This window comes from Argopecten irradians, chromosome 1, assembly GCF_041381155.1.
Source record: "Argopecten irradians isolate NY chromosome 1, Ai_NY, whole genome shotgun sequence".
NCBI lineage: Eukaryota > Metazoa > Mollusca > Bivalvia > Pectinida > Pectinidae > Argopecten > Argopecten irradians.
In genome coordinates, this window is record NC_091134.1 from 73,703,252 (window position 1) to 73,931,696 (window position 228,445).

The 228,445-nt window shown below is 37.9% G+C and overlaps 10 protein-coding genes across 12 annotated transcripts; 5 read left to right on the forward strand and 5 right to left on the reverse strand.

Annotated features, from left to right (window-relative positions):
- Nucleotides 1-11,964: 11,964 nt before the first annotated feature.
- Nucleotides 11,965-23,215, reverse strand: LOC138307741 (baculoviral IAP repeat-containing protein 5-like). Its single transcript, XM_069248601.1, has 4 exons — nucleotides 23,037-23,215; nucleotides 17,284-17,393; nucleotides 16,020-16,137; nucleotides 11,965-15,484 (listed from the first exon to the last, which is right to left on the reverse strand). Exons 1-4 carry the CDS (start codon nucleotides 23,133-23,135, stop codon nucleotides 15,401-15,403), a joined length of 411 nt encoding a protein of 136 aa, XP_069104702.1. The 5' UTR covers nucleotides 23,136-23,215; the 3' UTR covers nucleotides 11,965-15,400.
- Nucleotides 23,216-23,439: 224 nt separating this feature from the next.
- Nucleotides 23,440-46,927, forward strand: LOC138307711 (T-complex protein 11-like protein 1). 2 transcript variants are annotated; one of them, XM_069248556.1, is made up of 10 exons: nucleotides 23,440-23,595; nucleotides 30,202-30,418; nucleotides 30,917-31,049; nucleotides 31,180-31,300; nucleotides 31,409-31,629; nucleotides 32,884-33,020; nucleotides 39,990-40,177; nucleotides 43,380-43,561; nucleotides 43,790-43,956; nucleotides 44,607-46,927. In XM_069248556.1, exons 2-10 carry the CDS (start codon nucleotides 30,241-30,243, stop codon nucleotides 44,828-44,830), a joined length of 1,551 nt encoding a protein of 516 aa, XP_069104657.1. In that variant the 5' UTR covers nucleotides 23,440-23,595; nucleotides 30,202-30,240; the 3' UTR covers nucleotides 44,831-46,927. The 2 variants fall into 2 exon arrangements, with proteins under 2 accessions (XP_069104657.1, XP_069104666.1); XM_069248565.1 differs by having other exon boundaries at nucleotides 23,444-23,595; nucleotides 30,190-30,418.
- A 191-nt stretch (nucleotides 46,928-47,118) lies between these two features.
- Nucleotides 47,119-49,153, reverse strand: LOC138314213 (uncharacterized). The gene is made up of 3 exons (XM_069254434.1): nucleotides 48,628-49,153; nucleotides 47,302-48,229; nucleotides 47,119-47,167 (listed from the first exon to the last, which is right to left on the reverse strand). The coding sequence occupies exons 1-3, from the start codon at nucleotides 49,151-49,153 to the stop codon at nucleotides 47,119-47,121; spliced, it is 1,503 nt and encodes a 500-aa protein (XP_069110535.1).
- Nucleotides 49,154-50,858: 1,705 nt separating this feature from the next.
- On the reverse strand, nucleotides 50,859-136,690 carry LOC138307697 (F-box and WD repeat domain-containing 11-A-like). Of its 2 annotated transcripts, XM_069248536.1 has the most exons (17): nucleotides 136,270-136,690; nucleotides 130,392-130,858; nucleotides 104,234-104,404; nucleotides 103,522-103,554; nucleotides 98,813-98,982; nucleotides 92,543-92,707; nucleotides 83,217-83,376; nucleotides 81,276-81,336; nucleotides 79,595-79,677; nucleotides 79,068-79,166; nucleotides 77,230-77,420; nucleotides 76,848-77,034; nucleotides 57,789-57,902; nucleotides 57,496-57,618; nucleotides 57,072-57,256; nucleotides 56,443-56,544; nucleotides 50,859-54,912 (listed from the first exon to the last, which is right to left on the reverse strand). In XM_069248536.1, exons 2-17 carry the CDS (start codon nucleotides 130,623-130,625, stop codon nucleotides 54,357-54,359), a joined length of 2,634 nt encoding a protein of 877 aa, XP_069104637.1. In that variant the 5' UTR covers nucleotides 130,626-130,858; nucleotides 136,270-136,690; the 3' UTR covers nucleotides 50,859-54,356. The 2 variants fall into 2 exon arrangements, with proteins under 2 accessions (XP_069104637.1, XP_069104646.1); XM_069248545.1 differs by lacking the exon at nucleotides 103,522-103,554.
- LOC138308481 (uncharacterized protein PFD1115c-like) lies at nucleotides 99,224-100,530 on the forward strand. Its single transcript, XM_069249479.1, has 3 exons — nucleotides 99,224-99,576; nucleotides 99,916-99,929; nucleotides 100,108-100,530. Exons 1-3 carry the CDS (start codon nucleotides 99,224-99,226, stop codon nucleotides 100,251-100,253), a joined length of 513 nt encoding a protein of 170 aa, XP_069105580.1. The 3' UTR covers nucleotides 100,254-100,530.
- LOC138307724 (actin-related protein 6-like) lies at nucleotides 133,427-188,966 on the forward strand. The gene is made up of 12 exons (XM_069248579.1): nucleotides 133,427-133,552; nucleotides 137,715-137,832; nucleotides 160,651-160,719; nucleotides 161,047-161,170; nucleotides 161,666-161,804; nucleotides 171,673-171,729; nucleotides 172,484-172,582; nucleotides 174,597-174,717; nucleotides 175,507-175,630; nucleotides 180,790-180,865; nucleotides 181,064-181,126; nucleotides 187,614-188,966. Exons 1-12 carry the CDS (start codon nucleotides 133,482-133,484, stop codon nucleotides 187,741-187,743), a joined length of 1,191 nt encoding a protein of 396 aa, XP_069104680.1. The 5' UTR covers nucleotides 133,427-133,481; the 3' UTR covers nucleotides 187,744-188,966.
- Nucleotides 142,733-152,254, forward strand: LOC138308488 (uncharacterized). Its single transcript, XM_069249492.1, has 7 exons — nucleotides 142,733-143,397; nucleotides 145,254-146,267; nucleotides 147,786-147,972; nucleotides 148,305-148,544; nucleotides 148,972-149,143; nucleotides 149,380-149,533; nucleotides 150,267-152,254. Exons 1-6 carry the CDS (start codon nucleotides 143,152-143,154, stop codon nucleotides 149,435-149,437), a joined length of 1,917 nt encoding a protein of 638 aa, XP_069105593.1. The 5' UTR covers nucleotides 142,733-143,151; the 3' UTR covers nucleotides 149,438-149,533; nucleotides 150,267-152,254.
- A 200-nt stretch (nucleotides 188,967-189,166) lies between the features above and the next one.
- Nucleotides 189,167-193,657, reverse strand: LOC138307747 (chromosome transmission fidelity protein 8 homolog). Its single transcript, XM_069248614.1, has 3 exons — nucleotides 193,583-193,657; nucleotides 190,089-190,209; nucleotides 189,167-189,436 (listed from the first exon to the last, which is right to left on the reverse strand). Exons 1-3 carry the CDS (start codon nucleotides 193,600-193,602, stop codon nucleotides 189,206-189,208), a joined length of 372 nt encoding a protein of 123 aa, XP_069104715.1. The 5' UTR covers nucleotides 193,603-193,657; the 3' UTR covers nucleotides 189,167-189,205.
- A 1-nt stretch (nucleotide 193,658) lies between these two features.
- Nucleotides 193,659-197,475, forward strand: LOC138307731 (histone deacetylase complex subunit SAP18-like). The gene is made up of 3 exons (XM_069248589.1): nucleotides 193,659-193,775; nucleotides 195,852-195,958; nucleotides 196,347-197,475. Exons 1-3 carry the CDS (start codon nucleotides 193,707-193,709, stop codon nucleotides 196,627-196,629), a joined length of 459 nt encoding a protein of 152 aa, XP_069104690.1. The 5' UTR covers nucleotides 193,659-193,706; the 3' UTR covers nucleotides 196,630-197,475.
- Nucleotides 197,476-201,578: 4,103 nt separating this feature from the next.
- On the reverse strand, nucleotides 201,579-217,710 carry LOC138307756 (serine-rich adhesin for platelets-like). Its single transcript, XM_069248626.1, has 9 exons — nucleotides 217,318-217,710; nucleotides 216,191-216,565; nucleotides 215,091-215,288; nucleotides 211,710-211,734; nucleotides 208,615-208,961; nucleotides 207,471-207,830; nucleotides 207,107-207,352; nucleotides 204,419-204,525; nucleotides 201,579-204,049 (listed from the first exon to the last, which is right to left on the reverse strand). Exons 1-9 carry the CDS (start codon nucleotides 217,685-217,687, stop codon nucleotides 203,366-203,368), a joined length of 2,712 nt encoding a protein of 903 aa, XP_069104727.1. The 5' UTR covers nucleotides 217,688-217,710; the 3' UTR covers nucleotides 201,579-203,365.
- Between the last annotated feature and the right edge of the window lie 10,735 nt (nucleotides 217,711-228,445).

The window sequence follows — 228,445 nt, forward strand, 5'->3', positions numbered from 1 at the left end:
GGATATGGGGAGACTGACATGACCTTCCATTGACCACAGGGATATGGGGAGACTGATCATGACCTTCCATTGGCCACAGGGATATGGGAAGACTGACATGACCTCCCATTGACCACAGGGATATGGGGAGACTGACATGACCTCCCATTGACCACAAGATATGGGGAGACTGACATGACCTCACATTGACCACAGGGATGTGGGGAGACTGACATGACCTTTCATTGACACAGGGATGTGGGGAGACTGACATGACCTCCCATTGACCACAGGGATATGGGGAGACTGACATGACCTCCCATTGACCACAGGGACATGTGGAGACTGACATGACCTCCCATGGGCCACAGGGATATGGGGAGACTGACATGACCTTCCATTGACCACAGGGATATGAGAAGACTGACATGACCTCCCATTGACCACAGGGATATGGGGAGACTGATCATGACATGACCTTCCATTGACCACAGGGATATGGGGAGACTGATATGACCTCCCATTGACCACAGGGATATGGGGAGACTGACATGACCTTCCATTGACCACAGGGATATGGGGAGACTGACATGACCTCCCATTGACCACAGGGATATGGGGAGACTGATCATGATATGACCTTCCATTGACCACAGGGATATGGGGAGACTGACATGACCTCCCATTGACCACAGGGATATGGGGAGACTGATCATGATATGACCTCCCATTGACCACAGGGATATGGGGAGACTGATCATGATATGACCTTCCATTGGCCACAGGGATATGGGGAGACTGATATGACCTCCCATTGACCACAGGGATATGGGGAGACTGACATGACCTTCCATGGGCCACAGGGATATGGGAAGACTGACATGGCCTCCCATTGACCACAGGAATATGGGGAGAGCTGACATGACCTTCCATTGACCACAGGGATATGGGGAGACTGACATGACCTTCCATTGACCACAGGAATATGGGGAGAGACTGACATGACCTTCCATTGACCACAGGGATATGGGGAGACTGACATGACCTCCCATTGACCATAGGGATATGGGGAGACTGACATGACCTCCCATTGACCACAGGGATATGGGGAGACTGACATGACCTCCCATTGACCACAGGGATATGGGGAGACTGACATGACCTCCCATTGACCACAGGGATATGGGGAGACTGACATGACCTCCCATTGACCACAGGGATATGGGGAGACTGACATGACCTTCCATTGACCACAGGGATATGGGGAGACTGACATGACCTTCCATTGACCACAGGGATATGGGGAGACTGACATGACCTTCCATTGACCACAGGGATATGGGGAGACTGACATGACCTTCCATTGACCACAGGGATATGGGGAGACTGACATGACCTTCCATTGACCACAGGGATATGGGGAGACTGACATGACCTTCCATTGACCACAGGGATATGGGGAGACTGACATGACCTTCCATTGACCACAGGGATATGGGGAGACTGACATGACCTTCCATTGACCACAGGGATATGGGGAGACTGACATGACCTTCCATTGACCACAGGAATATGGGGAGACTGACATGACCTTCCATGGACCACAGGGATATGGGGAGACTGACATGACCTTCCATTGACCACAGGGATATGGGAGACTGACATGACCTTCCATTGACCACAGGGATATGGGGAGACTGACATGACCTTCCATGACCACAGGGATATGGGGACGACTGACATGACCTTCCATTGACCACAGGATGACTGACTGACCTTCCATTGACCACAGGGATATGGGGGAGACTGACATGACCTCCCATTGACCACAGGGATATGGGGAGACTGACATGACCTTCCATGGGCCAAAGGGATATGAGAAGACTGACTGACATGACCTTCCATTGACCACAGGGATATGGGGAGACTGACATGACCTTCCATTGACCACAGGGATATGGGGAGACTGACATGACCTTCCATTGACCACAGGGATATGGGGAGACTGACATGACCTTCCATTGACCACAGGGATATGGGGAGACTGACATGACCTTCCATTGACCACAGGGATATGGGGAGACTGACATGACCTTCCATTGACCACAGGGATATGGGGAGACTGACATGACCTCCCATTGACCACAGGGATATGGGGAGACTGACATGACCTTCCATTGGCCACAGGGATATGGGGAGACTGACATGACCTCCCATTGACCACAGGGATATGGGGAGACTGACATGACCTCCCATTGACCACAGGGATATGGGGAGACTGACATGACCTTCCATTGACCACAGGGATATGGGGAGACTGACATGACCTCCCATTGACCACAGGGATATGGGGAGACTGACATGACCTCCCATTGGCCACAGGGATATGGGGAGACTGATCATGACATGACCTCCCATTGACCACAGGAATATGGGGAGACTGACATGACCTCCCATTGACCACAGGGATATGGGGAGACTGACATGACCTCCCATTGACCACAGGGATATGGGGAGACTGACATGACCTTCCATTGACCACAGGGATATGGGGAGACTGACATGACCTCCCATTGACCACAGGGATATGGGGAGACTGACATGACCTCCCATTGACCACAGGGATATGGGGAGACTGACATGACCTCCCATTGACCACAGGGATATGGGGAGACTGACATGACCTCCCATTGACCACAGGGATATGGGGAGACTGACATGACCTCCCATTGACCACAGGGATATGGGGAGACCTCCATTGACCACATAGGGGAGACTGACATGACCTCCCATTGACCACAGGGATATGGGGAGACTGACATGACCTCCCATTGACCACAGGGATATGGGGAGACTGACATGACCTTCCATTGACCACAGGAATATGGGGAGACTGACATGACCTTCCATTGACCACAGGGATATGGGGAGACTGACATGACCTTCCATTGACCACAGGGATATGGGGAGACTGACATGACCTTCCATGGGCCACAGGGATATGGGGAGACTGACATGACCTTCCATTGACCACAGGGATATGGGGAGACTGACATGACCTTCCATTGACCACAGGGATATGGGGAGACTGACATGACCTTCCATGGGCCAAAGGGATATGGGAAGACTGACTGACATGACCTTCCATTGACCACAGGGATATGGGGAGACTGACATGACCTTCCATTGACCACAGGAATATGGGGAGACTGTGACATGACCTTCCATTGACCACAGGATATGGGGAGACTGACATGACCTTCCATTGACCACAGGGATATGGGGAGACTGACATGACCTTCCATTGACCACAGGGATATGGGGAGACTGACATGACCTTCCATTGACCACAGGGATATGGGGAGACTGACATGACCTTCCATTGACCACAGGGATATGGGGGAGACTGACATGACCTTCCATTGACCACAGGGATATGGGGAGACTGACATGACCTTCCATTGACCACAGGGATATGGGGAGACTGACATGACCTTCCATTGACCACAGGGATATGGGGAGACTGACATGACCTTCCATTGACCACAGGGATATGGGGAGACTGACATGACCTTCCATTGACCACAGGAATATGGGGAGACTGACATGACCTTCCATTGACCACAGGGATATGGGGAGACTGACATGACCTTCCATTGACCACAGGGATATGGGGAGACTGACATGACCTTCCATTGACCACAGGGATATGGGGAGACTGACATGACCTTCCATTGACCACAGGGATATGGGGAGACTGACATGACCTCCCATTGACCACAGGGATATGGGGAGACTGACATGACCTCCCATTGACCACAGGGATATGGGGAGACTGACATGACCTTCCATTGACCACAGGGATATGGGGAGACTGACATGACCTTCCATTGGCCACAGGGATATGGGGGAGACTGACATGACCTTCCATTGACCACAGGGATATGGGGAGACTGACATGACCTCCCATTGACCACAGGGATATGGGGAGACTGACATGACCTTCCATTGACCACAGGGATATGGGGAGACTGACATGACCTTCCATTGACCACAGGGATATGGGGAGACTGACATGACCTCCCATTGACCACAGGGATATGGGGAGACTGACATGACCTTCCATTGACCACAGGGATATGGGGAGACTGACATGACCTCCCATTGACCACAGGGATATGGGGAGACTGACATGACCTCCCATTGACCACAGGGATATGGGGAGACTGACATGACCTCCCATTGACCACAGGGATATGGGGAGACTGACATGACCTTCCATTGACCACAGGGATATGGGGAGACTGACATGACCTTCCATTGACCACAGGGATATGGGGAGACTGACATGACCTCCCATTGACCACAGGGATATGGGGAGACTGACATGACCTCCCATTGACCACAGGGATATGGGGAGACTGACATGACCTCCCATTGACCACAGGGATATGGGGAGACTGACATGACCTCCCATTGACCACATGGGAGACTGACATGACCTCCATGGGCCACAGGGATGGGAGACTGACATGACCTTCCATTGGCCACAGGGATATGGGGAGACTGACATGACCTTCCATTGACCACAGGGATATGGGGAGACTGACATGACCTCCCATTGACCACAGGGATATGGGGAGACTGACATGACCTCCCATTGACCACAGGGATATGGGGAGACTGACATGACCTCCCATTGACCACAGGGATATGGGGAGACTGACATGACCTCCCATTGACCACAGGGATATGGGGAGACTGACATGACCTCCCATTGACCACAGGGATATGGGGAGACTGACATGACCTCCCATTGACCACAGGGATATGGGGAGACTGACATGACCTCCATTGACCACAATATGGGAGACTGACATGACCTCCATTGGCCACAGGGATATGGGGAGACTGACATGACCTCCCATTGACCACAGGGATATGGGGAGACTGACATGACCTACCATTGACCACAGGGATATGGGGAGACTGACATGACCTCCCATTGACCACAGGGATATGGGGAGACTGACATGACCTCCCATTGACCACAGGGATATGGGGAGACTGACATGACCTCCCATTGGCCACAGGGATATGGGGAGACTGACATGACCTCCCATTGACCACAGGGATATGGGGAGACTGACATGACCTCCCATTGACCACAGGGATATGGGGAGACTGACATGACCTCCCATTGACCACAGGGATATGGGGAGACTGACATGACCTTCCATTGACCACAGGGATATGGGGAGACTGACATGACCTCCATTGACCACAGGAATATGGGGAGACTGACATGACCTCCCATTGACCACAGGGATATGGGGAGACTGACATGACCTCCCATTGACCACAGGGATATGGGGAGACTGACATGACCTTCCATTGACCACAGGGATATGGGGAGACTGACATGACCTTCCATTGGCCACAGGGATATGGGGAGACTGACATGACCTCCCATTGACACAGGGATATGGGGAGACTGACATGACCTTCCATTGACCACAGGGATATGGGGAGACTGACATGACCTTCCATTGACCACAGGGATATGGGGAGACTGACATGACCTTCCATTGACCACAGGGATATGGGGAGACTGACATGACCTCCATTGACCACAGGGATATGGGGAGACTGACATGACCTTCCATTGACCACAGGGATATGGGGAGACTGACATGACCTCCCATTGACCACAGGGATATGGGGAGACTGACATGACCTTCCATTGACCACAGGGATATGGGGAGACTGACATGACCTTCCCATTGACCACAGGGATATGGGGGAGACTGACATGACCTCCCATTGACCACAGGGATATGGGGAGACTGACATGACCTCCCATTGACCACAGGGATATGGGGAGACTGACATGACCTTCCATTGACCACAGGGATATGGGGAGACTGACATGACCTTCCCATTGACCACAGGGATATGGGGAGACTGACATGACCTTCCATTGACCACAGGGATATGGGGAGACTGACATGACCTCCCATTGACCACAGGGATATGGGGAGACTGACATGACCTCCCATTGACACAGGGATATGGGGAGACTGACATGACCTCCCATTGACCACAGGGATATGGGGAGACTGACATGACCTCCATTGACCACAGGGAATATGGGGGAGACTGACATGACCTCCATTGACACAGGGATATGGGGGAGACTGACAATGATCCTCCCATTGACCACAGGGATATGGGGAGACTGACATGACCTCCCATTGACCACAGGGATATGGGGAGACTGACATGACCTCCCATTGACCACAGGGATATGGGGAGACTGACATGACCTTCCATTGACCACAGGGATATGGGGAGAGACTGACATGACCTTCCATTGACCACAGGGATATGGGAGACTGACATGACCTTCCATTGACCACAGGGATATGGGGAGACTGGACATTACTCCATTGACCACAGGGATATGGGGAGACTGAATGACCTCCTCCATTGGACCACAGGGATATGGGGAGACTGACATGATTCATTTACTTCTATGGGGAGACTGTACATGATCAGGAACACACTTGACAAAAATACAGGGGAAATCAATATGGGGAGACATGGACATGACCTTCCCATTGACATTTGGTTATTGTCAGGGATATTTTCTTTGTTGTTGTTTAGAGAGATAAGACATCTACCTAACACCCCAACAATCCATTAACCACAGGGATATGGGGACACTGACATGACCTTCCATTGACCACAGAGATATGGGGAGCTATTTCGACAATAGTAAACAAATCTGTAGTTAGTAACATCGTGCATTGAATTACAGAATTTATAAAGAAGAGAGACTGACCTGCATGTTCAATGTGTTTAATATCATTCTGAAAAATCCTGACCACATTGTGACATTTGGGGATAAGATCATTACTATTATAGCAGTACCAGGACTATTGTTTTATTCATTTATAATTTGGAATTAAAGGCCAAAAAAGTATATAGAAAGGCCCAGCAGGAACAAAGATCTGAATGGGAGGAAATTGAAACAAGATAAACAACATGTGATATCTGTATAAAGGTTTCTCCAAATCTGCAGAGGCTAGAGGTAAATTGATGTACATCAGTAGGTAAATTGTAACATTAAGAACCCATGTAGGTTATAGGATCACATTCTGTTGTTTGTAATGTGTAAGGACATAGGTTACAGTATCTGATTCAATATTTAAAAGGGACCCAATGTAGGTTATTCTCACATATGATGTAACACAAGTTCAAACACAAAACTTTGTAGGTAGGAAATCAATCATGTTTTATTCAACATAACTCAATCCATTACATGGCACTGAAATGTATAATCTCACATGTAAATGAAACCCAACTAACCCCCCCCAATGTGTACCAAAGTTATTGTCTTGCCCCCCCACCATATTTTCTTTGATGTTGTTTAGATTTGGATAGAAAGAATTTTGTCACATTTCTAAGCCATTAACACACCCCAACATCCATATAACAATAACCATTGCAAAGCAGGCTGCCCTGCCAGGGACATTAAGAAGACACTGTTGTATCTTAGCGTCATCAAGCTACTGAGTCACATAGCGATGATAGCTATTTTTCTCAATAGTAAAACAAAATCTGTAGTTAGTAACATGTGCCATTAACATATCTATTATAAAGACAAAGAAAATCACATGCATGTTCAATGTGTTTAATATTCATTCTGAAATTCCTGGACAAACATTGGTGACAATATAAGCATGGAAAATCCTGATCATTATTGGTATAGCAGTACAGACTAATGTTAATCATTTATAATCTGGTTGAATAAAGGCCAAACCAAATTATACAATAGAAAAGGTTTACCAGCAGGAACAGAATATCTAAAACTGAATGTGGAGAAATTGAAACAAGAGTAAACAACATGTTGATATCTGTATAAAGGTTCGGTATCTGTAAGAGAGCATTCTGCTGTGGAGGTAAATAGTTATACATCACACTGTGTACATGGTATGTAATGTATAAGGACCCATGTAGGTTATAGTATCACACTGTGTACACGGTATGTAATGTATAAGGACCCATGTAGGTTATAGTATCACACTGTGTACACGGTATGTAATGTATAAGGACCCATGTAGGTTATAGTATCACACTGTGTACACGGTATGTAATGTATAAGGACCCATGTAGGTTATAGTATCACACTGTGTACACGGTATGTAATGTATAAGGACCCATGTAGGTTATAGTATCACACTGTGTACACGGTATGTAATGTATAAGGACCCATGTAGGTTATAGTATCACATTGTGTACACGGTATGTAATGTATAAGGACCCATGTAGGTTATAGTATCACACTGTGTACACGGTATGTAATGTATAAGGACCCATGTAGGTTATAGTATCACACATTGTGTACACGGTATGTAATGTATAAGGACCCATGTAGGTTATAGTATCACATTGTGTACACGGTATGTAATGTATAAGGACCCATGTAGGTTATAGTATCACACTGTGTACACGGTATGTAATGTATAAGGACCCATGTAGGTTATAGTATCACACTGTGTACACGGTATGTAATGTATAAGGACCCATGTAGGTTATAGTATCACACTGTGTACACGGTATGTAATGTATAAGGACCCATGTAGGTTATAGTATCACACTGTGTACACGGTATGTAATGTATAAGGACCCATGTAGGTTATAGTATCACACTGTGTACACGGTATGTAATGTATAAGGACCCATGTAGGTTATAGTATCACACTGTGTACACGGTATGTAATGTATAAGGACCCATGTAGGTTATAGTATCACACTGTGTACACGGTATGTAATGTATAAGGACCCATGTAGGTTATAGTATCACACTGTGTACACGGTATGTAATGTATAAGGACCCATGTAGGTTATAGTATCACATTGTGTACACGGTATGTAATGTATAAGGACCCATGTAGGTTATAGTATCACACTGTGTACACGGTATGTAATGTATAAGGACCCATGTAGGTTATAGTATCACATTGTGTACACGGTATGTAATGTATAAGGACCCATGTAGGTTATAGTATCACATTGTGTACACGGTATGTAATGTATAAGGACCCATGTAGGTTATAGTATCACACTGTGTACACGGTATGTAATGTATAAGGACCCATGTAGGTTATAGTATCACACTGTGTACACGGTATGTAATGTATAAGGACCCATGTAGGTTATAGTATCACACTGTGTACACGGTATGTAATGTATAAGGACCCATGTAGGTTATAGTATCACACTGTGTACACGGTATGTAATGTATAAGGACCCATGTAGGTTATAGTATCACATTGTGTACACGGTATGTAATGTATAAGGACCCATGTAGGTTATAGTATCACACTGTGTACACGGTATGTAATGTATAAGGACCCATGTAGGTTATAGTATCACACTGTGTACACGGTATGTAATGTATAAGGACCCATGTAGGTTATAGTATCACATTGTGTACATGGTATGTAATGTATAAGGACCCATGTAGGTTATAGTATCACACTGTGTACACGGTATGTAATGTATAAGGACCCATGTAGGTTATAGTATCACACTGTGTACACGGTATGTAATGTATAAGGACCCATGTAGGTTATAGTATCACACTGTGTACATGGTATGTAATGTATAAGGACCCATGTAGGTTATAGTATCACACTGTGTACACGGTATGTAATGTATAAGGACCCATGTAGGTTATAGTATCACACTGTGTACACGGTATGTAATGTATAAGGACCCATGTAGGTTATAGTATCACACTGTGTACACGGTATGTAATGTATAAGGACCCATGTAGGTTATAGTATCACACTGTGTACACGGTATGTAATGTATAAGGACCCATGTAGGTTATAGTATCCACTGTGTACATGGTATGTAATGTATAAGGACCCATGTAGGTTATAGTATCACATTGTGTACACGGTATGTAATGTATAAGGACCCATGTAGGTTATAGTATACATGTGTACCGGTATGTAATGTATAAGGACCCATGTAGGTTATAGTATCACACTGTGTACACGGTATGTAATGTATAAGGACCCATGTAGGTTATAGTATCACATTGTGTACACGGTATGTAATGTATAAGGACCCATGTAGGTTATAGTATCACACTGTGTACACGGTATGTAATGTATAAGGACCCATGTAGGTTATATTGTAGGTTATATATCCAGACTGTGTACATGGTATGTAATGTATAAGGACCCATGTAGGTTATAGTATCACATTGTGTACACGGTATGTAATGTATAAGGACCCATGTAGGTTATAGTATCACATTGTGTACACGGTATGTAATGTATAAGGACCCATGTAGGTTATAGTATCACACTGTGTACACGGTATGTAATGTATAAGGACCCATGTAGGTTATAGTATCACATTGTGTACACGGTATGTAATGTATAAGGACCCATGTAGGTTATAGTATCACATTGTGTACACGGTATGTAATGTATAAGGACCCATGTAGGTTATAGTATCACATTGTGTACACGGTATGTAATGTATAAGGACCCATGTAGGTTATAGTATCACATTGTGTACACGGTATGTAATGTATAAGGACCCATGTAGGTTTATATAGTATCACATTGTGTACACGGTATGTAATGTATAAGGACCCATGTAGGTTATAGTATCACACTGTGTACACGGTATGTAATGTATAAGGACCCATGTAGGTTATAGTATCACATTGTGTACACGGTATGTAATGTATAAGGACCCATGTAGGTTATAGTATCACACTGTGTACATGGTATGTAATGTATAAGGACCCATGTAGGTTATAGTATCACATTGTGTACACGGTATGTAATGTATAAGGACCCATGTAGGTTATAGTATCACATTGTGTACACGGTATGTAATGTATAAGGACCCATGTAGGTTATAGTATCACACTGTGTTATAATGTATAAGGACCCATGTAGGTTATACTGTGTGTACACGGTATGTAATGTATAAGGACCCATGTAGGTTTATATGTAGGTTACATATCCAGACTGTGTACAGGTATGTAATGTATAAGGACCCATGTAGGTTATAGTATCACATTGTGTACACGGTATGTAATGTATAAGGACCCATGTTGTTATAGTATCACATTGTGTACACGGTATGTAATGTATAAGGACCCATGTAGGTTATAGTATCACACTGTGTACACGGTATGTAATGTATAAGGACCCATGTAGGTTATAGTATCACATTGTGTACACGGTATGTAATGTATAAGGACCCATGTAGGTTATAGTATCACATTGTGTACATGGTATGTAATATATAAGGACCCATGTAGGTTATAGTATCACACTGTGTACACGGTATGTAATGTATAAGGACCCATGTAGGTTATAGTATCACATTGTGTACACGGTATGTAATGTATAAGGACCCATGTAGGTTATAGTATCACATTGTGTACACGGTATGTAATGTATAAGGACCCATGTAGGTTATAGTATCACACTGTGTATACACGGTATGTAATGTATAAGGACCCATGTAGGTTATAGTATCACATTGTGTACACGGTATGTAATGTATAAGGACCCATGTAGGTTATAGTATCACACTGTGTACATGGTATGTAATGTATAAGGACCCATGTAGGTTATAGTATCACACTGTGTACACGGTATGTAATGTATAAGGACCCATGTAGGTTACAATAGGTGCGTAGGACTTTTTATATATTCCAGAAGTACATGTATTTGTGAATAAGTTTAACCTCAATAATCCCACTATTCAATCCCTTATCCTCATGTGCAATTTATATTAGAAAATTTTCACGGTGTTCGAATACAGAAATTTATGGAACAAGATGGCCTAGTTCGGCCTTTGTATCGCTCTACCTGGCTGTTTGTAATGAAAAGTTAATGTTTGAGGATACAAGTTCATTGTTGAGGACAAAAGAAGAGAATTTTGAATATTTACCTCTTATTCCCCTATTGGGCCCACTCTTTCTGCTCCAGGGGGTCAAAGCCAAAATTTATACCAATTCTGTTACCCTCAAGGATGTTTCTGTACAAATTTGGTTACAATCCATGCAGAACTCTAGGACAAGTAGCGATTTTTAGGATTTACCTCTATTTCCCCTATTGGGCCTCGCTCCTCCTGCCCCCAGGGGGGTTAGAGCCAAAATTTATACAATTTTTGTTTCCCTTCCCCAAAGGATGTTTGTGGCCAAATTTGGTTACAATCAATGCAGAACTCTAGGACAAGTAGCGATTTATAGGATTTACTTCTATTTCCCCTATTGGGCCTCACCCCTCCTGCCCCCGGGGGTCAGAGCCAAAATTTATACAAGTTCTGTTCCCCTTCCCCCAAGGATGTTTGTGGCCAAATTTGGTTACAATCAATGCAGAACTCTAGGACAAGTAGCGATTTATAGGATTTACCTCTATTACCCCTATTGGGCCCCGCCCCTCCTGCCCCAGGGGGGGCAGGGTCACCATTTATGCAAAATCTGATCCCCTTCCCCTAAGCAAGTTTCTGGCCAAATTTGGTTGCAATCCATGCAGAACTCTAGGACAAGTAGCGATTTTTAGGATTTACCTCTATTTCCCCTATTGGGCCTCACCCCTCCTGCCCCCGAGGGGTCAGAGCCAAAATTTATACAAGTTTTGTTTCCCTTTCTCCCAATGATGTTTCTGGCTAAATTTGGTTACAATCCATCCAGAACTCTAGGACAAGTAGCGATTTATAGGATTTACCTTAATTTCCCCTATTGGGCCCCGCCCCTCCTGCCCCAGGGGGGTCAGAGTCAAAATTTATACAAGTTCTGTTCCCCTTCCCCCAAAGATGTTTCTGGCCAAATTTGGTTGCAATCCATGCAGATCTCTAGGACAAGTAGCGATTTATAGGATTTACCTCTATTACCCCTATTGGGCCCCGCCCCTCCTGCCCCAGGGGGGTCAGGGTCACCATTTAAGCGAAATCTGATCCCCTTCCCCTAGGCAGGTTTCTGGCCAAATTTGGTTGCAATCCATGCAGAACTCTAGGACAAGTAGCGATTTATAGGATTTACCTCTATTACCCCTATTGGGCCCCGCCCCTTCTGCCCCCGGGAGGGTCGGGTCACCATTTATGCAAAATCTGATCCCCTTCCCCTAGGCAGGTTTCTGGCCAAATTTGGTTGCAATCCATGCAGAACTCTAGGACAAGTAGCGATTTATAGGATTTACCTCTATTACCCCTATTGGGCCCCGCCCCTTCTGCCCCCGGGAGGGTCGGGTCACCATTTATGCAAAATCTGATCCCCTTCCCCTAGGCAGGTTTCTGGCCAAATTTGGTTGCAATCCATGCAGAACTCTAGGACAAGTAGCGATTTATAGGATTTACCTCTATTTCCCCTATTGGGCCCCGCCCCTCTTGCCTCAGGGGGGTCAGGGTCACCATTTATGCAAAATCTGATCCCCTTCCCCTAAGCAAGTTTCTGGCCAAATTTGGTTGCAATCCATGCAGAACTCTAGGACAAGTAGCGATTTATAGGATTTACCTCTATTACCCCCCTTGGGCCCCGCCCCTTCTGCCCCCGGGGGGTCAGGGTCACCATTTATGCAAAATCTGATCCCCTTCCCCTAGGCAAGTTTCTGGCCAAAATTTGGTTGCAATCCATGCAGAACTCTAGGACAAGTAGCGATTTATAGGATTTACCTCTATTACCCCTATTGGGCCCCGCCCCTCCTGCCCCAGGGGGTCAGTGTCACCATTTATGCAAAATCTGATCCCCTTCCCCTAAGCAAGTTTCTGGCCAAAATTTGGTTGCAATCCATGCAGAACTCTAGGACAAGAAGCTATTTATAGGATTTACCTCTATTACCCCCCTTGGGCCCCGCCCCTCCTGCCCCAGGGGGTCAGTGTCACCATTTATGCAAAATCTGATCCCCTTCCCCTAAGCAAGTTTCTGGCCAAAATTTGGTTGCAATCCATGCAGAACTCTAGGACAAGAAGCTATTTATAGGATTTACCTCTATTACCCCCCTTAGGCCCCGCCCTCCTGCCCCAGGGGGTCAGGGTCACCATTTATGCAAAATCTGATCCCCTTCCCCTGAGCAAGTTTCTGGCCGAATTTGGTTGCAATCCATGCAGAACTCTAGGACAAGAAGCGATTTATAGGATATACCTCTATCACACCTATTGGGCCCCGCCCCTCCTGCCCCAGGGGGGTCAGGGTCACCATTTATGCAAAATCTGATCCCCTTCCCCTAAGGAAGTTTCTGACCAAATTTTGTTAAAACCATGCAGTACTTTATGGCAAGTAGCGATTTAAAGGAAATGTTGATGGACGGACGGACGACGGATGCCGCGCCATGGCAATAGCTCACCGGTCCTTCGGGCCAGGTGAGCTAAAAACTGGAAAAAAAATCATGAAAATTAATTGTCCAGAAAATGTGTCAAGAATAGTAACAGTAGTCAGAAGTCTCTAAATTGTGAAATCAAAATCGCATGAATCAGCTGTTAGCGATGTAAATATGGAATTAATCACCGTGACATACGGGGTAAGGTAGTTTATGGTATGCAATGCATCATAATTTTGTTGTAATTTTAGAAAGAAAGAAAAAGTTATGAAGGAAACATGTGAAGAAAGGAAATGACAGCTAAGATCAAGCTTGGTAGATAACAAAATTTAAGCTAAAAATGAAAGAACCTACTTTTGTACATATACAATAAGTTTGGATCAGACATTATAATATATATAGGAAGAGACTATGAAGGGTACATATACAATAAGTTTGGATCAGACATATATATAGGAAAAGGCTATGAAGGGTACATATACAATAAGTTTGGATCAGACATATATATAGGAAGAGACTATGAAGGGTACATATACAATAAGTTTGGATCAGACATATATATAGGAAGAGACTATGAAGGGTACATATACAATAAGTTTGGATCAGACATTATAATATATATAGGAGGAGACTATGAAGAGTACATATACAATAAGTTTGGATCAGACATATATATAGGAAGAGACTATGAAGGGTACATATACAATCAAGTAACACAAGTGTCTAATATATAAATAGGACTACACAGTACACAGGGAATAGTTTACATCAACTATTCAAATATTGGGTTTGAAGATTTTAAAAAGAATTTACATATCAAAGTTAATATCTAACATGAACCAATTCCAATTAAACATATAGAGACATTGCAGTATTGTGTTAAAAATGGTTACATTTCAGTCCATTATAATTTATCCAATCCTCTGTTTAAGAACATTCTGACATTTTATTTTCACTCTGGAAACATGATGTCCGAACCACAAAGAGAAAACCTCAGGACAAAATGACCCGAGTGTGCTATCCACTCAGGAATGAAATGACTCAAGCGTACTCTCCACTCAGGAACGAAACGACTCAAGTGTGCTCTCAACTACTGCAGCACTTTCCTCCACTTCTTTTATCAGTGCAGCATACTTTTTAATCTAAAAAGACAAATAAGAAATTAAAAGTCTTTTATACAAATTTCTGATAGTTTAATTTCCAGTAAGTAAACAAATTATACAACAAGCATTTAAAACATCATGATATTCTCTCTTATACAGTTAGATTTATATACAGTATAACACCTTTCTTTCGCATGCAATTTACTTTCATGAGTTTTGTTTTTAATGTAAACCCGTGAAAACTTATCTCCATCAACTAATATCTTCCTCAATATTTAAAAATGCAAATAAAGCTGTAAATTCATGGTTTTCTTTTTCTTTAATAACAGATTGAACATATTTTGTGAAATAAAATTACAAATATTTATAGTGTATTAGAAATTCCTAAAGCTGTGATTCCTGATTCTCACCACTACAGTTTTATTGCAATTTTTTGGTATTTTTTCATGGAACAAGTAAAATATATGTTGGGGCAAGTGAGTTATTGGGCTTGGGACAAGTGGGCTATTGGGCTTGGGGCAAGTAGCTTTAAATTGTTGTTATACCACTGTAACATAAGTATCAAAATACCAACCACTCTGTTTTTCTGGATCTGTATTGAAAACCGGATAAATTCTTCAATCGTAAATTTCTCCAGTGGCTTGTCCAAGTTTAAATATTGGCAAGATGATGAATGCTTCTGATGCTCTTCCCTTTAAAATAAGAAGGCAATAACAAAACTTGAGGCTATATTGACTTTATCAAGAAGTAATAGAATCTTACATGGGCCAGTCAGGTGGACAGGGATATCTTAACCTGTGTGAAAGATTTTGGTTTATCAACCCGAGGCTTGCCGAGGGTTGATGGTCAAAATCTTTTGCGAGGGTTGAGATATCCCTGTCCACCTGACTGGCCCATGTAAGATTCTTTTTCTCCCAAACTTTAACGAGAAATGGTGAAAATTCAGTCGACATGAACGTCCCTGTGTATCAAAATGGTCACCCCATGTATTACTGAAGTCACTGTCTGGCGCGTGTGGGCGGTCTTTTCCCTACCCCAGTAAAAGACAGAGTTATCTTTTTCCTAGCAACTACAGGATAAACTTGTCAAGTATGGGAGAAAAAACCACTCTTCATATGATTTTAACCACGTTGGAAGATAGGTACATAATATATGCAGCTTATTTCAGAGAGTATAATATGTTTACCTTATGTTTTGAAAATTTACTTTTATAACTTTTTATTTGTTAAAAACAACTAACATTCATATCTCAGTGAACCAACTACAATGAAATTTTAACTATCAAATGATTATAAGTCTTGTTAACAATCACAGATATAGCCCATGCCAACTTTTAGAAAGTTTGCAGATCTTGTGAACACAAACTCTCTTACAGTTACTACTTAGCTATCACAGTTTAACCTGGTTAACACAAACTATCTTACAGTTACTACTCAACTACCACAAAGTTCAACTTGGTTAACACAAACTATCTTACAGTTACTACTCAACTACCAGAGAGTTTAACCTGGTTAACAAAAAAACTTTCTTATAGTTACTACAAATGTAACTATCACAGATTTTGACCTGGTTAACACAAACTATCTTACAGTTACTACTCAACTACCACAAAGTTCAACTTGGTTAACACAAACTATCTTACAGTTACTACTCAACTACCAGAGAGTTTAACCTGGTTAACAAAAAAACTTTCTTATAGTTACTACAAATGTAACTATCACAGATTTTGACCTGGTTAACACAAACTCTCTTACAGTTACTATAAAACTACCACAGAGTTTAACCTGGTTTACTATATAATTGAAGCGGTTTAACTGTCAGTATGTAAAGCTGTTTACCATGGTATGTCGCCTTTCTCCCATCCCTCTAGTTCCTTGAAGCATACAAAACATTTACAGGCATCTGGAGCCTCTTTGGTTGGACAATGGTAGAATCCAGCAGCTGCCATCTGTAATGATATGTTATATTGTATATGTCATCAATCTCTTCACAAACATGCAATGAAGGATATTGTGATATAACTAGAGCCAGCTGAGGTCACCTGGGACTGTATCAATCACCTGGATATTGTGATATAACTAGAGCCAGCTGAGGTCACCTGGGACTGTATCAATCACCTGGATATTGTGATATAACTAGAGCCAGCTGAGGTCACCTGGGACTGTATCAATCACCTGGATATTGTGATATAACTAGAGCCAGCTGAGGTCACCTGGGACTGTATCAATCACCTGGATATTGTGATATAACTAGAGCCAGCTGAGGTCACCTGGGACTGTATCAATCACCTGGATATTGTGATATAACTAGAGCCAGCTGAGGTCACCTGGGACTGTATCAATCACCTGGATATTGTGATATAACTAGAGCCAGCTGAGGTCACCTGGGACTGTATCAATCACCTGGATATTGAGATATAACTAGAGCCAGCTGAGGTCACCTGGGACTGTATCAATCACCTGGATATTGTGAAATCAATCCAAAACAAATCCTACCACGAACGACTTGTAGAACTCGGCCTACCATCACTACAGTACAGATGAAAGAGAAGCGATATGGTTCAAGTCTTCAGAATCCTACAGGAATTAGATGACGTGGATAAGTCAAAATTCTTCGTAATGGACAATACCTGTACTAGAGGACATCAAAGGAAACTGAAAAAAATACAGAAGCAGGATAAACTGCAGGAAGAACTGTTTCTCAAGCAGAGTGCACGTGGTAAATGATTGGAATGGTCTCCCTGTGACAGTCGTGTCATGATCAGCTATAAGTCTAAACTCCTTCAAATCAAGACTCAATGACCATTGGAGAAATCTACATATTAAATTCACACCTGACTGCTATTAACTAGTTTACTGTACAAACCACGTTTGAAAAACGAGTGATCTATTTTAGTGTCACTGTGTCGCTAAATAAGAAACTCAGATTTCATACCAATATCACACGATAGGAAGATAAAGATATATCGTACAATCACTACTGTTGCCATAAACGTATAAGTAATGATCCAGTCTAGGTTGATAGTTTGATAAATTGCGGTGTCAGAACTTATTGAGTGAAGCATACAGGACTCTAAAGGTGTAACCTAGTGAAATTGTTTCGCTGCTTACCAGAAATTGCTTCTTTTAAACCTTTTTAAAACTTTTAATTGTGAATAGTGATTCTAAAATATACATAATGTAAAATATCACCTCGTAGCGCAACAAGAAGAAGATCAAGGACGAGACCAAATATAGATTGGCTTTACAAGTCTAGGACTTACAACGGCTGGAAAACAGTGTGATCAGTGTGATATAACTAGAGGGCCGCGTCGATTTACCCCATACTACCCTACCCCATACTACCACATACTACCCTATACTACCACATACTACCCCATACTACCACATACTACCACATACTACCCCATACTACCACATACTACCCCATACTACCCCATACTACCACATACTACCCCATACTACCACATACTACCCCATACTACCACATACTACCACATACTACCCCATACTACCACATACTACCACATACTACCACATACTACCCCATACTACCACATACTATTCTTTTTAAGTCATTGTTGATTGAATATGAACTAATATTGCTTTTTTTGTATTAATTGAAGAATATTAGTAGCAATATCTTATAATTATTTGTTCGTCGCCAACTTATTTTGCTGAATAAATGTTAAGAGAGTTTCGCGACCTCTACGCTAACCCCATTAAAAACAAAACAAAGAACATTTTGTTATATATATACATATTTATTTTATTCAAATATTTATTTATATAAACTGTAAAATATCATAGAATCAACCTCAATAGAAATAGAATAAATGAATAACATAAGTAGAAATCTAACATTGATTATAAAATTGAACAGTAAGAATAATAGTATAAATGAATAATAACAATAAATATAATGACAACTAAAAAGTAATAACGGAAATTTATGAAATACCAAGCCTTAACAAGCTTGCCATTTGATGTGTTCTTTTTTTTGAAAGGAATTGAAAGAAGACCTTTTCTTTTTCAGTAGGTGTTTTTGATATCCATACATCTGGATTTACTTCTGAAATGTTCGGAACTAATCTGAAATTGCCGGTGCCATGCAAAGCACGTCTCAGGTCCAAAATCTGTATTTTGGAGACGCGGGAGATCTTGTCTACCAAAACGGGGAGGCTGTGCTGCTTCCAACCAGCAGCTTGTTTGAGTCTATTGTTGATAGATTCGGCGTTGTTGTTGGTCCACAGAGAATTTACAATTTTCTGACGAAGAGGGGCAATGACATGTGCGCTGAGTTTGGGCTATAGATATTTTGTCCAATAGTTTCTGAAATGTTCGTTTTTTTCAAAGAATGGTTGTAGTTCTTCTACTCTAGCAGCATATTCAAGATCATTTTTGCTGAAAACTAATCCATTCTCAGCAAAGATGGCCTTGACTATACTTTGTCTGGACTTCGAATCAGTCCCTGACTTTTCCAGAAATCTCACTAGATTTTCCTTGATGTGTTTTGTACAAAGAAGAAATTTTGCCCCAGGAAAGTTTGCCTTCAATGCATTTGTCATCGCACGCTCTTCGTCAGTCCCAATAACCACATTATAGCTTTCAAGCATATCCCTTATATGCCCCAGAAAGTAGCTGTATGTTTTTGTTTCCCCATCCCAATGAATAAACGTTGGCCCTAACATAATTGGATGTTCCCCTGTTTCTCTGTGGAACACGCCCTGGTTCTTATAAGATGTTGGGGTAACGAAACATTTACCAAGATTAAAAGTCCTATCTATCCCTATAATACTTCCCGCGTCTCCAATACAGTTTGATTTCATATCTATGATTTGCTCCTCTGTGTAAAGGATTACGTTTGGCAGTCTGTCCTTCCCATGCTCAATTCGTTGTATGTATGGGTCTGATTCCGATTTAATCATGATGTCTATGACTTCATCTGCTATATTGTTATTTGCTTTATTTGTACAATTTTAACATGACTACGACATTTCTACTATTTGGCACCAGCTACATTGAGCGACTTCGGCGGTACTGTGGTGGAGATATGGAAAGCCCTCTGTGAAGTTTTCCATCACCAACCAGCTTTGGCAGAGAGCTATGGATGCAGAGGCAACATACCGGTATGTCTTCCTACATCTTGGCGGCAATGACGTCACCCCTACTTTATCCCCGCAAGACATTTATGAGAACATTCTCCACCTGGTAGATGACTTTTACAATGCCGGAGTTCAAGGAGTCTACATATCGCAAATCATGACAAGAGGAGACTCTTCAAAAGTTCCAGGCCTTACCAAGACCAGTTTCAACCGCCAACAAAAAAAAAGATTAATAAACTTGTCGAGAAAAGATTTGGCCCGCAGTTTGTGAAGTTTGAGCAAGACATAAAATTTCCCCGAGATTATCATCCCGACCTGGTCCATCTTAATACAGATAACAGCGGCATGAAAAGTACATGTGGAGAATCCGCAGAATTATCAAGAGCTTTTCCTGATGACCCTGTTAGCCCACAATACCAAAAAAGCCCTTTTTAGGGCTACAAATAATCTCAAAAAGCACATGAAACGCTCGAAAATACGCACTAAACGGCCCTTTTCAGGGCCATTACAATTCTTTCATTACTATACAGCATTAATTATGCTCAAAATTCCGCACCAAACGGCCCTTTTCAGGGCCATTACTTTTTCATTACAGCAACAGATACGCTCAAAAATCCGCACCAAACGGCCCTTTTCAGGGCCATAATTTTTTCATTACAGCAACAGATACGCTCAAAAATATGCATCAAACGGCCCTTTTCAGGGCCATAAGGGCCATTATTTTTTCAATTACAGTAACAAAGGAAAATAGTACCATTCTTTCATAACAAATACACTCTAAAATACGCAACAAAGGGTCCTTTTCATGACCATTTAACACTATTATTACAGCAAAAATATGCTCGGAAATAATAATAATAATAATAAAGCATACTAAATAATATTAAAATCATTTATTACAAACAGTTATGATTTAAATAATATTAAAATCATTTATTACAAACAGTTATGATTTGCATTGTTAGAAAGACTATTTTACTTTAAACCAAATGGCACACAAATAATGTATTTGTTAAATAACGTATCTAATTAGCTTTATTAAATTACAAAATTGAATTTTATTTGATAAAATGTCCATTTTGAGGTTGTATGAGGTAGTATGGGGTAGTATGTGGTAGTATGGGGTAGTATCTGGTAGTATGGGGTAGTATGGGGTAAATCGACGCGCCGTAACTAGAGGTCCCCTGAAAATGTATCAATTAATCTATATTCTTGCATCGACCTACTCCCATAACATGAGAGTCGACTGGTCAGTCGGTTTTTTTTAACTGGCGTTATTCTTCTTCTTCTTCTTTGGTGAGTCACCAGCCGTCAATAGTGGCGATTTTAGGTGAGTGATTGGCTCAGTGGCGTGGGGGAAGGGGTTATATACAGTGCTTTTTTTTTTTTTTTTTTTTTTTTTTTTTTTTTGTGCTGGAATAGATAAAAGTAGATAGGTTAAAATCATGATAAAAAATGAGGTGTTTATTTGTGAGTGGGGGCTTCAAGGGCTACGTTGTTTATGTTTGCCTTGAAGCCCTCCAGTGTAGTGTTTTGTACTGTTGCCACAGGGAGGAGATTCCAGTATGTGATGGTGTGTGGGAAAAAGGAGTACTTAAATGTATCCTTTGTGGCGGCGATGTGTCTGTATGCATAGGGATGTGTGTGTCTAGTGCGGGTGTCTACAGGTGTTAGGTATTGTTCTGGGTTGATGGCAACGAGATGGTGTGTGATTTTGTATAGGAGGATGAGTCGTGATTGTAGACGGCGTGTTTGTAGTGTTGGCCATTGGAGTGTGTATAACATGTCTGAGACTGAAGAAGTGTTATGATACCTGTTTTGTATCATACCTGTATATCTTGCTGCTCTGCGTTGAGTTTTTTCTATTTGTTGTATTTGGCCAGTATTGTGTGGGTCCCAGATAGAGGAGCAGTACTCAAGTTTGGGTCTAACAAGTGCTTTATATGCGTGTTCTTTAATGTGTGGTGAATTGATTGTGAGGTTTCGTTTTAGGAAACCTAGTGTTCTGTTTGCATTTGCGGTGATGTTGTTTATGTGTTTGTCCCATTGGAGGTTGTTTTGCAGTGTGAGGCCTAAGTATTTACTGTGTTTGACGTGTTCAAGTGAGTGGTTATGGAGAGTGTAGTTGTGGTGGATTTTGTTGCGTTTGGTGGTAGTGGAGATGACGTTGCACTTGTCGGGGTGAAATTGCATTAGCCAGTCGTGTTCCCATTGTCCTGCATTGTCAAGGTCGTGTTGTAGTTTCTGTGTGTCTTCTTGTTTGTTTATGGTCTTGTAAATGATACTATCGTCTGCGAAAAGTCTAAGGGTGCTGTGTTTCATGTATTCATGTAGGTCGTTGATATATATTAAGAAATTATTTTGCTGACTCTCGATACGACGTAATGTTCCAAAAATGTCTCGCCGTTCTATACCTCTAACATTGTTGGAGTAGCATCGACCATGACGTAAGCCTACTACATCTGAAGAATGATGGTTTACTTTTACCTTCGACGGAGAACAACTGCCGGTTTTAAACGGCCACTTCTTGAATGATTTCAGTCTATCCTCTTCTGCGTGCATGAAATACTCAGAATCGTCTCCCATCGTGACGTTTGCAGATGTGAAAACTTAGAACTTTCAAATAAAGCGCTCAGCTACAAAATACCGGATATTGCAATAATAATCTAAACACCGAAACGGGACTTTATTTCCGGAATGTATTTTTCCAATGAAAACTACAAAAAAAACCAATAAAAACTGGTATCACACGGAGTCATACTATGACATAACGTGTATGGTATATTTATATATCCCATTGATTTATGTAAAAGGATGTTTGGCAGTCAAATCAACTTGCAACATTTTGATCATAGGCTATACCTTCAGTAGATGTCTCCGATTCCATTTTTAGATTCATGATATCATTTCCGTAAACAAAGAACACTGGAAGGATTTCTCTACTTTGTTCTAGACAATTCTGAATGACTGGCATGGTATTAAAAAATTGGTAATGGGCATTTCAAATCATTTTATCAAGAGAGTGCATTAGATGGATGGTGAACAGGTAAGGATTCGTGTAGACATGATCTTCAATAATATGAATTTAAGGCAAAGTCTCAAAAGAGCGCAGGTACAAGTAAAAGATTATATCATCATTCTTAATGATGTTTTCCAGCACAGGCTCCTTATGGATCCTCTTTGCTGGACTCATAATATTATTTAGTTACATATTATGATTATAGTCACTTCCTAGCTGATATTCTCTTTATAGTTATTGTATTTGATTTCCTGTTCGTTCCAGTGATTGTCCAATCTGTTTTTGAAGGTGTCCAATGACTTAGATGTAACGACATGGTCTGGTAGGTTATTCCATATTGAAGCAATCCTAACGGAGAATGAGTTCTTCCTGATCAATGTTTTAGTATGCTGGGGGAATATTTTCAGCGAGTTTGTCCTAGTGCTAGACCTCTCTGATGTGTCGGACCACATCCTTATGAACTGGGTTGCTCCTTTGTCGTATTTCCCTGTAACTGCCTTGTAGGTTTCTATCATGTCACCTCGTACACGTCTGTAACTCAGGGTTGGGAGTTTTAACTTCTTAAGCCTCTCAGGATAAGATAGGTTATCCATTCCCGGTAGTTGTTTAGTCGCCTTTCTTTGTACTCCTTCCAACTGTTCAATGTGTTTCGTTTTATATGGTCTCCAGACAACACTTGCATATTCCAGATGGGTTCTTACCAAAGATTTGTAAAGTGGAATAAATAGTTTAGAATCTAGGAACTTAAATGTTCTTCTGATCATACCGAAAATTGAAGTTGCTTTTTGTACTTTTTCGCTAATGTGTTTGTCAAATGTAAGCTCTTTATCAAATATGACCCCAAGGTCCTTTTCTTCTTCCACTTCTTCTAATGTTGTATTATTAAGCACATATCCAGTGTTCCCTCCAGTGTGTTTCCCGACGTGTAGTGACTTGCACTTGTCCTCGTTGAATTTGAGTAGCCAAGTCTCACTCCAATGTGTGAGTTGCAGCAAATCTTCTTGTATTGACTTTTTGCTTTCTTGTGAGTTAATTATCTGGAATAGTTTTGTGTCGTCCGCAAATAAGTAAACAGTTGACTTAATCATCTCAGGCAGATCATTTATATAGATGACAAACAGCAGCGGCCCCAACACCGAACCCTGAGGTATTCCCGATGTCACTCTGCCCCACTTGGATGTTTCGCCGTTGATAATAACACGTTGTTGTCTGTTTACTAGGAAGTCTTCCAACCATGTGAGGGTTTCTTTATTGATTCCATACGCTTCCAGTTTTTTCATCAGACGGTGATGGGGGACGGTGTCAAATGCCTTTCGGAAATCTAGGTATATACATTCTATATCCAGGGCTCTGTCTAGGGCTTCTGTCCATTCTTCTAGGACATTAAGGAGTTGTAATGCTGTTGATCGTCCTGACATAAATCCATACTGTTTGTTTGTGAAAAGTGAATTGGCTGACATGTGTTTGGTAATATGTGTTCGAATGATCTTTTCCATGGTTTTACATAGTATTGAAGTGAGGCTTATAGGTCTGTAATTTCCTGCAATTGAGACACTTCCTTTCTTGTGTATAGCACTGATGTTTGCCGTACGCCATGCTTTTGGGAGCTTTCCTTTTTTTAATGATTGCCTGAACAATCTTGTAATTGGGATCTTTACAGTGTCAGCTGTTTCCTTGATTAGCCGAGGGTGTATACCATCAGGACCCGGAGATTTTTCGGGATTTAAACCTTTCAGCAACTTTTCAACTTCAACTTCATTTATTTCTATACTGTTGAGTGGTGTTTGAATGTTTCTTGGTTCAATACATGGTATTTCCTCTTCTGGTTCTAATGTAAACACACTACTGAAGTACTCCTGTAAAATATTAGCCTTTTCCGTGTTGTTGTTTGTTTTTTCTGATTTTGGATCCGCAGGATCTTTGCATAGATCTCCAATCCCAGCCTTGGTCTTACTTTTTGAGTTGACATACTGCCAGATTGCTTTAGGATTAGATTTAGTGTTTTTTGAAATGTTCATTTCAAAGTTTTTCCTAGCTTTACGTGTTGCCTTAACAACTTGGTTTCTCACTCTATTGTACTCTTTCCTTACATTCTCATCTTTCGTTTGGATAAATTTTCTGTTTAGGGAAGTTTTTATTTTTATTTTCTGTATGATTGTTTTATTTAGTGGGAATTTGGGTTTCCTGGGGTTACCTAGATGTGCTTTCTTTACAGGTATATATCTGTCTTCGAGCTCCTTTATTTTTGACACAAATCTATTCCAGTTATGTTCAATATCTTCAGATTCTGGTAGTTCATCTTCCCAATTAATTTCCTCAATTTCTTGGTTGATTTTCAGAAAATCTGCTTTTTCATAAGCTTTCCGATGTTTGATATACCCATATGTCTTAGTGTAGCATTGAAAGTCAAAGACAATAAAGCTGTGGTCACTTTTCCCCAGGGGACTTTGGATTTCGAGGTCTCTAATCATGTGCTCTTCATTTGTGATTACCAAATCTAGTACGTTCGGATTGTCTGCTCCTCTCCATCTAGTAGGCTTGTTGATGTGCTGCCAAAGGTTGTTTTTCTTGGAGGCATTCTATAAACTTGTATTCTCTAGAATTTGTGTTATCCCCTTTTGTATTCCAGTTGATCCAGTCTATAGCCGGGTAATTGAAATCTCCCATCAGTAGGTAATGTGAAAACTTCATACTACTTACCTCTGTAATGAGTTTGCACAGATTTTCGTTATTTATGTCTATACCAGTGTCAGTAGGTGACCTGTATATGAGTCCAATGAGCAGCTCATCCTTACCATTTACTTGTACTTTCACAAATATGTGTTCCTGAAATTTGGTGTTTGTATACACTTCTGTTACCGAAAGTGAATTGTGGACATATAGTATCATACCTCTTCCCGTGTCATTGTCAAGATTTTTAGTAAACATATTGTATTTTGAACCGCTGCCAATATTAAACTCGGACTGATTCATTTTGTTTCTGTTGTTTTTTGACTTGACTTCTGTAATTCCAATAATGTGTGGTTCTATATCCCTAGTTCGGACTTCAAACTCCTCCATTTTATTTTTAAACTGGTCTGCATTTGTATAGCAGCATTTAAGTTTTTCAACAAACATAGTAACTCTATCTACACTATTTACATTGTTTTGGTTCTGCCCGAAAATCTTGTTTAGACACTTTTTGGGACTTTGGTTATTCTCCTTGCCCAGGGTGGTCCTCTTACTCTGTACACATATTCCCCCGATTGGTTCTGTTGATTTTTTGCTTTGGCTTCATCCCACAACTTTTTCTCTTGATCCCTTTCTGCTTTTGTCAGATCATTACTGATTCTCACATTTTCATACTTCCCAGTTTTCTTTGCTTCTCCTATGTTTTTGAAAAGTTCTTTCTTGATCTCACCGTTCTCTAGGGTTACTAACATGGGTCTAGGTTTCTTTTTCCCTTCATCAGTATTCTGCTGTTGCTTATAATTATCATACCTTCCTAGTCTAGTTACTTTCACAATTTTTCCATCTTCTTGGTTGATCTTGCATGCAAGGAGAAGTTGTTTGATAAACTTCAGGTCATGGTCCTGGCGATCATCTCTATTCTCTGAATTACATTCCTCTATTTGAAATATAATCAGGTTATTTTCGCGTTTTTTTCTTTCATTAATTTCTGTGATAATGTTACCAGTGGCGACTGCTTTTGGGTTATCCTGGGGTGTTTTTCCTTGCCCGTCAAATGTTGCTGTAGCCGAACTGTTCTGTGCTCCAAGTTCCTCTTTGATTAGTTCTCTTACTCTTGTTTCGCTGCACTTTTTAGGGATCTCATTTTCTAACTGTGTGATTCTGTTTTCATACTCTTGCATGATTTCCTGACATCTTTTTTCGATTTTCATGTCCGTTATTATGTTCCTTTCCACGATTTTCCTGCATGGTGTGCAAAACCACACAGAGTCAGACTTTTCTAGCATGCTGTACTCCTCCACACTCTTATTTAAACATTTTATACAATGGTGTTCTTTGCATCGTTGGCACTCCAGGACTTTGTCGTTTGGGTCAGTGAAATTCACTTTACATGTTGTGCATGTCCATGCATCATTTTCCTCATCACTGTTGTACGGCGACGCAAAGTTGATTTCTGATGGTGATTGGGTCCTAGAGTTGCTTCTTGACGCTGATTTGGAGCTCGGGGGGCGCCCGGGCCGTTTGTTTACATTTTGGGTCCCGTCGTCCTGCTTTCGCCGGTTGGGCCCAGTCATCTCGAAGGTGGAAATCTGGTAAAATCTCCTTTACAATCGATGGAAACTCACGTATAAGTGTGAAAAGTGTACTTACATACGTATTTGTTACTATTTAGCAACAACAATCTGGATTTATACTTGTTACGTCCTTTTTTCCTTTGAAGTTGGCGAGAGCTTCTAAAAGTTCATGTTTACCGGTCAACCGGAAGTGTCTTTATACCACAGGGACCTGGCACGTTTTTTTAAAACGAACAGTATACATGTATATATATTATAGTATCAAGGGTATGAACTCGGCGGTCGAGAAAAACTGACCTATTTTTATAAAACCGTGATTATTTTAATACATGGGCTCTGTACAGCATTGACGGATATCTTACCTTAAAGAGAAATAATTTATCTTTCCATTGAGTGCTTGATGAACAAAATTGGCCAAGTATTGACGAAGATATGGCTTGATGAATCGGGAAATTTACGAAAAAATTGCTAGGTTGACATTTCCCTGTCCGGTCGAAATGTCGTCTCGGCTCTAATGGGTACCTCAAAAACCAAGCCAAAACCACAAAATCTACGCTTGTAGTGGTAAACAGTACCAATAACTGTGTTCATCCACAATCCCCTTTAGAGGTGTCATAACCCGTAATTTGTAGAAACTTCATTTAAACATCGTGTAGCTCACTTACTTTAACCGTCACCGCCATGTTCATTTGTTCTTCGGAATGCTTCTCGAGTTTACACACAAGCACAACACTACATAATTTGCATAATGTAGTCACAATACGTAAAGTCGAGAAGCGTTCCGAGAGAAAAATGAACATGGCGGTGACGGTCAAAGTAAGTGAGCTACACGATGTTTAAATTGAGTTTCTACAAATTACGGGTTATGACACCTCCAAAGGGGATTGTGGATGAACACAGTTATGGGTACTGTTTACCACCACAAGCTTAGATTTTGTGATTTTGGCTTGGTTTTTGAGGTACCCATTAGAGCCAAGACGACATTTCGACCAGACAGGGAAATGTCTACCTAGCAAATTTTTCGTAAATTTCCCGATTCATCAAGTCATAAATTCGTCAATACTTGGCCAATTCTGTTCATCAAGCACTCAATGGAAAGATAAATTATTTCTCTTTAAGGTAAGATATCCGTTAATGTTATATAGAACCCATTTATTAAAATCATCAAGGTTTTAAAAAAATAGGTCCGTTTTTCTCGACCGCCGAGTTCATACCCTTGATACTATAATATATATATGTATACTATTGGTTAAAATTTTTCGTGCCAGGTCCCTGTGCTTTATACTGTCTACATTTTTCTACGAGATTAACTATGAAATACATTTCATTGACAGACACATAATTTTAATAGTTAGAAAGAATTCGAAATAATCCAAATGGAATAGTGCAATTTACTTCAATTTTGCTTTTATCAGATGCATCGAAAACTTGGCAATTTGCCATGCTATCAAAAATACGCGCGGATCTATGCCGTCATTTTTTGGCGTAGGTTTTGTGACGTCACTGTTGACGGTGCCGTGCGCTTGAGAACATACACAGTATATATTGGACTAATACATTTATTGCGTTGTTCTTGTATATGTGTAAATTAAAACTACTTACAGTAATTTTAAAGCGTATCCCAATGACACATTTCGTCTAGTACAAAAAATTTCAAATCTCGTCGTGCTGATAACGAGAATTAAAACATGGTTGCCTACATGGAGGCGCGAGACTTTTCCCGCTGGACACAATTTGAAAGTCCAAGGGGTATTGGAATGTATTGGAATCTATTTGCTCACACACGTGTTATGGTTAGTAGAGCTTCGCTCTACGCGGCCTTTGGCCGCGCAGAGAGCTGCGCTCTTATGATGAAATAGGTCGATATTTGGTAGATGTAGATGATAACCACTTGTTAGTCAACAGATCTGTCTGCAACGTTACTGTAGTGCACTAGTTGTAGTTATGTACAGCTGATGTACAGTAACGTTATCTACTAGCTAGTCTGCCATCAGAAACATCCTAAGCCGAATTTCCTCTCTCCCACAAGGCGGACCATTGTTTCAAAATTCAACAAAATGTAACACTATATTATGCTTGTCCTGTAAATTTCTTTTGGTTTGAAATGGACAACACACAATGTATCACTATTCTGCCACTGCATTTTTAAGTCTGGATGGAGTGATGTGCATCCTTATCTTAATTTATATGCAACTTGTATTTACAGTACACTATATACAATGTATTCAAAAACCCAAAAGATTCAAACACATCTTTTACATTTAATAGGAACAGATAGCACATAAGTGGTCACAAACAATAATCTTTCACTGTAAATAACTATCATGTGCCATAATTGACAGCCTTACTGGCATATAAAAAAGACCTAAATTTATAGCATTCTTTTCAGGAATCATAAACTATTTACAAGTGTTGAGAAAAAGGGAAGATGGCTGAGAAGGGAGACAAAGATGAGTTGAATCTGCCCCTGGGAGGAGTTTCCTCCGATAATGAGGATGAACTCAATTCCTCCATGGCAAGCACTGGGAGTGACGAAGGACAAGATATAAAGAAAAGACGTACAGAGACCACAAGTCCTCGCAGAGCATCACCGTTTGGAGTACCAGGTGAAAGATTCATACTGATTTTTATTTTGCAAATAAACTAATCTGAAAACCAATTTAACTGCAAAACTTACATACCCACTTCTTTAAATAAATGGACTAACTGACAGATTATCTGCCCCTAGATGGTAAATTAGAATATTGAATCAAACATGATGAAAAATTAAGAATAATTATCAAGCTAAACTGTATTGATATTTGTAATATTATAGAGATTGGAAGTGAGCTGGTTTATGACTCGTGATTTTAGATTTACTAGTGGTGGTAATGCATGCTTTCACTATTGCTATATGATGTTTTGTGAAGCTGGCATAAAACAAGCAGATTTCTAAACCTATCCTGCCTTTTTGTTTTTAAGAATAAATGAAAAGATATTCTTTTGTTTTGTTAAAGATAAGAAAAGTGACATGGTATTTAACCCCTTAAGTCCCATCTTAGAATACAGTAAACACTTCACTCCAGTGTGAATGATTTCGTTTACATATTGAGTTTATTACATAGCTTCACCACCCAAGTTTATTTCAATGGAAGAACTTATAAAAGCAACCACTGGGGTTAAAAACATGAGTCTGGCACACGAGATAGCAGTGGATGCAAATTTCAAGATAGGTCCAACAGAAAAGGATTCTAAAAGGTAAAGTATTTCAATTTTCTTTTTTTTGGTGTTGATTGTGAATTAAAAGGATAGGAACAAAGGATTTGTGTTTTGTCCATAGCTACAATAGCTGTTGTCTGTGTTAAGTTCTTGTCTTTGTTTTACACAGTTTTGAGAAGCAGGTGGAGATGATAATGCACAAAGCCTTCTGGGATGTATTCCAGGAGAGCATCAGCGAGGATCCACCAAACTATCGCCATGCTTTAGTCCTCATAGGAGACGTACAGAAGGCAAGTAGAGATTTAAACCTTCAAATTTGTGGGTTTGATTCGAGTAATTTATCTATTCTAATATACAATAACTGTAATTTTGATATGTCGTTTTTTATGGTTTTTCAGCAACTATTTTCAGTGATACTGCCACACCAGGTAAGATTAAAAGCCCAGATTACAGAGGTTCTGGACTTGGAGCTCATCAAACAGAAGATGGAAAACGATGCCTTTGACCTTTTCTATTATTCCAACTATGTCATCGATATCATGGCTAGGCTTTGTTCTCAGGAGCGAGATGAAAAAGTGGCACATCTCCGCGAATTAAAGGAGCCTGTTCCATTGTTTAAGTGAGTTTCATTACAGTTGATCTAACTACCGGTACTCTATACAACAATGATACATATACTGTGAAATCATTAATTTTCGTGGATTTCGTTTTTTTACCAAAATCAACAAATTTACTTCCCCACGGAAATATATATATACCTATACCAATGTCGTGTAAGTTTATGTGTTCATATATTAAAGGCTGATTATTACCTCACTACATAAGGTCTATTTCGGGGACAAGAATGACAAGTTCAAAGTTGGAAAATATTGTTCAAACAAAGATAGTTTTCAGAATTTCATAGACTTTATCTACATGTACCAACAAATAATTGATTGAGTATATCATGACTCTATCAAGTGACACGATAATTGTTTGTTGGGCACATCTGTAAAAACACTGGCAGATTACCGACTCTAGATTGTGATTGTAAATGTGTTGTGTGGTAGAGCTTAGTTCCGCTTGAGAGATCAAACAATACAGGTGACAGTGTCGACTGTGTATTTTAACGGTAATGTGTAAGGTCTTCTCCACGAATTTAAGTGCCAACGGAATTGTAAAATATTAGAATCCACGAAAATTGAGCCCAACGAAAATAAATGATTTCACAGTACATATATGTATATATATAGACTGGTGATCTATATATTGGTACTTCATATGACAGTTAGACAAGATTTTATTTTAAAAAATCAAATTGTGAGGTTTTTCTTTCAATTCAAAGTGTCTTTATCAACTGCAAGATTTATATTGTATAGGTCCTTGGTTCCAGGAGTAAACCATCACTTATTTAACCTTGGTCACATTTGCTGCTTTTCTCGTAAATACAAGTTTATGGCATTAACAATTTTCTATTAGAACCTTTCGACCAAAATTAGAAAAAAAGCTGCATGGACAAGTGAGAAGCTAAAGTTGAGTGGTGTCCCCTGATGTCAGACTTACAACACATTATACCATATCTTCTCTAGTGGGAGAATATCATCATAACTCATTGATGTGATAATTAATTACCTCAGAAGCAGATAACTGTTATTTATTAAATCTAATGCCATATCAAAAGTACTATAGTATACCCAGGCATATGATACTAGTGTATTGCTTGAAACAGAAGAGTTCCTTCCCCTGCTAAATTTGAAGATTAAGTTTTAATTTATTTACAAAGGTTAATAAAGGAAAAATAATCTGTTGTACATAAATATATCAAATAAGAATATGAGAAATATGTTGTGATTAGACCTGTGTAAATGTTTGGAGCTGGTGCTTTGGTTTGTAGGGAAATCTTCCAGGTGCTGGACCTGATGAAGATGGACATGGCTAACTTCACCATCCAGCAGATCAGGCCTTACCTACAACAGCAGTCTGTAGAGTACGAACGTACCAAGTTTCAGGAGTTCATCAAAAAACAGCAAGGTCAGTGATTTATCTCAAGGTCATTGAATTATATCAAGGACATTGATTTGTCTCAAGGTCAGTGATTCATCTCAAAGTCAGTAATTTTTCTCAAGGTCAGAAGTAATGAATCTCAATGTCAGCGATTTATCACAAGGTCAGCGATTTATCACAAGGTCAGCGATTTGTCTCAAGGTCAATGAATTTTCTCAAGTTTAGTAATTTATATCAAGGTCAGTGAATTATCTGAAGGTTATTGGTTTATCTCAAAGACAGTGTTTTATCTCAAGGACAATTATTTTTTTTGTTTTTAAGGCTATAATCCCATATTATATATTAGGGGTGTAACAATACATCGTACTATTGATATATTGCGATTGTATGCATCTCAACTTGATCAATCGATGACAATTTCAAAAAGTCGATTACAATCGCCGATAGTAGGCCAAACTATCGATATAGTTTCAAAATTGTCAGGTATTTTTCTGTAACTGGGACTAAAATCATGTTCTCACAGATGATTGATAAACAAATTAACAGTCACAATAAAATGTTACCTTTTCCATGCTTTAACGGTCACAATAAAATGTTACCTTTCCATGCTATTTAATAAAAACGCAAACACCGATAATGTTCTCAATCACGATCTTCATTGCATTTGAGTTGGTGCTGACGCTAGCAGGTAAAGGGAAGTAACTCTAAACCAATCCTGCACTAGATGTACGTCATGGCTGCCAATTCATTGAATGGATTTTAATATAATTCAGAATGTAATGCTATCGCAATACTATTGCAATTGAAATGTGCAATAGTTAAATTATTGCAATAGTGTTTTCCTCAATAACAATAGTATTTCAATAGTTAGAATTGTAGGCGATAGTTACCCCTAGTATAGATGGTAATCTCCCTTAATATAAAGCATGGCAGCTCTAAAATTCACAATGATATTTCGTATACAAGTAATTGACGTATGACTTTTTTTATATTGTTGGTGTTATTTGCTGTACAGAGGCCGGTATAGATGGTCTGGAGATGATATTTGTATACTAGTAATTGACATATGACTTTTTTTTTATATTGATGGTGTTATTTGCTGTACAGAGGCTGGTATAGATGGTCTGGAAATGATATTTTTGTATACTAGTAATTGACGTATGACTTTTTAGCTCACCTGGTCCGAAGGACCAAGGTGAGCTTATGCCATACCGTGGCGTCCGGCGTCCGTCGTCCGTCGTCCGTCGTCCGTCGTCCGTCGTCCGTCGTCCGTCCGTCCGTCCGTCCGTCAACAATCGACTTCTTCTCCATAACCGCTGGTCGGATTTCAACAAAATTTGACTGGTAGCATCCTTATGGGCTACTAACTGAAAATTGTACAAATGATGGGGCTGACCCCCCAGGGGCCTGAGAGGCGGGGCCAAAAGGGGTCAATTTGGCTATTTCCATATAAACGACTTCTTCTCTGAAACCAAGCATGGGATAGCACCCATAATGCAATGGTAGCATCCTTATAGGGTGGGGATTCAAAATTGTACAAATGATGGGGCTGACCCCCCGGGGGCCTGAGGGGCGGGGTCAAATGGGGTCAATTTGGCTATTTCCATATAAACGACTTCTTCTCTGAAACCAAGCATGGGATAGCACCCATAATGCAATGGTAGCATCCTTATAGGGTGGGGATTCAAAATTGTACAAATGATGGGGCTGACCCCCGGGGGCCTGAGGGGCGGGGTCAAATGGGGTCAATTTGGCTATTTCCATATAAACGACTTCTTCTCTGAAACTAAGCATGAGATAGCACTCATAATGCAATGGTAGTATCGTTATAGGGTGGGGATTCAAAATTGTACAAATGATGGGGCTGACCCCCCGGGGGCCTGAGGGGCGGGGTCAAATGGGGTCAATTTGGCTATTTCCATATAAACGACTTCTTCTCTGAAACCAAGCATGGGATAGCACCCATAATGCAATGGTAGCATCCTTATAGGGTGGGGATTCAAAATTGTACAAATGATGGGGCTGACCCCCGGGGGCCTGAGGGGCGGGGTCAAATGGGGTCAATTTGGCTATTTCCATATAAACGACTTCTTCTCTGAAACTAAGCATGAGATAGCACTCATAATGCAATGGTAGTATCGTTATAGGGTAGGGATTAAAAATTGTACAAATGATGTGGCTGACCCCCCGGGGGCCTGAGGGGCGGGGTCAAATGGGGTCAATTTGGCTATTTCCATATAAACGACTTCTTCTCTGAAACCAAGCATTGGATAGCACCCATAATGCAATGGTAGCATCCTTATAGGGTGGGGATTCAAAATTGTACAAATGATGGGGCTGACCCCCCGGGGGCCTGAGGGGCGGTGTCAAATGGGGTCAATTTGGCTATTTCCATATAAACGACTTCTTCTCTGAAACTAAGCATGAGATAGCACTCATAATGCAATGGTAGTATCTTTATAGGTTGGGGATTCAAAATTGTACAAATGATGTGGCTGACCCCCCGGGGGGCCTGAGGGGCGGGGTCAAAAGGGTTCAATTTGGCTATTTCCATATAAACGACTTCTTCTCTGAAACTAAGCATGAGATAGCACTCATAATGCAATGGTAGTATCGTTATAGGGTAGGGATTCAAAATTGTACAAATGATGTGGCTGACCCCCCGGGGGCCTGAGGGGCGGGGTCAAATGGGGTCAATTTGGCTATTTCCATATAAACGACTTCTTCTCTGAAACCAAGCATTGGATAGCACCCATAATGCAATGGTAGCATCCTTATAGGGTGGGGATTCAAAATTGTACAAATGATGGGGCTGACCCCCCGGGGGCCTGAGGGGCGGTGTCAAATGGGGTCAATTTGGCTATTTCCATATAAACGACTTCTTCTCTGAAACTAAGCATGAGATAGCACTCATAATGCAATGGTAGTATCTTTATAGGTTGGGGATTCAAAATTGTACAAATGATGTGGCTGACCCCCCGGGGGGCCTGAGGGGCGGGGTCAAAAGGGTTCAATTTGGCTATTTCCATATAAACGACTTCTTCTCTGAAACCAAGCATGGGATAGCACCCATAATGCAATGATAGCATCCTTATAGGATGGGGATTCAAAATTGTACAAATGATGGGGCTGACCCCCAGGGGGCCTGAGGGGCGGGGTCAGAAGGGGCCAATTTGGCTATTTCCATATAAACGACTTCTTCTCTGAAACTAAGCATGGTATAGCACCCATAATGCAATGGTAGCATCTTTATAGGGTGGGGATTCAAAATTGTGCAAATGATGGGGCTGACCCCCAGGGGGCCTGAGGGGCGGGGTCGAAAGTGGCCAATTTGGCTCTTTCCATATAAACGACTTCTTCTCTGAAACTAAGCACGGTATAGCACCCATAATACAATGGTAGTATCCTTATAGTGTGGGGATTCAAAATTGTGCAAATGATAGGGCTAACCCCCGGGGGCCTGAGGGGCGGGGTCAAAAGTGGTCAATTTCCATATAAATGACTTTTTCTCTGCAACTTAACATGGGATTACGCTCATAATGCAATGGTTACATCCTTATAGGGTTTGGATTCAAAATTTTGCAAATGATGGGGCTGACCCCCCGGGGGCCTGAAGGGTGGGGTCAAAAGGGGTCAATTTAGCTATTTCCATATAAACGACTTCTTCTCTGCAACTAAGAATGGAAGAGCACTTATATAATGCAATGGTAGCATCCTTATAGGGCTGGGATTTGAAATTGTACAAATGATAGGGCTGACCCCCGGGGCCTTAGACGGCAATAGATGCGAGGTCGAAAGGTCAATTAGGCTACTATTTTCATATAAATTACTTTATCTCTGAACCTATGTATTGGATAGCATATTTGTATGGTATCAATAGCATCATTGTATGGTTGTGATTCAAAATTAAACTTTGGGAGTCAATTTGCTTATTTTTCTAATTGTCAGAGTCTTGTGATAATTACTAACAAAAAACCAGGTGAGCGATACAGGCCCTCTGGGCCTCTTGTTTATATTGTTGGTGTTATTTGCTGTACAGAGGCCGGTATAGATGGTCTGGAGATGATATTTGTATACTAGTAATTGACTTATGACTTTTTAGGTCATCTGACCAAAGGTCAGGGTGACCTATTATCATCGTGTTTCGTCCGTCGTTGTGCGCTGTCCGCCGTCCGCCGTGCGTCGTGTGTAAAACTATTTATGCAAAAGCCTACTCCTCCTAAACCCTTGAGTGAATTACATCCATATTTGATACGAAACATCTTTGGGGAAGGACAATCATATTTTATATAAATGAGATAGGTCCGACCCCTAGGGGCAGAGGGGCGGGGCCCCAAAAGGGCAAATTTTCTTAATTTAAGCTTTAAAATTTATTCCTCCTTCATCCTTGAATGGATTTCATCCATATTTGGTGTGAAACATCATTTGGGAAGGACAATCATATTTTATATAAATAAGCCTGGTCCGACCCCTAGGGGCTGAGGGGTGGGGCCCCAAAAGGGCAAATTTTCTTAATTTTAGCTTTAAAATCCTACTCCTCCTTTATCCTTGGATGGAATTCATCCATATTTGGTGTGAAACATCATTGGGGAAGGACAATCATATTTTATATAAATGAGCCTGGTCCGACCCCTAGGGGCTGAGGGGTGAGGTCCCAAAAGGGCAAATTTTCTTAATTTTAGCTGGCCCACTTCCTGTTTTCAGGTTTTGGTCTCCGATCTCAATCAAAATTGGTCTATTGGGGTTTTAATTGATGCCGAACAACATGCAAACATTTACGTAAAGATTTTGGTATTCCAAGATGGCCGCTGGCCCACTTCCTGTTTTAAGGTTTCAGTCTCTGATCTCAATGAAAATTGGTCTATAGGGGTTTTAATTGATGCTGAATAACATGCAAACATTTTCGTAAATATTTTGGTATTCCAAGATGGCTGCTGGCCCACTTCCTGTTTTCAGGTTTCAGTGTCCGATCTCAATGAAAATTGATCTATAGGGGTTTTAATTGATTCAGAAGGGGAACTTTAGGTGAGGACAGTCATATTTTATAAAGGACCGAGCTAAGACCCATTGGGATATTACGGTTTAGGTCCAAAATGGGAGCTTTGCTGAAATTTGGCTTCAAAATCTGACTCCTCCTTATATTAATCCTTGAATGGGTTACAACCATATATGGATGAAGGGCTACCAAGTTTGTTCAACAAATGACATTTACCTATTTCAGAAACTTACATATTCAACTAAGGAGTTCCTTGTATTGTTTATATTAATCGTTAACCAATACTTTATACTGTGACTTTGTTGTTTTGTGCCATGAGTCAGATGACCGTTAAGGCCCATGGGCCTCTTGTTTTTATATTGATAGTGTTATTTGCTGTACAGAGGCCGGTATAGATGGTCTGGAGATGATATTTGTATACTAGTAATTGACATATGACTTTTTTTATATTGTTGGTGTTATTTGCTGTACAGAGGCCGGTATAGATGGTCTGGAGATGATATTTGTATACTAGTAATTGACGTATGACTTTTTTTATATTGTTGGTTTTATTTGCTGTACAGAGGCCAGTATAGATGGTCTGGAGATGATATTTTTGTATACTAGTAATTGACATATAATTTTTTGTATATTGTTGGTGGTATTTGCTGTACAGAGGCCGGTATAGATGGTCTGGAGATGATATTTTTGTATACTAGTAATTGACATATAATTTTTTTTATCCTGCAACTGTCCCACATACTGACTGATAACTACTGCCAGATAAACTTGTGCTTTATCCGTCAATACGATATGCTTTATCCGTCAATACGATCACGTGAATTTGTTCCATATCTGACGGAACTTTTTCTAACTTGACCCAGAACTTGAACCTTCCGGTGAATGAAACGTCAGTCAGTCCCGCTAAAACGTGACGTCACATTCACCGAAATGACGTCATTTTTACGATATCGAAAATCTCTTATGGTGGTGTCGTCTTTTTCTTGGCTCATGACAAAGGTATGTATTGTTAAGTAATTCTTTAATGGGTATTTATTGTTATTTGAGTATTTTCATTTCATTTCAGTGATATATCACACTGAATAGAATTACGGTTACTGATTGTGAATGCGCTTCTCTATTTCCCACGGCAGTAAAAAGGAGTACACTCTCATTCGCTTAAGTGAATGAATCTTTACCTCCGCATCAAAGAAGCGTCTCGCTTCGAGCGAAACAAAGTAAGGAACTGTCAATTTGCTTTCGTTTTGAATGCCATAATGGTTGCAGGATAAACAGAATACACGGTTAGTATCTTACAATACAAGTTTTATTTTGGTGCTCGACACGGAAAGCCGAGATGACTCGGCAAAGCCTCGTCATCTCGGCTTTCCTAAGTCTCGCACCAAAATAAACCTTGTATTGTAAGATACTAACCATGTATTCTCTATGTATATTGTTGGTCTTATTTGCTGTACAGAGGCCGGTATAGATGGTCTGGAGATGATATTTGTATACTAGTAATTGACGAATGACTTTTTTTATATTGTTGGTGTTATTTGCTGTACAGAGGCCGGTATAGATGGTCTGGAGATGATATTTGTATACTAGTAATTGACATATGACTTTTTTTATATTGTTGGTGTTATTTGCTGTACAGAGGCCGGTATAGATGGTCTGGAGATGATATTTGTATACTAGTAATTGACATATGACTTTTTTTATATTGTTGGTGTTATTTGCTGTACAGAGGCCGGTATAGATGGTCTGGAAATGATATTTTTGTATACTAGTAATTGACATATAATTTTTTGTATATTGTTGGTGTTATTTGCTGTACAGAGGCCGGTATAGATGGTCTGGAGATGATATTTGTATACTAGTAATTGACATATGACTTTTTTTATATTGTTGGTGTTATTTGCTGTACAGAGGCCGGTATAGATGGTCTGGAAATGATATTTTTGTATACTAGTAATTGACATATAATTTTTTGTATATTGTTGGTGTTATTTGCTGTACAGAGGCTGGTATAGATGGTCTGGAGATGACCAAACTGTGGCTGAAACGGAGCTATGATGTACTGACCGAAGAGGCCGATGCCAGCCAACAAGCTGGTGCAGCGTCCACGGCCAGTCTGACTCCAGCTTCTGTACTAAACGAGGCTTTTATGGAACTGCTGAACTGGGACAGGCAACAACTCTACCCAGAGGTAAGAATTAGGTCAGCACTGAGCACCTCTAAGTCATTGTCTGTGTTAGTTTGGACCGACTGGTAGTAGCTGATTGCTACCTAATATATATATATATTAAATTGGGGCTCTATCCGTCTGTCCGAGATTCTTTTCCAGACTCTAACTCTGATGCCTTTTGTTTGCGGACCTTCCATTTTGGGAATTTTAGGTCACCTGACCAAAGGTCATGGTGACCTTTTGCCATAGTCTTTTGTCCGTTGCCGTGCGTCGTGTGACGTCCGTTAACATTGCCTTGTGAACGCGATAACTTTAGTAAATACAGATCAAGCTTAATGAAACTTTGTGTGTAAACTAACATTGGATAGATCTCGGAAGAGTTGGAAAATCAGCTTGATTCTCCAGTAATTTACGGACTTCTTGCCCTTTGCACTAATAATTATTATTGGAACTTGTGAAGGCTATAACTTAAGTAAATATAAACCAAACTTAATGAAACTTTGTGTGTGGACTAACATTGGAACATATCAGAGCCGATTGGGCTCATTTTGGTAGAAGAAAAAGAAATAAATTTTGTGTAATTGAACTTTCGTGTGATTTCGCAAATTTTTTACGTAATTATGCGAAACTTTTGCGTTATAACACGAAAAATAGTATATATAATTACATTGTTTGACCCCTTGGAAGACACATTTTGATTCCGTAAGTCTCATTTAATATGGACAAGCAAGAACTTTGTCATCTATATACATGACGTTGTCCGGATTGCTGAAGTTCACTCAAAATATATTGTATGTTGAAACATCGTTTATATCTGAAAACTGTTTCCAGTTTGTTAATTCAAATTGATTTAGATTCCGCTTTACAGCTGATTTGCTTTTAATAACTTTCTGGCGCTAAGCTACAGTATACTGCCGTACTCACGTGCATCCACATACATTTCATGTTCATTTTAGAATAATTATAAGTTCTGATTACCATTTACACACAATTTATCAGAAGCAAAGTTTCTCTCTGCTTGTATCTATACTGTTGCTGATATAACTCCCATGAGTATCTATACTTTCTAACAAATCCATTGATTTACAATGAATTTTATCTAAACATTCGTGTTACCGCTTATGACATTTTCATGGAAATCCAAATATATAAGACAAAAATTTCCACTAATCCCATGGTCAAGCGGTGGTCAATGTACAGCATATGGACTTGGGATCATTTTTAGAAACATCAGTTTAATATTAGTGTTGTGATGTCATAATTGCATCGATATTGAACTTTTAAATTCCACTATCCAAAACATTGAGTTCATCAGGGCAGTGTCTTATGGCCATCCTTTTTTGATGCTGTGAAACAGCATTCTTAGGAACGCTCAGCAAGCCTGTGCACATCAAAACAATGAAACCACTCTGCGACGAAAATTAAATGTTGTTTTCTGTATTTATCAGACAAGTGCCCTATTTGTGCCTTTTGCTGTTGCCTACTTTCTATTTTTAGCCCACCATCATCAGATGGTGGGCTATTCAAATCGCTTTTTGTCCGTGGTCCGTCCGTCCTTCCGTCCGTCCTTCCGTCCGTCCGTCCGTTAACAATTCTTGTTATCGCTATTTCTCAGAAAGCACTGAAGGGATCTTTCTCAAATTTCATATGTAGGTTCCCCTAGGGCCCTAGTTGTGCATATTGCATTTTGGGACCAATCGGTTAACAAGATGGCCGCCAGGCAGCCATCTTGGATTTTGATACTTAAAGTTTGTTATCGCTATTTCTCAGAAAGTACTGAAGAGATCTTTCTCAAATTTCATATGTAGGTTCCCCTAGGGCCCTAGTTGTGCATATTGCATTTTGGGACCAATCGGTTAACAAGATGGCCGCCAGGCAGCCATCTTGGATTTTGATACTTAAAGTTTGTTATCGCTATTTCTCAGAAAGTACTGAAGGGATCTTTCTCAAATTTCATATGTAGGTTCCCCTAGGGCCCTAGTTGTGCATATTGCATTTTGGGACCAATCGGTTAACAAGATGGCCGCCAGGCAGCCATCTTGGATTTTAATACTTAAAGTTTGTTATCGCTATTTCTCAGAAAGTACTAAAGGGATCTTTCTCAAATTTCATATGTAGGTTCCCCTAGGGCCCTAGTTGTGCATATTGCATTTTGGGACCAATTGGTTAACAAGATGGCCGCCAGGCAGCCATCTTGGATTTTAATACTTAAAGTTTGTTATCGCTATTTCTCAGAAAGTACTGAAGGGATCTTTCTCAAATTTCATATGTAGGTTCCCCTAGGGCCCTAGTTGTGCATAATGCGTTTTTGGATCGATCGGTCAACAAAATGGCCACCAGGCAGCCATCTTGGATTTTGATAGTTAAAGATTAATATCGCTATTTCTCACAAAGTACTGAAGGGATCTTTCTCATATTTCATATGTAGGTTTCCCTAGGGCTCTTGTTGTGCATAATGCGTTTTTGGATCGATCGGTCAACAAAATGGCCGCCAGGCTGCCATCTTGGAATTTGATAGTTAAAGTTTGTTATCGCTATTTCTCACAAAGTACTGAAGGGATCTTTCTCATATTTCATATGTAGGTTTCCCTAGGGCTCTTGTTGTGCATAATGCGTTTTTGGATCGATCGGTCAACAAAATGGCCGCCAGGCTGCCATCTTGGAATTTGATAGTTAAAGTTTGTTATCACTATTTCTCAGAAAGTATTGAATGAATCTGTCTCAAATTTCATATATAGGTTCCTCTATGGCCCTAGTTGTGCATATTTCGATTTGGGACCGATCGATTTACAAGATGGCCGCCAAGGAGCCATCTTGGATTTTGATAGTTGAAGTTTGTTACTGCTATTTCTCAGAAAGTACTGAAGCGATCTGTCTCAAATTTTATATGTAGTATGTTTGCAAAAGTTTGAAAAGCAGAGAAAAGATCCCTCTTTCCATTGTCAGACATAGATCATTCTTTGGTGGGCGCCAAGATCCCTCTGGGATCTCTTGTTGGTTTTACCATGGAAACTCAGTCAAATATACCAAATTACAGTTTCTTTTTGTTACCTGCTGTTATTTTTTTTTCAGTTTTACAATACTCACATACATTTTAATTTATACTTGAATAATTGTTACTTTGGCCTTGATGTCTTTGGGTTTTTATACTAACTGGGGGGTGCGGGGGATAATGCCATGGTTTGTGACTCCTTGTTAACACTTTCTAATTGTCCTGTTTCAGACACTGGTGATGGACCAGGGCCGGTTTATGGACCTACAGGATAAGACGAGTCGTCTGACCCTCGTCGCCTCAATACTCCTGGTTACCTATAGTACTGTAGGCTCCGCTATCTCAGGTGTCCACGCTCTGAAGCAGAAACTCAAGTCTGAGATCTGTGTGATCTTGGAGGGTGTTCCCGACAGGTAGTATTGTACTCATTCTGAGACTATTTCTCATTATTTTAAGACTGTGACTTTAATTTAACACCTTACTATTTGATTTGACCTTTCATTGTTTGAATATTCCAGTGACCTTAATGATTTAACCCCTTGTTATTTGAATATTCAAGTGACCTTTATGATTTAACCCCTTGTTATTTGAATATTCCAGTGACCTTTATGATTTAACCCCTTGTTATTTGAATATTCCAGTGACCTTAATGATAAGATGACAAATGTTGCTGAGCAGATTAACAAGTCTGTACGGGAGTACATGCCACAACATGGATATAAGGAATGGAGTGCTGACCAGCAGGCGATGCTGACCGGTCAGATACAACAGGTGTCCAGTCGTGACCATCCTGTTTATAAGTTAGTGGGTAAGTAATTAAGTAGGAAAACATTTGATATTATACACTTATTATTATACAGTCAAACCTGTGTAATGAGACACCCCAAGGGACAGACAAAAATGTGTCTTATTAGACAGGTGTCTTAATATACAGGTTACCGAAGGATCGCAACACGATATTATGTATAACATATACTATGAAATATTGGAAAAAATACTGCATTAATTAGAGCTTAATTAAATTAGTTTTAAATGTTTCACAATTATGAATGTACTTAATTTTCATCACAACAGAAGCACTTTCTAATTACTAAAATATTCTTATTCTGTTACAGTAGTAGTCAAAATGTATTTTAGAGTGAGAGAAAACAAAAGTAAATTTCTTTGAAATTAATTATAAATCACTATTAAAAATATTAAAATTTAATTATTTATTACTAGTACTTTTTAAATTTTATAATGTATTCTGCATCAAAATAATTAAAACGACCCTAAAAATTTGTTTGGAACTAAAACCAATACTTAATTGAAAAGAACTGCTTGATTTAAAGAACTTAACTTAAATGTGATGTTTTATCAGGTGTAACCAAGAGATAAAAGAGAAAAACAATCACACAAAATCAGTACATGATGTTTGATACAGAGAGTAGAGATAATTGACATTCTTTCTGATTTCAGCCAAGAGGTTAAAGGAGTTCATCAAACAAATCATTTCTAAGAAGCACACACAGCCTCTACAGATGCCAGTCGGGTTTTCTGTAGTTGAGGAAGAATTAGGTCAGGTCTGCGGTCAGTTCTTACGCCTCATTTCCTACAATCGGTCAGTGTTCTTTGCACATTACTCAGATATTATAAACACATTACTTCAATGGAGAACTGAGGACTTATCCCCGCGAGGCTGAAACATTCCTGTGGACTGCAAACTTCTCACCACAGCAGACACCATTTCTGTGGCCACAAACCTATACCCTGAAAGCTGATGGTGGAGTTTTCCTTTTGGAGAATAGCAAGGTCCTCCCATCACCCCAGGGGTCAGTAGCTATCTACAGCCACCGGAGGTCAGACTACCTATACCTCACAATGACACTACACAGTACATCAATATCTTTAGGTGGACATTATTTGATGGTTTCGAAGATTTTTTTATTCAGGATGTAGAGTTTCACAATACTATTGTTTATTTAGATAAGATGGTATTCTGACTGTTTTTATTTTTACAGATATAGAAATAACCGTACTTGGATGTATGAATAAGACTCGAATCTGATTCTCCAAGATTGACACAGAAAGATAATAAGTAGTGAAAATATTTAAAATTTGTGGGCATTGATACATATTGTCTACTGTCTAATAATGGTAGCTACCATATCACTGAGCTTCAGATATACATTCAGTTTATAACATACCAGCTATTTCTACTGATCTCAGCTGCAGCGTGTTGATATTTGTTCGAATTCTATATTTACCCACATTGTGGAGATGGTGGATACACACAAACACTACAGGAAGGCTTCTCTACAGCTTTACCTGAAGCTTGTCATTAGAGAGGTTACTATATATAGATAACTGGCCAAGATTCCCACAGCTGTCTCTGTGATATATACCAGGTAAACTAGCTGAGATTGCCACCCATGGCTTTCACTGTGATGTATACCAGGTAAACTAGCCGAGATTGCCACCCATGGCTTTCACTGTGATGTATACCAGGTAAACTAGCCAGATTGCCACCCATGGCTGTCTCTATGATGTATACCAGGTAAACTAGCCAGATTGCCACCCACGGCTGTCTCTATGATGTATACCAGGTAAACTAGCCAGATTGCCACCCACGGCTGTCTCTATGATGTATACCAGGTAAACTAGCCAGATTGCCACCCACGGCTGTCTCTGTGATATATACCAGGTAAACTAGCCAGATTGCCACCCACGGCTGTCTCTATGATGTATACCAGGTAAACTAGCCGAGATTGCCACCCATGGCTTTCACTGTGATGTATACCAGGTAAACTAGCCAGATTGCCACCCATGGCTTTCACTGTGATGTATACCAGGTAAACTAGCCAGATTGCCACCCACGGCTGTCTCTGTGATATATACCAGGTAAACTAGCCAGATTGCCACCCACGGCTGTCTCTGTGATATATACCAGGTAAACTAGCCAGATTGCCACCCACGGCTGTCTCTATGATGTATACCAGGTAAACTAGCCGAGATTGCCACCCATGGCTTTCACTGTGATGTATACCAGGTAAACTAGCCAGATTGCCACCCATGGCTTTCACTGTGATGTATACCAGGTAAACTAGCCAGATTGCCACCCACGGCTGTCTCTATGATGTATACCAGGTAAACTAGCCAGATTGCCACCCACGGCTGTCTCTATGATGTATACCAGGTAAACTGGATTAGTAATACAATTGTATATTTAATCTGTGAATTACAGCACATTTAATAATAAGTGTGACAGAATAAAGCTTTATGTTTCATTAGTGTATAAGTACGTGCACCTTAATCTTTGTATATCAGAATAGAACCATCATCGGCAACTTGCTGGCTAAGGGTATTCAATAGTCTTCGTAGACTACTGAATATCCTTGCCTAGCGAAGTTGTACCATCTGCAGATTATGAAAAGCGTCATTGAATATACATGTAAATTGTATAATGTTCTATATTTACATTTTATAGCTAGCGCGCTTCATGGAATTTGCCTCTGTCCAGTTGGCATTTATATTGGCTATGAATGCCAATTGAAAGACGTTCAATGCTTAAATGTTTTTCTATTAATATTTGCTAAATTAAGTCTTAGTGTTATTCAAGATCTTTTGTGTGTACACCTAGGTGATTTAATGTCCCTATTGACATTCAACGTGGATTTATCTCCCTTTATACATTGTTTAGTTACTGAGTCTTTTACAAGTGTACCTGGTGTTCCTGTATCATACACACTGTGTATATACCCCGTCTGTACAAGTGTACCTGGTGTTCCTGTATCATACACACGTGTGCTAGTGTACCTGGTGTTCCTGTATCATACACACGTGTATATACCCACTCTGTACAAGTGTACCTGGTGTTCCTGTATCATACACACAGTGTATATACCCCGTCTGTACAAGTGTACCTGGTGTTCCTGTATCATACACACTGTGTATATACCCCGTCTGTACAAGTGTACCTGGTGTTCCTGTATCATACACACAGTGTATATACCCACTCTGTACAAGTGTACCTGGTGTTCCTGTATCATACACACAGTGTATATACCCACTCTGTACAAGTGTACCTGGTGTTCCTGTATCATACACACAGTGTATATACCCCGTCTTTATAAGTGTACCTGGTGTTCCTGTATCATACACACAGTGTATATACCCCATCTGTACAAGTGTACCTGGTGTTCCTGTTTCATACACACAGTGTATATACCCCGTCTGTACAAGTGTACCTGGTGTTCCTGTATCACACACACAGTGTATATACCCCGTCTGTACAAGTGTACCTGGTGTTCCTGTATCATACACACAGTGTATATACCCACTCTGTACAAGTATACTTGGTGTTCCTGTATCATACACACAGTGTATATACCCCGTCTGTACAAGTGTACCTGGTGTTCCTGTATCATACACACTGTGTATATACCCCGTCTGTACAAGTGTACCTGGTGTTCCTGTATCATACACACAGTGTATATACCCCGTCTGTACAAGTGTACCTGGTGTTCCTGTATCATACACACTGTGTATATACCCCGTCTGTGCAAGTGTACCTGGTCTTCCTGTTTCATACACACAGTGTATATACCCCGTCTGTACAAGTGTACCAGGTGTATACCCCGTCTGTACAAGTGTACCTGGTGTTCCTGTATCATACACACTGTGTATATACCCCGTCTGTACAAGTGTACCTGGTGTTCCTGTATCATACACACAGTGTATATACCCCGTCTGTACAAGTGTACCTGGTGTTCCTGTATCATACACACAGTGTATATACCCCGTCTGTACAAGTGTACCTGGTCTTCCTGTTTCATACACACAGTGTATATACCCCGTCTGTACAAGTGTACCAGGTGTATACCCCGTCTGTACAAGTGTACCTGGTGTTCCTGTATCATACACACTGTGTATATACCCCGTCTGTACAAGTGTACCTTGTGTTCCTGTATCATACACACTGTGTATATACCCCGTCTGTACAAGTGTACCAGGTGTATACCCCGTCTGTACAAGTGTACCTGGTGTTCCTGTATCATACACACTGTGTATATACCCCGTCTGTACAAGTGTACCTGGTGTTCCTGTATCATACACTCAGTGTATATACCCCGTCTGTACAAGTGTACCTGGTGTTCCTGTATCATACACACTGTGTATATACCCCGTCTGTACAAGTGTACCTGGTGTTCCTGTATCATACACACTGTGTATATACCCCGTCTGTACAAGTGTACCTGGTGTTCCTGTATCACACACACAGTGTATATACCCCATCTGTACAAGTGTACCAGGTGTATACCCCGTCTGTACAAGTGTACCTGGTGTTCCTGTATCATACACACAGTGTATATACCCCGTCTGTACAAGTATACCTGGTGTTCCTGTATCATATACACAGTGTATATACCCCATCTGTACAAGTGTACCTGGTGTTCCTGTATCATACACACGTGTATATACCCTGTCTGTACAAGTGTACCTGGTGTTCCTGTATCATACACACAGTGTATATACCCCGTCTGTACAAGTATACTTGGTGTTCCTGTATCATACACACAGTGTATATACCCACTCTGTACAAGTGTACCTGGTGTTCCTGTATCATACACACTGTGTATATACCCCGTCTGTACAAGTGTACCTGGTGTTCCTGTATCACACACACAGTGTATATACCCCGTCTGTACAAGTGTACCTGGTGTTCCTGTATCATACACACAGTGTATATACCCACTCTGTACAAGTGTACCTGGTGTTCCTGTATCATACACACAGTGTATATACCCCGTCTGTACAAGTGTACCTGGTGTTCCTGTATCATACACACTGTGTATATACCCCGTCTGTACAAGTGTACCTGGTGTTCCTGTATCATACACACTGTGTATATACCCCGTCTGTACAAGTGTACCTGGTGTTCCTGTATCACACACACAGTGTATATACCCTGTCTGTACAAGTGTACCTGGTGTTCCTGTATCATATACACAGTGTATATACCCCATCTGTACAAGTGTACCAGGTGTATACCCCGTCTGTACAAGTGTACTTGGTGTTCCTGTATCATACACACAGTGTATATACCCCGTTGTTAATGACCTTAGCCATCATTAGGACCTCAAGTCAAATCAACCAACCATCAATACACATTATCTTTTTATTTAGATGCTGTGCCTGCACTGGTATTTTTCTGGGGATTTGTGTATAATTTGTGGTTCCCATTGATTTGTTTGGTCGTTGATAAGGATGTAGTTAGATTAAGTGTATTAATTTGATATTAATAATTATTGATTGTTAATAACTTAATATTTTAGAAATTATATCAATGACTGTGTGATATAGTTGTGATAATATTTTGGGAAATACTTTGTATGTAGATGAGATAAATATAAATCTAACACATGATAATAATGTTAGTGAATACAATGTAGAGCTCAGAGACAAGTAAATGATGAAGGAATTGATAATACAGTGTTATCAATCGACAATGCTTTCTAGAAATGTATTCTCATTAGAAACATTGATTTCATTCCTTTTAAATGTCCACTTGTCAATGATTCCGTTATCTAGTAAGATAGTAAATGTACAAGCTTTCCAAGTAAAATATTTGTGTTCTACAATTCCTTACCAATGGTGCCAATTACTGCCAAACTATGATCAAAGATTTTCAGCTTCCTTGAAGTTAATACTTCCAAGATTATTTTAGCTCTGATAAGGTTTTAGTTGTAAGTGTTGAACTGCATGCTTTGTGACTGATTTAGATATGATTGTGAGATACTTTCCATTCTGTCATTTAGTGTATGTTCTAATGGAGAGGTGCTATATAGTAAGTGTTCTGCTGTGACCAGCTATATTTTACCGATATTAAGAAAAATACATTGTAAATTTTATAAACACCTTTCTCAACCCATTAAAACAAAATTATTGTTTTTGAAGTACCTTTTTTGAATAAAATTCCAAGGTCCTTTATAAATACATGTATTTATGTAAAAAAGATTATAATAAATAAATGAATGAAAGTCCTATCACAAGAACCTTTATACAATAAAACCTTTGAAGGAGAATGACCAATCAGTATTAAAGTCTTTAGTTCTACAGATAAAACAAGTGATGACAAAATTACCGTGGGTTTTAATAAGGTTTGGTTAGTGAGTCAAACATTCATATTCATGTCAATCAAGATATTTGTGGACTGTAATTGTATTTGCTGAAGAAAAAGTTAACGACAAATACTGTCTCATTGAAATCATGAAATTTTCCATATTTGTTCAGTATCGGTAACATTGATTAAATATCTACTGTACAAGCTGTGTTTTAATGCTTTATTTTTACTAGTGACTATAAAAAATAATAATTGTAGCAAGTAACTTCGTGTTCCAGACAAGTTAGAAGGTTATTTGTTGTAAGATATCAAGGTAAATTTAGCTGTATAGTGAGATGGATGAGAACGCTTATTTCCAGGACATACAGCATTATAAGTACAAAGTTTTAAATTGTATAGGAACTATATATATCATACAAAAAAGGATCTAATTAGAAAATAATTGTTAGATGACATTGCTCTGATGATTAGAAATCTGTTTAAAATTAGTGAGCAGATCTTCCAACGAATCACTGGGGCCTACATATTGGAAGTTATTAACTTTTTAAAGCTGTGTAGAGAATTAGAGTCAATTGTCGACGTTTTGGTTCACCATATTTCATCGCAAATAGCTTGCTAAATATATTTAGAGTTTGTTTGTTATTCATTATATTTAAATATCGTTCATGCACATGTTTCTTGACAGAAACACTAAAAGCAATGTGAGGACAAATTTTATTGGTTCCAGAATATGATGACATATAACAGTATATAAATAAATATCAGTGAAATATTCTTTGAAATACAGTTTTGTAAATACAGTATACATGTAAAGATGAAAGACATTTGGCAAGATCATCACTATAATGCTGATATGGAAGAGAAATCTAACGAATGCTAGCCTAGCACTCGCAACCAGTCTATTACATACAGGAAGAGAGATCTAACGAATGCTAGCCTAGCACTCACAACCAGTCTATTACGTACAGGAAGAGAAATCTAACGAATGCTAGCCTAGCACTCACAACCAGTCTATTACATACAGGAAGAGAGATCTAACGAATGCTAGCCTAGCACTCACAACCAGTCTATTACGTACAGGAAGAGAAATCTAACGAATGCTAGCCTAGCACTCACAACCAGTCTGTTACGTACAGGAAGAGATCTAACGAATGCTAGCCTAGCACTCACAACCAGTCTGTTACATACAGGAAGAGAGATCTAACGAATGCTAGCCTAGCACTCACAACCAGTCTATTACATACAGGAAGAGAAATCTAACGAATGCTAGCCTAGCACTCACAACCAAGTCTGTTACATACAGGAAGAGAGATCTAACGAATGCTAGCCTAGCACTCACAACCAGTCTGTTACGTACAGGAAGAGAGATCTAACGAATGCTAGCCTTGCACTCACAACCAGTCTATTACATACAGGAAGAGAGATCTAACGAATGCTAGCCTTGCACTCACAACCAGTCTATTACATACAGGAAGAGAAATCTAACGAATGCTAGGCTAGCACTCACAACCAGTCTATTACATACAGGAAGAGAGATCTAACGAATGCTAGCCTAGCACTCACAACCAAGTCTGTTACATACAGGAAGAGAGATCTAACGAATGCTAGCCTAGCACTCACAACCAGTCTATTACATACAGGAAGAGAGATCTAACGAATGCTAGCCTAGCACTCACGACCAGTCTATTACATACAGGAAGAGAGATCTAACGAATGCTAGCCTAGCACTCACAACCAAGTCTGTTACGTACAGGAAGAGAGATCTAACGAATGCTAGCCTAGCACTCACAACCAAGTCTGTTACATACAGGAAGAGAGATCTAACGAATGCTAGCCTTGCAATCACAACCAAGTCTGTTACATACAGGAAGAGAGATCTAACGAATGCTAGCCTAGCACTCACAACCAAGTCTATTACATACAGGAAGAGAGATCTAACGAATGCTAGCCTAGCACTCACAACCAGTCTATTACATACAGGAAGAGAGATCTAACGAATGCTAGGCTAGCACTCACAACCAGTCTATTACATACAGGAAGAGAGATCTAACGAATGCTAGCCTAGCACTCACAACCAAGTCTGTTACATACAGGAAGAGAGATCTAACGAATGCTAGCCTAGCACTCACAACCAGTCTATTACATACAGGAAGAGAGATCTAACGAATGCTAGCCTAGCACTCACGACCAGTCTATTACATACAGGAAGAGAGATCTAACGAATGCTAGCCTAGCACTCACAACCAAGTCTGTTACGTACAGGAAGAGAGATCTAACGAATGCTAGCCTAGCACTCACAACCAAGTCTGTTACATACAGGAAGAGAGATCTAAGGAATGCTAGCCTTGCAATCACAACCAAGTCTGTTACATACAGGAAGAGAGATCTAACGAATGCTAGCCTAGCACTCACAACCAAGTCTGTTACATACGGGAAGAGAGATCTAACGAATGCTAGCCTAGCACTCACAACCAAGTCTGTTACATACAGGAAGAGAAATCTAACGAATGCTAGCCTAGCACTCACAACCAGTCTATTACATACAGGAAGAGAGTACAACCAAGTCTGTTACATACAGGAAGAGAGATCTAACGAATGCCAAATTTCAGTTAGTGAGGTTTGGTTGTATGTATCTCAAGGTTACTGTGTCCAGTTTCAGTTAGCGAGGTTTGGTTGTATGTATCTCAAGGTTACTGTGTCCAGTTCCAGTTAGCAAGGTTTGGTTGTATGTATCTCAAGGTTACTGTGTCCAGTTTCAGTTAGCGAGGTTTAGTTGTATGTATCTCAAGGTTACTGTGTCCAGTTTCAGTTAGCGAGGTTTGGTTGTATGTATCTCAAGGTTACCGTGTCCAGTTTCAGTTAGCGAGGTTTGGTTGTATGTATCTCAAGGTTACTGTGTCAAGTTTCAGCTAGCAAGGTTTGGTTGTATGTATCTCAAGGTTACTGTGTTCAATTTCAGTTAGCAAGGTTTGGTTGTATGAATCTCAAGGTTACTGTGTCCAGTTTCAGTTAGCAAGGTTTGGTTGTATGAATCTCAAGGTTACTGTGTTCAATTTCAGTTAGCGAGGTTTAAGTTGTATGTATCTCAAGGTTACTGTGTCCAGTTTGAGTTAGCGAGGTTTGGTTGTATGTATCTCAAGGTTACTGTGTCCAGTTTTTGTTAATGATGTTTGGTTGTATGTATCTCAAGGTTACCGTGTCCATGCAGTTTCAGCTAACAGGTTTGGTTATATGTATCTCAAGGTAACTTGGCTAAACATCTACCAGTAGATCTAAAGTTCACTGATTGGCTAAAATTCTAACCAGCGGAGATATGTGGCTCTTTATGGTTAACATTGACCAGCTGAGATGTGACTCAGCAGGACTGTAAAACTGTAACCAAGCAGCAAAGCTAATACGGCTCTACTTAATCTAAAACAATTTAAAAAAAATATTGTGCAATTAATAAAGAGATATTGTGAAACGTATATTTAAAATGTCCTAGAAATTTTCACTCTAGAAAATGTACAATTTCATTAAATATATAGTTATTGTGAATTTAATATTTAAAATATAATAAATTAACACCAGAAGATTGACAGACATATAACTCCAGGTGATTTAAATTTCACAGGAAGACATCTATTGCAACATGAAACAGCATGAACACAAATAAATGTTTAAATATAGAGTTTACAGATATGTCACATACATGTCAATATCACAGATCGCTTTGCAAATTCATATTTTAATGCAAAAAAAAATATTTTATTCTAACCTTCAAAACTACATGATTAGAGAAAACATAGTCGCTATATTATATATGCAGTCTTTAAAATAATATATCTGTTGAAAGCAAACATTGTATTTGATTTTGTAGCATATACAAGGAGCACTCCCAGGAAGATTTAATTTGGAAAATCCCACATCAACATAACAGTGACAGAAACAAACTGTGAAACTAGTTATCTCCCCTTATAATACACAGAGGGAGCACCATCATCAACTTTCTGTAACTATGACCTTGCAGAGAGGCGCCATCATCAACTTTCTGTAACTATGACCTTGCAGAGAGAGCCCCATCATCAACTTTCTGTAACTATAACCTTGCAGAGAAAGCGCCATCATCAACTTTCTGTCACAATGACCTCGGGGAGACAAGTCCTAACCCGTAATGTGGGCGTGGCTACTTCAGACTTTTCTTTAGATTCTCTTGGACTTTTCATTGTCTTACTCTCTGCCACCTGATGTGTTTTATGGACGTCGGAAGTTTCTTTAGAACCTTTAGAACTTGCTTCTTTAGATACTTTAGAATTTTCCTTTGAACCTTTAGGCTTAACCACGTTTTTATTTTTTCCTCTTGGTGAACCAGATGATTTTTCTTTTTCCCGTGGTGTGTTTTCAGGAGTTCCATGAAGAACTTTGACTTTTACAGATTTTGGAGTTCCAGGAAACTCTTTGCCTTGATTGGAACCTGCAGAAATGCCATGAATATCTTTGGATGGAGATTTTGAGAAAAAACTTTCATCATCAACGCCTTGGTTTATAGTCTCTTTCTTTTCCTGGTAAGTAAAATCCCAGATTCTAATCTTATCTTTGGCACCAGTGGCTATTCGAAGCTCATCAAAGCGAATACTTTTAACTGAACCCACATGTCCTTTAAAGGTCCGAACACTTGTATTCCTGTTGACAAAAGAAATCATCCACATGTAATATAAAGACTTCCACGTAATTACAAATTATAGTGTTTTATCAAGTGACCTCCATTTCCTAAAACATTTACTCATTAAATTAAGTATTACTCTATCTGTTGGATGTCGTATGATATGTCTCCTAACTTTGTAGGAGCATGAAAATCAAGTTCTTCTATACATTGACTGATTAAATGAAGTTTACGGAGGTGTCTAACTGTAGCCCTATACCAACACTTACTGTTGTATATTCCAGTACTTGACCAGACACTTACTGTTGTATATTCCAGTACTTGACCAGACACTTACTGTTGTATATTCCAGTACTTGACCAGACACTTACTGTTGTATATTCCAGTACTTGACCAGACACTTACTGTTGTATATTCCAGTACTTGACCAGACACTTACTGTTGTATATTCCAGTACTTGACCAGACACTTACTGTTGTATATTCCAGTACTTGACCAGACACTTACTGTTGTATATTCCAGTACTTGACCAGACACTTACTGTTGTATATTCCAGTACTTGACCAGACACTTACTGTTGTATATTCCAGTACTTGACCAGACACTTACTGTTGTATATTCCAGTACTTGACCAGACACTTACTGTTGTATATTCCAGTACTTGACAACTGTGTATATTCCAGTACTTGACCAGACACTTACTGTTGTATATTCCAGTACTTGACCAGACACTTACTGTTGTATATTCCAGTACTTGACCAGACACTTATGTGTAATTCCAGTACTTGACCAGACACTACTGTTGTATATTCCAGTACTTGACCAGACACTTACTGTTGTATATTCCAGTACTTGACCAGACACTTACTGTTGTATATTCCAGTACTTGACCAGACACTTACTGTTGTATATTCCAGTACTTGACTGGACACTTATTGTGGTATATTCCAGTACTTGACCAGACACTTACTGTTGTATATTCCAGTACTTGACCAGACACTTACTGTTGTATATTCCAGTACTTGACCAGACACTTACTGTTGTATATTCCAGTACTTGACCAGACACTTACTGTTGTATATTCCAGTACTTGACCAGACACTTACTGTTGTATATTCCAGTACTTGACCAGACACTTACTGTTGTATATTCCAGTACTTGACCAGACACTTACTGTTGTATATTCCAGTACTTGACCAGACACTTACTGTTGTATATTCCAGTACTTGACCAGACACTTACTGTTGTATATTAGTACTTCCAGTAATTCAGTACTTGACCAGACACTTACTGTTGTATATTCCAGTACTTGACCAGACACTTACTGTTGTATATTCCAGTACTTGACCAGACACTTACTGTTGTATATTCCAGTACTTGACCAGACACTTACTGTTGTATATTCCAGTACTTGACAACACATGGATTCAGTACTACCAGACAATTACTGTTGTATATTCCAGTACTTGACCAGACACTTACTGTTGTATATTCCAGTACTTGACCACACACTTACTGTTGTATATTCCAGTATTTGACCGGACACTTACTGTTGTATATTCCAGTACTTGACCATCCCGTCCTGCCCAGCACTAATTATTGTACCCGTCACCTCCTGAGTATCCTTCATCTGTAGCTCCAGGGTCTCTATTCTAAATTAGACATCAAGAAAATTAGACAATTAATGAACTTATTGAATATTGGGGTAAGAGGCTTTGCAGACTCTTTGACAGCTTAAGGATCTTATCCCAAGGGTTGGGATCTCCTACCTCATCCCTAAAAGGGTCAATGACACTTGTTTTCTTATTCTATGTGAGCATATGCAAAGATATTGTATAGCTTGTCTAGTAGAGCAGGGCTGCAATTGTTGAATCAGGTATACAGCCTTGACATTTATATTAGACTATATACACAAAGATGGGTGGAGTTTTGCAAAGTAACATTTACCATTTACCATGATATTTTCAGCAATGTTTCCATGGTAACGGAAAAAGTGCAAAAAATGAAAACCTAAAAATAGCAAAAGGTACTACTAGACCATAAAAAGAATGTGTCTATGAAGTTTCGTGGAAATATCTCTGCTGGTTTTAGAGTTATGCTCCGGAAACTTCGTTGGGCAGGGGATAACTAACAAAATGTCTTGGGTTACAATACGTTTCACAGCTTTTCTGTTACAGACCTTTTTTCGTGTTCCTGGTAAGTTTTCATCAGTTTTGGCCGTTCCAGTCGGTACAGACAGATGGTCTCCCCATAACTACAGGCCACGTATCCCTTACTGTAACTAACCGCCATGATAGAGGTACTCTGGCTAACCCAAATCATCTTCTTCTGTTCTCCTGTCACAGTGTCCCAGATACGCAGCGTCTGATTGGTACAAACAGCATTATATAAGCAAGGTACAGGTCATTTGATTGGGTGAATATGGATGAATATTGTTAAACCTCAGGTTTTCACTCATGTTGAAATCTACCTGAGATATGTAAACCAAAATATTTTGATAAATCATGAAATGAATTGGTAAGCTAGGCACATATAAAAGAGATTGAGTAGTTGGGAGATATAAAGTACAATGTAATGACACTTGAAAAGTACCAATGACTTACTCGGTCTGCTGAGCCAGTGATCGTGAGGGCTCCGTCCTCACTAAGGTCGACCGCAAACACAGCCTCTGTATGGCCGTACAAGTTATGTATCAGGTAACATCGGGATATGTCCCAGATTTTGGCCTGAAATAAAAGGATAGCTGGTAAAAAGTTAGATTTGATGGAGCTACTCAACACACAATCTAGAATTTCTTTCAGTTGCATTTAGTTATCCAAATTTCTGGTAATGGAGACTTATACCAGGGAGATAAAGCTAGCTGTTGAGACAATAAAGAAAAACAAGCCTGACTTACAGTTTTGTCCTGAGAGGCAGTCACTAAGATGTTGTTATGTCTGACCATGGCCCACACTGGACCGTCGTGGGCTAGTAAAGTCCTAACAGTACTTCCTGTACGAAGGTTCCATACCTGGTATCAAGGATAACAGAATATGTTATGAACACTCTATTATGATCATCCAACATATTACAGACAATGTTTTTTTTATTCTCTGTTGCACAAACTTGTATCAAACATCTGTACAATGTAATGCTTCTCATTACAGAAAGTTAGTTCTAGAGACATAAAAGCACAACTGTACACCGACTAAGTGTACAGTGAGCTGTACCTATGCTTAGTAACCTATGGTCAGTTGTACCTAATAGTGCCATTGTATGACTCGCTGACCAGTAGACAAACAAGCACAACTGTATACCAACTAAGTGTACAGTGAGCTGTACCTATGCTTAGTAACCTATGGTCAGTTGTACCTAACAGTGCCATTGTATGACTCGCTGACCAGTAGACAAAGAAGCACAACTGTATACCAACTAAGTGTACAGTGAGCTGTACCTATGCTTAGTAACCTATGGTCAGTTGTACCTTAATAGTGCCATTGTATGACTCGCTGACCAGTAGACAAAGAAGCACAACTGTATACCAACTAAGTGTACAGTGAGCTGTACCTATGCTTAGTAACCTATGGTCAGTTGTACCTAATAGTGCCATTGTATGACTCGCTGACCAGTAGACAAAGAAGCACAACTGTACACCGACTAAGTGTACAGTGAGCTGTACCTATGCTTAGTAACCTATGGTCAGTTGTACCTAACAGTGCCATTGTATGACTCGCTGACCAGTAGCGACAAAGAAGCACAACTGTATACCAACTAAGTGTACAGTGAGCTGTACCTATGCTTAGTAACCTATGGTCAGTTGTACCTTAATAGTGCCATTGTATGACTCGCTGACCAGTAGACAAAGAAGCACAACTGTATACCAACTAAGTGTACAGTGAGCTGTACCTATGCTTAGTAACCTATGGTCAGTTGTACCTAATAGTGCCATTGTATGACTCGCTGACCAGTAGACAAAGAAGCACAACTGTACACCGACTAAGTGTACAGTGAGCTGTACCTATGCTTAGTAACCTATGGTCAGTTGTACCTTAATAGTGCCATTGTATGACTCGCTGACCAGTAGACAAAGAAGCACAACTGTATACCAACTAAGTGTACAGTGAGCTGTACCTATGCTTAGTAACCTATGGTCAGTTGTACCTTAATAGTGCCATTGTATGACTCGCTGACCAGTAGACAAAGAAGCACAACTGTATACCAACTAAGTGTACAGTGAGCTGTACCTATGCTTAGTAACCTATGGTCAGTTGTACCTAATAGTGCCATTGTATGACTCGCTGACCAGTAGACAAAGAAGCACAACTGTATACCAACTAAGTGTACAGTGAGCTGTACCTATGCTTAGTAACCTATGGTCAGTTATACCTTAATAGTGCCATTGTATGACTCGCTGACCAGTAGACAAAGAAGCACAACTGTACACCGACTAAGTGTACAGTGAGCTGTACCTATGCTTAGTAACCTATGGTCAGTTGTACCTAACAGTGCCATTGTATGACTCGCTGACCAGTAGACAAAGAAGCACAACTGTATACCAACTAAGTGTACAGTGAGCTGTACCTATGCTTAGTAACCTATGGTCAGTTGTACCTTAATAGTGCCATTGTATGACTCGCTGACCAGTAGACAAAGAAGCACAACTGTATACCAACTAAGTGTACAGTGAGCTGTACCTATGCTTAGTAACCTATGGTCAGTTGTACCTAATAGTGCCATTGTATGACTCGCTGACCAGTAGACAAAGAAGCACAACTGTACACCGACTAAGTGTACAGTGAGCTGTACCTATGCTTAGTAACCTATGGTCAGTTGTACCTTAATAGTGCCATTGTATGACTCGCTGACCAGTAGACAAAGAAGCACAACTGTATACCAACTAAGTGTACAGTGAGCTGTACCTATGCTTAGTAACCTATGGTCAGTTGTACCTTAATAGTGCCATTGTATGACTCGCTGACCAGTAGACAAAGAAGCACAACTGTACACCGACTAAGTGTACAGTGAGCTGTACCTATGCTTAGTAACCTATGGTCAGTTGTACCTAATAGTGCCATTGTATGACTCGCTGACCAGTAGACAAAGAAGCACAACTGTATACCAACTAAGTGTACAGTGAGCTGTACCTATGCTTAGTAACCTATGGTCAGTTGTACCTTAATAGTGCCATTGTATGACTCGCTGACCAGTAGACAAAGAAGCACAACTGTACACCGACTAAGTGTACAGTGAGCTGTACCTATGCTTAGTAACCTATGGTCAGTTGTACCTAACAGTGCCATTGTATGACTCGCTGACCAGTAGACAAAGAAGCACAACTGTATACCAACTAAGTGTACAGTGAGCTGTACCTATGCTTAGTAACCTATGGTCAGTTGTACCTTAATAGTGCCATTGTATGACTCGCTGACCAGTAGACAAAGAAGCACAACTGTATACCAACTAAGTGTACAGTGAGCTGTACCTATGCTTAGTAACCTATGGTCAGTTGTACCTAATAGTGCCATCGTATGACTCGCTGACCAGTAGACAAAGAAGCACAACTGTACACCGACTAAGTGTACAGTGAGCTGTACCTATGCTTAGTAACCTATGGTCAGTTGTACCTTAATAGTGCCATTGTATGACTCGCTGACCAGTAGACAAAGAAGCACAACTGTATACCAACTAAGTGTACAGTGAGCTGTACCTATGCTTAGTAACCTATGGTCAGTTGTACCTAACAGTGCCATTGTATGACTCGCTGACCAGTAGACAAAGAAGCACAACTGTATACCAACTAAGTGTACAGTGAGCTGTACCTATGCTTAGTAACCTATGGTCAGTTATACCTTAATAGTGCCATTGTATGACTCGCTGACCAGTAGACAAAGAAGCACAACTGTACACCGACTAAGTGTACAGTGAGCTGTACCTATGCTTAGTAACCTATGGTCAGTTGTACCTAACAGTGCCATTGTATGACTCGCTGACCAGTAGACAAAGAAGCACAACTGTATACCAACTAAGTGTACAGTGAGCTGTACCTATGCTTAGTAACCTATGGTCAGTTGTACCTTAATAGTGCCATTGTATGACTCGCTGACCAGTAGACAAAGAAGCACAACTGTATACCAACTAAGTGTACAGTGAGCTGTACCTATGCTTAGTAACCTATGGTCAGTTGTACCTAATAGTGCCATTGTATGACTCGCTGACCAGTAGACAAAGAAGCACAACTGTACACCGACTAATGTAACCCTATAGAGGTAGGCAGGCTGGTAGCCTTGCTTAAGCCCCAATGATATTATTGGTGATATATGATTGTAACCCTATAGAGATAGACAGGCTAGTAGCCCTGCTTAAGTCCCCATGAATATCATTAATAGATATGATATTTGAATATTCCCGCTAGGTAAACAGGAAGTGGGGTACCTGTTGAACCTTGACAGAAGTTGTCATGTTAGCCGTGTATAATTGTGGATCGCGGGGCTGAGTTAAATTATAGTGTATTTTATAAGAGTACAAGTATTAGTTATTTAATAACAACCATGTATATATTTATTAGGCTGTGTTTAATTTCATAGTGCATTATTGTGGTGTATATAGTGTTGCTTAGACCTAGTATTGATGTGTAGTATATTTAAAGGTCAGTAACACGGGATTGTTTATTTATGTTTGCAGCCAGAGTTAGGTTGTTGTTTTAAGGCATGGCCAAACTAGGTGACCGAAATATCAGTAAATTGTTACGGCACCTACTTTGTAGCGACTACGTGGGATGTTCTGGAAAGCATGGCAGGACATCGCACGGTCTATGCACGTGTTAAACTAGGTGACCAACTTATTAATTAATTGTTACCGAATAGGTATGGGTATGGTAGGGACTACGTGGAATGTTCTGGAAGGAATGACAGGACATCGCGTAGTCCACACACCTGTTTAACTGCGCAGTATAGTTTGTTCAAAATGTGCATATTATCAGGCGGTTCTGTCCAGCCTCAACCAAGTCCAGTCAGAAAATCAAAACATTTCTATTTTGTTAAGCCTGCATCAGGCGCCGGTAAGGCTGTATTCTGAATTAAAATTAGTAAATTTTGACAGTTTATGATGAGCTGGGTAACCTTTGGGGCAAGCATTGTCCCAACGGCACGTGTACCAGTCACGTACCCAATCATTATAAATAGAGGGCCGCAATAGGCCCCAGTCAGACTGAAACCAGACGGAGACTGAAACTAGACTGAAATTAGACGGACATCAGACGGGAATAAGACTGAGACTGGGTACTTCCGCCTCACATACACCTACGTCACCGCCTCCTCTAGGGCCACCTTTGAGAGGGAGAGAAAGTGAGAACTCTTGTCTACACTTTGAATAAAAGCCGTCAACAAGCTTCTACCCTACTCCTTGTCGTCATTTCGACCAACACAGCCATCCATAGGACGACAAGGTGGGGTAAGGGGTTATGTTATTTGGTGCTGCATGACCAGGCTCTTCAATATAAAGAAGAAAAGAAAGAACCTGAAGACGAAGAAACAGACGGCTAAAGGTAAGCGAACTTTCTCTACTTTGATTAGTACCTCTAGTAGCTGACCATTTTTAATGTTGTATTAGGTATTTAGTGGTATAATTTGGTTAGTTAGAAACCAGGTACTGTCAGTATACATATTTTTGGCAATATTTAAAAAAAAAAATGTCTCTCAATTTAGATGTAGACATGGCCCAATTAACTGAGCGTATGGCAGGTCTAACACAGACAGAACAAAATCAAAATATGCCCCCAGATCAGAATATTGCTCAGGACGATAGTGAGGTAGTGTTCAGAAACATGGCACAACATTTTAAGAACTTCTCTGCAGCTATGACAGCACAGGGAGTTTTCCAGGTCGTTAGGTCATTTGAGGGTGAGACCCCACTCAATTCAAGACCTGGATAAAAGAAATAGAAAAATACGCGAAATTAGTAGGGCTAGATGACAAGGAAATCCCTAAAATAGCGTATCAAACAAGTGTAGGTTCAGTAGGGGATTTTATCAAACGATATTTAGACGATTTAGAGGGAGATCTGTCTTGGGAGGACCTTAAGAAACTCCTCAAGCAAAGATTCGCTGACATAACAGATTCGCATCAAGCTATGGCCTTATTACGTAAAACGATACAGAAACAGGACGAAAGCGTCCAGATATACGTTGAACGACTCCTGCAAGTAGCAGAAGACGCGTATCCTGATGCCCAGGAATGTGAAAAGGGCATTGTTCAAAGACAATTAGTTAACGCCTTTTGTGATGGGTTGCATTTCGACTATGTTAAAATGAAGGTTATGCGCGAGGACCCAGACACATTAGAGAGGGCGGTACATATAGCTATGCGCGAACAGAACCTTAGGAAAAGGTTCAATCTAAGACAAGACATGAATAATGACAATGCCATGGTCTTAAGGCCAAGACAGGAACATGTATATGACCCTCAGGTAGCCCCTACGCAAGACACCTACTTTAACCTTAGACATAACGAAACTAACACGAGGCGAGAAGTACCAATGGACATTGACCACACCAGACAGAGACAGTGTTATAAATGTAGACAGAACAATATCATGAGACATAGACCACGCCCAGTACAAGACAGAAATAGTTTTAGGGAAACACAGAGGCAGGCACCCCTTAATAGAGCCCCTAGAAATAGGTATTCAGACAATAGCAGATATCATAACCAAACTCAAAATAGGTCGTATAGTACATGTAACAGAGTGCAAACTCAGAACCCCCCACAAGTGCAGTCATTAGGTCCAAATAAACAAAGATCACAATTCAGATGTTTTCAATGTAATGAAGAAGGTCACATAAGAAAGAACTGTCCCCAATTAAATAGAAAAGGTAGGCCGTTAAACTAAGGACCTCGCTTCATAAGGAAACCGATGGGGCGAGGTTGAAAAGAAATAAGAAGCATGTGTCTAAGAAAATAGAAATATCGGGTAACCCAAGTACAACTGTGATAAAAATAGGTAAACAAAAATTAAGAGCTCTCTTAGACACAGGTGCTGAGGTTTCCATAATCAGCAATAGAATTTTTAAGATGTTACCGAATAAACCACGACTAAGAAAAGAAAGCATGACTCTCCAATCCGTCAGCAGTACACCGCTCAAGGTAATAGGTTCAGCAGACATTTCATTACAAATAACACATTTGACCTTAAGACATAAATTTTATGTTGTTGATGGCATGAACAGAAACTGCATCCTTGGTTTAGATTTTCTTAAACAAAATGGCGTTAGAATGTATTTTGACCTTGACATACATATTGCCTCAATAATAAGGACCACCCACAAGACATTGTTAAGACCGCAAACGGCAACGGTATGTCAGGTAAGACTCCCAAGAACTTTTAAGATACCAGGATCAAAGCTCTTAGAGATATCAGCAAATGACACTTGTATATATGATGAACCTGGTTTGACCTTACAAAACGGTGTAACAAAGGTCACGAACCCTCGCAAGATACCTATCTTGATACTTAACCAAACAAACAGAACGATTAACCTAAAACGAGGAAGTGTAGTAGGCAAAGCACAGGCCTTAGAAGACAAAGACATTTCAAGTATAACTGCGACAAAAGACGATGACAAAGACGAAGAAAACTTTAAGGAGGTAGATGTACCAGACGAGTACAGTGCTGAGACACTAAAGATATTAAGAAGAAACAAGGATCTATTCGCCAAAAAGGATTCTCAGCTTGGACATACAAAGACAGTTAAGATGCATATAGAAACAGGAGATCACAAACCAATTAAGAACCGACCTTACAGGACACCCCTGAAGAAACGTCAAGTAGTGGACGAAGCTATTGACGAGATGTTAAAGGCAAAGGTCATAGATAGGTCTAGAAGTCCCTGGAGTTTTGGCTTAGTTGTAGTTGATAAGAAAGATGGAAGTAAGAGAATGTGTGTAGATTTCAGGAGTTTAAATAAGATCGTTACCCCGATGTCAGTACCTCTTCCTTTGATAGATGACATTTTGACCCTCCTAGGACACTCAAAACATTTCACTACATTAGATTTGAAAAGTGGATATTGGCAAGTAGAACTCGACGAGGAAAGTAAACAAAAGACAGCTTTTGCCTGTCACAAAGGACTATTCCAGTTCAACAGAATGCCTTTCGGACTAAGTAACGCCCCTGCTGTCTTCCAAGAACTGATGAATATTGTCTTACAAGGATGCGAACAATTCGCCACGGCTTACCTTGATGATGTCATAATTTACAGTAGGACAGCTGAAGAACACCTGAAACACTTACAGATAGTCTTCAACAAATTAAGACAACATGGACTCAAACTAAAGCTTAAGAAATGCACTTTCTTCAAGAAAGAGACGGAATATCTTGGCTTTATGATTACGGACAAAGGTGTAAAGCCAGACCAAAAGAAAGTTGAAGCTATTAGGGCCTTACCAACCCCTACTTGCGTAAGAGATGTAAGAGCATTCATTGGAATGTGCGGTTACTACAGGAAGCACATCCCCAACTTCTCAAAAATAGCGGAATGTCTTACAGAACTAACCAAGAAGTATGCTAGGTTCAAATGGACTGAAGAATGTCAGAAGTCATTTGACTATCTTAAAGAAAGTCTTACAGTAGTACCTCTACTAGCATACCCAGACCCAAACCTACCATATGTGCTTTATACAGATGCATCAGACACATGCATAGGAGCTTGTCTTACACAGAAGACAAAGGAAGGTGAAGAAATGCCACTTTATTACTTGTCACATAAGCTTAGCCCAACACAGCGTAGGTGGTCTGTGATAGAGAAGGAAGCTTTTGCTGTGGTATATGCTCTTCAGAAGCTTGATAACTACTTACACAACAGTTCCTTTGTAATAAGAACGGACCATCGCCCACTTTCTTACATATTCTCAGACAAGAAGACATTGAATAAGAAACTCTCCTTATGGTCCCTTACTGTAGCGTCTTATAATTGTAAGGTAGAATATATTGAAGGTAGATTTAATTGTTGCGCGGACTTACTATCGCGACTACCAACAGATACAGCGGAAGAAGCTGAGGATAAGCAAGGAGAAAACCAGGAAACTAAAGACATTCATGATGTCTTGGACGTAGATGACAGAGCCTTAGAGATTGGAGCTCTCAACTCTAACAAATTTAAGCCAAGAGACTTTGTCAGTAGTACAGTTGATACTCCAGACGATATTGTTAAACCTCATATGGATCTCCCTAAAGACATAGACATAAGAAAAACTCAAGACAATGACGAAGACATATCAAAGCTGAAACTTAGACTTTGTAATGGACAAGCAACCAAGAGTGAGGAGGAGCGCTTCTTGGTTGTAGATAACTTAGTGTATTATCTGTCAAACGCGGAATCAGATGACCCGGTCTTGAGACTTTACATTCCGAAGGAACTTGAAGGAATGGTGATAAGACAGTATCATGATTTCCTAGGTCATATGGCAGTTGACAAAACATATGACGTAATAAGAAAGAAGTATTATTTTCCTTTGTTATACAAGAAGGTTCACCAACACATTGAAAAGTGTGTGACTTGTCAGACAAGAAGTCACAGTAACCCTCATCCTCCTCTTCAAGACAGCCAGATACCCCCATACCCTTTTGCTAAGGTAGCAATGGATTTGTCAGGCCCTTACCCCCAGACATTATCAGGAAACAAATACATCGTGTCGTTCATAGATGTTTACTCTGGCTTTCCGGAAGCATTTCCAGTCCCTGACAAATCAGCAGCAAACATTGTACATCTTATCTTGGAAGAACTATTCCCAAGATATGGTAGCGTATTAGAACTGGTTACAGATAACGGTTCAGAGAATATCGCTAGATCAGTAAAGGAGACACTAGAAGCATTGAATATCCACCATGTTACCACTTCTTATTATTGCCCTCAGTCAAATGGAAAAGTGGAGAGATTTCATAGAACGATGGTAGACATTTTGGCCAAGAAGATCAAAGAAAACGTTAACACGTGGGATCTTTTCTTGAACCAAGTATTGGCCGCAGTAAGATTTCATACCAGTGAGGTAACAAAGGCTTCGCCTTTCTTCCTGCTTTATAACCGCGATGTAGTACTCCCCTTGGACACAATCTTAAAGCCAAGACGGCGGTATGCCGGTGAAGAGTTACACAAGATCGCCTTAGAGCAGCAACATAAGTCCTTTGTTCTAGTGCATAGACACATGAAGCAAGCGAAGAAGAAACAGAAGAAACTCGCTGATAGGAACTGTAAAGACGAGAATCTTAAGACAGGAGATCCGGTTTACATAAGAAACCATAAGCGTACCTCAAAACTGGACAATAAATGGACACCTTACTATAGGATTATTGAGCAAACTGGACCAGTAAGTTTTAAGGTAAGAAACCAGCTTACAGGTGAAGTCACGAAGACACACGCGAGGCATTTACGATTAGCAAATGTTGATGAATGGGAGTTGCCCAAAGATAATATAGGTCGACCTTTAAGGAAATCGACATATGTAGTTCCCCCTGAGAGCAGTTCAGAGGAGTCTGAGGAGGAAACATCCTTAAAAAGAGTCATAAGATATAGAAGACAAGAAAGGTCAGATTCGGACTCTGAGGATGATATTCCGTTAATGGAGCTAAGACAAAGGCTCCGGACTCGAGAATTGGACAAAGCTAGTCCTATTGATTCAGATGATGAACTTATACCTTTATCACAATTGAAAGGTAAGTTAAAAGAAAACAATAACGCTGACACTCAGACAGTTGACGATGTTGATGATGCGTCTGAGACAGGTTGTACTGCTGATGACATGGAGATTGATGCGGTAAATAAATTAGCAAATGAAGTTACGCCCCAAATCTCCACTGCAGTAGATAAGCCATATCAAGATGACGGGCTCCCCAATAGAAAAGATGTAGATTCTAAGAATCAGACAGAGGAAGTTAAGGGAAACATATCAAAAGACTCTGAGAAAAATTTAGCATTATCAAGAAAATGCCTGAGATATTTTCTTCGTGATCCGGAGCTATTTAAACAAGAGGCCCAAAGGGCCACAACGGTCATCTGACTACCTTGGCAATAGTAAAATTAATTACATATGGGGTCACTTTGTCAGGACCATGTCAGGATCATTTCATGCAAGTTTCAGCCAAATCGCACTGGTAGAACTTGAGAAGAAGTTGAAAATGTGTTTTCAAGATGGCGGCTGTGGCGGCCATCTTGGATTTCAGATCAACCCGAAAAACAACACTTTGTCAGGACCATGTCAGGATCATTTCATGCAAGTTTCAGCCAAATCGCACAGGTAGAACTTGAGAAGAAGTTCAAAATGTGTTTTCAAGATGGAAGCTGTGGCGGCCATCTTGGATTTTGGATAGACCCGAAAAATAACAACACTTTGTCGGGACCATGTCAGGATCATTTCATGCAAGTTTCAGCCAAATCGCTCTAATAGAACTTGAGAAGAAGTTCAAAATGTGTTTTCAAGATGGCAGCTGTGGTGGCCATCTTGGATTTCAGATCGACCCGAAAAATAACAACACTTTGTCGGGACCATGTCAGGATCATTTCATGCAAGTTTCAGCCAAATCGCACTGGTAGAACTTGAGAAGAAGTTCAAAATGTGTTTTCAAGATGGCGGCTGTGGCGGCCATCTTGGATTTCAGATCGACCCGAAAAATAACAACACTTTGTCGGGACCATGTCAGGATCATTTCATGCAAGTTTCAGCCAAATCGCACCGGTAGAACTTGAGAAGAAGTTCAAAATGTGTTTTCAAGATGGCGGCTGTGGCGGCCATGTTGGATTTTGGATCGACCCGAAAAATAACAACACTTTGTCGGGACCATGTCAGGATCATTTCATGCAAGTTTCAGCCAAATGGCACTAATAGAACTTGGAGAAGAAGTTCAAAATGTGTTTTCAAGATGGCGGCTGTGGCTGCCATCTTGGATTTTGGATCGACCCGAAAAATAACCACACTTTGTCGGGACCATGTCAGGATCATTTCATGCAAGTTTCAGCCAAATCGCACTGGTAGAACTTGAGAAGAAGTTCAAAATGTGTTTTCAAGATGGCGGCTGTGGCGGCCATCTTGGATTTCAGATCGACCCGAAAAATAACAACACTTTGTCGGGACCATGTCAGGATCATTTAATGCAAGTTTCAGCCAAATCGCACTGGTAGAACTTGAGAAGAAGTTCAAAATGTGTTTTCAAGATGGCGGCTGTGGCGGCCATCTTGGATTTCGGATCGACCCGAAAAATAACAACACTTTGTCGGGACCATGTCATGATCATTTCATGCAAGTATTCAGCCAAATTGCACCGGTAGAACTTGAGAAGAAGTTCAAAATGTGTTTTCAAGATGGCGGCTCTGGCGGCCATCTTGGATTTCAGATCGACCCGAAAAATAACAACACTTTGTCGGGACCATGTCAGGATCATTTCATGCAAGTTTCAGCCAAATTGCACTGGTAGAACTTGAGAAGAAGTTCAAAATGTGTTTTCAAGATGGCGGCTGTGGCGGCCATCTTGGATTTCAGATCGACCCGAAAAATAACAACACTTTGTCGGGACCATGTCAGGATCATTTCATGCAAGTTTCAGCCAAATCGCACCGGTAGAACTTGAGAAGAAGTTCAAAATGTTTTTTCAAGATGGCGGCTGTGGCGGCCATCTTGGATTTCAGATCGACCCGAAAAATAACAACACTTTGTCGGGACCATGTCACGATCATTTCATGCAAGTTTCAGCTAAATCGCACCGGTAGAACTTGAGAAGAAGTTCAAAATGTGAAATGTTAACGCACGGCGGACGGCGCACGGCGCACGGCGCACGGCGGACGGCGGACGGCGGACGACGACGGACGAAACATGACGACTATAGGTCATCCTGACCCTTCGGGTCAGATGACCTAAAAATGTCTGAAATATTTTCTTCGTGATCAATAACGAGATTCAAGAGTGAATCGTTTTCTTATCATTTCAGGAAAATAGGACTCCGAAAACCCTTATGGCGGACCGAAATAAACCTGAAGAATTATGTAATCTAATACAGATGATACAAATTAGGGCACCCTCTATTGTAGAAAAAATCTTACTATTTTTAAGAATTGAAGAAGCTAAACACCCTGATAGAATAGCAATTAAAAAGGAACTTAGAGAATTAGTTAGAGTAGATAGGAAAATTAGGCGAACAGCAATACTCATTTTAAGTGGATTCGAATATGAACGAAACTTAAGACCAAGTCTGATAAAAGTAATGAAAGAATTGAGGAAGGCAATACAAATAACGCGCAAAAGGAAATTAGAAGAAGAAGTACTAGATAACATGATTTAGAGTTCATTAAATAGTTAAAGTTAAAAAAAAATGGATAAACGTGGACCCCCTAAGATTTCCCTGAATAGCCAGTTTAATTGGATGAAAGTAAGCGACAGGGAACCCACGGGTAGGAAAGAATCTTCAATAATAACGAGTCTAACGCTCGGGCCAAGATATAGTATACATGCCCCAAGTTGCACAAGACGGCCTAAAGCATTAAATAAGTCGCCCTCTAAGCCACAGCCACGATTGGTAGTTACCCCTAAGGTTAGAGCTTCAAGTAAGCAAAACAAATCTTCAAGACCCAATCGCCAAATTACAAAGTGTAAAACTTGGCCACCTGTCAATGTGTTAAGACATGATGAATCTAATGACCCTTTGTTAAAAGATATAAAGGAGGCAATGGACATATCATATGCTGTTAGACAATTAATAATGAAGTTTAGTAGGATAGCACAGGCTTCCAAGTCAGTTGCTAAAAACGATTTCCATTTAGAGTTAAGACACTATACAAAAATGTATAGACTTTATCAAATCAAAGAAATACAAGAAGGAACAGCCAGCGTTACCATCTTACCGTCAATGATAAAATTCTGGCGAAAATATTCATTCCTTGTTAGATTTACCTTAGATACCCCATTCATACCCTTTCCAGGTCTTAAGAAGGAATTAGCCGAATTGGATGAATTACTCAAGAAACCAGATTTAAACGTATTTTCTTATTGAATTTACAGGTAAAAAGAAATTGTCAAGATGCGCAGTTCATTTCTAACCGTGTTTCTTTTCCTGACCATATTAAGTTTAAGCACTAGTACAGTAATAAGACAAAATGTAATATTTGAGAAAGTTGCTGATGTAACATCAACTAGATCAAAATGGCTTGTAGCTTTTGTTCTTAATCTTAATCCTTACGAAGAAGTTCTTAGAAAGTTAAATACTAGTCTGTCAGAAATAACTAAAAGCATCCTAGCAGAGTCAATAAAACACCATGAAACATCTAGAACGAGATTAGGTCTTAATAACAACCTTATAATACTGAACCATGAAGTTGAAAATTTAAGAAATACACAAGACTTTCTTCAGTCAGAACTTACCGACATTAGGACACTACATCAAGCCAGAACTAAAAGAGCTTTAATTCCTATAATAGGTAAAGCACTGAATTTCCTGTTTGGTACTTTAGATGAAGGTGATATCAATACAATCAAAACTAACGTAAACCTCTTAAGACGTAATCAAGTCAAACTTCAGCATGCAGTAAGGGAAAGCTTAACAATAATTCATGCTGCACAAGGGCAAATCACTGATAATAGAAGGAATATAAATGACGTGATTGATACCTTAGAGAATCTAAGAAGCATAGCTCTAAATTTAACAGAAGCAATACAAGATATTGATGAATATTTAAGTACATACACTAAGATCGACAGGGCCCTTAGTGAAGCAAAGGAATTAGTTGGATTAGCTAGAGATTATCTTAATCATTTGAAACTTCAGATCAATATGCTATCTCTAGGACATTTAAGCCCTTCAGTCATTTCACCCCCAGACTTGTACGAACTCCTTATAGAAGTAGAAAGCAAACTTGACCCAGGTGTAAGAGTACCTTTTGACCCGGAAACTGACCTTTGGGAATTTTATAAGACAGTGACCTGTACGACACTTATTAGTACTGATAGCCTTATTGTAGTTATTTCCATTCCATTAATAGACATGATTGGCAAGTTTGCTGTGTACCGAGCACATAACCTTCCTCTTCCGTACCTTGGATCGAATCAAACAAATATTTTGGCGACTTATAAATTAGAAGCAGAAGCTCTTGCAATCAATGAAGCGAAAACACAATTGGTTACAATGACAATTGATGAGATGAATCAATGTGTAAATAGCGTTAAAAACTACTGCAGGTTTCGTAGTCCAATGTATACTATAATGGGAAATAAGAAATGTATTGTTAATCTTTTTATGAATTGGACCAATAATTTAGTTAAATATTGTACTACAGTAGTACAAAATACAAACACTTCCCCTATGGCCCAGTATTTGACCAATGGCCAATGGATAGTTGTCCATGATAGATCCTTGACCTTTACACTGAAATGCCCCTATAAAGCCCAATCTGGTACTGTGGTGACCAGATACCCTATTGACACCTTATCCCTTGCGGAAGGTTGTTCTGCATCAAATGAATATATGACCTTGCCCTCATATTATCATTCAGAGAGTAAATATAACCTAACAGATCATTTTCAACAGGTGATTTCAAATTATTATGTAGGCTCTATTGAACTCTGGAAACCAATGACCCAAAGACTACCAAATGTAAAAAACATTAAGATACCCCATAAACTTAAGCCTATAAAGGAAATCCCCATTGATGAGTTGATAAATGAACTTGACAATTCATTTGATCTTGAATCCATGGAATCTGATTTGCCCCTCTCGACCTACTTGTCGATAGTAGGTGTGGTAGTAGTTGCTGTTATAGTGATATATTTATGTCGTAGGAGAATTAGGGATAAATGTCAGAAATGTAGGTTAGGTAAATGGTCAGTGAAAAGGGGAAAGTCAGAGTCGAGTGTCTCGCAAGCCTCAAGACCCATGCAAAGACTCAAAAGTAACCAATCCACAGAAGACATGACAGCCTTAGAAGAATTGATGACAACATACATCAAGGAACTCATCCACCAGGAACAAGAAAACACAGAAAAACCTACACTGATGTCAGGAAATTACCCTGAGGGCGTTGACTTCGCCGAGGCAGATGTAACTGCCCCATCAGGAAGTGGAGGAATTGAATCGGGTAAACAAGACTGCCTTTACAACCCGAGTACGAAGTGTAATATACCCAGACTTAAGAAAAGAGCTCAGTCTTCCATAGACAGATATAAAGTAACGTCTTGGTCGTAACAAGACAAAGTCTAAATGTGAAGAAGGAAATGATAATGATCCGGTGAAACATTATGCCTTGATATTTAACGATTAAAGATACTTACGAGACAAAGATATACATATAATGTCTCGGTTAAATACGGAAACGTCTTGGTGTTAACAAGACCAACTCTTGTCTGGATATTAACGTTAATCAATTAAAAAAAAAAAATCACAATTTCTTAATGCGGATTAGACAAAATGTGACCTCTTCAAGAACCGTGGTGGATGACGGACCTAAGAACATAAAGAAGCTCTGGATGTAATTAAATAAGCAGCAACTGTGGAGATAAACTGTGGATTTTTATATAGGAGCAGCCATATTATTACGAATTATTTTTAACGATGAAGTTACCATGGAACGCGGTGACTGTTAAATAGGTTCAAACTAAAATGGACGTGACTGTGAAATAATATTACTTATTTTCAACGATGTAGTTACCATGGAACTGTGTGACTGTGAAATATGTTCGAACTACACAATGGAAGTGACTGTTAAATACATTGTATGTTCGAACTACAATGGAAGTAAATGTGAAATATGTTTGAACTACAATGGACGAACTGTGAAATATAATTACTCGCCAACTTTATGATGTTGTGACCATAGAACTGTGACTGTAAATAAGACTTTATATTACATGTACATATTGTGCATTAAGGTAAAAGAGTTTAATAGTTTAACGTTTAATAGGATAGCTTCGCGATAATTAAAAATATACTGCATGACGCATGCGAATGAAAGAAGGTTGAAAGGAGAAATGAATGAAATGGCCACTAGTTACTATTCAGGGAATGTTTTTGTTTTTTTAAAGGAGGCGGTGGTAAATTGAAATATTAATAATACTTGATACTTTGCGTTAAGAAATATGTAAGCCATTCTGAGAAATGCCTTACATATTGTCTTGTTTGAAGAAAGGGGCGATTGTAACCCTATAGAGGTAGGCAGGCTGGTAGCCTTGCTTAAGCCCCAATGATATTATTGGTGATAGATGATTGTAACCCTATAGAGATAGACAGGCTAGTAGCCCTGCTTAAAGTTCCCATTAATATCATTAATAGATATGATATTTGAATATTCCCGCTAGGTAAACAGGAAGTGGGGTACCTGTTGAACCTTGACAGAAGTTGTCATGTTAGCCGTGTATAATTGTGGATCGCGGGGCTGAGTTAAATTATAGTGTATTTTATAAGAGTACAAGTATTAGTTATTTAATAACAACCATGTATATATTTATTAGGCTGTGTTTAATTTCATAGTGCATTATTGTGGTGTATATAGTGTTGCTTAGACCTAGTATTGATGTGTAGTATATTTAAAGGTCAGTAACACGGGATTGTTTATTTATGTTTGCAGCCAGAGTTAGGTTGTTGTTTTAAGGCATGGCCAAACTAGGTGACCGAAATATCAGTAAATTGTTACGGCACCTACTTTGTAGCGACTACGTGGGATGTTCTGGAAAGCATGGCAGGACATCGCACGGTCTATGCACGTGTTAAACTAGGTGACCAACTTATTAATTAATTGTTACCGAATAGGTATGGGTATGGTAGGGACTACGTGGAATGTTCTGGAAGGAATGACAGGACATCGCGTAGTCCACACACCTGTTTAACTGCGCAGTATAGTTTGTTCAAAATGTGCATATTACAGGCGGTTCTGTCCAGCCTCAACCAAGTCCAGTCAGAAAATCAAAACATTTCTATTTTGTTAAGCCTGCATCAGGCGCCGGTAAGGCTGTATTCTGAATTAAAATTAGTAAATTTTGACAGTTTATGATGAGCTGGGTAACCTTTGGGGCAAGCATTGTCCCAACGGCACGTGTACCAGTCACGTACCCAATCATTATAAATAGAGGGCCGCAATAGGCCCCAGTCAGACTGAAACCAGACGGAGACTGAAACTAGACTGAAATTAGACGGACATCAGACGGGAATAAGACTGAGACTGGGTACTTCCGCCTCACATACACCTACGTCACCGCCTCCTCTAGGGCCACCTTTGAGAGGGAGAGAAAGTGAGAACTCTTGTCTACACTTTGAATAAAAGCCGTCAACAAGCTTCTACCCTACTCCTTGTCGTCATTTCGACCAACACAGCCATCCATAGGACGACACTAAGTGTACAGTGAGCTGTACCTATGCTTAGTAACCTATGGTCAGTTGTACCTTAATAGTGCCATTGTATGACTCGCTGACCAGTAGACAAAGAAGCACAACTGTATACCAACTAAGTGTACAGTGAGCTGTACCTATGCTTAGTAACCTATGGTCAGTTGTACCTTAATAGTGCCATTGTATGACTCGCTGACCAGTAGACAAAGAAGCACAACTGTATACCAACTAAGTGTACAGTGAGCTGTACCTATGCTTAGTAACCTATGGTCAGTTGTACCTAATAGTGCCATTGTATGACTCGCTGACCAGTAGACAAAGAAGCACAACTGTATACCAACTAAGTGTACAGTGAGCTGTACCTATGCTTAGTAACCTATGGTCAGTTATACCTTAATAGTGCCATTGTATGACTCGCTGACCAGTAGACAAAGAAGCACAACTGTACACCGACTAAGTGTACAGTGAGCTGTACCTATGCTTAGTAACCTATGGTCAGTTGTACCTAACAGTGCCATTGTATGACTCGCTGACCAGTAGACAAAGAAGCACAACTGTATACCAACTAAGTGTACAGTGAGCTGTACCTATGCTTAGTAACCTATGGTCAGTTGTACCTTAATAGTGCCATTGTATGACTCGCTGACCAGTAGACAAAGAAGCACAACTGTATACCAACTAAGTGTACAGTGAGCTGTACCTATGCTTAGTAACCTATGGTCAGTTGTACCTAATAGTGCCATCGTATGACTCGCTGACCAGTAGACAAAGAAGCACAACTGTACACCGACTAAGTGTACAGTGAGCTGTACCTATGCTTAGTAACCTATGGTCAGTTGTACCTTAATAGTGCCATTGTATGACTCGCTGACCAGTAGACAAAGAAGCACAACTGTATACCAACTAAGTGTACAGTGAGCTGTACCTATGCTTAGTAACCTATGGTCAGTTGTACCTTAATAGTGCCATTGTATGACTCGCTGACCAGTAGACAAAGAAGCACAACTGTATACCAACTAAGTGTACAGTGAGCTGTACCTATGCTTAGTAACCTATGGTCAGTTGTACCTAATAGTGCCATTGTATGACTCGCTGACCAGTAGACAAAGAAGCACAACTGTATACCAACTAAGTGTACAGTGAGCTGTACCTATGCTTAGTAACCTATGGTCAGTTGTACCTTAATAGTGCCATTGTATGACTCGCTGACCAGTAGACAAAGAAGCACAACTGTATACCAACTAAGTGTACAGTGAGCTGTACCTATGCTTAGTAACCTATGGTCAGTTGTACCTTAATATGCCATTGTATGACCGCTGACCAGTAGAAAGAAGCACAACTGTATACCAACTAAGTGTACAGTGAGCTGTACCTATGCTTAGTAACCTATGGTCAGTTGTACCTAATAGTGCCATTGTATGACTCGCTGACCAGTAGACAAAGAAGCACAACTGTACACCGACTAAGTGTACAGTGAGCTGTACCTATGCTTAGTAACCTATGGTCAGTTGTACCTTAATAGTGCCATTGTATGACTCGCTGACCAGTAGACAAAGAAGCACAACTGTATACCAACTAAGTGTACAGTGAGCTGTACCTATGCTTAGTAACCTATGGTCAGTTGTACCTTAATAGTGCCATCGTATGACCCGCTGACCAGTAGAGTCTCAGTGAAGAGATTAAGGCACCACACCCCTTTTTCATGGCCCTTAAGGACTTGGAGTGGTCGGCCCGACTTGATGTCCCAGATTCTGATAGTCTTATCCTGACTGCCGCTTGCAAATAACCGATGGTTGAAGGTGACCGCCTCTACTCTGTAACAAAAGGTCAAGGTCATCTTTATAATGACACAATTTCTTTTAATTCATTTTCATCTGCATTTTCTTTTTAAAACCTTCTTAAGAATTATTCTTGGATTTAATAGAATTGTCTATGTTATGTTTTTGGTTAATTGGAGGATCTGGGTAATTAACAGTATAAAGTACCCTTCTAAGGACCAACTGACTTACGTGTCTGTGTGCCCCTTTAGGTCCAGTGTACGACACGACCCATTGCTCCAGTTCATCTTTAGATGCATGTTGTCCCTGTAGATGTGTTTCCAGCACGGATTAGATGGAATGGGTACGAGAAGTTCCACCTCCTCACACTTCCACCCCCACAACTTGTTAGAGTTAGCTAGGGCGTGCCATGCTTTACTCACCTGTACAACAGAAATACAGGTAAATTAGCAACAAAATACAAAGGAGAATCTTCATCAGGACTTATAAAACAATACTTGATGTTTCAGGTGAACACTTTAAAACGGGCGAGTCAAATCTTACTAGATTTGTGTGTAAGACAAATGTCCCCACCTCAAAGTCACACATTGAGAAGATGAGACATTACACAAATGGACAAGACACAAGGGGACATAATACAATATGTTGGACACAATGGGTCACACTGGGGTAGGTCACACTGGGGTAGGTCACACTGGGGTAGGTCACACTGGGACAGGATGGGATAGAGGGGATGGACAAGGGTAACACTTCACAATCTGCTTTGTCCTAGATACAACCTTAAGGGATTTTGATTTTAACATTTGTAAGGAGTAACAGAGTTGTAACTAAGGTTTGAGGGTTTGATTTCGACAGAGGAACACTTGTATTTCCTGTTTGCTGTATTGACAACCAATCCATTACACAAAGGAGGAAGATGAATGTTCTAATTAGATTACAATGCTTCTACAGCAGCTACAATATAGGTATAGATTTAATGTTGGCAGTGATACTATCACAACAACTGTTAATGAAATTCCTACAAATTACCTTCACCTTTTTATGGTCATACTTAATTAACGAGCTGCAACCTGATACTCCCTATATAGATCAACATGGAACTGTCCAAAACTGTAAAAGTATCAAGAATAAAATGGTACCTACCTCAGAGAAACCATGATTAACTAACCTAATTATTTTTGTGCTTAGTTCTAGATTAACAACATGACCTAGTGACCAAGATAGGCAAGAGAATTCAGATGTACAATGTAATGCACTTTGTAATTTCATCATACACTATGTAAACTTTTAATTCCATTGTTAAAAGTACAATAGAAATGTTTGTAAGACATTCAGTTGACCTTGCTTCTGTATGAAACTTTAGAGCATTCCTTTTAACAAAACTTTGTAGTCCTTATAACCCTACCAAGCTTATTAAGCTCGAGATCCTCATCAAAGATGAGGTCCCATTGTGTCTATGTTACTGAAAAGTAATCTGAAGACTTTTGTTTATTTGACCTGTGTGACCTTGACTGAAGATCAATGTCAGCCCATTAAGGTAGGTCCATACTTTTGAAAACCACGCCAATTCACAATCAAGTTTATATGTGTATATTATATATAACATAGGATACAATAGCGATCTTATAATCATCGTTCTGTCGTAAAAAAATTGCCTAATCAATCTCTGCAGTGACATACATTTGCTCAATGAATTTAAACTCTTGTTGAATACGCTTGGTTTCAGTTTCAAAATAGTCGCTTGAGACAGGTTATGAACATGTAATGGTGTGAATTTTTATGGTCGTTAGTTGCGTTAGGCAGGTGGTCGTTGAATAAAGGTCATTTATTTAATAAATATCATTGGGAGGAATAATTAAGGTCGCATAAGACAGGAAGTCGCTGAATACAGGGGTCGTTAAGACAGGTTTGACTGAAACTCAATAATGGAAACAGAAAATTATTCCATCAGTAAATTTGGAGGTATAAGACTATTTAACTTACCTAGATGGAATATCAACTAAAATTGTTTGATTGTTAGAAATCATGAATCAAATCTGCCAGTCACAGAGTAAATTTGAGTAACTCACCATAGAACACTTCAGTATTTTTTCAGGTGTCATGTAATTCAATATCTTCAATGAGATGTGCTCAGGCAGCATTGTAAGGAAATCTCGGTACTGTCGCATCTGGACAATAAAAAATGGTAAAAGTTCATCTCTAACAAACCATCACCTGTTCTTCCACATGTTAATCAAACTTTATAAAATTGATCTTATATTTTTTCTTTTGGAATACAACTAATTCATAGCAAAATAAAACTTGGAGCTTCACATCTTTCAAGGAGCTTAAAATGAAATACAATAAAAAGAGAAGAGTTTAATAATTTAGGTGTTGACACAAGATTTAAAATCGTATTTTAGCACCCATCTAAATCAGAACTGAAGTATAACATATAAAAATATACAGAGCCAATGCCCAAACTGATATTGCAATTTGATTTGAATTTAATTCAGCGTACCAGTCTGTTTTCACATGCAGCTTGAATAAGATTTGTGTTACAATGGTTAAGCGTCTGTGAAGGCGACTATACATAAAGATAATACTATTTACTCACCGATAAAAAGCTCGATATAAAATAGTGTTGTCGGGGATCGAGCTTGAGGAGGAATTTGTGAAGAAATTCATTCTTTCTTACATCTGTAAATACAAACAAACCAAATTGGAAAATGAGAACTGGTGTTGAAATCTAGCGTACAGACTTCAATTGAATCTATATCCCTGTGCAATCTGTGTGAGATAGGAGAACATGGCCCGTTAGTAAGGTATATATGGACAGACGTGTTAGGAATTAGTAGGAGAACATGGCCCGTTAGTAAGGTATATATGGACAGACGTGTTAGGAATTAGTAGGAGAACATGGCCCGTTAGTAAGGTATATATGGACAGACGTGTTAGGAATTAGTAGGAGAACATGGCCCGTTAGTAAGGTATATATGGACAGACGTGTTAGGAATTAGTAGGAGAACATGGCCCGTTAGTAAGGTATATATGGACAGACGTGTTAGGAATTAGTAGGAGAACATGGCCCGTTAGTAAGGTATATATGGACAGACGTGTTAGGAATTAGTAGGAGAACATGGCCCGTTAGTAAGGTATATATGGACAGACGTGTTAGGAATTAGTAGGAGAACATGGCCCGTTAGTAAGAAATATATGGACAGACGTGTTAGGAATTAGTAGGAGAACATGGCCCGTTAGTAAGGTATATATGGACAGACGTGTTAGGAATTAGTAGGAGAACATGGCCCGTTAGTAAGGTATATATGGACAGACGTGTTAGGAATTAGTAGGAGAACATGGCCCATTAGTAAGGTATATATGGACAGACGTGTTAGGAATTAGTAGGAGAACATGGCCCGATAGTAAGGTATATATGGACAGACGTGTTAGGAATTAGAATATCTGGGACTGACTGGCTATATTAGACTTCTAGTGTACCAGAGAACCTCTGTTGGAGTGTCTGGAGAAGTGATTAATGAAGTTTGATGCAGTGTCTCCACACGGGATCGAACCTTGGACTTCAGGAGTCATAGCCAATCACCGATCAAGTAAAGGAAAGACATCCTTCTAGTAAAGTATAGTCAAACAAATGTACAAGTGTGTTTCAGTATCACTTAAGTTGGTTATTTGTAGAAAAGTGCAAAGTCATGTTTGTCCATTGATAAAAGAAGAAAAGCTTAAATATTATTGATGGAAGTATATTATGAAGTTATCAAGTTTAGCTTCTTTTATTGGTGAATTTTAAAGATTAAATATTTGGTTACACTAAAGATTTAATGTTTTGCAAAACCAGACAGCCAAAAAAGGCTACAAATGAAACCATACGATTTGAAATATGTAGGTTCTGAAAATCTTTAGGACAGTGATTTTCTTTACTAAGCCAACTGTTTTCTAAAGCTATTTGAATAGGTACAAAAATGCTTCTGATATAATCGTTTTAGAAAAAACAAAAATACATGCACACTGTTCTTAATCATTAAAACATGATATGAATTCTCTGTAAATTCCCGATATATAGGAAGTCAATAATGAGAACTTTAATCACTGGTACCTTTAACTTAGATGTCTCGTAGAAACTGGTAGTTCTATAACACACTGAAACTCTCCCAGAAGGCTGGATTTAGTTACTATCTATTGAGATAATGTTAGATAATGTGTACAGACCAGTCTTTTTTCTGGCTAAGAAACCACAAACATACATAGAGTGTTGTGAAGGGACAATGTTGGTTACTTACCTGACCATTCCTCCAGGTACCAATGTATCACAGACCAAGCTTCCTCATCAAGCAAAGTTTTCTGGAAGAAGATCACAAGTACTGGGAATTAATGATCTGACAATACATTAAAACTTTCTTAAGAAAAACTTGTTAGATTTAAACCAGGGAATTATCTTTTGATACAAAGTGGTAATTCCATCCAGTCAATATTTTCTTTAAAACAAATTTACCTTTTTCTCAGACTGGTTTACAGGACGACACTTACACCTTTTTCTGAGACTAGTTCACAGGAAAACACATTTACCTTTTTCAGAGACTGGTTCACTGGATGACACATTTAACTTTTTCTGAGACTGGTTCAGAGGACCATACATTTATCTGATACTTATTCACAGAACAACACATTTACCTTTTTCTGACACATATTCACTGGACGACACATTTCATTTTTCTCAGATTGGTTCACAGGATGACATTTACCTTTTTCTGAGACTGGTTCACAGGATGACACATTTACCTTTTTCTGAAACTCGTTCACAGGACGACACTTACGCCTTTTTCTGAGACTGGTTCACAGGACGACACATTTACCTTTTCTGTGACTGGTTCACAGGATGACAAATTTACCTTTTTCTGAGACTGGTTCACAGGAGGACACATTTCTCTTTATCTGACACTCATTCACAGAACGACACATTCACCTTTTTCAGACACATATTCACAGAATGACACATTTACCTTTTTCTCAATCGTTCACAGGACGACACATTTACCTTTTTCTGAGACTTGCTCACTGGACGACACATTTTCCTTTATCTGACACTCATTCACAGAACGACACATTCACCTTTTTCTGACACATATTCACAGAACGATACATTTACCTTTTTTCTGAGACTCGTTCACAGGACGACACATTTACCTTTTTCTGAGACTCGTTCACAGGATGACACATTTACATTTTTCTCAGATTGGTTCACAGGATGACATTTACCTTTTTCTGAGACTGGTTCACAGGATGACACATTTACCTTTTTCTGAGACTGGTTCACAGGATGACACATTTACCTTTTTCTGAGACTGGTTCACAAGAGGACACATTTACCTTTTTCTGAGACTGGTTCACAGGAGGACACATTTCCCTTCATCTGACACTCATTCAAAGAACGACACATTCACCTTTTTCTAACACATATTCACAGAATGACACATTTACCTTTTTCTCAATCATTCACAGGACAACACATTTACCTTTTTCTGAGACTTGTTCACCGGACGACACATTTTCCTTTATCTGATACTCATTCACAGAACGACACATTCACATTTTTCTGACACATATTCACAGAAAGATACATTTACCTTTTTTCTGAGACTCGTTCACAGGACGACACATTCACCTTTTTCTGAAACTCATTCACAGGACGACACATTTACCTTTTTCTGTGACTTGTTCACAGGACGACACATTTACCTTTTTCTGAGACTTGTTCACAGGACCACACATTTACCTTTTTCTGAGACTCGTTCACTGGACAACACATTTACCTTTTTCTCAGACTAGTTCACGAGACAACAAATTTACATTTTTCTGAGACTGGTTCACTGGATGACACATTTCCCTTTATCTGACACTTATTCACAGAACGACACATTTACCTTTTTCTGACACGTATTCATGGGACGACACATTTACCTTTTTTCTGAGACTCGTTCACTTGAAAACACATTTACCTTTTTTCTGAGACTTATTCACAGAACGACACATTTACCTTTTTCTGAAACTCGTACACTGGACGACACATTTACCTTTTTCTCAGACTGGTTCACAGGATGACACATTTAACTTTATCTGGGACAGGTTCAGAGGCCAATACATTAACCTTTTTCTGAGACTGGTTCACATTGGTTACACTTGTACATTTTTTTTTAGACTAGTTCAAATGAGCAAATATTTACCGTTTTCTTTTTCTGAGACTGATTTTGATCTTCGTTAATAAAGCTGACAGAGGACTCGAGTGTAAATCGTGTAGACACTGGAAGAGAACTGAGGGATGAGCCGAGGTATCTCATATTTCCCTCGTCCTGAATGTGTCGGCGGATCGGCATGTCAATAAACCTGAGGACAAAAAGACTTAATTACAGATTCTTCTGATTCAACAAACTCTATATAAAGTATCCATGCCAGATAAAGTAGATATGTGAGTGTGATGACCTTCGTATGTCTGATAAAGTAAAAATGTGTGTGTGATGACCTTCGTATGTCTGATAAAGTAGAAATATGTGTGAAGACCTCGTATGTCAGATAAAGTAGAAATGTGTGTGTAATGACCTTAGTAGGTCAGATAAAGTAGAAATATGTGTGTTATGACCTTAGTAGGTCAGATAAAGTAGAAATGTCTGTGAAGACCTTCATATATCAGATAAAGAAGTAATGTGTCTGTGAAGACCTTCGTATATCAGATAAGGAAGTAATGTGTGTGTGATGACCTTCGTATATCAGATAAGGAAGTAATGTGTGTGTGACGACCTTCGTATATCAAATAAAGTAGAAATTTGTGTGTGATGACCTTCTTATGTCAGATAAAGTAGAAATGTGTGTGTTATGACATTGGTATATGTCAGATAAAGTAGAAATGTTTGTGTGATGACCTTTGTATGTCAGATAAAGTAGAAATGTGTGTGTGATGACCTTCGTATGTCAGATAAAGTAGAAATGTGTGTGATGACCTTCGTATGTCAGATAAAGTAGAAATGTTTGTGTGATGACCTTGGTATATCAGATAAAGTAGAAATGTGTGTGTGATGACCTTCGTATGTCAGATAAAGTAGAAATATGTGTGAAGACCTCGTATGTCAGATAAAGTAGAAATGTGTGTGTAATGACCTTAGTAGGTCAGATAAAGTAGAAATGTCTGTGAAGACCTTCGTATATCAGATAAAGAAGTAATGTGTGTGTGACGACCTTCATATGTCAGATAAAGTAGAAATTTTTGTGTGATGACCTTGGTATGTCAGATAAAGTAGAAATGTCTGTGAAGACCTTCGTATATCAGATAAAGAAGTAATGTGTGTGTGATGACCTTCGTATGTCAGATAAAGTAGAAATTTTTGTGTGATGACCTTGGTATGTCAGATAAAGTAGAAATGTGTGTGACTGATCATAACCAGACAGGGTAGCAGACATGAATAACATTATAGGTACATGTTTGGTACCAATATCTACATTGATGACGGACCAGCTTCCCTTCTTTATAACTATAATTTATTTACGTATCATTAGTTTACATTTATGTACATTCAGATGGACACTACTTTAGATTATTACCACATTATTGAAACTATTAAAATATTGAAATACTCCATTTAATTGTCTGTGGCTCTACTCTCTGTATACTATAATCACTATCAACTTTGAGGTGTGTGTAATTAGGACTTGTTTGTCCCAGGGTTATAATTACACTGTGTGATGAGATCAAACATTGATACATCAAACTAATCACAGTGAATGTGAAAATCTTATTTCAAAATCCCACTTTATTCCTTACATTGTTCTCTGCTGCTTATAGTTTTTTTGAAGTGCCTATTGATTAATAGCCAGGTAGGACTGATAAATATCACACCTGTAGTTTCAGGTGAGTAGTACCCCTGAAAATCCTTCTAAAATTAATAATCATACAAAGCTTTTGATATTTCTGGATAGCCATAACAATATACACAAAGTGCCCGTATTTGACTATTATAAAGTTTTCAAAGGAACTCAGTTTAAAATCAGAGATCCAGAATCCCTGCAAAATGTATATCAATTACTGATGTTAACAGACTGACATCAGCTAACACATAAGGATATCTGTACTAATACCATATAATAATAGTATCAATACTGACATCAGCTAACACATAAGGATATCTGTACTAATACCATATTATTACTGACATCAGCTAACACATAAGGATATCTGTACTAATACCCTATTATTACTGACATCAGCTAACACATAAGGATATCTGTACTAATACCATATAATAATAGTATCAATACTGACATCAGCTAACACATAAGGATATCTGTACTAATACCATATAATAATAGTATCAATACTGACATCAGCTAACACATAAGGATATCTGTACTAATACCATATAATAATAGTATCAATACTGACATCAGCTAACACATAAGGATATCTGTACTAATACCATATAATAATAGTATCAATACTGACATCAGCTAACACATAAGGATATCTGTACTAATACCCTATTATTACTGACATCAGCTAACACATAAGGATATCTGTACTAATACCCTATTATTACTGACATCAGCTAACACATAAGGATATCTGTACTAATACCATATAATAATAGTATCAATACTGACATCAGCTAACACATAAGGATATCTGTACTAATACCATATAATAATAGTATCAATACTGACATCAGCTAACACATAAGGATATCTGTACTAATACCCTATTATTACTGACATCAGCTAACACATAAGGATATCTGTACTAATACCATATAATAATAGTATCAATACTGACATCAGCTAACACATAAGGATATCTGTACTAATACCATATAATAATAGTATCAATACTGACATCAGCTAACACATAAGGATATCTGTACTAATACCGTATAATAATAGTATCAATACTGACATCAGCTAACACATAAGGATATCTGTACTAATACCATATAATAATAGTATCAATACTGACATCAGCTAACACATAAGGATATCTGTACTAATACCCTATTATTACTGACATCAGCTAACACATAAGGATATCTGTACTAATACCGTATAATAATAGTATCAATACTGACATCAGCTAACACATAAAGATATCTGTACTAATACCCTATTATTACTGACATCAGCTAACACATAAGGATATCTGTACTAATACCATATAATAATAGTATCAATACTGACATCAGCTAACACATAAAGATATCTGTACTAATACCATATAATAATAGTATCAATACTGACATCAGCTAACACATAAGGATATCTGTACTAATACCGTATAATAATAGTATCAATACTGACATCAGCTAACACATAAGGATATCTGTACTAATACCCTATTATTACTGACATCAGCTAACACATAAGGATATCTGTACTAATACCATATAATAATAGTATCAATACTGACATCAGCTAACACATAAGGATATCTGTACTAATACCCTATTATTACTGACATCAGCTAACACATAAGGATATCTGTACTAATACCATATAATAATAGTATCAATACTGACATCAGCTAACACATAAGGATATCTGTACTAATACCATATAATAATAGTATCAATACTGACATCAGCTAACACATAAGGATATCTGTACTAATACCATATAATAATAGTATCAATACTGACATCAGCTAACACATAAGGATATCTGTACTAATACCATATAATAATAGTATCAATACTGACATCAGCTAACACATAAGGATATCTGTACTAATACCCTATTATTACTGACATCAGCTAACACATAAGGATATCTGTACTAATACCATATAATAATAGTATCAATACTGACATCAGCTAACACATAAGGATATCTGTACTAATACCATATAATAATAGTATCAATACTGACATCAGCTAACACATAAGGATATCTGTACTAATACCATATAATAATAGTATCAATACTGACATCAGCTAACACATAAGGATATCTGTACTAATACCCTATTATCAATACTGACATCAGCTAACACATAAGGATATCTGTACTAATACCATATAATAATAGTATCAATACTGACATCAGCTAACACATAAGGATATCTGTACTAATACCATATAATAATAGTATCAATACTGACATCAGCTAACACATAAGGATATCTGTACTAATACCATATAATAATAGTATCAATACTGACATCAGCTAACACATAAGGATATCTGTACTAATACCATATAATAATAGTATCAATACTGACATCAGCTAACACATAAGGATATCTGTACTAATACCCTATTATTACTGACATCAGCTAACACATAAGGATATCTGTACTAATACCATATAATAATAGTATCAATACTGACATCAGCTAACACATAAGGATATCTGTACTAATACCATATAATAATAGTATCAATACTGACATCAGCTAACACATAAGGATATCTGTAAGAAATACCATATAATAATAGTATCAATACTGACATCAGCTAACACATAAGGATATCTGTACTAATACCATATAATAATAGTATCAATACTGACATCAGCTAACACATAAGGATATCTGTACTAATACCATATAATAATAGTATCAATACTGACATCAGCTAACACATAAGGATATCTGTACTAATACCCTATATATAATACTGACATCAGCTAACACATAAGGATATCTGTACTAATACCATATAATAATAGTATCAATACTGACATCAGCTAACACATAAGGTATCTGTACTAATACCATATAATAATAGTATCAATACTGACATCAGCTAACACATAAGGATATCTGTACTAATACCATATAATAATAGTATCAATACTGACATCAGCTAACACATAAGGATATCTGTACTAATACCATATAATAATAGTATCAATACTGACATCAGCTAACACATAAGGATATCTGTACTAATACCATATAATAATAGTATCAATACTGACATCAGCTAACACATAAGGATATCTGTACTAATACCGTATAATAATAGTATCAATACTGACATCAGCTAACACATAAGGATATCTGTACTAATACCATATAATAATAGTATCAATACTGACATCAGCTAACACATAAGGATATCTGTACTAATACCTATTATTACTGACATCAGCTAACACATAAGGATATCTGTACTAATACCGTATAATAATAGTATCAATACTGACATCAGCTAACACATAAAGATATCTGTACTAATACCCTATTATTACTGACATCAGCTAACACATAAGGATATCTGTACTAATACCATATAATAATAGTATCAATACTGACATCAGCTAACACATAAGGATATCTGTACTAATACCATATAATAATAGTATCAATACTGACATCAGCTAACACATAAGGATATCTGTACTAATACCGTATAATAATAGTATCAATACTGACATCAGCTAACACATAAGGATATCTGTACTAATACCCTATTATTACTGACATCAGCTAACACATAAGGATATCTGTACTAATACCATATAATAATAGTATCAATACTGACATCAGCTAACACATAAGGATATCTGTACTAATACCCTATTATTACTGACATCAGCTAACACATAAGGATATCTGTACTAATACCATATAATAATAGTATCAATACTGACATCAGCTAACACATAAGGATATCTGTACTAATACCATATAATAATAGTATCAATACTGACATCAGCTAACACATAAGGATATCTGTACTAATACCATATAATAATAGTATCAATACTGACATCAGCTAACACATAAGGATATCTGTACTAATACCATATAATAATAGTATCAATACTGACATCAGCTAACACATAAGGATATCTGTACTAATACCCTATTATTACTGACATCAGCTAACACATAAGGATATCTGTACTAATACCATATAATAATAGTATCAATACTGACATCAGCTAACACATAAGGATATCTGTACTAATACCATATAATAATAGTATCAATACTGACATCAGCTAACACATAAGGATATCTGTACTAATACCATATAATAATAGTATCAATACTGACATCAGCTAACTCATAAGGATATCTGTACTAATACCATATAATAATAGTATCAATACTGACATCAGCTAACACATAAGGATATCTGTACTAATACCATATAATAATAGTATCAATACTGACATCAGCTAACACATAAGGATATCTGTACTAATACCATATAATAATAGTATCAATACTGACATCAGCTAACACATAAGGATATCTGTACTAATACCATATAATAATAGTATCAATACTGACATCAGCTAACACATAAGGATATCTGTACTAATACCCTATTATTACTGACATCAGCTAACACATAAGGATATCTGTACTAATACCATATAATAATAGTATCAATACTGACATCAGCTAACACATAAGGATATCTGTACTAATACCCTATTATTACTGAACTCATCAGCTAACACATAAGGATATCTGTACTAATACCATATAATAATAGTATCAATACTGACATCAGCTAACACATAAGGATATCTGTACTAATACCATATAATAATAGTATTAATACTGACATCAGCTAACTCATAAGGATATCTGTACTAATACCATATAATAATAGTATCAATACTGACATCAGCTAACACATAAGGATATCTGTACTAATACCATATAATAATAGTATCAATACTGACATCAGCTAACACATAAGGATATCTGTACTAATACCGTATAATAATAGTATCAATACTGACATCAGCTAACACATAAGGATATCTGTACTAATACCATATAATAATAGTATCAATACTGACATCAGCTAACACATAAGGATATCTGTACTAATACCATATAATAATAGTATCAATACTGACATCAGCTAACACATAAGGATATCTGTACTAATACCATATAATAATAGTATCAATACTGACATCAGCTAACACATAAGGATATCTGTACTAATACCATATAATAATAGTATCAATACTGACATCAGCTAACACATAAGGATATCTGTACTAATACCATATAATAATAGTATCAATACTGACATCAGCTAACACATAAGGATATCTGTACTAATACCGTATAATAATAGTATCAATACTGACATCAGCTAACACATAAGGATATCTGTACTAATACCGTATAATAATAGTATCAATACTGACATCAGCTAACACATAAGGATATCTGTACTAATACCATATAATAATAGTATCAATACTGACATCAGCTAACACATAAGGATATCTGTACTAATACCGTATAATAATAGTATCAATACTGACATCAGCTAACACATAAGGATATCTGTACTAATACCATATAATAATAGTATCAATACTGACATCAGCTAACACATAAGGATATCTGTACTAATACCATATAATAATAGTATCAATACTGACATCAGCTAACACATAAGGATATCTGTACTAATACCATATTATTACTGACATCAGCTAACACATAAGGATATCTGTACTAATACCATATAATAATAGTATCAATACTGACATCAGCTAACACATAAGGATATCTGTACTAATACCATATAATAATAGTATCAATACTGACATCAGCTAACACATAAGGATATCTGTACTAATACCATATAATAATAGTATCAATACTGACATCAGCTAACAACATAAGGATATCTGTACTAATACCATATAATAATAGTATCAATACTGACATCAGCTAACACATAAGGATATCTGTACTAATACCATATAATAATAGTATCAATACTGACATCAGCTAACACATAAGGATATCTGTACTAATACCATATAATAATAGTATCAATACTGACATCAGCTAACACATAAGGATATCTGTACTAATACCATATAATAATAGTATCAATACTGACATCAGCTAACACATAAGGATATCTGTACTAATACCATATAATAATAGTATCAATACTGACATCAGCTAACACATAAGGATATCTGTACTAATACCATATAATAATAGTATCAATACTGACATCAGCTAACACATAAGGATATCTGTACTAATACCGTATAATAATAGTATCATTCAATGTACAAACAGTAAACAGATGTGACAGCAGACGTTATTAAGGTGATTATAATTTAGGTTTATGATATGGCTTTCTCCCATACTTCACAGGGATATCCCGTGGTTGCTAGGGAAAAGATATCTCTATCTTACACAGGGGGATGTAAGACAGCTCACACGCGCTAGACAATAACGTGACGTCATCAATACATGAGCACACATTGTAAATGACGTCATCAATTTTGACGCACAACGACATTTCTGCGATAATGGCCCGATGAAAAAGCTGGAAACCAAGTGGAATTTCATCATTTTTCGGCTATGTATGGGAGAAAAAGAATCAAACATGGGTCTGTGAAGTGGACAGGGATATCACAACCCTAGTGAAAGATTTTGGGCGTCAACCCTCGGCAAGCCTCGGGTTGACCGGCAAAAATCTTTCATGAGGGTTGAGATATCCCTGTCCACTTCACAGATCCATGTAAAATTTTATTAGTCTTAATTATTAATGGATTATATAAAGTCCATCAATGCTTATTACAGCAAGATCAAATACCTATATATCATATAATTTCTGTTGTGTAACAATATTCTGTTTCTTAATTTGGATTCCAAATGCTGAATGTTTATTGTAGAATGTAAATTCATTAACGATGTTTAGATTATGTGATGATGTAAATTAATGATCAATGAAGATAGACATCACTCAAATTGGGATACTTACACAGTATATATACCATTGGACACTTACCAGCTGTTTCAATTAGAACACGATACCTTTGATGTTTTATTTACGATTTAGTTTAATCCTCTGTCAGGTTAAAACATCTATATTCAATGGATATGATTTATGAACGTCACATATCTCCTACCTACCATATATAATAGAGTTACAAAATACAGAACATTTAATCTAATATCACTACAGGTGTTATAGGTATAACTAGCAGAAAACTGCCTGATATTAGTCAATACATTTCCTTTTGATATGTATGTATTCAATAAATGTTTATGGCTGATAAAGACAGCTGTTTCTGTGTATATTGATATATAGATTTCATATATAGCTGTAACCACCATTTAGATATATCAACCAGGGGATATTATCATGACTGTTACCTACAGACATGGAGTATTAAGATGATTTGGGGATTAAAGTGTACTGTGTGTTAATCATTTAATCCCCAATGTATATATACATATGCATCTTGGTTGGATGAAATAGGAAGAAAATAATCAACCTTATACAAACAATTTTAACCTGCTAAACACTTTAATTTGAAAAATTAAATACTTTTCATTTTGCCTTTTGAATGAGCTTACAAGACCTATACAAAACTATATTATTAGTATCTAACTTAAAATGTTCACAACATGTGTTATTGATATTATTTTAATACAGATTGGTGTTTTAAGGAAAAATATTTTTGATCATAAATTGATACACTGTATATACTTTCCAATTCCAGTTAGGTCACTGACCACCTAGCTCACTTCCTCATGCTGTCCTAGTTTACCACTTACCTTAGTACAGGTGCACTGGCATTGACAGATGACATGTCGTCAGAGTTTACCACTGAAACTACGCCCTTTGGTTTGTTTTTGTGATTTTTTGGTAAGGTATTTGATGTGATGATTTTTGGGAAACTCGCTCCTTTCTTTTTATGTTTGGATTTGAAGTTGAGAACACTGAAATAACCAGAAATCAGGTTATAATAATTGAAGATAACAAAACAAACACAATGAAGTCAATATGAATTATTGTATGTTTGCTTGGTTTTTAATTCCATCTTATAGGAAAACACTTTGAAGTAATTGATTGTTACCCTAATTAACACTAACAGTGCAACTTATCATAGCAGCAATAGGCTGTTCTGTGATCAGTTACACAGGAACAAGGTCTAGTAGTCTGTTCTGTGATCAGTTACACAGGAACAAGGTCTAGTAGTCTGTTCTGTGATCAGTTACACAGGAACAAGGTCTAGTAGTCTGTTCTGTGATCAGTTACACAGGAACAAGGCCTAGTAGTCTGTTCTGTGATCAGTTACACAGTCTGTTCTGTGATCAGTTACACAGGAACAAGGCCTAGTAGTCTGTTCTGTGATCAGTTACACAGGAACAAGGCCTAGTAGTCTGTTCTGTGATCAGTTACACAGGAACAAGGCCTAGTAGTCTGTTCTGTGATCAGTTACACAGGAACAAGGCCTAGTAGTCTGTTCTGTGATCAGTTACACAGAACAAGTCTAGTAGTCTGTTCTGTGATCAGTTACACAGGAACAAGGTCTAGTAGTCTGTTCTGTGATCAGTTACACAGGAACAAGGTCTAGTAGTCTGTTCTGTGATCAGTTACACAGGAACAAGGTCTAGTAGTCTGTTCTGTGATCAGTTACACAGGAACAAGGTCTAGTAGTCTGTTCTGTGATCAGTTACACAGGAACAAGGTCTAGTAGTCTGTTCTGTGATCAGTTACACAGGAACAAGGTCTAGTAGTCTGTTCTGTGATCAGTTACACAGGAACAAGGTCTAGTAGTCTGTTCTGTGATCAGTTACACAGGAACAAGGTCTAGTAGTCTGTTCTGTGATCAGTTACACAGGAACAAGGTCTAGTAGTCTGTTCTGTGATCAGTTACACAGTAACAAGGTCTAGTAGTCTGTTCTGTGATCAGTTACACAGGAACAAGGTCTAGTAGTCTGTTCTGTGATCAGTTACACAGGAACAAGGTCTAGTAGTCTGTTCTGTGATCAGTTACACAGGAACAAGGTCTAGTAGTCTGTTCTGTGATCAGTTACACAGGAACAAGGTCTAGTAGTCTGTTCTGTGATCAGTTACACAGGAACAAGGTCTAGTAGTCTGTTCTGTGATCAGTTACACAGGAACAAGGTCTAGTAGTCTGTTCTGTGATCAGTTACACAGGAACAAGGTCTAGTAGTCTGTTCTGTGATCAGTTACACAGGAACAAGGTCTAGTAGTCTGTTCTGTGATCAGTTACACAGGAACATGGTCTAGTAGTCTGTTCTGTGATCAGTTACTAGTCTGTTCTGTGATCAGTTACACAGGAACAAGGTCTAGTAGTCTGTTCTGTGATCAGTTACACAGGAACAAGGTCTAGTAGTCTGTTCTGTGATCAGTTACACAGGAACAAGGTCTAGTAGTCTGTTCTGTGATCAGTTACACAGGAACAAGGTCTAGTAGTCTGTTCTGTGATCAGTTACACAGGAACAAGGTCTAGTAGTCTGTTCTGTGATCAGTTACACAGTAACAAGGTCTAGTAGTCTGTTCTGTGATCAGTTACACAGGAACAAGGTCTAGTAGTCTGTTCTGTGATCAGTTACACAGGAACAAGGTCTAGTAGTCTGTTCTGTGATCAGTTACACAGGAACAAGGTCTAGTAGTCTGTTCTGTGATCAGTTACACAGGAACAAGGTCTAGTAGTGATCATTAGTCTGTTCTGTGATCAGTTACACAGGAACAAGGTCTAGTAGTCTGTTCTGTGATCAGTTACACAGGAACAAGGTCTAGTAGTCTGTTCTGTGATCAGTTACACAGGAACAAGGTCTAGTAGTCTGTTCTGTGATCAGTTACACAGGAACAAGGTCTAGTAGTCTGTTCTGTGATCAGTTACACAGGAACAAGGTCTAGTAGTCTGTTCTGTGATCAGTTACACAGGAACAAGGTCTAGTAGTCTGTTCTGTGATCAGTTACACAGGAACAAGGTCTAGTAGTCTGTTCTGTGATCAGTTACACAGGAACAAGGTCTAGTAGTCTGTTCTGTGATCAGTTACACAGGAACAAGGTCTAGTAGTCTGTTCTGTGATCAGTTACACAGGAACAAGGTCTAGTAGTCGATCTGTTCTGTGATCAGTTACACAGGAACAAGGTCTAGTAGTCTGTTCTGTGATCAGTTACACAGGAACAAGGTCTAGTAGTCTGTTCTGTGATCAGTTACACAGGAACAAGGTCTAGTAGTCTGTTCTGTGATCAGTTACACAGGAACAAGGTCTAGTAGTCTGTTCTGTGATCAGTTACACAGGAACAAGGTCTAGTAGTCTGTTCTGTGATCAGTTACACAGGAACAAGGTCTAGTAGTCTGTTCTGTGATCAGTTACACAGGAACAAGGTCTAGTAGTCTGTTCTGTGATCAGTTACACAGGAACAAGGTCTAGTAGTCTGTTCTGTGATCAGTTACACAGGAACAAGGTCTAGTAGTCTGTTCTGTGATCAGTTACACAGGAACAAGGTCTAGTAGTCTGTTCTGTGATCAGTTACACAGGAACAAGGTCTAGTAGTCTGTTCTGTGATCAGTTACACAGGAACAAGGTCTAGTAGTCTGTTCTGTGATCAGTTACACAGGAACAAGGTCTAGTAGTCTGTTCTGTGATCAGTTACACAGGAACAAGGTCTAGTAGTCTGTTCTGTGATCAGTTACACAGGAACAAGGTCTAGTAGTCTGTTCTGTGATCAGTTACACAGGAACAAGGTCTAGTAGTCTGTTCTGTGATCAGTTACACAGGAACAAGGTCTAGTAGTCTGTTCTGTGATCAGTTACACAGGAACAAGGTCTAGTAGTCTGTTCTGTGATCAGTTACACAGGAACAAGGTCTAGTAGTCTGTTCTGTGATCAGTTACACAGGAGGTCTAGTAGTCTTTCTGTGATCAGTTAACAGGAACAAGGTCTAGTAGTCTGTTCTGTGATCAGTTACACAGGAACAAGGTCTAGTAGTCTGTTCTGTGATCAGTTACACAGGAACAAGGTCTAGTAGTCTGTTCTGTGATCAGTTACACAGGAACAAGGTCTAGTAGTCTGTTCTGTGATCAGTTACACAGGAACAAGGTCTAGTAGTCTGTTCTGTGATCAGTTACACAGGAACAAGGTCTAGTAGTCTGTTCTGTGATCAGTTACACAGGAACAAGGTCTAGTAGTCTGTTCTGTGATCAGTTACACAGGAACAAGGTCTAGTAGTCTGTTCTGTGATCAGTTACACAGGAACAAGGTCTAGTAGTCTGTTCTGTGATCAGTTACACAGGAACAAGGTCTAGTAGTCTGTTCTGTGATCAGTTACACAGGAACAAGGTCTGTGTAGTCTGTTCTGTGATCAGTTACACAGGAACAAGGTCTAGTAGTCTGTTCTGTGATCAGTTACACAGGAACAAGGTCTAGTAGTCTGTTCTGTGATCAGTTACACAGGAACAAGGTCTGTAGTAGTCTGTTCTGTGATCAGTTACACAGGAACAAGGTCTAGTAGTCTGTCTGAGTCTGTCTGTGAGTTACACAGGAACAAGGTCTAGTAGTCTGTTCTGTGATCAGTTACACAGGAACAAGGTCTAGTAGTCTGTTCTGTGATCAGTTACACAGGAACAAGGTCTAGTAGTCTGTTCTGTGATCAGTTACACAGGAACAAGGTCTAGTAGTCTGTTCTGTGATCAGTTACACAGGAACAAGGTCTAGTAGTCTGTTCTGTGATCAGTTACACAGGAACAAGGTCTAGTAGTCTGTTCTGTGATCAGTTACACAGGAACAAGGTCTAGTAGTCTGTTCTGTGATCAGTTACACAGGAACAAGGTCTAGTAGTCTGTTCTGTGATCAGTTACACAGGAACAAGGTCTAGTAGTCTGTTCTGTGATCAGTTACACAGGAACAAGGTCTAGTAGTCTGTTCTGTGATCAGTTACACAGGAACAAGGTCTAGTAGTCTGTTCTGTGATCAGTTACACAGGAACAAGGTCTAGTAGTCTGTTCTGTGATCTCATATAGTTACACAGGAACAAGGTCTAGTAGTCTGTTCTGTGATCTCTTATAGTTACACAGGAACAAGGTCTAGTAGTCTGTTCTGTGATCAGTTACACAGGAACAAGGTCTAGTAGTCTGTTCTGTGATCAGTTACACAGGAACAAGGTCTAGTAGTCTGTTCTGTGATCTCTTATAGTTACACAGGAACAAGGTCTAGTAGTCTGTTCTGTGATCTCTATAGTTACACAGGAACAAGGTCTAGTAGTCTGTTCTGTGATCTCTTATAGTTACACAGGAACAAGGTCTAGTAGTCTGTTCTGTGATCTCTTATAGTTACACAGGAACAAGGTCTAGTAGTCTGTTCTGTGATCTCTTATAGTTACACAGGAACAAGGTCTAGTAGTCTGTTCTGTGATCAGTTACACAGGAACAAGGTCTAGTAGTCTGTTCTGTGATCAGTTACACAGTAACAAGGTCTAGTAGTCTGTTCTGTGATCTCATATAGTTACACAGGAACAAGGTCTAGTAGTCTGTTCTGTGATCAGTTTACAGGAACAAGGTCTGTAGTCTGTTTCAGTTACACAGGAACAAGGTCTAGTAGTCTGTTCTGTGATCAGTTACACAGTAACAAGGTCTAGTAGTCTGTTCTGTGATCTCATATAGTTACACAGGAACAAGGTCTAGTAGTCTGTTCTGTGATCTCTTATAGTTACACAGGAACAAGGTCTAGTAGTCTGTTCTGTGATCTCATATAGTTACACAGGAACAAGGTCTAGTAGTCTGTTCTGTGATCTCATATAGTTACACAGGAACAAGGTCTAGTAGTCTGTTCTGTGATCTATATAGTTACACAGTAACAAGTCTAGTAGTCTGTTCTGTGATCTCTTATAGTTACACAGTAACAAGGTCTAGTAGTCTGTTCTGTGATCTCATATAGTTACACAGGAACAAGGTCTAGTAGTCTGTTCTGTGATCTCTTATAGTTACACAGGAACAAGGTCTAGTAGTCTGTTCTGTGATCTCATATAGTTACACAGGAACAAGGTCTAGTAGTCTGTTCTGTGATCTCATATAGTTACACAGGAACAAGGTCTAGTAGTCTGTTCTGTGATCTCATATAGTTACACAGGAACAAGGTCTAGTAGTCTGTTCTGTGATCTCATATAGTTACACAGGAACAAGTCTAGTAGTCTGTTCTGTGATCTCTTATAGTTACACAGGAACAAGGTCTAGTAGTCTGTTCTCGCGTGCCTCCATTTCTTGCTGAGTTAGGGTTATATAGAGGCTCTGTTGTCATGGCTAGTCACCAAACATAAATTGATCATTATATACAAGATTGATTTTGTCAATGAGGATGACCAGAAGCTCTTGTAGACATATGAATTTATTTCAGATTAGGAAAAGATGCTTGCATGGTTCTATTTTTCTAACTTAGTTTAAACAGGTTGGGCACAACCCTACATATGGGTAACAGTTACCCATTTGAGTAACAGTTACCTGTTTGAGTAATCAATAAGTTACCCTAATGAGGAATTCTGTGTAAGAAAAAATATATGAAGTTGTTTTAAACTTTTTTATCAAAAAAGGGCGTAATAATTTTGACATGGCACCATTACTAACATAACTTAGTACATTACTAATCAAAATGGGACAGACTTCCTTGTCTCAATTTCGGTATAAGTCACAAACTAAATCACCTCCATTGCTTACTATGGTGCAAAAAAGAGAACATAGGTAAATTTCATTCAACTATGACATTTGCACTGAATTTCCCTGATGGCTTGACATTGTAGTCAATGGAGAGCACCTAAATTGTCATTTTACAACAAAGTTAGACAACAGAATTTGATATTTCACCCACAGATACATAGAGTCTTGAATCAGTTGCAAGGCCTTCTAAAAATTATGACGCCCTTTTTGATAATAATTTTTAAAACAACATTATTTGTTTTCTTTTCACAGAATTTCTCATTTGGGTAACTTATTGATTACTACAAACAGGTGTTACTCAAATGGGTAACTGTTAGCCATATGAAGGGTTGTGCCCAACCTGTTAAAGGTCGTACCTGAGATCTGTTCCTTTATCAGAGTTGATTTTGGCCCCACTAGGGATCTGGGGTAGCCTCAGCCCCATCTCATTCTGTTCCTCAGCCAGGTGAGTCACCTGGGAATCATCCTTCAGGTGAGCACTTTTCTCCCTAAAGTAGTTATCCTGTCGATAAAGCTTCAGCTTCCTCTGAAACATTACAAACCATCATGGTAACATCACCATGGTAACAAACATCACCACAGTAACACCACACATTGCCATGGTAACATCACACATCACCATGGTAACATCACACATCACAGTGGTAACATCACACGTCACCATGGTAACATTACACTTCACCTTGGTAACATCACATATCACTGTGGTAACATAACACATCACCTTGGTAACAACAGACATCGCCATGGTAATATTACACATCACCATGGTACCATCACACATCACCATGGTAACATCACACATCACCATGGTAACATCGCACATCACAGTGGTAACATCGCACATCACATGGGTAACATCACACATTGCCATGGTAACATCACACAACACCATGGTAACATCACACATCACCATGGTAACATCAAACATCACAGTGGTAACATCACACATCATTATGGTAACATCACACAACACCATGGTAGCATCACACATCACCTTGGTAACATCACACATCACCATGGTAACATCGCACATCACAGTGGTAACATCATACATCATCATGGTAACACCACACATCACCTTGGTAACTTCACCATTGTTACACAACACATCATCTTGGTAAAGTCACCATGGTAACACCACACATCACCTTGGTAACTTCACCATTGTTACACCACACATCATCTTGGTAACATCACCATGGTAACACCACACATCACCTTGGTAACATCACCATGGTAACACCACACATCACCTTGGTAACATCACCATGGTAGCACTAAACATCAACTTGGTAAAATCACCTTGGTGACACCACACATCACCTTGGTAACATCACCTTGGTAACACCACACATCATCTTGGTAACATCACCATGGTACAAACATTACCATGGTAACAAACATCAACATGGTAACACACATCACCGTGCTACAACACACATCACCATGGTAACAGCACACATCACAATGGTAACATCACACATCATCATGATAACAACACACATCACCATGGTAACATCACACATCACCATGGTAACATCACATATCACCATGGTAACATCACACATCACCATGGTAACATCAATGGTAACAACACACGTCACCATGGTAATATCGCACATCATAGTGGTAAGATCGCACATCACAGTGGTAACATCACACATTACCATGGTAACATCATACATCACCATGGTAACATCACTAATCACAGTGGTAATATTACACATCACTATGGTAACATCACAACACCATGGTTACATCACACATCACTATGGTAACATCAATGCATGGTAACAACACACATCACCATGGTAACATCATACATTACCATGGTAACATCACACATCACTATGGTAACATCACACAACACCATGGTTACATCACACATCACCATAGTAACACCACATATCATCACCATGGTAACATCACCATGGTAACAAACATCATCATGGTAACACACATCACCATGGTAACAAACATGACTGTGGTTACAACACACATCACCATAGTTACATTATTTAACACCATGGTAGCATCATACATCACCATGGTAACATCACACATCTTTATGGTTACATCACACAACACCATGGTAACATCATACATTACCATGATAATATCACCCATCTCTATGGTTACATAACACATCACCATGGTAATATAACACATCACCATGGTAACAAACATCACCATGGTAACAAACATGACTGTGGTTACAACACACATCACCATGGTTACAATATTTAACACCATTGTAGCATCATACATCACCATGGTAACATCACACATCTTTATGGTTACATCACACAACACCATGGTAACATCATACATCTCTATGGTTACATAACACATCACCATGGTAACAAACATCACCATGGTAACAAACATGACTGTGGTTACAACACACATCACCATGGTTACATTATTTAACACCATGTTAACATCACACAACTTTATGGTAACATCACACAACACCATGGTAACATGTACATCATACATTACTATGATAACATCACCCATCTCTATGGTTACATAACACATCACCATGGTAACATAACACATCACCATGGTAACATTACACATCACCATGGTAACATCGCACATCACAGTGGTAACATCACACATTACCATGGTAACATCATACATCACCATGGTAACATCACACATCACAGTGGTAATATCACACATCACTATGGTAACATCACACAACACCATGGTTACATCACACATCACCATGGTAACATCAATGCATGGTAACAACACACATCACCAGGTTACATGGCACATCACTGTGGTAACATCGCACATCACAGTGGTTACATCACACATCACCATGGTAACATCATACATCACCATGGTAACATCACACATCACAGTGGTAACATCACACATCACTATGGTAACATCACACAACACCATGGTTACATCACACATCACCATAGTAACACCACATATCATCACCATGGTAACATCACCATGGTAACAAACATCATCATGGTAACAAACATCACCATGGTAACAAACATGACTGTGGTTACAACACACATCACCATGGTTACATTATTTAACACCATGGTAGCATCATACATCACCATGGTAACATCACACATCTTTATGGTTACATCACACAACACCATGGTAACATCATACATTACCATGATAACATCACCCATCTCTATGGTTACATAACACATCACCATGGTAACATAACACATCACCATGGTAACAAACATCACCATGGTAACAAACATGACTGTTGTTACAACACACATCACCATGGTTACATTATTTAACACCATGGTAGCATCATACATCACCATGGTAACATCACACATCTTTATGGTTACATCACACAACACCATGGTAACATCATACATCTCTATGGTTACATAACACATCACCATGGTAACAAACATCACCATGGTAACAAACATGACTGTGGTTACAACACACATCACCATGGTTACATTATTTAACACCATGGTAACATCACACAACTTTATGGTAACATCACACAATACCATGGTAACATGTACATCATACATTACTATGATAACATCACCCATCTCTATGGTTACATAACACATCACCATGGTAACATAACACATCACCATGGTAACATTACAAAACACCATGGTAACATCATACATCACCATGGTAACATCATCCATCTCTATGGTTACATAACACATCACCATGGTAACATAACACATCACCATGGATACTTAACACATTACCATGGTAACATATTACATCACCATGTTAACATCAAACATCACCATGGTAACACCACAAATCACCATGATAACATAACACATCACCACGGTAACATATAGTGACACAGATAGGAGAACACAATATTACACAACAGGGAGTCCTGTGATTCCTACTTGAAATACCAGTGGTTGTAAGCCACCAGAATTCATGGCGTCTTATTCCAATTTTAATCAAATACTTAATTTCAAGTACTGTTTGTATCATAGATATAGATAATATTAAAATTTAAGAGACAATTTCAATTGATAATGTATTTTTTATTTCTATGGCTTAAACATATAAATATATTAAATTTTCTTCCCCAATGAAAATAAAGAGAATTTAAACAAATTTGATTTCTCTACTAGAGGCTACTAATAGATGTATAAGGGCAGGCTGAGGATGTATGAACACAAGCCTGGTAGATCTATGGTATGTAAGATGACATTATTCATATATTATTAATTAATTTCATTTGGTCAATGATATGATGTAACAAGCCTACTGATAAGGAATAAAGATGTAAGTAAAATATCTAACCTTATCAACTATAATAAGTCAAAATTACGCACAAAGCAAAGCATTAGGGATTATACATGTAAAGCTGCAGGAAAATCCAATACGTCAGTTTCAAGATATCAAAACATGGATAAAGTATAATTTACGTTGGATTAATCCCACCTTCCGATGATTGTGACGAAAGAAAGATCATGTCGAAAGATGACATCACAATCATCAGAAGGTGAGATTAATCGACAGTAAATTGTACTTGACACACATCATTTTGGTATCTCAAAACCAACATATTAATGTCCAAAATACAGGAGACAGTACATTATAAAAATAAATACCTCCACCAAAGTCACCCAACATTGATATGGTTTGTTCCCTCCAATATGTGAGTTTATAACCATCGGAAAATCATTAAAGATAACAATACTAATTAAAGCACATTCTAACAGTAGGGATATCAGACTTTAATTGACATAGCAATTAATCTTTGGTGTTAATAATCATCCTTAAAATAAATAAATATTTTGATGAAATTTTTAATTGACCTAAAATTCTATTTTTGCAATATTTCATTGAATTAGGTAATACATGTACATCGAGATAGAAAAAGAAACTACACAGAAATCTACACTCTATGAACACTTGTATACATAAGCTATAATTGTGTGTCGCCATTCTGTAGATTAGTGATTTTTGCAGCCACTATCCCCAAGCTGTTGTGATTTTTAAGTCTTAGTCTCTATGTAATCAATCTTGATTACCACACAAACTTGATAACTCTATCATACTGTACCCGCTTTTCATTTTGTTTCTCTCGGTCCCTTCGCTGTTACATAATAAAAAAGTTTTATACAAATGTTGAATACTTTATACATGTAATGTGACCCTACTTTTCAGACCAGACGTTATAACCAATAGGAGCACTCCAATATTACTATATAATGATAATAGTAAATTCTGTCATTAAAATTGTAGTTTTGTTCTTATAAAGACCATTGTCACACATGTGTACAGATGATACAAACCACAAAATCACCAGAGTTCATAATTATTAGAATTTCCTCGTAAAAGAATTAAGAAGGCAATCATTATATAAATGTACCACTGACATTTTACATTAGACTATAATCCCTCATCCAAATAAAATTTGATAGAACTGCATGAGAAACTTTGTATTCATATTGATCAATATTTCGGTTCTGTAAACCAAATTTGTTTTGCGACTACTAAATGATGCAATTTCAATTTAAAATTAGGTTCATGAGGACCAAATTTCGTGGATTTAAAAAGTGAATAAAACTTCATATCAATATAAATTATGTAGAATTTAATTTACAGAGACTTTCGTGAATAAACAAGATTCACAATATTCACAAGATTTACATAAGTACATCTAATGTGAAAGAAGATTGGTTTACAGTTAAATAATAATGTGCTCTACAGCTCTCACCAGGTCAACTGTGCTGTATAAATGAACTCCAACAAAAGTGACAATTAAGACCTACCTGTGCCTCCCTCATTGCTGGTGTACTGACAGACTTAAAGTCCATTCCAGGAAAGTGACTTTTGGCGTTATAGATAAAATCACGGTGGACATTGGGCTGCATGACAGTGTAAAGGAACTGGAACTGGTTGTGTCCACTCCGCCTCAAAAGGTTCTCCATCAACTGACATCTCTGAAACGGTTACACCACATTTATAAATCAACTGACAACTCTGAAACGATTTCATAACGTTTATTCAAATAATTTTCATCTACTTACAGAACTTGTTGATTATAACCCTAAATTAATTCATTGATTGAAAAAAAATCCATCAAAATAAAGGTCAAAAACAGATAACAAATGAAAACTAACCACAATTGAACATAGAGATGAGGGGGCCTATAAAAACTAACCACAATTGAACATAGAGATGAGGGGGCCTATAAAAACTAACCACAATTGAACATAGAGATGAGGGGGCCTATAAAAACTAACCACAATTGAACATAGAGATGAGGGGGCCTATATAAAAACTAACCACAATTGAACATAGAGATGAGGGGGCCTATAAAAACTAACCACAATTGAACATAGAGATGAGGGGGCCTATAAAAACTAACCACAATTGAACATAGAGATGAGGGGGCCTATAAAAACTAACCACAATTGAACATAGAGATGAGGGGGCCTATAAAAACTAACCACAATTGAAACATAGAGATGAGGGGGCCTATAAAAACTAACCACAATTGAACATAGAGATGAGGGGGCCTATAAAAACTAACCACAATTGAACATAGAGATGAGGGGGCCTATAAAAACTAACCACAATTGAACATAGAGATGAGGGGGCCTATAAAAACTAACCACAATTGAACATAGAGATGAGGGGGCCTATAAAAACTAACCACAATTGAACATAGAGATGAGGGGGCATAAAACTACACAATGAACATAGAGATGGGGCCTATAAAAACTAACCACAATTGAACATAGAGATGAGGGGGCCTATAAAAACTAACCACAATTGAACATAGAGATGAGGGGGCCTATAAAAACTAACCACAATTGAACATAGAGATGAGGGGGCCTATAAAAACTAACTACAATTGAACATAGAGATGAGGGGGCCTATAAAAAACTAACCACAATTGAACATAGAGATGAGGGGGCCTATAAAAACTAACCACAATTGAACATAGAGATGAGGGGGCCTATAAAAACTAACCACAATTGAACATAGAGATGAGGGGGCCTATAAAAACTAACCACAATTGAACATAGAGATGAGGGGGCCTATAAAAACTAACCACAATTGAACATAGAGATGAGGGGGCCTATAAAAAAACTAACCACAATTGAACATAGAGATGAGGGGGCCTATAAAAACTAACCACAATTGAACATAGAGATGAGGGGGCCTATAAAAACTAACCACAATTGAACATAGAGATGAGGGGGCCTATAAAAACTAACCACAATTGAACATAGAGATGAGGGGGCCTATAAAAACTAACCACAATTGAACATAGAGATGAGGGGGCCTATAAAAACTAACCACAATTGAACATAGAGATGAGGGGGCCTATAAAAACTAACCACAATTGAACATAGAGATGAGGGGGCCTATAAAAACTAACCACAATTGAACATAGAGATGAGGGGGCCTATAAAAACTAACCACAATTGAACATAGAGATGAGGGGGCCTATAAAAACTAACCACAATTGAACATAGAGATGAGGGGGGCCTATAAAAACTAACCACAATTGAACATAGAGATGAGGGGGCCTATAAAAACTAACCACAATTGAACATAGAGATGAGGGGGCCTATAAAAACTAACCACAATTGAACATAGAGATGAGGGGGCCTATAAAAACTAACCACAATTGAACATAGAGATGAGGGGGCCTATAAAAACTAACCACAATTGAACATAGAGATGAGGGGGCCTATAAAAACTAACCACAATTGAACATAGAGATGAGGGGGCCTATAAAAACTAACCACAATTGAACATAGAGATGAGGGGGGCCTATAAAAACTAACCACAATTGAACATAGAGATGAGGGGGCCTATAAAAACTAACCACAATTGAACATAGAGATGAGGGGGCCTATAAAAACTAACCACAATTGAACATAGAGATGAGGGGGCCTATAAAAACTAACCACAATTGAACATAGAGATGAGGGGGCCTATAAAAACTAACCACAATTGAACATAGAGATGAGGGGGCCTATAACTATGGTAGTCACCTTTCTGATCTATTATTGTATACCAAAACCTGGGAGGTGTATAAAAACAGAAGAAATAGTCATTTAATCGGTTTGTTTTTCATGAAGAGTTATTGGAAGCATTAACAACAGCACAGACGTGGTTGATTCTCGTCCTAATTAAAAATTCACATTAACTGTCTGGAATTCCTTTAGAACTTTGGAACACAACTCAAAGCCAACGATGAAATCAACTAATGGAGACAAACCCTAATCAACTATTGATTTTTCTGTATTAAAAAGAGTTGAATTCAGTTGGTCTAGTACTCAGAAGGAATATATATTAAATCATGAATTTACATAAATTCATTGTTAGGATGAAGTAGTCAGCCATTGTTAAGCTTGATCTAGAAAGCTACTGGAGATTAAGTTAAGTTGAAATACTGTTGCATTAAACATGTATAACACTGATGGGATTCCAGCCAGGATTTCCTCCACCTAGACTTAGAATCAAGTTAATTCAATACACATAATGCTACATAACATTAACAAAGTAAGGACTATAACCTAATGCAGTATAATCAAGCTAATGTAACAGAGTAAGAGTAGTGTGCCGCCAGAAATTCTCGAATCCGCGACCCTGGACTTACTAGTCCGCCACTCTACAAACTGAGCTTAAAGGATATTCCGCATAGCGTAAAGCAAGAAGGAGACCGTATCACTATGTAAAATTAAAACCTGCTACACTAACAAATACATTACATACGTAGGTAATACAGAATTAATCAAGCTAACGATACATTTCCTATAATATCACCACCCCAGCTAAACAGTTTCAATCTTGACATGTTGAATACTAATCAAGTGATTCAGCCCATGCAAGGGTTTACACGGAATCGTTGCCACATCAAAATGCACTTATGTAAGAGTATCTGGAAATTCTCTCGTACATACACCCTATTGAACATTCAGTTTGAGATTTCAAGGGCTCTTGTCTAGTGAATATTTGTCCATATCTCAAAAAGTAAATAAAGCATATTGGCAATTCTATATCACCGATTACCACATAAAAACTACCCGATACTGGTCAGGGGCTCTCTAGGTAGTAGATAGAGACTATACCCAAAACTGGTCAGGGGCTCTCAAGGTAGTAGATAGAGACTATACCCAATACTGGTCAGGGGCTCTCTAGATAGTAGATAGAGACTATACCCAATACTGGTCAGGGGCTCTCCAGGTAGTAGATAGAGACTACCCAATACTGGTCAGGGGATCTCTAGGTAGTAGATAGAGACTACCCAATACTGGTCAGGGGCTCTCTAGGTAGTAGATAGAGACTACCCAATACTGGTCAGGGGCTCTCTAGGTAGTAGATACAGACTCTACCCAATACTGGTCAGGGGATCTCTAGGTAGTAGATACAGACTATACCCAATACTGGTCAGGGGATCTCTAGGTAGTAGATAGAAGACTACCCAACACTGGTCAGGGGATCTCTAGTAGTAGATAGAGACTACCCAATACTGGTCAGGGGATCTCTAGGTAGTAGATACAGACTATACCCAATACTGGTCAGGGGCTCTCTAGGTAGTAGATACAGACTATACCCAATACTGGTCAGGGGCTCTCTAGGTAGTAGATACAGACTACCCAACACTGGTCAGGGGCTCTCTAGGTAGTAGATACAGACTATACCCAACACTGGTCAGGGGATCTCTAGGTAGTAGATACAGACTATACCCAATACTGGTCAGGGGATCTCTAGGTAGTAGATAGAGACTATACCCAATACTGGTCAGGGGATCTCTAGGTAGTAGATAGAGACTATACCCAATACTGGTCAGGGGCTCTCTAGGTAGTAGATAGAGACTATACCCAATACTGGTCAGGGGATCTCTAGGTAGTAGATAGAGACTATACCAATACCCAATACTGGTCAGGGGCTCTCTATAGGTAGTAGATAGAGACTATACCCAACACTGGTCAGGGGATCTCTAGGTAGTAGATACAGACTATACCCAATACTGGTCAGGGGATCTCTAGGTAGTAGATACAGACTATACCCAATACTGGTCAGGGGATCTCTAGGTAGTAGATACAGACTATACCCAATACTGGTCAGGGGATCTCTAGGTAGTAGATACAGACTATACCCAATACTGGTCAGGGGATCTCTAGGTAGTAGATACAGACTATACCCAATACTGGTCAGGGGATCTCTAGGTAGTAGATAGAGACTATACCCAATACTGGTCAGGGGCTCTCTAGGTAGTAGATACAGACTATACCCAACACTGGTCAGGGGATCTCTAGGTAGTAGATACAGACTATACCCAACACTGGTCAGGGGATCTCTAGGTAGTAGATACAGACTATACCCAATACTGGTCAGGGGATCTCTAGGTAGTAGATAGAGACTATACCCAATACTGGTCAGGGGATCTCTAGGTAGTAGATAGAGACTATACCCAACACTGGTCAGGGGATCTCTAGGTAGTAGATACAGACTATACCCAACACTGGTCAGGGGCTCTCTAGGTAGTAGATACAGACTATACCCAACACTGGTCAGGGGCTCTCTAGGTAGTAGATAGAGACTACCCAATACTGGTCAGGGGCTCTCTAGGTAGTAGATACAGACTATACCCAATACTGGTCAGGGGCTCTCTAGGTAGTAGATACAGACTATACCCAATACTGGTCAGGGGATCTCTAGGTAGTAGATACAGACTATACCCAACACTGGTCAGGGGATCTCTAGGTAGTAGATAGAGACTATACCCAACACTGGTCAGGGGATCTCTAAATAGTAGATACAGACTATACCCAATACTGGTCAGGGGATCTCTAGGTAGTAGATACAGACTACCCAACACTGGTCAGGGGCTCTCTAGGTAGTAGATACAGACTACCCAATACTGGTCAGGGGCTCTCTAGGTAGTAGATACAGACTACCCAACACTGGTCAGGGGCTCTCTAGGTAGTAGATACAGACTCTACCCAATACTGGTCAGGGGATCTCTAGGTAGTAGATACAGACTATACCCAATACTGGTCAGGGGCTCTCTAGGTAGTAGATACAGACTATACCCAATACTGGTCAGGGGCTCTCTAGGTAGTAGATACAGACTATACCCAATACTGGTCAGGGGCTCTCTAGGTAGTAGATAGAGACTATACCCAACACTGGTCAGGGGATCTCTAGGTAGTAGATACAGACTACCCAATACTGGTCAGGGGCTCTCTAGGTAGTAGATACAGACTACCCAATACTGGTCAGGGGCTCTCTAGGTAGTAGATACAGACTACCCAATACTGGTCAGGGGCTCTCTAGGTAGTAGATACAGACTATACCCAATACTGGTCAGGGGCTCTCTAGGTAGTAGATAGAGACTATACCCAATACTGGTCAGGGGCTCTCTAGGTAGTAGATACAGACTATACCCAATACTGGTCAGGGGATCTCTAGGTAGTAGATACAGACTATACCCAACACTGGTCAGGGGCTCTCTAGGTAGTAGATACAGACTCTACCCAATACTGGTCAGGGGATCTCTGGGTAGTAGATACAGACTACCCAATACTGGTCAGGGGCTCTCTAGGTAGTAGATACAGACTACCCAACACTGGTCAGAGGCTCTCTAGGTAGTAGATACAGACTATACCCAATACTGGTCAGGGGCTCTCTAGGTAGTAGATAGAGACTATACCCAATACTGGTCAGGGGCTCTCTAGGTAGTAGATACAGACTATACCCAATACTGGTCAGGGGATCTCTAGGTAGTAGATAGAGACTATACCCAACACTGGTCAGGGGCTCTCTAAATAGTAGATACAGACTCTACCCAATACTGGTCAGGGGCTCTCTAGGTAGTAGATACAGACTATACCCAATACTGGTCAGGGGCTCTCTAGGTAGTAGATACAGACTACCCAATACTGGTCAGGGGCTCTCTAGGTAGTAGATACAGACTACCCAATACTGGTCAGGGGCTCTCTAGGTAGTAGATACAGACTACCCAATACTGGTCAGGGGCTCTCTAGGTAGTAGATACAGACTATACCCAACACTGGTCAGGGGCTCTCTAGGTAGTAGATACAGACTATACCCAACACTGGTCAGGGGCTCTCTAGGTAGTAGATAGAGACTATACCCAATACTGGTCAGGGGATCTCTAGGTAGTAGATACAGACTATACCCAATACTGGTCAGGGGATCTCTAGGTAGTAGATACAGACTATACCCAACACTGGTCAGGGGATCTCTAGGTAGTAGATACAGACTATACCCAATACTGGTCAGGGGCTCTCTAGGTAGTAGATAGAGACTACCCAACACTGGTCAGGGGCTCTCTAGGTAGTAGATACAGACTCTACCCAATACTGGTCAGGGGCTCTCTAGGTAGTAGATACAGACTACCCAATACTGGTCAGGGGCTCTCTAGGTAGTAGATACAGACTACCCAACACTGGTCAGGGGCTCTCTAGGTAGTAGATACAGACTATACCCAATACTGGTCAGGGGCTCTCTAGGTAGTAGATACAGACTCTACCCAATACTGGTCAGGGGATCTCTAGGTAGTAGATAGAGACTATACCCAATACTGGTCAGGGGATCTCTAGGTAGTAGATACAGACTATACCCAATACTGGTCAGGGGCTCTCTAAATAGTAGATACAGACTCTACCCAACACTGGTCAGGGGATCTCTAGGTAGTAGATACAGACTACCCAACACTGGTCAGGGGCTCTCTAGGTAGTAGATACAGACTACCCAATACTGGTCAGGGGCTCTCTAGGTAGTAGATACAGACTACCCAATACTGGTCAGGGGCTCTCTAGGTAGTAGATACAGATTACCCAATACTGGTCAGGGGCTCTCTAGGTAGTAGATACAGACTATACCCAATACTGGTCAGGGGCTCTCTAGGTAGTAGATACAGACTATACCCAACACTGGTCAGGGGCTCTCTAGGTAGTAGATAGAGACTATACCCAATACTGGTCAGGGGATCTCTAGGTAGTAGATACAGACTATACCCAACACTGGTCAGGGGATCTCTAGGTAGTAGATACAGACTATACCCAACACTGGTCAGGGGATCTCTGTATAGATACAGACTCAATATGGTCAGGGTTCTAGTAGTAGATAAGACTACCCAATACTGGTCAGGGGATCTCTAGGTAGTAGATACAGACTATACCCAATACTGGTCAGGGGATCTCTAGGTAGTAGATACAGACTATACCCAATACTGGTCAGGGGCTCTCTAGGTAGTAGATACAGACTATACCCAATACTGGTCAGGGGATCTCTAGGTAGTAGATACAGACTATACCCAATACTGGTCAGGGGATCTCTAGGTAGTAGATAGAGACTATACCCAACACTGGTCAGGGGCTCTCTAGGTAGTAGATACAGACTATACCCAATACTGGTCAGGGGATCTCTAGGTAGTAGATACAGACTACCCAATACTGGTCAGGGGATCTCTAGGTAGTAGATACAGACTACCCAACACTGGTCAGGGGCTCTCTAGTAGGTAGTAGATACAGACTATACCCAATACTGGTCAGGGTCAGATCTCTAGGTAGTAGATAGAGACTATACCCAACACTGGTCAGGGGATCTCTAGGTAGTAGATACAGAGACTATACCCAACACTGGTCAGGGGCTCTCTAGGTAGTAGATACAGACTATACCCAACACTGGTCAGGGGATCTCTAGGTAGTAGATACAGACTATACCCAACACTGGTCAGGGGATCTCTAGGTAGTAGATACAGACTATACCCAATACTGGTCAGGGGATCTCTAGGTAGTAGATACAGACTATACCCAATACTGGTCAGGGGATCTCTAGGTAGTAGATACAGACTATACCCAACACTGGTCAGGGGATCTCTAGGTAGTAGATACAGACTATACCCAATACTGGTCAGGGGCTCTCTAGGTAGTAGATAGAGACTATACCCAATACTGGTCAGGGGATCTCTAGGTAGTAGATACAGACTATACCCAATACTGGTCAGGGGATCTCTAGGTAGTAGATAGAGACTACCCAATACTGGTCAGGGGCTCTCTAGGTAGTAGATACAGACTACCCAATACTGGTCAGGGGCTCTCTAGGTAGTAGATACAGACTACCCAATACTGGTCAGGGGCTCTCTAGGTAGTAGATACAGACTACCCAACACTGGTCAGGGGCTCTCTAGGTAGTAGATACAGACTACCCAATACTGGTCAGGGGATCTCTAGGTAGTAGATACAGACTATACCCAACACTGGTCAGGGGCTCTCTAGGTAGTAGATACAGACTATACCCAACACTGGTCAGGGGATCTCTAGGTAGTAGATACAGACTATACCCAACACTGGTCAGGGGATCTCTAGGTAGTAGATACAGACTATACCCAATACTGGTCAGGGGATCTCTAGGTAGTATAGATACAGACTATACCCAATACTGGTCAGGGGATCTCTAGGTAGTAGATAGAGACTATACCCAATACTGGTCAGGGGATCTCTAGGTAGTAGATACAGACTATACCCAACACTGGTCAGGGGATCTCTAGGTAGTAGATACAGACAATACCCAATACTGGTCAGGGGATCTCTAGATACATTTGTAGTAGATAAAAGAGACTACCAAAAACTGGTCAGGGGATCTCTAGGTAGTAGATAGAGACTATACCCAATACTGGTCAGGGGATCTCTAGGTAGTAGATACAGACTATACCCAACACTGGTCAGGGGCTCTCTAGGTAGTAGATACAGACTATACCCAATACTGGTCAGGGGCTCTCTAGGTAGTAGATACAGACTACCCAATACTGGTCAGGGGCTCTCTAGGTAGTAGATACAGACTATACCCAACACTGGTCAGGGGCTCTCTAGGTAGTAGATACAGACTTACCCAATACTGGTCAGGGGCTCTCTAGGTAGTAGATACAGACGAATACCCAACACTGGTCAGGGGATCTCTAGGTAGTAGATACAGACTATACCCAATACTGGTCAGGGGATCTCTAGGTAGTAGATACAGACTATACCCAATACTGGTCAGGGGATCTCTAGGTAGTAGATACAGACTATACCCAATACTGGTCAGGGGATCTCTAGGTAGTAGATACAGACTATACCCAATACTGGTCAGGGGATCTCTAGGTAGTAGATACAGACTATACCCAATACTGGTCAGGGGATCTCTAGGTAGTAGATACAGACTATACCCAATACTGGTCAGGGGATCTCTAGGTAGTAGATACAGACTACCCAACACTGGTCAGGGGCTCTCTAGGTAGTAGATACAGACTATACCCAATACTGGTCAGGGGATCTCTAGGTAGTAGATACAGACTATACCCAACACTGGTCAGGGGATCTCTAGGTAGTAGATAAAGAGACTACCCAATACTGGTCAGGGGATCTCTAGGTAGTAGATACAGACTATACCCAATACTGGTCAGGGGATCTCTAGGTAGTAGATACAGACTATACCCAACACTGGTCAGGGGATCTCTAGGTAGTAGATACAGACTATACCCAACACTGGTCAGGGGATCTCTAGGTAGTAGATACAGACTATACCCAATACTGGTCAGGGGATCTCTAGGTAGTAGATACAGACTATACCCAATACTGGTCAGGGGATCTCTAGGTAGTAGATACAGACTATACCCAATACTGGTCAGGGGCTCTCTAGGTAGTAGATAGAGACTATACCCAATACTGGTCAGGGGCTCTCTAGGTAGTAGATAGAGACTATACCCAATACTGGTCAGGGGATCTCTAGGTAGTAGATAGAGACTATACCCAATACTGGTCAGGGGATCTCTAGGTAGTAGATACAGACTACCCAACACTGGTCAGGGGATCTCTAGGTAGTAGATACAGACTATACCCAACACTGGTCAGGGGGATCTCTATATAGTAGATAAAAGAGACTACCCAAAACTGGTCAAAGGATCTCTAGGTAGTAGATACAGACTATACCCAATACTGGTCAGGGGATCTCTAGGTAGTAGATACAGACTATACCCAACACTGGTCAGGGGATCTCTAGGTAGTAGATACAGACTATACCCAATACTGGTCAGGGGATCTCTAGGTAGTAGATAGAGACTATACCCAACACTGGTCAGGGGCTCTCTAGGTAGTAGATAGAGACTATGCCCAATACTGGTCAGGGGATCTCTAGGTAGTAGATAGAGACTACCCAATACTGGTCAGGGGCTCTCTAGGTAGTAGATACAGACTATCCCCAACACTGGTCAGGGGATCTCTAGGTAGTAGATAGAGACTATACCCAACACTGGTCAGGGGTCTCTCTAGGTAGTAGATACAGACTCTACCCAACACTGGTCAGGGGATCTCTAGGTAGTAGATACAGACTATACCCAATACTGGTCAGGGGATCTCTAGGTAGTAGATACAGACTACCCAACACTGGTCAGGGGCTCTCTAGGTAGTAGATACAGACTACCCAATACTGGTCAGGGGCTCTCTAGGTAGTAGATACAGACTATACCCAACACTGGTCAGGGGCTCTCTAGGTAGTAGATACAGACTATACCCAATACTGGTCAGGGGATCTCTAGGTAGTAGATACAGACTATACCCAACACTGGTCAGGGGATCTCTAGGTAGTAGATACAGACTATACCCAATACTGGTCAGGGGATCTCTAGGTAGTAGATACAGACTATACCCAATACTGGTCAGGGGATCTCTAGGTAGTAGATAGAGACTATACCCAATACTGGTCAGGGGCTCTCTAGGTAGTAGATACAGACTATACCCAATACTGGTCAGGGGATCTCTAGGTAGTAGATACAGAGACTACCCAACACTGGTCAGGGGCTCTCTCTAGGTAGTAGATACAGACTATACCCAATACTGGTCAGGGGATCTCTAGGTAGTAGATACAGACTATACCCAATACTGGTCAGGGGCTCTCTAGGTAGTAGATACAGACTATACCCAATACTGGTCAGGGGATCTCTAGGTAGTAGATACAGACTATACCCAATACTGGTCAGGGGATCTCTAGGTAGTAGATACAGACTATACCCAACACTGGTCAGGGGATCTCTAGGTAGTAGATACAGACTATACCCAACACTGGTCAGGGGATCTCTAGGTAGTAGATACAGACTATACCCAATACTGGTCAGGGGATCTCTAGGTAGTAGATACAGACTATACCCCAATACTGGTCAGGGGATCTCTAGGTAGTAGATACAGACTATACCCAATACTGGTCAGGGGATCTCTAGGTAGTAGATACAGACTATACCCAATACTGGTCAGGGGATCTCTAGGTAGTAGATACAGACTATACCCAATACTGGTCAGGGGCTCTCTAGGTAGTAGATACAGACTCTACCCAACACTGGTCAGGGGATCTCTAGGTAGTAGATACAGACTACCCAATACTGGTCAGGGGCTCTCTAGGTAGTAGATACAGACTATACCCAACACTGGTCAGGGGATATCTAGGTCAGGGGATCTCTAGGTAGTAGATACAGACTATACCCAATACTGGTCAGGGGATCTCTAGGTAGTAGATACAGACTATACCCAACACTGGTCAGGGGATCTCTAGGTAGTAGATACAGACTATACCCAATACTGGTCAGGGGATCTCTAGGTAGTAGATACAGACTATACCCAACACTGGTCAGGGGATCTCTAGGTAGTAGATACAGACTATACCCAACACTGGTCAGGGGCTCTCTAGGTAGTAGATACAGACTATACCCAATACTGGTCAGGGGATCTCTAGGTAGTAGATACAGACTATACCCAATACTGGTCAGGGGATCTCTAGGTAGTAGATACAGACTATACCCAATACTGGTCAGGGGATCTCTAGGTAGTAGATACAGACTATACCCAACACTGGTCAGGGGATCTCTAGGTAGTAGATAGAGACTATACCCAATACTGGTCAGGGGCTCTCTAGGTAGTAGATACAGACTATACCCAACACTGGTCAGGGGATCTCTAGGTAGTAGATACAGACTATACCCAATACTGGTCAGGGGATCTCTAGGTAGTAGATACAGACTATACCCAATACTGGTCAGGGGATCTCTAGGTAGTAGATACAGACTATACCCAACACTGCATGGTCAGGGGATCTCTAGGTAGTAGATACAGACTATACCCAATACTGGTCAGGGGCTCTCTAGGTAGTAGATACAGACTATACCCAATACTGGTCAGGGGATCTCTAGGTAGTAGATACAGACTATACCCAACACTGGTCAGGGGATCTCTAGGTAGTAGATACAGACTATACCCAACACTGGTCAGGGGATCTCTAGGTAGTAGATACAGACTATACCCAATACTGGTCAGGGGATCTCTAGGTAGTAGATACAGACTATACCCAATACTGGTCAGGGGATCTCTAGGTAGTAGATACAGACTATACCCAATACTGGTCAGGGATCTCTAGGTAGTAGATACAGACTATACCCAACACTGGTCAGGGGCTCTCTAGATAGTAGATAGAGACTATACCCAATACTGGTCAGGGGATCTCAAGGTAGTAGATAGAGACTATACCCAATACTGGTCAGGGGATCTCTAGGTAGTAGATAGAGACTATACCCAACACTGGTCAGGGGATCTCAAGGTAGTAGATACAGACTATACCCAACACTGGTCAGGGGATCTCTAGGTAGTAGATACAGACTATACCCAACACTGGTCAGGGGATCTCTAGGTAGTAGATACAGACAATACCCAATACTGGTCAGGGGATCTCTAGGTAGTAGATAGAGACTATACCCAATACTGGTCAGGGGATCTCTAGGTAGTAGATAGAGACTATACCCAATACTGGTCAGGGGATCTCTAGGTAGTAGATACAGACTATACCCAATACTGGTCAGGGGATCTCTAGGTAGTAGATAGAGACTATACCCAATACTGGTCAGGGGATCTCTAGGTAGTAGATACAGACTATACCCAACACTGGTCAGGGGATCTCTAGGTAGTAGATACAGACTATACCCAACACTGGTCAGGGGATCTCTAGGTAGTAGATACAGACTATACCCAACACTGGTCAGGGGATCTCTAGGTAGTAGATAGAGACTACCCAATACTGGTCAGGGGCTCTCTAGGTAGTAGATACAGACTATACCCAATACTGGTCAGGGGATATCTAGATAGTAGATACAGACTATACCCAATACTGGTCAGGGGATCTCCAAGTAGTAGATACAGACTATACCCAACACTGGTCAGGGGATCTCTAGGTAGTAGATAGAGACTATACCCAACACTGGTCAGGGGATCTCTAGGTAGTAGATAGAGACTATACCCAATACTGGTCAGGGGATCTCTAGGTAGTAGATAGAGACTATACCCAATACTGGTCAGGGGATCTCTAGGTAGTAGATACAGACTATACCCAATACTGGTCAGGGGATCTCTAGGTAGTAGATACAGACTATACCCAATACTGGTCAGGGGGTCTCTAGGTAGTAGATAGAGACTATACCCAACACTGCATGGTCAGGGGATCTCTAGGTAGTAGATACAGACTATACCCAATACTGGTCAGGGGCTCTCTAGGTAGTAGATAGAGACTATACCCAATACTGGTCAGGGGATCTCTAGGTAGTAGATAGAGACTATACCCAACACTGCATGGTCAGGGGATCTCTAGGTAGTAGATACAGACTATACCCAATACTGGTCAGGGGATCTCTAGATAGTAGATAGAGACTATACCCAATACTGGTCAGGGGCTCTCTAGATAGTAGATAGAGACTACCCAATACTGGTCAGGGGCTCTCTAGGTAGTAGATACAGACTACCCAACACTGGTCAGGAGATCTCTAGGTAGTAGATACAGACTATACCCAACACTGGTCAGGGGCTCTCTAGATAGTAGATAGAGACTATACCCAATACTGGTCAGGGGATCTCAAGGTAGTAGATACAGACTACCCAACACTGGTCAGGGGATCTCTAGGTAGTAGATACAGACTATACCCAACACTGGTCAGGGGCTCTCTAGATAGTAGATAGAGACTATACCCAATACTGGTCAGGGGATCTCTAGGTAGTAGATACAGACTATACCCAACACTGGTCAGGGGATCTCTAGGTAGTAGATAGAGACTATACCCAATACTGGTCAGGGGCTCTCTAGATAGTAGATAGAGACTATACCCAATACTGGTCAGGGGATCTCTAGGTAGTAAATACTACCCAACACTGGTCAGGAGATCTCTAAGTAGTAGATAGAGACTAAACCCAACACTGGTCAGGGGCTCTCTAGATAATAGATAGAGACTATATCCAATACTGGTCAGGGGATCTCTAGGTAGTAGATAGAGACTATACCCAATACTGGTCAGGGGATCTCTAGGTAGTAGATAGAGACTACCCAATACTGGTCAGGGGATCTCTAGGTAGTAGATAGAGACTACCCAATTATGAATACTGATACTGCCAACCACATGTGAGGCTATATAGACTAGACTGGAGAAATCACCTCCAAATATAATATGGACTGATCGCCAGACAATATGTATCCACACCTCATCACCTCATGCTCGCACACACATGGTAGCTCCTTGCAGTCTATATCTATTAAAAGGTTTTCTGTGCAGGAATTTATTTTTGCCAAGTCTACTATAAACTATTTTTATTATTTTCATGGCATTCTTTTTTTTTTTTTTACATTTTCGTGTCCAACAACATTTACACAGCGATCTTATTTCATGATTTACAGGTAAAACACTATTGTACTTGTATAAAATTTCATCTTCGCAGCAATTTATTTGTGAACTTCAAACAGCATAAATGTCTCCTTATTTATTTATTTATTTTCTTTATTTATTTGTGCCAATTCTGTGACCCTTACATCTGTTCCCTGAATGTCCCTAACCTGTGACCCTTACATCTGACCCCTGAATGTCCCTAACTTGTGACCCTTACATCTGACCCCTGAATGTCTCTAACCTGTGACCCTTACATTTGACCCCTGAAAGTTTCTAATCTGTGACTTTTACATCTGACCCCTGAATGCCCCTAACCTGTGTACCTTACATCTGACCCCTGAATGTCTGTAACCTGTGACCCTTACATCTGTCCCCTGAATGTCTGTAACCTGTGACCCTTACATCTGTCCCCTGAATGTCTGTAACCTGTGACCCTTACATCTGATCCCTGAATGTTTCTAACCTGTGACTCTTACATCTGTCCCCTGAATGTCTGTAACCTGTGACCCTTACATCTGTCCCCTCAATGTCTCTAACCTGTGACCCTTACATCTGACCCCTGAATGTCCCTAACTTGTGACCCTTACATCTGACCCCTGAATGTCTCTAACCTGTGACCCTTACATCTGTCCCCTGAATGTTTCTAACCTATGACCCTTACATCTGATCCCTGAATGTTTCTAACCTGTGACCCTTACATCTGTCCCCTGAATGTCCCTAACCTGTGACACTTACATCTGACCCCTGAATGTCCCTAACTTGTGACCCTTACATCTGACCCCTGAATGTCTCTAACCTGTGACCCTTACATCTGTCCCCTGAATGTTTCTAACCTATGACCCTTACATCTGATCCCTGAATGTTTCTAACCTGTGACCCTTACATCTGTCCCCTGAATATCTGTAACCTGTGACCCTTACATCTGATCCCTGAATGTCTGTAACCTGTGACCCTTACATCTGTCCCCTTAATGTCTGTAACCTGTGACCCTTACATCTGTCCCCTAGATGTCTCTAACCTGTGACCCTAACATCTGACCTCTGAATGTCTGTAACCTGTGACCCTTACATCTGTCCCCTGAATGTCTGTAACCTATGACCCTTACATCTGATCCCTGAATGTTTCTAACCTGTGACCCTTACATCTGACCACTGAATGTCTGTAACCTGTGACACTTACATCCGACCCCTGAATGTCTCTAACCTGTGACACTTACATCCGACCCCTGAATATCTGTAACCTGTGACCCTTACATCTGTCCCGTGAATGTCTATAACCTGTGACCCTTATATCTTTCCCCTAAATGTCTCTAACCTGTGACCCTTACATCTGTCCCCTAAATGTCTCTAACCTGTGACCCTTACATCTGTCCCCTGAATGTCTCTAACCTGTGACACTTACATCCGACCCCTGAATGTCTCTAACCTGTGACACTTACATCCGACCCCTGAATGTCTGTAACCTGTGACCCTTACATCTGTCCCGTGAATGTCTATAACCTGTGACCCTTATATCTTTCCCCTAAATGTCTCTAACCTGTGACCCTTACATCTGTCCCCTGAATGTCTCTAACCTGTGAACCTTATAGGTGAAGGGTGGATGGTAGAATGAGACAGTTTTAATGATTTTGGCCCTGTAATTCACTGATGTTATGTAATTAAGTCTGCTACATATATAGCTGATAGAGGACTACACAGATAACTTTAGCTTCCTTTCTGTAGATCCTTTACAAAGTTTTTGTGCCAAAAGACAACATTGCTCAAGGTTTAACGTAGACCGTCCTATTTTATTTCTCCGTACCCATCTATTATAACTCGCTTCTGACATCGGCATTCGAGCAAATACTTCGTCTGGAACCTTTCTGAGTGTTTACTTGTAGTGTATCAATCTAAAGGTGTGTCAATCGGTAAATATAGTATCACTTTGAAGATTCGGGCATGAAGTAAAATCCAAAAATCATAATAGTCGCTATAAACAGTCAAATGGAACATGGATTTACGGGGACCCAAAATGAAAAACTTCACGCCAGTAGTAACAAATGAATGACCGTTCTCGTTACCTATACCTATCTTTTTGCAGAATAGAAATAAATTTACACAGTATATGGATGCCAAAGGAAGTTAGTGGTGTTTGGAATGGAAACATTCGAGTTTAGAGCTTCAATAGGCAAGATAGGCACTCTTCCAAAGAAACCAGTTTACTATTTTTTGTCCGGAAACGGACAAACAAAATACAGAAATAAAATTGCTGGAAAATATTTTCATTTTATTTTTTATTAAAATCTTGACTTATAATTTGAAAGATGTTATTACAGAAAATAGTCCATTTTAATATGGTATCACACAGGGCAAATATTCGTCTAAGAAAAAGCTGATGTATTTTCTGCTGAATTAGACTCATTTTGGAAGTTTGAGGCCAGGCCTACATGTAGCTTGCAAACTGGTTTGTTCTATTTTATATAATAGATAAATAAAATCATTAAGATATGCAATTATTGTGTTATCTTATATTCTCCAATAATATCATAAATATAGAAATTTAACAAGGGTAAATGAAATATAGCATAAAACATTGCTACAGATTTGCCTATTTTAAGGTTTTCAGGCCAAAATTTAAGGGGTATTAGAGAGTAAATCCGTCATATTTTGAAAAATAATGTGGTGAGGTATACTTTTTATTGGTTTTTCTTATTGCAAATAAGTCAATCTTCATGAAAATTATAAAAAATCAATTTTTCCTGAGATCATTTTTTCACTAAAATTGGGCCGGATTTTATTTCCAAATTATGATATTTTGTTTTATTGTGGAAAATCCAGCTAATTTGATAAAGTTATGAATTCTATATCCCCTACTGAAGGTATGAACATGTTACGGGCATATTCTTAAGGGATGTTACATGGAGGAAATATTATTGATTAAAATCCTTAAAATCTTGAATTTTATGTCATTAGTACATATATCTAAGCAACCCTGGAAGAAAAATTAACTCGGTGACATTACTGACATATGATTTTTATGTGGTGTTTGTGATCAGGATATATATACCTAAAATCAAAATATCAACAAGGACATAGTCATTCAGATCCCCCGCCAATGGAGATATCAAAGCTGAAGTAAGTTTGATTGTGGAGACTTATGTGTATGAAAAAAAACAGGAAAAAGGAAGTTGAGCTGAAGAAAGATGGAGTATAATTCAAGTAGAGCGGGGTTGCAATTGTTGAATCAGGTATACAGCCTTGACATTTATATTAGACTATATACACAAAGATGGGTAGAGTTTTGCAAAGTAACATTTACCATTTACCATGATATTTCAGCAATATTTCCATGGTAACGGAAAAAGTGCAAAAAGTGAAAACCTTAAAATAGCAAAAGGCACTACTAGACCATAAGAACAATGTGTCTATGAAGTTTCGTGGAAATATCTCTTCAGGTTTTGGAGTTATGCTCCGGAAACGAAGCTGGTACAAAAATATGATATTTTCAGCAATGTTTCCATGGTTACAGAAAAGATGCAAAAAATGAAAACCTAAAAATAGCAAAAGGCACTACTAGACCATAAGAACAATGTGTCTATGGAGTTCCGTGCATATATCTCAACCGGTTTTCCAGTTATGCTGCAGAAACGAACCTGGTACAAAAAAATGTGATATTTTCAGCAATGTTTCCATGGTTACGGAAAAAGTGCAAAAAATGAAAACCTAAAAATAGCAAAAGGCACTACTAGACCATAAGAACAATGTGTCTATGAAGTTTCATGAAAATATCTCTTCAGGTTTTAGAGTTGTGCTCCGGAAACGATTCTTACACAAAAATCTGCCATTTTGAGCAATGTTTCCATGGTTACAGAAAAAAGTACAAAAAGTGAAAACCTTAAAATAGCAAAAGGCACTACTAGACCATAAGAACAATGTGTCTATGAAGTTTCGTGGAAATATCTCTTTAGGTTTTAGAGTTATGCTCCGGAAACGAACCTGGTACAAAAATATGATATTTTCAGCAATGTTTCCATGGTTACAGAAAAGATGCAAAAAATGAAAACCTGAAAATAGCAAAAGGCACTACTAGACCATAAGACCAATGTGTGTATGAAGTTTCGTGGAAATATCTCTACTGGTTTTAGAGTGATGCTCCGGAAACCATTCGTACGGACGGACAGACGGACGGACAGACGGACGGACGGAACCCATTTGTATATCCCCCGCCAACTTCGTTTGGCGGGGGATAAAAAATAAACGAAATCCCTGAGAGGAAACCAGAAGGGACGGTCTACTATAATGACAAATATGATATCAGCTCATATATGGTATTGTATCTATTCTGATAAACATTTAACATTTTACATAATATTCAATCTCCATGAAGTCATATAATTCAGAAAACGCCCCTCTCCATATCAATTTATATATATAATTCCTGAACATGTGTCCTGTCTCTACACACTATTACATATGTATGCATCAATATTATTTTCATTTATATATGACATTAATCCAATAGTAGAGACTACAAAATCAACTGTGGAGTGGAAATGAGGTGGTTATGTCGGAAAAATCAATAGTAATAAAGACACCTTATCAGGATAAAAAAACCCAGGATCAATGTTACATTCTAAATGTGTCCAAATATTGTGTTTTTTGTTGAATGTTTGAGATTAATGTTACATAACGTAACACCTAAATATTTATATTGATTATTAATTTGACAGATTTCAAATGATTTTTTTATTTTGGCTGGCCCAAACAAGGATAATTACTAAACATTCTACAGCAGGCACTGATCAATTTGTATAGATAACAAACACTGTGGTCACTAAGATTAAAATGTCAAATTGAACAAATACACATGTAATGAAGAAGGCTTAAAAAACAAATCAACTGAAGTCCTGTCAGCAATTGACAGAAAGACTGTCGATATTTGTAATAATGATGACAATTTATAATCCTGGTGTATCGTTTATAAACCCCCAGACAGTCTGACTTTCTACTTCCCTATGGTAAAAGTCATCGTCTACTGCCCTCTAGTTACAGTTCCATGGTAATAGTCATTATCTACTGCCCTCTAGTTACAGTTCTATGGTAATAGTCATCGTCTACTTCCCTCTAGTTACAGTTCTATGGTAATAGTCATCGTCTACTGCCCTCTAGTTACAGTTCTATGATAATAGTCATCGTCTACTGCCCTCTAGTTACAGTTCTATGGTAATAGTCATCGTCTACTGCCCTCTAGTTACAGTTCTATGGTAATAGTCATCGTCTACTGCCCTCTAGTTACAGTTCTATGGTAATAGTCACCATCTACTTCCCTCTAGTTACAGTTCTATGGTAATAGTCATCGTCTACTGCCCTCTAGTTACAGTTCTATGGTAATAGTCATTGTCTACTGCCCTCTAGTTACAGTTCTATGGTAAAAGTCATCGCCTACTGCCCTCTAGTTACAGTTCTATGGTAATAGTCATCGTCTACTGCCCTCTAGTTACAGTTCTATGGTAATAGTCATCGTCTACTGCCCTCTAGTTACAGTTCTATGGTAATAGTCATCGTCTACTGCCCTCTAGTTACAGTTCTATGGTAATAGTCATCGTCTACTGCCCTCTAGTTACAGTTCTATGGTAATAGTCATCGTCTACTGCCCTCTAGTTACAGTTCTATGGTAATAGTCATCGTCTACTGCCCTCTAGTTACAGTTCTATGATAATAGTCATCATCTACCAACATTTAGTGACAATTACAGTTAAGGACCTGTAAGTTATATACTTATGCCTTCAACTTTACTGCAATTATCGTAAGTCTGTTGTTGACAGTGCTTATACAAACAACACAAACATACCACAGCCTCTCAAAACACATTTCACAAACACAACACACTGTGTACATGAGAGGCAGTCCTTATGTGACCTTAGCTGTTAATAGGACGTTAATTATAAGTCTAATCAACAGACCAAACCAAAGGGTGTTTTTGATGTTGGTTACCAGTATTTATTTCTTACAGGTAAATTACAACAACTTAGGTAAAATGTCAAAAGAGGGCTTTAAATTACCAACATTGTAAGTATTATTGTAAGCATTAGAATATCCCTATCATTCATATACCCTTCACACATCCATCAGGCTGTTGAACATCCCCCTTGAAGACAATACATTCTGAGCCAGTAATCAATATCAACATTATCATGGAGTAGAATTATTGAAATTTTTTTCATTGGCACTAATGATTTTGTAATTAGCCATTGTAGTTCTACACTTTCAATTATGATTAATCATCAATATATCTGTTAATATATGATTCCATATAAAACTATTTTAATGTTGAAACCCAACTTAATATTTTTGATACATATGTAAGTAGTATTTATAATTATGGAGCTGAAGTTTGGGGGTTTCATAAGGCTCCTGACATTGAAAAAAATCAATTAGGGTTTTGTAAACGATTATTGGGTGTTAAAAAATCTACAGCAAATTTTATGATATATCAAGAATTAGGGAGAATGCCTTTAGAAATAGGAAGAAAATTAAAAATTTTCAAACATTGGATAAAATTAAAACAGACTGACAATTGTGTTTTGAATGCCTGCTATCAGGAAATGTTAGAAAATGGGAGTGAATGGTTGGATGGAGTGAGAAATGAATTATTTAGGATAGGGGTAGGGTATTTGTGGCAGTTTGGGGATCTATATACACCTGACTATATAATAAATATTATAAAATGTAAATTATGTGATATTTTTAAGCAGGAATGTAAAGAAAAAATTGATTCATCTTCGAAGTGTTCATTGTACAAGTTTGTTGGTCAAAATTTCTGCTTACAACCTTATTTAACAAAACCAATTGGTGTCATGAATTTAAAAGAAATAACAAAAATACAACTGTCATCTCACAAATTAAATATTGAAACTGGAAGGTATAACAATTTAGAAAGAAATGAAAGAACATGCAGGTATTGTAATAGTGAGGACAATGAAGATGAATTTCATTTTATTTTAAAATGTGAATGCTATTTAACTTTAAGAAAGCGTTTTATTAAGAAATATTATTTCATTAGACCGAGTATGTATAAATTTATTCAACTTTTAGAAACAGAGAACAAAAAAGAGTTAGCAAATTTAGCAAAATACATTAAATTATGTAATAAAATAAGAAATAACATGTTATAAGCTACAATTAGCATAATCCCTCTACACTAGTCTCATGTATACTTAAGAGGGTTGTTGTGTGTCAGTGTACATGTATGTATGGTGAGAGTGGGTGTGTGTTGCATGGATGCAAGTGTGTATTCTGTGTATTGTGTTTGTATATATGTTTTGTTTCAAACTGATGAGCCGAAAGGCTCAAGGTAATAAAAGAATTGAATTGAATATTGTCTAACTGTACAATAACACTTTTATCTACCTGGAACCCTAGCTATCATCAGCTGACGATCAAACTGATCAATTTTACATTAGCTATGTTTGATGTGTGTGTAGCCATTTCAAACGATGAAAACAATTCAATATTCTAAAACAATAGAATTTTGGTAAAGTTCATCAAACATTTGTCACTGGTGAGTGTAGAGGTGGTCAATACTTGTAGAATTTGTGATGATACACACAACAGTTGACAAACTTCCAGTGACAAAATAATTATTGATTTAGATGGTAGTTTATTGTTTGCGTCAGAAATCGGTAACACATTAACATTGATATGGCTACTCCATGATTTCTACAAGTACAAACATCCCACTTCAAAGCTATATCAATTTATATATACAGAATGTAACTGGTCGCGCCCTGCCGATTAAATCCCCCATTAATCCTACAATGTACCTATAAACTTTAATGGAACTATTTTTTTAAAACAGTTATTTTCCTAAATGGAAATGAATTTTACATATAACTTGCCCGACATAATACCAGGCCATAGTCAAGGTCTATGTATGTGTCCATTGTTTCTGGTGTAGAAATTATAGTCCTGTATAAAACAATTGTATATGGTCTGTAATACTGTTATAGAGCACCTGTAATCTGTAACCACCATCTATAACTAATGCAGGGTAGACTTTCTCGCCACTAAACCTAGCCTTCCATGGTTCAGGTTTAGTTGCCAAAGTACAACCTGTTGAATTAACACACATTTGACTTTATTCAGTATTGTGCAGCCATTATTTATATGTGTTTGTTGTATAATTAGGTAACTTTATTTCAAGAAGAATGTGTTTTAATTCATGTTTTAAAAACATATCCATCAATTAAACTGCTGTTAACAAGCAACTTAATTGTGCCTGTTGATAGATTTATAATCATTATTATGTTATTAAATTGTGTTAATCAATAAACACATTATATTACACATGCATGATTTTAAACTTTTCACTAATTTCCATATTACTACCAGTGTTTGAGTGACAATACCTTGACATGTTAAATGAAAGTGTAAGTACTTCAGGCTACCGCTGTCGCTGTACCTATTACAGTCATTTGACGTATAATGACATTATAACATGTAATTACTGCACCTTGTGACCCTTTATTTTATATACATTACATGAACACCTTCAATTTCCCTATCACTGTTCAATTACCATGTATTGTGTCAAATCAAATCATTAATTCAAAAAGAAAACTCCAGTTAAATGTTTTAGACCACAAGATTAAAGGTATGTGAAATTACCACCGAACAAGAAAATGAATTAAAAGTTTACAGTGAGCTGATAATGGTCGTAGAGAAATAGTGTTTGGCCGTGATACTCTGAAAGTTTCTTAACCTAAACAATACAACATAAATACTATCAGTAGTTAGTTACAAAGGCTGTGAACAATGTCGTGCAGAATGTGTTAATCTGATTGTCTGCTACTTATAGGCCCAGTATAAATTCGGCTTTATTTCCATTAGCTATTGTTGTTGATACTAGCCATTATAGGAAACCAAAGCATTGTCAACTTATCTATATCTGAATTCTTAATATCCAACAGCTGTTCACAATCTATCTACTTTGTGGGCACTTTGTAAAAAACATTTTTAAATCTCTAATAAACTGCCTTTTTATGTTATGTTGATTTTACTCTCATTGATAAATGATAAATAATATGATAATAGTTTTAATATTCAGTAATAAATAGGTTAGAAGTATTCAAAGCTGTTTGAGATTGAACTTTAAACTCTTATTATGCACACCTATATTATTACTCATATTCATTCACCATGAACTTCAATAAACTCATTCAAAATCGGGTCAATTATATGTTCAGTTTAGGACTACTAAATACAAATTGACATTTAAGTGATTACATTAATATTCTTTTAATTTCTTAAAAGTGATCAGCATACCTGTAGTTATCCTTTTATCCCTAGGTAAAATAAACACATTATCTACAGTTTATATTTTAGGTAAAATAAACACATTATCTACAGTTTTTAGGTAACCCAATGACAATCATTTCATTACTGAATTAAGAGCAAGCTAAATATCAAATAATTTGATAATGATTTATCATTTAATCTATTACTACCCGTTGTAAAAGATTACTAGCACTGACAAACCCATTTCTCCAATGTGTATTTTAGATATAAAATGACTGTTTGAACAAGGTATATAGAATTAATGCAAAGATACTTGTTTTCCCCTCTAATTCTAAAATGCTACCATACTCGCATCCTGATTGACTTCTATATAATACATGTAGAACCATTATCCTGTTTTAACACAAAACTTATACAATTCCTTTACAGGTTTCCTAAACTGTCCACATATGAATTTTCTGTTTAAAAATCACTTTCTACAGGCTCTAACATTCCAATGGAAGACTTTTTAATAGGAATTGTTAACATGGAACTTATATAGATAATGCAAACTAAAACCAGTACCTATGTTGTTCTCGTGTTTTACTCACAATATATGCTTACAAAAAGGACTTTGAACTTTAAGTCAGCATTAAAAAAGAAATATTGGATATTATAAAAAATTTTCTACAGACACTGTCACACATTTTTGTTTCCATTTTTACCTTGAGTCATTTTTTGTTTTTTAATTTTCCTTGTTCCTTGGTTACATACAAGCTGTTTAAAGATCACCCAGGATTTATAACCAATCTACATGGATTGTAAATTTAAATTTCCTTTTCCTGTGTTTACTTTACTGTCCATATTTATCCCTGCTACTTAACCCAATAAATATTAGGTTAGACTTTTTAAGTAGCATCAAGTCAAGATTATTTGAGAATATTAATATGCTTGACATTTAACAAGAAGTTATCACACACATACAGTTCAAAAAAAGTTCAGAAGACAAGACTTGATAATAGTGGAGATACATACTTGGTAATGTAATCCAATTATCATGCACACATTTTCTGATCTGATTCAAATATTTCAACTAAATTTTGATACTGAACTGTCATTTCCCGACCATCATTGAACACGGTACGAGTCTGTATCATTGCAAATCTATGAGCAGTCCTATAAATGATCACTAAACAATTAAGGATACATGTCACCAAATGATTTATCGAAGTTATCTCCCTTTTTATGAAATGTATCATTCCACTTTCCTTTCACCTCTATGTCATACTGATGGGACATGGCCTTCACGGAGAGGTGAACAAGACAATACCCATTGAAATCTTTACAATGCTGGAAACAAAACGGGACAACCTTGTTGAACGCACAACTTTTTACCAAAGCCTGTTTGTTTGACCCATTACAACCATCATACATTGCCATAAGTTACCTTTCAAATACCAGTAAGATCCCCCATGCAATAATAATTGCCCCTAAAACATTTACACTTTATCTAATTTACATCATGTGAAACTAAATATGGACATTTGAATACTTCAAAGAGAGAGAAGATCAATGCTGAAATGTTAGCTACAATTAAAATTAATAAGCAAAAGGACAAACATCCGGATAGCCTCGTCAATAAATTGTATACGGGTAATATGTGTCATGCATGTAAGAGATAATTGATTTTCTGGAAAATGGAAACAACATTTATATCTCATGATAATTACCTATTGTAATTTTTTTAATGTTTTACAATTGACTATTAATTGCATCAAATAATTTGCTTGTTGTGCAAGTTTCCTCAAACTGAATTTATTGAAATATCTTATTTCAAATGTTGAAAAAAATCACTGTTATAATTATTCTTTAACATGATATGCAAGACATGTATAGGCCATCAAAATAATGAGTTATGTCCCAACAAATATTTAACATCAAATAAGTTTGATTTACCTGCGAATGGTTCCAGTTCTCCATCCACATAGAAATTTTATCCAACTGTCTGTCGAACTCCACACTACTCTGGGTAGGGTGTCTCCCACCGTGACCCCTCCAGTCCAACAATCTTCGCTCATCATCCTCACCCTCGGGGCGCCTCCGCACGCCCTTCCCCTCCCTCTGGGGCGACAGGTGCCCTTTTCTCCCAGCCGCTGCAGCTAAAGGCGGTCTCTCAGCGACAGCATTCATAACTCCCTCCTTCAGAAAGTGTCATGAATAGCAGCACACTTTGAATACCTGTTGGTCATTTTACAGTTTAAATAGCCACCTTGAAAAGAGCAGTGTGTATACACCGAACAGCGGCCTCCAACTGCAGCAAGAACGACAGGTGAATACAAGCTTGGTAACACGCGTTTAGCACAGGTAAACTTTCACGGCTATAGCTCATTTCAGAAAAGTCTTATTCACACACAGTTTGATTCCTGAAATACACAAGAATGAATAAAACAAAATAAGTAACATAATTCTTAAATTTCAACTATTTTTTCTGACTATAAGAATACAAATATATAAGATACAGTTTTGCGGCCAGAAGTGTCACCGCAAAGTCAGTAGCGGGATCGTTTTCATTTCGTTTATGAATAATGATACAAAGATGTAGATAATATGCTGATTTTATATTGCTTCCAGACGAGCTTTGACAAAACCCTCATCAGTCATAAGCCCGTACCAAATCAGGACTCGTACTTGAAATAATTACTTTTACAAACGGTCCAACCGGTTATCCCGCATTAAACCAAGGATTTATAAGTGAGAATATACGTCCTTGATTAAACCAAAACGACCCAGAGTTTCGAAGTTGCGATATCACGATGCAACATTATACTTACTTAACTTAGTGGTTTATTGGGGGCATCAAATGGAAGCTTTCGGATTAGAAACGTATTTGTTATTTTGTTGCTGCTTTACAAAAATATCAAGTGGAGCGAAGTCGAATATTGCCCCACTGGAATAAATACCAAGTTTAAATCCAGTCTCCACAAGCAGACAAACCATGTGAAGATACCAAGTTTAAATCCAGTCTCCACAAGCAGACAAACTATGTGAAGATACCAAGTTTAAATCCAGTCTCCACAAGCAGACAAACCATGTGAAGATTGAGAGTGTGAAGCTCAATTAAGGAATTTATTAATAGTTTTATTACATTCTTAAAGACGACAATAGGATCCTAGCCTTATAATTATTACCTATCGTAGACTTAAACAGCACCTACTGGGTAAATTACACAACAAACAAACATGCTATTGTGCGATGATTATAATTATTGTGTATTTTAGATTTTACGAGCTTGCTATTGATGATCATAAATATAGTCTGGGTTTATATATAACAACATGTGTGAATTAATGTTCCATAAACACGAACGGAACAACTTCTGTTTTTATATTGAATTTTGTGGCGTAGACATAGGTAGGTGCATGAGAGTTCTCATATACGTCCTTGATTAGCTTTAACAACATTTTGCTCATTTTGCAACAGTAAGGAGACTCGGGTCAAAAACTTGTATTCGTACACGTTATATTTTTGCTCTATATTCTATTGATGCATTTTGAAAAAAAAATAATTTACTAGACTATCATGATTTTGTTTTTAATCAAATTTTCTTGAAATTGCAAAGGTTTGTAAAAACCTACTTGCGCTTTCGTGGGATTTGTTTGAAATATTTCTCCGTGGTTTTTGTGAAAGCAGTGAAACAACATTTTGACGTCAATTTGTCCTTTTACTTACTTCATAATTCTACTAACATCATTAATTTTTCTTTAGTATTCGTACCTTTCCGTACACGTACAATTTAATACTTAGAAAACCTACAGATTTCTCACGGCAGAAATCACGTGATTCCGTCAGATCATTTCTGATAAAGAAAGAGAAATATTAACTTACAAATTACACGCGTATCCTATTTTTGGTCCCTTTGAAATACAATCCATTCCGCGTTTCCGATCTGTTGATCAGTATACTGTGTACACACAAGTCCGACCAAATTTTCTAACTTATGTTGTTGTAGTCAGAGGCTACCGCAAGGCTGACCCAGTATTACACATACAATATAGAGGTGATACAGTACTTCACTGTCTTCACGAAAGATGACGATTACTTAGACCTTAAAGGCCCCAATACCTTTCCCAAACGGCTTTTGATTTTTAAAATGGAAATGTAAAACGAGATTGATAATTTTGTAGAGGGGCAAAAGTTATTAAATTAATGTTAATGCTATTCTTATTATCAATTCCTAAACAATTTAATTAAAATAAATAAAATGTCAATTTTCACAACGCGGGTCGTATTATGTTTCCCGCCGTCGTCGTTAATACCGCTCTTTAGTTGATTCAGTGATTATCATTGCGTCAGACGGCAAAACCAGAGGGATCTGAGAATTACCTGCACATGTTTATATAAATAAACATGGACCTACTATATATACATGTACGTATTAGTACCACGTAGAGTATAATTTTTATCGGTTTTTTATTTCGACCTCCAAAACGTCTAAAAGTGGTCAATTATATAAATTTTCTTTTGTTATTATTGTTTTTTTAGAAACTTTTACTTTTTGTATCGAAAAAGTAGTGGGCCTTTTTTTAAAACGTGTTTGTATTTTACCGCCAAATTTGATGCCCAAATACCAATGCACATAAAGACAAAAAGAAATTCAGGAAACTTCATTTATAGTGTCGGTTTCAATGCGTCATCCTTATAGCTATTTATGCTTAAAACCTTCATGAAATTTCCATTAAAGTAATAACTGACTTCGCAAACTACAAAAATACGCGGCAATGTTTTTCTAACAAGAACTAGCCCTATTTGTTGAAAAGGACTATAACTGATGAATGAAAGCGAAAGTTGAAAGAGAAAGTGGATAGTGACGTAAAATATTTATTTAATATCACGTAACCTAAAAACTGTATTAACTACATGAATATATTAACTTAAGTCGATATAATTCGATAAATTGTATTTTCAAGGCTAACACGACGAAATACATTTGCTTGATGATAAAAATCTAGTGTGTCGTAAAGCGGTCATTCTCCATGTGTTTAAAAGATGGCGGTCATCGTGCTCGACAACGGAGGCGGCTTCGCTAAAGTAGGCTATTCTACCGACAAGGAACCAAGGTATTGGTCGTACGACACTCACACAGTTTACTTACATAAATTGGAAAGTCTCTGTGATTATGCTAATCTAAATACAAACATTTTGATATAGTGTGCATCAATTTAGTCTGTTGATTGCGTTAGAACTTCTTTGGCTTTTTTCTACGCCGATGACGATTTAGCCGAGGTTAATCTATAGGGATACAAGGGTGTCCAAGGAATTGATTGTTGATTTTTAGTGTAAAGATAAAAGATGTATACAAAACTAATGCACGAGGGCTCCAGGGGCTACGTGAGGAATATGTGCCTTGAAGTCCTCGAGTGTGGTGCATATTGTACTGCTTCTGCAAGGAGGGGGTTCCATTGTGTTAATGTTTGTGGGAAAAAATGAATATTTGTATGTATCTTTTGTACCAGAGACTTGTCTGAAGGAATGTGGATGAAAGTGTCTTGTTCTGTGGTCTGCTGGTATGAGACAAATAGCTGCGATGACGTAGCTCTAAACGATGGACAGACGATTTATAGGGACCTGGTACGAAAATTTTTAACCAACAGTATACATATATATATTATAGTATCAAGGGTATGAACTCGACGCTCGAGAAAAACAGATGTATTTTTTTTAATTGTAATTATTTTAATAAATGAGCTCTATACACCACTGACGCTTATCTTACCTTAAAGGAAAATAATTCATCTTTCCAGTGAGTGCTTGATGAACAAAATTGGCCAAGTATTGACAATGTTATGGCTTGATGAATCGGCAAATTTACGAAAAATATGCTAGGTAGACATTTCCCTCTCTGGTCGAAATGTCGTCTCGCCTCTAATGAGTACCTCAAAAACCAAGCCAAAATCACAAAAATATCTACGCTTGTGCTGGTAAACAGTACCAATAACTGTGTCTATCCATAATCTCCTTTGGAGGTGTCATGTCCCGTACTTTATAGAAACTCCATTTAAACAACATGTAGCTCACTTACTTTAACCATCACTGCCATGTTCAATTGTTATTCGGAATGCTTCTCGATTTTACCGATAAGCATAACACTACATAATTTGCATAATGCAGTCACAATATGTAAAATCAAGAAGCATTCAGAGAAAAAAAATGAACATGGTGGTGATGATTAAAGTAAGTGAGCTACACGAAGTTTAAATGGAGTTTCTACAAAGTACGGGACATGACTTTTGTTTTGAAATGACCATTTTCTTAGACAAAATGGTTGTTTTTTACACAAAACTGTTTGCATTTTTAAATGCTCTGGTCAGCAATAATTATTTACTTGTATAAATATTTCAGAAATCCTTCCAATTTTTACAGATTTTTTTTCAAAATTCAGTTTTCAAATATTTAAAAAATCATAACTTTCAAAATATCATTGTGAGGTATGTTTTTTATTGCTTGTAAGTTCAGAGGGTACCCTTATTTACATTTTGTTTTGGTGGTACACTTTACCTTAAGTCTAGTCTGATCAAACAAAAGACACAATCTATATAGCTACATGTACATGGAATAATGACCACCTTCATCTAGGCTACAGTAGCTGAAGATTGTCATCGAATAAGGTGATGGGATAAAAGTGGGAGTTCAATACTACTAAACATAATGGCAGTGCTGAGGATACTGACTGAGGTACCACAGGATGTCCACTGTCCTACATGTGATGGCACTAGGGTTACATATGGCATCAGACCTGTGTCAGAGTCTTTATACCATTACACACAACGTTTATTGACAGATTCTAGTACTTATGGATATGTTTCTGCTACTAGCCTAGTATATATTATTTTGATGTGATTTTTTCTTACTGTGAAAATTCAAAATTCATACTTAATGGTACCTGCGAAGGAATTGTTATGACCCCGGAAAACTTTAGGACAAATTGGCTAGAGAGCTTAATCTGTTAATGTCAGACTAATAATCCAGAGGTGCAGAGTTTGATCTCTGGCAGAGGCAGTGATTAAATTTATTATAAATACTGCACCCTGTTACATATACATGCTTATAATACTTTGAAAATGCACCAAATATTACTGCTAATAAGAAGAGTCTATGGTGGCGGCCCGATTAGGGTACATGTATAGGTCCATATACTAACTGGGACCTTCGAAACCGTAGGATTCTCTTCCATGGCCACTGGTGACTGTTACGGACCAAGTCCAGATATTTAACATTTCTGTAAATAGACTGTAAAATAAAGCTTGATTACCATTGACATTTTAATGTCATTTTAAAGATGCTCCACCGCTGACAAATGGTATTTTTTCTGTCTTAAAAACAGGAGCAGACAATTTAGTATTTTTCTTCAGCAAGTTACAAAAGTTAGTTATTTTACACTATTACCACCCATTGAAAAGTTTGATCTTCTTATTTTACTTCAAGATGAAAATGTTCAAAATAATTAATTGCATCCTGAAAAAAATTGTGGACAATATATCCTGTATGGATTATGGAATGTACTACTGATTACACAATTAAACACCAATTTTTGTTGAACTGATGAGTATCTTATAGGTGGAGAATCTTGCAGGAATTATTCTCCATCAACATAAACAGGAATCCAATTATATTATAGCTTGTTAACATTTCAGATGGTTTGTTGGCAATATTTCAGCAATAAATTGTATTAAATAATTAATCTTCTGTAGCCATTCTTTTATATTTTGTTTGATTACATAGTCAATAATGCTCCGGAGAAGTTACTCAAGCTATATATGTTAAAATAGCGTCTTACCTGTAACAGACTGTGTATCGTACATATCCAGTACAGAAATTCAGCCATTCCATATCTCCTTTCTCCCATTACAAACAGCGTGCAATCATAACAATTAGCTATTTTCACTAATAATTTTTCCATTCTGATTGTGTGGTAAAATGTGTCGCTTTCATTGACCACACATTCAGCTGGTTTTTAATTCCATATGTGTGCGATCTAAGCAGGATGTTTTAAACAACCTTAACAGTAATACAGTTTTGTTATCATTGAAAAATTCAAGTGTACTTTAAGGCTTTAATCCTCCATTGTTTTAAAATCATTGTTCCATATAGTTGCAGATGATCCTAATATTGATAAAATCTGAACACTTTCTGTAGAATTGGAAATAATTAGCTCCCAAATGTAAAATCTGTACTCAAAGGAACAACAACTAAATATGAATATCAATTTTATGTCACTGTTAATTAACCCCAGGTGTAATTATTGATCTGGTAAAACAGAATATTTTAGTTTGAATTATGTCAGTGAAGCGTGGGTTATATCTACACATTTACATGGTGTATGCTTTGGCATTGTGTCAGATAGCATGTCTGAATGACAGTCTGAGTACGGACAAGGTGTAATGGGGACCGAGATAGAGGTTCTGCCTGGGTCAGCGACTTCTAATGGCATTATTTAGAGGAGGTTTTAAACTGATTAAGTTGAAGTGTATGTTGAGTTATAGCAGGGCTGGCCTATCTAGTAGTACTGCATAAAGTAATTAATAAATTCTTTGGTTTTCATTGTATAATCTAAATTTGTCATTGTCATTGGAGCTGGACGGGTGTATGTATATAGATAGGGTTTATCCAGTAGATAATAAGATTAGTAAAGATATAACAGTGTTTGTAAGTAAAATGTTGTCCAGATTTAAATGTTAATCTCTAAATAGATATGTCAATCTTCTGACTTAAACTTATCAAATTAATTTAATAAAAATAATTTTTGATTAAGAATTTAAATGCAAGCTTCAGTGATGTAAGAGTACAGATCGATCACCTGCTTTAAATGGACACCTGTGGATAACGAATCAAATCAGCTGTCATTGTTGAGAACAATTTATAATAATTATAATAATGTATATACCTATAGAATTGTATATATGTATGTACCATGGAATCCAATATAATTTTCATATGTTTTATGCCATGTGTCAATAATTTTATTTTATTAAAAAAGTATTTGAATATATATTTGATTTGGTGTTTCTTTTGAGAAATTGTCAGGCTCTTTAATTTGAAACTTGATTGGGTTTCTCTTAACATTAGCCTTGACCAGGTTGTCCAGAGTCTATTCAATTTACTTTCCTTATAGATATCTAGATTTGTTTTCAGAAATTGTTTCTTGGGGCCTCACAGATTCCAAAGTTTTATTGCAGACGTAGTGTTTGGTTTTATTAGATATCTGCTGTTTTTATTTTCCAGGGTTTTACCAAATTGTGTTACAAAAGCCAAGAATGTGCGAACAAGGATTTTTATTGGAGATCAGATTGATGAGTGTAAAGATCTGTCAGGACTTTACTACTTATTGGCCTTCCAGAAGGTAGGTGATCAATTATTTCTTACTAATTGGCCTTCCAGAAGGTAGGTGATAATTTATTTCTTACTAATTGACATTTTAGCAGGTAAATGATCACTTATTTACTATTTACTGGCCTTCCAGAAGGTGGGAGATCACTTATTTACTATTTACTGGCCTTCCAGAAGGTGGGAGATTACTGATTTACTATTTACTGGCCTTCCAGAAGGTGGGAGATTACTGATTTACTATTTACTGGCCTTCCAGAAGGTGCGAGATTACTGGTTTACTAGTTATAGGCCTAGCTTCCAGAAGGTGGGAGATTACTGATTTACTAGTTACTGGCCTTCCAGAAGGTGGGAGATCACTGATTTACTAGTTACTGGCCTTCCAGAAGGTGGGAGATTACTGATTTACTATTTACTGGCCTTCCAGAAGGTGCGAGATTACTGGTTTACTAGTTATAGGCCTAGCTTCCAGAAGGTGGGAGATTACTGATTTACTAGTTACTGGCCTTCCAGAAGGTGGGAGATCACTGATTTACTAGTTATAGGCCTAGCTTCCAGAAGGTGGGAGATCACTGATTTACTAGTTACAGGCCTAGCTTCCAGAAGGTGGGAGATCACTTATTTACTATTTACTGGCCTTCCAGAAGGTGGAAGATCACTGATTTACTATTTACTGGCCTAGCTTCCAGAAGGTGGGAGATCACTTATTTACTATTTACTGGCCTTCCAGAAGGTGGAAGATCACTGATTTACTATTTACTGGCCTTTCAGAAGGTGGGAGATCTCTTATTCACTAGTTATAGGCCTAGCTTCCAGAAGGTGGGAGATCACTGATTTACTAGTTACAGGCCTTCCAGAAGGTGGGAGATTACTGATTTACTAGTTACTGGCCTTCCAGAAGGTGGGAGATCACTGATTTACTAGTTATAGGCCTTCCAGAAGGTGGGAGATTACTGATTTACTAGTTACTGGCCTTCCAGAAGGTGGGAGATCACTGATTTACTAGTTATAGGCCTAGCTTCCAGAAGGTGGGAGATCACTTATTTACTAGTTACTGGCCTTCCAGAAGGTGGGAGATCACTGATTTACTAGTTACTGGCCTTCCAGAAGGTGGGAGATCACTGATTTACTAGTTACAGGCCTTCCAGAAGGTGGGAGATCACTGATTTACTAGTTACAGGCCTTCCAGAAGGTGGGAGATCACTGATTTACTAGTTACAGGCCTTCCAGAAAGTGGGAGATCACTGATTTGCTAGTTACAGGCCTTCCAGAAGGTGGGAGATTACTGATTTACTAGTTACTGGCCTTCCAGAAGGTGGGAGATCACTGATTTACTAGTTACAGGCCTAGCTTCCAGAAGGTGGGAGATCACTGATTTACTAGTTACAGGCCTTCCAGAAGGTGGGAGATTACTGATTTACTAGTTACAGGCCATCCAGAAGGTGGGAGATTACTGATTTACTAGTTACTGGCCTTCCAGAAGGTGGGAGATTACTGGTTTACTAGTTACTGGCCTTCCAGAAGGTGGGAGATCACTGATTTACTAGTTACTGGCCTTCCAGAAGGTGGGAGATCACTGATTTACTAGTTACTGGCCTTCCAGAAGGTGGGAGATTACTGATTTACTAGTTACAGGCCTTCCAGAAGGTGGGAGATTACTGATTTACTAGTTACTGGCCTTCCAGAAGGTGGGAGATTACTGGTTTACTAGTTACTGGCCTTCCAGAAGGTGGGAGATCACTGATTTACTAGTTACAGGCCTTCCAGAAGGTGGGAGATTACTGATTTACTAGTTACAGGCCTTCCAGAAGATGGGAGATTACTGGTTTACTACTTACTGGCCTTCCAGAAGGTGGGAGATCACTGATTTACTAGTTACAGGCCTTCCAGAAGGTGGGAGATTACTGGTTTACTAGTTACTGGCCTTCCAGAAGGTGGGAGATTACTGATTTACTAGTTACAGGCCTTCCAGAAGGTGGGAGATCACTTATTTACTATTTACTGGCCTCCCAGAAGGTGGGAGATCACTTATTTACTATTTACTGGCCTTCCAGAAGGTGGGAGATCACTGATTTACTAGTTACTGGCCTTCCGGAAGGTGGGAGATCACTTATTTACTAGTTACTGGCCTTCCAGAAGGTGGGAGATTACTGATTTACTAGTTACAGGCCTTCCAGAAGGTGGGAGATCACTGATTTACTAGTTACTGGCCTTCCAGAAGGTGGGAGATTACTGATTTACTAGTTACAGGCCTTCCAGAAGATGGGAGATTACTGGTTTACTACTTACTGGCCTTCCAGAAGGTGGGAGATCACTGATTTACTAGTTACAGGCCTTCCAGAAGGTGGGAGATCACTGATTTACTAGTTACAGGCCTTCCAGAAGGTGGGAGATTACTGATTGACTAGTTATAGGCCTAGCTTCCAGAAGGTGGGAGATTACTGATTTACTAGTTACTGGCCTTCCAGAAGGTGGGAGATTACTGATTTACTAGTTTCAGGCCTTCCAGAAGGCGGGAGATTACTGGTTTACTAGTTACTGGCCTTACAGAAGGTGGGAGATTACTGGTTTACTAGTTACAGGCCTTCCAGAAGGTGGGAGATTACTGCTTTACTAGTTACTGGCCTTCCAGAAGGTGGGAGATCACTTATTTACTATTTACAGGCCTTCCAGAAGGTGGGAGATTACTGATTTACTAGTTACAGGCCTTCCAGAAGGTGGGAGATTACTGGTTTACTAGTTACTGGCCTTCCAGAAGGTGGGAGATCACTGATTTACTAGTTACTGGCCTTCCAGAAGGTGGGAGATTACTGATTTACTAGTTACGCCTTCAGAAGGTGGGAGATTACTGATTTACTAGTTACTGGCCTTCCAGAAGGTGGGAGATTACTGATTTACTAGTTACTGGCCTTCCAGAAGGTGGGAGATTACTGATTTACTAGTTACAGGCCTTCCAGAAGGTGGGAGATTACTGATTTACTAGTTACTGGCCTTCCAGAAGGTGGGAGATTACTGATTTACTATTTACTGGCCTTCCAGAAGATGGGAGATTACTGATTTACTAGTTTCTGGCCTTCCAGAAGATGGGAGATTACTGATTTACTAGTTTCTGGCCTTCCAGAAGGTGGGAGATCACTGATTTACTAGTTACTGGCCTTCCAGAAGGTGGGAGATTACAGATTTACTAGTTACTGGCCTTCCAGAAGGTGGGAGATTACTGATTTACTAGTTACAGGCCTTCCAGAAGGTGGGAGATCACTGATTTACTAGTTATAGGCCTAGCTTCCAGAAGGTGGGAGATTACTGATTTACTAGTTACTGGCCTTCCAGAAGGTGGGAGATTACTGGTTTACTAGTTTCAGGCCTTCCAGAAGGTGGGAGATTACTGATTTACTAGTTACTGGCCTTCCAGAAGGTGCGAGATTACTGGTTTACTAGTTTCAGGCCTTCCAGAAGGTGCGAGATTACTGGTTTACTAGTTTCAGGCCTTCCAGAAGGTGCGAGATTACTGGTTTACTAGTTTCAGGCCTTCCAGAAGGTGGGAGATCACTGATTTACTAGTTATAGGCCTAGCTTCCAGAAGGTGCGAGATTACTGGTTTACTAGTTTCAGGCCTTCCAGAAGGTGGGAGATTACTGATTTACTAGTTTCAGGCCTTCCAGAAGGTGGGAGATTACTGGTTTACTAGTTTCAGGCCTTCCAGAAGGTGGGAGATTACTGATTTACTAGTTACTGGCCTTCCAGAAGGTGCGAGATTACTGGTTTACTAGTTTCAGGCCTTCCAGAAGGTGCGAGATTACTGGTTTACTAGTTTCAGGCCTTCCAGAAGGTGCGAGATTACTGATTTACTAGTTTCAGGCCTTTCAGAAGGTGGGAGATTACTGGTTTACTAGTTACTGGCCTTCCAGAAGGTGGGAGATTACTGATTTACTAGTTACTGGCCTTCCAGAAGGTGGGAGATCACTGATTTACTAGTTATAGGCCTAGCTTCCAGAAGGTGGGAGATTACTGATTTACTAGTTACTGGCCTTCCAGAAGGTGGGAGATCACTGATTTACTAGTTATAGGCCTTCCAGAAGGTGGGAGATTACTGATTTACTAGTTTCAGGCCTTCCAGAAGGTGGGAGATTACTGATTTACTAGTTACATGCCTTCCAGAAGGTGGGAGATTACTGGTTTACTAGTTATAGGCCTAGCTTCCAGAAGGTGGGAGATTACTGATTTACTAGTTACTGGCCTTCCAGAAGGTGGGAGATTACTGATTTACTAGTTACATGCCTTCCAGAAGGTGGGAGATTACTGATTTACTAGTTACATGCCTTCCAGAAGGTGGGAGATTACTGGTTTACTAGTTACTGGCCTTCCAGAAGGTGGGAGATTACTGATTTACTAGTTACTGGCCTTCCAGAAAGTGGGAGATCACTGATTTACTAGTTACTGGCCTTCCAGAAGGTGGGAGATCACTTATTCACTAGTTACAGGCCTCTCAGAAGTAAGATGATCACTTATTCACTAGTTACTGGCCTTCCAGAAGGTGGGTTATCACATATTTACTATTTGCTGGCCTTACCAAAGGTGGGAGATCACTTATTTACTATTTACTGGCCTTTCAGAAGGTGGGAGGGGGGGGTCACTGATTTGATATTTACTGGCCTTCCTGAAGGTTGGGGGGGGGGGAGGGGGCGGTCAATGATTTAATATTTACTGGCCATCCTGAAGGTTGGGGGGGGGAGGGGGGTTGGTCACTGATTTAATATTTACTGGCCTTTCTGTAGGTGGGGGGGTCACTGGTTTAATATTTACTGGCTTTCCTGTAGGTGGGGAGGGGGGGAGTGGTCACTGAATTAATATTTACTGGCCTGTGGGTGGGGGGGGGGGGGGTGGTCACTGATTTAAAGGATTTGTGCAATCAAAATTTTTTAGTCAAGTATACATAGGAATTGCCTTAACTTGGGCAAAAATCAGGGCCTCCGAATTCACAGCCATCGGGATATCGAGTATGACGCCGATTTATAGGTCAAATTCGCTGACCTCTCGATTATGCATATTTTTGACCCGTAAACCGGATGTGACGTATGAATAGTCCGGAGGGAAAATCCGGGAACAGTACTAGTCGCACCGCCTTGTTTACATCGCTGATCGATGGTGAGTGACGTGTTTTGACAGCACTGTCATCAGGTGAGATCAGGCTCATTACACAAATATAGTCTTAATGTGTGGACTTACAAGTACCCATAATGGTATATTGTGCTGCATTTGGTTGCTCTAATCGATTGAAAAAAGGTAGTGGAATTTCGTTTTTCAAGTTTCCTAAGGATGTGTCTCGGAGGAAAACATGGAACATTTTTGCCGGAGGGCTGATTTCACTGCTACCAATCATCATACTTTGTGCAGTGAACATTTTTCTATGAATATGTTTTTGTATCATCCGGACAAGATTGCTGACCAAGGGATGCAGTCTCCTATGAGAACATTGTTAAAAGATACTGCTGTACCTGACATTCGTTTGCACCTGGGATCGGAAGCTGAAGCCTTTTCGCCAAAAGTCCGTGGTGCATTTGCGAAGCGTCAGAGAGCAGAAGTAAGTAATAGATATATATTATATAAGACTTTAAAAAGAGGTTTTTTATGATTACATCATCACTGTTACAATTATAGGCTAAGCACCTGTGATAAACTTTACATGTATGTACCTGCATGTCACATGGTCAATTTTCAAAACAGGTCAGGAGTTTGATGTTCTGACAATATTATACATAAGTCACATATAAAAATACCCCCTCTATGCAATTTTCACGTTTATGATTTAATATGTTTATAATTAGTGATGGTTACAATCATATGTGTATGCTAACATAAAAAATGACAAAGTACACTGGCCTGACTAGCTGGTTTGTTTTTTTTAATATATCAATTCTTGCAAGCATCTGTACCTCGTTATATAATCATATTGTAATTAGCTGTAATCATGTATAGATATCGTATATGAATCAGTTGTAATGTCATTATATGCACAAATTATAATGAATAATTGTGTGTAAAAAAATTATTACAAATATATTTTCATCCTATGACATTGATTTCTATATAAAAATTCATAGTGATTGTATACAGTAGAGTGTAAGCTAACCTTTACACCTAGTGCACTAGTAACCTACAGGTAAACTACACCCAGATACAAATGTAGGTGATCAACACCAAAACACCCATACAGGCTAGTTACCTGTGATTCTCACCTGACAAAACAAGCCAGAAACAAAACCACATGGGGTCTTTTAAATAGGTAATACAGGTACAGAGGCTGTCACAGCATGCTTCATTTGAACTAAATGCTATTGAATAGTGGACCCCTGGGGTTACCTATGACACCTGACTGATCATCATCTCAGGTAAGGTGTCACCTGATCATGATGTGGTGGGGTGGGGAAAGAGGGAGGAAATGGCTCTAGGCCTGGTGACCATGACGACAGACCTGTGTGCCTTGATATCGGTAATTGTACCTGTATATCTGTGACAGACTATTGGGTAAATCCAACATGATCTAAATTTACCGCTTGAAAATAAAAAAAAAAATAACAATTGATTAATCTGTAACAATATTGCATTTTATGTGTAAACACTAAAAACAGATTTATGATTAAATTGTCTAACAACTTTAATTTCAATATAGATCTTTCTGTGTTTATCATACAAAATGTATATCACCCAAAATGACAATACAATGAATAAATCAAAATCAATATATATCAATAAAATATGTTTGATTGTTTCAAATATTTTAATGTACTATGATATATTTAGAACTACATTTGTATAAGTTTAAACAGAAAGTACTCTCTGGTTTATACCACTAATATGCTAATTATAGACTCATCAACATTTAATTCTAAAACTTATAAGATTGTTCATAGTACATGTATGAAAGAAAATGCTTATCTCATTAATCATTACCGACAATTTTATTAAAGTATTTAATAACAGAAAATCCAATTACACTATTGAAATATCGAGTAATAACTGAATTACCACTCCTAAATATAAATATTACACTAAATCAAATGATGTATGAAAATAAAATCAGACAGATTTGTTAGAATAAGACTGAAAAGCAACTGTTACTACATGTGAAACAAGGTTTATCAATATTTCTAAGTAAAAAGTACAGCTACATATGTACATGTATCTAACACAGGTATCCTATTGCACTGCCCATTACCTGTAGATGGGTTTTAGTGGTCACACCTGACTGGACATAGTGCACAACTAGCTTACATGTAGCTAGTTTAAATGTAGTGCACTCTGCACTCCAAGTGCACTAGGGTTAAGGTTAGCTTACACTCAACTGTACATTAATTATAATTGTCTGCATTACATGTACATGTACAATGACTTGCATTGTTTTTTATGTAACTAATAAAGTGTTTTATGTCATTATAGGTCTTGAACGGAGCTTTAGGTGACTTTACAAGGGAGCTTTTAGATAAAGAGAACATTGGTACTGATTCTACATCAATTGATCATGATGATGTCCAAGAAGAATTTGTGGATCTACCTCCCATAAACCACCATCAGAGACAAGATTGTGTGATTAGTGGCCCCAACACAGAGAAACCTACTTTGATAACAAAGAGTGTGCAAGTAGACTCAAAACCATCTCAAAGGACTAGAAGAATCCAGGTCCGTCCACGGCTAACAAATGAACAGGTTAGTGTTGGGATACAATGCTGTTTGATTGAGGCTCCACCTCTCAGGAAGGAAGCCCTTGATTCAGATGTTGAAAGTGAATCAGAATGTGACATGGATTGGGATGACCATAGTGATCAGCAAACTTTTATGGATGACAGTGATGAGTACAATCCAGATTTAGAAAGTGATTGCGATGATGATATTGATGATGTCGATGACGATATTCAAAATTACATCTTGGCCAGTAACGTAGACATTGGATCTGAAAAACAGTTCCTTGTTTCGGAATCAGCACTAAACAAGATATTATCTGTGTGTAGAACATGTGGTAGGCACTGCCAAAGTGTTATAAAATTTGTGAAGGGAACAATGATCTGTGTAGCTTCGGTTTGTGATGAAGGCCATGTATTCGAATGGAAAAGCCAGACATGCCAAAATTCTATGCCATGGAGTAACCTGCTTGTGTCAGCCGCAGTGTTTTTTAGTGGGGCAAGTTTTTCAAAAACTCTACAACTATTTAATCACATGAACCTCCAGATGTTCTCCAGGAGAACTTTTATGAACATTCAATCTGGATATTTGGTACCAGCAACACTTAAGGTATGGGAGACAACTCAGGCTGAGATGCTGGAGACACGCCAAGGTCAAAGTCTAACTCTAGGAGGAGACTGTCGATGTGATTCCCCAGGTTACTCCGCCAAGTACGGTTCTTATTCCCTAATGGACCTCCAGACAAATGAAGTCCTTGATGTCCAACTTGTACAGGTAAACATAAGTTGCAATCACAAATTACTGTATTTTTAGCCCACCATCATCAGATGGTGGGCTATTCAAATCGCCCTGCGTCCGTGGTCCGTCGTCCGTCGTCCGTCATCCGTCCGTAATGCTTGTTATCACTATTTCTTAAAAACTGCTGCAGGGATTTTGTTCAAACTTCACATGGAGGTTACCCTTGGTCCTTAGTTGTGCCATACAGATTTTGAGGCTGATCGGAAAAACAAGATGGCCGCCAGGAAGCAATCTTTGATTTTGGCAGTTGAAGTTTGTTATCGATATTTCTTGAGAACTATTGAAGGGATTTTGTTCAAACTTCACATGGAGGTTACTCTTGGTCCCTAGTTGTGCCATACAGATTTTGAGGCTGATAGGAAAAACAAGATGGCCGCCAGCCAGGCGGCCATCTTGGATTTTGATAGTTAAGGTTTGATATCCCTATTTCTCAAAAAGTGCTGAAGGGATTTTTCTCAAATTTAATATGCAGGTTCCCCTAGGGCCCTAGTTGTGCATATTGCATTTTTGGACCAATCGGTGAACAAGATGGCCGCCAGGCCGCCATCTTGGATTTTGATAGTTAAAGTTTGTTATCGCTATTTCTCAGATAGTACTGAAGGGATCTGTCTCAAATTTCATATGTAGGTTCCCCTAAGGACCTAGTTGTGCATATTGCATTTTTGGACCGATCGGTCAACAAGATGGCCGCCAAGCAGCAATCTTAGATTTTGTTATTCAAAGTTTGTTATCGCTATTTCTCAGAAAGTACTGAAGGGATCTGTCTCAAAATTCATATGTAGGTTTCCCTAGGGCCCTAGTTGTGCATATTGTGATTTGGGACCGATCGGTCAACAAGATTGCTGCCAGGCAGCCATCTTGGGTTTTGATATTCAAAGTGTGTTATCGCTATTTCTCAGAAAGTATTGAATGGATCTTTCTCAAATTTCACATGTAGGTTCCCCTAGGGCCCTAGTTGTGCATATTGTGATTTGGGACTGATTGATCAACAAGATGGCTGCCAAGGAGTCATCTTTGATTTTGATAGTTGAAGTTTGTTACCGCTATTTCTCAAAAGGTACTGAAGCGATCTGTCTCAAATTTTATATGTAGTATGTTTGAAAAAGTTTAAAAAGTAGAGAAAAGATTCATCTTTCCATTGTCAGATATAGATCATTCTTTGGTGGGCGCCAAGATCCCTCTGGGATCTCTTGTTATTTGTTGCCGCAGTATCAATATTATTATTATAAATGTTAACAATGATACCGATGCATTAATTATGAACATTGGATCTCCTATGTGCACACAGAACATAGAAAATTGAGTCGGTATCATTGCACATGATTACAAGACCTTGATCTCTCATGACAGGAACATAATGCTAAGACATGTAATCCATTCAAATTTGGCAGTTGTTTCTTACAAAATACATATTAGATAGTATGTCAAGTAGCCACCACTCCTATATCAACTATATAGAATCAGTTGTTGATTTAGATATGTTTCTGAATTCAGAGTAATGAAGTGAAGGGATCCACTCACATGGAGCTTGAGGGACTCAAGCGATCTATTAGCCATCTGGAGGAGAATGACATCGGAATCAAGACATTGGTCACTGACAGACATGTAATGGTCAAGAAGTATATGAGGGAGCAACATCCACGGACTGACCATTACTTTGATGTGTGGCATGTTGCCAAAGGTATTTACATAATACAAAAAAAATAGCTAGCAGTATTTAACACATGAATTTTTCATAATAATAATGATAACAAAATAGTATACATAAGAGCATATAGTAAATACATATGTTTTAAATTTCATACTGATCAATAACTTTCAAATATCAAAATTTATTTATATTTGAAATTGGCTAGACATTGTCAGACAAATGTACCAAGGGCAGGTAATTTAATATATGTTTAACTTATCTTCAAAGTAACTAGTTTACATTTATCAGAGGAACCGATACAATTATATGTAAAGCAATTATAATTTTTAAAAGAAAATTTTATGCAATTTTTTATGTTTTAGGAGTTACAAAGAAATTGGAAGGATGTGCCAAAAAGAAAGGAGGGGAAGTTATTCGCCCTTGGATTAAGTCAGCCAGCAACCATATGTACTGGACAGCCATGACTTCAGGAGATGATTGTGAAATGAAAAGGGCAAAGTGGAATTCCTTGGTCAACCGTGTTGCTGACAAACATGAAGGTCATTCAGATCTCTTCCCGCGATGCCAACATGGTCCCACTGATAGAGATTGGATGGAAAAAGGTACATGCAATGACATGTTTTCATTAAATTGTAAAAGCAAAGAGCTTTGAGTATGAACTGGATGTAACTGCATTTTTGTAACTTTTTTTTCTGTGCATGCATTCTGTAAAAATCATGTCTTCATTTTAGAATAGCATTAAAAAGAAAATATACATCTATAAAGCATCCTATTCCCGTCTTTGTTTATTACAGAGTTAGCTCCCGTGCGGGTAGGTATCCATTGTGACGTCATTATTTTGTGGGTGCAATTCACGTCATTTTCTCCGAAAAGTGTTATGTATTCACAAACACATCACGTCACAATCAACAGCTACCCTCAAGGGCAGACAACTCTGTCATATGCAAATACAGAATATACTGTATGAAAACAAAAATGAATATATTTGTTCATTTGCAGTCGTAACTGTTAATTTATTTGTGCTTTCAGGCTCAAGGCCCCACAAAATGTTAGCAGCAGTTGTTCAGAGTCCATACTTGCTAAAGGACATTGGGAAGCTTTCACCTGTCCACCAAACCTATGGCCTAGAAGTATACCACAATGTTGTAAACCACTTTGCCTCCAAGAGCAATCACTACTTCTACACAGCAATGCTTGCCAGGTATATATGTTTCTGAAATGTTTTGCCTACTTCAGACATCAACAGTTCATAGATTTTTGATAAAATTACTTGAAGATCGGTTAATTTAGTTTATACGTCATTTTCTTCACATGTTCATATTTCAATAATATTACATGTACCGATATTTAAAAGTGAAAACTTCAATCTAATTCAAGATTTTAAAAAAAAAATTTAAAGTCTCCAGTAGAGTATTTATATGTTTGTGTTGTTTTTAGATTGTACCTTGCTGCGCCTTACATTATAACGAAAACAGCAACAATGCCAAGGCATTAACAAAGGATGGGCAGCAGAAATGGCAAATTGCTTACCCAAAAGCAAAGAAAGGAAGCGAGGTTGTTGTCAAACCCTGTAGGACCCCACCTACATATGGTAAGTGCTATTTTTAGAAAAAAGGCATTGAAGTATTACTTTAAAAAAAAGGTACCCTCCGGTATGTGATAACCAGAAAAAAAAAGGTACCCTCTGGTATGTGATAACCAGAAAAAATTGTTTATAAGAATGTGATAACTGTCTTAAATAATTTTATTACTTTTTTCTTCAGTTATAAGCATTGATGTCACTGTTTTCTAATTTTATCAGTTTTTCAACAATATTTTTTGCAAACTGTTTGAATCTCAGAATAGTGCTATTACTGGTAAATAATCATAAATGTATGAAATCATCATCAAAAAGAAATTGTTTCTGATGTACTCTAAATCACTTATTTTGTGTATACATTATTTGCATCTTCATTATTTTCATCATAATTGAGAATATAAAAATGTTGTCAGGTTTCAAAACAAACGTTAACTAAAGAATTTTTTGTCTCTCTTTTTTTAACATACCCATTTATAAGTAGGAATTTATTTTAAAGATAGGGCCGCGATGGCCGTGTGGTTAATATGTCTCGACATATTACCACAAGCCCTCCACCTCTGGGTCGTGAGTTCGAATCACACGTGGGGCAGTTGCCAGTAACTGACCACTGGTTGGTGGTTTTTCTCCGGGTACTCCAGTTTTCCTCCATTAGCAAACCTGTCACATCCTTACACGACCCTTGCTGTTGATAGGATGTTAAACTTATTAAACCTAATTCAAAATCATTTGTATTCTCTTGTTTTAGGCTATGTTGCACTGTTGTTACAAGCTGCCAATGAGAGGAGACTGGATATTCCAAACCATCTAGATGCCACAAAGGAAGGAAGGGAGCTATTGGGAGAGATACCTTCCCCTATCACCCACTCATACAACAGTGTAGAGAAAAGTGAACTGATTCAGAACCACAGATCTCGATTCTGTTGATGTCTGTAGAATAAAGGATGCCTAGTTGACTGCTAACGTTTAAATCTTCTGGTTATTGAATGGACTAAATCAATTTACTAGTGTGTCACCAAAGGATTGGAAAGGAGATTTTTTATTTCTTCGGACAGTGCAACAAACAAGCCGTCACAATGCAGCTTATTTTAACAATTTATTTTTTTCTAGGAAACACCATTTTTTATTAGTTTATATTACCATCCTTGTGAAAGTTATGGAGAGAAAAAGCCATCTATGATGTACCAAAAATGTTATTCGACCTATTGGCTCATTTCAGATTACTACTTTATATATTGTACTGTTGGCTTTGTAAAATGGTTTGACATGTTGTAAATATATTGACATATTTTACTACTTTTTAGTGAGTTTCTACATACATCTAATGTAAAGAAGAGAAATAACTAATCAAGTTTTGTGGTGTAAGGTATACACGCTCCTCTGCTACTTTACTTCAATAAAACATAAAATTTATAGCCACATAACAAATAAACCTGTTTAATACCTATAACTTTATAATAATCACTTTGCAGTAGACCAACTGTACTTGTCATTTAGAGTATAACTTGGTTCTAGTCTAATACAGATTTCTGTTGACTCAGACTTAATTGTACATACTTTATTTTCCTTCTTAACTTATAGCAAATGAAATCTGTATAATAATAATTCAGAAACCTGGCTACAGCGGCCTAATATGCTGGTCTTATTGACATCCAGTTACGACAAGTTACAATGTATTGTAATTTAAAAAAGTGAGAAAAAACATAACAAATAAAGATTCAAAATTCATGATTTTAATATACATGTAAATTAAAATCTAATCCACAAGGTCCAATAAATGGAAATGTTAGATGATTTTTTAAAGTCACATTGTCTCTAAGGCCTCACATACTTTAAACCACAGTATTCCTCCGAGGGGAATGCTTCGCGGATACTCCAACGACACAAGCAGGCAGGACTTTTCGGTTTCTTTTCCCAAGCCGCTGCCATATCCATCTGGTAAACCTACGATATGCCACATGTCGGTATAACCTGAAAGGAAAAAAAAGGAATTTGTCATACTTTATCCTATTAATGATAATGTAAAGTTTGCAATGGTATATTAAATTGGCTGTCAGAAAAGAAAGTTTGGGGATTTCAGAAATATTTTTGTATTGTGAACAAGAATAGATATATATTATCAATATACATGTAACTTACTCATGCATTGGCTCATTATCCCCAAACGGGTCATGATGATCTGCAAACTCCAACATTGACACTTCCAAAACATCAGGGTTCAGACAGTTAGCCACGAATCCATCATGCAGTGTAATGCATGTTATATCTTTCGCCTCTGTTTTAGTCTGGATCAGGGTGACTTCTTGACAGCACAAGCATTCAGTCTCTGTGGGCATACTGGAACACATGCTGCAGTCGCACCTGAGTTAGAAATCATGATATATAAATGGTTGTTTTGTATGATGCTGGTCACGGATATTTATTGTTTATAGAAATTGTGATATTTATTTATTTTGTTAGAAATACTAGCGACTTGGATGTACACAGAAATAAAAGGAGTAATCATTCCTTGTTATGAAATTGCCTAATGAAGGAAATATGTAACTATTTATTTTATGATACCAATCAAATATTTCTAAGTTATTTTAGTTTATTTTCAAGCTTTTGTGATACGTTTGCTCATGTGGACTGCAGTCTTTTGATTGGAATTTGTCAACAACAAATATATATTTATAAATAATTTTCTTGTTCAAAACCTATTTATGAATACAGTAGTAATAATAAATTTCCATTGAATACAAATGCTATTCTGTCCATGTTGTTTTTAGGTCACCTGAGACGAAGTCTCAAGTGACCTATTCTAATCGCCTTTTGTCCGTCGTCGTGCGTCGTCCGTCGTGCGTCGTCCGTCGTCCGTCGTATGTCCGTAAACAATTTACATTTTCGACTTCTTCTCCAAAACTGCTGAAGCAATTTCAATGAAATTTCGCACAAACCTTCTAAGGCATAAGGCCAATCAAAATTGTGAATTATATGGTCCCCACCCCCCAGGGGGCTGTGGGAGGGGCCAAAAGGGGTAAAATTGAGTAAAATTTCAAAAATCTTCTTCTCTACTCACAGATGTGGTAGAATCAAATACTCTTCATAGATAGAAAGGTCTTAAGGTCCTTTACAACAATTGTGAATTATATGACACTGGGGTCTCTAGTTTCCCCGTGGGGAGGGGGTTAAGTTTACTATAGTTTATATTGGGAAAACACATTTTTGCGCATTATTTGGTCATTTGTTATAGGAAATGAGTGAAAATTTGTCAGAATTATCAGTATGAGATGGCCATTTAATCCTATTAACAAATTTTTTATGACTGACCCCCAGGGGCCTTAGGGGCGGGGTCAAAAGGGGTCAAATAGGCTAAAACTTCAAAAATCTTCTTCTGAAATTCTGGAAATGGTAGAATAAAATACTTTTCATAAATAGAAAGGTCTTAAGGTCCTTTACAAAAATTGTGAATTATATGACCCTGGGGTCTCACGTTTCCCCCTGGGGAGGGGGTCAAGTTTACTATAGTTTATATAGGGAAAACACATTTTTGAGCATGTTTTGCTCAATTTTCATTGGAAACGAGTCAAACTTGGTTAGAATTATTAGCCTGAGATAGCATTTTAATATCATATTCAAATTTGGTCCTGGCCGACCCCCTGAGGGCAGAGGGGCGGGGCTAAAAAGGGGTCAAATAGGCTAAAACTTCAAAAATCTTCTTCTGAAATTCTGGAAATGATAGAATCAAATACTTTTCATAAATAGAAAGGTCTTAAGGTCCTCTACAAAAATTGTGAATTATATGACCCTGGGGTCTCACGTTTCCCCCTGGGGAGGGGGTCAAGTTTACTATAGTTTATATAGGGAAAACACATTTTTGAGCATGTTTTGCTCAATTTTCATTGGAAACGAGTCAAACTTGGTTAGAATTATTAGTCTGAGATAGCATTTTAATATCATATCCATATTGGTCCAGGCTGACCCCCGGGGGCAGAGGGGCGGGGCCAATAAAGGTCAAATAGGCTAAAACTTCAAAAATATTCTTTTAAAATTCTGGAAATGGTATAATCAAATACACTTTATAGATGAAAAGGTCTTAAAGTTTGTTTATAAAAATTGTAAATTATATGACCCTGGGGTCTCCTGTTTCCCATTTGGGAGGGGGTCAAGTTTACTATATTTTATATAGGAATAACACATTAATGAGCATTTTTTGCTCAATTTCCATAGCAAATGAGTCAAACTTGGTTAGAATTATTAGCCTGAGATAGCATTTCAATATCATATCCACATTGGTCCTGGCCGACCCCCTGGGGGCAGAGGGGCGGGGCTAAAAAAGGGTCAAATAGGCTAAAACTTCAAAAATCTTCTAAAAATTCTGGATATTGTAGAATCAAATAATTATAGATGGAAAGTTCTTAAGGTGTTTTATAAAAATTGTGAATTATATGACCTTGGGGTCTCACGTTACCCCCTGGGGAGGGGTCCAGTTTACTTTAGTTTATATAGGAAAAACATATTTGTGAACATTATTTGCCCAATTTTTGTAGGAAATTAGTCAAACTTGATTAGAATTGTTAGCCTAAGATATAGCATTTTAACATCCACATCCATCCTCGATGACACCCTGGGGGACCAGAGGGGCAGGACCAAACAGGGTCAAAATGATTAAAATTAAAAAAAAATACCTCTAAGTTCACAGGTTTGATGGAAGCAAATACTCTTCATAGTCTAAAAAGTCAAATTTATAAATCACTGACTAACTCCAAGGCCCAGCATATAGTGTTTATATGTCTTTAATTTGTTTCATTATATATTCTAACTCAGGTGACCGCTAAGGCCCATGGGCCTCTTGTTTCATCACAAGCCCAAGCCCATTAGAAGGACATCAAACGATTAAAAAATATGATAAATTGTCAAGCTGGATATGCCATAATAATTGGCCGTTGAACACGTAAAATCTGCAGAGATATGTAGACCCGATCAAAAACATGCGTCTTGAATAATATTTGAAAACGACTTTTCTATCGATGGGAGAAAATACACGTTTTGGAACTGGGTTTACGTATGTATGCCTTTTTGGTCTTGGGCTATTTAGCCTATCGTAGCCACAATGAATCCGGGTTTTATGGACGCAGATGGCGTAGATATGTACAATTATATACTGAACAGTAAACCACTTAAAGCTTTTTATCGATGTTCATATAGAATGGATTAGATTCTAGATCTACAAACCATGCATCGTTGTCTGTGCGTGAATCTCGAGCTCGAGCATGGTCGTCTTGCTCGTCGTCCGTTTCGCTCTCCGATGACTCGCCTTCAGAAGTAATATCCTCCAAAACTTGCCTTGTTGGCTCAAATTGATAAGGAAGGATATTCATATCCATTTCAACACCGGGGACATTGCTATCATCGCTGTCAGACATGTTGATTTTGTGATGTTTATATGTAGCGGTAACCTGAAGTCCGGTACAGTGATGAGAATAGCTTGGGTAGTCTAATACCCGGACTATTCTGACGTCACACGGGTCACGTGACCGCTAGCTCATTATCTCTCATCGCAAATGGACAGCTCCCCCGAATCGTCACGAACACAAAGCTATAGAATCAAAAGCAGGGCGTCCGCATGTGAAAACTTTATTTTAATGGTATAAGGAAGCGATATCGACCTATAAATCAAAATAAAAATTTTGACTACACAAATCCTTTAATATTTACTGGCCTTCCTGTAGGTGGTGGGGGGGGGGCGGTCACTGATTTAATATTTACTGGCCTTCCTGTAGGTGGGGGGGAGGCGGTCACTGATTTAATATTTACTGGCCTTCCTGTAGGTGGGGGGGGGGCGGTCACTGATTTAATATTTACTGGCCTTCCTGAAGGTTGGGGGAGGGGGGTCAATGATTTGATATTTACTGGCCTTCCTGTAGGTGGAGGGGGGGGGGGCGGTCACTGATTCAATATTTACTGGCCTTCCTGTAGGTGGGAGTGGTCACTGATTTGATATTTACTGGCCTTCCTGAAGGTTTGGGGGGGGGGGGGGGTCACTGATTTAATATTTACTGGCCTTCCTGAAGGTTGGGGGGGGGGGGCGGTCACTGATTTGATATTTACTGGCCTTCCTGAAGGTGGGGGGGGCACCTGGGGGGGGGGGGACGGAATTACTGGGAGGTGGAGGGGGGGGGCAGTCACTGATTTGATATTTACTGGCCTTCCTGAGGTGGAGGGGGGGGGGGCAGTCACTGATTTAATATTTACTGGCCTTCCTGTAGGTGGAGTGGGGGGGGGCAGTCACTGATTATTTATGGGTAGGGGGGGGGGGGCAGTCACTGATTTAATATTTACTGGCCTTCCTGTAGGTCACTGATTTAATATTTACTGGCCTTCCTGTAGGTGGAGGGGGGGGGCAGTCACTGATTTAATATTTACTGGCCTTCCTGTAGGTGGAGGGGGGGGGGCAGTCACTGATTTAATATTTACTGGCCTTCCTGTAGGTGGGGGGGAGGGTCACTGATTTAATATTTACTGGCCTTCCTGTAGGTGGAGGGGGGGGGCAGTCACTGATTTAATATTTACTGGCCTTCCTGTAGGTGGAGGGGGGGGGGGCAGTCACTGATTTAATATTTACTGGCCTTCCTGTAGGTGGAGGGGGGGGGGCAGTCACTGATTTAATATTTACTGGCCTTCCTGTAGGTGGAGGGGGGGGGCAGTCACTGATTTAATATTTACTGGCCTTCCTGTAGGTGGAGGGGGGGGGGCAGTCACTGATTTAATATTTACTGGCCTTCCTGTAGGTGGGAGGGGGGGGCAGTCACTGATTTAATATTTACTGGCCTTCCTGTAGGTGGAGAGGGGGGGCAGTCACTGATTTAATATTTACTGGCCTTCCTGTAGGTGGAGGGGGGGGGGCAGTCACTGATTTGATATTTACTGGCCTTCCTGTAGGTGGAGGGGGGGGCAGTCACTGATTTAATATTTACTGCCTTCCTGAGTGGGGGGGGGGTCACTGATTTGATATTTACTGGCCTTCCTGTAGGTGGAGGGGGGGGGCAGTCACTGATTTAATATTTACTGGCCTTCCTGTAGGTGGAGGTGGGGGGGTGGTCACTGATTTAATATTTACTGGCCTTCCTGTAGGGGGGGGGGGGTCATGATTTAATATTTACTGGCCTTCCTGTAGGTGGGGGGGGGGGGGCAGTCACTGATTTGATATTTACTGGCCTTCCTGTAGGTGGAGGGGGGGGGGCAGTCACTGATTTAATATTTACTGGCCTTCCTGTAGGTAGGTGGGGGGGGGGGGGGGCAGTCACTGATTTAATATTTACTGGCCTTCCTGTAGGTGGAGGGGGGGGGGCAGTCACTGATTTAATATTTACTGGCCTTCCTGTAGGTGGAGGGGGGGGGGGCAGTCACTGATTTAATATTTACTGGCCTTCCTGTAGGTGGAGGGGGGGGGCAGTCACTGATTTAATATTTACTGGCCTTCCTGTAGGTGGAGGGGGGGGGGGCAGTCACTGATTTAATATTTACTGGCCTTCCTGTAGGTGGAGGGGGGGGCAGTCACTGATTTGATATTTACTGGCCTTCCTGTAGGTGGAGGGGGGGGGGGCAGTCACTGATTTATATTTACTGGCCTTCCTGTAGGTGGGGGAGGGGGGCAGTCACTGATTTAATATTTACTGGCCTTCCTGTAGGTGGGGGGGGGGGGGGTGGTCACTGATTTAATATTTACTGGCCTTCCTGTAGGTGGGGGGGGGGGCAGTCACTGATTTAATATTTACTGGCCTTCCTGTAGGGTGGAGGGGGGGGTGGTCACTGATTTAATATTTACTGGCCTTCCTGTAGGTGGAGGGGGGGGGGGGGCAGTCACTGATTTAATATTTACTGGCCTTCCTGTAGGTGGGGGGGGGGGGTCACTGATTTAATATTTACTGGCCTTCGTGTGGGGGGGGGGGCAGTCACTGATTTAATATTTACTGGCCTTCCTGTAGGTGGAGGGGGGGGGGGGCAGTCACTGATTTAATATTTACTGGCCTTCCTGTAGGTGGGGGGGGGGGGGCAGGTCACTGATTTAATATTTACTGGCCTTCCTGTAGGTGGGGGGGGGGCAGTCACTGATTTAATATTTACTGGCCTTCCTGTAGGTGGGGGGGGGGGGGCAGTCACTGATTTAATATTTACTGGCCTTCCTGTAGGTGGAGGGGGGGGGGGCAGTCACTGATTTAATATTTACTGGCCTTCCTGTAGGTGGAGGGGGGGGGGGCAGTCACTGATTTAATATTTACTGGCCTTCCTGTAGTGTAGGTGGGGGGGGGCAGTCACTGATTTAATATTTACTGGCCTTCCTGTAGGTAGGTGGGGGGGGGGGGGGCAGTCACTGATTTAATATTTACTGGCCTTCCTGTAGGTGGGGGGGGGGGGCAGTCACTGATTTAATATTTACTGGCCTTCCTGTAGGTAGGAGGGGGGGGGGCAGGTCACTGATTTAATATTTACTGGCCTTCCTGTAGGTGGGGGGGGGGGGGGCAGTCACTGATTTAATATTTACTGGCCTTCCTGTAGGTGGAGGGGGGGGGGGGTGGGTCACTGATTTAATATTTACTGGCCTTCCTGTAGGTGGAGGGGGGGGGCAGTCACTGATTTAATATTTACTGGCCTTCCTGTAGGTGGGGGGGGGGGGGCAGTCACTGATTTAATATTTACTGGCCTTCCTGTAGGTGGGGGGGGGGGGCAGTCACTGATTTAATATTTACTGGCCTTCCTGTAGGTGGAGGGGGGGGGGGGCAGTCACTGATTTAATATTTACTGGCCTTTCACTGATTATATTTACTGGCCTTCTGTAGGTTGGAGGGGGGGGGCAGTCACTGATTTAATATTTACTGGCCTTCCTGTAGGTGGGGGGGGGGGGGGGTGCAGTCACTGATTTAATATTTACTGGCCTTCCTGTAGGTGGAGGGGGGGGGGGGGTCACTGATTTAATATTTACTGGCCTTCCTGTAGGTGGGGGGGGGGGGGCTGGTCACTGATTTAATATTTACTGGCCTTCCTGTAGGTGGGGGGGGGGAGTGGTCACTGATTTAATATTTACTGGCCTTCCTGTAGGTGGAGGGGGGGGGGTCACTGATTTATATTTACTGGCCTTCCTGTAGTGGAGGGGGGGGGGGGTGGTCACTGATTGATATTTACTGGCCTTCCTGTAGGTGGAGGGGGGGAGTGGTCACTGATTTAATATTTACTGGCCTTCCTGTAGGTGGGTGGGGGGGGGTCACTGATTTAATATTTACTGGCCTTCCTGTAGGTGGGGGGGGGGGTGGTCACTGATTTGATATTTACTGGCCTTCCTGATAGGTAGTCACTGATTTAATATTTACTGGCCTTCCTGTAGGTGGGGGGGGGGGGGGTCACTGATTTAATATTTACTGGGCCTTCCTGTAGGTGGAGGGGGGGGGGCAGTCACTGATTATAATGGTTATTTACTGGCCTTCCTGTAGGAGGGGGGGGGGGCAGTCACTGATTTAATATTTACTGGCCTTCCTGTAGGTGGAGGGGGGGGGGGGGGGTCACTGATTTGATATTTACTGGCCTTCCTGTAGGTGGAGGGGGGGGGCAGTCATTGATTTAATATTTACTGGCCTTCCTGTAGGTGGGGGGGGGGGGTGGTCACTGATTTGATATTTACTGGCCTTCCTGTAGGTGGAGGGGGGGGGGGGGGGGGAGGTCACTGATTTAATATTTACTGGCCTTCCTGTAGGTGGGGGGTGGTCACTGATTTAATATTTACTGGCCTTCCTGTAGGTGGGGGGGGGGGGGCACTGATTTAATATTTACTGGCCTTCCTGTAGGTGGGGGGGGGGGGGGGCAGTCACTGATTTAAATATTTACTGGCCTTCCTGTAGGTGGAGGGGGGGGCAGTCACTGATTTAAATATTTACTGGCCTTCCTGTAGGTGGGGGGGGGGGGGCAGTCACTGATTAAATATTTACTGGCCCTTCCTGTAGGTGGTGGGGGGGGGGGGGGCAGTCACTGATTAAATATTTACTGGCCTTCCTGTAGGTGGAGGGGGGCAGTCACTGATTTAATATTTACTGGCCTTCCTGTAGGTGGAGGGGGGGGGCAGTCACTGATTTAATATTTACTGGCCTTCCTGTAGGTGGGGGGGGGTGGCAGTCACTGATTAAATATTTACTGGCCTTCCTGTAGGTGGGGGGGGGGGCAGTCACTGATTTAATATTTTACTGGCCTTCCTGTAGGTGGGGGGGGGCAGTCATTGATTTAATATTTACTGGCCTTCCTGTAGGTGGGGGGGGGGTTCACTGATTTAATATTTACTGGCCTTCTGTAGGTGGAGGGGGGGGGGCAGTCACTGATTTAATATTTACTGGCCTTCCTGTAGGTGGGGGGGGGAGTGGTCACTGATTTAATATTTACTGGCCTTCCTGTAGGTGGAGGAGGGGGGGGCAGTCACTGATTTAATATTTACTGGCCTTCCTGAAGGTGGAGGGGGGGGGGCTGTCACTGATTTAATATTTACTGGCCTTCCTGTAGATGGGGGGGGGGGGGTCAATGATTTGATATTTACTGGCCTTCCTGAAGGTTGGAGGGGGGGGGGTGGTCACTGATTTGATATTTACTGGCCTTCTTGTAGGTGGAGGGGGGGGGGGGCGGTCACTGATTTAATATTAACTGGCCTTCCTGTAGGTGGGGGGGTGGTCACTGATTTCATATTTACTGGCCTTCCTGTAGGTCGGGGGGGGGGGGGGGAGTGGTCACTGATTTAATATTTACTGGCCTTCCTGTAGGTGGGGGGGGGATTGGTCATTGATTTGATATTTACTGGCCTTCCTATAGGTGGAGGGGGGGGGTCAATGATTTAATATTTACTGGCCTTCCTGTAGGTGGGGGGTGGTCACTGACTTGATATTTACTGGCCTTCCTGTAGGTGGGGGGGGGTCACTTTAGGTGGGGGAAGGGGGCGGTCACTGATTTACTGGCCTTCATGAAGAGAAATTGGTCACTAGTGGAGATGCATCATGTCAATTGGACAGTGTCTCTTTTCATACTTATTATGATTTTCGAGATATTGTGTTTTGTGCAGATAATTTAGTAAACATCGAAATTCATAATCATACTGAGCCACTTATTTATTTTATTGACAGGGCTACCTTACCAACTGGGACATTGAGAGACAAGTCTGGGACTACATATTCGGCAAAGACTTCCTCAAGGTAAGTGATAGGGTAAATAAGTTTTTATGTAAGGTTAGCTTTGTAAAATATCTTCTGGTGAAGAACAGAGGTTGAATGATTCTATTCTAGACTGATATCTTATTAAGTAGAGAATTAGACTCTCGTGTACTTGTGTTCTTGGACTAGACGCTATACCGTGTGTAGTAGTTGTACAAGGTACATGTTTGTAACGGGCCACCATCAATCTTCCAGCTGGGTAGGAAGCATTGGCTTCCAGTAGTAATGGTGGCACTAACAATTGATTGTTTCAGGATAATTTAAACGAGACTGGTGTTTATCTCTAAACTGAGGAATAATTTGTTTCAGGTTGACTTTAATGAGACCAGTATCATTGTGACGAACCCATACTTTAACTTTCCATCTATCCAAGAAGCTATGAATGAGATTTTATATGAGGAGTACCAGTTTAAATCAGTTCTCCATTGTAACCGTAAGTACACACATGTTTATCAGTACTCAATGTACAAGAGAACCTTGAGGTTCATAGCTGAGAACATTCATTGTTTTTTCTGATGCACTTAATGGCTGCGGTGATACATACATTATTTAGTTTATAATTACCCCATCATCAACCAATATGATGTGATATTCCATTTAATTTGACCTTTGACCTTTTCTGTTTCTGTTAAAGTTATAATGTTTAGTTTACTGACCTTTACTTTGACCTTTATAATGTTTAGTTTAATGACCTTTACTTTGGCCTTTATAATGTTTAGTTTAGTGACCTTTACTTTGACCTTTATAATGTTTAGTTTAGTGACCTTTACTTTGACCTTTATAATGTTTAGTTTAGTGACCTTTACTATGACCTTTATAATGTTTAGTTTAGTGACCTTTACTTTGACCTTTATAATGTTTAGTTTAGTGACCTTTACTATGACCTTTATAATGTTTAGTTTAGTGACCTTTACTTTGGCCTTTGCAGCTGCCTATCTTAGCCAGTATAAGTACCAGAAGGAACGTCCAGAGAAACAGTTGTGTACAATGGTAGTGGACACTGGCTACTCCTTCACCCACCTTGTACCTTTCTTCAAAGGCAAGAAGATAGAAAACTCTGTCAAAAGGTATAATCCATAGGTATTCAAAAGGAATAACCCATAGGTTGTCAAAATGTATAACCCATAGGTTGTCAAAATGTATAACCCATAGGTTGTCAAGTGTATAACCCATAGGTTGTCAAAAGGTATAACCCATAGGTTGTCAAGTGTATAACCCATAGGTTGTCAAAAGGTATAACCCATAGGTTGTCAAAAGGTATAACCCATAGGTTGTCAAGTGTATAACCCATAGGTTGTCAAAAGGTATAACCCATAGGTTGTCAAAGGTATAACCCATAGGTTGTCAAAGTTATAATCCATAGGTTGTCAAAAGGTATAACCCATAGGTTGTCAAAGGTATAACCCATAGGTTGTCAAAGTTATAACCCATAGGTTGTCAAAAGGTATAACCCATAGGTTGTCAAAGGTATAACCCATAGGTTGTCAAAGGTATAACCCATAGGTTGTCAAAAGGTATAACCCATAGATTGTCAAAGGTATAACCCATAGGTTGTCAAGTGTATAACCCAAAGGTTGTCAAAGGTATAACCCATAGGTTGTCAAAGTTATAACCAATAGGTTGTCAAAAGGTATTAGGTTGTCAAAAGGTATAACCCATAGGTTGTCAAAAGGTATAACCCATAGGTTGTCAAAAGGTATAACCCATAGTTTGTCAAAAGGTATAACCCATAGATTGTTAAAAGGTATAACCCATAGTTTGTCAAAGGTATAACCCATTGGTTGTCAAAGTTATAACCCATAGGTTGTCAAAAGGTATAACCCATAGGTTGTCAAAGGTATAACCCATAGGTTGTCAAAGTTATAACCCATAGGTTGTCAAAAGGTATAACCCATAGGTTGTCAAAGGTATAACCCATAGGTTGTCAAAGGTATAACCCATAGGTTGTCAAAAGGTATAACCCATAGGTTGGTATAAAATAGGGTTGTCAAAGGTATAACCCATAGGTTGTCAAAAGGTATAACCCATAGATTGTCAAAGGTATAACCCATAGGTTGTCAAGTGTATAACCCAAAGGTTGTCAAAGGTATAACCCATAGGTTGTCAAAGTTATAACCAATAGGTTGTCAAAAGGTATTAGGTTGTCAAAAGGTATAACCCATAGGTTGTCAAAAGGTATAACCCATAGGTTGTCAAAAGGTATAACCCATAGTTTGTCAAAAGGTATAACCCATAGATTGTTAAAAGGTATAACCCATAGTTTGTCAAAGGTATAACCCATTGGTTGTCAAAGTTATAACCCATAGGTTGTCAAAAGGTATAACCCATAGTTTGTCAAAGGTATAACCCATAGGTTGTCAAAGTTATAACCCATAGGTTGTCAAAAGGTATAACCCATAGGTTGTCAAAAGGTATAACCCATAGGTTGTCTCTCCATTGTCAGTTATACATTATATACAAATGTCAGTATAAAATTTTATTTGGTAATGATATTGTTCCAATTTAGTTTTAGTTGTATATTGTGCTTGGATTTTGTGATTTTATGTGATCCCAAAAATCGCAATTATTAGCTCACCTGGTGCGATATAGCGGCATCTGTTGTCCGTCTTCCGTCCGTTCGTCAACAATTGATCATGACTTCTTCTCCATAACCGCTGGCTGGAATTTCAGAAAATTTGACTGGTAGCATCCTTATAGGCTACTGACTAAAAATTGCACAAATGGTCGGGCTGACCTTGCCAGAAGGGGTCAAATTGGCTGTGTTCATATAAACGACTTCTTCTCTGAAACTACACATGTGTTAGCACTCATAATGCAATGTTAGCATCCTTATAGGGTTGGATTCAAAATTGTACAAATGATGGGCAGACCCTCCGGGGGCCTGAGGGGCGGGGCCAAAAGTGTGAATTTGGCTATTTTGATATAAACTTATTCTCTGAAACTAAGCATAGGATAGCACTCGTAATGCGATGGTCACTAACATCCTTATAGGATGGGGATTTAAAATTGTACAAAGGATGGCCTAACCCCCCAGAGGCCTGAGGGGCGGGGTCAAAAGGGATCAATATGGCGACTTTCATATAAACAACTTCTTTTCTGACACTAAGCATTGACTAACACTCACAGTCATATAGCATTGACTAACACTCCCAGTCATATAGCATTGACTAACACTCGTAGTCATATAGCATTGACTAACACTCGTAGTCATATAGCATTGACTAACACTCGTAGTCATATAGCATTGACTAACACTCGTAGTCATATAGCATTGACTAACACTCGTAGTCATATAGCATTGACTAACACTCACAGTCATATAGCATTGACTAACACTCGTAGTCATATAGCATTGACTAACACTCGTCATATAGCATTGACTAACACTCGTAGTCATATAGCATTGACTAACACTCGTAGTCATATAGCATTGACTAACACTCGTAGTCATATAGCATTGACTAACACTCGTAGTCATATAGCATTGACTAACACTCGTAGTCATATAGCATTGACTAACACTCGTAGTCATATAGCATTGACTAACACTCGTAGTCATATAGCATTGACTAACACTCGTAGTCATATAGCATTGACTAACACTCGTAGTCATATAGCATTGACTAACACTCCCAGTCATATAGCATTGACTAACACTCGTAGTCATATAGCATTGACTAACACTCGTAGTCATATAGCATTGACTAACACTCGTAGTCATATAGCATTGACTAACACTCACAGTCATATGATATTGATATTATCATTATGTGGTTGGGATTCAAAATTAAACTAATCGTTTGCTCAATATTGCTATTCCTGATTGTTAGTGTTTTTGTAATATTTACATTTCCGTTTTTTTCTTTGCTATATAACCTTACCAACTTTGAAAGCATAAACGCAGTGGTTGCTACTCAAGAATACACACACCCGAACACTGACTTCCGCAAGTAGTGTTAATGCGCATCAGATTAGGCTTATTGTATCTGTATTGACTAATCTTCAATATAACGCATGTACGAATATAATGTTAATCTTAAATTATATACATATCAGAAAATAAGATATTTAACAGATATTGTTTAAATGGGATGACCACAAGGTCAAGTCAATGTGGAACTATATTTTGTGTACTCCCTGAATTTGACAACATTTCACGCCAAATTGAAGCCAGCTGTTCTGGTATTCCATCAATTGACCGGCTGTTCCATCAATCGAATAACATTGAAAAACAGAGTTATTTTTACTTGAATACTTCATTTAAAAGAAATGGTTGTTCGAAATGTAAATACAAGAAATGATTTTTTTGTAATAATTGGTAAATAAAAAAAAGCAGGTGAGTGATACAGGCCCTCTGGGCCTCTTGTTTATTAATGTGTATTACCTGCCGATTTAGAAACTTCTTTTGATTTTACAATGTCTTCTGTGCTGTACCCGATCTGGAGTGGACACTTCAAGATGGCAGCTGGTTCAGAACGAAAAAGGTAGGCGTTGATTACAAAGTAAGGTTACTGCAGAAATAAGGAGCCGATTTTTCTATAGCATGGCTAGAATTTGTCAAGGAATACGCACTTCCATTCCTCTGGATCCATCATTACGTTTTATGGTTATATCACTGCCTCAGTAAGTAGGCATTAGTGGCGAATTAACACATTGAAGCGTAGACAATTATTGAAAACGCGTGCGATTTTTCGGACGTTTTGATACTTTGAATATAGCCGAATGTATCATAAAAACAAAAACACGTATATCACAAATTGGCGTTTCATACGATTAATTCCTGCCAAAGCACCAACTCATTTGGTCAACTCAGATAATTAGTTATCAATGTTTGAACTATTTCGCATTGACATGGAGTGGGACTCCTGAAAAGGTAGCTGTTCAAGCTTATATAAAAAATCCCATTATGAACTGCCCCACAGCCCAATGCTCTTTGGGGGAAGGGGAACAGAACTTGTATCAAATTTTGGTTCTCTGACCCCCGGCAGGAGCGGCGGGCCCAAAAGGGGAAATAGAGTAAATCCTATAAATCGCTACTTGTCCTAGAGTTCTGCATGGATTGTAACCAAATTTGGCCACAAACTTCCTTGGGGGATGGGGAATAGAACTTGTATAAATTTTGGCTCTGACCCCCGGAGGCAGGAGGGGCTGGGCCCAATAGGGGAATTATCGTAAATCCTATAAATCGCTACTTGTCCTAGAGTTCTTGAATGGAATCGAACCGAATTTGGCCACAATCATTGAAAAACAGAACTTTTACTTAAATTTTGGCTTTGACCCCCCTGGGGGCATTTTTTTTGTAATAATTGGTAAATAAAAAAAAGCAGGTGAGTGATACAAGGCCCTCTGGGCCTCTTGTTTATTAATGTGTATTACCTGCCGATTTAGAAACTTCTTTTGATTTTACAATGTCTTCTGTGCTGTAAATCGATCTGGAGTGGACACTTCAAGATGGCAGATGGTTCAGAACGAAAAAAAAGGTAAGGCGGTTGATTACAATGTAAGGTTACTGCAGAAATAAGGAGACCGATTTTTTTCTATAGCATGGCTAGAATTGTCAAGGAATACGCACTTCCATTCCTCTGGATCCATCATTACGTTTTATGGTTATATCACTGCTCAGAAGTAGGCATTAGTGGCGATTTAAATAAATTGAATGCGTAACAATTATTGTAAAACGTGCGATTTTCGGACGTTTTGATACTTATATACCGAATGTTTCATCACGTATATCACAAATTGGCGTTTCTACTTAATTCTGCCAAAGCACAACATCATTTGGTCAACTCATTAATTAGTTATCAATGTTTGAACTATTTCGCATTGACATGGAGTGGACCCTGAAAAGGTGCTGTTCAAGCTTATGTTAAAAATCCCATAGGAACTGCCCACAGCCCAATGCTCTTGGGGGAAGGGGAACAGAACTTGTATAAATTTTGGCTCTGACCCCCCGGGGGCAGGAGCGGCGGGCCCAATAGGGGAAATAGAGGTAAATCCTATAAATCGCTACTTGTCCTAGAGTTCTGCATGGATTGTAACCAAATTTGGCCACAAACTTCCTTGGGGGATGGGGAATAGAACTTGTATAAATTTTGGCTCTGACCCCCGGAGGCAGGAGGGGCTGGGCCCAATAGGGGAATTATCGTAAATCCTATAAATCGCTACTTGTCCTAGAGTTCTGAATGGAATCGAACCGAATTTGGCCACAATCATCCTTGGGGGAAGGGGAACAGAACTTTTATAAATTTTGGCTCTGACCCCCCTGGGGGCAGGAGGGGCGGGGCCCAATATGGGAAATAGAGGTAATTCCTTTAAATCGCTACTTGTCATAAAGTTCTGCATGGAATGTAACCAAATTCGGCCAGAAACATCCTTGGAGGAATAAGAACAGAGTTTGTATACATTTTGGCTCTGATCCCCCGGGGGCAGAAGGTGCGGGGCCCAATAGGGGAAATAGAGGTAAATCCTATAAATCGCTACTTGTCCTAGAGTTCTGCATGGAATCAAACTGAATTTGGCCACAAACATCCTTGGGGGAAGGGGAACAGAACTTGTATACATTTTGGCTCTGACCCCCCAGGGGCAGGAGGGGCAGGGCCCAATAGGGGAAATAGAGGTAAATCCTTTAAATCGCTACTAGTCATAAAGTTCTGCATGGAATGTAACCAAATTTGGCCAGAAACATCCTTGGAGGAATAAGAACAGAGTTTGTATACATTTTGGCTCTGCCCCCTCGGGGGCAGGAGGGGCGGGGCTCAATAGGGGAAATAGAGGTAAATCCTATAAATCGCTACTTGTCCTAGAGTTTTGCATGGAATGTAACCAAATTTGGCCAGAAACATCCTTGGAGGAATAAGAACAGAGTTTGTATACATTTTGGCTCTGCCCCTCGGGGACAGGAGGGGCGGGGCTCAATAGGGGAAATAGAGGTAAATCCTATAAATCGCTACTTGTCCTAGAGTTTTGCATGGAATCTAACCAAATTTGGCCAGAAACATTCTTGGGGGAATAAGAACAGAGTTTGTATAAATTTTGGCTCTGACCCCCGGGGGGCAGGAGGGGTGGGACCCAATAGGGGAAATAGAGGTAAATCCTATAAATCGCTACTTGTCGTAGAGTTCTGCATGGATTGCAACCAAATTTGGCCACAAACATCCTTGAGGGAAGGGGAATAGAACTTGTATAAATTTTGGCTCTGACCCCTCGGAGGCAGGAGGGGCGGGTCCCAATAGGGGAATTATCGGTAAATCCTATAAATCGCTACTTGTCCTAGAGTTCTGCATGGATTGTAACCAAATTTGGCCACAAACATCCTTTGGGGACGGGGAACAGAACTTATAGAAATTTTGGCTCTGACCCCCCCGGGGGCAGGAGGGGCGGGGCCCAATAGGGGATGTAGAGGTAAATATTCAAATTCCTTCAGAAAAGAAACAATGAACCTGTATTCAGAACATTACTTGGTATTACAAACCATGTGAGCGATACAGGCCCTCTGGGCCTCTTGTTCATTAATCACTTGAGTAGATCGTATACTTTATATTTAAGTCATTTCTTTAAGATTTTTAACGGAAAATTTTGTTTGAAATAATATTTTTTACGGAAAAGTAACACTTTTTGGAAAAAATGAAAACAAAACATTGCTCTTTGTCATCTCATTTCACCCTGTTACTGGTTTTGTCCACAATTTTACTCCCAATTAAAAATACTCCCATGACATTTTCTGTCTATGTGTAAATTCGGTTCAAAATTAAAATCCGGGAAAACTGTTTTTGAGTGACTTAAAAATTAAGAGTGCATGTAGCAACGAACCACTTCTTTGTTAGTATACCTAGTTATCCATTTTATGATTCCAGAGTCCGATATAAGTGAGAATCAGTGTACAGTAATCATTTTTGATGCTAAAAATCATAGTAACACCTTTTAAAATATTGGTTGCCATGGTAACAAAACGGAGGCTTCTGATTGGCTGAAATTAAATGATGTTAGAATTAAGTGAAAATTGGTATATAGAGGTTACGAGGTATGTTGAATAACATGGTAACACTTTCAAAAATATTGGTTTCCATGGAAAAAAATGGAGGGCTCTGATTGGTTTAAATTTAGATATTGTCAGATTTAAGTGAAAATTGGTATATATGGGTTATAAAATATGCTGAATAACATGGAATCCCTTTTTAAAAGATTGGTTACCATGGAAACTAAATGGAGGCCTCTGATTGGTTGAAATTTAGATATTATTAGATATTAGTGAAAATTGGTACTATGGGTTATGGGTTATGCCAAATGAGATAGTAACAGTTTTAAATACATTGTTTTGCAAAAAAAGTTGTCAAAATTAAGATTGTAGCCTTTATGGTGCTGGTATTATTTTTAAATTATACATATTTTATTTGAAAATCAAATGTAACTCTGTTTCCCTCTTTAATCATGTTTAATTCAATTTAAAATAGTTTCTATATAAATAAGAGAGATGGATAATCTTAACTTGTATCTTTTGCGTTTAAGTTGCTGACGAAATTATATTTCTTTCCAATAATTATTTGATTTCTTATATGAAAAGAGAAACTATTTGTTTCACCCAAGAGCATATCTAGTTGTTAGGCTTTTTTTGTACTGTTAGGGAAGATTCATGAATAGAAATGCAATAATTTTAGAGTACATACAAGGAATGTATGTTAGTTAACAAAAAATTCTATCACTAACTGTTGTTTTATTATGGTGTCTATGATCAATTTTAAATGTATGGTCAACTAGGGCAAATATTGATTTTTTTGAAAATTCCCCTCGCTATATTTCTGCCTATGAAATGCTATTTTCCCGGATTTCAATTTTTTTTATAAAGTATTTGTTATAAGATTATACCTATAGCATGTTTTTAAAATGGTTTAAAAGTGTGGACAAAATCGATAACATGCCAAATATTTCAAGCAAAGCCAATATCCTGACAAATTTGATGTTTTTTTGCTTGAAAATCAATTTGTCGTTAAAATAATTCGTAAATATCATTATAAATGGATCTAAAGAATGAAGTATCTTTTATTAACACAAGTAATTAAAGAATGAAAATTATGTTCAAAATATGGACACAAGGGGTCCCCTTGCCATATACCAAAAGTAATTTTAGAAAGCATCATTTTAGGCCCTTTATGCCTTTTTAAAACATACAAAATAAATAAAAAGCACATAAAAAGTAGTTATGTACCTAGACATTTAACACTGCAAAATTTGAAAAAAATCGGCGCGTGGGCGGATTTTGCAACCCCACCTTTACAATCTTTTAATCACGGAGTGGACTCGAAATTTTGGGTACGGAGTTTAATTTTTGGATACGGAGTGGACACATTTGGTTACGGAGTGAACTTGGCAATTGTAATCTCAAGAGGCACATGGAAAGCTACTGACAGGAAGCATTAAAGTGTGACAAACATTTTACTAGGGCCGATAGCAGAGGCGTGTCCATCACTTTGTGAAATATCCATGTCGACACTGCGACAAGCAGTACAGGGGCCCCTGGACTTTGAAGACACATTGCGTAAGAACATCCTAACCCATGTTTAATATCTACATACACGTATTTGGTTGGAACATTTGCAGAACAGATGTTTTTATTATTGAAATATAGCTAGTCCTTTACTTTTCTTTTTTTCACCAGTTCACTTTGATGACTGTCTGTGCTCAAAAGATATAATTTTTGTTTTATTTGATTTTCAGAATTTACGTAACCAGGAGTCAGAAATAAATTTAGTGTTTTTACATTGGAGCTCTCACCGACTTTTGGTGTTTAATAATCATTGTTCATAATGTCATCACAACTAATAGTGAATCATAATGATAAATTTTAGCATTGGTTTTAAGTTTTATAAGTTTTTTTTTCGATTAGGTGCTGTTGTGCAAAAATTCATAATCATACATGCACATGTATGTTGATTTACTTGATAAAGAAACCAAATTGTTTTACAAGTGAAATTGTTTTATTCTTTCATAGCATGAAAGATCAACACTGATTATTGTTTTTCACAAAAAAGTATCGCTGTCTTTGCAATTTGGACCTAAATACACTCAGTCACAGTCTTTAAGATTGAGTCCACTTCTAACATGTGAAAGGATTTTGGTGTCGTGGGCTCGGTGAAATTCCCTAACTAAAAAGCGGCTTTCGGGAAGGTTTATCTGGCTTGCTCACATTTCCTTTTCTTTGTTACCTCGCACATCTTGCCCTTTCTACTGCATCGAACTCATGGTCCCTACAAACATCAATTATTAATTAATACAATAATTGTTAAAAGAAAGTAATTTAATAAAACTCATATGAATATCATACCGTACACATGAATGAATGTAATTATTATCATTTACAATTGTCCACTCCATATCCAAATGTGTCCACTCCATATCCAAACAGTATACTCCGTACCTAAAATTTAGAGTCCACTCCGTGATTAAAAGATCGTAAATTTTCAGGGTCCACTCTATGTCAATGCAAAATTGTTTAAACATTGATAACTAGTTAATAAGTTGACCAAATGAGTTGTGCTTTGGCAGAATTAAGTAGAAATGCCATTTTGTGATATACGTGATGAAACAATTGGTATATAAACATCAAAACGTCCGAATCCCACGTTTACAATAATTGTTACGCTTCGATTTTTAAATCGCCACTAATGCCTACTTCTGAGCAGTGATATAACCATAAAACGTAATGATGGATCCAGAGGAATGGAAGTGCGTGTTCCTTGACAAAATCTGGCCATGCTATAGAAAAATCGGCTCCTTATTTCTGCAGTAACCTTACTTTGTAATCAACGCCTACCTTTTTCGTTCTGAACCAGCTGCCATCTTGAAGTGTCCACTCCAGATCGGGTACACTACAGTGGTCTTTAAATCTTTATAAACACAATTTACTTTTGGATATGTGTTTTTTAATATTTATTTTTGCAGGATAAATGTAGGAGGAAAAGTTCTAACAAATCACCTGAAAGAAATTATTTCCTACAGGTAAGATAAGATCACTAATAACTTGCTGAATTGATTACCATCCTATAAAAAATAAGGTATTGGCAAGCATTGACAGCAGGTGTGTAGAAACTTTAGCAGACAGATGGTCACTTAAGACAGGGTCAATAATGAAAATAATGATCTACCAGATGCATGGTCCTTTGGGATGCATTATTACGTCATAATGTGAAAAATTGAAGGTCTTACTGGCCAGTTTAGCAAAGTTATACATAAGAATAATTTTGGTAAAAGCGTCTAAAAGAAATAACATAAACTGGAAATATAATAAGAAAAAGAACATAATTAAGTACCACCAGCATGTTCAATCATAAAATGTTTAATTCATGTAACTGGCCGGCTGAAGCGTAGCTGTTTACAATGACAACAAATGTCAAACTCGATATGGCATCTAAATTAGACTTTTTTTGGGATTGTTATCGAGAAATTTTTTTTATAAATCCATCAAAAATTACACAATATCAGTAAATAAGTTATTTTTATTACTTTAATGATATGTATGTATAAGGAATGTTCCAGACAGCAAAATGAAAGACATGCATTTACTCAATACTCTTGTTGACTACACCTTGAAAGTATTTGTTTTATGTAGAAATATCAAAACTCACATGTAAAATTTTATATTTTTAAGGATTGATCTGCAGTGAAGGTATCAAACTTATAATTATGTATCAGAATGATTTGATAGGTGATTGTTATGAATAGTTGAATAATTGTAATGACCTTGTTTTGACAGACAATTGATGGTGATGGACGAGACTTATGTAATTAACCAGGTCAAGGAAGATGTGTGCTATGTTTCACAGCAGTTTAACAAAGACATGGAGATAGCTAGGTAAGGGGAGATAATCAACAAATATATGGATATGGCTAGGTAAGGGGAGATAATCAGCAAAGACATGGAGATAGCTAGGTAAGGGGAGATAATCAACAAAGATATGGAATATGGCTAGGTTAGGGGAGATAATCAGCAAAGACATGGAGATAGCTAAGTGAAGGGGAGATAACAAAGACAAGGAGATAGCTAGGTATGGGGAGATAATCAACAAAGACATGGAAATAGCTAGGCAAGGGGAGATAATCAACAAGGGCATTGATATAGCTAGGTAAGGGGAGATAATCAACAAAGATATGGAGAAAGCTAGGTAAGGGGAGGTAATCAACTAAGACATGGACATATCTAGGTAAAGGGGAGATAATCACCAAAGATATGGAGATAGCTAGGTAAGGGGAGATAATCAACAATACATGGAGATAGCCAGGTAAGGGGAGTTAATCACAAAGACATTGACATATCCAGGTAAAGGGGAGATAATCAACAATGATATGGAGATAGCTAGGAAAGGAGAGATAATCAACAAATAACATGGAGAAAGCTAGGTAAGGGGAGATAATTAACAAAGATATGGAAATAGCTAGGTAAGGGGGAAATAATCAACAAATAACATGGAGAAAGCTAGGTAAGGGGAGATAATCAACAAAGATATTGAAATAACTAGGTAAGGGGAGATTATCAACAAGGACATGGAGATAGCTATGTGAGGGGGAGATAGTCAACAAATAACATTGAGAAAGCTAGGTAACGAAACATAATCAACAAAGATATGGAGATAGCTAGGTAAGGGGGAAATAATTAACAAAGATATGGAAATAGCTAGTTAAGGGGAACATAATCAACAAAGATATGGAAATAGCTAGGTAAAGGGAGATAATCAACAAGGACATGGACATAGCAAGGTAAGGGGAAACAATCAACAAATATATTCAAATGAATTTATTAGCTCGCCTATTCGAAGAATAGGGGGAGCTAATGTTGTCACCCCGGCGTCGGCGTCCCATTTCACGTTGAAGTTTTTGAGCAAGTTTCTGTTCCGTCAATTGTTTAAGCTTAAGTCATCATAAATGTTTATGGTATTATTTTCCTAATGTGTATGGATGCTGAACGTGACAATACAACCAATTTTGGGCCCTTTAGGTTTTTTTTGAGTCTGTTAATTTGTCATATTTCCATGTTAAAGTTTTTGAGCAAGTTTCTATTTTGTCTATTGTTTAAGCTTAAGTCATCGATAGAGCATAAATGATGCTCATTATTTGAACAGTAATTGGTGTTTAATCGTGTATATATATGTCTAATTAACACAAAAAATGATATAAAATAATTCATTTTGCCTTTGGTGCATGCGCAATCAGTACTTCATTCCATATAGGATATAGTGGCACGGAATTTTTTCGGGATGCAATTAATTATTTTTCATATTTTGAACTTGAAGTAAAATTAGAAGCTCAAACTTTTCAATGGTGGTAATGGTGTAAAGTAAGTAACTTTTGTAACTGAAGAAAAATACTAAATCGTCTGCTCCTGTTTTTGATAGTGAAAAAATACCATTTGTCAGCTATTTTGTCTATTGTTTAAGCTTAAGTCATCATAAATGTTTAAATTTTTAATTTCCTAATGTGTATGGATGCTGAACGTGATAATACAACCAATTTGGGGCCCTTTAGGGGGGTTTTTGAGTCAGTTAATTTGTCATATTTCCATGTTTAAATAGTAAATACACATGTACTTGAACATCAACTTCTTCTGAAAAGGCGAGCTTTGCCGTTCTCCAACAGCTCTTTTTGAAAAGAAATAATCACACTTCACAATTTATATATATACACTACTTACCAAGATTGAACCCATAAATCTTCACAATGATAATAATAATATTGTTGATTTGCAGCTATATCTTAACACCTAAACATTAGTTGTTTTTTTTATTTCAATTCCGTTGTCATCATGTACATGTTTAAAGAAGGATATATTGGAAATAACAAAATGAGGTTTGATTCTTACATTTGTTGAAAAGATTAAAAGGTGCCGCCAATACGATAGCCAGGGATTATGTACTACCAGATTATACTCACATAAAGAGGGGCTACGTTAGACCGCAGGAGGAGACAACAGGCAAGGCAAAGGACGGAGAACAGGTATGTACTACCAGATCATACACATATATGAAGAGGGGCTACGTTAGACTTGTAGATTTTTTCCATAGATAATGTGGATTAGTAACGAGAAGATTGTTTGTTTCTCTGTAGATAATTTGAATTAGTAATTAGAGATTTATTTGTTTCTCTGTAGATAATTTGGTTGAGTAATGAGAAATTAATTTGTTTCTTCGTGGGTAATTCTGATGAGTAGTGAGAGATTTATTTGTTTCTCTATAGATAATTTGGATTAGTAATGAGAGATTTACTTGTTTCTCTATAGATAATTTGGATTAGTAATGAGAGATTTACTTGTTTCTCTATAGATAATTTGGATGAGTAATGATAGATTTATTTGTTTCTCTATAGATAATTTGAGATAAGTAATGAGAGATTTACCTGTTTTCTATAGATAATTTAAATTAGTAATGAGAGATTTACTTGCTTCTCTATAGATAATTTGGATGAGTAATGAGAGATTTACTTGTTTCTCTATAGATAATTAGAGATAAGTAATGAGAGATTTACTTGTTTCTCTATAGATAATTTGAATTAGTAATGAGAGATTTACTTGTTTCTCCATAGATAATTTGGATTAGTAATGAGAGATTTACTTGTTTCTCTATAGATAATTTGAAGAGAGATTTACTTTTTTCTCAGTAGATAATTTGAGATAAGTAATGAGAGATTTACTTGTTTCTCTATAGATAATTTGAGATAAGTAATGAGAGATTTACTTGTTACTCTGTAGATAATTCAGATGAGTATGAGAGATTTGTTTCTCTGCAGATAATTAGGATGAGTAATGAGAGATTTGCCGTCCCTGAGCTACTCTTCCATCCATCAGATGTTGGTATACAAGAGATGGGGATTGCTGAAGGACTTGTACATACAATCAACTCCATGCCAGAAGGTAATTAGGGGTTAATTGGCAGACTTTCATGCATCATAGAAAATGTTATGTGACATTAAGTTTTACTAAATAGAGAAAATTAAATAATTCAGATTCGATATGGACAAAATAATTTTTAAGTACATTCATCATCAAAGGATAACACAAATGAATTCAAGAGTAAATCAAACTTACTGATGTGTCTTAGCTTTACAGCGCCGTTACAACAAGTGTTCCTGTTTACGTTCATTCACTCGATAGACACGTTGGCTGGTAGCTGATCTAGTAGGCTGGTAACTGATGCAGTAGATTAGATTTTAGGTGGCATGTAACGAAGGCACTGATTGGCTGAAGCATCGGGAGCCAGCGATCTTTGATGTTCAAACCTGACTCTGTTGTACAATATGTTTGATCATGTTGTGTACTATTTATTGTTTACAATGTACACATTCAATCATTGTATTCAAAATTTGTTGTTGTTTTGCTTCACTTATTAAGAGAATGTTTTGAGGATGTTTTGTTCATAAATTTTTAGCCATTTTTAGCCCACCTTCAAATCGCCTTTCGTCCGTGGTCCGTCGTCCGTCCGTCCGTCCGTCCGTCCTTCCGTCCGTCCGTCCGTCCGTTAACAATTCTTGTTACCGCTATTTCTCAGAAAGTACTGAAGGAATCTTTCTCAAATTTCACATGTAGGTTCCCCTAGGGCCCTAGTTGTGCATATTGCATTTTGCGACCAATCGGTCAACAAGATGGCCGACTGGCGGCCATCTTGGATTTTGATAGTTAAAGTTTGTTACCGCTATTTCTCAGAAAGTTGTGAAGGGATCTTTCTCAAATTTCACTTGTAGGTTCCCCTAGGGCCCTAGTTGTGCATATTGCATTTTGGGACCAATCGGTCAGCAAGATGGCCGACTGGCGGCCATCTTGGATTTTGATAGTTAAAGTTTGTTACCGCTATTTTTCAGAAAGTTGTGAAGGGATCTTTCTCAAATTTCACATGTAGGTTTCCCTAGGGCCCTAGTTGTGCATATTGCATTTTGGGACCAATCGGTCAACAAGATGGCCGACTGGCGGCCATCTTGGATTTTGATAGTTAAAGTTTGTTACCGCTATTTTTCAGAAAGTTGTGAAGGGATCTTTCTCAAATTTCACATGTAGGTTCCCCTAGGGCCCTAGTTGTGCATATTGCATTTTGGGACCAATCGGTCAACAAGATGGCCGACTGGCGGCCATCTTGGATTTTGATAGTTAAAGTTTGTTATCGCTATTTCCCAGAAAGTACTGAAGGGATCTTTCTCAAATTTCATATGTAGGTTCCCCTAGGGCCCTAGTTGTGCATATTGCATTTTGGGACCAATCTGTCAACAAGATGGCCGACCGACTGACAGCCATCTTGGATTTTGATAGTTAAAGTTTGTTACCGCTATTTCTCAGAAAGTACTGAAGGGATCTCTCTCAAATTTCATATGCATGTTCCCCTTGAACCCTAGTTGTGCATATTGCATTTTGGGAGCGATCGGTCAACAAGATAGTCGACCGGCGGCCATCTTGGATTTTGATAGTTAAAGTTTGTTAACGCTATTTCCCAGAAAGTACTGAAGGAATCTTTCTCAAATTTCATATGTAGGTTCCCCTAGGACCCTAGTTGTGCATATTGCATTTTGGGACAGATCGGTCAACAAGATGGCCGACTGGCGGCCATCTTGGATTTTGATAGTTAAAGTTTGTTACCGCTATTTCTCAGAAAGTACTGAAGGGATCTCTCTCAAATTTCATATGCATGTTCCCCTTGAACCCTAGTTGTGCATATTGCATTTTGGGAGCGATCGGTCAACAAGATAGTCGACCGGCGGCCATCTTGGATTTTGATAGTTAAAGTTTGTTAACGCTATTTCCCAGAAAGTACTGAAGGAATCTTTCTCAAATTTCATATGTAGGTTCCCCTAGGACCCTAGTTGTGCATATTGCATTTTGGGACAGATCGGTCAACAAGATGGCCGACTGGCGGCCATCTTGGATTTTGATAGTTAAAGTTTGTTACCGCTATTTCTCAGAAAGTACTGAAGGGATCTTTCTCAAATTTCATGTGCAGGTTCCTGAAGGGGTCTAGTGCATTTTCGGACTTATCGGTCAGCAAGATGATCGACAGGTAGCCATCTTGGATTTTGATAATTGAAGTTTGTTTCTGCTACATATCTCAGAAAGTACTGAAAGGATCTTTCTCAAGTTTCATATATAGTATGTAGTAAAAGTTTGAAAAGCAGGGAAAAGATCCCTCTTTCTGTTGTCAGACATAGATCATTCTTTGGTGGGCGCCAAGATCCCTCTGGGATCTCTTGTAATACTTAAAGTTTGTTATCGCTATTTCTCAGAAAGTACTGAAGGGATCTGTCTCAAATTTCATATGTAGGTTCCCCTATGGCCCTAGTTGTGCATATTGCGTTTTGGGACCAATCGGTCAACAAGATGGCCGCCAGGCAGCTATCTTGGATTTTGATACTTAAAGTTTGTTATCACTATTTCTCAGAAAGTACTGAAGGGATCTGTCTCAAATTTCATATGTAGGTTCCCCTAGGGCCCTCGTTGTGCATATTACATTTTGGGACCGATTGGTCAACAAGATGGCCGCCAGGCAGCCATCTTGGATTTTGATACTTAAAGTTTGTTATCACTATATCTCACAAAGTACTGAAGGGATCTGTCTCAAATTTCATATGTAGGTTCCCCTCGGGCTCTAGTTGTGCATATTGCGTTTTGGGACCGACCAGTCAACAAGATGGCCGCCAGGCAGCCGTCTTGGATTTTGATAGTTAAAGTTTGTTATCGCTATTTCTCAGAAAGTACTGAAGGGATCTTTCTCAAATTTCATATGTAGGTTCCCCTAGGGCTCTAGTTGTGCATATTGCGTTTTGGGACCGACCGGTCAACAAGATGGCTGCCAGGCAGCCATCTTGGATTTTGATAGTTAAAGTTTGTTATCGCTATTTCTCAGAAAGTATTGAATGAATCTGTCTCAAATTTCATATATAGGTTCCCCTAGGGCCCCAGTTGTGCATATTTCGGTTTGGGACCGATCGATCAACAAGATGGCCGCCAAGGAGCCATCTTGGATTTTGGATTGAAGTTTGTTTCTGCTATTGCTCAGAGAGTACTGAAGCGATTTGTCTCAAATTTTATATATAGTATGTTTGCAAAAGTTTGAAAAGCAGAGAAAAGATCCCACTTTCCATTGTCAGACATAGATCATTCTTTGGTGGGCGCCAAGATCCCTCTGGGATCTCTTGTTCTCTACTTCGGGGAGTTCATACTGCACAGTAGCGTTATATGTATCTAACAACGTAATTTTTCATCGTGTTTGTTAATGTGTTGGGTTTAGATCTATTATATACATTGTAATGTTACATGTAATGTCACAGCCGAATCTAACTACTGGTGTACGTTCTGACTGACTTTTTCGCTGCAAGGTCCGTTTGGTGTGGAAAATAAATCAGGTACTGTACGGCTGACAATATATTATGTCTTATCAGAATATATTCCGAACAAACATGGTTTTGATACATACCTGGATGTTAGAAGGGGATGTTATTCTAGTTGTAGACGTTGAGTTCGACTGCATTGCCTTAATACTTATATTTTAATTTGTTTGCGCGATCCTCTTAGATAATATTCTCGGAGGTGTGCGCATGTGCGGCGGTAGTTTACAAAATGTTGGTTGATTTTAGCCGAGAAATTGTTAACACTAGATTCAAATGCATCTATCTTAAGAAATACTGGCGACAAAGTTAAAAATCTACGCCTACAGCTGGAATAGCATCCCCTGCTAACATCCAGGTATGTGCAAAGTGTTTTATCGGAATATATTTTGACAAGAAACGATGGTCTATCGTACATTGTACCCGGTTTCCCATACCTTGCAGTAAAGTTATACAAAATGTAATTAGTCAGAAGCAGGCGAATCTTTTCCGAACAACATCTGACTGACTTTTTCTCTACAACAGTAGCTCTTTCCATACGTACTTAATTCACTGAGCAGCGCTGATTCAGAGTCTACTGTATACATGAGGTAATTAAAGTTGTATTGCTGCTAATTTCACTGTAACGATATGTAACTTAAACATTTGATATTTAAACATTGACATGTAACTTGATGATTTAGCTCCCCAAAAGCATATGTCGGCCTATAAGAGAGCCGAAATCTAGGAATCATATATTCCTGGTTTTGAATAAAGCGCCTTCAATCACCGCCATGTTCAGTAACTTTGGGTTTTGTCGGATTCCTAATCGTATCACGTGACTGGCGTTCGACACGACCTGCACGTGGTGATCCAGGTAACTAGCGTAAGCACACATGTGTTTGTTCACGTTTTCTTTCTGGCCTATATGAGTAAATCATGCTGGTATATGTCCACAGATTGAGGATTTGAAACATCCAATTTACACATTACCGTAAAATGTTGTGTGTATCAAATATTGTAATATGCGAGCATTATTTTCTTTGTAGATAGAGTCTGATGAGGTCGACCACATGTTTTGTTTATGACAAATTGTTGATATTTTCTCTTGGTTTCACAACTCTCGTTTAACTTCGAGATTGTCGCGACGATGTTCGGAAGAGTTCGGAATGATTCGGCATCTTTCGAGCCTATTTTTCACGTGTACACGTTAAAAAGTTTTTTACTTTTATAATTAAAGAAACTCCCAGTGCTGCAACTTTATAAAAAGTGGTAAAATTAGAAAGTTTAAACCTCAGGCAGACGGAGAAAATATGTATAACACTTAAACAGTTTTCACTATGACCAAAAGAGCGAAAGTTACAAACCATACAACTTTAAAATGCTGTGATTACATAGCTTATTGAATGTCGTTAGCAAACTGACTAGCTACCATGCAAACTGACTAGCTACCAATCAACGGAACCACCTACTGGACTGGCCGTCACCATATGCTTATTGTAGCGGCGCTATAAAACCTTTATTGTACTGGTATATATTTCATATCTGTTACTGGTATATGAAAATGTTTCTTTCAACCCTGTGGAATATACTATAGGCATATTGTACTGAAAGGTAATGGATATTGGTTGATAATGTGTAAGATAAAACTTGGCCTTTGAGATCAGAAACGTCTTCATGTCCAATTTGAATAAGCAAGATAATTTTGTTTGATGATTTTTTTAACAGATATCCAGCCACATATGTATAACAATATCGTATTGACAGGAGGAAATTGTCTACTCCCAGGCTTTCACGAACGAATGTAAGTATTCGCAGGAAGGGGATCGACCTATACGTAGGTTCTGGAATAATCTCCTTTTCGTTGAATATGCATGATTATTTAAACAGAGCAATGTAACATGTAACTATAAATAGAGGTTAAAAAGACATAAATAAACTGAGACTTAACAAACGTTTAAGATTTGTTATGATGATTATTTTGAGTTAATTCTTGTTATAGGTTATCTGATATCAGAAGTATGGCACCAGACGAATTTGACATGACAATTACAAATCCAAAAAAGTAAGTAAAACTTGTCAAGAGAGCCACAAATTTGTCGTCACCATGAAAAGGAAGGGAATTATTTGAGACAAGGAACAAGTTTGATTATTGAATAGTAAACAAAATCCTATAGTCCAGAAAACTTTGTAACCCAAACAATTTGGGCTAGGGCCAAAAGTGTTCAAATTATTGAGGGCCCATTGTATATGTAATGATTATCAGCTAAATCTATTTATGTTAATTAGCTCATATACCAATAAAAGATTTACAAGTGTTCATTATATTAAGGGCTTCAAGCATGTATGTGTACATTATAAACAAATATTGTGATAATCAATGTTGATCAGAGTTCCCCCTTTGCAAGGTAGTTTTTACCTTTATGTCAGAAATCTATATTTAGAAGGCAGTAGAATATCTATCACATTGTTAATTTGGTCAATATTGTAACCTTACTGAAGGTAGTAGAATATCTATCACATTGTTAATTTGGTCAGTATTGTAGTAACCTTACTGACGGCAGTAGTATATCTATCACATTGTTAATTTGGTCAGTATTGTAACCTTACTGAAGACAGTAGAATATCTATCACATTGTTAATTTGGTCAGTATTGTAGTAACCTTACTGACGGCAGTAGTATATCTATCACATTGTTAATTTGGTCAGTATTGTAACCTTACTGACGGCAGTAGTATATCTATCACATTGTTAATTTGGTCAGTATTGTAACCTTACTGACGGCAGTAGTATATCTATCACATTGTTAATTTGGTCAGTATTGTAGTAACCTTACTGACGGCAGTAGTATATCTATCACATTGTTAATTTGGTCAGTATTGTAGTAACCTTACTGAAGGCAGTAGTATATCTATCACATTGTTAATTTGGTCAGTATTGTAACCTTACTGACGGCAGTAGTATATCTATCACATTGTTAATTTGGTCAGTATTGTAGTAACCTTACTGAAGGCAGTAGTATATCTATCACATTGTTAATTTGGTCAGTATTGTAGTAACCTTACTGACGGCAGTAGTATATCTATCACATTGTTAATTTGGTCAGTATTGTAGTAACCTTACTGACGGCAGTAGTATATCTATCACATTGTTAATTTGGTCAGTATTGTAGTAACCTTACTGAAGGCAGTAGTATATCTATCACATTGTTAATTTGGTCAGTATTGTAGTAACCTTACTGACGGCAGTAGTATATCTATCACATTGTTAATTTGGTCAGTATTGTAGTAACCTTACTGAAGGCAGTAGTATATCTATCACATTGTTAATTTGGTCAGTATTGTAGTAACCTTACTGACGGCAGTAGTATATCTATCACATTGTTAATTTGGTCAGTATTGTAGTAACCTTACTGAAAGTAGTATATCTATCACATTGTTAATTTGGTCAGTATTGTAGTAACCTTACTGACGGCAGTAGTATATCTATCACATTGTTAATTTGGTCAGTATTGTAGTAACCTTACTGACGGCAGTAGTATATCTATCACATTGTTAATTTGGTCAGTATTGTAGTAACCTTACTGAAGGCAGTAGTATATCTATCACATTGTTAATTTGGTCAGTATTGTAGTAACCTTACTGAAGGCAGTAGTATATCTATCACATTGTTAATTTGGTCAGTATTGTAGTAACCTTACTGACGGCAGTAGTATATCTATCACATTGTTAATTTGGTCAGTATTGTAGTAACCTTACTGAAGGCAGTAGTATATCTATCACATTGTTAATTTGGTCAGTATTGTAGTAACCTTACTGAAGGCAGTAGTATATCTATCACATTGTTAATTTGGTCAGTATTGTAGTAACCTTACTGAAGGCAGTAGTATATCTATCACATTGTTAATTTGGTCAGTATTGTAGAAACCTTACTGACGGCAGTAGTATATCTATCACATTGTTAATTTGGTCAGTATTGTAGTAACCTTACTGAAGGCAGTAGTATATCTATCACATTGTTAATTTGGTCAGTATTGTAGTAACCTTACTGACGGCAGTAGTATATCTATCACATTGTTAATTTGGTCAGTATTGTAGTAACCTTACTGACGGCAGTAGTATATCTATCACATTGTTAATTTGGTCAGTATTGTAGTAACCTTACTGAAGGCAAGTAGTATATCTATCACATTGTTAATTTGGTCAGTATTGTAGTAACCTTACTGACGGCAGTAGTATATCTATCACATTGTTAATTTGGTCAGTATTGTAGTAACCTTACTGACGGCAGTAGTATATCTATCACATTGTTAATTTGGTCAGTATTGTAGTAACCTTACTGAAGGCAGTAGTATATCTATCACATTGTTAATTTGGTCAGTATTGTAGTAACCTTACTGACGGCAGTAGTATATCTATCACATTGTTAATTTGGTCAGTATTGTAGTAACCTTACTGACGGCAGTAGTATATCTATCACATTGTTAATTTGGTCAGTATTGTAGTAACCTTACTGAAGGCAGTAGTATATCTATCACATTGTTAATTTGGTCAGTATTGTAGTAACCTTACTGACGGCAGTAGTATATCTATCACATTGTTAATTTGGTCAGTATTGTAGTAACCTTACTGACGGCAGTAGTATATCTATCACATTGTTAATTTGGTCAGTATTGTAGTAACCTTACTGAAGGCAGTAGTATATCTATCACATTGTTAATTTGGTCAGTATTGTAGTAACCTTACTGAAGGCAGTAGTATATCTATATAATTTGGTCATTGTTAACCTTACTTAGTATATCTATCACATTGTTAATTTGGTCAGTATTGTAGTAACCTTACTGAAGGCAGTAGTAGTATATCTATCACATTGTTAATTTGTCAGTATTGTAGTAACCTTACTGAAGGCAGTAGTATATCTATCACATTGTTAATTTGGTCAGTATTGTAGTAACCTTACTGAAGGCAGTAGTATATCTATCACATTGTTAATTTGGTCAGTATTGTAGTAACCTTACTGACGGCAGTAGTATATCTATCACATTGTTAATTTGGTCAGTATTGTAGTAACCTTACTGACGGCAGTAGTAGTATATCTATCACATTGTTAATTTGGTCAGTATTGTAGTAACCTTACTGAAGGCAGTAGTATATCTATCACATTGTTAATTTGGTCAGTAATGTAATCTTAATTGACAGGCAGTAGATAATATCTATCACATTGTAATTTGGTCAAGTCAATTGTAGAAACCTTACTGACGGCAGTAGTATACTCTATCACATGTTAATTTGGTCGTTATTAGTATACCCTAAACTGAAGGCAGTAGATAAACCTATCACATTATTGTGTAATTTAGTCAGTATTGTTAGTAACCTATACTGAAGGCAGTAGTATATCCTATCACATTGTTAATTTGGTCAGTATTGTAGTAACCTTTCTGAAGGCAGTATGTATAATCCCCCCCCTTTAAAATCACATTGTTAATTTCGTCAGTATTGTAAGTAACCTTACTGACGGCAGTAGTATATCAAACACATGGTTAATTGGTCAGTTTGTAAGAAAACCTTACTGAAGGCAGAAGTAGTATCTATCACATTGTTTAATTTGGTCAGTATTGATAAGTACACCTAACTGAGTTTCCAATTATATGTTGACTTTCACATTATTTATTAGCAAACATATAGCTAACACGGAAGAATTTGTTGTCAAAAATTCTACTTTTCCACTTAAGCAAGCAGTCAGAAACATATGCGGTTGGCCACCTTCTTACGTGTCAGTGTTCTTAGTTTGGTCAGTATTGTAGTAACCGTTACTGAAGGCAGTAGTATATCTATCACATTGTTAATTTGGTCAGTATTGTAGAATACCTTTCTGACGGCAGTAGTTATCTATCACATGTTAATTTGGTCAGTATTTGTAGTTAACCTTTACTCAGTAGTATATATATCACATTGTTAATTTGGTCAGTATTGTTGTATACCTTATGAAGGCAGTAGTATATCTATCATCATTGTTTATTTGGTCTGTTGTAGTTAACCTTACTGAAGGCAGTAGTATATCTATCACATTGTTAATTTGGTCAGTATTGTAGTAACCTTACTGAACCGGCAGTAGTATATCTATCACATTGTTAATTTGGTCAGTATTGTAGTAACCTTACTGACGGCAGTAGTATATCTATCACATTGTTAATTTGGTCGGTATTGTAGTAACCTTACTGAAGGCAGTAGTATATCTATCACATTGTTAATTTGGTCAGTATTGTAGTAACCTTACTGACGGCAGTAGTATATTCATTCACATTGTTAATTTGGTCAGTATTGTAGTAACCTTACTGAACGGCAGTAGTATATCTATCACATTGTTAATTTGGTCAGTATTGTAGTAACCTTACTGAAGGCAGTAGTATATCTATCACATTGTTAATTTGGTCAAGTATTGTAGTAACCTTACTGAAGGCAGTAGTATATCTATCACATTGTTAATTTGGTCAGTATTGTAGTAACCTTACTGAAGGCAGTAGTATATCTATCACATTGTTAATTTGGTCAGTATTGTAGTAACCTTACTGAAGGCAGTAGTATATCTATCACATTGTTAATTTGGTCAGTATTGTAGTAACCTTACTGACGGCAGTAGTATATCTATCACATTGTTAATTTGGTCAGTATTGTAGTAACCTTACTGAACGGCAGTAGTAGTATATCTATCACATTGTTAATTTGGTCAGTATTGTAGTAACCTTACTGACGGCAGTAGTATATCTTACATTGTTAATTTGGTCAGTATTGTAGTAACCTTACTGACGGCAGTAGTATATCTATCACATTGTTAATTTGGTCAGTATTGTAGTAACCTTACTGACGGCAGTAGTATACTCTATCACATTGTTAATTTGGTCAGTATTGTAGTAACCTTACTGAAGGCAGTAGTATATCTATCACATTGTTAATTTGGTCAGTATTGTAGTAACCTTACTGACGGCAGTAGTATATCTATCACATTGTTAATTTGGTCAGTATTGTAGTACCTTACTGACGGTAGTAGTATATCTATCACATTGTTAATTTTGGTCGGTATTGTAGAACTTGACGGCAGTAGTATATCTATCACATTGTTAATTTGGTCAGTATTGTAGTAACCTTACTGACGGCAGTAGTATATCTATCACATTGTTAATTTGGTCAGTAGTATTGTAGTAACCTTACTGAAGGCAGTAGTATATCTATCACATTGTTAATTTGGTCAGTATTGTAGTAACCTTACTGACGGCAGTAGTATATCTATCACATTGTTAATTTGGTCAGTATTGTAGAAACCTTACTGAACGGCAGTAGTATATCTATCACATTGTTAATTTGGTCAGTATTGTAGTAACCTTACTGAAGGCAGTAGTATATCTATCACATTGTTAATTTGGTCAGTATTGTAGTAACCTTACTGAAGGCAGTAGTATATCTATCACATTGTTAATTTGGTCAGTATTGTAGTAACCTTACTGAAGGCAGTAGTATATCTATCACATTGTTAATTTGGTCAGTATTGTAGTAACCTTACTGACGGCAGTAGTATATCTATCACATTGTTAATTTGGTCAGTATTGTAGTAACCTTACTGAAGGCAGTAGTATATCTATCACATTGTTAATTTGGTCAGTATTGTAGTAACCTTACTGAAGGCAGTAGTATATCTATCACATTGTTAATTTGGTCAGTATTGTAGTAACCTTACTGAAGGCAGTAGTATATCTATCACATTGTTAATTTGGTCAGTATTGTAGTAACCTTACTGAAGGGCAGTAGTATATCTATCACATTGTTAATTTGGTCAGTATTGTAACCTTACTGAAGGCAGTAGTATATCTATCACATTGTTAATTTGGTCAGTATTGTAGTAACCTTACTGAAGGCAGTAGTATATCTATCACATTGTTAATTTGGTCAGTATTGTAGTAACCTTACTGAAGGCAGTAGTTATATCTATCACATTGTTAATTTGGTCAGTATTGTAGTAACCTTACTGAGGCAGTAGTATATCTATCACATTGTTAATTTGGTCAGTATTAGTAACCTTACTGACGGCAGTAGTATATCTATCACATTGTTAATTTGGTCATAGTATTGTAGTAACCTTACTGAGGCAGTAGATATCTATCACATTGTTAATTTGGTCAGTATTGTAGTAACCTTACTGAAGGCAGTAGTATATATCTATCACATTGTTAATTTGGTCAGTATTGTAGTAACCGTACTGAATTATTTAACCCTACAACCATAGATTCGGTTTATTTTATCAATTATAATTTTAGTCTAAGGTACCAGCAATGTTTCATCTAAGGTACCAGTAATGTTTCAGATGTTTGCATTTTATCATTTTTTTCACTCGTAAACAGATGTGTCAAAGTTAATGTGTGTGCTAAAATGGCCGGTTGAAACAACCCAATTATTTCCATCATGCATTGACAGATACAGCAAATACACATGTGATTTATATTTCCCTACAGTAAAAATGTTAGTGGCAGGATAATCCATTGATTACTTTGTCTGTTCCAGCCCTGCGTCGTATCCGTGGTATGGTGGAGCCATGCTAGCTGGTGACCCAGGCTTCAGTAAACTGTGTGTGTCACGAGACGACTATGAGGAGAACGGACATGGTCTTTGTATGGACAAATTTGATGTGTGACCCTTAAAGATTGGAATCTTTGTGTTACAGATCTCCCAAAGAGTTCTGATCAGTAAAGGAGAATTCAAGACAGAAGACATACCGGTCTTAGTGGACATACCGTCTTAGTGATTGGCCATTAAGTGGCTAAGATACACACGACTGTAACTGTACTGGAATAACAAATTCTGATGCCGTGTTTTAGTAAAATCTAAATGTTTCAAACTGCATGCAATTATAGTTATCTCCTCAATACAATACCAGTCACAGATCATTTGTATCGTCTTCTGAGGATAGTACAGAGAGTTGGTCAAGAATTGATCACAACTGTGATTGTATTACCCTAGGAACAAACCACCAGTTTGATGTGTTCACAATGATTCAGGGAGTCCCGGACGTACCAGTACTGTCACTGTCACCTGTAATGTTCAATGTTATGTGGAACCATAAACTTCATACATTTGTTTCGTCTCTTGGACAGTCTTTATAGGTTTGACTGGATTGTCATTCATTTGTCTTTGATCAACAGTTCATATGGATGAATGAAAATTTGATTGCACTTTTGTGAGTGAATGAAAGTTTATCCGTGTACTGTGAAATCATAAGTGCAATACAAACCAGTGTATTATGTTGTTAATCTTACAAAATCAGAGATCTTGGCTAGCCATGGCTTCTGATTATATTACACGAAGGTAAATACCTAACTCTATAGGCTAGCAAAGATGTAGAGAGCTTAAAATACTGTTTACGTGGAATCTTTCGCTAAATTAATAGGTGATTTCACCACAAAAATCACATGAAATTTTGTGACTATATAGACTATATAACCAAAAGTCTACATATAAAGTATATATATATGATATATACACATGTATCGCGAAAAAAAATAACACTAATCATGGAAAATATTTGCTTTTGCAAATCGCAAAATTAAGCTCTCATGAAAATATTCACGTTTACAGTAATATTTTGTGACCACTGTCCATTGATTATTTCTTCATATTTGACAAGCTTAGACAAAATACTTTCAAAAAACATAAAAAGGCAGTTTAATATTTTGATTTCTGGAACATTACTTTACATTGAAAATACCACCTCAATAAAAATGAATCGGATGCTGGCATCTGATGAACACCACGTAAATAAACAAGTACTTCTCTGTCACAGGATGTCAGTTACAGTAGGTCAAACAGAAAGTGTTTGTATAATTAGTGGAAATAAAACCAATGCTACAAATGTCAGAATTGTTCTTTTATGTCAGAATCTTTTTAATTTGCACTGACAACTCTTGAAGCCATATTGACCTATTTTGATTAAAGTTGAAATCATGAATTTCTAACCAGCAAACATTATCAGCTGTACAGATTATGACAAACACTGATATCAATATTAATTGCATATTAAAGGCAAATATTTCCAGCGAAGAAAACGTTGCAACATAAGAATAATTTATATATTTAATAAATACATTTGAATAACAATATCACAATTTTTTTGGCACATTTGCAATTATAGGTTTAGGTCGTGTTTTGAACAGAAGCCTCTTTCGTATGATGGCCTTCACAATGTAATGAACGTCTCTGTGTTGGTCTGTATCCTCTGATGATACAGTCTCACTGTCCATGTGTTTCTTTGTCATTAAAGCGAATGGCTTCTCCAGCTCAACAAGTTTTCCATATAGAATGTGATGGCCTATCACAAGCACTGGAATGTTCTGTAATAACAAAGTATTTATATACAAATTTTGTAAGTCAATGGCATAAAACATTGGTTTTTGTTATTGTTAATTAACAAAATAATGAAAATCAGCTTACAAGATATGAAATTGTTTAGCAGTGTACGTACTAACATGATGGTCATTGAAATGCTGGGAGGGATTTAAAAAAAAAAATTCTTCTACAGGGATCAATCTAGGTTTTGGGGGAAACTACCCTTCTAACAGCTTCAAATGGGGAATTTTTAAATCTTCAGGGAAATTTTAGGCCAGAGGGGAATTCATTTCTTGAGGGGAAATTTACCCATAAACGGTAATAAATTAGAGCTAGATTGATCCCTGTTTTATTTTGAGAATTTGAAGCAAAAGACCATAAATTTTCAGTTAATGGAAATGTTACTACATACAACTTATTTTGCTGGCAATAAGATATCAGAAACTTGTGTATTAAAACTAGAACCAAAGACAGAAGTTTAATCACAAAATTCTGAAGCATGAAAAGGCAAAATGTAGTCACTGGGAAAATATGTTGGATTAACGTACAGTAGCTGTCTGATATGTGTTTTCAAATAACGGTACAAAATATATTCTTTTGATAAGATCCATTACTGATTATAATAAACTTTTTTCTTCTTTTGAAATTAGTTCTGACCTTGTGAGTAAAATGGAGATCGCCAATAAAGCGACCCTGGAGAGAGACATTGTTGCGAGTCTCCAATCCCCCCTGAAGGTCAATAATCGCCCATTCTGGACATTCTCCGGGCTCACCAGGGCTGTTGGGAAAGGAATTTGTAAATATAAATGAATAAAAATTGTGAGGTTATTTTTCCAAATTAAAACATATATTTCGGCTCATCTTCCTAAAGGAATATATACATTTATCATCTAAAAATTAAACAATTATTATTAACCATATTTATAATAATTTATAATATATATCTGTACTGTATTCTACCCAATAAGCACCCATGTACCTATAAGCGCCCTCACCCTTTATGAGGCCTCGATTTCAATTACCCAGGCATAAATAAAGACCAAAACTACACAAAACTGTATAGATTGGCAGTAATTTTGTCTTATCACCCTCTATCCATTTTATTTTCTTTCAAATTTTAAAACGCCCTGGGTGCTTACTGGGTCGAATACGGTAATTAATAATCGGAAACGTTTAAGATCAATCCACATATGCCTGTTTTATAGACTTGAGAAAAAGTGTTTGACATGGTGGATCGTGATCTTCTTTGGATAAAGCTAAAACTTTTAGGTGTAAACAGGTACATGTTTAAGGTATAAAGTCCCTATATGATGACATCAAAATTAATGTTGTATTAAAGTAAATGATCATCTCACTGACTGGTTCAGCGTAGGAAGGGGGTTAAAACAGGGCTGCTTGGTTTCACAGTGATTTTTCAGGGTATATTGGGGAAGAGGTTTTTGTAACAAATTGGGAATTTTTAATTGCAAAAAGAGCAGTTTTGGGAAAAAGTTACACATTACTGAACATGGTATTATTGGTGATTAGATATTGTAAAACAGTAAACTGTTTCATTTTATCAAAAGGTGACGACCATAACAACAGTTTCAGAGTAGTTTGTTTTAGATTAAACGAGGGGAGAGCTTTTGGGGTTTTCTATGTTTTTCAGAGATTTGATTTGGGAATTTTTAATTGCAATTGGGAAAAAGATAGAGGGGGGTTGGCTTTGGGAATGGCTAATTTAAAGGATATAAAGAAATATTGTAAATGATACCAGATTTTTGTGCTTCACATCAGAGATTTAAATATAATTGGGATAAGTAACTAGGGCTGTTCTCGCGATATCACGTACCCACCTATTGTTATCGTAAACCGATAAACGGCAACCGCGAGACCAAGCCGTGCGTCTGCGCACTAATAGCTGAAGTTATCATATATAGTTTTAGCCCATGAAGCTGTGTACGGCATATTTGACTATATACAAACCAATAAACATCGAAAAGTATCTCATAGCTTTTTTGCTGTTGCAAAAGAGACGCTCATCTCATGCATGTATATATATTACTGTGTTGTTTTTTGTGAAAAATTGTGAAATCAAAACCTATGCATTGAAAATTCTGTAAGTAATGATCAAAATGTTGGTAAATTTTGGTGATTAATGACATATTATAAAAGCTTTTCTTGATTCGTTAGAATGAAAAATAGAACACATATAAATCTAATGAGTTAAATCTTGGAAATTCAATTCGGCTTTAGTAAAACATTGCTTGGTAAAGCAAGATATCTAAATAAATTATATTCAAATCTCTGGTAAAGCGGAATATTTACATTTCACTTAGAATTGACTTTTATTTCAATATGGTTCTATGCATTATAAATAAAGCTGTTTGGGAAAATTAAGATTAGAAATATATCATCTAATTTACAAACTTACTGTATAGCATTCGAGACTAAAACACAGGTAAATGGACCCCCGTTGAGTTATAAGTGAGGCGATGACCTGGGGTGGTGGCCAGGTGTTCTGGCCGACGGTTCACCTGATGACAGTATGACACCTGTGATTATAGTGGTTGCGAATCACTTTCCGTTAATTAGATATCAAATTATGCTATCTATCACAGCTCGATCGGCACTGTATCTCTTCGCCATGATATATTGGGTACCTTCGATAATTTGTTAACACTTGTACAGTTGTACTTGCATGAGCTTTAAAAGTTTCCATATGTACAAAGTCAATCAATAGACAATTAATATTTGAAAACTTTATAGAAATCAGTCAATTATTGAAATCAGAGTACGTGGTTTAAATTGTGCTATCTTTCACGACCCTATCTGAACTGTATCGTCGCCATTATAAATTTAGGGTAACTTCGATGATTTGTGTACAGTTTTAATATGTTCAAATTCAATCAATTTAATATTTTATTATGTAAAATTTACTAAGCAACAAATATTTGAAAACTTTATGGAAATCAGTCAATTATTGAATTCAGAGTATGTGGGTTTAATTTGCTATCTTTCACGACTCTATATCGGGACAGTATCGTCGCCATTATAAATTTTAGGATAGCTTCGATGATTTGTGTAGTTTTACCTCCGAAAATTCAAAAGGTTCAATATGTTCAAATTAGATCAATTTAATATATTATCATTTAAAATTTACCAAGCAACAATTATTTGAAAACTAAATGGAAATCGGTCTATAATTGAAATAAGAGTATGTGGGTTTTATTATATTAATATTCCACGGGGCGATCGATTGTACCGATCGAGGAAGTAACCATGCCGGGATCAGGAAATTAGTTAACAGTTAACATTACGTTTATTTATATAATAAGCTTAACACCTCTACAATTATGAAAATGTGATGGATTATTCAAATAAATTACATTTTCAATAAAGAGTAAACTTTAAGCTATTTGGTTTCTGTTCTGTTCATCTCCTGAATTATAGCCCATATCGCTTCATCGGACGAAGCGTAGTTTCAATATGGTGTCGTTAGACTGTACTCGACTGTAATTTAGACACGCGATGCACTCTTGGATAGCTTCCGCTGCTGGCGTCGTTAAGTAAGGCTATGAGGTACCTTCTTATCCCTACTATTTAAATCTCTGTTCATACAATTCCAATCTGATTAAAATCAGCTGTTTGATACTCCGCTAACGAAGTTAGCGGAGCAGTTAGCGGAGCACGAAGTTAGCGGAGTATCAAACAGCTGATTTTAATCAGATTGTATACAATATATGTATATACCTTTTCATAATGGCTACAGCACAGTACTGTATACAGTATATTTTTACGACGCGTGACACTAACATAAAATATTGATTGATTGATTGGTATCTAATCTAGCTAGGTACCTTGTTGTATTTAATTAATTAACGAATATAATTTTTTTCTATAGTTATGCTATATGTTAAAGCCAAATTCATTCGCTCAAGATTCGCTCAAACCACATCGTTGAAAGTGAAGTGTCACTTGTTTGGATGATAGGGCCTACTGTAGTTCTTTCAGTAGGTAGGCCTAGTGTTATATATCTACTTAGAAATTAGTCATTAGTCTACTAGTTATAAAATTCTATGTAGATTCTGAATTTGTCAACGCAACAATCCAACGTTACATACGAACGTGTACACGTCGAATATGTCCAATTGCATATAATATATACTTACATTTTGATGGGTATTTGCATGATGTTTACAATCTAAAACAGACAAATTTACCGCCAAGTTTTTGTCAAGTTATTATTTAGAGTTACTTCCCTTGTGACGCGTTTCCTCATTTACTTCCGGCAACATGGCAACTGTGGAGTCTATGGTTGTTGAAGACCAAAAAGAGCCAGAAAAGCCCATTGATAGGGAAAAGGTATTTTTTCCGTTTATTTTGTTAACTTTGATAACATTTAAATGTTAATTGTTTATGTTGCTTCTTTTAAAAGAATGCATGCTTCTTACATATTCACCTTTAGAATTCACATATTCACGCGTCTATTTGCATTTAACTATATTTCAATATGATTTGGGCTTGTAATAACAACAAATAGCTACCTAAACTATGCTGTGTAGCTTTCAACTTAGTTGTGTTTCACACCAGATACACAACTTTCTGTACTTTCAACATTATGAGTCACTTTTAGTGTGAACTTCAAAAAAAAACATTAAAATTTTATCTTTACAGTGCAGTATCGATTTAATTTAATTGATTTAATTGAAGTTAATGGACGTAGGCTAGAAGCCTCTATGTCCATATCATAAAACATCAAAATATACATTACAATTACATTTATGTCAATGGTACAGGTATTTGTTAGCTCATATATATACATATATCAATAATTATTATAAATGTTGTCCTTTAAGTGGTTATCTAAGAGGATTTCGAAGTCTTTTGTGGTTTCAGCGTTCACGACTATTTCTGGTAAATTGTTCCAACTATCCACTACTCTGAAGGTAAACGAATTTCTCCTCAGTTCAGTACAGCAACGTTGTTTATACAACTTAAATTTATGCCCTCGAGTTCTTTCGTTTTTATCAAACACAAACAGCTCGGAAGTGACTTTTTCATCAAACTTTTTCTTTACTATTTTGAAAACGTTTATTAGATCACCTCGAAACCTCCGATGTTTAATTGTTGGTAATTTCAGTTTAGCTAAGCGCTCTTCGTATGTGAGATCCTTAAGTCCGGGTAGAAGTTTTGTAGCTCTTCTTTGTACATTCTCCAGCGTCTGAATATCCATAAGTTTGTATGGGCTCCATGCACTGGCCGCATACTCGAGATGCGGTCTCACGAGCGCTTTGAATAATTGCTTGAACATCGGTTCATCCAAAAAGGTGAATGCTCTTCTTATGATTTCGAGTACAGAATTAGCTTTGTTTATTGAATTTTGGATGTGAGTTCGGAAGTCCAAATTAGTGTCCACAGTGACTCCTAAATCTTTCTCGTTGGTGGTTTTCTCCAGAACCACGTCCCCAGTTTGGTTTGCGAGTCGATATGTTCTATTGTTAGGTGATCCCTTGACCTGAAGTACCTTACATTTGTTACCTTGTATCACATCGAATTGCTATATTTGGGTAGATAAATTATTCATTTGATGAACAAAAGTAAATTATTTTTTGTCGCTTCTCGATTGTCAGTCTAAATAGGAGATGGTCTGGCCCAATACCTGCCGATACCTTCAAGTACAAGTGCACTCTAGCTGGCCATGCACCAGACATCTCTCTGTCATACCACATGTTCCATTTAGCGGATTGATGGAATTCCAATTTTCACTATCGGCCATATTGGTTTTAACTTGGAACCCTCAAATGAGACGTGGCAGACGAATTAACCAGTTAATTCCAGCAGAATGTCGTGTACCATTTATAGAAACGTCGGGTTCTTCCCGGAAAAAATGGAACATTCCGCTAAATGGAACATGCTGACATCTAAATCTGGTATCAGGCCCAGAATATCTCGGGCTATAGACTGGACACTGCATCGATTCTCAAGGCAATTCAAATTCCAATCCAAAATATTTCTGGGAAAGAATGAGATTTGGAACTGTTCTGAATATCCTAAAAGCTCTTTAAATGACTTTTTGAGTTCCTGGGTAATTTGTTGATATTTTTCTAATCTTTTGTTTGTTTGTTTAAATATATACATGATAATTATCTTAAGAGGTCCCTTGAATGGGGCGAAAGCACTCATGTAGTCACTCAACCACTTTTTACATGAAGATCAGCCTTTGATGTTTTCTTCTGATCTGTTGTGGATATAGATTAAGGTCTTGTAGAATCCTTGTTATAGTTCCCTAGGCCTCCCCTCTTGATTAACAGTTACCTGTACATGTGATATAATTTAAAACATGCTACACCTAATAATGCTTTTTTAATTGATCATATAAATTTTACATTGAACCATGTGGAAACTTACCTGGTAATCTCCAAACTTGAATATTTTCAGACATGTCCACTTCTCCTAAGAGTGTTTTGCAGTTCTGGAAGACACAACCCACTTAGTGAATTTGCACGTGGTCAAACACCATCCAACGAACTACAGATTTACACATGGTAATCATAGCAACAATACTGATCTGTTTAATTTTTAAAAATTATTTTGATTGTTTAATGTTTAAGCGTCCAGTTTATAGAGGAAACATGTTCACGACCATAGATCTGTTCTTTGAGGCATAGAAAATGGTACAATATTTTACTCATCATATTTAAATTTAAGTTTTGTCCTAAATTAAAATTGAGATTTTTTCCTTTTTGATTTTTTTTATATAACAACCAGCTCCTATAAAAGATGTGGGTTACAAGCTGTTGTAGCAGGAAATATATTACAACTTTTTCATTAGAATAGTAGCTAGTCAAATCATAGATCAAATCCTTGATTGACAACTCTGTATGTTTTGTTTAATGTAACTTGTAATCAAGCATTGGTTCTTTTTATTTTAAGGATGGATGCCACTTTAAAAGAGCTGACAAGTTTGGTGAAAGAAGTGAATCCCGATGCAAGGAGAAAGGGGACGTTTTTTGACTTTGCTATTGTATACCCTGACCCTAGAACTCCTGTTTACAGAATGCGTGAAATCGGTACAACGTGTGCAGGGCATCGTGGTCAGGATGACAGTCAATCACTGACCTCAAAGAGATTTCAAATTGGTGACTATCTGGATATCGCTGTCACCCCACCAAGGGGAGGTGGTGGGCCACCCCCTCGCCGAAATCGGCCGTACTGATCACAAACATCGCAAGACATTAGAAACTTCAAAATCATATTCATCCTTCTAAAGTTTTGTGAAAATTATTAGAACCTACAGTATCTTTTTCAATGTGCATGCATTGTTACATGGAAAAATATTGATGAATGAAGATTTAAGTGAACTAGTTAGGAAAGTTGTAATACCAGAAATTTGATATCTGGATAACTTGTAAGGTAGATTGGATGCATCATTGTGGGTGTGCTCTAAGTTTTAGATTGTGTGAAAGGTGTCGCATCAATTTATGATTGTTGATACAAGAAATGTTTTTAGAAAGGTCATGAAGATATTTTATGTTATTAAATAATTATAATATGACCACATTTAAATGATTTTAGGAAAAGTTTTCCATGAAAAAAATGAAGGTAAAATTAGTCACAAAAAATATAGGATATGTGTGTACATTTGTTATTTTAATTTTCTTTACTTTTAAAATATTAATGCCATTGCCTGATTATAGGAAGAGAGAATTACATTTCTTAGCTCCTGCTCATTGATTATTAATTTAACAGGATTTTGCAGATTTTAGAACCAAAAAAAGTTTTAAATCCAACTAGATGGTTTCTCAGAGTAATTTATAACTTTTAATTCTATTTTTAAAGACTCTCTTAAAATTCCATATTGATATTTTCTGTAAGATAAGTTACGCGAATGTTCATATGACAATGTGTATGGTAAGATGGAGGAAAGTAAAGATAGTATAATATCAGTTGTAACTGAGGAAGAGAGAATGTGTGTAGATGGTTACATTGTGTATTTGTTTCATTCTTCACATGAGGAATTGTATTCTGAACAACACACAAGTAATAAAATGATGAAAATAAATTCTGTATTTCTGAAAAATGTTTGTTACCATATTCGACCCAATAAGCGCCCCCATCACTACAAGCGCCCCTCCCCCTTTTCTAGGCTTCAATTTCACTTACTTGGAATGAAATGCAGACTTGAAATATGAAAAATGTGTTGGTTTCTTTACTGATATCGTTATCAAATTGATTTATGGGTAACTTTGTAGAATAATTTATGAAAGGCTAGTCCAAATTTGTTTCTATTAAGCGTTCCCTGATTTGCTTCATTATTTTAAGCGCCCTGGGCGTTTATTGGGTCAACATGATCAAGTAATGGGCAATATTCTTCCCAATAGTTGTTCCAATAATCATATAAATGGCTATCAATGTTATTGTATTGGCTCAGAAGCATAGATTACAGCAAAATTCTTCGAAACACAAACGAAGAATTTTATTATATCCTATAATAGGATACAGATTGTCATTAAAACAAATTGTATTAAATACGATTTAAATAGGTGATTAGTATACATGTACCAATCTTTCATTGATGATTCAACAAATTGCAAAGTTATTTAATCAAATCAAATAAATAGGGGATATTCCTTGTTTCTTGATGAATAAGTCCTGTTTCTAGATGTGTAATCTATTGGGATTTCATATAAGCATTGATCTTGTTTCAGTAGGCATTCTTAGTTGGAATTCGTATTGGCTTTGAATGCCAACAGAAAGACATTCAAGCTTAAATATGCTTCATGCCTAACCTTAGGTATTTTGGACTCGTAAATTGTTATGCGAAAATGCACGTTTTAGGGAAAAATTGACCGCTAGGTCCGGAAGAAATTTCTGTCAACAAAAAACGAGTTTAAACGGGGATAGCAGATTTACAAACTTTTGTGGAACCAATGTCTTTGTTTATGTAAGCAGCGATCTACATTTACCAAACACTAGTACTGTCGAATGAAAACTAACATTTACGCGATAGGACCGGAGATACCGGCTTACTAGTGTCGGGGTATACAGTGGCGGATTTAGGTTTTGAGGTTAGAGGGGGCGTGGGACAAAGCAAATCAGGCGAGGGGTCTGGGGGCCGCCTAGGCCCCCAGAAGCTCTCGAATAAATGGTGCAAAATCCTGCATTCTGAGGATTTCATGAACACATTTTTCAGAAAATAATTGAAGCCATTTAAGGATGTTTATTTATGGTTTTCGTGTCAAGTGTCATATTTTTTTATCTGAAGTTTTGGTTTAATTTTTTGTTACTTACAGAATTGCAATATCAAAATCTTAATATTTATATGGACATAAAGCGAAGAAGGGCGGGGGTCTGGGGGCCGCTAGGGCCCCCAGAAGCCCTCGAATAAATGTACACTTTTTCCAAAAAATAATTGAAGCCATGTAAAAATGTTCGTTTATTATTTTTGACGTCTAATGTCATATTTTGAATATAAAGTTACAGAATTGCACTGCCTAAAATCTGAATATCTATTCATAGAGGCACGAAGCAAAGAAAAGGATGGGGGTCTGGGGGCCGAATATACGTACCCGGCCTACTATGCCTTTAGGCCGGGTACGAATTGGTCCCTATGTATCGTAGTGGAGCACTGCCTCCGAAAATCACTCGGGCACAGTTTTTCATACTTTTTTGAAGGTTTCCGATTATTTTATGCATATAAATGCTTTTACATATTATTTTTGTACAAAACAAACATAAATGCCATGCTTACTATCTACCGTACCGCTCACAAGACGTCAAAATCACATTTTGTGAACTTGTCGTATAAATTCCCTTCTGAAAGGCCTTCTTATGTATAATGTGAAAAAAATGCCTCGATGAGAATTTGATATTTTATGTGGTTCGGTTGTATTGCCTAGTTGGTAAGCTATATCAAACAAGTACTATAAAAGTAAAACAAACGTTTTATAATGGTTTGCATAATCATCACTTTGCTCCATTAGCAGTAATAGTGAACAATTGTAGCTCTAAAGAAGACACCATTTTCAGTCTAAAAGTCTTTTGAGCTACAATATTGCAGCTAGGGGTCGCCTATTGAAGGTTTTTATAGGACCTATGAAAGTGTATGTGAACTTTTTTAACGATATAAGCTTTTACTTTTATACATTATCTGTCAGATTAGATAATTCATTTTCCCTAACTTACACAATCTTCATAATTCGTGTATTGGACAATGAAAGAAAAGAAGGCTAGTGGTCTTGTCTATGGCCATACGGTGCCAGGAATCATTGCTATCATCCTGTTTTCTAATAGGGAGCCTTTTGTCATGTGCATTAATTTTTAACATCGTTTGTCCTATCTTATAACATTATCGTTAAGATATGTTTTTGTTGAAACAAAAAAAGAAGGCATCTGGCGATGGGGTGCACCCAGACCCTAGAAGCTCTCATTTTCTGTCGCATTTGGTTCTCCATTTGGTTTGATTTTCCACTTTTTTCTTTACACGCATTTTCTTAGGACAAATAAAAGGCTTCTAGAAGCATTCGGCGTCAGTAGTGATCTTGTAACTGGCGTTTTGAAAGTACGCACACATTTGTGAATTGTTAGTCGGATTTAATACAGGACTTTAATGCTGATTCAAAAATGTGTTATATATCATTTACAACCTGGAAAACGAAGGGCATGACATATAGTCAACCAGCAAAGACTCATGGCCAGCTACAATTCCTTCCACCCACCCCCTCCCCCTTTTCTTTTATTGCTAAGGATATCGAGATATAACCTGTCAATATTGAATATTAATGACAATAAATTATCTAATATATTGGGATTTTTATCGGTTTTGTTTTGGAAAAAGTAAATACTTGAAGGGATTTACATTGTAACTTTTAAGCGACGGAGATAAAACCTTAACTTACACGAAAAAAATATAATCATTCCATTGCGCCTGGATACAAGTATGTTCATGCATGTATGTACCACAAAGTCGAATACATTTAGATTTTAAAATGATAACATCAAACGGTAAAGGTAGGAAATGGAGCTTTCTGTCTAATTCTCACTCTTTTTCTAATTCCTTATTTTTTCCCTTTTCCTTTCTCCCTCTTTTTTTTTCTTTCTTCCTTCTTTTCCTTCCTTCCCCTCTTTCTTTTCCCCTTCTTTTTCCTTTTTCTTTTTTTTCTCTCTCCTATTTTAGGGGGGGCGTACGCCGGGTCCGCCCCCCCTTGGATCCGCGCCTGGTATAATACGAATATAAGACTCTTTCATACATGTATGGATATGAAGGATAGGGATATTCTACCCGAGGGTCACACAATATAGTAAAACCCGAGGCTTGCCGAGGGTTTTGCAACATTATGTGATCCCGAGGGTAGAATATCCCTATCCTTCATATCGACTTATGAAAGAGTATTTTTCTTTCATACATCAACGTTTTATTGCAATTTTGCAACTACAATATCCCGCCATTTTGAAATAATTCGACGAAATCCACGACTGAAAGTCAATTTTCCACACATGAAAAATTACGTGATATTTTCAACACAAATTCTGTTGCTTGCATCTTTTATAGTAAAACCAGTCAATTTTGTGGAAGAAATAGAGATTTTGTTGAGGCCGTGACGTCACGTGGCTTTATTGCATGATGGGTAGCCATGCAATACAGCCTCAGGGGACATATGAGTATATTGCCCTAGACCAGCAAGTATTACACATGTAGGTATGAAAGAAAAATCGATATCGTGATGAGAAAATCATCCTTAAAAACCGTGTCAGACAAAATGATACAGTGTTTATAATAGACTCGCTATGATAGTTTAAAAACTTTATTATTTGACAAATTTCTTTAATGAACAAATTATGGGCACAACTGTCTGAAAACAAAAAGGACAAGTATTTAACATAAATAACCCCGTCTCTAAGTTTTAAATTTTGATCTAAAAAAAGAGAGAAAAAATGAGAAAAACAGGAAAAAAAACTGAAATTCGATTCATAAAATGTCCGATGAAACGGCTACTCGTTTAGTGTAAACCGAGTTTGTATGGAGTAATATATATATATAAAGTGACGACTCCATCAAGGTTTGATTCTATATACATTGTTAAAAAAATTACCCCAAAATAAGAAGTTGTGAAACAGAAGTCAACGTATGACGCAAAAACACAGACAAAATATACAACAAACTCGCGAGGCGGTAAAATCTTTATTCAGAATCACGTGACACATCAAGGATATATTACTGTAAACAAAGTCTGGTATAACAATCTAATGGCGAGTCCGACTGACCTAATGTTGAGGTAGACAACTCGACCTAAGTTCCATTAAAAACAAAATCTGCAAGGATATACTAGGAAATTAATTAATAAATTGTCAAAAACTGTAAAATTAAAAATACAAATACCGTCGTAGTTCAATAGGAAGAGAGATAGTGGTCTCACTACAATACTAAATATATGATATAACATAAGATATAAAATTAGGGGTATAAAAACATAAATGTGCATTTGGCAGCTTTGAAATTACATGGGGACGTTTCCGCTCCATATGAGCAAGTGAATATCAAGCATAATACAACAAGATCAGAATTAATTAATCGAAACGAAGTTACTAAATAAAAAGTATGTCCTAACGACCGGATATAAAAATACAAAACAATCCACTGATATAAATATCGAACACAAACACCATAACAAAAACATAATACTCTAAATCGATTAAACTATAGCATAATGGTAGTAAGTAAGATTAGTAGGAAGATCCAGCTGCTAAAATACTTTGTCACAACTTCACTGCATAATAACGTCATAAAAATAGGATTACCTAGATATGATATCGGCATTAACACGTAGACCAAGGTATTTATAATCATAATGAATGGTAACTGTACATAAAAGGTAACAATCGTGTAATATTGACCACAAACTGAAAATATACAGACCTTTCATTATGGCTAAACTAAATGAAAAACTGCATGATGATGGGCTTTTGACGTTCAAGTAGGACAAGAAGTAAATCTAATTGCTTGATTGTAACTTCTTCGAAATTTACATAGTACGTAAATCTTATAAAATTACATTTAACAAAAGGAAAATCAAATGATGTAAGTTATTATCGTCAACATGAGTAATATCTTACTTAAATACCAGTTTTAGTAAAAATGCTATATTGAAGTACTATTCTTCATCCAATATTTATAATTTAAATAGTTTCAGATCATCCCAGTTCACAACCTTTGAAGACTGAGAAATTATATGCAAGATAATTGAATATTAGTATACTACATTTCATCTATTTCCATTAGCATTCCTTTAAAGGCCCACTACCTTTCCAAAACGGCTTTTGATTTTAAAATGGAAAGTAAAGCGAGATCGATAATTTTATAGAGTCGCAAAAGTTATTATCTTACTGTTAATACAAAACTCATCATCATCATCTTTTGAAAAAATGATGAAAATAAATAAAACATTAATTTTCACAACGCGGGTCGTCTTATGTTTCCCGCCGTCGTCCTTAATACCGCGCGGTAGTTGACTATCACTGCGCCAGACGGCAAAACAGCGAAATTAATCTCCACTGTTATCCTATATTACGCAAGGAAATCTTGCATATATTTGAGGTTGTAGCTATGTATTTTCTATGTATTGATGGTTTTTTTAAGAAACTTAAATTTTGCTCAGGAAAGGTAGTGAGCCTTTAACGATTTTTTAATTATTTTGTTTTGTTTGGGGTACAATAAACAAACAAATCATAGCAATGTAAATTCCGGAAACAAAACGGAAATAAAACTCGATTGTACAATTTCCTTGCTATATTTGATATAAACAAATTAATAGACATATAGGCTTATGCTTTAGACATGCAAAAACAATAGACATATAGGCTTATGCTCTTTCCAGTCGGCACAAACACGACCCACTATATATCGGTCATAAATCCACCTACACTTTGATAACTCGACCAGCAGCAGGTAACGTTCAACACTTTTCCTCCTTCATGTGTGTGCTTACCAACTGACCATCGTCCGCATTGGTCACATCAATACACACGGAATCAGATGGCTTTGGCCGGAAAGCGGTCACGACACTAGCCACTGCGCCGAACGATGTCAGTTTGTTGTCAGAAGATGAAGGAAGGATTGATGACCACCGCTGTACAGGTCGAGGTGGAGCCGGGACCCCGTCCTGTTGTGGTACATTAGGACCTAGGTTCGAGCCTTGTCCTAAACTACTCAGTCTTTTCTCTAATATCCTTTCTCTGGCGTTCACTACAGCTGCCTTCTCTTGTAATTCCGATTCTCTCCTCTTTAGGGCCTTTTCCATTTTCTTTACACGTTTTTCCCGTCTCTTCACCTCCCTTAAGTTGTCCTGGAAAGCTTGTTGTGCTTGAAACACTGCAAGGGGAGGAAGCCGTCTTGGTTTAACAGGGAGACCGTTACTATCCTCCTGATCTTCGCCATTGCTTTCCGTGTCATTGTAGACATTTCCGTCGCTCACTGCCACGATAGGCGGCAGTTTGTTTTCTGGAGTTAGCGGCTCTGGTGCCACGTTGTTGGTTTTAAATGTGGACCGTGGAGCTATCTGTTTCCCCGTCGGCATGAACCCAACCAACAGAGGATTTTCAAACTGCGAACTTAAAGACTTTTCGTCTGGTTCTTGGTTCTGAAATTATAAGGTTATTTGATTTATTTCATTTACACACCTGTGTGTTAAAATTAGATTTGTCTGACGCACATTCCTTTCTTTCTCAAGGGCCCTTAAAAGCAGAAGTCATCCCACAAGATCAAACGAGAAAATCGGGAATGAAATGTAGAAAACCATTTCTAATATTTCACCATTATATAAATATTCTATATCGTAGCAATTGGAGTGGTAAGTCATAAAGGGATGGAATATTAATTATTTTTAGTTACCTCAAACCTCAGTATAGAAAGAAAGGACATACATCGAAACACAAACGTTCTAAGAACACCATTAGAAAAATAATAACGGAGACCTATCCTTATTGGGTAGATGGTTCCTGGTACTGACCTTATCCCTACAGCAGCACTCCTTGATCTTGTCACGGTGGAACAGCAGGATGAAGAGGAGGATGAGTAGTATGAGTACGATGACTACGACGATGACGATCACTGTATCTGTAGGAGACAAATCGGTCCAGGTAACATAAAAGGCATTACTCATTTACCTCTAAGAAAAGGCATTACTTATATATCACTGAGAAAAGGCATTACTTATCTACCACTGAGAAAAGGCATTACTCATTTACCTCTAAGAAAAGAGATTACTCATTTACCTCTAAGAAAAGGCATTACTCATTTACCTCTAAGAAAAGGCATTACTCATTTACCTCTAAGAAAAGGCATTACTTATCTACCACTGAGAAAAGGCATTACTCATTTACCTCTAAGAAAAGGCATTTCTTATATACCACTGAGAAAAGGCATTACTCATTTACCTCTAAGAAAAGACATGACTCATTTACCTCTAAGGAGAGACATTACTTATTTACCTATAAGAAAAGGCATTACTCATTTACTTCTAAGAAAAGACATTACTCATTTACCTCTAAGAAAAGGCATTACTTATCTACCACTGAGAAAAAGCATTACTCATTTACCTCTAAGAAAAGACATGACTCATTTACCTCTAAGGAGAGACATTACTTATTTACCTCTAAGAAAAGGCATTACTCATTTACTTCTAAGAAAAGGCATTACTCATTTACCTCTAAGAAAAGACATGACTCATTTACCTCTAAGGAGAGACATTACTTATTTACCTCTAAGAAAAGGCATTACTCATTTACTTCTAAGAAAAGGCATTACTCATTTACCTCTAAGAAAAGACATTACTCATTTACCTTTAAGAAACGGCATTACTCATTTATCTCTAAGAAAAGGCATTACTCATTTACCTCTAAGAAAAGGCATTACTCATTTACCTCTAAGAAAAGGCATTACTCATTCACCTCTAAGAAAAGGCATTACTTATCTACCACTGATAAAAGGCATTACTCATTTACCTCTAAGAAAAGACATGACTTATTTACTTTTAAAGAAAGGCATAACTCATTTACCTCTAAGAAAAGACATGACTCATTTACCTCTAAGGAGAGAAATAACCTATTTACCTCTAAGAAAAGGCATTACTCATTTACCTCTAAGAAAAGGCATTACTCATTTACCTCTAAAGAAAGGCATAACTCATTAATCTCTAAAAACTAAAAAAATATTACTCATTGACCTCTAAGAAAAGGCATTACTTATTTACCACTAAAAAAAGGCACGACTCATTTACCTCTAAGAAAAGGCATTACTCATTTATCTCTAAGGAAAGGCATTACTCATTTACCTCTAAGAAAATGCATTACTCATTTACTTGTATAGTAGAACGCTTGCCCTTTTATGGTGCTGTATCGCTGAAGCATGCTGCCGAAGACACCAAGCAACACACCTTGCCCGGTCACATTATACTGGCAACGGGCAAATCAGTCGTCCTACTCTCTGTATGCTGAGCACCAAGAATGAGCAGAAACTACCACTTTTATAGACTTTTTATATTTACCTCTAGGATGCGAAGTTGGTTAGCTAGGAAACATAAAAAACATAACAATTCCCAATACCCTTTTCACAATAATAAAAAAAGGAATATTAGCTATATTCTATTCTACATCGAGAAATCCAGTGTTGATAATGACTGAAGAAAAATGGCAACTAAGGACATGATGTGAATTCAGAGACACTAGGAAAATAAAGTCGGTTAGGAAGAAAAGATTAGATAAGCTACAGAATTTAGTCGCCTTTAACGATCATGCAATAGGGACAGCAGGTACAATTCTTACACCCTACCCTCAGCAATTTCAACAAAATTCACGAGTTGTCATCAGGTCAGAATTCGGCAAAACAAAAAACATATACTGAGCAAAATCTATCAACGTTGTTTCAAGTTATTATATAGAAACCAAACAACAATCTATTTTCAGTAACAATGACCTTTGTAGTTGCCCTATGACCCAAAAGCAATTACAAGTTGTGTTACGTCATAAAGTACCATTGGATGAAGTTGAAATAAATCCCTTTAACTGTTCCCTGGAAACCGACATCCGCAGACAGATAGACAGACATCAGACAAACACTGTAGTACCCTCTGGTCATCGACAGACAGACAGACAGATAGACAGACATCAGACAAACACTGTAGTACCCTCCAGTCATTGACAGGTGACTACACAACACGAAAGGTATCAAACTTATGTGTACCATACGGAAACGAAACAATATAATATGTATCACTCATTTACGTCTTAGAAACAAAACACATGGAAGGTCTAACTTATTTACCTCTAGGATACAAAGTTGTTCAGCTAGGAAACATTAAAAAACATAACAATTTCTAATATATTTTTCACAATAACAAAAAGGAATATTAGCTATATTCTATTCTGCATTGAGATATTCAGTGTTGATAATGACTGAAGAAATTGGCAAATAAGGACATGATGTGAATTCAGAAGTGTGATTAAAGTCAGTCTGACCTGTTCGATAATAGCCGTCATCATTGCTTTAAGTTTGGGCGTATGACTTGGTTAGATTGAAAAAATGAAGTGGCTTAATGGATGAACCTTACAGGCGATAAATACAGACCTTCAGTACACCACTACGTATAACTGGATTACATGCAGATTATTTGATAACTACGTGTGTCTAAAAAACTTACATGAAGAACTTTGATCTTCCTCTCCCGAATTTTTTCCCGCGTTCGCATCACTTCCGGTACCAGTTCCGGTGTTAGCACCATATGTTGTTGGTTGGTTTGTTGACGAAGGAGTTGGTGCTGGTGGTGTTGTTTGCACTGTTGTTGTTGTTGCTGGTGATGGACATGGTGGAATGTCGCTTTGTTTTATAAACCCCCTTCCTTTAGAGGACCCACAAGCCAAGGTCAGGTTCGCAAACGAATTCATAGCTGAAATATAGAGGCAGATGGGAATTAAAGAGTTGAAGATGAGACTGAAATCTTCTAACGAAAAGTAGGCAAGTTTTTCATTTCATCAGTAATGGTATCAATATAAAACCAACTGTACCTGTTACCAATAGGAAAAATTTGCCCGCGTCGTTTGGGAGAGAGTTGTTCGCCTGAGTCTCAAGATAATAAGAACCACTATCGTAAATGTAAACAGGTATGAGATCCGTGTTAGAGTTACAATCCACCACAGTAGTATTCCCGCCATCTTTTATCGTCAGTGATTGGCTACAGGACCCAGCGTTAGAGGTCAACATAAGGTTAAGAGCCCGGACTCGCAGTTGTGTAGCGCAGGAAGCAGCCACTGAGCAAGTGTAAGAAGACGATTTCGTCATACTACCAGACGGGTACCCAGTGTTCCAAAGAAAGACTTCGGCATCAGTAGTACTAGAGTTCCCACTGACTGTTTGTATGTCATTTTCTGAAAAGATAAAGAAAGTTCAGTTAGTTTACTTTCGTATAAAGAATATCTAATCGTAGAGTTTAATCAACAACAAAGAAACACATAGAATAATTCCTGCGAGTAAATCTACCTGAAAATAACAAATTTTCTAGGCCTGAAATCTTTTTAAGTGTATAATATCGGAAACATATATTAGAGAGATTGGCAACTCCGCCATCTTTACGATCGGCAGATGTACCTCTCTATTTGCTTAAGGTTTTTTAGATACTCTTAAATAGTTAAATGCAGGAGAATCACTTTGATATGTTACAAAAGTTCAGTAATTTAATTTTCAGATGATTTGAGTATGAGTTAAAAAAAATCAGCTGAAAAAAAGCATCTCATATCAAATCATATTAATCGGGAAAACTGGTCATATCAAACCATGATATAATATTAAAAATTTGTATTGATAAAGAAATGTGTTTAAAGATACACTAAAAATTAATTAACCAGGACAAAATGTCTATAAACCGGAGGTCCGTCTTCCTGTCAACAAATACAAAGAAGTAGCTTTGCAGAAATTGCGCTACTGTGCTAATGTCATGTTTGTAATACGCTACGTTAAATAAAGCTTCTTGTATCTTGTATCAATCACTATATGTATGTGTGTCTGATAGTATACTTTGAAGTATTTGTTTTCAATTTCCCATTAAATGTATACTTTATTTTTGAGACTTCTTTTCATTTTGTGTGTTAATGGTAAACGATTAAAAATTATTTACATATATATTTATTTATTTATTATATTGTTTATACTGACCAGGGACACAATAAAAATTCGCCACCATGTAGTTTGTCTTGTCCAGAAAGGACATGCTACCACATGTTGGCGTCCCCTCCCAGGACACCGGTGTTTTGATACAGGTTGTTTTCCCGTCACAGTTCTGATAATATTCCCGATGCTTTTCTCCCTCGTACTTCTTCCCGCAGTCTCCTTCCTCGTACTGGCAGCAGGAGTAAGTTACATTCAGTCTGGTCATGATATTCGGGCATCCAGAGGCGACAGGTTTGGCGTACACAAACACCGACTCCATAACGATTTTCTCCCCGGCATTACAGGAGGCGAAGATGAAGTTTTGGTTTGTAGTCCCATAGCAGGCCGAGTAACTGTTGAGCTGAGCTCCATCACAATTTCCTTCAAAATAAACATCAAACGTTATGAACCCAGCTGAAACAATAATTATTTACCACGTATATTTTGTGAATCACACAAGATATCGATACCAAATTAAGTACTTTAATTCATGTGGAAAATCAGCTTTAGATCAATGGAAATGCCATCGTTTTTATCTGGTTATCTAAGTAATGAAAGCACACATAGACTGTGGCTTCATTTGAATATCATAATAGATATCTGGTCATATAAGTAATGAAAACATACATAGACTCTGGCTTCATTTGAATATCATAATAAATATCTGGTTATCTAAGTAATGAAAGCACACATAGACTGTGGCTTCATTTGAATATCATAATAGATATCTGGTTATCTAAGTAATGAAAGTACACATAGACTGTGGCTTCATTTGAATATCATATTAGATATCTGGTTATCTAAGTAATGAAAGTACACATAGACTGTGGCTTCATTTGAATATCATATTAGATATCTGGTTATCTAAGTAATGAAAACATACATAGACTCTGGCTTCATTTGAATATCATAACAGATATATGGTTATATAAGTAATAAAAGCATACATAGACTCTGGCTTCATTTGAATATCATAAAAGATATATGGTTATCTAAGTAATGAAAACATACATAGACTCTGGCTTCATTTGAATATCATAATAAATATCTGGTTATCTAAGTAATGAAAGCACACATAGACTGTGGCTTCATTTGAATATCATAATAAATATCTGGTTATCTAAGTAATGAAAGCACACATAGACTGTGGCTTCATTTGAATATCATAATAAATATCTGGTTACCTAAGTAATGAAAGTACACATAGACTGTGGCTTCATTTGAATATCATAATAATATATTTTCATTAGACTTCAATCTATCAGAACTAATAGAAAAAAAAAGTAAAAAAATAAAATATATATATATATATATATTGTTAATTCTTGCGCAATATAAATCTTAAGCGTGTCACTCACTGCACTGATTAGTATAAAGCTATCTACTTACTGTTAACTATCTATCGATTAGTGTAATCTCGTAAACTCTGGTTCTTTTGTGTTCGCTATTTGAATTGCTTTATAATGGAACTCAATAGGCGACAATACAATGTTGACCAGGAAGTAAAATACTTGTATCCAAGGAACCACTGTACAATTACCCCTCAAGGCTTTGTGTGTGTAATTTCACTGTGTATGTATAATGCATATATACATGCATACTGAATTCTATTTATAATCTTTCATTTTGACATTGAAGTCAATTTTACTATTTGTGTCAGAGTTCCATTCAAGGATCCTTTCTCCGAGAAGTCTTTTTCAGTTGTAGAGAGTTTTTGGAGAGGGCATTTTATACTATGATATAAAATGGAATAAATCATTTGATGATAGTCTAATTTTTTTGTGGATCATTATTAGTTGTTTGGCACACTGCGTGGTTTTATCGGATTTTCCCTGTTTTGACCATATAGTGGAAACGTTGAAGCCAAATCTTCCAATTTATTTGTGTGATCAGTATGAATGTTGTCTTAAAAGAAATAGGTACACACAGTTAACCATTCTATAGGCTCAGAATAGCAGCATACATGTTGTATATTACTGCTACCCTCTAGATTTCGAATGTCAAAATACCACATTTCACTATTTTTGGCAGATTAAATTCTCCATACAAACAGTTCTGATGACTAACGTTTTCTTAAATTAAAAAAACCGATGGTCTTTCTAAAGCTGATATAAGAATTGAGGGTCAGGGTGCTTGATTTCTTTCTAAAGCTGATATAAGAATTGAGGGTCAGGGTGCTTGATTTCTTATCCAACTGCAATATTTGCTTTTCAGCATGACATATTGTTAAACTTATACATTAAAATGTAACAATGCCACTAAGTGATGATTAAACATGTTTAATTGTTTTATATTTGATTAAGTGAAAGTGTTGAAGTAAAAATGTGAGATTTCTACTTTCTGCAAAGTGTAATAAGTACATATTTTCAAAATGGCAGTCATTTTCTAAAATTCGTGTAAAAAGCACAAGCGACAGAAGTTGTTGACATATTATTGTTATGTCAATTCGCTGAAAATGAAAACAATCACTGTTTAGTTTTTCATCAATACTTACTCACTAGCAGTAGAATAGCGGTGATGATCATTCCATCAGGCAGGAGTCCACCATCGGTAAACATGATGTAAAATAGGTCTACCACAACATAACCGATAATGGTAATAAGCTAATTTCTGATATCACTCGTAAGGTATGGACGAATTGGCACCGTAGCTTTCCATGGCACAGTTCAACGAATCCGCCACTTGATGACCGCTGCTGATGTACTTCTTTGGAAAACAATGTATTAAGACAAACTTTGATGTACAATAAACAAGGATTAAAAAGTTACTCAAGTTACAGATCACTCCTCTCCACAAACACTCCAGTGTTGCTCTGTGGATTTAAATATATGAAAGACACATAATAGGTTCACTGTTTATTAGAAACAAGGTCCACACAAAACAGGTAATAATTGTCGGTCCGATCAGCCGGCTGTTGTGTCGTACTAATAGGTTTACTGTTTATTAGATATTTGGAAACAAGGTCCACACAAAACAGGTAATAATTGTCGGTCCGATCAGCCGGCTGTTGTGTCGTACTGTCAAATTTCGGTATAAAATCCATAGTCGCTTGCACGTGGAAATACCTTTATGTTTAAACGTAACACTACCATTATGTTAACCTATGATGTTCCTGATAAACGATATCTCGTATGTAAACCCATGTCATTAATCTGGGAGTGCAGCGACGCATTATATAGACTGTCATCTGATCAAAGTGGTGGTACGCTGCCTGCTTACCACATTAATAGCAATTTGGTCATGAAAGAAGGGGTCATTTGACACACAGAGGGTAGAGACATTATAAATATGAATACTTCATTTGTATGACTCCGAAAACCTGTGTAAAAATGATATGAAATCAATTGTTTGCAATTTTTTTAGGTTCCACAGGTTGGCAGGTTTATATCATTAAAAGGAAGCATTTGACTATTGATATTTAATTTTTACTTTAGGATTGTCAACAAGAGAACAAATTTCGCTGAGAAAAGATTATGGTTTCGTTGATATTACATGAGGAATATATTTTCTTTTTATATGAAAATGTGAGAGTGATGTACTATTTCTATCTATGATTTACCATCATGATGATAATACATCGTCACGAGTGTCCATGCATTTGTACGTGATAAAAATGACAGCAAAACGTTCATAGAATGAAACAAAAAATAATGACATAAATTATTACTTTGATCTTCAGGCCACAGAATTACAGTTGCACCTCCAATTTCAGTGGGATATCTTTTTGTTTGTTAATTTTTTCATTCACACAAAATCGATGCATTGAAGAAATAGAAGATATGTATATCTTTTCCGAAAAGAACAATTGAGGGCATCTACTCCGAGAGCCCATATTTAAGGATACAATCTTTACACCGAAGTATCGAGGTTAAAAGACTGGAGTATTCTAATGCATTTCTTTTGTTAAAACGATATACAAAGACAGGTAATCAACAATTTAGCGGTCATTGACAAGATACACATGGCATTGCATATAATCTCCCTTCTCAATGGAAACTCGATCAATGTGAGAAATACCACACCTCGTCACAAAACATATTGACTAATCAATGAGTTACACGGACCAGGAAGTCAAATTACAGTGCCAAACACACGTAAGCAATGTACTGTATACAGGTCAAACAAGATACGCTATATATTCTAAATTACTGGGCAATAATGATCACAAGATATTGACAAACACGATTATTTATAACGTGAACAACATTTTATTCAACAACTGTTAAACAACATTAATTAACAACATGAGATATATTGTTATTTTATCTTTACAAATCATGTTTTCAAGAATTGATAGAATTTATTTAAGCACAGTAAACTATCAACCTATTGTGTCTGTTTATTTCTGAAAGGGTGTAGAAACTTATTGAAACATCGATTTTATTACGTTACCCTATACTAACATTAGTCTGAAGTCTAACTACTCTATGGTTGTGTTCAGGCTCGATTGGAATCCCGCCTCACTGTTGTTCATAAATGACAGTAATTGACAAGCAAAGGTGTCACCAAACCCTGTGGTATTTTGGTCAATTCATCTACATCATAGGTTAATTTGATAAACCTCTTGAACTGACGACTATCATGATCACTGAATTGTTCATAACTGCGATGTTAAAATACTAAGTCTATCCCTATAAATTCATCTACAACAAAGGTTAATTTGTTAACCCCTTCAATCACTGACAATTATTACTGATCATAACTACAATGTTAAAATACCAAGTCTATCCCTATTTACGGGGTCGCGGTGGCCGAGTGGTTAAGATGTCCCGACATATTACCACAAGCCCTCCACCTCTGGGATGCGGGTTCGAATCCCGTGTGGGGCAGTTGCCAGGTACTGACCGCTGGTCGGTGGTTTTTCTCCGGGTACTCCGGCTTTCCTCCACCAACAAACCTGGCACGTCCTTACATGACCCTGGCTGTTAATAGGACGTAAAAATAAATAAACCAAACTAAACTATCCCTATCAATCATAAGCAAAACTTCCTGGTCGGCGTCTCGCTATTTAACGGTTTATCATGTACGCCAAAACCCGTACTAAAACCAATACAGCTTATGTTATAATAATTGTTGTGACGTCAGACTAATGTGACGTCAGACTGATGTGACGTCAGAGTGATGCTACGTCTACTGTTACCGTATCGGACTTTATGGATGCCCTTAGATTCACAGTCGTCGTGTCATCACTTTTCCTCAGTTTGTTCTTTTTGTGCTTCTTTTTCTTACGTTTTTCTTTTTCAGTTTTCTTTTCTTTATGCGTTTCCAACCCTTTCTCTTTAACGACAGACGTTTTGTTTATAGGAGGGAGTTGTTTATGTTTTTCATACATTGGTGATGGGGCAGTGTGCATCAGTACCGACATAGGGGCCACCTGGGGGATCATATTTCCCACTGGAGGGCCAAACAGGAAATTCTCATCTGAAATCTCATTTATTTCTTTTTCTTTGTTTTCTGTTTCCGGATGCACACCATTCTGAAAGAAAATATAGAGCACACACTAATTATTCATTGTGTTCCCTCTTCCAATCTCCTCATACTGTCCTATAAAAACATTGATATTCAAAAAAAATATACAGAATAGTAGGGATAATAATTATGGAAAATCATTCAAATACTTTGTTGTGATTTTCGTTTCGAAGAAGATATGAGCGAGTTAAATTACACGGATTCCAGTTGAAACTCTAATTTCTAATTCTAATTCTTATTTACAAAATGGATAATGACCACTTACCTTACATTTTGTAATATACAGATCCTTAATGCGATCCCTGAAGATGACCATCACACCTACAATGGTCAGCACTAGGACCCCACAAATGGCACCTATTATAATCCCTAAAACTGATATCCATGGCAACACCATTTAATATCAACAGTACATATAATGCTCCTTTATCTTTATAAATATATCAAACGAATGGCAGATTACAGAAGCAGCAGCATTCCTTGCTATATAACCTGTAAACACTACAACATTACCTTTGCTTTTTTGTTACGACTATTTGGACGAAGGTTACACTTTGAGTATTAACACATTATAGAATTTGACTGTACTTTACAGCAGACATATAACACAGGAATGTTACCGAAGTACAAATTGTAGACATCAAATTGTGATCTAACACCAAGCTATATTTATCAGAAAAAGAAAACTGTGTCGGGCTGTTCAAAGGATGATTAGCTTAACCACATGATTAGAGGAAATTTCTCATTTCCTGCAAAAGTTTCTATGGATCTTTTAATATTTTGTAAAATTTGTGTCACCAGAAATATATAATCTTGATTTGAAAATTGTCGGTAAATTGTAATTAGCTTAATCACCTTTTGAACAACTGGAACCTGATCTTTTAATTGCACAGAAACAAATGTAGAGTATATGGTATGTATAATTTTAAGTGGTCAATGTGGATACTTACAGTTAGACTCGTCCTGAGACGCTTTGTCGTGAGATTGTTGTGAACTCCCTGTGTCTGTGACACCTGTAGCATTGACGTTCGGCTGTCCAGACCCAGTTGTTGAGGTACTGGTGGTAGCATCAGTGACTGATGTTGTGGTCCCAGCACTAGTGGTACTATCAAATGTGTCATTAGAACATTCGGGAAGGTCTTCGGGAGAAACTCTACCCTCTCCAACTGATGTCCCACAGGCTAAAGTCACGTGATCGTCATCATTGGCGTCTGTTGTATTTAAAAATACGTGATTTACTAAGTATAAGACTAAAACATAGCCAGAAACGTGGTTTTAGATATTCTTTCAGAAAGGTATTCATATTCATTTCTTATTTTTGCTATTGTGTTATGTGCTTCACCCTTTATGAGTTTGTAATCTTTTAGTTTATCAATCTTGTGTTTTGTGTATGTTTGAATATATCCGCTCTAAATATTATGCAGCATACTTTATCTAACCCTTCCTAACTTCAATATTTCCTTAAAACTGACTGCATAGTCTACCCTTTTAATTCACACTGTATTAGAAGTATATGCTGGCAAATTTTAAACATTGCTGTATTAGCATATATGTACAATGCACTCGATAAGTGTTATAAATCTTTTGTTTAGCAATACATGTGTGATATAATAGTATTAATTATTAATCTAACATTTAACCTACATGTATTTACTTTTTTGTGATACTCATACTACATATGTATGTGCTACTTCATTTTAGTACAAGTATTTTGTCTTCAAACATTGTCTTCTTACACTTGCTTGCTTTACTCACCCGCATGCTGCATTGTTTATAATTTATAATGTTATTTATTTGTTTTCTTACCTTGGTTGTCACAATGAATAATAGATCTACAGGACTAATGTTGTTTGTTACTCAATATTCGACATTTAATATTTTTGTATCTAACAGAGTGAGTTTAATTGAATTATGCACCGAGTATAATGGGCTGGAGATCTCTGTCACATTTTACTGTGTTTTCCTATCAAATTAATTATTATTGATGTTCCTGATTTCAATGATTTTCGCGATTCATGAACTACATGACAACTAATCGCAGTTTAATAGGGTTACAGTACAATTCCTATTGTCTTGCCAGTTACTGACATAAGAAAACAAAAGGAACACTTACCGCCAATCTGTAATAGAAAATAGCCAGCATCTGTGCTCAAAGTGTTGTTAACCTGTATTTGGAGATAATAGGTGTCGTTGGATATATTAAGGTCTGAGGGAAGGAAGTTGGTGTTGGAATCACATGATAAGACATGGGTATTGCTCCCGTCTGTTATGGATAGTGATTGGCCACACAGTCCTCCTTCTTTTGTGAAATTTAATGTCAGTGTCCGTATTTTGAGAGTCGTGGCACACGAGGCTGATACCGAACATGTGTAGGAAGAGTTGGCAGGCAATGCTCCGGTGTTGTTTCCTGACACATACCCAGGATTCAACAGTATGGCGGCGGTAGTATTAACACTTCCGTCCTCACTGATGTCCTTCACGCCATTCTCTGTAACACATGCACACGTGTAATAACGAACTGTTCACATATACTTAATTGAATGCCATTCCATAATTAAAGAAATTGATGAAACTGCAACAAACTTTATTACAAATCGGAATGAAGGATGTAATTCACATACAAATTTTGAAGATAGATACCCAAATGAAGAAATATGTTAGCTATTACCAATATTTAATATACATAATAAACCATGTTAGTCTTTCGAACTAACACACCACTGGAAGCTAGCACATAGCCGGACTCGGCTATTTCCGTTTAACCAATCAGATTCGAGGTTGGTGGGATTTGTTTCCGATCACGCCGTCTGTTGCCAGGTTTACATTTATTAAATATGCTTTTCCACCAACGAATGGTATTTTCTCTCCATCAAATATATGAGCAGACGAATTGATTTTTTCTACAGGAAGTCTGAAATACATTAGTCTAATCATAGCTTTTGTATGTATCGGTATATCAAAACAGTTAAAGTATGGGGTTGAGGGATATATCAAGTTTCCGGTTTCCCTCGAACTTGCCTATATTTAAGTATGGGGTTGAGTGATATATCAAGTTACTGGTTTCCCTCGAACTTGCCTATTTTAGTATGGGGTTGAGTGATATATCAAGTTACTGGTTTCCCTCGAACTTGCCTATTTCCCTCGGCTCCGCCTCGGGAAATAGACAAGTCTCGGGAAGCCAGAAACTTGCTATATCCCTCAACCTCATACTTTAACTGTATAATAGAGTTGGTCACTAACCTGATACACAGTAGAAGGAAACCATCATATAATTGGTCCTAAGTGGGAACACGGAGGAATTACACGGAGCGTTCGTCCAAGCGACAGGTGTCCAGTAGCAAGTAGTCAGGCCATGACAATTTTCATAGTAAGTGTTCTTGTTGAATCCATCGTACTCACTTCCACAATCACCAGGGTCGTACTGACAACACTCTGTCGGAGTAGCGGCTGGATTCGTCATCGTCTCGGGACAACCTAAGGACAGAGGCTTTGCATAAGCATAAACCGAATCCATCACAATTCTCTCATCATCGCCGGGGCATGACGCCTTAATAAAATTATCGGTGGTGATCCCATAACAGGCGGAATAGGTGTGACGATACAGGCCCATCGCACCTGTGGAGAAAGTAAAAGGTATAGTATACCATTTTCTTTACAAATGATTTTATTCAATAATTTGAACATAAAACAACAGAATATTAATGACTTTAAAACACAACTAATATTTACAGAACCACTAACCTAATTACCGAATTTGATCTTCAGAAGATAACAGAGCAAGAATGGCTTCAGAGCATCGCAAGTAACAGTAATTAGTATTTTATATCTGAAAGTCTATCTCTCCAACATAATAACAATGAACATCGTACAAATGAACGATCACAAAAGAATCTTCTTATATCACTTAATTTGTGATTTTCCTTTAATAACGTGTAGTTCGACAGAAGGACATTGGGATTTCAGAGTACATAAATAACGAACATTAAAAATGTCTATCGGACAATAACATTGATGTCAGACAATAACACATTAATAACGAACATTAGAAATGTCTATCCCACAATAACATTGATGTCAGACAATGTCTATATCACAATAACATTGATGTCAGACAACAACATATTAATAACGAACATTAGAAATGTCTATCACACAATAACATTGATGTCAGACAACAACATATTAATAACGAACATTAGAAATGTCTATCCCACAATAACATTGATGTCAGACAACAACATATTAATAACGAACATTAGAAATGTCTATCCCACAATAACATTGATGTCAGAAAACAACATATTAATAACGAACATTAGAAATGTCTATCCCACAATAACATTGATGTCAGACAACAACATATTAATAACGAACATTAGAAATGTCTATCCCACAATAACATTGATGTCAGACAACAACATATTAATAACGAACATTAGAAATGTCTATCCCACAATAACATTGATGTCAGACAACAACACATTAATAACGAACATTAGAAATGTCTATCACACAATAACATTGATGTCAGACAACAACATATTAATAACGAACATTAGAAATGTCTATCCCACAATAACATTGATGTCAGACAACAACATTAATAACGAACATTAGAAATGTCTATCCACAATACAGCACACAAATAACGAACATTAGAAATGTCTATCCCACAATAACATTGATGTCAGACAACAACATATTAATAACGAACATTAGAAATGTCTATCCACAATAACATTGATGTCAGACAACAACATATTAATAACGAACATTAGAAATGTCTATCCCACAATAACATTGATGTCAGACAACAACATATTAATAACGAACATTAGAAATGTCTATCCACAATAACATTGATGTCAGACAACAACATATTAATAACGAACATTAGAAATGTCTATCCCACAATAACATTGATGTCAGACAACAACATATTAATAACGAACATTAGAAATGTCTATCCCACAATAACATTGATGTCAGACAACAACATATTAATAACGAACATTAGAAATGTCTATCCCACAATAACATTGATGTCAGACAACAACATATTAATAACGAACATTAGAAATGTCTATCCCACAATAACATTGATGTCAGACAACAACATATTAATAACGAACATTAGAAATGTCTATCCCACAATAACATTGATGTCAGACAACAACATATTAATAACGAACATTAGAAATGTCTATCCCACAATAACATTGATGTCAGACAACAACATATTAATAACGAACATTAGAAATGTCTATCCCACAATAACATTGATGTCAGACAACAACACATTAATAACGAACATTAGAAATGTCTATCCCACAATAACATTGATGTCAGACAACAACACATTAATAACGAACATTAGAAATGTCTATCCCACAATAACATTGATGTCAGACAACAACACATTAATAACGAAATTAGAAATGTCTATCCCACAATAACATTGATGTCAGACAACAATATATTAATAACGAACATTAGAAATGTCTATCCCACAATAACATTGATGTCAGACAACAACACATTAATAACGAACATTAGAAATGTCTATCACACAATAACATTGATGTCAGACAACAACATATTAATAACGAACATTAGAAATGTCTATCCCACAATAACATTGATGTCAGACAACAACATATTAATAACGAACATTAGAAATGTCTATCCCACAATAACATTGATGTCAGACAACAACATATTAATAACGAACATTAGAAATGTCTATCACACAATAACATTGATGTCAGACAACAACACATTAATAACGAACATTAGAAATGTCTATCCCACAATAACATTGATGTCAGACAACAACAATTAATAACGAACATTAGAAATGTCTATCCCACAATAACATTGATGTCAGACAACAACATATTAATAACGAACATTAGAAATGTCTATCACACAATAACATTGATGTCAGACAACAACATATTAATAACATTAAAACGAACATTAGAAATGTCTATAACAAGTCAACACAATAACATTGATGTCAGACAATAACATATGTCAACAACAAATTAATAACGAACATTAGAAATGTCTATCCCACAATAACATTGATGTCAGACAACAACACATTAATAACGAACATTAGAAATGTCTATCCCACAATAACATTGATGTCAGACAACAACATATTAATAACGAACATTAGAAATGTCTATCCCACAATAACATTGATGTCAGACAACAACATATTAATAACGAACATTAGAAATGTCTATCCCACAATAACATTGATGTCCAACAACATATTAATAACGAACATTAGAAATGTCTATCCCACAATAACATTGATGTCAGACAACAACATATTAATAACGAACATTAGAAATGTCTATCCCACAATAACATTGATGTCAGACAACAACATATTAATAACGAACATTAGAAATGTCTATCTATCCCACAATAACATTGATGTCAGACAACAACACATAAATAACGAACATTAGAAATGTCTATCAGACAATAACATTGATGTCAGACAACAACATATTAATAACGAACATTAGAAATGTCTATCCCACAATAACATTGATGTCAGACAACAACATATTAATAACGAACATTAGAAATGTCTATCCCACAATAACATTGATGTCAGACAACAACATATTAATAACGAACATTAGAAATGTCTATCCCACAATAACATTGATGTCAGACAACAACACATTAATAACGAACATTAGAAATGTCTATCCCACAATAACATTGATGTCAGACAACAACACATTAATAACGAACATTAGAAATGTCTATCCCACAATAACATTGATGTCAGACAACAACATATTAATAACGAACATTAGAAATGTCTATCCCACAATAACATTGATGTCAGACAACAACACATTAATAACGAACATTAGAAATGTCTATCCCACAATAACATTGATGTCAGACAACAACAATATTAATAACGAACATTAGAAATGTCTATCCCACAATAACATTGATGTCAGACAACAACACATTAATAACGAACATTAGAAATGTCTATCCCACAATAACATTGATGTCAGACAACAACATATTAATAACGAACATTAGAAATGTCTATCCCACAATAACATTGATGTCAGACAACAACATATTAATAACGAACATTAGAAATGTCTATCACAAAATAACATTGATGTCAGACAACAACACATTTAATAACGAACATTAGAAATGTCTATCCCACAATAACATTGATGTCAGACAACAACATATTAATAACGAACATTAGAAATGTCTATCCCACAATAACATTGATGTCAGACAACAACACATTAATAACGAACATTAGAAATGTCTATCCCACAATAACATTGATGTCAGACAACAACATATTAATAACGAACATTAGAAATGTCTATCCCACAATAACATTGATGTCAGACAACAACATATTAATAACGAACATTAGAAATGTCTATCCCACACAATAACATTGATGTCAGACACACATTAATAACGAACATCACAATAACATTGATGTCAGACAACAACATTAAAACAAACATTAGAAATGTCTATCCCACAATAACATTGATGTCAGACAACAACACATTAATAACGAACATTAGAAATGTCTATCCCACAATAACATTGATGTCAGACAACAACATATTAATAACAAACATTAGAAATGTCTATCCCACAATAACATTGATGTCAGACAACAACATATTAATAACGAACATTAGAAATGTCTATCCCACAATAACATTGATGTCAGACAACAACACATTAATAACGAACATTAGAAATGTCTATCCCACAATAACATTGATGTCAGACAACAACATATTAATAACGAACATTAGAAATGTCTATCCCACAATAACATTGATGTCAGACAACAACACATTAATAACGAACATTAGAAATGTCTATCACACAATAACATTGATGTCAGACAACAACATATTAATAACGAACATTAGAAATGTCTATCCCACAATAACATTGATGTCAGACAACAACATATTAATAACGAACATTAGAAATGTCTATCCCACAATAACATTGATGTCAGACAACAACATATTAATAACGAACATTAGAAATGTCTATCCCACAATAACATTGATGTCAGACAACAACACATTAATAACGAACATTAGAAATGTCTATCCCACAATAACATTGATGTCAGACAACAACACATTAATAACGAACATTAGAAATGTCTATCCCACAATAACATTGATGTCAGACAACAACAACAATTAATAACGAACATTAGAAATGTCTATCCCACAATAACATTGATGTCAGACAACAACATATTAATAACGAACATTAGAAATGTCTATCCCACAATAACATTGATGTCAGACAACAACATATTAATAACGAACATTAGAAATGTCTATCCCACAATAACATTGATGTCAGACAACAACATATTAATAACGAACATTAGAAATGTCTATCCCACAATAACATTGATGTCAGACAACAACACATTAATAACGAACATTAGAAATGTCTATCACACAATAACATTGATGTCAGACAACAACATATTAATAACGAACATTAGAAATGTCTATCACACAATAACATTGATGTCAGACAACAACATATTAATAACGAACATTAGAAATGTCTATCCCACAATAACATTGATGTCAGACAACAACATATTAATAACGAACATTAGAAATGTCTATCACACAATAACATTGATGTCAGACAACAACACATTAATAACGAACATTAGAAATGTCTATCCCACAATAACATTGATGTCAGACAACAACATATTAATAACGAACATTAGAAATGTCTATCCCACAATAACATTGATGTCAGACAACAACATATTAATAACGAACATTAGAAATGTCTATCCCACAATAACATTGATGTCAGACAATAACACATTAATAACGAACATTAGAAATGTCTATCCCACAATAACATTGATGTCAGACAACAACATATTAATAACGAACATTAGAAATGTCTATCCCACAATAACATTGATGTCAGACAACAACATATTAATAACGAACATTAGAAATGTCTATCCCACAATAACATTGATGTCAGACAACAACATATTAATAACGAACATTAGAAATGTCTATCCCACAAATAACATTGATGTCAGACGAACATTAGAAATGTCTATCACACAATAACATTGATGTCAGACAACAACATATTAATAACGAACATTAGAAATGTCTATCCCACAATAACATTGATGTCAGACAACAACATATTAATAACGAACATTAGAAATGTCTATCCCACAATAACATTGATGTCAGACAACAACATATTAATAACGAACATTAGAAATGTCTATCCCACAATAACATTGATGTCAGACAACAACATATTAATAACGAACATTAGAAATGTCTATCCCACAATAACATTGATGTCAGACAACAACACATTAATAACGAACATTAGAAATGTCTATCCCACAATAACATTGATGTCAGACAACAACACATTAATAACGAACATTAGAAATGTCTATCCCACAATAACATTGATGTCAGACAACAACATATTAATAACGAACATTAGAAATGTCTATCCCACAATAACATTGATGTCAGACAACAACATATTAATAACGAACATTAGAAATGTCTATCCCACAATAACATTGATGTCAGACAACAACATATTAATAACGAACATTAGAAATGTCTATCCCACAATAACATTGATGTCAGACAACAACATATTAATAACGAACATTAGAAATGTCTATCCCACAATAACATTGATGTCAGACAACAACATATTAATAACGAACATTAGAAATGTCTATCAGACAATAACATTGATGTCAGACAACAACACATTAATAACGAACATTAGAAATGTCTATCCCACAATAACATTGATGTCAGACAACAACATATTAATAACGAACATTAGAAATGTCTATCCCACAATAACATTGATGTCAGACAACAACATATTAATAACGAACATTAGAAATGTCTATCCCACAATAACATTGATGTCAGACAACAACATATTAATAACGAACATTAGAAATGTCTATCCCACAATAACATTGATGTCAGACAACAACACATTAATAACGAACATTAGAAATGTCTATCCCACAATAACATTGATGTCAGACAACAACATATTAATAACGAACATTAGAAATGTCTATCCCACAATAACATTGATGTCAGACAACAACATATTAATAACGAACATTAGAAATGTCTATCCCACAATAACATTGATGTCAGACAACAACACATTAATAACGAACATTAGAAATGTCTATCCCACAATAACATTGATGTCAGACAACAACACATTAATAACGAACATTAGAAATGTCTATCCCACAATAACATTGATGTCAGACAACAACATATTAATAACGAACATTAGAAATGTCTATCCCACAATAACATTGATGTCAGACAACAACACATTAATAACGAACATTAGAAATGTCTATCCCACAATAACATTGATGTCAGACAACAACATATTAATAACGAACATTAGAAATGTCTATCCCACAATAACATTGATGTCAGACAACAACATATTAATAACGAACATTAGAAATGTCTATCCCACAATAACATTGATGTCAGACAACAACACATTAATAACGAACATTAGAAATGTCTATCCCACAATAACATTGATGTCAGACAACAACACATTAATAACGAACATTAGAAATGTCTATCCCACAATAACATTGATGTCAGACAACAACATATTAATAACGAACATTAGAAATGTCTATCCCACAATAACATTGATGTCAGACAACAACACATTAATAACGAACATTAGAAATGTCTATCCCACAATAACATTGATGTCAGACAACAACATATTAATAACGAACATTAGAAATGTCTATCCCACAATAACATTGATGTCAGACAACAACATATTAATAACGAACATTAGAAATGTCTATCCCACAATAACATTGATGTCAGACAACAACATATTAATAACGAACATTAGAAATGTCTATCCCACAATAACATTGATGTCAGACAACAACATATAAATAACGAACATTAGAAATGTCTATCAGACAATAACATTGATGTCAGACAACAACACATTAATAACGAACATTAGAAATGTCTATCCCACAATAACATTGATGTCAGACAACAACATATTAATAACGAACATTAGAAATGTCTATCCCACAATAACATTGATGTCAGACAACAACATATTAATAACGAACATTAGAAATGTCTATCCCACAATAACATTGATGTCAGACAACAACATATTAATAACGAACATTAGAAATGTCTATCCCACAATAACATTGATGTCAGACAACAACACATTAATAACGAACATTAGAAATGTCTATCCACAATAACATTGATGTCAGACAACAACAACATATTAATAACGAACATTAGAAATGTCTATCCCACAATAACATTGATGTCAGACAACAACATATTAATAACGAACATTAGAAATGTCTATCACACAATAACATTGATGTCAGACAACAACATACATTAATAACGAACATTAGAAATGTCTATCCCACAATAACATTGATGTCAGACAATAACACATTAATAACGAACATTAGAAATGTCTATCCCACAATAACATTGATGTCAGACAACAACACATTAATAACGAACATTAGAAATGTCTATCCCACAATAACATTGATGTCAGACAACAACATATTAATAACGAACATTAGAAATGTCTATCCCACAATAACATTGATGTCAGACAACAACATATTAATAACGAACATTAGAAATGTCTATCCCACAATAACATTGATGTCAGACAACAACACATTAATAACGAACATTAGAAATGTCTATCCCACAATAACATTGATGTCAGACAACAACACATTAATAACGAACATTAGAAATGTCTATCCCACAATAACATTGATGTCAGACAACAACATATTAATAACGAACATTAGAAATGTCTATCCCACAATAACATTGATGTCAGACAACAACACATTAATAACGAACATTAGAAATGTCTATCACACAATAACATTGATGTCAGACAACAACATATTAATAACGAACATTAGAAATGTCTATCCCACAATAACATTGATGTCAGACAACAACACATTAATAACGAACATTAGAAATGTCTATCCCACAATAACATTGATGTCAGACAACAACATATTAATAACGAACATTAGAAATGTCTATCACACAATAACATTGATGTCAGACAACAACACATTAATAACGAACATTAGAAATGTCTATCCCACAATAACATTGATGTCAGACAACAACACATTAATAACGAACATTAGAAATGTCTATCCCACAATAACATTGATGTCAGACAACAACATATTAATAACGAACATTAGAAATGTCTATCCCACAATAACACTGATGTCAGACAACAACACATTAATAACGAACATTAGAAATGTCTATCACACAATAACATTGATGTCAGACAACAACATATTAATAACGAACATTAGAAATGTCTATCCCACAATAACATTGATGTCAGACAACAACACATTAATAACGAACATTAGAAATGTCTATCACACAATAACATTGATGTCAGACAACAACATATTAATAACGAACATTAGAAATGTCTATCCCACAATAACATTGATGTCAGACAACAACATATTAATAACGAACATTAGAAATGTCTATCCCACAATAACATTGATGTCAGACAACAACACATTAATAACGAACATTAGAAATGTCTATCCCACAATAACAATAACATTGATGTCAGACAACAACACATTAATAACGAACATTAGAAATGTCTATCCCACAATAACATTGATGTCAGACAACAACATATTAATAACGAACATTAGAAATGTCTATCCCACAATAACATTGATGTCAGACAACAACATATTAATAACGAACATTAGAAATGTCTATCCCACAATAACACTGATGTCAGACAATAACATATTAATAACGAACATTAGAAATGTCTATCCCACAATAACATTGATGTCAGACAACAACATATTAATAACGAACATTAGAAATGTCTATCCCACAATAACATTGATGTCAGACAACAACATATTAATAACGAACACATATTAATAACGAACATTAGAAATGTCTATCCCACAATAACATTGATGTCAGACAACAACATATTAATAACGAACATTAGAAATGTCTATCAGACAATAACATTGATGTCAGACAACCAACAACACATTAATAACGAACATTAGAAATGTCTATCCCACAATAACATTGATGTCAGACAACAACATATTAATAACGAACATTAGAAATGTCTATCCCACAATAACATTGATGTCAGACAACAACATATTAATAACGAACATTAGAAATGTCTATCACACAATAACATTGATGTCAGACAACAACATATTAATAACGAACATTAGAAATGTCTATCCCACAATAACATTGATGTCAGACAACAACATATTAATAACGAACATTAGAAATGTCTATCCCACAATAACATTGATGTCAGACAACAACATATTAATAACGAACATTAGAAATGTCTATCCCACAATAACATTGATGTCAGACAACAACATATTAATAACGAACATTAGAAATGTCTATCCCACAATAACATTGATGTCAGACAACAACACATTAATAACGAACATTAGAAATGTCTATCAGACAATAACATTGATGTCAGACAACAACATATTAATAACGAACATTAGAAATGTCTATCCCACAATAACATTGATGTCAGACAACAACATATTAATAACGAACATTAGAAATGTCTATCAGACATAACATTGATGTCAGACAACAACACATTAATAACGAACATTAGAAATGTCTATCACACAATAACATTGATGTCAGACAACAACACATTAATAACGAACATTAGAAATGTCTATCCCACAATAACATTGATGTCAGACAACAACACATTAATAACGAACATTAGAAATGTCTATCCCACAATAACATTGATGTCAGACAACAACATATTAATAACGAACATTAGAAATGTCTATCCCAGCAATAACATTGATGAACCACAACCCCATATCATACCATACCACCCCCCATACCACCCTCACAACTCACATACACACACCCCCCACCCCCCACCCAATCATACCCCCCCCCAAACCAACCACCCTCCCCAACTCCCATACCCACACCCCCACCACCCACAATCCTACCTCCCCCCCCCTAACAACCACCCTCCCCAACTCCCATACACACCCCCCACCCCAATCCCACCTCCCCCACCCATACCCCCCCAACCCAATCCCCCACCCCCATAACACCCCACCCACCCTTCCCCCCCTTCAGACAACAACATA

Bases quoted from the DNA above. Each gene is read 5' to 3' on its own strand.
- LOC138307741 (XM_069248601.1), bottom strand. From the start codon at position 23,135: ATGGGAGACGATTCTGAGTATTTCATGCACGCAGAAGAGGATAGACTG. The intron at 16,138-17,283 runs GTAAACAGCTTT...CTTATTTTAAAG, and splicing joins GAGAAAGGCGACATACCATG to GGAAGAGCATCAGAAGCATT. The intron at 15,485-16,019 runs GTTGGTATTTTG...TTGTCTTTTTAG, and splicing joins AGATCCAGAAAAACAGAGTG to ATTAAAAAGTATGCTGCACT.
- LOC138307711 (XM_069248556.1), top strand. From the start codon at position 30,241: ATGGCTGAGAAGGGAGACAAAGATGAGTTGAATCTGCCCCTGGGAGGA. The intron at 33,021-39,989 runs GTCAGTGATTTA...TTTGCTGTACAG, and splicing joins GTTCATCAAAAAACAGCAAG to AGGCTGGTATAGATGGTCTG. The intron at 40,178-43,379 runs GTAAGAATTAGG...GTCCTGTTTCAG, and splicing joins GGCAACAACTCTACCCAGAG to ACACTGGTGATGGACCAGGG.
- LOC138314213 (XM_069254434.1), bottom strand. From the start codon at position 49,153: ATGGGGTATATACACTGTGTATATGATACAGGAACACCAGGTACACTT. The intron at 48,230-48,627 runs GTACACTTGTAC...TGTATGATACAG, and splicing joins GTATGATACAGGAACACCAG to GAACACCAGGTACACTTGTA. The intron at 47,168-47,301 runs GTATATACACTG...TGTATGATACAG, and splicing joins GGTACACTTGTACAGATGGG to GAACACCAGGTACACTTGTA.
- LOC138308481 (XM_069249479.1), top strand. From the start codon at position 99,224: ATGGTACCATCACACATCACCATGGTAACATCACACATCACCATGGTA.
- LOC138307697 (XM_069248536.1), bottom strand. From the start codon at position 130,625: ATGAATGCTGTCGCTGAGAGACCGCCTTTAGCTGCAGCGGCTGGGAGA. The intron at 98,983-103,521 runs GTACAGTATGAT...GTAATGTTTCAG, and splicing joins AGAAACAAAATGAAAAGCGG to AGGAAGCTGAAGCTTTATCG. The intron at 57,257-57,495 runs GTAAGTCATTGG...TGTACCAATCAG, and splicing joins TCACTGGCTCAGCAGACCGA to ACGCTGCGTATCTGGGACAC.
- LOC138307724 (XM_069248579.1), top strand. From the start codon at position 133,482: ATGGCGGTCATCGTGCTCGACAACGGAGGCGGCTTCGCTAAAGTAGGC. The intron at 171,730-172,483 runs GTAAGATAAGAT...TTGTTTTGACAG, and splicing joins AAAGAAATTATTTCCTACAG to ACAATTGATGGTGATGGACG. The intron at 181,127-187,613 runs GTAAGTAAAACT...TGTCTGTTCCAG, and splicing joins ACAATTACAAATCCAAAAAA to CCCTGCGTCGTATCCGTGGT.
- LOC138308488 (XM_069249492.1), top strand. From the start codon at position 143,152: ATGGAACATTTTTGCCGGAGGGCTGATTTCACTGCTACCAATCATCAT. The intron at 143,398-145,253 runs GTAAGTAATAGA...ATGTCATTATAG, and splicing joins CGAAGCGTCAGAGAGCAGAA to GTCTTGAACGGAGCTTTAGG. The intron at 148,545-148,971 runs GTACATGCAATG...TTGTGCTTTCAG, and splicing joins TAGAGATTGGATGGAAAAAG to GCTCAAGGCCCCACAAAATG.
- LOC138307747 (XM_069248614.1), bottom strand. From the start codon at position 193,602: ATGCAAATACCCATCAAAAT. The intron at 190,210-193,582 runs GTAAGTATATAT...CTTTCCCAACAG, and splicing joins ATGCAAATACCCATCAAAAT to CCCTGGTGAGCCCGGAGAAT. The intron at 189,437-190,088 runs GTCAGAACTAAT...TTGTTATTACAG, and splicing joins ATCTCCATTTTACTCACAAG to AACATTCCAGTGCTTGTGAT.
- LOC138307731 (XM_069248589.1), top strand. From the start codon at position 193,707: ATGGCAACTGTGGAGTCTATGGTTGTTGAAGACCAAAAAGAGCCAGAA. The intron at 193,776-195,851 runs GTATTTTTTCCG...GAATATTTTCAG, and splicing joins AGCCCATTGATAGGGAAAAG to ACATGTCCACTTCTCCTAAG. The intron at 195,959-196,346 runs GTAATCATAGCA...TTTTATTTTAAG, and splicing joins GAACTACAGATTTACACATG to GATGGATGCCACTTTAAAAG.
- LOC138307756 (XM_069248626.1), bottom strand. From the start codon at position 217,687: ATGGGCCTGTATCGTCACACCTATTCCGCCTGTTATGGGATCACCACC. The intron at 215,289-216,190 runs GTAAGTGTTCCT...TAAATACAACAG, and splicing joins TTTTCTATTACAGATTGGCG to ACGCCAATGATGACGATCAC. The intron at 207,831-208,614 runs GTCAGTATAAAC...TTATCTTTTCAG, and splicing joins GAATTTTTATTGTGTCCCTG to AAAATGACATACAAACAGTC.